Raw genomic sequence first — 288,358 nt, 5'->3', positions numbered from 1 at the left:
CCAAGGGCCTTTCACTCACTCACCGCAGGCAGGTTGGTGGTCTTTCTGTCTTCTACCGACTCCTTTCCCGCCTTTCTCCCCCCGCTCTCTGTGCTCTGTCCCCCCAATATTCCTTCAGGTCGCACAAGATCTGCCTTCAACCGTCTTATGGTTAAACTGCCAAAATCTAGGCTCTCTGCTCACCTTCACTCTTTCATTCCCCTTTTCTCCCACCTCTGGAACAAACTCCCTCACTCCCTTCAATCCCACTCCTCCCTCCAGGTCTTTAAAACAGCTGTTCACCACCATCTCTTATCTTCCCACCATCCAAAACCTTGATCTTTTCTACTCCCGCTAATTCACCCCAGAGCCCTTGTTTGTTCATATGTTTTATACCTCTCCCACCTCCCCCCAAGCCCTCCCCCTCCCACATTTCTCCCGATGTCCCTGCTCTCAAATGTTGTGTTTGTGTCCTTCCCCCTCTCTCCCCATCTTGTCTGCCGCTCCCCTTGTTTTTTGTGTTTTGTGTGTCGGTTTGACTTTTTGTGTGATTAATGTTCGCTCTTTCACGAGCCTCGATCTTGTATACAAAAAAACAAAAAAACAACAACTTCTGAGATGAATATATTGAAAAATAAGCAAAGTACCAACTTCTAATAAAAATCCAAGATGGCCGCCACCATATATATGTCTGACCTTTTAAGCGAAATATCTTGAAAAATAAGCGAAGTACCAACTTCTAATCTGGTGTGTTGGTGTATCTAGGCATACGGAAGAACGCTGTTTAAAATTGGGTCGCCACGTCAAAATCCAAGATGGACGCCGCCATGTATGTCTGAATCTTGTGAGAAGAATATCTTGAAAGATAAGCGAAGTACCAACTTCTAATTTGGTGTGTGGGTGTATCTCGGCATAAGGAAGACCGCTATTGTAAAGTGGGTCGCCACGTCAAAATCCAGGACGGCCGCCACCATATATATATGTCTGAACCTTGTGAGCGAAATATCTTGAAAAATAAGCGAAGTACCTTCTGGTGTGTGGGTGTATCTAGGCATAAGGAAGAACGCTATTGAAAATTGGGTCGCCACGTCAAAATCCAAGATGGCCGCCTCAATGTTTGTCTGACCCTTGTGAGCGAAATATCATATCATAGCATGTTTTCTGCGTGTTCCACTTTGTCAACTCACATCACTTCCCCGACGGGGGACCTAGGCGGAACGCCTCTCGCTTCTCAAACCGAGGGCCACGTGGTCAGGAGAACCCCGTCCCTTCTGGTTGCCTTGACGTCCCACTGTGAGCGTTCCTCAGGGTGTACGTAAAACTAAGTCTAAGGGTTAAGTTCCTCCTTGCACTCGCAAGGGAAAGGCTGGAGTCAAGCTCTTCCAAATTTCCAAACAATAATGATTGGACGTCTGCACGCACGCATGCACGCACGCACACACGCACGCCCGCATGCACGGACGTAATAACGGACACCACCAGGTGGTGCTACACCATAGACATTTACATAGAAAGAATTGGGGTCTTCCCCCCACCTTGAACCCCATCCCTCACATAGAAACCATAATTGGGGTACCCTTAGGCCCCAGTCACACCGGGCCTGCGACCGAAAAATGTTGGAATCACGGGCAAATCGTAGAAAGAGCACGCGACTGGTCGCAGAGGTCGTGGGTGATCGCCAGAGCAAAATCAGTCGCAGCAAGGTCGATGGTCATGTTCAAAACTTCTGACCTGCGATTCCAAATCGTAAGAGGTCACAGACAGGTCTTACCACCAGTCGCTCATGGACGCACCACCAGTCGTGCATGATCGCGGGTCAAGAAGTCGCACGATTGGTTGTGCTACTGGTCCTGCCACCTGACGATTGGTGGTGCCACTTGTCGTACGACCTCACGATCGGTAGTGCGACCAGTCACGACCTGTCCCGACTGGTTGCACGACCTTACGATTGGTGGTACCACCAGTCTTTACCTCGCCAAGGCTGTGCGTGTTTACCTCAAGCACTACTACAACAACCTCGGCAGTGTCCCATGGCAGGATAACATGATCTAGGAAATGTTGTGTGAATGTTGGAATTTTGATCTTTTTTTTGATATGTATATCATATATTATATGCTATGTGTATGATCTATTTTTGCACATCTATTTGGAATGAACTTGTACAATAAACATGCTATTTCATGGTATACCAAGAGAAAAAGTAATAATTAGTTGTCTTTATTGTGTGTGTATGGTCTGAGTAGTAAATGACTGGTTTATATCACAATGGAAAAAATTATTATTTTAAATACAAATTAAATCAATACATATATACACAAACAAAGTTCTTTGTCAAAGTAAAATCTTTAACACAATAAAGTAATGTGCAGAACTAAGTTGCCAGGCCACAGCTCCCTTCTTGAGAGGCATAGCGAATTATAATTTCAGTTGAAAAGTTCGACGAAGTGTACTCCTTGAGAGGTAGGTGACTACTGATGCTGACGCACGATCGCGAGCCTTTAGATCTGATCGAGCGACCCATCTCACGGCTGGCTGCGACTGGCTGCGATCGATCGTGCGAGTGGTCGCAGGTCGCCATGATTGATCGTACAATCGGTCGCTGATCGCCACCACTAGTCGCACGATTACCGACGATTGATCTTGCGATCGATCTTCTCCAATCGTTGGTGATCGCACGACCACGCGTACCACCAATCACACGATGACATACCACCAGTCTTAAGAGCAATCGCAGGATGCGATCGCAAATGGAGATCGTAGCAAACATTGCCGATTGGTTGTACCTCGGCCAAATTGCCACCAATCGCACGATCCAGAAAACGTACGATCCAGTGTGACTGAGGCCTTAGGCCCCAGTCACACCGGGCCTGTGAGCAGGTTATGACCTAGCTGCGACCGAAAAATGTTGGAATCACGGGCAAATCGTAGAAAGAGCGCGTGACTGGTTGCAGAGGTCGTGGGTGATCGCCAGAGCAAAATCAGTCGCAGCAAGGTCGATGGTCATGTTCAAAACTTCTGACCTGTGATTCCAAATCGTAAGAGGTCGCAGACAGGTCTTGACTGGTCGTACCACTAGTCACGCATGGACGCACCACCAGTCGTGCATGCTCGCGGGTCAAATAGTTGCACGATTGGTTGTGCTACTGGTCCTGCCACCTGACGATTGGTGGTGCCACCTGTCGTATGACCTCACGATCGGTAGTGCGACCAGTCACGACCTGTCCCGACTGGTTGCACGACCTTACGATTGGTGGTACCACCAGTCTTTACCTCGCCAAGGCTGTGCGTGTTTACCTCAAGCACTACTACAACAACCTCGGCAGTGTCCCATGGCAGGATAACATGATCTAGGAAATGTTGTGTGAATGTTGGAATTTTGATATTTTTTTTGATATGTATATCATATATTATATGCTATGTGTATGATCTATTTTTGCACATCTATTTGGAATGAACTTGTACAATAAACATGCTATTTCATGGTATACCAGGAGAAAAAGTAATAATTAGTTGTCTTTATTGTGTGTGTATGGTCTGAGTAGTAAATGACTGGTTTATATCACAATGGAAAAAATTATTATTTTAAATACAAATTAAATCAATACATATATACACAAACAAAGTTCTTTGTCAAAGTAAAATCTTTAACACAATAAAGTAATGTGCAGAACTAAGCTGCCAGGCCACAGCTCCCTTCTTGGGAGGCATAGCGAATTATAGTTTCAGTTGAAAAGTTTGACGAAGTGTACTCCTTGAGAGGTAGGTGACCACTGATGCTGACACACGATCGCGAGCCTTTATATCTGATCAAGCGACCCATCTCACGACAGGCTGCGACTGCTGCGATTTGCTGCGATCAATCTTGCGAGTGGTCGCAGGTCGCCACGATTGATCGTACGATCGGTCGCTGATCGCCACCACGAGTCGCACGATTACCTACGATTGATCTTGCGATCGATCTTCTCCAATCGTTGTTGATCGCACGACCACGCGTACCACCAATCGTACGATGACCTACCACCAGTCTTAAGAGCAATCGCAGTATGCGATCGCAAATGGAGATCATAGCAAACATTGCCGATTGGTCGTACCTCGGCCAAATTGCCACCAATCGCACGATCCAGAAAACGTACGATCCAGGGTGACTGAGGCCCCTAACGAAGGTGTATGACTACATCAAAATCTGTGCTCATTAACAGGTGGAAATCAGGCCTAAAACGCGAAAAAAATTCCTGCCCTAACCTACAGGGGGCAGTGCATCAGCAGCACAGCCATGCCCTCAGCCAAAAACATGACCTGTAACATGCAAAATCATGACCTGTAACCTGTAAAAACATGACCTGTAATATGGAAAAACATGACCTGTAATGCATAAACACATGACATGTATCCTGTAAAATCATGACCTGTAACCTGTAAAAACATGACCTGTAATATGGAAAAACATGACCTGTAATATGGAAAAACATGACCTGTAAAAACATGACCTGTATCCTATAAAAACATGACCTGTATCCTGTAAAAACATGACCTGTAATTTTTTTTTGTTTTTGTTTTTGTTTTTGTATACAAGATCGAGGCTCGTGAAAGAGCGAACATTAATCACACAGAAAGACAAACCGACACATAAAACATATAACATCGGGAGCGGTAGACAAGATGGGGAGAGAGGGGGAAGGACACAAACACAACATTTGAGAGCAGGGACCGAGAGACATGGAGACATCGAGAGATCTGAGAGCGGGCGAGGGCTTTGGGGGGGGGGGGGCATGGGAAGGGGGCGGTGGGAGAGGTATAAAACATATGGACACTGCCAGGACTTCCAGGAAAGAAGTTGGAATTTCAAACAAGGTGGATCTGGGGTGAATTAGCGGGGGTAGAAAAGATCAAGGTTTTGGATGGGGGAAGATAAGAGATGGTGGTGAACAGCTGTTTTAAAGACCTGGAGGGAGGAGTGGGATTGAAGGGAGTGAGGGAGTTTGTTCCAGAGGCGGGAGAAAAGAGGAATGAAAGAGTGAAGGTGAGCAGAGAGCCGAGATTTCGGCAGTTTAACCATCAGAGGGTTGCTGGCAGATCTTGTGCGACCTGTAGGAATATTTGGGGGACAGAGCACAGAGAGAGCTGGGGGTGCAAGGCCGGAGAGGAGTCGGTAGAAGACAGAAAGACCACCTACCTGCCTGCGGTGAGTGAGTGAAAGGCCCTCAGAGATAGCTTCATCGCGGGAGATTCCAATAATTCTGAAAGCTTTGGTTTCAACAGCGTGAAGCCGAGCTGGGTGTGAGGCAGGAGCACCGGCCCATAGGGGAGAACAGTATTCCATTGAGCTGCGGATGAAAGCCTTGTATGTGGTGAGGAGCTCAGGTGTGCCGAGGAAGGACTTCGCACGACGGAGGATGCCCAGTCGGCGACTGGCTTTGGAGGCCAGTGCATAAAAAGCCTTTGGAGCCTTTGGAGGATACTGTTACAGATCGCGGTTAGATGTTATAGACCGAGCGGTGGTGTAAGACCGCGACCTAACAAAACTCACCCGATTCACCCAGACTTTGGCCGTATCGCACCCCAGCTGCTCAATGAGGGAAAAGACGAAAACGACGCAATGCAAAGAGGAAAACGAAGACAAAAAGGTTGGAAATACTACTAAATTTATTTACTATTTACACACAAGCAAAAAGAAAGCAGTGACGTTTATTTACAAGCACATAAGACGCAGGTGACACAGGGAAGTACTAGCTTATCGTTATACAGACTTAATTAACCCCAGGACAGAACAAACAAAGACGACTCACACGGGGAATTGCAGAGTGGATTGGCTGGAAGGCGGTGCGTGGCTGGAGGGGGAGGACGGCACGGAGCTGGCTGGAGCTTGATCCTGCACGGGACGTCGGGCGGGACCTCGACGGCCGCTGATGCCTCCGATCCTGTCGTGTGCGTGGGATCACGGGTCGGATCACGGGTCGGATCACGGTCAGAGCCGACGCGCTGGTGGGGGGTCTGGCGTGACGGGTTCTCTCCTCTCTTCTTTTGTTTGGTCCAACCACTCCGTCTCCAACGCAACCCCTCAACGCAATCACTGAACGCAACCACTGAACGCAACCCCTGACGACCAACTCAGCTCTTTGTGACCCTCCTTGTCTCGGCTCAAAAGTGCATCTCCGTTTCTGCTTCCAAGCTCGACTCTGTAAAAACGCATCTCCTTGGCCACACCCCTGCCTTGGGTTATATAGGCCCCCGCCCCTCAACCTTTGCGACCCTCCCCGATCGCTCTTCCTCCGCCCTCTCTAGCCGAACCCCTGGCTCATGGTTGGTCGAGTGGGGCGGGCTCACTCCTCCCCTCTATGACGAGGTGGAGACACGCCTTTCTTCCCCGACTCGAGCCTCGTGGTCAATGGCGGTTATTGGAGGGGAGGTAATATGGGCAATCGAGGGCTCAGCGGTGACGAGAGGGGATGTAATATGGAAATGGAGGTTTTTGGGATGGGAAGGAAAGGGAATCTATTCTCTTTCACTGGTGCAATGGAGTATGTCAATTAATGGAAGACACAGCCTTACACTAATACACATAATAAGGATATAACTGTCAAAAAAAGATATATCGTGTCCTGCATGTATGTTTTATGGACTAACTACGGAAACGCCCTTTGACCTTTATACAACCACAAACGGAGGGAGGAGGGGTGATATTTTACAACAACATTTTACCACAACAACAAAATAAAAACATTCTCATATCCACAACACTGCACCCTCCTCCCCTTAGGCACGTCCCGGGCCTATTACTTTTACCTTAGTGTGGCACGTAGGTGTAGTTCCCTCTACTTTTAACCTGACCCTGAGTGCGACAGTTTTAAAACATAAATAAATGTGTCCCGCTGCTCCATTGCACCCTGCCTAACAGACTTACGCCCACAGTTAACCGAATTGCGGAATGGTCTTCAAACTATACACTGACGGTGGGAAGCATTATTTACCATTGACGCTACTTTTATTTACAAAACTAACCCAGGACCTGTAATTGTTCTTTCTGGGGGGGAGACAGTCTGCTCTGCATCGACGCACCATGAACGCACCCAATAACGCACCAATACACACCCAAGCACCAATCGGTGCAGTCACCATTGTTCAATGAATGTTCAATAAAAATAAAATCAACAACCCCTAACCCTGCAGGTGGTCTCTTGCTCTTCGGCTCCCTCTGCTGGTTATTATTATTTCTTCCAGTTGTTGTCATTCTTTTGCTTTGCTTACTGGCGGCCTATTTTCAATAAAGTGTGCCCAATGTGTCCTTTTTATTTATTTTATTTATGGCCCACAGGGCCGACTAGTGTGGTTCACCTGGGGGGCATCGGTGCCCTGTGGCCAAGGTCCGCCAGCAAGATTTCGGGCCCTCATGGCCGGTTCCAGCAGAGGGGCCATGCCCCAACCCATGGGGTCCATAAGTGGTGCTCGGCCACAGGCATGTGGTCCATAATGTGGTGCATCGATGCAGACAGCTGGTTCTGGGAATTTCGGGCGCACAATGGCCGACCCACGCACGCTCCCCTCGGCGCCCAACGGCGCACAGGTCATGTGGGAGACAAAAGGGGAAAGACAATTGAGCGAGGGGTAAGGTCACAAGGGTACACATCAATAAGGCAATGCAAGGCGAAATGCGTACGGAGGGCGAAGTGAGAAAGCTCGTCCCTACCGTACGTCACCCCCCTGTCACCTACACTACCCTTGCCCTTACCCCATATGTACAAAAATCTACACATTTACAAATTCGTCACTACTGTCACGTCTTCCCCATATTTCCCCTATACCAAATTCGTCTCCACAATCCCTCTACTTCAAAATTTGCCATCACCAATTCATCATCAATCCTCATAAGGAGGGAGAGATGGAATTACGCACAATGTCACACCCACATCATGATGCGTCTCACAATCCAAACATTTGCATCATAAAAAATAATCAAAACATGGCATGGTGCGGAGTACCTGTCACCTCAGGTGAGTGGATGCAGATGGTGCGAGGAGATCCTTCATCCTAACTATCCTCTAAATGATTTTAACACACTTTACACTACCCGGGGTCTTTCTCCGGCCAAACCATTGGCCCTCTTACACTATGGGTTCTAAAAACCAATTCCCATTGGCCAAACTGTGGTGCTTTTCAATTTGGGGTCTCACTCCCCCGATTCATCTCTCGGTGCCCTCGCACAATTTCTGGGCTGCGACGTGTAACTCTCCCAGCAGGTCTACCCACCTGCACACCCCCACCACTGCAGTTGCCTCCGAGCTTACCTGCTCCTTACCCTAACCTAACTACCTGGGGAAGGCCCTCTGGCGCTCTCCCCACTCGGTGCCCTCTCTGGCACTGGGCTGCCCGATCCACACCCGGGATCCTCAGGCACCCACTCACAACTACCGGCTCCCAGAGCCCACCTGCGGCCTCACCTGGCCGACATCCTCACAGTGGTGGAGTGCCCAACCAACTACACACACTAACAGGCTACACGCCCAGCCATTTCCACAACACTAATGCACCCATCCAAATACCATTCTGTCACCCGCACCACAGATGCCAATATCCAACCACAATTTACCTGTACCCTCTACCTAACACTTACACTACCCGCCCCGGGTATCCGTGATGGGGGTCCACTCTTCCCCCATTCACACCTTCGCACCATCCACTCCACTCCACAATTTCCACCATTCTCACTCCACGACCATCCATTCCAATCCTCCAGACCATTTATTCCATACACCTGTCTTTCATTCACCTGTCGTTGCACACCTGTGCAATCCTACCTGGTGCCACCTGCACCCTCCTCCTCTTCCTGGACCAGTTGGTCAACACAACACACAATCACCACTACTCCCTCATACACTGCTCCACACACCTGTTCAGTTGCACACCTGTGCAATCACACCTGTTCAATTCTCACACACACGGCATCATCTCAGCTAACTACTCCCCTCTGAAACTTGCGCTTCCCAGTCGTCCCTTTAAACTATTGCGCTCCCACGTCATTATAATCCACACTAGTCGACCTGCGTCCCCACTACAGGTATCAGTCACTAACTAAACTTAACGTCACCTTCTAGGGCCCTATCAATATAACCTAACCCACCCGGGCTAGTTTTCACTGCCATATACCCCATAAACTATAGCGCATTTGCCCCCACCTGTGAGGGATGGTGGATTTGCCATCCCACCACATCGGGGGTCTCTCACTATCAATTTGGCACACCAAATTCCAACCAATTCAAAAATTTTCCATTTACTGCCAATTCTACCCACTATTATAAATTTCGTATCAAATCACTACCATCATCGTCCGTCTACTTATTACATCCTCTCGGTGCGCCATGACATCATTAAACTCGGTTTCGCAAAGCCGAGCAATGAATTCGGGTGGTTTGGTCGCCTGCAGGTTGAATCCGTCCGGCTTTCGGTTCAAGGGAGGTGGTTTGGTTGGACCGAGATTCCACGCACCATCTCGGCGCGGCACCTTGCGGTCCCGGGCCCGATGGCTCAATCTCCCCCGGTCGGAACCCCGTCCCCACGAGGGGGCACCGTTCCGCTTCCTCCCACTCGCCCTCGAACCGGACCGGTCGCCTCGCCCGACAAAGCCCGGACTCGACCGTGCGGGGCGGGGCCAAGCCCGAATCGGCAACGACGCTTCGAAGAGAAACGACGCAGCTTCGATCGGCGCCGGGCCTCGCACCCAACCAAGCACCGCTCGCACCGAGTGCTCGCATCGGCTATCCGTCGCTCTAACCACTAAACCGGTTACCATCGATGCTTCACTTGCATGCTTACAAGCATACGCTACCCCTTTCACCCTCACAAAACCTGGCGTTCCAACGCCGTCCGTACATTCCACCAACGCTCTCTCTGTTACACACCACACCTCTTGCGCACACTTCGGTCCACACCTCTCCTCCGTTACGTCCTCCGTAACACTCACCATGGGCGTGCACTCCGCATTGCTCTCACTCCCTGTGTCACACCCCGTACATCCCGACGTGCATTCTCGCTCGCACTCGGTTTCACTCCCACACTTTATAACACACCCACTCGCCGACGCACACTTTTTCCTCCCACGCGTGCCATTTCCACTCACACGGGACCCTTCACCAACGCCCGGATGCTTCCTCGATCCCAACTCCCAAGCGCGCGAAAATTCTTTTGTCGCGAAACATCCTCTTACAAAATCTCCCCGCACAATACACAACAGCACGTCTCACCTTCGGGGTTCTTCTTCCTCCCTGCACCAAAACCTGCAAACTTCCATTCGGGTTAAGCACAGCATCGTGATGTGAGCAGGGACTTTGCACATATTCCATTTCTCCCTGCAATTCCCGGGCTACCTCCGTCATCTCTTCAATTTCAATGCCCACTTCCGCTTTTTCTGTACTCACCTCGACGACCGTTGGCTTTAATAAAATTCCCTCTACCTCATCGGTCGCCGGCTTTTCCAAGCCCCGGGTCGCGATTTCTACCCCCGTCATTGTACCCGTGCTTTCCTCCGCTTCGCTCAACCAGCGCTTTTCGACTCGCGTTACCTCCTCGTGCACCCCTGGGACCCTTTCGCCCAACTTGCGGTCTCTGTCCCTCTGCTCCATTCTCTCCATATCGGCCTTCACTCCGTTCGTTATTTCTTCAATTTGGTTACTCAACCGCTCACTGTGAGCCTCCATTTCCTTACTCAATTTCTCCCCGTCTATTCTCAGCATCTCGGCGAATTGCGCCATGAAGGCTTGCATTTGGACCACCGTTGGTAGTACAAAGGGTGCGGCCGCAGCTGCCCCCTCAACCACGTGCGCGAGGCCGCCATTTTGTGCACCTGATACACCCTCAACCACACCTTCTTTACTCTCCTCCACCATTTTTTTTCTTAAGTCCTGGGTCGATTCTACCCCGTCTATCTCTCCCACCGGCATCCCGTCGCCTTGAACAGCCATGGCGCGATTTCAAAATTCGGGTTTTATAAAACAAAACAAATTTCGGCCGCTCCAAATTTTGACCAAATTTTTTTTTTTTTCCTCTATTCGTTTTTTTTTTTTTTAAATTTGGTCGGGCCTCGAATCCCACTCCCAGACACCAATTGTTACAGATCGCGGTTAGATGTTATAGACCGAGCGGTGGTGTAAGACCGCGACCTAACAAAACTCACCCGATTCACCCAGACTTTGGCCGTATCGCACCCCAGCTGCTCAATGAGGGAAAAGACAAAAACGACGCAATGCAAAGAGGAAAACGAAGACAAAAAGGTTGGAAATACTACTAAATTTATTTACTATTTACACACAAGCAAAAAGAAAGCAGTGACGTTTATTTACAAGCACATAAGACGCAGGTGACACAGGGAAGTACTAGCTTATCGTTATACAGACTTAATTAACCCCAGGACAGAACAAACAAAGACGACTCACACGGGGAATTGCAGAGTGGATTGGCTGGAAGGCGGTGCGTGGCTGGAGGGGGAGGACGGCACGGAGCTGGCTGGAGCTTGATCCTGCACGGGACGTCGGGCGGGACCTCGACGGCCGCTGATGCCTCCGATCCTGTCGTGTGCGTGGGATCACGGGTCGGATCACGGGTCGGATCACGGTCAGAGCCGACGCGCTGGTGGGGGGTCTGGCGTGACGGGTTCTCTCCTCTCTTCTTTTGTTTGGTCCAACCACTCCGTCTCCAACGCAACCCCTCAACGCAATCACTGAACGCAACCACTGAACGCAACCCCTGACGACCAACTCAGCTCTTTGTGACCCTCCTTGTCTCGGCTCAAAAGTGCATCTCCGTTTCTGCTTCCAAGCTCGACTCTGTAAAAACGCATCTCCTTGGCCACACCCCTGCCTTGGGTTATATAGGCCCCCGCCCCTCAACCTTTGCGACCCTCCCCGATCGCTCTTCCTCCGCCCTCTCTAGCCGAACCCCTGGCTCATGGTTGGTCGAGTGGGGCGGGCTCACTCCTCCCCTCTATGACGAGGTGGAGACACGCCTTTCTTCCCCGACTCGAGCCTCGTGGTCAATGGCGGTTATTGGAGGGGAGGTAATATGGGCAATCGAGGGCTCAGCGGTGACGAGAGGGGATGTAATATGGAAATGGAGGTTTTTGGGATGGGAAGGAAAGGGAATCTATTCTCTTTCACTGGTGCAATGGAGTATGTCAATTAATGGAAGACACAGCCTTACACTAATACACATAATAAGGATATAACTGTCAAAAAAAGATATATCGTGTCCTGCATGTATGTTTTATGGACTAACTACGGAAACGCCCTTTGACCTTTATACAACCACAAACGGAGGGAGGAGGGGTGATATTTTACAACAACATTTTACCACAACAACAAAATAAAAACATTCTCATATCCACAACAATACTTTGGAGGATACCACGTCAATACTTTGCGTGGAACCCTCTCGAATGCTTTCTCCAGATCAACAAACCCAAGAAACAAGCCTTTGGAGGCTTTGGAGGCCAATGCATAAAAACATGACCTGTAACCTGTAAAGCATGACATGTAACCTGTAAAACATGACATGTATCCTGTAAAAACATGACCTGTAAAAACATGACCTGTATCCTGCAAAACATGACTTGTAATGCATAAAAACATGACCTGTAACCTGTAAAACATGACATGTATCCTGTAAAAACATGACCTGTAAAGCAGAAAAACATGACCTGTAAAGCATAAAAACATGACCTGTAACCTGTAAAAACATGACATGTAACCTGTAAAACATGACATGTATCCTGTAAAAACATGACCTGTAATCTGTAAAAACATGACATACAACCTGTCAAACATGACATGTATCCTGTAAAAACATGACCAGTAATCCATAAAAACATGACCTGTAGCCTGTAAAAACATGACATGTAATCTGTAAAAACATGACCTGTAATCTGTAAAAACATGACCTGTATCCTATAAAAACATGACCTGTAATGTGTAACAACATGAACTGTAATCTGTAAAAACATGACCTGTAATCTGTAAAAAAAACATGACCTGTAAACTGTAAAACATACCCTGTAACCTGTAAAAGCATGACATTTAATGTGTGAAAACATGACCTGTAATGTGTAAAAACATGACCTGTAATGTGTAAAAACATGACCTGTAATGTGTAAAAGCATGACCTGTAATGTGTAAAAACATGACCTGTAATGTGTAAAAACATGACCTGTAATGTGTAAAAACATGACCTGCAATGTGTATAAACATGACCTGTAATGTGTATAAACATGACCTGTAATGTGTATAAACATGACCTGTAATGTGTATAAACATGACCTGTAATGTGTATAAACATGACCTGTAATGTGTATAAACATGACCTGTAATGTGTATAAACATGACCTGTAATGTATATAAACATGACCTGTAATGTGTATAAACATGACCTGTAATGTGTTAAAACATGACCTATAATGTGTAAAAATATGACCTGTAATGTGTATAAACATGACCTGTAATGTGTATAAACATGACCTGTAATGTGTATAAACATGACCTGTAATGTGTATAAACATGACCTGTAATGTGTATAAACATGACCTGTAATGTGTATAAACATGACCTGTAATGCGTATAAACATGACCTGTAATGTATATAAACATGACCTGTAATGTGTATAAACATGACCTGTAATGTGTATAAACATGACCCGTAATGTGTATAAACATGACCCGTAATGTGTATAAACATGACCCGTAATGTGTATAAACAACAACACAACATGCATTTTAAAGGCCATTTTCCCTGCTAGAGCGGGGGTTAGCCTGGCGGTCCCCGTGACAATCTTCTCCATTTTGCCCGATTTTCTGCATTTCTCCTTGTTAACCCTCTTGCCCGCATTTCTTCTTCCACCATCTTTAGCCAAGTCGTTCTCGGTCTTCCCCGTCCTCTACTTCCTTCTACATTCATTTCCATCACTCTTCTCAACCAGTCACTTTCATCCTTCCTCAACACATGACCAAACCATCTCAACCTGTTCCTTTTCACAGCATCAATCACAGGCTCGATTCCCATCATCTTTCGCAATTCATCATTTGTCTTCCTCTCTCTCAAACGATACTCCGCACATCCACCGAACCATTCGCATTTCCACTCTTTCTAGCCTTCGTTGCTGCTCTACGTTCATTACCCATGTCTCGCTCCTATAAATCGTAACACTTCTCACACATGCAGCATACACCTTCCCTTCAGCTTCAACGACACTCCCCTCCTCATCAGCACGCCACTCAGTTCCCAAAACTTCTTCCATGCACATCTCACTCTTGCAACCGTTGCCGAGTCTGATCCACCTTCTCCATTCAGCATGTCTCCGAGGAAGCAAAATGTTTTCACACCTTCCAGCTTCACGTGGTCTCCAAGATCCAACTCAACATTTCCTCCATCTGCAGCTCCCTCTGTGCACACCTTACATTTGAATGTAGCTGCCACACTGGTAAATGACCCTCTCAGACCACGACATTTTTGATAAACCCACTCAGCGCACATTGTACATTGAATGGAGTTCACTCCGACACCCTTCCTGCACACAGCACAGGGCCACTTCCCAGTCTTTCCACCTCACCTCATGCTTTACCACTTGCCATCACCTTCGTCTTTCCGATATTCACCTTCAGACCTTTTGTCTCCATACATTCCTTCCACTTGTTCATCTTTTCCTTCAGTCCATCCATACTTTCTGCAATCAACACCAGATCATCTGCATACAACAACTCCCACGGTAAACCCTCCTTTACGTTTTGAGCCAGCACCTCTATCACAGCTACAAATAGTAGTGGACTTAGTACCGACCCCTGATGCACTCCCACCTTCACCTCAAACTCACCACTGTTCCCGTCCTTCGTCCTTACAGCTGTGCGCGCTCTTTTGTACATTGCCATCACTACTCTGATCAACCATTCCTCCACTCCTAACTTCCTCAATGCCCATGTCAATACTTTGCGTGGAACCCTCTCGAATGCTTTCTCCAGATCAACAAACCCAAGAAACAACTTCTTCCTCTTCTCCATGTACTTCTCCTGCAACTGCCTCACAATGAAAAGCGCGTCTGTCGTTCCTCTTCCTGGCATAAATCCAAACTGCATTTCGTCGCTCTTCACTTTCTTCCTTATCCTCCTCTCCAACACCCTTTCCAATACCTTCATTCCATGCTCCAATAACTTTATCGCTCGGTACAAGCCACACTCTAGAGGGTCACCTTTCCCCTTGTATAGAGGGACGAGGGTACTCAGTTCCCAATCCACTGGAATGCGGCCTTCTTTCACCACCAGATTACAGATCTCTGTCATTCTCTTCACACCCCAACTTCCTGCTGCCTTCAACATATCTCCCACAACTCCCATCGGCCCTCCTGCTTTTCTTCTCTTCATTGCTTTTATCGCTTCCTCAACTTCCTTCTCAGTTATCTTCTCTGCCGGTCCTAAAACTGGGTTACTCTCTATGTTGCCATCCCATTCATTCTCTGTATTCAACAGCATTTCCATATATCTTTTCCATCTTCCTTTAATTCCATCTGGGTCCACAACGATTTGTCCCACTTCATCCTTCAAGCAACTCACCCCCATCACATCACACCTCTCTTTCGCTATCTGCTTTGCAATCCTGTATACTGCTCTCAGACCCTCTTCCGAATCCAAGCGTTCTCCGAACATTTTCCTACATGCCTCCTGCGCCTTTGCTCCCTCTTTCTTTGCAGCCTTCTTGGCTGCCTTGTAAATTTCATGCTCTGCTGTTTCTGCTCCCGTACCCTTCGCCTTCTGCCATTCCTTGAACTTCTGCCTCTTCTCGTCAATCCTCTTTCCAACTTCATCATCCCACCACCATGTTTCCGAGTGCCTCGGTGGTCCTTTTGTCCATCCACATCCCTCACCAACGGCTCCCAACAGACTCGCTTTCATTGACATCCAACCACTTTCAAGCTCAACCACATCATCCTCTACCCTACTCAGCCTCTCTTTTAATGCCTCCCTTACTATCACCTCTTTCAACCTCCACACCTTCATTCTCGGTTGGTACTTCACCCGCTGAGCTCTCCTTGCACCTTTCACCCTTATGTCGCAGACAACCAAGTGGTGCTGTGAAACAGCCTCTTCCCCCGGGATCACCTTTGTGTCCCGGAGGTGCCCCCTATCTCGCCTACGCACTATCAGGTAGTCAACGATTGTCGTCGACCCACCTGACGTGTATGTAACAAGCTTATTATCCTCTTTCTGGAACTGAGTATTACAAATCAACAAATCGGCTCCATCAGCAAACTCCAAAATCCTTTCACCTTCTCCATTTCTCACACCATATCCGTAACCCACATGAACTCCCTGAAAACCATCCATACTCCTTCCCACATGTCCATTTACGTCTCCTCCTACCACAACAACTTCCTCATCTTTCACATTTTCCATCAGCTTCTCTATTGCACACCAGAACTTGTCCTTCCCTTCATCGCTCCGACCAACCTGCGGAGCATATCCCGAGATGATGTTCACCAAGAGCTTTCCAATCATCATTTTCACCATCATAAAGCTATCACTCACTCTAGTCACACTCACCACACTGTCTACAAACTCCTCAGAAAACAGGACACCAACACCATTCACGCCCTCCAGGCACCCTTGCCACACAAACTTGTATTTCTGTCCCTGCCTACCCTTCACCATTCTCACACCACTTCCCTTCCATCTCGTCTCTTGCATACAACATATGTCCACTTTTCTTCTGACCAATACTTCCACCACTTCTCCTGATCTCCCTGTCATTGTCCCTACATTCCATGTCCCAAACCTCAGAAACCGATCTTCACTTCGGGCTGTACCCTGCCCATTGTAGTTGTAATTGTCATGGTTCTCTTTTTGAGGCAATGTTTTTATGGCCGGATGCCGTTCCTGACGCCAACCCTCTTAGTCGTCTCTTACGACACGCAGGGATACGGTGTACCTATTCTAATCCAGGGTAAACACTGGGAAACGTTTAAAACATGGAAATTCTGGGGGGGAGGGCGGCGTCAGCATCACGGCTGTGGGGGCCCCGTCAGTACGTCATCCGAAAACAGCTCCGGTTGGTGCGGTCAGCATCACGGCTGTGGGGGCCCCGTCAGTACGTCATCCGAAAACAGCTCCGGTTGGTGCGAACCACTCGGTCAATGGCGCGAACCAGGTCCCGACACGCCCTTGCTCGCTTGGCCCCGATGAAGGCCTCGCTGGGTGTTCTCCAAACAGGGGCAAAATCGCCCAAGCCACGCTGGATTTCTGCAGCAGAAGCCTTGCTCGCTCGGCCCTGATGAAGGCCTCGCTGGGTGTTCGGAAATGATTTTGAAGGCGTAACAATGAGGATTGTGAGGGAATAACGCAGATACAAGTTATGAAGGCTCAAAGACATCGCTTCCTCTTGTAATGTGTATAAACAGGACCAGTCATGTGTAAAAACATGACCTGTATCCTGTAAAAACATGACCTGTAATGCATAACAACATGACCTGTAATCTGTAAAAACATGACCGGTAATCTTTACAAATATGACCTGTAACCTGTAAAAACATGACCTGTAAAAATATGACCTGTAATCTTTACAAATATGACCTGTAACCTGTAAAAACATGACCTGTAAAAACATGACCTGTAATGCATAACAACATGACCTGTAATCTGTAAAAACATGACCGGTAATCTTTACAAATATGACCTGTAACCTGTAAAAACATGACCTGTATCCTGTAAAAACATGACCTGTAATGTGTATAAACATGACCTGTAATGTGTATAAACATGACCTGTAACCTGTAAAAACATGACCTGTATCCTGTAAAAACATTACCTGTAATGTGTATAAACATGACCTGTAATGTGTATAAACATGACGTGTAATGTGTATAAACATGACCTGTAATGTGTATAAACATGACCTGTAATGTGTATAAACATGACCTGTAATGTGTAAAAAACATTACCTGTAAACTGTAAAACATGACCTGTAGCCTGTAAAAACATGACCTGTAATGTGTAACAACATGAACTGTAATCTGTAAAAACATGACCTGTAATCTGTAAAAAACATTACCTGTAAACTGTAAAACATGACCTGTAACCTGTAAAAACATGACCTGTAATGTGTATAAACATGACCTGTAATGTGTATAAACATGACCTGTAATGTGTAAAAACATGACCTGTAATATGTAAAAACATGACCTGTAATCTTTGCAAATATGACCTGTAATCTGTAAAAACATGACCTGTAAAAACATGACCTGTATCCTGTAAAAACATGACCTGTAATGCATAACAACATGACCTGTAATGCTTAACAACATGACCTGTAATCTGTAAAAACATGACCTGTAATCTTTACAAATATGACCTGTAACCTGCAGAAACGTCACATGTAATGTGTGAAAACATGACCTGCAATGTGTAAAAACATGACCTGTAATGCATAACAACATGACCTGTATCCTGTAAAAACATGACCTGTAATGCATAACAACATGACCTGTATCCTGTAAAAGCATGACCTGTAATGCATAACAACATGACCTGTAATGCATAACAACATGACCTGTAATGCATAACAACATGACCTGCAATCTGTAAAAACATGACCTGTAATCTTTACAAATATGACCTGTAACCTGTAGAAACGTCACATGTAATGTGTGAAAACATGACCTGTAATGTGTAAAAACATGACCTGTAATGCATAACAACATGACCTGTATCCTGTAAAAACATGACCTGTAATGCATATCAACATGACCTTTATCCTGTAACAACATGACCTGTAATGCATAACATTACCTGTATCCTGTAAAAACATGACCTGTAATGCATAACAACATGACCTGTAAACATGTTTTTACAGGTCGAAAACTCTAAAGGTCAAAGGCCTGAAAAGTCCAAGTATGAAGGTCGAAAGTTCGAGACGTAGTAACCGTGCAATATAATACCTAATTAATAGGCTTGCGGTCCAAAACTTTCGAATTAAAACTTCATAGAAGTACAGTACAGTCCTCACATTCAAACAGTATGTAATTAATAGACGTACTCACATGGGTCAACCGAGGCTTAACCGTGTTTTTTCGGTTTAATCTCCATGTATACTACATGACCAAAAGTATGTGGACACCCGACCATCGAACATCTCATTCCAAAATCATGGGCATTAATATGGAGTTGGTCTTCCCCTTTTGCTGACACAACAGCCTCCACTCTTCCAGGAAGGCTTTCCACTAGATGTTGGAACATTGCTGTGGGGATTTGCTTCCATTCAGCCACAAGAGCATTAGTGAGGTTGGGCACTGATGTTGGGCGATTAGGCCTGGCTCGCAGTTGGCGTTCCAATTCATCCCAAAGATGTTTGATGGGATTCAGGTCAGGGCTCTGTGCAGGCCAGTCAAGTTCTTCCACATCGACCTCAACAAACCATTTCTGTATGGACCTCACTTTGTGCACACGGGCATTGTCATGCTGAAACAGGAAAGGGCCTTCCCCCAAACTGATGCCACAAAGTTGGAAGCACACACACGTCTAGAATGTCATTGTATGCTGTAGCATTAAGATTTCCCTTCACTGGAACTAAGGGGCATAGCCCGATCCATAAAAAACAGCCCCAAACCATTATTCCTCCTCCACCAAATTTTACAGTTGGGACTATGGATTCGAGCAGGTAGTGTTCTCCTGGCATCCGCCAAACCCAGATTCATCCGTCGGACTGCCAGATGGTGAAGCGTGATTCATCACTCCAGAGAACTCGTTTCCACTGCTCCAGAGTCCAATGGCGGCGAGCTTTACACCACTCCAGCCGATGCTTAGCATTGCGCTTGGTGATCTTAGGCTTGTGTGCGGCTGCTCAACCATGGAAACCCATTTCATGAAGCTCCCGACGAACAGTTGTGCTGAATTTGCTTCCAGAGGCAGTTTGGAACTCAGTAGTGAGTGTTGCAACCGAGGACAGACGTTTGTTGCGCCCTTCAGTACTCAGCGGTCCCGTTCTGTGAACTTGTGTGGCCTACCACTTCGCGGCTGAGCTATTGTTGCTCCTAGACGTTTCCAGTTCACAATAATAGCACTTACAGTTGACCGGGGCAGCTCTAGCAGCGCAGAAATTTGACGAACTGACTTGGTGGAAAGGTGGCATCCTATGACAGTGCCACATTGAAAGTCACTGAGCTCTTCAGTACAGCCCATTCTACGGCCAATGTTTGTCTATGGAGATTGCATGGCGGTGTGCTTGATTATATATTATACCTGTCAGCAATGGGTGTGGCTGAAACAGCCGACTCCACTAATTAGAAGGGGTGTCCACATACTTTTGGTCATGTAGTGTATATTAGTCTGGGTACCCGACGCTGCACAGAAAAAAAAACTACGGTGGGGTTCCAGCACATGCATTGAAAACATATGGAGTTATTGCCCTCATGAGGGTGATATTTTCCCAGCGGTGGTTTTGGGACATGTTTGACATTGAAAAACTATGGAGTTATTGGCCTCGTGTTGGTTACCTATTACCTGCGGGTCGGCGGCAGCACTGCCTGACCCCACATCCCAAGATGCGCTTTATAGCGGCCTTTGGTGGCCTTAAAACAGACTTGAAGGCCAAAATGCGGTATCTTAAAACATCACCCAGATTCTGAAGTACTGTACCCACATCCACTCTTTAGGGCCTCTCGGTGCTACAAACCGGGAAAGAGTACGGTAACGCACAAACAGTTAGAATTATTTACAAGATATCGATGAATATCGTTGTAAAATCAGACAATTTGGAATTTATAACTTTTCTGTATTTTCTTGGATTAAATATTTATGAGCGCTCACTTTGTGGAGAAGGTTTGGGGTGTATCGGCAATGCCATAATGATCGTATTTTGAATGTAATTTGGCCAAAGTGACCTACAGTATGCTGTTTTCTGTTTCTGTGACATTATTTTTACAGAAAAATGATCCAGATGCAGCCTTATGGATGGTGAGCAATGCAATTTCAATGCATCTTTGTGGTTTATCTTCATAGCTTCATAACTGTAACCTCATTGTGTGAAAGATTGAATAAGCTATTGCACACACAGATACACACACACACACACACACACACACACACACACACACACACACACACACACACACACACACACACACACACACACACACACACACACACACTCCAGGAGAAGTGATCCCAGATCTATTGCAATGCTTATACAACACAGACCTGGATATCATCATACTAAAATACACAATTTTGTCTGTCTGGCTGACAGAACCACAATACAACCACAAACCACAATACGTGCTGACAGAACCATTTTTTTCACCACAATACATTTAGTTGTTACTTATTCAATCGCAACCAAACTTGACAGGACAACTAAGGGTCACACGATGGAGGTTGTAGCGATTAAACTCCCCTCTCCCTCCTCCACCACAAGGGGTTTTTCCCCGCCAAGGATGTTGCGTGTTGAGGTGTATAACCCTGTTAAGATAGCTAATCATGACATTTTATCAAGGCTGATTCTAATAACAAAAGTAATAACAATGCAAATGATAATAGCATAATAGTATTATTACAAAACAATATTAATACTAATAACATCCCATCCCCCGGGCGTTTCTCCTCCTTGAACAAAGACGTGCGTGTTAATGTGTATAAAAAGCTTATTGTGGAGTTTTGTGGGAGCAATGGCCTCTACCAGAAGTAAAAATATTATAAACCACAAAGAACTATGATGACATTTCTAAACAGTTGCTGCTGCTGTTTAACACTAAACTGAAAGAAATTTGTAGGAAACCCAACAGTGAGGCAATCTATGTTTATTGCGTCAATTAACGGACCTGAGCAAAGATCTACGGTAATCTATATACCCCAAAAGGGTTAATAATATGACTCCGCCAAAGTGGCGTTCTTCCAAGGCGTTTTTCATGGCATTTTCCAAAGCCACTTCTAATAACAAAAGTAACAAGAAAGAGCAATCACAGATTGCAGACCCTCGCCAGGATGTGTGTTCAGTGGTTTTTAAGGCTTTTGTGTTAAAAACAAATCTGGTGGCCGAACCACGTGACCGATGACGTCATCATTTTTTTTCTCCACCAATTTATCCCTAGATGACGCTCAAGAAATTTCATCTTGATTGGATGAAGTTTTGTACTTGTCGAATTATGACGTCATAATGGAGGCACCTATGACATCATCATTAACATATTTTATTCCCCATGGAGAGTTCTTTGCAATGAGCCATGTCTCAATTTTTTCAATGCAGCGCTTTCGGAGCTATAGAGGTGCAAATTTTTTCGGTTGCTCCAAGATGGCAGCTGAACCACGTGACGTATGACGTCATAATTATAATTTAACAATTATACAGGTGGAGTTGCACCTATGGTGAAAATTTCCTGTCAATCGGACCAACAGTTGCAGAGAAAATCATATTTATTCTTTGCGGAAAACAGACAAACAAACAAACGGACTCGAATGCAATCCCCTCTCCTCTGGCGGGGGTAACAAGAAAAAGGGCAATCAGAGATTGCAAGCCCTCACGGGGATGTATTTTCAGTGGTTTTAAAGGCTTTTGTGTTAAAACAAATATGGCGACCGAACCACGTGACCGATGACGTCATCATTATTTGTTTTCTATACTAATTTATTCCGAGATTATGCTCAATAAATTTCTTGATCGGTGAAGTTTTGTACTTGTCGAATTATGACGTCATAATGGAGGCACTTATGACATCATCATTAACATATTTTATTTCCCATGGAGAGTTCTTTACAATGAGCAATGTTTCAATTTTTTCTATTCAGCACTTTCGGAGATATAGAGGTGCAAAGTTTTTCGGTTTTTCCAAGATGGCGGCCGAACCACGTGACTGATGACGTCATCATTAACATATTTTATTCCCCATGGAGAGTTCTTTACAATGAGCCATGTCTCAATTTTTTCTATTCAGCACTTTCGGAGATATGGAGGTGCAAAGTTTTTCGGTTTTTCCAACATGGCGGCCGAACCACGTGACCGATGACGTCATCATTTATTTTTTTTCTCCACCAGTTTATGCCGACATGGCGCTCAAGAAATTGCATCTTGATTGGATGAAGTTTTGTACTTGTCGAACTCTGCTGTCATAATGGAGGCCTTGGGCCTAGAGAGTTAAAAATTTGGCACAGTCTATTCCAAGGCAAGGAAAATATGTGTAAAGTATGGCGATGCTATGTGCAACGATGTAGACGTAGTACTGCACACAGACAGACAGACCAACCAACCAAAATACTTGCCGGAATTTTTTCAAACAGACTTTCAAACAAACAGAATTTTTTCAAACACTTTTCAAACAGAACAAACAGACTCAAATGCAATACCCTCTCCTCTGGCGAGGGTAACAAGGGGTTTTGTGACTTGTGATATTTCATCCCCCCCACCCCACCCCCCCTCCCCCCCCCCCCCCCCCCACACCCTTACGGAAGTGAAAATTTTATTATAGGGAATGGTGAGGCACGTTCTGATCCTTTAAATGACCTGATCGACCATATTATGGTGTCATGCACGGTCTGATCCTTTAAATGACCTGATCTCCCACATTATGGTGTCATGCACGGTCTGATCTTTTAAATGACCTGATCTACCATAGTATGGTTTCATGCATGGTCTGATCCTTTAAATGACCTGATGTAACATATTGTTATGTCTGGCGGGGTAGTGATATGTAGAGCAGATAGAGCTGAGTAGGTAACATGCTTCGAGGTATCGCGGTAAGGAAAACTACCTGTAATAAGTTCTTCATGTGTAGGCGTTTTGTCGGTAAGGAGTATACTTGTGAATCTACCAGGAGGTTCGTGTGTTAAGTAGAGTTAGGGATTAAAGAGTAGCGCCCCTGTGTGTGCTCACCTGGTTAGCCAAACCTTTGTCCCTTTTGGCACTGCAGACCAACATAGACATTCCGACGGATCCTTAGCACAACACTAAATAACGCCCTTCCCTGACATGACTTAGGAAGAAACCAGGCCAGGACACCGCCGCATGGCCGCTGCCATGTCCACCTCCGACAGGCCTATCCACTTTGAGTACCACGCCGAGGAGGGCTGTGATCTGTTGGCGCGAATGTACGCGGAAGGCGCGAAGCGGGTCGACAAAGGGAGGGAAGTTACGAGGCTCTGGTTGGGTGCCGCGCTTAGGCTGACGTCACTGCCCGAGGTTATAAAAAGAACACGCGGAACTCTGCGCGCAGATTCCTGGCCCTGGCAGTCCCGGTGCGATCTTGAGTGGGGAGAGTCCTGTCCCTTGTTGCATTGGTTTGCAGTTCACGGCCTGAGTTGACCAGTAGTTGAGTTGCTCTCTTGGTGTTTGGACATCTACGCTCGTGCTCTGGCAGTCTCTAGCGGCGCTCGGTTTTCTTCGTCTGGCGCAACCCGAGTTGGGTCGTAGTCCGGGTGGAGTTCGCTTGCTTTTGACCTCGTTTGGAGTCGCCGGCCTGCGTTGGATGCGTGGTGCTTTTTCGTGGTGCTGGGTGCTTTGGAGTTTGGAGCGAGGGACCTCGTGGCGTGCGATCGGCGCTTGTGGAGCTTGGAGCGAGGCCTCGTGGGTCCATCGGGGCCGAACGGAGCCGTGTTGGACGGCAGCCAAAGACAAGACGACAAAGTCCAGATAAGCCCGAGCTCCGTGGTTACACTTTACATAACGAACATGTTATTTTGGTAGTTCATAATCCCTCGTCTGTATTTGATATCTGTGTGTGTGGGATCCCAAATTAGGACTTAGGTTTATCGTCGCATTTTCCTGTCCTTGCCCTTTTTATTACAATAAACCCTTATATTATTTTGCTGTGCATACTTGAACGCAGTTTCCGGGTGATTGATTTAATAGGTAAGGCTGCAGGGCTCTCGCCGCTCCCTTCCATCCTGCGCGCTTTGGTGTAGCTTTTTGGTTCCGGAGCCCAAAATTGAGTTTTCGCCTCAGGGGCTAAGGCCCTCGCGATCGGCATCCGTGATCGCCTGATATTAATCAAAGGTCACGCGACAATATTATGGTGTCATGCATGGTCTGATCCCTTAAATGACCTGATCTACCATATTATGGTGTCATGCATGGTCTGATCCTTCAAATGACCTGATCTACCATATTATGGAATCATGCACGGTCTGATCCTTTAAATGACCTGATCTACCAGAGCATTGTTTCATGCACGGTCTGATCCCTTACGCTTAAATGACCTGATTTACCATATTATGGTGTCATGCATGGTCTGATCCTTTAAATGACCTGATCTCCCATATTATGGTGTCATGCACGGTCTGATCCTTTAAATGACCTGATCTCCCATATTATGGTGTCATGCACGGTCTGATCCTTTAAATGACCTGATCTACCATATTGTTAAGTCGGTTGGGTAGGCATATATCGATTTAGGTAGATCTGCATAGGTATCATGTTTCGTCTGTCGTGCTGGAGAATCTCGATGTAATTTTTGTTTCGGCGGTTTGTCGGATCAAGAGTATACCTGTGATCATACAAGGATGATCGTGTGTTATATAGTTGTAGGGACTAAGCTAATTCCTCTGTGTGTCAGACCTGGTGATCAGTCCTTTGTCCCGTATGGCAGCACATCATACACATTTGATTGGCCCATTACAACATGCATTTTAAAGGCCATTTTCCCTGCTAGAGCGGGGGTTAGCCTTGCGGTCCCCATGACAATCTTCTCCATTTTGCCCTATTTTCTGCATCTCTCCTTGTTAACCCCCTTGCCCGCATTTCTTCTTCCACCAACTTTAGCCAAGTCTTTCTCGGTCTTCCCCGTCCTCTGCTTCCTTCTACATTCATTTCCATCACTCTTCTCAACCAGTCACTTTCATCCTTCCTCAACACATGACCAAACCATCTCAACCTGTTCCTCTTCACAGCATCAATCACAGGCTCTGTTCCCATCATCTTTCGCAATTCATCATTTGTCTTCCTCTCTCTCTCAACGATACTCCGCACATCCGTCGAACCATTCGCATTTCCACCCTTTCCAACCTTCGTTGCTGCTCTACGTTCATTACCCATGTCTCGCTCCCATAAATCATAACACTTCTCACACATGCAGCATACACCTTTCCCTTCAGCTTCAACGACACTCCCCTCATCATCAGCACGCCACTCAGTTCCCGAAACTTCTTCCATGCACATCTCACTCGAGCAACCGTTGCCGAGTCTGATCCACCTTCTCCATTCAGCATGTCTCCGAGGTAGCAAAATGTTTTCACACCTTCCAGCTTCACGCCGTCTCCAAGATCCAACTCAACATCTCCTCCATCTGCAGCTCCCTCTGTGCACACCTTACACTTGAATGGAGCTGCCACACTGGTTAATGACCCTCTCAGACCACTACATTTTTGATGAACCCACTCAGCGCACATTGTACATTGAATGGAGTTCACTCCGACACCCTTCCTACACACAGCACAGGGCCACTTCCCAGTTCTTTCCACCTCACCACATGCTTTACCACTTGCCATCACCTTCGTCTTTCCGATATTCACCTTCAGACCTTTTGTCTCCATACATTCCTTCCACGTGTTCATCTTTTCCTTCAGTCCATCCATACTTTCCACAATCAACACCAGATCATCTGCATACAACAACTCCCATGGTAAACCCTCCTTTACGTTCTGAGCCAGCACCTCCATCACAGCTACAAATAGTAGTGGACTTAGTACCGACCCCTGATGCACTCCCACCTTCACCTCAAACTCACCACTGTTCCCGTCCTTCGTCCTTACAGCTGTGCGTGCTCTTTTGTACATTGCCATCACTACTCTGATCAACCATTCCTCCACTCCTAACTTCCTCAATGCCCATGTCAATACTTTGCGTGGTACCCTATCGAATGCTTTCTCCAGATCAACAAACCCAAGAAACAACTTCTTCCTCTTCTCCATGTACTTCTCCTGCAACTGCCTCACAATGAAAAGCACGTCTGTCGTTCCTCTTCCTGGCATGAATCCAAACTGCATTTCGTCAATCTTCACTTTCTTCCTTATCCTCCTCTCCAACACCCTTTCCAATACCTTCATTCCATGCTCCAATAACTTTATCGCTCGGTACGAGCCACACTCCAGAGGGTCACCTTTCCCCTTGTATAGAGGGACGAGGGTACTCAGTTCCCAATCCACTGGAATGCGGCCTTCTTTCTCCACCAGATTACAGATCTCTGTCATTCTCTTCACACCCCAACTTCCTGCTGCCTTCAACATATCTCCCACAACTCCCGTCGGCCCTCCCGCTTTTCTACCCTTCATTGCTTTTATCGCTTCCTCAACTTCCTTCTCAGTTATCCTCTCTGCCGGTCCTAAAACTGGGTTACTCTCTATGTTGCCATCCCATTGATTGGCCCATTAGCACAACATTAATTCATTCCCCGCCGCCACAATGACTGACCGGAAAGACGAGCAGGAAGCAGCCGCGTACAAAGGCGCCATGGCAAGCAGACATCGTGCAAGGCAGGAAATAGCCATGCCCAGAAGGACTCTTGATTGACAGGAGGGGGAGGGGCGAGCAACACCAAGAGCACCGATTGGAGAGTAAAGGACTTGTGATTGGCCACTGACCAATGGCATGGGAGCAGGGCGCCAAGCACTCGGCCAATGGGAGGGGACGGATGAGTTCGGAAGATTCGGGAAGGCTAGAAACGACGCACTGATTGGGAGAGATAGAGAGTGACGTCAGAAGACGATCAGGAAAACCACTCGCTGACCGACATTTTCTCTCTTCGCCTCTGCCCGTCTTCGCCTCTGCTTCTCTCTTCCCTTTGCCTCTTCCTCTGGACTGTCCCTCCGTGGTGGACCTGTTCTTGCCTTTGGACTTTGGTGGGGAGACCAGCACCGATGATTCTCTTCCCCTGCGTTTGCATACGAATGACGAGCGAGGCTTGTGGTTGGAGCGCTGACGAGCGATCGCGCCGAGGGCCGCTCTGTGCCAATGACCAGGCAGTTCGCGCCAACCGGGGCCACGTTGGACGACGGAGCTGCACAACCAGACGATTCCTGACGGACGCTACACATCCAGACAGATAAGCCCGGGCACAAAAGTGCACACAACGATTCCTTTGATTCATCCTTCCATTGTGTGTATTTGAAGTGAGGTGTGGGAGCTCTCCATTAGAGGGGTTTAGTTTTTACCAGCACGTTCTCTGTTATCAGGTCCGTAATAAATATTCCTGTTGTACATTTTATATCCGTTTTGGTTTGATTTATTGATTTTTCAGGTTGAAGACATCGGTCCGTGAAGGTAAGTCGGCATTCTTCATTCCGTCTCGCATATGATCCGCCCTCAATTGAAAACGCCTCATTAAGCTCGAATCCATCCGTGGATGCTCTGTCTTAACTGAGAGCGTCTGCACGACAATATTATGGTCTTTCAGCGACTCCACTCTTGACACCACATTCCCCCATGAGAGCCAAAGGTCCTCCATGTAGGAGAGCATCACTTCTTCATCTGCAACCTACTCCTGCCACCGTAGGCGGAAGAGCTGAATATTGAGGGCTTTCAACTTGATGGCATTCACCATTTTTACGACATTGACAAGGACCAGTCTTAGCTCTGGTGGCAGCGTCATAAATGCCAGAGCATGTCGATGGATCATTCAATGAAATGGTTTTGAGTCAGGATTCCCCTCCTTCATTCTTGCTTGAAATCCCAAACGTTTGCCAATCATCACCGGTGCTCCGTCAGTTGTACACGCACACACAATGTTCCACAAAGTCCCTCGGCCTGGAAAAAAAAATTCAGGAAAACGACCTCTCCTCTAGTCGTGGATTCCAGAGCATGGCAGAACAAGAACTCTTCCTTAAATTCCCCATCCTTAATGTAGCGTGTGAACACACGTAGCTCTGCACAACTAGCCACATCTGTAGATGAATCGAGATGAATTGTAAATTTTCCTAGAGGTGTCCCACATATTTCAGCAACCGCCAGCTGCTTGACGTCATCTGACATCTCTGAAATTAGCTGATGGACAATGTCATTTGAGGGAGGCACGAAAGTGACCTTCTCGGTATTATCTCAATCATGCAATGATCGATATCGTTGCGGCAAGGGATGATTGAACCGAATTCTCTGCCATATTATGTGGCTTTCTTTCTTGTGCAATCCTCAGTGACACCATGTACGGGGCACGGAGTCCCGCTTGATTCTGTTTTTATTGCACAGTCCCATCTCGGCATGCACAGCCACGTCTCGGGGTCCATCTCTGCGTTGTTCGTCTCTTCGTTGTTCGTCTCCGCGTTGTTCGTTTGTCTCCGCGTTGTTCGTTTGTCTCCGCGTTGTTGGTCTCCGCGTTGTTGGTCTCCGCGTTGTTGGTCTCCGCGTTGTTGGTCTCCGCGTTGTTGGTCTCCACGTTGTTGGTCTCCGCGTTGCTGGTCTCCGCGTTGCTGGTCTCCGCGTTGTTGGTCTCCGCGTTGTTGGTCTCCGCGTTGTTGGTCTCCGCGTTGTTGGTCTGCGCGTTGTTGGTCTCCGCATTGTTGGTCTCCGTGTTGTTCGTTTGTCTCCGCGTTGTTCGTTTGTCTCCGCGTTGTTCGTTTGTCTCCGCGTTGTTCGTTTGTCTCCGCGTTGTTCGTTTGTCTCCGCGTTGTTCGTTTGTCTCCGCGTTGTTCGTTTGTCTCCGCGTTGTTCGTTTGTCTCCACGTTGTTTGTCTCCGCGTTGTTTGTTTGTCTCTGCATTGTTGTTTGTCTCCGTGTTGTTTGTCTCCGCGTTGTTTGTCTCCGCGTTGTTTGTCTCTGCGTTGTTTGTCTCCGCGTTGTTGTCCCCTGTCGCCCCGCGGAGCGAAAGGGTGACTGTGGTTTTCCCCTCCGTCCGTGTGTGCGTCCGTCCGTGCGTCCGTCCGTCTGTGCGTCCGTGTGTGCGTCCGTCCGTGCGTGCGTGCATGCGTAAGCGAAGGACCGAATTCTAATTTGGTGTGTGGGTGCAACCCACGTCAAAATCCAAGATGGCCGCCGCCATGTATGGCTGAACCTTGAGCGGAATATCTTGAAAAATAAGTGAAGTACCAACTTCTAATCTGGTGTGTGGGTGTATCTAGGCATAAGGAAGAACGCTATTGAAAATTGGGTCGCCACGTCAAAATCCAAGATGGCCACCACCATATATATGTCTGAACCTTGTGAGCAAAATATCTTGAAAAATAAACGAACTACTAACTTCTAATCTGGTGTGTGGGTGAATCTACGCATAAGGGAGAACGCTATTTAAATTGGGTCGCCACATCAAAATCCAAGATGGCCGCCTTGCGTCTTCCACTTTGTCAACTCATCACTTCACCGACGGGGGACCGAGGCGTAACGCGCTTGTTCACACTCACCTTTCCGCTGTTGCTCATCCCATCGCGCCTTTTCGGGTTTGCCACATGGCAGCATTTGCTTGGCATTCCCTCGATAGGAAATCTTTGAAAAATGTCTTCATTTAAATTCACTTTGCACAGATCCAAAGTTTGTAACAACTTGCAGTTTGAGCACAAACAAGCATTTCCATTTAGAATCTTCACCAAAATCGAATCATTTCATCCTTGATACATATCTAACCTCTCCACAAAATGTTTTCCGAATACATCCACAATATTTTGAGATATCTTGCTCAGAGGCAGACAGACAGACAAACAAACAAGACGACGTCATGCAGAGCACGATACTTGAAAAATCCACCCCTCCCCCCCCCCCCCCCCCTCTCCAAAAGGTTTCAATTGATCCATCAAATTGTCCATTTCATCAAGATTAAAATTGACGATCTTCATCAAAGCTCAGTGATGCGCTATTGTTACGGATTCGTCACTTCCGTTGTTGTGATTTTCGTCCACTTGAAACATTTTTGGTTCCATGTACTATTATTGTTTTCAAAAAGTTTATTGTGTATGAACTGTTTTCAAAAGGTGGAAAAGTTAGTGTTAAAAAGAAACAGGAAACCGGATTGGGAACCGGATGACGACGAGGAAGAAGAAAAAAAGAAGGCGGTGCGAGTGGAGTCGGACAAGAAGCATAGTTGCTTTGCGGTCTGGAGCGAACGTTGGCGAGCAAGAGTCACGAGTGAACTTTGGGTTTCCCAGGAAAGGGATTCCTGCGACAGAGTGGTTATTGCTGTGACGGATTAACCTGCGTGTCAGGTTTTGCGATCGATTCAAGAGAGAATCATCGTCGGGCCGTTACATCTCGAGAACGGGCCGTCGGCCAAGAATAGGCCGTCGGCCGAGAACGGGCGTCGAGCAAGGTTTCTTTGCTTCGCTTCAGCCTGTGCGTGCCGCACAAGGTTTTTCTTTGCTTCACGTCAGCCGTTTTCACCGCTTTCAGACGTATCTGGTGTGTGTGTGCGTGTGTGTGTGTGTGTGTGTGTGTGTGTGTGTGTGTGTGTGTGTGTGTGTGTGTGTGTGTGTGTGTGTGTGTGTGTGTGTGTGTGTGCGCGCGCGCGCAACGCGGATATACCTGAAGGTAAATCTGAGGTTTGCCGACTGCGAGCTGTGGAACGTCCATACCCGAGGGCGTGATTTCCCAGTCGCCGGGAGGGCGCCTTTGGATTTCCCAGTCGCCTGGAGGGCGCCTTTGCACAGCCTTGGCAGCAGGGACTGTAACTGCCAACCCAACGGGATTCTGGTCTCGATTGGACATTGATCTGTCGATCGCTGGAGCGGATCGACTCTGGCTTGAAGCCGGGGATTAGAGACATTGGGGATGTTCTTGTTTCACTCACTTGGAGCACACACAGTGAGTTATCTATCTATAATTCCAGTAATCTCTGTGTGTATGTCTGTGTGTCTGTGACCGCTGTTTCTCGACAACCACGGGTCCGATATACTTGATACTTGCCAGATATATTGCTGGGGACCTGAGGATGTGCCTTTTCAAGGTTTCATATTAATCGGAGAAGTAGTTACCGAGCTATGTCCAAAAAACGATTCAACCAATCAAAGAGCAGCGAGCTATCACGTGTGCCGAACGTGGTGAACAGACTCTGCCTCGGACGGCACATTTGAGAGCGTATTCATTTATTTCACGTTGGCAAACTATGTTGGCGTTAAACTATGTTTTAAAACTAATTAAAACTAATTTGCGATTCATATGCGACCTTCCGGACAGTCAAATGAGGACGTCACTTCCGGACTTACGGATAGTCATAGTGACGACGTACTGATGCTGAACGTGGCGAGCAGACGCTGCCTCGGACGGCACATTTGAGAGCGTATTCATTTATTTGACGTTGCAATCTGTGTTGATTGTTGTAAGGTACGATCGATTGTAGTACACGTTTATAATAACTCTGCCGATACAGGCCCGATTAACTGCAGCGCCATCCGAGCTGCGGCGTCGGGACGATACATTCATTGTACGGTCACATCACGCACTTACGGGCACGCCCATGGGCCCATGGGCACGCCCAGACATTTTTTTTTTTTTTTTGGCAAGGAACGGGCACCCACGTACGGGTACGTCCTAGTATATTATAAAACTGATGGTACCATCATAGGATATTGATTGTACTTTTGATTCATATTATTGTTGTACTGTTATTCTTGTGTGATCTTAATACAATATTTGTTTGTGAGTAACAATTTGTGTGGCTTCACCATTGATCTTTTACATACAGAATAACACATTTTTCTGCCGTGACTCCTCTCGGGGCTCGGAGGTACACCGTGATCAGGGGGTCGGGGGAGCACGTAACACTATGCAATTGCTGTTTAATATTCAAGTTAATAAGATGAAAAGTGATGATTTTTCAGATGAAAATTGACGATTTTAGAAGTTTGACCTCCAGATGACCTTTGACCTCAAAATCTATAGGCTTCTCAATTGTGACGACCTCTACAACTTGGTGAAGTTTCAAGATGATCGGGTTATAATTGTGACCTGTAGGCGAGTGACAAACAGACAGACAGAACCACAAACACAACTGACCAATATACTTGAAAAATCTTCGATTTTGCGAGTAACAAGATGACGTCATGCGGAGCACGATACTTGCGAAATCCCTAAAACAAATTTGACCTTGTGGTGCTGGGCACAGAAACTCGAAGAGGCCGAATGGTGTGATGACGGCCGTCTTCGGTATGTCCTCTGTCCTGACGGGGACCTGGTGGTATCCGTGGATGAGGTCCACCTTGGAGAAGAGGGACATTTTCGCCAACCGGGTGGAAAAGTCCTGGATGTGAGGGACCGGGTAGCGGTCGGGGGTGGTAGCATTGTTGAGGCGGCGGTAGTCTCCGCACGGCCGCCACCCGCCGCCGGGCTTGGGCACAATGTGCAGCGGCGATGCCCATGCGCTGTTGGAGCGCCGGACGATGCCCAGTCGCTCCAGCGTGGCGAACTCCCCCTGCGCCACGGCGAGCTTCGCCGGGTCGAGCCGGCGCGCCCGGGCGTAGACCGGTGGCCCGACGGTGGGGATGTGATGCTCCACCCCGTGCTTGACGGCCACCGCCGAGAAAGTGGGCCGCGTGAGGGCCGGGAAACTGGCGAGGAGGCGGGTGAACGCGTCCGCTGCCGGAAGCGTGCAGACCAACCTCGCCGGGACAGAACCGCTCAGCAAGCCGCTTGGCGAGCCGCTCGGTGAGCCACCCAGGGAGCTGCTCAACGAACTGCTCAGCGCGCAAGCAAGCAAGCTGAAGGTTTCGGCTTGGACAAGGCGTCTGTGCCTCACGTCCACCAGCAGCCCATGCGCACAGAAGAAGTCCGCTCCGAGTAGGCCCATGGGGACACTAGCGGTAACGAACGACCACTGAAAGCTCTGCCCCCCGAACCACAGCGAGAGACAACGCTTTCCGAACGTGCGGATGGGCGAGCTGTTGGCGGCAAGCAAAGCGGGGCCCCGGCCCTCAGCTTGCTTGTCGGACGCGGAGGCAGGGAGGACGCTCACCTTCGCTCCCGTGTCGCAAAGGAAGCGACGACCCGAGGAGGTGTCCGTTATGAACAGCAGGCTGCCAGTATGGCCGACGCTCATGGCAGGAAGCGAGCGCCGGCCTGGCCGTTTCCCGACCTGCCAAAAGTACAAGGCGGGCGGCAGGACCTGGCCTTGTGGCCGAACCTGGTATGGAAATGACGCCAGGTCTGGCCCGGTGGTGGTTGTCGCGCCGGTTGTGACGACGGTGGTGGGCGGGGCGTGGCGGCGGCCACGCGCGGATCCGCCAAACCTACGCCGTGTTCGGGAGGATCCGAACGCCATGCCACGTGGCGATCCGAACCACTCGCGCCGTGCGCGGCGCCGGGATCCACGACGGCCGTGCTATATGCCGGCCGTGCGTCGTGGGCCGTGAAAACTTGTCCGCCTCCCTGGCCAGGGCGCGCGGTTCCGTAATGGTCGAACCGGCGAGCGCGAGCCGTACCTGTGCAGGTAGCTGGCGGAGGAAGCGAGCACGGAAGAGGAAATCCGCGTGGCCGTCGCCGAGCAGGGACAGCATGTAATCCATGCGGGCGGACGGTCGTGTGTCGCCGAGGACGGGAAGGTCCAAAAGACGGTCAGCGCGGTCAGCCTCTGTGAGGCCAAACGTGTCGAGGAGGAGTCGCTTGAGCGCCGCGTACTTGCTCTCGTCTGGCGGGTGCCGGAGGAAGGACACGACTCGGGCGGCCGTGCCGGATCAAAGGGCAGCGATCACGTAAAAGTACCTCGTGTCGTCCGCCGTGACGCCCCGAAGCTGGAATTGGGCCTCGGCCTGTAGAAACCAGGTGTCGGCCTGCACTTCCCAGAACTCCGGTAGCTTGATCGCGACAGCGTTGGTGGCCATAGCGCGTTCAGGGAACAGCAACGGCTGAACCAGTCGGAGGTCGCCAGTGTGGTGCTGGGCACACACGTTAAACAAAGGTAGGCCACAACGCTTTGGGTTAACTCGAGCTCTTTATTGCTTGCTCACTCGTCAGCACTGCCGTGCTCTGGACCGCGAGCCCGCGTGTATATCCGGAGGCCACGCCTCACCTGGGGCGTGGCCGACACCCACTGGTGCTCGGAATTATGTCACTGCGCCAGCGAGTCATCGTGTCCACCACAACCTCAAACATAATACGTTTTGTTGAATTCAACGACCAAACACGCAAATATCGCGATAGCTCGCCTATTCTTCAGGAAGGACACCATGGGATCTTTAACATCCACCAACTAATTCCGGCAGACGGGGTGTCCAGTTTTACATCCATCCGAGGGATGCTTTGCCCAACCTGAAAATCTCCAGGGTGACGGTTTACAACTGGGATGAGATTCAAATCCAGTCCCGATGGTTATGGCGAGTGTGCGTTCCTCGCAGGGCTCGGCCATCCTAATGTAGGAGCTAACAGTACACAGATGTTCACCTTCAAATAGAAAGTAGTTTAATGCAGGTTGCTGTTTGGACATTGTTTCCTTACTCCAAATAACAAGGAAAAATTATTAAACACGATAATTAACTTTATTCGGTCACGGGCGCCCTCCAGTGGCAACACTCAATATCACAAGTAAAATTTTTGGAGGCAATCCATATACAGTTCTGTATTATGTATTTATACAGTAACGCCTGGAAGTGTGTACACACTGGAAAGAATGCAAATGTCACTCATGTTTGCTTGCTGTATAAACACATGAATTGGGGGTTGGCTCTGCTGGTTGAGCTTGTATTGTACCGCTCACTTTTCCTTCTTCCCGCTCACTCTTCCTGCTCCCTGCTCACTCTTCCTGCTCCACGCTCACTTTTCCTGCTCCCCGCTCACTTTTCCTGCTCCCCGCTCACTTTTCCTGCTACCTGCACTTTTCCTGCTCCACCCTCACTTTTCCTGGTCACTTTTCCCACACCTAGGATAGAGTATCGAGTGCCGGCAATAGTAAACACCCACACCTAAGATAGAGTATCTAGTGCCGGCAATAGTAAACACCCACACCTTGGGTAGAGTATCTAGTGCCGGCAATAGTAAACACCCACACCTTGGGTAGACTATCTAGTGCCGGCAATAGTAAACACCCACACCGAGGATAGAGTATCTAGTGCCGGCAATAGTAAACACCCACACCTTGGGTAGAGTATCTAGTGCCGGCAATAGTAAACACCCACACCGAGGATAGAGTATCTAGTGCCGGCAATAGTAAACACCCACACCTAGGATAGAGTATCGAGTGCCGGCAATAGTAAACACCCACACCGAGGATAGAGTATCGAGTGCCGGCAATGGTAAACACCCACACCTAGGATAGAGTATCGAGTGCTGGCAATAGTAAACACCCACACCGAGGATAGAGTATCGAGTGCCGGCAATAGTAAACACCCACACCTACGATAGAGTATCTAGTGCTGGCAATAGTAAACACTGACACCTAGGATAGAGTATCGAGTGCCGGCAATAGTAAACACCCACACCTTGGGTAGAGTATCGAGTTCCGGCAATAGTAAACACCCACACCTTGGGTAGAGTATCTAGTGCCGGCAATAGTAAACACCCACACCAACGATAGAGTATCTAGTGCCGGCAATAGTAAACACCCACACCTACGATAGAGTATCTAGTGCCGGCAATAGTAAACACCCACACCTTGGGTAGAGTATCGAGTGCCGGCAATAGTAAACACCCACACCTAGGATAGAGTATCGAGTGCCGGCAATAGTAAACACCCACACCGAGGATAGAGTATCGAGTGCCGGCAATGGTAAACACCCACACCTAGGATAGAGTATCGAGTGCTGGCAATAGTAAACACCCACACCGAGGATAGAGTATCGAGTGCCGGCAATAGTAAACACCCACACCTACGATAGAGTATCTAGTGCTGGCAATAGTAAACACCGACACCGAGGATAGAGTATCGAGTGCCGGCAATAGTAAACACCCACACCTTGGGTAGAGTATCGAGTTCCGACAATAGTAAACACCCACACCTTGGATAGAGTATCTGGTGCCGGCAATAGTAAACACCCACACCTAGGATAGAGTATCTGGTGCCTGCAAAAGTAAACACCCACACTTAGGATAGAGTATATCGTGCCGGCAATAGTAAACACCCACACTTAGGATAGAGTATCTAGTGCCTGCAATAGTAAACACCCACACCTTGGGTAGAGTATCTGGTGCCTGCAATAGTAAACACCCACACCTTGGGTAGAGTATCTCGTGCCGGCAATAGTAAACACCCACACTTAGGCTAGAGTATCTAGTGCCGGCAATAGTAAACACCCACACCTTGGATAGAGTATCTCGTGCCGACAATTGTAAACACCCACACCTAGGATAGAGTATCTCGTACCGGCAATAGTAAACACCCACACCTAGGATAGAGTATCTAGTACCGGCAATAGTAAACACCCACACTTAGGCTAGAGTATCTAGTGCCGGCAATAGTAAACACCCACACCTTGGATCGAGTATCTAGTACCGACAATTGTAAACACCCACACCTAGGGTAGAGTATCTCGTACCGGCAATAGTAAACACCCACACCTAGGATAGAGTATCTAGTACCAGCAATAGTAAACACCCACACCTAGGATAGAGTATCTAGTACCGACAATTGTAAACACCCACACCTAGGATAGAGTATCTAGTACCGACAATTGTAAACACCCACACCTAGGATAGAGTATCTAGTACCGGCAATAGTAAACACCCACACCTAGGATAGAGTATCTCGTACCAGCAATACTAAACACCCACAACTAGGATAGAGTATCTAGTGCCGGCAATAGTAAACACCCACACCTTGGATCGAGTATCTAGTACCGACAATTGTAAACACCCACACCTAGGATAGAGTATCTAGTGCCGGCAATAGTAAACACCCACACCTTGGATCGAGTATCTAGTACCGACAATAGTAAACACCCACACTTAGGCTAGAGTATCTAGTGCCGGCAAGAGTAAACACCCACACCTAGGATAGAGTATCTCGTACCGGCAATAGTAAACACCCACACCTTGGATCGAGTATCTAGTACCGGCAATAGTAAACACCCACACCTTGGATCGAGTATCTCGTACCGGCAATAGTAAACACCCACACCTTGGATCGAGTATCTCATACCGGCAATAGTAAACACCCACAGAAATGAGTGACGACATAAACCCAGGTCAAGCTGAAGTTCTCCAAAAGTAGCAATGGCGTTGTTGTTGTTGTTGTTGTTGTTGTTGTTGTTGTTGTTGGCGGGTAGGGAATATTCCTGTCGATGTTTTTCCGTTCAGTGGCAGACGACGGCACAATGCTCACCTCTGCACTGTATCCACAAGAAAATCAAGTCCGCTCGTAAGATCCACGAGGAAGAGGAGGCGACTGACGTATGGCACAGTTGTAAAATCGTCGCCATTTGTACTCCCGTGAAGGAGTAACGCATTCGATCGTGTCCGTCCGTGTGTGTGTGTGTTCGTATGTTCGTGTGTTTGGGAACAAGATATCTGGAAAAGGTCCGAACGGATTTGGATGAAGGTTGGTGGGATGATTGCCCTTGGGATAAGGAAGAATTGATTAGTTTTTGGTGAAGCTCAGGATATTATTGGGGATGCAGGAATTTTTTACCATTGGAAGATCGGGCTCAGCAGCGGCCATCCACTGCGGGAGTATGCGCTCCACTGAGTGGCGTTCTAGTTGTTGTTTTTTGTATACAAGATCGAGGCGAGCGGGAGACGAGATGGGGAGAAAGAGGGAAGCACACAAGTACAACAGCAGAGAACAGGGACAACGGGAGATCTGGTGGAGGGAGAGGGCTTGGGGGGAGGAGGCATGGGAAGGGGGGTGGGGGTGGGAGAGGTAAAAAACACATGGACACCTCTAGAACTTCCAGGATTTGAATTAACGGGGGTATAAAAGATCAAGGTTTTGGATGGGGGAGGATAAGAGATGGTGGTGAACAGCTGTTGTAAAGACTTGGAGGGAGGCGTGGGATTGAAGAGAGTGAGGGAGTTTGTTCCAGAGGCGGGAGAAAAGAGGAATGAAGGAGTGAAGGTGAGCAGAGAGTCTTAAAGCCATTAGTTGTGGGCCTTGTCTTTTCCCCGTGGCCGGTACGAACACGGTGCTCTGCACCTGACGAACATGAGCACCAAAGGTCATGTGGTACCAGCATCAATCTGGAGTGTTCACGGAAGGTGAATGGTAGCTTGAGGTATGCCATTTCTCTCTGTTCCTTCAAGGGATACCAGAAGACGGGCACGACTGGCGTTGCACAGCATGGGAACGCCAGGACGAGTTTCTTAACGTCCGCCATTTCAGATCGTACCTGTGCGACGTACTGTGATGGAGGTGTCACCATTAGCCTCGGACTGTGTAACAGTGTTAAGGAGATCCTCAGCCAGATCCGCAGCGGCGGTAATGTCAGCTCTGCATTTGCTGTAAGTATCATGTGGATGTGTCATGGTAATCGTTGCAAGAACAACTCACGAAGGAGCAACTGGTCGAAGACGGAGGTGTGGTGGTCACCGAGAGGCTGCTGCATATGACGCAGTGGTTGTGTGGGTCTTCGATCTTCTATATCCTCGGTGGTGAAAGTGGCGCGTGGTGCTCAGAGGTGCTTGTACACTTTGAGCACGTGGGTCGTACCCTCTCCTATTACACCGATACATCTTGAATCATTTGAGTCCTGTCCTCAAATTTTTCTCTTCGTTACCTCAGCCATCGAAGGTGGACGGAGGTTATGTTTTCACCCCCTTTTGTCTGTCTGTGAGCACGATATCTCAAAAAGTTAAGGACGGATTTGGACAAAACTTAATATGCGGGTTGGGTGTTTGACAAGGATGAATTCATTGGATTTTGGTGAAGATCCGGAGACTATCATTTTAAAATTCGAATTACTTTATTCAGTGAAAACAAATAAATCAGATTGTACCGAATGCTTGGTGTTGGCTTAGCGGTTAGGGTGCCGGCTTGGGATCCTCGGATCCTGGGTTCGTTGGCTTAGCAGTTAGGGTGCAGGCTTGGGATCCTAGGATCCTGTGTTCGTTGGCTTAGCGGCTAGGGTGCAGGCTTGGGATCCTCGGATCCTGTGTTCGTTGGCTTAGCGGTTAGGGTGCCGGCTTGGGATCCTAGGATCCTGGGTTCGTTGGCTTAGCGGTTAGGGTGCCGGCTTGGGATCCTAGGATCCTGGGTTCAAATCCCAGTCGATCACTGAATTCTTCCAAGGTCGGCAAATTGAGTACCAGGTCACTGGTAATTCCCTGTGTGTTGCAAAAGGCGACTAACAGGGTTGGCGGCAGGAAGGGCATCGGGCCATAAAACATTGCTTCAAAAGGGGACCAAGGTGCCCGAAAAAGGCGAACCACTGCTCTGCGGGGGAAAATGGCGTCTGAAGGTGGTTCTGTTTCTTCTGTACCTAATGTAGATCACCAAAACAAGAAGGTAGCTTTGCTTACATTCGCTGGCTTGGTCTGTACAAACCCACCATGAGGTTGCATTTGATTTCAGGTGGTGTACGTGTGTCCGTCGCTGCTCAGTCTCGTGGTGGCCATCTCTCCATCCAGTACAGGTATATCTGCAATCTCCTTGCATCGTCCGTGGCATGCTTTGTTTATCGAATCTTTGTGTCTCAGGAAATGACTCCCTATTGAACACGTCTACTTGGCAGGGCATCATGTATGGCGCAGCCTTGCTGGTTTCCACTGCTCCGTTTGTCTGGTAGGGGCGGCACTCATCGGAATACACATGTACATGGCGGGACAGCCAATCACACTGCTGCAGGAAGAGCAGGGCAGGTGAGTCTGCACGTATCCATACAATTTCAGGCTTTGTCTTCACACCTGACGGAGCCTTTAAAATATCGCTCGTGCTGAAAGGCCCAGATGTGGTGAGAACATAATGTGGTCCGCGTGTCGCCCTTTGTGCATGCAGGGAGCTGGGTGGTCTGCTTCTGGTCGTACTGTGGTTAGCCCTGTGCCATGGCTCCCATGAGTAAGTGAAAGTTTGATTTCCTTCTAAAATGTTTGTTTAAAATCTGTACCAGGCTCGGCGGTGTAATGGTAAGAGCGTCCGCTCCAACCCTTGGAGGTCAGGGGCTCAAACCCGGCCGAGTCATACCAAAGACATTAGGAAATACCCCACTGAGTGTGGTGAAAAAGGTGGCACCATTGTTGTAACTTCATTGGTATCCATAGTGCCCAGGTAAGTGACGGCACTTCCTCCAAGCTCAGTGGCCGTGTTGGTTTTGTCTTACAATCCTGTGTTTTCTCATGTATCCGCCTGTATGTACATGGGTGTGAGATGTGTACGTGGCAGTTCCACTATGAGCCTTAGATCCTGTAAAGAAAAGTCCAGGAAGAAGTTCGGCCTTCCTGGACGTTCTCAGGTTGTTTGACATTTTTTGCATTTCAACCTCCAAGATAACAAAAGTCCTGCTTGAGAGAATGCCATATAGTTATTTGGGCGGTGTATGGACAACATATCGCTGCCTCCATCTCTGAGGCCTGGCCCATGTTGCCTATCGGGCCCATCCTTTCGATATTTGATCATCCTTTTAACAGTTGCTTTGGTTGTTTTACACTGAAGGAAAGACTTATAGGGAGGGCATGGCGATTGTGAATATGACAGCTCCGAACAGATATTTGGCTTTGTATAGCAGCACCAATATGGTGTCGTATAATGCCTTCTCTTGCAACTCGTGTAAATCCATTACCTTGTAGAGTGTGCCGTACTTTGAGGCTGGGGTTAAGCTGGTTGTCTTGCATGCTAACACTCGCTAGTGGACACAAAATATTGCTTGGTAACTTTTGCAAAGAGTAGGCCTTTGGGCGTCAATGTATTTTGCTGTAATCCATGGAAACTCAGCAATAATGGCGCAGCCACGCCTCAGTAATAACGCAACCTGCAAAATGGTGTTTCAGTTTATACATTCGGTTGTTGTTATATAGCCCCAAACAGTTCTTTTGAACGAGCCTGTGCCACGGGGTCAGCCGATTGATCTCCCTGGAGCGACCCAGAGATCCCCCACACCCAGGATGTTGTACGCACACCTTCACAACGTCAGGGCCACGGCAGAGTTCGACAGAGAGAGAGAGAGAGAGAGAGAGAGAGAGAGAGAGAGAGAGAGAGAGAGAGAGAGACACAGAGACAGAGAGACAGACAGAGAGACAGACAGAGAGACAGACAGAGAGACAGACAGACAAGAGGGAAAGGGCCGGTCCATGGAGGTCGGTCCATTGGCTCTCTGACCATGACGGCACTGCACTGACTAATCAGAGGAGCAGGGAAGGATGGGGAAGATTTAGCCCCCAACTTGCGTTGGGGGGTACAACCACCATGAAGAGGCGTCCCCGATAGTTGTATACCTTTGGTTGTGGCAACTGCTGATTATCATGAATAATAATCATCATCAATCATGAATAATAATAATAATAAAAGCAATAATAATCAGTAATTTCTTAATTATCATTTGACATCTGATTCACTGAATGAAATGGTGTTCAAGAGTTTCAGTAAACCATCATTGTTCAAACATAATGATGTTTGAACGTGCCAATGAATGAGTCAATTTCGGATTAAAAGCCATTTCACGGGATGTGCTGTTGGTATAAGCAGAGTAATGATGGATATTGTTACGTTTATGGGGGTAAGAGAATACCGTAGGAAAGGTAGGATTGAATAGGAAATAGTATGGACCGTGTAGGAGCATTTCGATTTACCAAGTAGGGAAAATGTAGCTTAACATTGTGTTTAAATGTACATTATACGAGGGGTGTTGCCGTGGTAATTAGTAGTAGGGATTAAGGTTGATTTCCCCTGTTCGTCATACCCTCTGTGGCCATCCCTAACATTTATAACATCAGCCAGCCGAGCCATTCACACTCCAGTGGACATGATAAGGCAAAGGCCATGTGGAGCAAAAATGGTTCGATGGGTGGGCGACAAGGCTGGCAGGCCACACCCCCGCCCCCCCCCCCCCCACAACCCACCAAGTGACGTGGCCACATGACGTAGGAGCGCGAGGGCGAAGCAAGGTGGAGAGAAGAGGGAGGAGCGAGTAGCCCTCGTTCAGTGTATTTGGAGTAGTGGGAACGTTTTCTGAGGGGAGCTTGCGAGTCTGAGAGAGGTCTGAGGAGATTGGAGTGTGCTAAGAGTGTGGAGAGATTAAAGACGGTCATCCTGCCTGCCTGCCTTGGCCCTGAGAGAGAAAGAGGGCCGTCTACGCTACTCGCCTCGATACCGGGTGCCCTCGGCATTGCCGCCATTTTGCCGGGCTTCCCGCCTGTGTGACTTCGGCCTTATACGGCTGCTAACTTACCACAGGGTCCATTTGGTCCAGTTGAGTGCCGGGGCGTGACTTTTATTTTGTTACTTCACCCTGTGTGTGTTTTTGTGCCTGTATGGAGGATCTTCGCCATAGTATTTTTTACCTCAGCACTTTCATTTATTCTCATTCCGCACCTTATTTTATTGTGAATAATTATTGTTACATTTTTGTACGTTGTTATTGTTGGGTTTTGGAATAAACCCGTGTGTTTGTGAGAATAAACGCTTTGTGGTTTTTCGTGCCCGCGCGCGTCGCACCCACCACAATTGGATCGCCTCGGGAGTTGAAGCTGGTTCGGCTCACCCATCCTCGGCTTGGTGGTAACCAGCTGCGGACAGGACGATATTAAACCGTACACGCTTCAAAAGCTGCAGCTCAGCTCCTTCTTCAAAGCCACATCTCCTTGAGGGCAAATGGTACATCATTTTAAACAGTCCCCACAATGCTCTTACGTGCATGTGTACACGTGTGTTCTTGCAGTCGCCCAGGTGGAGGAGATGCGCGTCTCGTTCTCGCTGGAATATTTGCTGTTTTGCCAATCCTGGCGTGGTGCCACGTTCATTACAACAAGAGCATCCAAGCTAGAGCACCTGCTCATTGCAAGCACTCGCTATGACTCTCGACTTACTCAAAAGGATACCCACTCACCACTTGCCTTACAGCAAAACTCACGTGCACCAGTGGCTGGTGGAATCTCAACTTTTGCAGTGACACATTGAAACTTGATCTGCCAGGGTGACCACAAAAACATCACCGATTCAATTTAATAAACCTTCTTTATTTATACCAACCAGGAGTACCCACCTGACATTGCCAGGTGCTGTTCTAATCCTGTTGGCATTTTGAAGAAATCAATGTTTTTTGTGGGGGCCTAAAACACTTCCCGACACCCACTAAGGAATGGGGTCAGGGATCATTTTATTTTTTATTTTATTATATTATTTTTTTGTATACAGAATCCAGGCTCGTGTAAGAGCGAACACATTGAACATGAAAACATGCACAGACACGTAAAACATGCAATGAAGGGAGCGGGAGACAAGAGGGGGAGAGAGGGAAGCACACAAGCACAACAACAGTGGAGAACAAGTACGTTGGTAGATCTGTGGAAGGGGGAGGGCTGGGGGAGGAGGGAGGGGTACACGGGATAAAGCAGATGAACACTTCTAGGAATTTCGGGAAAGAAGTTGGGGGTTGAAAGAGGTGGATTTGGGGTGTTTTAACGGGGGTAGAAAAGCTCAAGGTTTTGGATGGGGGAAGATCAGAGATGGTGGTGAACAGCTGTTTTGAAGGCCTGGAGGGAGTAGAGGGATTGAAGAGAGTGAGGGAGTTTGTTCCAGAGGCGGGAGTGAAGAGGAATGAAGGAGTGAAGGTGAGCAGAGAGTCTTGATTTTGGCAGTTTAACCATAAGAGGGTTGCAGGCAGATCTTGTGTGACCTGCAGGAATATTTGGGGGACAGAGCACAGACAGAGCAGGGGGGGCAAGGCCAGAGAGGAGTCGGTAGAAGACAGAAAGGCCACCAACCTGACTGTGGTGAGTGAGTGAAAGGAACTTTCACACAGCACATTTCACATCGAATGGAACTTTCACATTTATATTAACTTTCACATAGCTACAAACGCTTCGGCACTATAGAGCAATAAAATAGAAAAGTAAATAAAGTATTAACAAATGTGTTACATGAGTTAAAGTTTGTGTCCGTCCGTGATTCAGCGGCCACTTTCAGTGCTGCTTTTGCTTTTCTAACCTTGGTTTGAATGTGGGTCCAGAATGATATAAACTGTCATCCCGTTTTTTACAGACTGGGTTATTCATCAATGTGTGTGCCGGCCCTCGGATGGATGGCGGGCATCCCGTCTATTAGCATTCGTGGGTGGCCGTTAAAGATCCCATGGTGTCCTTTGTGAAGAGTAGGTGAGCTATTGCAAGCACCACGGCCAAATTAAAAATTCCTCTCCTAACTAGTCGAAAGTCATGCCTGGCCAGCCGGTTTATGAAGACTCGGGCCAAGCTTCTCCCAGCCAACCCCACAAGAAAGGTCGAATAATGGCGGCCGTTAAAGAAGAAGAAGAATCAATTGCACTTTTTATATACTAGTACACCCGCACACTACGGGAGCAGAAAAAAGGGTCATTCCTCTTTGGGGTATGTAGATTACAGTCGATCTATGGTCGGATCTCAAGAATATTGGGCGTGTGTTCATTTCCCAAGTTTCTTGTGAAGAGATCGCCAATAGTGGGGCGGCTTAGCCCAAATATTCAAAAGAATTGTGCATTTTGTGATACAAGCACCAAATTTGGCACAAATGTACATTAATATGTTGCGAACATTTTCAGATATTGGGCCACTTGAAATTCTCTCTTTATGTCCGCCATATTGGATTTCAAAATGGCCGCCACTTGAAATCTACATTTGCTATTATCTCTGGACGTAATGCAGCTATTGACTTGATTCTGGTATCTAAATGTATGTTTTTGGGGGCAAGGAATCCAATGGTACCAATTTCAACTTAATATTATCTATCACAGTCTGTTATATAATTTTATTTGGAAATTATCTAGGCAAATATTGGATTCAACACAATACTTTGAAAAGAATGTCTTAGTTCTGTAAATATAAATAAATAAATAAACTATACTAAATCACTAGTAACAACTCAGACAAGCTCATATATACTCAATACTCAACTCAGACTCAATGGACGTCGTGAAGAATGCTGTGGAACACCTGAATCCTGGACAGACACCAGTGGTCACCGTTGATCAGCCACTGTTTGCTTTGGCCAAGCAGATACAGTGGAAGTGGCCAGAGAGCTATGGTGAAGACCAGATAGTGGTGATGTTTGGTGGCCTCCACATAGAGATGGCGGCACTGAGGACACTGGGGGACTGGCTGAAAGGGAGTGGTTGGGTGCAAGCACTTGTGCAAGCCGAGATTGTGACAGCAGGGACAGCAGACTCATTCCTGCGAGCATCCCATGTCTTGCGCACAAGAAGAGCACATCAAGTGACTGCAGCAGCACTGTACATCCTGCAACACCGTGCCTACAACCACTACTGTCTGGGAGAAACCAGGGATGCAGAGGACCTTCCGGAGTTTGAAGACTGGTGTTGCCAGAGAGGAGAAGACATCCCCCAGTTTCACTACTGGGCAACCGTGCTGGAACTAGAACTGTTGGTTCTAGTGTATGTGCGTTCTCTCAGGCAGGGATCGTTAATGATGTACCTCGATGCTCTGACAGAGCTGGTCCCCTGGTTCCATGCACTGGATCACACCCACTATGCTAGGTGGATACCAGTGCACCTGAAGGACATGGCCGAACTCACCATCAAACACCCAGATGTAGCCAGGAAATTCAGGGAAAGCCACTTCACCGTTCAGAAAACACAGAGGGTGTTCTCTTCAATCCCGATTGACCAGGCACATGAGCAGAATAATGCCTGCATCAAAGGAGACGGTGGAGCAGTTGGGCTCACTGACAACCCTAGTGCCCTACGTCGCTGGATGGTTGCGGGACCAGAAGTTGCCAGGGTGATCGAAGAATTCCAGGATGGGAACCAACACTGGAGACGGCAAACAGCAGACACACGTCATCATGATCAGACGCCAAGTGTACAGGCCTCATTTGTGAAAGATGTTCGCTCTCTCGTCGGTGTCATAGAGGAGATGGGCAACCCATTCGAGGAGGAGAGTCAGGATGTAGTCAAACTGGACACAAAGGAGATCGCAGATCCTGCTGCTGTGGAGACCGTGATGAATGCCAAGAGGATTGGCCAAGAGCAGTTCGAGGCTTTCACCAGAGAGTGTCTGTTGGACAGAACAAAGGCAGTGGACGCACCCATTCCTCGTAACAAGCTGAAGGTGTTCAGCACTTCCACTCCAAGAAGCCAGAGCAAAGGTCAGCAACAGCTCGCCTCCATCAAGAATGACCGTGAACTCTTCGCACGCCTGTACATTGGCTGCCAGACGAGGGATGGAAACCTTGAGGAGTTCTTTTGTCACGAGAATCAGGCATGTCCTCCTGCATTGTCTGATGGTGGAAGCCTCTGCACTGGTACCAAGAGTGATCTCCTCACATGCTTGGAAGAAGTCTCCGACGCAAAGACAGAGACTCCTGTCACGACCTGTATTGTGCTTGATGGAGCAGCCATCGTCCAGATGCTGAAGCCGGCTGCATCAAAGACCTTTGAAGAGTATGCACAACAGATCTTCATCCCATATATGTCCACGAAGCTGCAAACAGTGTCACGCCTGGATCTGGTCTGGGATACTTACCTTGCTGATTCACTGAAAGGTAGTACACGTGCAAAGCGGGGACAAGGTGTGCGGAGACGTGTGGTGGCTGCCGCAGCCATACCAGGAAACTGGCAGAACTTCCTACGAGTGGACAGCAACAAGACCGAGCTGTTCAGGTTCCTCTCAGCAGCTCTCATGGAATGGTTTGACCAGGAGGACAAGCAACTCGTCATTACTGATGGAGAGGCAGTGCTCAGCAAGCCACTACTGCCAGATCTGACCTCACTCGCCCCATCTAACCATGAAGAGGCTGACAGTCGGATGTTGCTGCATGCATCTCACGCAGTCCAGCATGGACACCATGCAATACTCATCCGGACTGTAGACACCGATGTTGTGGTGCTGGCAGTGTCCCTGGCACAGGAGTTGCAACCAGAAGACAAACTGTGGCTGGCATTCGGAACAGGCCAGAGTTTCCGATACCTAGCAGCACACGAAATAGCAGCTGGATTGGGACGAGAGAAGGCTCGTGCACTGCCAATGTTCCACGCTCTAACTGGATGCGACACTGTGTCTAGTTTTCATAGACATGGCAAGAACACTGCGTGGGCAGTCTGGACGGTACTGCCAGAACTCACTGAGGCGCTGCTGCTGCTGTCCTCTGCACCTCGTGACATACCAGACGATGCAATGCGCATCATCGAGAGGTTCGTGATCCTGTTGTATGATCGAACCAGCAAATGCACAGACATTGACAAGGCCAGGAGGAAACTCTTCGCAAGGAAGAACAATGTGCAGCTCATCCCTCCAACGAAGGCAGCTCTGGAGGAACATGTCAAGAGGGCAGTGTATCAAGGTGGACATGTGTGGGGTCAGATACTGCTGCCAGCACCAGAGCTCCCTCCACCAACCAACTGGGGTTGGTCAAGGACTGGAGAAGGACAGTACACACCTTACTGGACCAGGCTAACTGAGGCAGCTCACAGCTGCATTGAGCTGGTTTCTTGCAAGTGCAAAAAAGGGTGTGTGAGGCGCTGCAAGTGCAAAAAGGCTGCCCTTCAGTGCACAGCCCTCTGTGTGTGTGAAGGGGACTGCACATGACGATGAGTCAACAACATACATGTACTTGTGGCAATGCTGAACTTGTTAACATGACACTGTTTATGTACACGTATCTTCAGTACCGGTATATACCTAGCCTCAGATACCAGTACACCTAGCCTCAAATACTAGACCATGTAGCATGTCAGTATTATACCTAAGACATTTACAGAACTAAGACATTCTTTTCAAAGTATTGTGTTGAATCCAATATTTGCCTAGATAATTTCCAAATAAAATTATATAACAGACTGTGATAGATAATATTAAGTTGAAATTGGTACCATTGGATTCCTTGCCCCCAAAAACATACATTTAGATACCAGAATCAAGTCAATAGCTGCATTACGTCCAGAGATAATAGCAAATGTAGATTTCAAGTGGCGGCCATTTTGAAATCCAATATGGCGGACATAAAGAGAGAATTTCAAGTGGCCCAATATCTGAAAATGTTCGCAACATATTAATGTACATTTGTGCCAAATTTGGTGCTTGTATCACAAAATGCACAACAGGTTTGCTATGCTGCTACACTACAAGTGGTTTAAGCATTTGAGCAAGCACTCCATTCAAAACCGTTAAGGAACGGCTGGCTTGGCAAGCGTTAGCTAGCTGCTTGGTAAATGAGCACATCCTGAGCTTCTCCCTTTCAGTTTCGTGTTAAACAGGAGCGAGTTTCAAAAGTTCGCTATGAAAAATGCCACGGTAGCGGCAGAAAAGGCCATGTTATTACCCCAACATTTGTGGATTATATAATAATAATAATAATTCATTTATTTTGTATAGCGCTTTTCCAGAAGCCCAAAGGCGCTTTGACAGAGTGGAAAACATAATGCATAACAATACATGAAAACAACAATTGCAAAAAGACAAGAATCAAGAAAACAAACAGCAGCGATATACGGCATATATATAAGACAAGAATCAAAAAGACAAGACAAGAATCAATAGGGAAATATTTAAAGCAAAAGGAGGGAGAAGGAGAAGAGATAGTCAGGGGTTAAATGCTGTGGGTTGAATGTTGAATGCAGCGTTGAACAGGTGGGTCTTTAGTGATGTTTTGAATGTGGTGAGTGAGGAGGAGTCTCTGATGGTGTGAGGTAGTGAGTTCCAGAGGGTGGGAGCAGCGATGGAGAAGGCCCTGTCCCCCCAGGATCTGAATTTGGTCCGGATGGAGGGGGTCAGGAGGTTGGTACCAGCAGAGCGGAGGTTGCGGGTGGGAGTGTGTCTGGAGAGGAGGTCAGCCAGGTAGGATGGGGCCAGGTTATGGAGGGCTTTGTATGTCAAGAGGAGGATTTTGTACTGGATTCTCTGGGGGATGGGGAGCCAGTGAAGCTTGTAAAGGACGGGGGTGATGTGGTCACGGGTCCGGGAATGAGTGAGTAGACGGGCAGCGGAGTTCTGAATGTATTGGAGTTTATTGGTGATTTTTTAGGGTGAACCATAGAGGAGGCTATTGCAGTAGTCCAGACGGGAGGTGATGAAGGCGTGGATGAGGGTTTCTGCAGCCGTGGAGGAGAGGGATGAGCGGAGACGGGCAATGTTTTTCAGGTGAAAGAAGGCTGACTTTGTGATCTGTTTAGTGTATTTGTCGAAGGAAAGGGTTTGGTCAAAGATGACGCCAAGATTCCGGATGTGAGGGGAGGTGGATACTGGGATACCGTCGATGTTGAGGGCAAAGTTATGGGTGGATTTTGTGAGCGTTTTTGGGCCAATGATGATTATTTCAGATTTATCACAGTTAAGCTTGAGGAAGTTGATTTGAAGCCAGGATTTTATTTCAGTGATGCAGTTTGTCAGGATAGAGTGGGTGTCGGTGGAGACGGACTTGGTGGAGATGAAAAGCTGGATGTCATCGGCGAAGCAGTGGAATTGGAGACCATGACGGCGGATTAAGTGACCGAGCGGGGACAGGTAAAGGATGAAGAGGAGGGGGCCAAGAACTGAACCTTGGGGGACACCTTGGGGGAGGGGAGCAGTGGGGGATTTGCAGTTATTGATGGAGATGAACTGGCATCTGTCAGAGAGGTATGATTTAATCCAAGAGAGGGCAGTGCCGGTGACGTTAAAGGTGGATTCAAGTCGGGTGAGGAGGATAGTGTGATCGATGGTGTCAAAGGCAGCGCTGAGGTCGAGGAGGACGAGAATGTTGAGGTTGCCAGCGTCAGAGGAGAGGAGAAGGTCGTTGGTGATTTTGAGGAGAGCAGTTTCAGTACTGTGGTTGGAGCGGAATCCGGATTGGAATGTTTCATACAAGTTATTGGCAGAGAGATGATGTTTGAGTTGAGTGGCTACAGCGCGTTCCAAAACTTTTGACAGAAAGGGTAGGTTGGAGATGGGTCTGAAGTTGTTTAGGGTGTCAGGGTTTAGACCAGGTTTTTTTAGAATGGGGGTAACAGCAGCAATTTTGAGGGAAGGTGGGACGATGCCTGTAGACAGGGAGGAGTTTATTGTTGCAATGATAAGTGGAGAGAGAGCAGGGAGGGAGGCTTTGACAAAGCTGGAGGGGATGGGGTCAAGAGTGCAGGTGGCAGTTTTCATTCCTATGAGGAGTTCAGAGAGGTCAGTAGGAGAGATTGGGGAGAACCGAGACAGGGGATGGCAGGACAAGGGGGGGCAGGTGGTTGGAGGGGGAGCGGGTGCGGCGGTGGTCAAGCTGTTGTAGATGTTGTCAATTTTGCGTTGGAAGAAAGAGAGGAAGGAGATGCAGTTGTCTACTGTGAATGACTGGGTGGTGGTGTTCAGGGGGCGGAGGAGTTTGTTTATTGTCGAGAAGAGTGCTTTTGGGTTTCCGGAGCCAGAGTGGATAATTTGAGAGTAGTAGGCAGAGCGGGCGCGGGAGAGGGCATCTTTGTAGTGTTGTATGTGGTCCTTGTAGGCTTGGGAGTGAACTGTGAGACCCGTTTTATTGCGGAGTCTTTCAAGTTGGCGAGCACGAGTTTTCATCAGGTGGAGTTCAGGGGTAAACCAGGGAGCAGAATGGGTGAAAGAAACTGTTTTGGTTTTTACAGGCGCAAGCTGGTCAAGGCAGGAGGAGAGAGTGTGGTTGTAGTAGTCAGTGAGGTCGGAAGGGGTGTGGAGGTCAATGAAGGGAGAAGTGGACATTTTTTCAGAGAGGGTGGATGAGAATGAGGTAGGTGAAAGAGCGTTTAGCTTACGGAAGTTGATTGTGCGATAATGCCTTGGTGTTGGGGCGGGGATGTTGATGGTCAGAGTGATGGCTAAGTGGTCAGAGAGGGTGAGGTCGGAGCCATAGAGATGGTGCAAATTTAATCCAGTGGAGCAGACAAGGTCCAAAATGTGACCACGGATATGGGTAGGAAAGTCGACATGTTGAGTGAGGTTAAAGCAGGTGAGTAAATCAGTGAAGTCAGTGGTTATTGTGGAGTCAGTGGAGTCCATGTGGATATTGAAATCACCAAGGAGGAGGATTGAGGGGGAGAGGGAACATAGCTGGGTCAGAAAGTAGGAGAAGTCAGACAGGAATGATGGGTGTGGTTTGGGAGGGCGGTAGACGACAGCCATGACTGACTGCGTGTGACCAGAGAGTTTTAAAGCCAGGTGTTCAAATGATGGAGCAGATGAGATGGAGATGAGGTTGGTCTTGATGTCTTGACGGTGGATAACGGCAATTCCACCACCTCGGCCCTCCGAGCGTGGTTTATTGACGTAGGAATATCCATTGGGTGTGGTGAGGTTGAGTGTGTAGTAGTCCAGAGGTTGTTGCCAGGTTTCGGTGAGACAGAGAAAGTCCAGTTTGTTATCCAGGATGTATTCGTTCAGGATGAGGCATTTATTGTTGAGGGACCGGGTGTTGAACAGGGTGAGCTTGATGTTGTTTTGAACAGCAGGGATGAATTCAGGTGATTTAGCCAGGGTTCGTAGGCAAGAGGTGCGATCGTGTGGGTTGCTGTGACCAGGTGCGCTGGGACGAAGAGTGAGAGTGCGCTGAGCCGACCAGAGGACGGGGATGGAGTGACCTGATTGCAAATAAACAAACTTGCGACCGGAGCCACGGTGAATGTACCTGGGTCGTCGGAGGAGTCCATTTGATTTGATGGCAGAGATGCATGATGGGGTGGAGCGGGTATTGAGCAGAAGAAGCCTTGCGGCGGAGTACTTCAGAGCCATGCCAGGCAGGAGCGAAGGGACGAGTACGAGGCCAAGGTCGAGGAGGCAAAGCGGCAAACGCAGCGGCAAACGCAGCGGCAAACGCAGCGGCAAACGACTGCAGCCGCTAATCAAGACCACAGCGGCAAACAAGGCCACAAGGCCACCAAGACCACAAGGCCACCGGCAAACAAGGCCACGGCCACAAACAACGGGAGCGGGCCTTTCGATTCCGTATTCCGTACCATCAAAAGCAGATTCCGTTATCCAGCCGGAGAACACGCGGCACGTGCGGGTGTGAAAAGGCAGGACAGGTGTGAGATGTCAGGTCAGAAAAGTAGAAGCAGACCCTGTACATCCATCCAGTCGGAGAAGCGGCGAATATGCAACGCCAGCGTCCTCTCGCAACCGAACTGTATATAGAGTACAGTAGATCTTCGCTCAGTTATGTAAGTAAACCTTACTTCACAGATGTCGGGATTCCTCCAAATTTCTTCATTTAGCATTATAAAGAGCATTAGCGACTGTTTAAAAAGCTAAGAATACGTGTTTGTGGTTCATAATATTTTTACTTCCTGTAGAAGCCGTTGCTCCCACGGAAATGCCATTATAACGATAAGCTATTTATACACGTTATCACTGCAGGAAAAACGCCTTGGGGAAGTGGGACATTATTAGTATTAATATTGTTTTGTAATAACATTAACTATATGCGATTATCATTAATTTTGTTATTAAAAGCGTCTTTGAAAAAACGCCATGATAAAGCTAATTTAACATTGATATACACCTCAACACGCAACACCATTGACGGTAATGGCAGGGAAAAAGCTGCTCGGGGGGAGAAAACCCCCTTGTGGAGGGGGGCAAATGAATGCGCTACAACCTTCATTATGTAACCCTTCGTCATCCTGTAAAGTTTGGTTGAGATTGGATAAGTAAGGACGGAATGTATTGGCATCAAAAATTCATCAGACAGATGGACAGACAGACACGAAATGGCGTATTTTAGTATGATAAACAATTTTTCCATTGTTCATTGTAAGGACCTTGGAATTGTTTGGTGGAGAATGGAAGCATTGCGGAGCTATGAACAAACTGTATTGTAATAAATGGATTATTATTGCATTATAATGATTACAGGCTGGAATACCAAAATATAAACAATGCCTTTTCACCACAAATTATTAAGTTTGCAGTTTATGAACAATAAAGGGAAAAAAAAATGGTCAACTCGAGAGTTCTTAGAACACCTTACTCCATGCAGAACACCAAAGAGAGGTTGCACCTTCCTTTTTTTTAAGCTTATCTGGAATTGGAATTCTTTTTTTATTCTACAGCTCTTTTTTAGCTCACCTGGAACAAAGTTCAGGGGAGATTATGCGATGGCGCGTCGTCCGTAACCACTTGAAACTTCTTCTCCGAAACCGCTGATGGGATTGTGACCAAATTTGGCACAAATTATATTTGTTGTGATGTGACTAAAGTTTGTTCACGGTATTAAAAAAAAAAATCGAGGTCTAAGAGGGGGGGGGGCTACTGGGGTCAAAGTGCATCCAGCTTTGACCCCCAAAATAGGATTTTGCTTTTTTTCTCTAAAACTACACACACTATTTGACCACAACCACACATGAAACTTGACCACAACCTTCATCACCTGTGATCTACCAAAGTTTGTTCACGGCATTAAAAAAAAAATCGGTCCGTGAGGGGTCTACTGAGGGGTTGTCCCCCAAAATAGGTATTTGCTCTTTTCTCTGAAACTACATTTACCAATTTCAATAAAAATTCACCACAACCTTCATCACCCATGATGCCCCAATGTTTGTTCAAGGCATTTGAAAAATTGGGGTCTGAGGAAGAGGTATACAGGATGGAAAGGGGTGGGGGAAGGGGAAGGGGTTGCCCCCCAAAATAGGTATTTTTTTTTGGTTTTTTTTGAAGTCTTATGATTATGTTCGTATGATTCTACATGCTGCCCTGTCTTCTAGAAACCATTCAAATTGGTTTAAAATACCTTTAGCCAGTGTAGTATACTGTTTATTCTACCAGGTGAGCTCCAGGGGTATAATTGTCCCGAAGTTTTATGCTACAGATCGTGTAAATTCCTTCAAAAATCTTCTTTTCCAGACCTACCAGTCATAATGCTACCAAATTTTGGTTACAACATTAGGCCCGGGCCCAGATATGCTACAGGTCCAGTGGTCCTATTTGTATTTGGACGAGGTTAGCCAAGAGAAAGCCATGGGCCCGACGGTGACATGAACAGAACATTTCTGTGGATGCCGCTGTCGAGCCCATCGGGTTTCTTCGGGTTGTGGCCAGTCCTGGCCCACGGACACTCCGCTGTACGATGGCGGGTCTCCAGGGGTCTTCCGACCAAACTCGTGGGAGCGGCTGCCCCCTTGGGGTGGCAAAGTACTACCTGTGCCGCTCTGATGGGTGGGCTTCCAAATCCCTGCGGGAAATGTCCTCCCTCTCTTGGAAGTAATTATAGTCAGGTTCACGATGTCAATAAATTATATTTCGTTCAAAATCATGGTAGATTAGCAAACCTATACATTTTTGGAAAGGTTATAGCATAAGGAAACTAAAAATCAATGTTTACATTTGGAGAGATACCTGTATGGCGGCCATTTTGGATTTTCAAAATGGCCACTGTAAAATACATATTTTGTTCTATTTCTGCCTCTAATTACCCTAAAAACTTTTTAAAATATACTAAACCTATATTTTCAGGGACAAGGAATCCAATGAAAGTATCAAATTAGTGCTATGGGGAATGGTAAGACACGAATCAAAGGTTTTGAATTGCAAAATACTGTCTTTATATTCGCGATAAGTTGCATAATCAAATACATGTTATCATTTTGTACAGGCAGTTAATAACATCAAAATGTGTCACAATAATTCATATCACCAAACATACACAGGCAGTCAGCAAAATCATATATACACATGCAGTCAGTATAACTTCACATCTACACAGGCAGTCAATGACAAAATATACACAGGCAGTCAATGGCATCAAACATACACGATTACAGAATATGCCATTTAGAGTTCGTCATCACTGTCCTGTGTGTCGTATCCGACAATATAGTCCGCATCGTTTTCACAGTCCGTTCCACACAAGCAAAGGTCGGTCAAATTGATTGGCAAATCGAATTGGTCGAACGAAGCGATTGGTCGAATGGAATTGGTCGATTGGTCGAATGGAATTGGTCGATTGGTCGAATTGGTCGAATGGAATTGGTCGAATTGGTCGAATCGAATTGGTCGGAATTGGCAAATGTAAACATTGATTTTCAGATTTTCCATGTAATAACGTTTCCAAAAATGTATAGGTTTGCTAATCTAGCATGATTGTGAACGAAAAAACATAGTGAACCTGACTATTAGGAGCTTCGAGCAATCTTGCATCGCTGGGCTGCGGAGAAGATTTATGTTCAACAAGACAAGCATACCCCTCCCCTTCAAACCTCCCCTCCCACCATCTTTCTCCAATTCTCCCCCTCCTCCTCCTCAAAGCTGCCTCCTCCCTACTTCCTCTCCCTTCCATCTCATACCTCCACCTCCTCCAACCTTCTACTTTTATCTGCCCCCCCCCCCCCCCCCCCTCAAACAACACCTCACTGTCCCTCATCCCATCACTATCAAACCTTTTGTCGTCATACTTCCCTTTCTCCGAGCTCTTCTGCAATCTCTGACACACCTTCAACAGCTCTCCGTCCCTCTTCCTCCTCTTCCACATATTAACCTACCCCTCCCCTGTCCTGTATCCGATGCTCCCCCTTCCTCTTCCTTAACGGTATGGACCTCAAACATCCGGGGCCTTCACTCAAACCTGATTGATCTCTCCATTCATGTTGCTTCTGACAATCGTGACTTGATCTGCTTAACAGAAACTTTCCTCCTTCAAGATGTCTCTGATTCCTTAATATCTCTTCCTGGTTACTCCCTCCTCCGGTACGATAGACCTGAGCCTCGTCCTGGTGGTGGGGTGGCTATCTTTATCAAAAACTCTCTGCCTCACTCTCCCTGCACCACCCGACCAAACCCGTGGGATTACTGGGCTGGAAAGAAATTTGGAGACACCCGACATCCTTGAGGCCTTCCATGCTCATTGAATTGCACACAGACTGACGGATCTCAGCCGTCTCAACTTTCTAGGCCTCTAGGTAAGGTGCTCAAATGAGTCCTTATGCATGGGATGTATCCCATTGCCATTCGGATTTTTCTAACCATAAGATTTTGTGGATTATACATGGATTGTTTACAACTTGTATCTCGGGGCCTCATACGTCATTTATCCAGCCATGGCTTCAGGTGAGACATCTGATGTTGTCCCTAACACCCATTACGTCCCAATTGTGACCTTTATTCGATCATCTTTGAATCATCTTTACAGATGTGGATCTCCTGTGCAACCAGGCAAGGAATTTGAACACCACCTGTACACCTGCATCCCCCAAACCAAAAAAAAACAAAAAACATTTAAAGCTTCTCCAGACGATCAAGAGTTTGCGTGTTCAGATGACACGACCACACGGGGCAGTCAGGAGACAGCAATGTGTACACAAATTGCCTTATCGCAGAATGTGCACAGGTGAGGGCGTCTTCAGTGCAAATGCAGGTACGCTGTGGCAGTAGCTGAGAAATTAAAGAACGTTTCGCACATCATGGATCTCCACGTGGCTTTATGAACCTCACATGTGTTTTCCGACATTGTGATAACCACCTCAACCCCTTAGCACAGACACTGCAGGTATCGGGCTTCCCACGCTTAATATAATCTCCTTGAGCATGTGTCACAAGGTCCTCGCAGAGCTCAAGGTATATCTAACTACCTTCTTTTTAATAGAAGACGTTCCAAGGACCAAGTTGTGACGTCTTATCAGTGGAACCCGTTCTGTTGTCGTATTCGTTCCGAGAGCTCTTTTAAGGATCGTCATTGAATCCCAGACAGCCTCCAATGGTAGTTTGTTTGTTGTAATATTTCCCAGTATCGACAGTATGGGAGATGGGGCAAATATATTTAGCCTTTAGGTGGGGCCCCCAGGACATTAGAGTAGTAGAGTCTAATCTACTACTACCCACCCCCTTTTCCCCCAAATCAATCTTGGAACACTATGGGGAAGGAGGGGGATAATTTAGGTATTTTACGAAAGTAAATTCAATTTAGCCAAAATTGGATAATTTAGGTATTTTACTAAAGTAAATTTAATTTAGCCAAAATTGGATAATTTAGGCATTTTACGAAAGTAAATTCACTTTAGCCAAAATTGGATAATTTAGGTATTTTACGAAAGTAAATTAAATTTAGCCAAAATTGGATAATTTAGGTATTTTACTAAAGTAAATTCAATTTAGCCAAAATTGGATAATTTAGTTACTTTACGAAAGTAAATTCAATTTAGCCAAAATTGGATAATTTAGTTATTTTACTAAAGTAAATTCAATTTAGCCAAAATTGGATAATTTAGGTATTTTACGAAAGTAAATTAAATTTAGCCAAAATTGGATAATTTAGGTATTTTACGAAAGTAAATTAAATTTAGCCAAAATTGGATAATTTAGGTATTTTACGAAAGTAAATTAAATTTAGCCAAAATTGGATAATTTAGGTATTTTACGAAAGTAAATTAAATTTAGCCAAAATTGGATAATTTAGATATTTTACTAAAGTAAAGTAAATTTAGCCAAAATTGGATAATTTAGGTATTTTACTAAAGTAAATTCAATTTAGCCAAAATTGGATAATTTAGGTATTTTATGAAAGTAAATTAAATTTAGCCAAAATTGGATAATTTAGGTATTTTACTAAAGTAAATTAAATTTAGCCAAAATTGGATAATTTAGGTATTTTACGAAAGTAAATTAAATTTAGCCAAAATTGGATAATTTAGGTATTTTACGAAAGTAAATTAAATTTAGCTTAAATTAAAGTAAATTAAATAATTTAGGTATTTTACTAAAGTAAATTCAATTTAGCCAAAATTGGATAATTTAGGTATTTTACTAAAGTAAATTAAATTTAGCCAAAATTGGATAATTTCGGTATTTTACTAAAGCAAATTAAATTTAGCCAAAATTGGATAATTTAGGTATTTTACTAAAGTAAATTAAATGTAGCCAAAATTGGATAATTTAGGTATTTTACTAAAGTAAATTCAATTTAGCCAAAATTGGATAATTTAGATATTTTACTAAAGTAAATTCAATTTAGCCAAAATTGGATAATTTAGGTATTTTACTAAAGTAAAGTAAATTTAGCCAAAATTGGATAATTTAGGTATTTTACTAAAGCAAATTAAATTTAGCCAAAATTGGATAATTTAGGTATTTTACTAAAGTAAATTAAATTTAGCCAAAATTGGATAATTTAGGTATTTTACTAAAGTAAATTCAATTTAGCCAAAATTGGATAATTTAGTTATTTTACTAAAGTAAATTCAATTTAGCCAAAATTGGATAATTTAGGTATTTTACTAAAGTAAAGTAAATTTAGCCAAAATTGGATAATTTAGGTATTTTACGAAAGTAAATTCAATTTAGCCAAAATTGGATAATTTAGATATTTTACTAAAGTAAATTCAATTTAGCCAAAATTGGATAATTTAGGTATTTTACTAAAGTAAATTCAATTTAGCCAAAATTGGATAATTTAGATATTTTACTAAAGTAAATTAAATTTAGCCAAAATTGGATAATTTAGATATTTTACTCAAGTAAATTCAATTTAGCCAAAATTGGATAATTTAGATATTTTACTAAAGAAGCTTTTTTAACTTGTTTTATTATCCTTTCATTTCTCCCGTTTAGTTGCACCATTATCCATATTCTGGAATGCTGTCACTGCCTTCGGAATGGATGAGTGATTATTCAGAGAGATCTAAGATGCCTGGTTTTTCCGGGAGCGAGGGGAAATCAATTTTTTTTAATGTATAAATAACTACAACGGCACTCAGCAGAGAGCATTTAATCAAAATCATCCGTCCACAACTTTTTCAGATATCCTGCTATGTATCGTTTTTGTCCCTATCTCCCAATGGTGAAGAATCACTTAAAAAATTATACTAGCTGGATCCGAATGTTAACCAAAATTGAATCGACCCTTCCTTGTCAAACACACAACCTGTCCAACAAGTTTCGTCCAAATTAGTCCACAACTTTTTGAGATATCCTGCTATATGTTGGTTTTTGCCCGATCTCTCAATGGTGAAGAATCACTTACAAATTAAATAATTCTCATAGCCGAATCCATATTCAGATCTTCACCAAAATTAAATCGTCCTTGTCAGACACCCAGCCGGTCCACCAAGTTTCGTCCAAATTAGTCCACAACTTTTTGAGGTATCCTGCTATATGTTGGTTTTAGCCCTGTCTCTCCATGGCGAAGAATCACTTAAAAATTAAATAATTTCATATCCGAATCCATGTTCAGATCTTCACCAAAATCTAATCATTTCGTCCTTGTGACAGACACAACCTCTCTGCCAAATTTCGTCCGAATCCGTCCACAACCTTTTGAGATATTTTGTTCACAAACAGACAGACAGACATGGGTGAAAACATAACCTCCATCCACCTTTGGTGGCGGAGGTAATAAATAAGGAACTCATCATCATCATCATCATAACATATGGGATTCAGCCTAATGTGTAAAACAATTTAACATTGTTCGTGGTTTTGTGATTGCGTCATTTTGATGTAATGATGCAGATCCTCCCATAAAGGTCATGTGACTCACGTGGTAGGTCACTCGTTTATTCGGAATTAGTTTGTGTTTTAAATTAAACCTGGGGTTATTTGTTTTAGACATTGAATTCCTGTCTCCCGCCTTTGCTAACTTTGAGACAAGGGAATAATAATAATAAGCTTTATAAATAAATTAATGCATCGTATGTTTTACGTGGGGCCCCCTGGAGTTTCGGCCCTGAACAAATGTCCCGTCGGTCCTCCCCTAAATCCGGCCCTGGTCTGCAGCAGGGATCAATAAACCACTTGCACTGTGGTGTGTGTAAATGTGAAAATTGTAAGTCATCTCAGACCCCTCCAACCCCATTGCGCAGGGGAGGGGGGTGGGGGAATGTGGGCGGGTGCATACGGTTTTTTGTTTTGTGTCCACGACCTGACCCTTGGTGCTACCAACACTTATGCAATTTATTTTATTATGCTCCAACAATAACACAAACAACCCAGATAAATGCTGCTTATTTATTTTGTCAAAAAGGTGCTGTTAGGCCAAAAATATATATATTGCTGGTCTCTGGTCAGACCAAAGTTCCAGAATTGATGCGGCGATGCGGTTTTTTTCTTTTTCTTTTTTGAAAAGCATGGATTGCACATATAAAGGTGTTGTTTTTTGTGTCCTCATGCCTTGCGGTCCTCCTCATCTGCCGTCCAGAGAGAAATTAAAGACAGCCAATGGGACAGGTAGGCCTTTTTGTAAATAATTAAAACAAGCTTAAGTTATTTTAAAATGTATTTATTCTGAAAATCATTAAGTTCTTCAAGCATATGATAGACTGCCATTTCGTTCTCGAGATCGCCTCGCCGTACCGTCAAACATTCCAATGTGTCGATTGCGTCAACACTGCGCATGTGCAAGTGGTCTGAATGACTTCAACGCTGAAAAAACCGCGCATGCGCAAATGACTACACCCGCTGGAAAGCTGTTCGTGCACGGGATGACACGATGCACGTGGTGATGTCATAACGTAAAGGGATCACATTTCTTCATTTATCTCCCGAACCACCGGTCGGATTTCGACGCCGTAAAGGTCTTCGTATAGTGTGAATAAATGCACAAATATTAAGACCACTCCTGACTTTGTGGGCCTTGTGGTTGTAGAGATATCCTGGACGAACCGCGAGACGATGTTTATTTTCAAAAACAATGGATTCGTATTTACGCAGCCCACGTATTTCAGAATCACGTGGTGACATCACGGCGTAAACGGATCACATTTATTCATTTATCTGCCAAACCGCTGAATCGATTTTGACGCTGTAAACGTCATCGTGTAGCCCGCAGCTCTCTAGGCCTTCTGCTTGCTTCACACGAACCCGACAAAGAACGTCTTCGTTTCAATAAATGACAATATCCAGCCGATTGGATTCAGGACGGAACGGCACACAAAACTACTCATATCTTTGGAACAGCTGGTTGGATTTGGACAAATTGGATTTGGACAAAGTGGAGAACCGTGCGCGAACGTCGATACCAATGGCGACCCTCACAGACCCGTATTTCCCGAGATAGCGCGCTGGCCCGGCAACATGCATACATTATATGGCACCTCACGCTCGAAATCACGTTTTCGGCGAGAACATGACGTCACGGCTCACTTAATTGCAATTATCTCGTCTCGGCGCTGCCTCAAGTATACGCGAATACTTGAGGCAGCGCGGCATTGTTTATGTTTAATGTGCTCTATAATTTATGATGTGCTCTATATGATATAGACGGCACGCGCTGTTGTAGGTACCGTTGGAAATTTGAAAAAAAAAAAAAATGTTGACGCATTTTGACGCGCAGGGTCAAAATCGATGCACGTGCTGACCAGAGACCGGAAATATATTTTTCTCGGCCTCAGTGAATGGGATTTCATTCAATCCCCATCCTGATGGGGGCAGCAATGTTCCAGGCCAAAGACACTGTGACCCAATTCCCTGGCGTCTGGTTGTCTGGCTTTGAAAAACTGTTGACAGTATCCCATGCTTTGGTCTCGGCAAGACATTTTTGCCGAATGAGACTTATTTTTCTTACTTACCCTGTCAACTTTGTACAATTTCTCTTCGAGGTGGCAATCTGTGTCCTTGGGAAGGGATTTGATCATAGGATGTTGTTTTGAGTTCCTTTGTCCTTGAGGAAAGAATATTAAGCCGACTACGGGTTGTGGCTGGCTGAGATGTTGGGGCCGGCTGTGTGAGGAACATGATGTCACTGTGATGTGGTGTTACGAGCCTACACGCCACGCCAATGTCTTCCATGCATGTATTCTTATATATATATATATATATATATATATATATATATACATATATATATGTAAAATATCATGAAACATTTACATTTTGTAGTCCATTGTATAATTTAAATAAACATAAATGCAAATTTCGCATGTGGAAAAAGTAAGTCCACCCTTGGTTCTAATAGGTGGTATTGCCCCCTTTGGTGGAAACAACCTCAAGTAGGGGTTTCTTATAACTGTCTACCAGTCTCTGACATTGACTGAGAGAAGTTTTTGCCCACTCCTCCATGCAGAATTCTTTCAGCTGTGCGATGTTTGAGGGGTTTCTTGCATGCACAGCTCGTTTCAAATCCCCCCACAACATCTCGATGGGATTTAGATCCGGGCTTTGACTTGGCCATTCCTGAACCCTCCATTTCTTTCTTTTCAGCCATTCCTTGTTGGATTTACTGGTATGTTTAGGGTCATTGTCATGTTGCAAGGTCCACCTTCGGTTGAGCTTCAACTTTCCGACAGATGGCCTCACATTATCCTCAAGCACTCACTGGTACAATGAAGAATTCATAGTGGATTATATGATGGTGAGCTGCCCAGGCCTTGATGCAGCAAAGCTGCCCAAAACCATAATATTTCCACCACCATGCTTTACAGTTGGTATCAGGTTCTTGTGGTCAAATGCTGTCTTTGGTTTTCGCCAAACATACATGTATATATATATATGTATGTGTAGATATATATATATATATATATATATATATATATATATATATATATATATATATATATATATATATATACATACATACATATATATTGTTGCAGTTTTGAGAGTGTACATATGACATCGTTAAAGGTTAAAGGTTTGCCCCCCATAGTTGGTCCACAAGCAACACGTCGGCCCACTTAGAATTAGTTATGTCATAGTATGTGTAAGAGTAGGCCATTTCCCTTGTGACATCTGCGTTGTGTAAAGAAATGAGCTGAGGTCCTTTTCATTTTGCGGCCACCCTTCATTTTCATCTATGGGCGTAATCGATCCCGCGCCCCATTTGGCATCCCTCAAGTTTGTTACGCTTTGGCTGCCAGCAGCGTTCGCTGCCCTTGGTTTGCTCAAAACTAGTCGGGGACCACGAGGTAGGCCTAAGAAGAGGGAGGAGCGCGAGGGTCGAGGTGTGGCTGCGTCAAGCAGCGCGTCAGAAGGTGATGACGGTAAGGCTACCAGCCAACCAGGGCTGAGAGGGCATGGCTTGATAGGGCGTGGCAAGATGCGTCTAGTAAGTTCCAGAGGGTTCGCTGGGCAGGGCTATATAAGCCTTCACACAAAGCCCTTGAACAGGACTGCCCTTATGAGGACGGAAAGGAATCGCGCATTGTGGAGGACTGACCCGGAGTTGAGAAGGGAGAGGCGCTTGTGAGGACTCGTGCGACAGAACTGTATTGAGGAGGAATTGAAGAGTGCATTGTGAGCGCATATTGAACAATTCGCCTATTACGTACGCGGCTTGAGCCGCAAGTGTAACCGCCAAAGCCTAGCCTACCGTTCGCCCTGTAATAATCCCGTACACGCCAACGACACGTGGAGAGCTCCTGCCGTCTTTATCCATCTTCTTCGTGGTGCGAGTTGGGGACCGGAGGAAGAGCTGCCCGGACGCCATTCCTGGACGTGCTGACCTGTTCATCTGCAATCCCCATGTGAGTGTCTGTGTGTGAACGGGGCCGTTTGTCTTGGGATAAGTTAAGACTGTGATTAAGGCTGCACTGTGTTTTGTTCTGCTGATTATTGTACAAAGTGTAAATAAACCTTGTTATTTATTTTCTTCCAAATTCGACCGTTTCCGTGATTTCCTCCATTGGGTAAGCGTGGCACGATTACGAACCGCTTGGATCGGGTTTAGTCATTGATAACGGCTTGGGTCACGGGTTCGCAACCGCTCGGCGTTTCCACCAACACCCGTGAATCGGGCGGGGCTTATTTCCTTGTTTGTGGGCAGCACGAGTAATTAGGTAATAGTGATTAGTCCTACGACCCTACTTCGCGCTGTCCGGGAAGGATGTCATCGGTCCCGGGTCCTGTCGGCTAGTCAAAGACAAGGGGACTAATCCCCCCCTTGGTAAGGGGAGAAGGCCGGCACGGAGATCCGCAACAATTGGTGTCAGGAGTGGGATTTGACCCGAAGTGCGCTTAACGCAATCAAAATTACGAGCGGCCGAAACTTAATTAGTAAAATCTAAATTTAAAATCGTGCCATGGATAACCAAGACGGTCGGATGCCGGTGGGGGTAGAAGAGGAGATAGATGAGGAGTTAGAATCAATAACCCAGGACCCCTGGGAAGAATGGGAAGAAGAGGAGAACATTGAAGAGGGTGCAGCAGTAGGGGTAGCAGGGGAGGAAAATGGTGGCGCCTCGCACGTGGCGGCGACTGCCGAGCTCGCGGTGCCAGGGGACTTCCAATTATTTATGGCACAAATGAGGGCCTATATGATAAAGGCGGAGCATAAAATGGATGCTCAAAGTAATCAAATGAAAATGGAGGGGGACAAATAAAGAGCAGAAATGAAAGGTGGGTTAAATAATTTGGAAAACAAAATGGGTGGCCAAATGAAAGGAATGAAAGATGGGTTATTGGGGTTTGGAAACAGAATAGGTCGCCAAATAAAAGAGATGGGGAAAGACATAAGGCGCAGGTCGAGCGGGAAAGTCGCATTGGTACGCGACGGGGTAGCACAACATGAGGAACGCCGGGAAAGCGAGTTTGAGCAGAGCACAGCCAAGTTGACCGGGGTAGAAATCGCGACACGGGGTATGGAAAAGCCGACGGCCGCCGAATTAGAAGAGAAAATTTTATTAGCACTGGCGGTCGTCGAGGAAAAAGAAAATGAAATAATCATAGTTGAAATTGGGGTTGAAGAGACGGCGGAGTTAGAAAATGTATCACGGGAGGTCGAAATGGAATTTGCACAAAGTCCGTGTTCGCATTGTGATGCCGTACTTGCTAATCCCAATAAAGATTTGCAGGTGCAGTTGGAGGCGAAGAGAATCCCGAAGGTGAGTAGGAGCGTGTATGGCGTGAAATGTTTGGCGCGAAAGTGTTTGGCGCGAAAATATTTTTCGCGCGCTTGGGATCGCGACGTCACCCGGGCGCTCGTGGAAGGTCCGTGGTGCGCTGTGTGAAGGTGAATGGCACACGTGTGCGAACGGCGCCGGAGCGCGAGTGTGAAACCGAGAGTGAGAGAGAATGCACAAAGGAGTGTATGTGGGAAGAGTGTGAATCGGAGTGTGGAACGGAGTGTGATACAGAGTGTGTGATGGCCGAGGAGAGTGTGCGGGAGTGCACACCAGAGCGCGTGATTGGGTCTGCAACAGGAGATTGCACACCCGTGGGTAGGTGTGCGCTGATTGGGTGTGTGCAGGAGTGCACACCCATGGGTGTTACAGAGGATGTAACAAAAGAGTGTGCGTGAAGGTGTGCGATGGCCAAGTGTGTAACGGAGTGCGCGAGTGGTACGAGTGCGCTAGGGTGTGCGCGAGGATGTGTGGTAATGGAATGTGCGAATGGCGTGAGTGCGCCTGAGGAGTGTGCACCGGAGTGTGTGGGAAACGAGTGCACACCGGACCGTGTGCGGAGAGAGAATGCAGTAGTAGAATGCATGGGATGTATGGGAGGCGCTAGAGCGCCGCGTTGTGCGAGTGAGAAAAGGGTCGCGTGGTGTGAGAATGCGACTCGGGCATCGACGCAGACCGGGGAAGCGTTCAGCGCGACGAATAGCTGACGCGAGCCCTCGGTGCGCGGGGTGCTTTGTGTGCTGCGGGGATCGTTGCCGCGGCGGTTTCGCAAGGACCACCGTGCACGATTCGTGTCGGGCCCTGCCCTGTATGGTCGGTGCTGCGTCGTAAAGGCGAACGGCACGGTTTGAGGGGAGGAAGGAGAGGTCGGAACTTCACCCCATGGCGGGCGCGGTGCTCCAACCGGGGAAGGTTGGGCCATCGTGCCGGGGACCAAAAGGCTCCGCGCAGAGATGGTGCCTGGGACCTTGGCCCAAGCATACCTCCTCCCCAGAATCGAAAATGCCGGACGGACCCAACCTACAGTAGACCAACCACCCGCATGTATTGCTCGGCTTTGCGAAGCCGAGCTGTGAAAATGTATTCCCACACGACGAGCCTCCAGTGTAGCGGACGATTAGCCATAGTGTTAGCGAATGGTACCTTTACCATTCGTTATTACTTGGGGGCACATGAGCTATAGATTATGGGGATGGCAGTGAAAACTAGCCGAGGGCAGGCTAGGATATTGTTAGGGCTTTAGAAATGACAGTAAGGACAAGATTTAAGGAGAGACATATTTTGTACCGGTAGAGGGGACGTAGTCAGATTAGAAGGATGTTAATGACGAGGGTGTGCTTAGTGTAAGGGAAGACGGGAAAGCACGAGTATTAGGGGAAATAGTTAGTTAGATGATGCTGTGTGTGTGAGTATGAGCTTGAGATTGAGGCGCAAATGAGGAATTGAATGAAATTGTTTGTGGATGAACTTGCGCAAATGAGGCATTGGTCGGGGATGACCCGAGGTGATGTATGAATGGTGTATTGAGGACAAGTGGAATGGTGTTGAGTGAATTGACTTGCATGGGGTGCAAGTGGAGAACAGGTGTGTGGAATGCTTGGTGGAGTAAGTGGGGTGGAATGAGTGGTGTGGAGTGCATGGTGTGAAGGAGTGGATGGGGTAAGATGGACCCCTTCACGAATACCCGGGGAGGGTAGTTTAAAGTCAGGTAGAGGGCTTAGGTAAATTGTTTGGATATTGACATCTGTGGTGCAGGCAGTAGCAAGGTATTGCTTTGATGGGTGCATGAGTGAGTGGAAATGGCTGGGCGTGTGGGCTTAATTGGTGAGTATGGTTATTCGGGCACTCCGCCACTGGTAGTCTGTCAGCCAGGTGAGGCCGCAGGTAGGCTCTGGGAGCCAGTTAGGGTCAGAGTAGTGTTCAGTGGGGCCCGAGGATCCTAGGAGAGGACCCGGGTAGCCCAATGCCAGAGAGGGCATCAGAGGGGTGAGAGAGCCAGGAGGGGCCTTCCCCGATTTAGGGTAGTCGCAAGGAGCTAGGCAAGCTCGGGTGGCGACTTCAGTGGCGGAGGTGCGCAGGTAGGTAGACCTGCTGGTAGAGCCACACGACCCAGCCCCGAAATTGTGCGAAAGCACAGTAAGAAAAATTGGGGACTGAGACCCAAATTCTTAGGGCACCACAGGGTGGGTCAATGGGAATTGGTTTTTAGAACCACATAGTTTAAAGATGCCAATTGGCAGGGAATAACCCCGGGTAGTGTAAGTGAGTTAATGTCAATTAGAGTATCGTTAGGATGAGAAATCTCTTCACACCATCCACATCCACTCACCAAGGAGACGGGACTCCACACCAAGTTTAGCAAATGGTTGGATGGTAAAGACGCATCATGACGTAAGTGTGACTGTGTTTATTCCATCTCTTCCTTCTTGGGAGGGATTGGCTGACGAATTTGGCATAGAGGGGGGATAGAAGAGACAAGACGTAGAGACGAATTTGTAAAAGTGTAAATACAGGGAGGGGCAAGGGTAGTGCAGGCTGACATGGGGGGTTACATACGGCTAGGGACGAGCTTTCTCCGCTCGCTCTCCCGTGCTCCTCATGTTGCATTGCCTTGCATTGTGTGTACCCTTGCCTCCGCTAAACTCTGCTTTGTCTTTCCTCCCCACCCATGGACCCATATTTTTGTTGAGGGGAGTGTGCAGGAACCCTGAGGTGTGCGGCTGCACTTTGCTACACCTGTGCAGCTGCACTCTGCTACCTCTTGCTGCACCGGTACACCTATGGACCACACGTTCTGTTGCCTGGCATCTTTGCTGGAGCAGACAATTGCTGCAAGCGTTATCTTGCCCTGTGGACCACTGATTCTAAGTGGCGTAAAAGTCACGCAGATGGACCTTAAGATGGCCCTGCAAATAAAAAACAGACACGGTTTGTGCACTTTTTATTTATTCCGGTGTGTCAGGAAGGAAGATCTCCAAGTTTAATTATGGCACACCGAAGACGAGGCAGGAAGACGCAAGACGCAGCAGCCCAGCAGCAGCCAAGCAGCAAATGTGCCATTTATTATTGACTCGTGATTGTGCATTTTTGTGCATTTCTTTTTTTTGTGCATTTTGTATATGGTGTATTGGTGCAGTGCATTCTGTGTTCCTCTCCAAAAAATTTCTTTCCTACAAAAGAACAGGTCCTGGGCTGTAGCACTGTAAATAATTAGATTAGTCTTGTAAATAACATGCTCTCCACCGGCTTTATGTGTAGTGTGAGAATTCTTTCCGCAATTCGGTTAGCTGTGGGTGTGAATCTGTTAGTTAGTACACAACGCAGTAAGTGGGACATATCTAGTGTCGTAAAACTGTCACACACAGGGTGTTAGATTAAATGTAGAGGGGAACCACACCTAAGTGTCACACGTAATTTAAAAAGTAGTCCTGACCCTTGCTCAAAACAGGCCGTGCTCACTTGTGTGGGTTCGGCTCGGGAATGAGCCTGGCGAAGGAGGGGGCAGTGTTGCGGTTTTGAGAGTGTGCATGAATGAATGAATGAATGAATGATCGTTTTAAGGCCATTTTTCCCCGCTAGAGCGGGGGTTAGCCTTGCGGGCCCCATGACAATCATGGTTCCCTGTTTGAGGCAATGTTTTTATGGCCGGATGCCCTTCCTGACGCCAACCCTTGGATCATGTCTTCGCCAACATCTCTTCGATCATAAATTACTTTTTGAAGAAACAAAGGTACATTTTGATTACAACTCAAGCAAAGGAAATCAGGCAATGCCCTGTTTCGTTTGGAGTGATTATACACCGCCCAAACAAGATCCGTTTCATAGCGAAAGGAAATAAAATCGTGAAATCTTTAATAAACAATTTTTTTTGTTTGTGCATTTTAAGACTGAATCAACACATCTTCGATCATCAATTACTTTTTGAAGAAACAAAGGTACATTTTGATTACAATTTAAGCAAAGGAAACCAGGTAATGCATGTTTCGTTCGGAGCGATTATACACCGCCCAAAGAAAATGCGTTTCGTAGCTACAGGTGTGTGCGTGTGTGACCCACTCACCCGTGTGTATGTGTGTGTGTGTGTGTGTGTGTGTGTGTGTGTGTGGGTGGGTGAAACCCACTCTCCTGTGTGTGTGTGTGTGTGTGTGACACACTCCACCGTGTGTGACTGGGTGTGTGACCCACTCTCCCGTGTATGAATGTGACCCACTCCCCCGTGTGTGTGTGTGCGAGTGTGTGTGTGCCTCACTCACCCGTGTGTGTGTGACCCACTCCCCCATGTGTGTGTGTGTTTGTGTGTGTGTGAGTGTGACCCACCGACCCCCCCCCCCCCACCCCCCCGTGGGTGACCCACTCCCCTGTGTGTGTGTGTGTGTGTGTGTGTGTGTGTGTGTGTGTGTGTGTGTGTGTGTGTGTGTGAGAGAGTGAGACACACTCCCCCCCCCCCCCCCCCCGTGTATGTGTGTGTGCGTGCGTGTTACCCACCCTCCCCCGCGTGTGTGACCCACTCTCCCCCGCATGTGTGACCCACTCCCCCCCCGTGTGTGTGTGTGTGATCCACTCCCTGGTGCATTGTGCTTGATGTGGGAGAGAGAGGATTTGAGCTCTTGAAGTCACATTTTACATGAGATGTAATCACACATTTCAAACTGTATTTCCCATGTGGAGGCACATGCATTCACATGTTATCAGAAGTAAATACATTGTGTAGATTACATTATTTGTGGATCTGATAAATTGGCAGTAACCATTTTGTGAAACTGAATGTGCAAGTGCAGCATCAAACTCAATATGTCGAAATGTCACACATGTCCATGCCCATGGGATTCCCACGGGTGACCCCACTAGTCTATAATAAACCTCTTGTACACTGTCCGAGTTTAACAAGGTGCTTATTCCTGGGAAGGGGATTCAAACCCACGACGTTAGTGCCTGAACATAGATATACTTGCTCCATTCTACATAGATATTTGTAGGAAGTGTTGAAATATCCAAAGACATAAACAATTCAGAGTGAATGGAGTGCAAATTTCAGATTAGAGCAGAGATAAAAAGGAAAACAAATAAAGACGCTTTGTGGAGTTTCAGAAACAACAGAAACATATTTTAAGTGCAAAATAGAAAAAGTTTCCGAAATCACCTTTCATGTCAGTACTATTAAAACCATATTGCAATAAAAAACCCAAAATCAAAAATATACATCACCAAATAAGGTAATACGCCACAGTAACATGTATATTGTAGGTTTTGTAATGCTTGCTCGACAGGGTTGGGTCCTAGAGGAATCGAACCCTAGTTGAACTCTGCCAAATGGCCTTAAGCGTAGAGGGGACGTTTACCTGAACCCGGAAATGGCATCAAATGGAGGAACACTTTGGTATGACTAGGCCGAGTTTGAATCACCAATCTCCCAGACTCAAAGCGTCTACTCTAACGATTACACCGCCGAGTCTAGTTAGGAGCACAGTAGAAGGTGGGTTGGGAGGGAGGGAAAGGGGACACACAGGGGGAACATATGACACACAAAAAGGTTAAAGTGAAAGGGGAACGAATGGCTGTAAGGATAGAGGTAAGACCGTCCCTTAACCCCAGGCATTGTGGACTGGTCCCACAAGCAGGCTCCCTATTCCCCACACACGTCTGTGAGGTCACTTCTAGCTCTACCACTACAACGACTACAACTAATCCGCATGCCCAGCTAGGAGGCATAGCGACCTCCGTCGGGGGTTGACCCTTTTGCATTTTGTTCATTTGGGACAGGGGGAACGTGAGGTTAGGGCAAGAATTTTTTTGTTCCGGGTGCCCGTGATTGCTCGCCTACTCTTCGCGAAGGACACCATGGGATATTTAACGTCCAACAACCAATGCCTGCAGACCAACACCAGCTTAATATCCATCCGAGGGATGGAACACACATTGATGAATCAGCCGAACCGTGAAACTGGGCCGAGATTCAAACACCGGCAAGATAGCTTAGAGGCGATTGTGCATTCCTCGAGGCCATCCTGTCACAAAAAACAGCCAAGTGTGCAGAACAGCCAAGGGTAAAGTGGAAGGGGGGAAGGGGGACACGCAGGCCTGAAGGAGAGGCGAGCTGGTAAGGAAATTGTGAAGGAAGGCAGGATGGTCGATCGTGCAAAGTGCCGAGTGAGCGAGACCCTTTTGAGTGAGTGAAGCAAATCGTGAGTTTTTTTTAAAAGTCTCTGGTGTGTGACATCATCACCCCCCCCCCCGCCCCCCCCCCCCTCCCTATTCATTGGTGGTCTGTCTCGGTTGGGCCAGTTTACCATAATTAGAAGAAAACCAATCTAAACACACACATTAAGAAATAACTACCTAATTAATTAATCCATTACCCCCTCAGGCATTTTCATTAGGCTATATTTTACTTTCTGCTTTTCATATGTTGTGGCCAGTGTCACAATGCAGTGCTGCCTCAGGCATTAAGTGTCATAGACAAGCTCTTCACCCATGACGTTTGAAGCAGTGCTGCAACAACAACAGAATAAACAAACTGTTAGAGACAGATTCGTGGGTACGTTTTGCCATTCGTCAGGGACGGAAACAGCGGAAATCTCCACAAGGTTCTAGAAAGATCAACAGCTGATCAGGGCAGTGTACTGAGATTTCGAGGTCAATCGTGTTTTGGTGATGCATCATGAGAATAGTGTTCCATGAAGACAAATTTCTAACAGACATGTAGTTGCAGGAAGTGTTTAGCACAGCAGGTGTTACATGTTCCAGGAATAAAAGTAGAGTAATGAAGGTGTTCAACTTGTCATAAATTTAAACCTTGATTTATAAACATGGCCACAGCACTACCTGAATGAAGTACATATGGAATTTGCTGTGGGACTACTTTGATTATGGTCTGAGGGATACAGATTTCCGGAAGCATTCGAGAAAACGTTAATGTGACGAGGTTTTTGTTCATGAATGAACAATACCAGCCAAGCAAGAAGGGCATTCATCATTCTGCGAAGCTAGGCCAGGATAAGATGACGAGGTGCTCCCTTCATTGCATGTTTTGTGTGTCTGTGCATATTTTCATGTCGAATGTGATAGCTCTTACACGAGCCTCGATTCTGTATTTTAAAAAAAACAAAAAAACAATCGGAATAAAATAAAGATTTCAAAGGTTGCAGAAAAAATATTTCAGAAGTTTACCGCCGTTGATGCAGCGTCTTTTACACCACCTCATCCAACACGTTACATTAGTTCTTCGTGCCTGTTGTTTGTGTCCTTTATGACATCCAAACAGTAAGTTTCCTGTTTGGAATGATTTTCAATTTTTTTTTTCACTGCCAGACAGGTCGACAGACAAAAACAATTACCTTACTCTGTGCGCATGCGCGATCGGGATGAAATCAGAGCCAAAGCACTGCTAAACCACAGATTAGTTTTCCGATTCGTGTTCAAAATATAACATTCAATTGAAATCGAGTTTTTCCTCGATCATAAACTGACGATTTTGACTGACAGGCAAAAGTGACCCAATTGCTTAACCTCTTTTTTCGCTTCATGTGTGTGGGGTACTTTTGGGTATGGGAAATGCGTGTTAAACCTCTGGGAGGGATCTAAAAAAAATCAAACTGTTACAAGGCACGGGTTGAAAACCAAAACATGGGTTCAGATCCAGAAGAGATGCTGAAGTCAACAGGAAATCAAAACCCAGCTTTGAGAAGATCGAACATCTCGGGGAGCCGAGTGGGAAAGTACACAAATGCTCTTGATGTGAATAAAGGAGTTTGGAGATTGTCTCTCATCTTAAACCGTGTCTGCTTTTACCTCCATCCTGCCTAAATAGATGTGTAGAGACGAAGCGCCTTGCCGCAAAATTGGGAGACCTGATGTGAGAGTTTGTTCACATAACAGGTTAATGGTGGCTTGTGGGAAGCATAGATATAACCACACCGATAAACGTGACATTTTCTTCATTGGACTCTCTTCATTGGATTTTTCTGTTCCAAAGAAATAAACAAGAAAGATGTCGTGCAGAGCACGATACTTGCAAAATCCACCCCAATTCCCTTAAAAGTTTCCATGGAGACATCAAATTGTCCATTTCATTAAGATTAAAATTGACGATCGTAATCACAGCTAAAATCAATCGGATGAAAATTTATGATTTTAGAAGGTTGACCTTGAGTTGACCTTTGACCTCAAAATAGTTGGTTTCCCAATTCAGTGAGGCAAGATGCAATTGTTCTTTAATTTTCAGGTTAATCAAATGAAAATTGACGATTTTGCAGATGAACATTGATGATTTTCGAACTGTGACCTTGAGTTGAGCTTTGACCTTTTGACCCCAAAAAATTTGGTTTCCCAATTCAGTGATGCACTGTGCAATTGCTGTTTAACCTCCAAGTCAATCGGATGAAAATTGACGATTTTTCAGATGAAAATTGATGATTTTAGACATTTGACCTTGTTTACCTTTGACCTTTTGACCTCAAAAATAGTTGGTTTCCCAATTAATGTCTCATTACACAAATGCTGTTCAACTTTGAACTTTGAAGTCAACTGGATGAAAAATGACAAATTTAGAAATTAATAGGTTTCTTTCTTTTGACCAACTCTACTATTTGGTGAAGTTTTGGGAAGATCGGATTAAAATTGTGACCTGTAGGCGATTGACAGAGACAGACAGACAAACAGACAGAATAACACACAAGACCAACCAATATACTTGAAAAATCTTTGATTTTGCAAGTAACAAACAGGAGGATCTTGGGATGGGTATAGTGAGTGGTAGGTACATCGACTGCAGGTGTAAATCAAATGTGTTCCGCATATTTTGCGGAACCACTCATTGACTTGGGGGCCCAAAAGGAGACACTGTGCCACATTGCCAGGGCTGGCTGGAACCCTGAGCCTTTAAATTGTGTGAGCAAGAGATGTTTGGAATATTTGCATTGTTTGATCGTCGAATCGCTACCCACCTCTGAGCTGCTGTCACTTGCAATCTGGTAAGGTCGTCTTGTTCAATTCTCTTTCTGCGAACATCAAATAGAACAAAATGTTTTTTTCACGGAATGAAAAAGTCAGGTTTTTTTAAAAACATTTTTTTTGGTCTACTTTGATTATTTCATCTTATTTTCTCACATAAATATTATCACATAAATATTTCATAAATATATATATATATATATATATAATCATATAATATCATAATATAATCATAATAATAATGAAATAATAATAACTAGAATGGCACACAGAGAGCATACCTCCACCAGGTGAACAGTTTACGTTTTGTATCCCAGAGGAGTGGACCAGAAAATCACAATACAGAATCACATTTAATCAAAATCATCCGTCCACAACTTTTTGAGATATCCTGCTTTGTATCGTTGTTGGCCCTATCTCCCAATGGTGAAGAATCACTTTAAAAATTCTACTAGCCGGATCCGGATCCAGATCTTCTCCAAAATTGAATCGCTTCTTCCTTGTCTCACACACAACCTGTCCACCAAGTTTCGTCCAAATCCGTCCATAACTTTTTGGGATATCTTGTTCACAAACGGACCGACAGCCAGACAGACAAACTAATGAAAAATCACTCATAGAGCGACACTCGGCAAAAGAAAACAAAGTAGAATGGCACTCTGTTGAGCATCCTTTTGACTTCACAAATAATTGGTGGTTGAATTCAGTGACCTGATGTGCAAATCGTCTTCAAATTTTAAGTGAATCCGATGAAAATTGACAAATTTAGAAATTTGGCCTAAGTTGACTTTTTGTCCTAAGTTGATCTCAAAAATAGTTGGTGGTTGGTTTCAGTAAGCTGATATGCAAATCCTATTCAAATTTCAAGTCAATCAGATGAAAATTGAGGATTTTAGAAACTTGAAAAAAGTAGTTGACCTATTTTTTCACCTTTAGACTTCAATAATAATTATTGTTCAAGTATACTTCCAATTATAATTATAATGTTGAAGTATACTTCCAATCTAATACAAATAGAAGTACCAATTATAATTGGTGGTTGAATTCAGTGACCTGATATGCAAATTCTCTTCACATTTCAAGTCAATTGGATGAAAATTGAGGATTTTAGAAATTCGAAAAAATGTGGTTGACCTTTGGCCTATATTGACATTTGGCCTATGTTGACCTTGTGACCTATGTTGACCGCAAAAATAGTTGTTGGTTGAATTCAGTTAATTGATATGAAAATCCTATTCAAATTTCAAGTCAATCGGATGAAAATTGAGTTTAGAAATTTGAAAAGGTTGTTGACCTTTGGCCTATGTTGACCTTTTGACCTCAAAAATAAATAGAATTTTGTCGGACCACGAACTCTACCATTTGGTGAAGTTTTGTGAAGATTGGTTTGAAATTGTGACCTGTCGGCAAGTATAAGTGAGTAGACAGACAAACACACAAATGAAAAATCACTCATAGAGCGATACGTGGCAAAACAGAACAAAGTAGAATGGCACTCAGTAGAGCATCCTTTTGACCTCAAAAATAATTAGTGGTTGAATTCAGTGACCTGATATGCAAATCGTCTTAAAAGTTTAAGTTAATCTGATGAAAATTGACAATTTTAGAAATTTGGCTTATGTTGACCCCAAAAATAGTTGGTGGTTGGTTTCAGTTAGCTGATATGCAAATCCTATTCAAATTTCAAGTCAATCAGATGAAAATTGAGGATTTTAGAGATTTGAAAAAAGTGTTTGACCTTTGGCCAGTGTTGACCTTATGACCTATGTTGATCTCAAAAATAGTTGGTGGTTGAATTCAGTTAGCTGATATGAAAATCCTATTCAAATTTCAAGTCAATCGGATGAAAATTGAGGATTTTAGAAATTTGAAAAGGTTGTTGACCTTTGGCCTATGTTGACCTTTTGGCCTATGCTGATCTCAAAAATAGTTGGTGGTTGAATTCAGTTAGCTTATATGAAAATCCTATTCAGATTTCAAGTCAATCGGATGAAAATTGAGGATTTTAGAAATTTGAAAAAGGTGGTTGACCTTTGGCTTATGTTGACCTTATGACCTATGTTGATCTCTGAATTGAATTCAGTTAGCCGATATGTAAATCCTATTCAAAGGATTTACATAAGCACCTAGAGGAACTCCATCCTTGCTCACTCATATCCTTGAGTGGAGCACCAAGAGGAACTTCATCCTAGCTCACTCATGTCCTCGAGTGGAGCATCGAGAGGTACTCCATCCTAGCTCACTCGTCTCCTCGAGTGGAGCACCTAGAGGAACTCCATGCTAGCTCACTCGTCTCCTCGAGTGGAGCACCTAGAGGAACTCCATCCTCGCTCAGTCGTCTCCTCGAGTGGAGCACCTAGAGGAACTCCATGCTAGCTCACTCGTCTCCTCGAGTGGAGCACCTAGAGGAACTCCATCCTCGCTCACTCGTCTCCTCGAGTGGAGCACCTAGAGGAACTCCATGCTAGCTCACTAGTCTCCTCGAGTGAAGCACCTAGAGGAACTCCATACTAGCTCACTCATCTCCTCGAGTGGAGCATTTCGACAGAACAGCAATATCATCGTGTTCCCATCATTCTCCAACACGATGGCATGGAGGAACCTTCAAAACAACCCACTTGGTGCTATTTTGAGATTGGTGAGTCGCTGCCTCTTTGAGAAGCTTGAGGGATGACCCGATTCAAGTTCAAGGAATAACAATAATTTCTTTTACAATGATTTATTTAACTCACCTGAATAATTTACCGTAGAGTACAAATACACCAGCTGCCAAACAACCAGCTAAAAGCAGACTCAGGAGCACAGCCAGCACAACCACAGCAACGTTGGTAGATGAAGGTGGGTCTCCTTCTTTTTCTGTAAAAAAAAAGGAAGTTGTTGAAATGAACTTGGTGAGGCAGTGAGCTTGTGTAGAACCTGGTGGGAATGCGTTCACAACTGTGGTTGAAGAACCCACTGGATACGGGATGTATCATGTTTGAAATGTGTTCCTACTGTAAAATGGCAAAAGCCACAACTGGAGATTTTGTCTTTGAACAAAAGGTCCAAGGTCCAAACTTTCAGCCACATTACAGAACAGCTGTATAATGGATAGTGCACGTTATCAGGAATACCTCAATGTACAGACGATCAAGACATACAGAAAGCCGATGTTATGCCTGTCTGTTTCACTATGTCATAACGGTGGTGAAAACATAACCTCTGTCTACCTTCTGTGGCGGAGGTAATGAAGAGAGAAATTTGAGGACAGGCCTCGAATGATACAAGACGTGTAAGTGTAATAGGGGAAGATGGTGCAATCTGGGTAAAGGACAATATGTATCGAGAGAAAGGGATGGTTGACATTAAGGAGGGAATGAATGTTGAGGATTTTGAGTGAATCAAGATCGGAGATCATAACAATAGTCAGATATTTGCAGCGTGCTTTTTAGGACAGGGACTAGTACCAGGTGTGAGGGAAGAGCAGGAAAAAAGAGTTCATGAAGAATTCAGAAAGGCCTGTGTAAAGGGAAGAGTATTAATTATAGGAGTTTATATTGAGATGGAAAGGGTAGAGCAGATGAGGATTTTCTAAATCGAGTCCAGGATTGCGTATTCAACCAGTTAGTAGATAGGCCCACGAGGGGGGAGTGCAATGTTAGACATCTTTTCCAGTAATGATCCCAATATGGTAGAGGTAGGGGAGCATTTAGGATCAAGTGACCATAACATACAGTGTGTGCAAGGATTCTGTTAACAGTTGGAGTTTGGGATAGTCTAGTAAGTTTGTTAGATTTCTGGAAGGCAAACCTTGAGGGTATGAGGAGAGAGCTAGGAATGGCAGCGGATGTAGTAGATCTCGATTATCAGAAGGTATTTGATAAGGTACGACAAATAAGGTTGTTAGCTAAGGTGAGGGCTTGTGGAGTGGCTCGTAGAGTAAGAGTCGCTAACTGGATTAGTGATAGGAAGCAAAGAGTGGCTCTGAGTGTGAGGATGTCTTGCTGCGAGGATATTTACACGTTGTGTGGAACTTCAGGAGTCACGACTAGGGGGTCATTATTATTCACCAGTAAAAATCCCATCAAAAATGACGGGTTGGAACAGTTTATTCGATGGCACAGCCACGTGAACGTGCCAAAGTCGGAAGTCTGGGCCTAGTGTCAGGTGTGCTTATATCTTCTTTATTTATTAGACATCCTACAGACGTAAATGAACACTCGTTTTACTCTCCGCATATTGCACATCACGTTCAGCGAATTTCACCTCCCTGCACCTTGTATTTATTGTTATTTAAAAAAAAAAAATTATTATTTGTTATTAAAAACTTATTGTTTGTTATTTTTAATTTTGTTGAATCTTTGTGGCGCTATTTTTAATTGTTATTTTAAAAAAACGTTTCTGTACACCGCCCTTGAGGCTCGGTTTGCAAGCCACCGTCTACAATTCCAATAGAAGAAACACTATTACTCATTTATGGAAGACGTTTTTCGAGTTTGTTTTATCCTCAAAAATAGACTGCGGTGAACACACATTCGTGTTAAAAGATTGGCCTTCAAAACCTGCCCTTATGAAGGGGGACAGACGTCTGTGGAAACACACAAACTGATATTGTGTTTTAAATGGTAGAAAATTTACATCAATGATTTGGATAGTTGGGTGAAGAATCTGTTTTCCAAATTTACAGATGACACTAAGCCTGGAGGTAAGGCAGATTGCAGAGTTGGTGGTGCTCAGATTCAGGAAAGTCTAGATGCCTTCATAGATTGGCAAAACGATTGGCAGATGTGATTAAGGTGCTGGGGATGGGTAATAACATTGAAAAGCAAATAATGTAATAATTCACCTTGATAAAACTTGATGGATTCTACATCAACGGTAAAGTTCCCCAGTGCACCATTGGTGGTGACGAGGTGGTCATGTAGTCGAGATGTGTACTCCTCAGGGAGTACGACTTGCTTGGGTGGCGCCAGGATAACGACTTCGGCGACCACACTTCCCGGTGTGAAACGCTGGACTTTTACAGTGGAGTTCAAAACTGCAAACACCTGGTTGAGCTGTGGAGATAATGAATAAGGAATATGCAATTATGGGCCATCTACTTATTACATATGCAAATATGGCAGATCTTTTGATGAAGCTAAAGGTAGGAATGAGGTTAGGACAGAGCAAATTAATTTAATCGATCAATTTCATCATCTTCTCACTACAAGGCACACACTTCCTCTTCCGGGCACCTTCGTCTCAACAGTTATGGGTTGGCCACCACGGTCCGCCTTCTCCAATCTCCTCTGGTCAGGCGGCTTAGCAAATGGATGTGGACGTTCTGGACAAAAGCGCAAAATTTTCCGCACATGATACCCATAGCTTTAGCTTTCCATTTGTGGTAGGAACCACTTCCTCCGAATACATTATGGCGGCCATCTTGGATTTAAAAAATGGCCACCATGTAAAAACATATCTATCAATATCTCAGCTTCTAAGCCACTTAGGATCATAATCTTTGTGTCTAAACATACATTTTCAGGGTCAAGGAATACAACTATACCATTTAGGATAGTGTCAGATTGGTTATTTGGTCAAAAATAAAACAAGGCTTGGTTATTTTCAGGTTTTTTTTCAGGCGGAACAGTTCCATCAACCACGGGGAAAGAAAAATAAGTAAAACAGATGGAGAAGTTAAGTGACATGTTTTATAGGATGATTATTTCATAAGAAATGAATAATTTTATTTATTTTCAGGTTGACTAGCATGATGGATTGGAACATGTGCTTGATGTGTCAAGAAAAGACTACAGAGCTTCTGAAATGCCCACTCAATGCACAAAGAAGCGGGGACAAGTCAGAACCATACAGCTCCTTCCCGAATAACGTTAATTCTTTCAGAGCCCTGGGCACATTGCCAGTGGTGCTTATTCCATGCCTCTATGCACGATGCATCAGCAGATCAGCACACCACCCTTACACAGCTCTTGCCCCATTTTATATGAGAAGGCAGCTACTGCAGCTATGAACATACATGGAATTAATGTGCTACATTGTCCCTGGTGTTGGGCTAGCGGCTAGGGTGCCGGCTTAGGATACCTAGGATCCTGGGAATTAATACATGGAATTAATGTGCTACATTGTCCCTGGTGTTGGGCTAGCGGCTAGGGTGCCGGCTTAGGATACCTAGGATCCTGGGTTCGAATCCCGGTCGATCGCTGAATTAACGCCAGGGGGGTTGACTCAGCCTGTACATCCTTCCGAGGTCGGCTAATTGAGTACCAGTTCACTGGTAATTCCCTGTTTGTCGTTAAAGGCGGCAAAAAGGGTTGGCGTCAGGAAGGGCATCCGGCCATAAAACATTGCTTCAAAAAGGGGACCAAAAAAAACAACAACAACCACGGTTCCTGAAAAAGGCCAACCCCCGCTTTGCGGGGAAAAATGGCCTCTAAAGGTGGTTATTATATTTTATTTATATTGGGCTACAGAATTTCTCAATCATGGACAGATACCAGTTATAGCCTTTGATGCACCACTCTGTGCTCTTGCCAAGTTCACTCAGTGGAACTGGCCTGACACACACGGAGAGGATAAGTTCATAGCAATGTTTGGTGGCCTGCACATAGAGATGGCGATGTGGAAAACGTACGGTGACTACTTGGAGGGATCCGGATGGACCAATGCGCTGACACAAGCTGCCATTGCGTCATCAGGCACCGACGACTCGTTTCTGAAGGCCTCACATCTGACCAGAACAAGGCAGACTCACCGAGTGACCGCTTTGGCACTGGCAAAGCTCCGGGAGGATGCTTTTCTGCACACTGAGGGAACACACAGCGATGAAGCCAAGGAGGCGTGGAGGCAGGAAATGATACGGAAGAGTCCAACATTCCAGAACTGGGATACAGTTCTCAACATGGAACTCCTGGGACTCATCTTCATCAGATCACACCATGAGGGAATTTTCCTCTGTATGTTGAAAGCCTCAAGGCCTTGGTTCCATGGTTCTTCTCTCTAAATCACCACAATTATGCACGGTGGATTCCAATACACGTCCGAGACATGGAGTCTGCCTGCACCCATTCTCAAAGAGTTTGAGAAGCACAGTCACTGGGTCATCTACAAAACCACCAACAGAATCTCGACCATCCCAATCGACCAAGCGCATGAACAAAATAATGAAGCGGTCAAGGGTTCTGGGGGTGTAGTCGGTCTGACTGAAAATCCTTCAGCCTTCAGGAAATGGATGGTCTCAGGGCCTGAACAAGCAAGGAACAAGCCTGAACTAGAACGCCACTCAGTAGAGCGCATACTCCCGCCGTGGGTCAAGTTGGAATAGTACGATTTCACAAAAGTTTGAGGGAGTAGTTCAGTGACAACACAAGACAAGACAACACAAGACAGACACTGCACAGATATATATTTAGAATATATAGAAGATAATGTGAAAAAAAAATGAACCCTGTCTTCCAATGGTAAACAATCCTTCAAAAAATTCCTGGATCCGGAATAATATCCTGAGCTTCACCAAAAACTAATCATTTGTTCCTTATCCCAAGGGCAATCATCCCACCAACTTTCATCCAAATCCGTTCAGAACTTTTCCAGATATCGTGTTCACAAACACACAAACACACACACGGACACGATCAAATGCATTACTCCCTGGCGGGAGTAACAAGAACAAGCTCCCAGGAAACTGGGCCGACTTCTTACGTAATTCAGCCAACAAACAAGAGCTGCTTGCATTCCTTTCCAACAAGATTGTTACTATGGATTGCCCAAAAGATAAGGAAATCATCATCACATCTGGTGTCACAGCTATTCTTTGAGGAACCGATCGATCCATGGCACCTTGTGATCATGAGGAAGCGGACACCAGGCTGCTGATCCACTTACAGGATGCTCTTCAGAATGGCTGTACCAACTGTCTGGTGGACACTGTTGACACGGATGTAGTGGTGATTCTCATTGGCAAGTCCCATCAACTGATCACCCTGTGCCAAGATGTGAGCATTTGGGTTGCCTTTGGTACGGGCAAGAACTTCACATATCATCACATCAATGATATCTATGAAGACCTGGGTAGGGGAAAATCCCTAGCCCTCCCTATCTTTCACAGTTTCACGGGATGCGATACAACATCTGCTTACTTTGGAAGAGGCAAGAAGTCAGCATGGGAGGCTTGGAACTGCTATGATGATGTGACATGTGTCTTTACCTACAGTCATGTGAAAAAGTAAGGACACCCCATGTAAAGTTTTGACTTTTTCAACATATTTCAACATACAGCTATTTTATCTTCATTTCAGCAATGTTGATAGATAAAGGTGATATAACAAATATCATGAAACATTTACATTTTGTAGTCTATTATATAATTTAAATAAACATAAATGCAAATTTCGCATGTGGAAAAAGCAAGTACACCCTTGGCTCTAATAGGTGATATTGCCCCCTTTGGCAGAAACAACCTCAAGTAGGTGTTTCTTATAACTGTCTAACGGTCTCTGACATCGACTGGGAGAAATTTTTGCCCACTCCTCCATGCAGAATTCTTTCAGCTGTGCGATGTTTGAGGGGTTTCTTGCATGCACAGCTCGTTTCAAATCCCCCCACAACATTTCAATGAGATTTAGATCCGGGCTTTGACTTGGCCATTCCAGAACCCTCCATTTCTTTATTTTCAGCCATTCCTTGGTGTATTTACTGGTATGTTTAGGGTCATTGTCATGTTGCAAGGTCCACCTTCGGTTGAGCTTCAACTTTCCGACAGATGGCCTCACATTATCCTCAAGCACCCTCTGGTACAATGAAGAATTCATAGTGGATTCTATGATGGTGAGCTGCCCAGGCCCTGATGCAGCAAAACTGCCCCAAACCATAATATTTCCACCACCATGCTTTACAGTTGGTATCAGGTTCTTGTGGTCAAATGCTGTGTTTGGTTTTCGCCAAACATGTCTTCTGGTACTGTGGCCAAATAGCTCTACCTTTGACTCATCTGTCTAGAGCACATTGTTCCAGAAGTGCTGGTCTTTGCCTGGGTGTTCATTGACAACTTTAGTCTTGCCCTGATGTTCTTTCTGGACAGCAAAGGTTTCCTCCTGGCACACCTCCCATGTAGATCAAATTTGTGCAGCCTCTTTCTAATGGTAGACTCGTGCACTTTGACATCAACAGTGGCAAGAGCTACCTGTAGGTCCCGTGATGACATTCTGGGGTTCTTCTAGACTTCTTTCAGCATCTTGCGGTCTGCTCTCGGGCTGAACTTGCTGGGGCGGTCTGGCCTGAACAGGTTGGCAGTTGTTTGGAATCTTCTCCACTTGTGGATGATCTTCCGGACAGTCGAATAATTGATTTCAAATTGTTTGGAGATCTTTTAAAATCCCTTCCCAGACTCGTAGGCATCTATAACCTTCTCTCTGAAGGCCTCAGAGAGCTCTTTTGATCTAGGCATGGAGACGCCACACACTTCAACAACAAAGAGCAAACCAAACTAAATGTCTGAGGTTTAAATAAGACAGGTTCCTCCAAGATCCTCTCGAACGATGTTCTAATCATTTGCACATGAGCTGGTGCACCTGATTATAATTTTAGGTATTTGAAGTAGTGATAAATGTGGGGGTGTACTTACTTTTTCCACATGCGAAATTTGCATTTATGTTTATTTAAATTATACAATTGACTACAAAATGTAAATGTTTCATGATATTTGTTATATTATGTCACCTTTATCTATCAATATTGTTGAAATGAAGATCAAATAGCTGTATGTTGAAATATGTTGAAAAAGTCAAAACTTTACATGGGGTGTACTTACTTTTTCACGTGACTGTACATGGCACTTCATCCTCACACAGAAGTAGAGGTTGGTGCTCAACATTTCCAGCTGCTGGAACGCTTCACTGTTATCCTGTATGACAAGACCAGTGATCTGCAACATGTGGATGAAGTTAGAAAGGAGCTGTTTTGCCAGAAGGGGAAGACAATGGAGAGACTTCCCCCAACACAGGGATGCACTATTGCAGCACACAAAGCGAGTTGCATATCAGGCAGGAATATGGTGCACCAGTGAACAGATTGAACAACACGCACCTACTCCAGAAGGTTGGGGCTGGACTCTCGATGAGGACAGCAATTCATGGGTTCCTGTGTGGAACATCTTACCTGTGGTCTCCAAGGCCTGTAGTGAACTAGTCAAATGCAGCTGCAAGATTCAAAGTGGATGTGGCGCTCGGTGCGCATGCAGAAAGGCACGTTCGAAGTGCACTGAACTCTGCAGTTGTCATGTGAGAAGTAGGCTGGGAATAAAATGCATGTGCAGTGGTGTGCGAGGACAATATACTGTCACATTCACAGTTGATATAGTTGCAGTCCTTGCAGTATTTTCAATGACGATGGTACATGAACAGTATTCCGTTTTATTTTATTTTTCAAGTTTTATGTTCAGTTTCTTTTTGTGTTAATAAAAATCGTCTGTTGCTTTTCTAAATGGTATAGTTGTATTCCTTGACCCAGAAAATGTATGTTTAGATGCCAAGATTGTGACCCTAAGTGGCTGAGAAGCTTAGATGAATGAAAATGAATGAATGATCGTTTTAAGGCCATTTTCCCCGCTAGAGCGGGGGTTAGCCTTGCGGGCCCCATGACAATCATGGTTCCCTGTTTGAGGCAATTTTTTATGGCCGGATGCCCTTCCTGACGCCAACCCTCTTAGTCGCCTCTTACGATGTGCAGGGATACAGTGTACCTATTCTAAACCGGGGTACACACCGGGAGCTGAGAAGCTTAGATATTGGTAGATATATATTTTTACATGGCGGCCATCTTGAAAATCCAAGATGGCCGCCATAATGTATTTGGAGGAAGTGGTTCCTATCAAAAATGGAAAGCTAAGGTAACGGGTAACATGTGGGAAAAAATTGGCGCTTTTGTCTGGAATGTCCATATCCATCTCAAATCCGGTCCTAAGCTGCCTGACTACGCTGTCCTCCGCATCTTCCTCTTTCCATCCCACGCTCTTCAAATCTGTTTCCACGACCTCCCTCCACCTCAATCTCCGTCCTTTTGATCATTTTTTCCCTCCAATTGGCTCATTCCATTCTTTCTTGATTGGTTGTTCATCCTTTTCCCTCATCATGTGTCCAAACCACCACAAGCTCGTCTCTAATCCTTTCTGTGATACTTACAACTCCACCTCTCTTAGTACGTATCTCTTCATTCCTCAACCTCTCTCTTGGTGATACTCTGAGAATACACAGAAACATGATCATCTAAAGATGTCTAACCACACCCTATTACCTCTGTCTTTATAATATTGACCTTCAATCCCTGCCTCTCTAAGCTCTCTTGACATTCCGGCACTCTTCCCCGCAGCTCTTTCTTGTCGTCTGTGAACAGGAACTCCTATAGTTCTCTATCTCTGATGTTCTCACTGAGCACGTCCATCAATGTCACAAAAGAAAGGAACTTAGCGCAGAATTCTCTCAACGGGATCCTTTTATTTCCTCCCCCTGTCAAGGCTGGAGAACCCCAAGGCAGAGTTCTGGGCCTAGTCCTATTCCTGATCTTCATCAATGATCTGTCTGATTCTCTGAAAAATTCTCTTTATCTCTTTGCTGATGACTCCACTCTCTGCCGTGACATCCCTCATCCTTCTGACAGACAGACAGCAGCATCTTCCCATTCCGTAGACCTTGACAAAATCACAAACTGGTCAAACACTTGAAATACGTCTTTCAATCCTGACAAATCTCACACTCTCACTATCTCGGTCATTCAGCCATTAAAAGTCCTGGGTCTCACTATCAGCTATGATTTTTATTGGGCAAATCGCATTTCAAAATTGGCCTCCAAAGCCAGTCGCCGCCTGGGTATCCTCCGTCATACAAAGTCCTTCGTTGGCACACATGAACTCCTATCCACCTACAAGGCCTTCATCTGCATCTTTACGGAGTACTGCTCCCCCCTTTGGGGTGACTCTTCTGCCTCACGTCTTGCTCAGCTTGACACCATGGAAACCAAGGCCTTCAAGTCAGCTGCTGACCACCAGGTGTTGGCTTAACGGTTAAGGTGCCTGGCTTGAGATCTGAGATCCTTGTGTGTTCAAGCCCCTGTCATGCTGTTGAATTAACACCAGGTGGGTTGACTCAGCCTGTCAGCCTTCTGAGACCGGCAAAATGTGTACCAACTTACTGGTAAGGGGGCATTGCATCAGCAGCACAGCCGCACTTCCAGAAAATGACGCAGCCAATGAGCCACAGGCTGCATACGAATAAAATAAAAAAAACACCATCTCAGATCGTCCCCAATCCAAAACTATGATCTTTCTTACCCTAGTTAACCACCACGCCCCAAATCCCTGCTCCTTCCAAATTTCCATTTTCCCCTATTGGAGTTTCCACTTGTATCCATCTCGTCTTTCCCCATGCATCCTCTTCTGCTCCTCATTCCTCCACACACCCATCGTTTGTCCGCCTCTCTCTATCTTGTCCTCAAACTCTGCTGTTCCTTTTGTCCTGTTGTCTCCTGATCCGTTCAGTGTACCAGTATTTACTCTTCCATGAGCCTCGACTCGGGTTCAAAAACAAACAAAAAAAAAGTTTTTGTTTTTTTACATTCATCTTTTCCAGATATATTTTAATTTAAATATGTTTCAGCTGAAAGTCAATGAGAAAAGATCAAGTTTGTTTATTAACATTTTGAAGCATAAAGACAATATTATACATTTTCTTCCACATTTTCTTCCACTCCAGATTGTATTTTCATTCTATTTCCATGATTAACATTGAGAGTGTAAGATGTTGAAATTTCTCGCAAATTAATCCTCATTATCTTCTTTATATTTTAAAGTCGTAAAATGGTTGTAAAATGAATGAAATTATCGATAAATATCCAACACTCATGGTCCCCTCCAGCCTTTGCCATGAAATCCAGTGGGGAGTTTGGATCAAAAATGACTCCGCATAGGGAAACTGACCAAACTCTCCCAACAAAGGGCTCTGGTACTTGTGGAGAAACCTCACTATTTGGTGCACACACCTCCGTCTGCAATGATGTGGCCAATTGACGGAAAGCCAAACTCGATCTATTGTTCAGGTCCTCGATAAACGGCATCTTCTCCAGCTTGAGGCTTCCCTGTATGCTGTGCATTCCTGTGCGTCAGATAGAAAGACACAATGACAGGTCAACAGGATCTAAAACTTACACATCGCCAATAACCCCGCTTTTCGCTTTGCGTACGCGAGCGAAGAAGGTCGAGAGGTCTGCTTCTCCAATTTAGGTTTTATTGAGGTAATCTAACTCAGTTCAATCGCCGACACGATGCATGTGCAGGGAGGGATGTTAGGGGAAGCGACACTATGTGAACACAACAGAAATGGCACATCTGCCCCAGAATGGCACCAGAAGGGGATTGCTTGCAGACCTTGTGCATCCTGCAGAAATATATGGGGGACAGAGCACAGACTGAGCAGGGGGTGCAAGGCCGGAGAGGAGTCGGAATGACCGCCAACCTGCCTGCGGTTAGAGTGAAAGGCCCTCAGAATCAGCTTCATCGCGGGAGATTCCAATGATTCTGAAAGGCTTTGTTTCTACAGTGTGAAACTGAGATAGGTGTGAGGCAGGAGCACCAGCCCAGAGGGGAGAGCAGTATTCCATTGAGCTGCGGATAAAGCTTTGTATGTGGTGAGAAGCTCAGGTGTGCCAAGGAAGGACCTCGCACGATGGAGGATGCCCAATCGGCGACTGGCTTTGGAGGCCAGCTTGGAAATGTGGCTTTCCTAGGAAAGATCATGGCAGATTTATTGACTGTTTATTGACGATAAAATTTATGTTCAATCCAATATGTCTGCCGAACCATGCGACCGATGACGTCATCAATTTCATTCTCCCATAAAATTGGTGTGTAGATCACGCTCAATAAATTTCAAACTGATCGGATCAAGCGTTCTACTTGTCTAATTATGACGTCATACTAAAGGCACCCATGACATTCTCTTGAATATTATAATGCTGTTCTGCATGAGGTGTACTTGACAATGAGCCATTTTATAAAGTTTTTCGGTTTTACCAAGATGACACCCATACCATTGACTTATGGCGTCATAATTATCATTAAAATTTTTACAGGAGGAGGTGCTCTTATGGTGAAAATTTCATGCCAATTAGAGCAACGGTTACAGAGAAAAGCATATTCATGTTTTGTGCGGCAAACAAACAGACAAACGGACCCAAATGCAATACCCTCTCCTCTGGCGATGGTAAAATTTGAAAATTAAATATTTGAAAATTGAAAAAGATTTTAATTATAAAATTGAAAAACAAAATATTTGACAATTAAATTTATTTGAAAATTATACAATTTTAAATTGAAAAAAAATTAAAATAAATGAACATTGAAAAAAATAATAATAATAATAATATATATATATATATACAGGGTGGGTGGAAAGTCGCTCCCTATTTTAAAGTACTTATAAATTATGTATAAAATGCGAGTGTATTACTACAGACTTGGCATTTAATATGGAATATTTTTTTTGTGGGGGTGAACTTACTTTTCAAGATGTCTTAGAACCAAAAGTTCATTGGAATTATGTTGAAAGTATTCGAGATTTTGTTAATGTGACCTTTAAAAGAAACAAAAACCACATTTGACATTTCGAAACAAATAAATTGATCCTTGAAAGTGATGTAAACTGATATCGAACTCAATTCATGGACAGTACTGTGTTAAACCTCTGTACGTTTTCCAGAAGTATCTCTTTATTTTGCACATTAGCCAAAAATTTTTTTAACAAAAACAAAAGTTAAATTACGACTGGGATTACGGACAGTAAAATTACAGTTCAGTACTTCGTGTAACCCCCACGAGCATTCAGGAGAGCACGTACACGTTGAGGCATGCTGTTCACGAGATTTGCCAAGGTTTGGACAGGAATCGCTTGCCATGCAGTGACAATAGCCTGCTGCAATTCACGCACAGAGGTCGGCTGCTGGTCCAAGTGGTCGATTTGACGCGTTAATTCTGCCCACAAGTTCTCTATCGGATTCATATCCAGGGACATGGCAGGCTACTCCATATGCTCTACACCACGGTCAGCAAGAAAGTGTTGGATCATGCGAGCACGATGAGGCCGTGCATTGTCATCTTGGAAGACAAAGTTTCCTCGAAAGGCTGCACGAGCAAATGGAAGCAATGTTTCTTCCAGAATGGCCCTGTACTTGAACTGGTTCAGGGTTCCATTCAGAACAACCAGGTCAGTTTTGCCCCCTGGATGAAAAGCAGCCCAAACGGTCACCCCACCACCTCCAGCTTGGACTCTTGGCACTATACAATCTTTGTTGTAGGCTTCATGCACTTGTCTGCGCACTCGGACGCGGCCACCTTGACGATAGACCAGAAATCTAGACACGTCACTGAAGATCACGTGATTCCAGTGTCCTTGCTGCCATTGACGGTGCTCTCTGGTCCACTGCAATCGGCGCTGGCGGTGTTGTCTGGTCAGGCGTGGCTTTCTCAGGGGACGCCTGGCACGATAGCCTGCTTGAACCAGTCGTTGGTTGACTAGCCTTCTGGATACAGGCACATTTGTCAGTTGCTGCCACTCAGCCCTAAGCCGATTAGCTGACTTGGGACGGCCATTGCGGACTAACCGGTGCAGCTGGCGATCATCCCTCCTTGTGGTTCTGCGCGGACTTCCTGGCCTCGGTATTGGAGTAGGGACACCCCTCTGAGCATTTCGTTTCAGGATCTTTGACACCTGACCTTGAGTGATGCCATACTGCCGAGCAATAGCACGCTGTTTCATGCCGTAATTTCGTAAAGCCACCACTCCATGACAAACAGCATTGTCGAGTTGACGGACCATCTCCAGAGGAAGCGGCAATAACTTTTGGAGACGTGCAGCCGTTGTTTTACACTAATACAGAACGCAACAACCCATGTATACCCGATTGTGAAGCCAATCATCAAATGCACCTGTCCGCACATTTTGCCACGCCACCTGTGATATAATCCTGTTGTTGACTTCTTGCTGCAACAGACAATCAGTGACATGGTTCTTTTAACAAATAAATCACCAAAGTGTAAAAGAAACTCACCAGATTGATATACTGAGTTAAGAAAGTAAACCCAAGTCAAGAAAAAAAAAATATTCCACATTAAATGCCAAGTCTGTATATATTATTGTGCTGTGTTCTTTAACGTTGTACAATTTTAACGCCACTCTTTTTTCCCCATTTCAGATTAAACCCTCACATGGCTCAGCGCTTAACAGTGCAGGAGCGTGCTCAGTTGGCGGCACGGTACGAAGTTTGGCAATCTGTGGTTCAAGTTCAAAGATGGTGGCGGGCCATTCGCGGACCACGTGCCCAAGTGGACCCGAAAACAATCAATAATTGTCACTCGAAGCTCATGACCACGGGGTCTGTGGCAGATGCTCGAAGGAGTGGTCGCCCATCGACATCCACGGCCCCGGAGACAGTGCGAACTGTGCTGAAGAAGGAGCTGAAATGGCGTGCGTGGAAGCCGCACTACTGCCAATCTCTCTCGGACGAAGACTGCGACATTCGCATGGAGTTTGGGGTAATCATGCTGGCTTGGCATGAAGACTGGCTCCCTCTCTTCTGCAACATCCTCTGGAGCGACGAGGCGGTGTTCCACGTCGGAGGCTTTGTCAACCATCACAACTGCCACTACTGGGCAGGAGAGGATCCTGTGGTTTGCGCTGAAAAAATGCAGAATCGGCCAAAGGTAACGGTGTGGTGTGGTATGACCTCGGATAAGGTTGTGGGCCCGTTCCTTCTGCGCAACACCATGAATGCTGAGCGGTACCTGGCTATGTTGCAAGACAAGGTCTGGCCGGTTGTCAGCACATGGGAGAATATCGACGATCTGATATTTATGCAAGATGGCGCCCCTCCGCATTTTGCTCACGTCGTTCGTGACTGGCTGGAAGTCAACTTCCCAGGGCGTTGGATGGGTCGTCGTGGTCCAAATGAATGGCCAGCCAGGAGCCCCGACTTGACACCGTGCGACTTCTTTCTTTGGGGGTGGGCAAAGGAAGAAGTGTACCGTACCAAACCGAGGACATTGGAAGAACTGGAGGACCGTATTCGGGAAGTCATGTCTTCCATCCCGCCGGAGTTCCTACTGAAGTCAGTGGACGCCATTCCTGGGCGGCTCCAGAAGCTGGTGGCAAGAGTTGGAGCCCACATTGAATTCTAGAGAAAACTTAACCTTTGTGCCTATCTTTTCAAATTACTTCTTTTCAAATAAATTGATAATGTTCGACTTTTTTTACCAATCTAAAATAGGGAGCGACTTTCCACCCACCCTGTATATACACAATTATAAAATTTAATATTTCAATAAATGGAAAATTTAATAATTTAAAAATTGAATGCTATCATTGGAAATTTAAAAAAAGTTGGAAAAAATGAAATAATTGAATATTTAAATAATTGAAAATTGGGAGGAAAAATATAATAATGAAACAGTTTTAAAATTATTCTTCAAAAAGCAGGACACCAAGTCTAAACTCTAAATGTCTCCCTCTGGAAACCATAATTGCACTAAAGAGGCGAAGCTGTTCAAAATCGATTTGTCCGATTTTTGAAGTTACGTAGTGTCCTCACCTGCTGATGTTGGTGAGTTCACGGTAGGTGCAGCTGTTGTGATTTCTGAAAAATGCAGCGATTAAAAATCTTAGATAACGTGGATGATAAACAATCTGTGCCAGACAAGGAGATACTGTACTGCGCAAAACTAGACACAGGAGATGGCCATGTAACTCATCACAACTGTCTTATAAACAAGCCTCTTTTTCTTCCCCCCACTCACAACCCCCCAAAAAGGTACATTTGCACTCTCTCCAATTCTGAGACAAAAAAAAAGTTTCATTTGACATCCTGTGTCAGATTACATTGTCCAGTCGGAAATAAGCATTGGAGAAGAGAGATTGATAGGAAACAAAATGAAGACTCACCTGGCTTGTCCATGAAGGTATAGATAGCTCTGAATCCTGTGAACGCTTTACTCCGGTAAAAGCCACTCAGGAACGAGATGTTTAAAGTGTTGGACTGTGACACCACAGGTGGGGGTAGGATGTTGGAGCAAAACAAAGCACCTATATCGTCTCCGCTGTAGACAAAGACACGGTCGTGAGGACACGTTCGGCTGGCCTCCCCAGAAACATTGAATTGGGTCCACTGTCAGCAGAATGTTGAGGGTGAATTGGGAAGTGTGGAGGGGTGGGGGGGAGATGAGGGGGGGGGGAATTGAGGGGAGGGAAGGGGTGTGGAAGAAGTTTTAAAGAGTACCAGTAAAAAAAAGTACCAAAAAGTACCAGTAAAGAGTAACAGCTCCCAACAAATTATCTGTGGTTACCGAAAATAATCTCAATCATCGGTGCAAGCACATTCAGGAAAAAGATTAATAAAACTTCTGGCCACATTACCCTTCTCGGCCTACCTTCCGGTAAGCAATGTGCTGCGGCACAGTCTTGGAAATACACGATAATCTTTGTCATTTTTGAAATAAATGTTATTGATCACAATATATCACACTGCATGCCATAAGATAAAGGAAGATGATTTGTAATATGGTCAAATGTAACAATATGGTCAAATGTAACAATATGGTCAAATGTAACAATATGGTCAAATGTAACAATATGGTCAAATGTAACAATTTGGTCAAATGTAACAATATGGTCAAATGTAACAATATGGTCAAATGTAACAATATGGTCAAATGTAACAATATGGTCAAATGTAATAATATGGTCAAATGTAACAATATGGTCAAATGTAACAATATGGTCAAATGTAACAATATGGTCAAATGTTTTGTTTTGTCAAATATTATGTACATCGTTTTTACCTGCTAAGTGTCACAGGTTTACAAGAACTCCGCATGCTTGTTGTTGTTGCTGTTGTGGTTCTTGTTGGGGGTCGATGTTTGAAATGTGCACCCATTGGTTGGATACCTGCTTGACCGCACCCACATTTGTCACTTGACTTCACCCACCATGGCACCCAGATTAAATAATATGGCCGCCATCTTGGTTTTCTGGTGGGCCTAAGACATCAGGCCTGTAGGCCTCTGCTCATTATACACTGCCCAGGTTTGATGCGTCAGATTTCCATTAGCTTATTTGTTTGGGTCGAGTGTTATTCAAGATGAGGGACCCCAAAAATTGTAATGATATATCAAATACAAATTCTTAGTAAGTTTTCATCAAGCCTGTAAGTACCCACAGTACGCTCATCCCTATAAAAAATAGTGTTACGTATTTTTTGAACAGCCCCATATTGAGGTTATACAATCCATGACCATGTGACAAATCAGCTCGTTCTGATATAACTGTGGCTTAGGCTGTCATGGATAACAAGTGTCGAGTTAATCTTCTAATAGCACATTAAATGTGCGTTTCCCAATCGGTCCGTTACCAGATTTTGTCGCAGGTTGTGAACACAGAGCGGTCATTATTGTTGTGAAATACTTTAAAATACTGGAACATGGCTACGGTGAGATAACTCCATATAATTTTGTTAGACAGCAGCTTTGCGTCATCCAAGTTATTTTCAGTGCTCAAGATGGCGGCTTCCACACGGTTCGACAGATGATTTGTTCGATGTACCAAGGTCTATAAAACGGTAACTGATGCATATGCTGTTGTTATATTCTGCAGCAATCATAGACTTGGTGGCGGCTGGTATGGGATTGGGAATTGGGGGGCATTGGCATCCTCTACATCATTATCGCAGCCCCAATAGTTGTTGGAATGGAAGTGGCCGCCACCGCATGAGAAACCACAATTATATATATATATATTATTATTATTTTTATAAACAATTCACAATTGTTACACAATTACACAATTCAATTAATTTTTTTACAAACTACAATTTACTGTGCTGCTTATTTTGTGTAAATACCTGGAGTCTAATGACCTTTCCAGGAGGTGCTTCTATCTCCCACTTGGCAAAGCCAAGTTGAATATTGTAAAATGGCCAGTTGGAAGATATCAGGGTTCCACCTTTTTCTTTCCCCAATCGTATCACGTACATGGAACCATGCTTATCTGTAAAGAACACATCCATCCATTGTATATTATAAAAATAGTGGCAATGCCCCTGCTCTCACCTGGTAGAACCAGGGAACCACTCACTGGTAAGCGTGGAAGACCAATGAAATATGTAAACAAACAAACGCAGTAAAAACTGAGTACTCCCTTTCGGCGCGCGTCATCACCGGGCCCCCTTTGGCGCCCGGCTATGACGTCATGCAGTGCCTGGAGATGGAATAGGAAAGGAGCGGTGTGCAATTAGCCCAAGATTTGAACAAACCTGTGAAAGCACCATGCAGAGATCATTCCCACCAAGTTACATCTAAATCGTGGGAATACTTTTTGAGAAGAAGTCAAAAGTAGTGATCCAGAAATGGTAATGACCTTTGGCCTTTAAATTGACCAACTTAATCTGCAATTCTTTGATGGGATTTCAAAGGCATCATGAGGCCTTGGTCCACAGAAGTTCTATAAAGTCTGGTGAAAATAGGACTATTAGTTTTAGCATCACGGGTGATGAAGGTTTTGGTCAAATTTCATCGAAATAGTGTGTGTAGTTTCAGAGATAAAAAGGAAATACCGATTTTGGGGTGTCAAGTTCCCTCCTTAGACCCTGATTATTAGCTCACCTGGAACGTAGTTCCGGGGAGCTTATGGGATGATGCGTCGTCCGTCCGTCAGTCTGTAAACACTTGCAACTTTTTCTCCGAAACCGCTGATGGGAATGTGACCAAACTTGGCACAAATGAGATGTGGTATATTGCACCTGAAGTTTGATCACGGCATTAAAAAAAAATTGGGATCTAAGGGGGTCTACCAGGGGTCAAATTTGGTCGAGGTTTGACCCCCCAAAATAGGTATTTGCTTTCTTCTCCGAAACTACAAACACAATTTCGATGAAATTTGACCACAACCTTCATCACTTGTGAAGTACGAAAGTTTGTTTACAGCATAAAAAAAAATTGGGGTCTAATGGGGTGCACAGGGGGTTGCGGTTGCCCTTGTACAGGGTGTAACAGATTGCGGTTTTACGGGTTGAACAAACTTTCGTCCATCACGGGTGATTAAGGTTTTGGTAAAGTTTCATCGAAATTGTGTGTATAGTTTTGGAAGAGAAGGTCCGAGTGTTTACATACTGACTGACTGACTCACTGACTGATGGACACCATGAGGTGCCAATGCCTCACCTGAACAATTTGCTCCAGGTGAGCTAAAAATGAAATGGCTCCAAATTTCTCTTATGCACGACATTAGGATGGGATTGAATTATAACAGGTAATCTAAAATTACTGTGCATACCTTGATGAGTCAACTCTTTGAAGGAAACGGAGATATTGAAGCCAGGGTAGTCGACCTCGTTTGTCGTCCACAGTGAAAGGCGCATGGATTGGCGGCTGGAGGTAATGGCAAGAGGGGTGGCTGAACCACAGAGTCTTGCTATGATTGAAGAGGTTGTGCTATCTCCATCCTGTACCTTCACCTGAAGCCATCACAGGAAAGGTGGGACGAGAGAGTTCAGAGGGAGAGGCCAAACAATGATAAATTGTTGCCAATATATAACGATGTATGTACAGTTATAATGAACAATGCATGAGCACAATGTACATCTTCCAATGGTCATTGCTTCCTCACCTCCATCTTCCATATTTATGGCAAATTAAAAATGTGTTGAAAAAAAATATATAATTTAATCAAACATTATTCGGTCGATTTTAAATTTCCCACCAATTATTTTGTTCATTTTCCAATATGTGAGAACCGTTGGGGGGAGAGGATGGGTGTTGGAGAAAACCGATTCATGGCGACAGCACAAACCGATACAAATGATAGTGGGAAAAAGGACAAAGCGGTACGGAGGGACAGACAAGAGGAAGCAGAGGAGAAAGGGGATGATGATGAGGAACAATGTGATCTGGAAGATAAGCTGGCTAATAAAATAGAGAAAGTGACAATAACAACAACTGAAGAAAAACCTGCACTAATTTGACGACATAATAATACATGCACAAAAGCACTAATCAGCAAAACAAACAAAGCTTTAAAAAATACCAAAATCGGCCACACTGAAATAAACAAGCATTACGCCTAGGTCCCCCGTCGGTGAAGTGATGTCAGTTGACAAAGTGGAAGACGCAAGGCGGCCATCTTGGATTTTGACGTGGTGACCCAATTTCTAATAGCGTTCTTCCTTATGCCTAGATACACCCACACACCAGATTAGAAGTTGGTACTTCGCTTATTTTTCCAAGATATTCCGCTCACAAGGTTCAGACATACATGGCGGTGGCCATCTTGCATTTTGACGTGGCGACCCAATATTCAATAGTGTCCTTCCTTATGCCTAGATACACCCACACGCCAGATTAGAAGTTGGTACTTTGCTTATTTTTCAAGATATTCCGCTAACAAGGTTCAGACATTCATGGCGTCAGACATACATGGCGGTGGCCATCTTGGATTTTGACGTGGTTGCACCCACACACCAAATTAGAATTCGGTCCTTCCCTGGTGTTGCGCTAGCGGCTAGGGTGCCGGCTTAGGATCCGAGGATCCTGGGTTCGAATCCCGGTCGATCGCTGAATTAACGCCAGGGGGGTTGACTCAGCCTGTCATCCTTCCGAGGTCGGCTAATTGAGTACCAGTTCACTGGTAATTCCCTGTTTGTCGTTAAAGGCGGCAAAAAGGGTTGGCGTCAGGAAGGGCATCCGGCTGTAAAACATTGCTCCAAAAAAGGGGACCGAAAAACAACAACAACCACGATCCCCGAAAAAGGCCAACCCCCGCTTTGCGGGGAAAAATGGCCTCTAAAGGTGGTTATTTATATATATACTTACGCATGCACGCACGTACGCACGTGCGCATGCCCGCGCGCACGCACGCACGGAGGGACAGACGGACGGAGGGGAAAACCATAGTCCCCCTTTCGCTCCACGGTGCGAGGGGGACAATAAACATAGTACATTTTGCAGCAGCACTATTCATTCAGGAAAAAGTAACAATGAAACACCGCAATAACAAAACATGTCCCACAAATACAAACCAACCACCACCATGGAAGCAAAGACTTGAGAGAGATGCTCAGAAAGGAGACAGGACAAATACAGTAATTACAAAGAGGAAATCAAAGCACCAAAACTAAAGAGGAGAATCCAAAAAATAAAATACAAATATAAAATTGAAGACAAAGACCTAGAAGTAAGTTGGTTGCTTGGAAAGGTTGCTGAAAACAAACCAAAAATCGAAATGATAGTAAAGAAAACTCGAACGGCACTCTTTGACATCGCGACATCGACTGACATGCCTCCGCCCACATTATTACATCATTACACACACTTGTACCAAGTTTGATTTAAATCCCTTCAGCTGTTCTCAAGAATCCCCATTTTTACCTGGCATGACCTCGGACCTTTGACCTTTGTTGCAGAAATATAAGCAGTTCATCTTTTCATCATAATATAGACGTACAAAGTTTGCTCAAAATCCCATCATTGGTTTGCAAGTTAGTGCAGTAACAGAACTTTTACTGAAAGGGATTTCTGACCTATGACCTCTTGACCCCATAATCCAATCCGTTTATCTTTAGATCATTATAATACTTGTACCAAGTTTGACTTGGTTCCCTTCAGTCATTCGTAAGTTATCGGGGGTAACAAAAACCTATTACAGACTCTGACCTTTGACCTCATGTGTGACCTAACCTTTGACCTAACCCTAACCCCGCAATCAAATCAGTTCATCTTTGCATCATTACACACATCTGTGCCAAGTTTGACTGATACATCTTCAGCCGTTCTGAAGTTATAACCCTATTACAAACTGACCGTTAACCTATTGACCCCCAAAACCAAGCCAGTTCATCATTGCATCATAATACATACTTGCACCAACTTTGATCGAAATCCCATCACTGGTTCACAAGTTATCGTGGCAACAGGATGTTTACCGAACATGATCTTTGACCTCATGACCCTAAAATATAATCATTTCATCTTTCCCCCATTATGCATACCTGTGTCAAGTATGAATTAGATCCCTGCAGCCGTTCCCAAGTTATCGTGGTAATGAAAACCTATTACAGACAGATGGACAGACAACCTAAAAACATAATGCCTCCAGCAACTTCGTCGGCGGAGGTATAACAAAACACTACAACGAGGCTAATATGAGAAAGCAAGGCCAGATGTTTGAAAACCACCCGAAAAGATTATACCGTGAACTCGGGAAATGGAGGCAGAATGTGTCATCCCCTCCTGAAAAAGATGAACAGGAACGATTATAATGGAAAGGAATTTATGAAGATCGAAAATAACAAAATAGGAGGCGGAATGGATCCGAAACCTGGAGGAGAAAAAGCAACATCTTGGCGGAAATGCCCCAAATAATAATTGATGCAGAAAAGATAAGACAACAACTGGCAAAGATGGCAAACTTCAAAAGCCCTATAGTCTAGTAGGAAGACTAGGTCCCCCTGCACCCCCCGGAGATATACTTCTAATCAGTGTTTCTAGATTGGAAAAAATGTGTAGAAAATGACTAGCTATGGCCCCAAGCTGAAAAAATGTCCCACATACCATTTTTATGCAAATTACTGCTGCAAATTTTATGCAAAATTATGCAAATTTTATGCAAATTTTTGATGAGGAGTAGAGTTGAGGGGTCTTTGAGGGCTTCATCGAGGTGCTCTCGGTTGCAAGACTGGGTCATTCTGAGAAGCACAGCAGGGTCAGAGATCATGATGTTCTCCTCCTCAGTGAATCTCTCCATCAACAGCCTCTCCATTGCCTCACACACTGTTTTGAGGCAAAAGAGGGACTTTGCGTAGGCCTTTCCACTGAGAACACCTTTGAGAGATCCACTTGTTACTAGTTGTGCCTCAAAGAGAATCTCTGCATATCCAGAACCACGCATCTTGTGTCCAGTGAGCATCCCGATGTAGTTCATGGATGTGTGGAAGGGTCCAATCGTTACTACATGACTAGCAAATTCATTTGGCCAGCGCCAGATGATGGGAAGGGCTTTCATGCAGACACCCAGATCAAATGTATTCAGGACCCATCTCTGACCCACCTCAGCAGTTGCTGCCTCGGAACGCTTCAGTAGCTCACGAACAACTGCGTTGTCTGTGATCGGTTGGTGGATAGGCGTGCAGTAGTCGACTGTTGATTTGCTGGGTGGGGGAGAACCAGTTGCAGAGGTGAAACCCCCTAGCCCAGGCACAGGCTGCAGGCCATTGCCATGCCATGCAGGCACCAGGCACAGACCGATCACAGACAACGCAGTTGTTCGTGAGCTACTGAAGCGTTCCGAGGCAGCAACTGCTGAGGTGGGTCAGAGATGGGTCCTGAATACATTTGATCTGGGTGTCTGCATGAAAGCCCTTCCCATCATCTGGCGCTGGCCAAATGAATTTGCTAGTCATGTAGTAACGATTGGACCCTTCCACACATCCATGAACTACATCGGGATGCTCACTGGACACAAGATGCGTGGTTCTGGATATGCAGAGATTCTCTTTGAGGCACAACTAGTAACAAGTGGATCTCTCAAAGGTGTTCTCAGTGGAAAGGCCTACGCAAAGTCCCTCTTTTGCCTCAAAACAGTGTGTGAGGCAATGGAGAGGCTGTTGATGGAGAGATTCACTGAGGAGGAGAACATCATGATCTCTGACCCTGCTGTGCTTCTCAGAATGACCCAGTCTTGCAACCGAGAGCACCTCGATGAAGCCCTCAAAGACCCCTCAACTCTACTCCTCATCAAAAATTTGCATAAAATTTGCATAATTTTGCATAAAATTTGCAGCAGTAATTTGCATAAAAATGGTATGTGGGACATTTTTTCAGCTTGGGGCCATAGCTAGTCATTTTCTACACATTTTTTCCAATCTAGAAACACTGATTAGAAGTATATCTCCGGGGGGTGCAGGGGGACCTAGTCTTCCTACTAGACTACTAGCCCAGATGGGATCCCTAACTTCTGGTTAAAGCAATTTGATGCTCTCAACGTTCACGATGCTCGAGCATTCAATTAACTTATCCAAGGGGATCAGGAAATGGATGAATGGCTCTCAGAAGGTAACACTGCCCTCATCCTAAAATCTGAAGAGACCCAAATACCCCACAAATACCGGCCATAACCTCTCCACAAACGTCCAACAACATACAAACTTTTAACAGGAATCATCACAGAAACGATGTGCCACCACCTAACACAACAAGGAGGCCTTGAGGCAGAACAGAAGGGATGCAAGAGAGGATGTTGCGCTACAATAGACCATGACTACTAAACAAGGCCATGCTCGAAAATTGCAATACAAGAATAACCAAATTGTCCACAGCAAGGATAGACTATAAAAGTGTCCCACATTCATGGATGATAAAGTGCATGCAAATGTACAAGGTAAATCCCCAAATAATCAAGCTGATTGAGAAAGCCATGGATCTATGGAATACCACACTAATCCTGCAGCATTCAGAAGGAAAGATTGAAATACCAGGAGTAAAGATACAACGGGGATCTTCCAAAGAGACAGCCTTTCTCCTCTGCTGGTCCTGGACCCACTAAGTAACCTCATTAATGAGCAAGGACACGGATACATCCTTACATCCAATAAAAGAACATCCAAAGATACAGGAAAGGTGCCGCATCTACTGTATATGGATGACTTAAAACTCTTTGCACCGAACGACGAAAAATTGACAGAACAACTGAAATTAGTGAAACAGTTCTCTGACGACATCCAAATGGAATTTGGCCAAGATGAGTGTGCCAACTGCACATTCTTGCAAGGTAGACAAACAAAAACGGACAACATAAAATTGACCAAAATACAACAACACAGGAGCTAGACAATAAAGCATCTTACAAATACCTTGGAGTAGAAGAGGGCCACCAAATTTGTCATAAAAAATGCAAATAACAATTACCAAAGAATACCTGTGTCGAACGAGGCTGATCCTGAAAACATATCTCACCTCAAGGAACACATTCTAAGCCATAAACCAACTAGCAGTACCAGTGTTCCAGTACAGCTGCGGAATAGTAAACTGGTCAAAAGTGGATATCAAAAAACTAGATATCAAAACAAGGCAACTCCTCACTATCCACAAACTTTTCTACAAAAATCAATGCATCCCATGAATGAAGAGAATGAAGAGCCCCAAAATTGTACCAGTGATAACTGTAGCAATGGGAATAATAAAGAAGAACCTCACAAAGATCCTACAAACCATCCCTGGGAACATTCCCACAAATGAACTACAGTTGGAAACTGTCTGGGGCTAAGTGACGATCCTGAAAAGAGCCTTCAGAATAAAACTCTGAGAACGACAAAACTTTACAACTTAGCCCATAAATCTCGATCCTTTACCGAAGCGGGGTGGATACTTCGAGTCCCGGGGGGAACCCGTTCCACCTTCTGAAACCCAAATTATGGAGATAGAAACGAATGACTGGTACACACACACACACACACACACACACACACACACACACACACACACACACACACACACACGATAATGACATGACAATGAAAAATTGTGAAATATAATAAGTTTGAGGCCATTGTGAGAAGATAAATACTTCATCAAATATCAGAAACCTTTTTCAGCTAATATTCATGAAAACTTACATGATCTTTCCAAAAGTCACATTCTTCCATTTCTGGTCGAACACCAACGTCAAATGAGGTAAAACGAATTTCCACAACCTTTTCTTCTGGTGCTTCAATGATCCAGTCACAGACCGAGCTCCTTTGTGGACTTTCGGGAAATCCTGGACTCAGTATGAAGCCCTCTTTCCTGACCAATGTGCTGCAATTTCCTGTATGGGCAAAATGAAACTGATTAGGTTTGTTTGAGTCATATGCAATGTCAGGGTGAACATATATTGTGTATACACTATGTGTGTGTGTGTGTGTATGTATATATATATTTCATTCATTTTTTTCATTCATTCATTTCATTCATTAATTCATTCATATATACTGTATGTATATATATATATATATATATATATATATATATATATATATATATATACTGTATATATATATATATATATATATATATGTATATATATTGTTACGGACCGCGGATAAGATGTTGGTTTGCCGAGCGGATGGCACCGTGGCCGAACAGTTACCCCGACTAACCCGATTCCCGAACGTTGGCCGGATCGCGCCACAGATATTCAATATGGAAAAGACAAAAGCGACACGGATGTGAAGAAGAAGAAGAAGACAAAAATGTTGGAAATACTACTAAATTTATTCCTACTATATACACGCTCAAAGTAACCAAGGAGAAGGAAAGATAATAAAATAATGTACAGAAGATATTAGAGACACAGGGCAACGCTAGCTTACCTACAGTCTTAATTAACCCAGGGACAGAACAAACAAGGACAGACTCACGCGGGGAATGATGATAGGACTGGCTGGAGGGAGAGGAAGGTCCACGGGTACTGCAGCACGATCGGCGCGTTTGGCAGCCGCCGTTCCTTCGCGGCCCTGCTCAAAACTGCCGTCAAGGCCCCAAGCTGCTGTGGCTGAAGCTGCTGTGGCTGCTGCTGCTGCTGCTGAAGCTGCCGCTGTTGCTGCTGTGGCTGCTGCTGCTCTGTATGTACGTCGCGTGCTTTCTCCAGGACTCGTCTCTCTTTTGGTCCAACCACTCAACTCAACAACTCAACTCTCACTTAGTCCAACCACTTGCACGTCTCCCTGTCCAACCACTGCACGTCTCTCGCTTGGTCCAACCACTCAACTCAACAACTCAACCACTCCCTTGCTTGGTCCAACCACTTGCACGTCTCCCTGTCCAACCAACTTGCACGTCTCCCTGTCCAACCACACAACTCAACAACTCAACCACTCCCTTGCTTGGTCCAACCACTTGCACGTCTCCCTGTCCAACCAACTTGCACGTCTCCCTGTCCAACCACGCAACTCAACAACTCCTTGCTTCTTGCGCGTGCGCTTTTATAGCGCCTCAGGCGATCAAGCCGCCGGCCTTCAGGACACGCCCATCGGTCAGCTCGCCTCGGCCTTGATTGGTCGGCACGGCCCTCTGGCTCCGCCCTTGATGACGATGGGCGGGCACGCCCTTCTTCCCCGAGCTGAGCACATGCTTAATGGCGGCTTTGGGGCGAAATCAGCAACCCACAGCTGTAGCAAACGTGGCAAACTGCCCAGTGCAGTTGGCAATGGAGGCTTGGAGGGGATGTAGCTGGCAATTGAGGCTTGGCAATGGAAGTTTTGGGAGTGGGAATGGGGAATGAAGGGAATCTATCTTATTTCACTTGGTGCAATGGAGTGTCATCTTAATGGAAGACAAGGCCTTACCCTAATACACAAAATAAAGATATAACGATCAACAAGGGGGAAATCTATGATTGGCTGACGTGATTGTTTATGACCTAATTATGGGACGCCCTTTGACCTTTATACATAACTGGAGTAAGGAGGGTCCAGAATAAAGCAATAATAATAAAAAACACAATAAAAAAAACACAATCCTCATATCCACAACACTGCACCCTCCTCCTCTTAGGCACGTCCCGGGCCTATAACTTTAATTTAGTGTGACACGTAGGTGTAGTTCCCTCTACTTTTAACCTGACCCTGAGTGCGACAGTTTAAAAACATAAATAAATATGTCCCGCTGCTCCATTGCACCCTGCCTAACAGATTCACGCCCACAGCTAACCGAATTGCGGAATGGTCTTCAAGCTATACATTTACGGTGGGGAGCGCATTATTTACAATGACTCTGCTTTTATTTACAATACTAACCCAGGACCTGTGATTGTTCTTTTGGGGGGGGAGAGACAGTCCGTTCTGCATCGACGCACCATGAAGCACCCCAAAACGCACCAACACACCCTCAAGCACCAATCGGTGCACAATCATCATTGTTCATCAATAAAAATAAAAACAACAACCCCTAACCCTGCTGGTGGTCTCTTGCTCTTCGGCTCCCTCTGCTGGCTATTACTATCTTGTTGTTGTCATCTTCTTTGCTGGCGGCCTATTTGCACTATTAAAATGCACCCAACGTGTCCATTTTTATTTTCTTTATTTATGGCCCACAGGGCCGACTAGTGTGGTTCACCTGTGGGGCATCGGTGCCCTGTGATCAAGGTCCGCCAGCAAGATCTCGGGCCTTCATGGCCGGTTCCAGCAGAGGGGCCATGCCCCAACCCATGGGGTCCATAAGTGGTGCTCAGCCACAGACATGTGGTCCATAATGTGGTGCATCGATGCAGACAGCTGGTTCTGGGAGTTCCGGGCGCCCAATGGTGGACTCACGCACGCTCCCCTCGGCGCCCAGTGGCGCACAGGTCCTCATGTGGGAGACAAAGGGGGGAAAGACAGATGAGCGAGGGGTAAGGTCACAAGGGTACACATCAATCAAGGCAATGCAAGGCGAAGTGCGTACGGAGAGCGAAGTGAGAAAGCTCGTCCCTACCGTACGTCACCCCCCCGTCACCTATTCTACCCTTGCCCTTACCCCATATTTACAAAATCTACACATTTACAAATTCGTCGCTAATGTCACGTCTTCCCCATATTTCCCTTATACCAAATTCGTCTCCACAATCCCTCTACTTCAAAATTTGCCGTCACCCAATTCATCATCAATCCTCATAAGGAGGCAGAGATGGAACACAAAGCACAATGTCACACCCACGTCATGATGCGTCTCACATTCCAAACATTTGCATCAAAAATAATAAAACAACCTGGCATGGTGTGGAGGTACGTCATCCCAGGTGAGTGGGTGCAGATGGTGCGAGGAGACTTCAATCCTAACTATCCTCTTAATGACTTTAACACACTTTACACTACCCGGGGTCTTTCCCTGCCAAACCATTGGCAATCTTACTCTATGTGGTTTTAAAAACCAATTCCCATTGACCAAACTGTGGTGCTTCTCAATTTGGGGTCTCACTCCCCCGATTCATCTCCCTGTGCCCTTGCACAATTTCTGGGCTGGGTCGTGCAGCTCTCCCAGCAGGTCTACCCACCTGCACACCTCCACCACTGTAGTTGCCTCCGAGCTTACCTGCTCCTTACCTAACCTATCTAACTGGGGAAGGCCCCTCCTGGCTCTGTCACCCCTCGGTGCCCTCTGGCACTGGGCTACCCGGGTCCGTCCTCCGGATCCTCGGGCCCCATCCACAACAACTCTTCCGGCTCCCAGAGCCCACCTGCGGCCTCACCTGGCCGACATCCTCACAGTGGTGGAGTGCCCAAACCAACTACACACACTAACAGGCTACACGCCCAGCCATTTCCACAACACTAATGCACCCATCCAAATACCATTCTTTCACCCGCACCACAGATGCCAATATCCAACCACAATTTACCTATACCCTCTACCTAACACTTACACTACCCTCCCCGGGTATTCGTGATGGGGGTCCATCCTTCCCCCATTCACACCTTCGCACCATCCACTCCACTCCATAGTTTCCACCATACTCACTCCACGACCATCCATTCCAATACTCCATATATTCCACACTCCATGTATTCCACACTCCATGTATTTCACACAACCATTCTCCATACACCTGTTGTTGCACACCTGTGCAATCTTACCTGGTGCCACCTGCACCCTCCTTCCTTCCTGGACCATTTGGTCAGCACAATACTCATCACCATCACTCACTCAAACACTGCTCCATACACCTGCTCAGTTGCACACCTGTGCAATCTCACTACAACTCACACTCACAATCATTTACTCATACCCTGCTCAATACACTTGAATACACCTCCAACACTCACACGGCATCATCTAATCTACCTGTTGCCCTGCTAACTTAGTGCTCCCCGTCTTCCCTTTAAACTAAGCACATACCACGTCATTATCATCCACACTAATCTACCTGCGTCCCCACTACAGGTACCATTGTCACTAACTAATCTTAACGTTACCTATTGTCATCTTCTCTAGATCCCTACACATTATATCCTAACCCTCCCGGCTAGTTTTGACTGCCAAACCCCATAACCTAGTGCTCCTTTGCCCCCGTTATGAGGGATGGCAGAGTTGCCATCCCATCACATCGGGTATCTTCCACTACCAATTTTGCTCTCCAAATTCCAACCAATCAAAAATTTGCCAATCATCTGCCAATCGTCTGCCAATCCTCACTCTGCCAATCATCAAATTTTGTTTTTCTAATTTCGGGGCCAAAACACTATCCTCATCATCACGTTTACTCACTAGAGCCTCTCGGTGCGCCAATTCACTTCTACAGCCCGGCTTCGCACAGCCGAGCAATGAATGCGGGTTGCTTGGTGCCGGCAGCTGGATGCGTCCGGCATTCGGTGCAGGGAAGGACGCTTACCCGGGCCGAGATCCCACGCACCACCTCGGCACAGAGCCGTCCAATGGCCCGATCTCGACCTGCCGGAACGCCTCAACAAAAAGGGGTCGCCATGACGACCCTTCCTATCGGGCTGCCCGCTCTGCCTAGTGGAGCACGGACGCGGCCGTTCAAAGCGAGGCCCAGCGTGGATCGCGTACGGCGGTTCTTTCGAAACCGCCGTGGTTCGGATCCCCGCGGGTCCTCGCGGCACGCGAAGCTGCCCGGCGCGCACCGAGGGCCCGATCCGGCTATACGTCGCTCTAACCACTAACCCGGTTACCGTCGATGCTTCACCTGCATGCTCACACGCATACGCTACCCCTTTCACCCTCACCGAGCTCAGTGCTCCAACGCCGCCCGTACACCCCGCATACTTCGTCATTGCACTCGTTCTTTCGCTCACAGACTTGGTCACACACCTGACCACCGCACACCTTTGCACACACTCGTCGTTCGCACACCTCACCAACACACCTCTTCGCGCCCCCTCCTCGGTCACCTCCTCTGTGACAATCACAGGTGTGCTCTCACTCGCACACCCAACCACGTGCCTCACTACTAACTCAAGTGTGCATTCCCACACACGCTCTACCATTCCAGGTGTGCATCCTTCCATTCTAGGTGTACATGCTCTCTCACCTGCCACAACCAACTCACGCTCCGTGTCACTCTCACTACTTTTACGACCACACTCGGTCGCGCACTCACCCTTACTCTCGCCAGCGCACTCTTTACTCATGCACCCGTCCGTTACACACCTTTCTCACGCACACTCTCCCGTTACACCCTCCGTAACACTCACCACAGGTGTGCATTCTTCCTTACTTTTGACAGCGCACTCTTTCCTCATGCACCTGTCCGTTACACACCTTTCTCACGCATTCTCTCCCGTTACACCCTCCGTAACACTCACCACAGGTGTGCTTTCTTTCGTTACATCCTCTGTAACACTCCCCACTACGCGCTTCCATGTGCTCCCTCGCACACGCGCTACGACCGACTCACTCTCGACAGCACACTCACTCCTCGGCGCGCACTTTTTCCTCACACACCCCAGAGTCGGACATTCTCGCACACCTCCTCCTTCGCACACCGTACCTGTCGCACACTTCACCAGTGGCCTCTCACGAACACCCGGATCCAAATCAATCCCCAAGCCGACTGAAGCTCCCCTCACATCATGTACATTTCCACGTATATCGCCACTCACCTTGGCACCTCGTCTCCGCACCTCCTTCGCCACCTGCAAACTCTTTATTTGGTTAGCGAGCACATCATCATGATTTGAGCACAGACCTTGCACATATTCCATCACCTCCTCCTGTATTTCTCTCTTAGTTTCCGTCCGTCTCTTCTTAATTTCACTCACCCCCTCTTCCACCTTCTCTAATTTCTGCTTCACCTCTTTTATTTCCCGGTGCGTCTCCTCTATCTCTTCCTCTAACGCCACCTTGACCGTTTCTATGTGCGTCCTCACCTCCCGGTCCTTCGTCTCCATTACTTCTGTCACCTCGTCCAACCTCGTTGTCAGTCCCTCACGTACCATCTGACATTGCCTCTTCGTCGCTATCAAGTCGTCCTTGATGTCTCTTTGTGTCGCTTTTAACCCTCCTGTTCAAACACAAACACAACAAACACAACAAAGTGTTCTTTTGTACCTGCTCCACTAACTCCGTCTGTCCCACCGTCAGCTGTTCCACCTCCTGCGTCAGGTCCTCTATGCCCCCCTGTAACCTAGCCGTATTATTCCTCACCTCTTTCTCCATACGCTTCTCACCTCGCTTTACCTCCTCGCGTACCCCCGAGACCTCCTCGCTTACACCTCGTCGTATCTCCTCCTTCATCTCCTCCATCTCCTTAGTAGATGCCATCCTCATCTGTCCCAATTCATCCCTCTGAGCATCCAATTTACCTTCTAACCCGATTTTCACCTCCTCTATCTGGTTCCCCATCCGTTTGATTTCCCGGGCGGATTGCTCCCCTACTTCCCGCAATTTGCCTTCCATCCTATCTTCTAGCCCCCTTAACTCATTTTTCACCCCTTCTATCCCATTGTCTAACCCCTCAAATTTCTTGTCTAACCCCTCAAATTTCTTGTCTAACCCCTTAAAATTATTGTCTAACCGTTCACCGGTACCCCTCGCTTCGTCCCTCATTGCTCCCATTTGGCCCCTCAATTCGTCCCTCATTTGCTCACCCATTTTTTCCATATACCCCATCATCTGCGCCGCTAAGAGGTTCAATTTCCCCAGCGCTGCGGTCTCGGCTGCCGCAGCGCCGCCATTTTGTGCATCTTCAACCACGTGCGCGAGGGCGCCATTTTGTGCGCCTGACACCTCCTCAACCACCTCCTCATTGCTCTCCTCCATTTCTTCCCTCTGATCCTGGGTTACCCCTAACCCCTCTTCTAGTTCCCCCACCGGCATCCGATCACCGTGACTAGCCATGGCGCGATTTCAAAATTCGGGTTTTTTAAAAACAAAACAAATTTCGGCAGCTCGTAATTTTGAGCGCGTTAAGCGCGCTTCGGGTCCGACCCCGCTCCCGACACCAATTGTTACTGCCAATAGTACAATTGGTGCCCCCAAAATTTGGGCTAAATAAATTTAGTCCCAGGTTTGAATCCCAACTCCTGACACCAATTGTTACGGACCGCGGATAAGATGTTGGTTTGCCGAGCGGATGGCACCGCGGCCGAACAGTTACCCCGACTAACCCGATTCCCGAACATTGGCCGGATCACGCCACAGATATTCAATATGGAAAAGACAAAAGCGACACGGATGTGAAGAAGAAGAAGAAGACAAAAATGTTGGAAATACTACTAAATTTATTCCTACTATATACACGCTCAAAGTAACCAAGGAGAAGGAAAGATAATAAAATAATGTACAGAAGATATTAGAGACACAGAGCAACGCTAGCTTACCTACAGTCTTAATTAACCCAGGGACAGAACAAACAAGGACAGACTCACGCGGGGAATGATGATAGGACTGGCAGGAGGTGGATGGCTGGAGGGAGAGGAAGGTCCACGGGTACTGCAGCACGATCGGCGCGTTTGGCAGCCGCCGTTCCTTTGCGGCCCTGCTCAAAACTGCCGTCAAGGCCCCAAGCTGCTGTGGCTGAAGCTGCTGTGGCTGCTGCTGCTGCTGCTGAAGCTGCCGCTGTTGCTGCTGTGGCTGCTGCTGCTCTGTATGTACGTCGCGTGCTTTCTCCAGGACTCGTCTCTCTTTTGGTCCAACCACTCAACTCAACAACCCAACTCTCACTTAGTCCAACCACTTGCACGTCTCCCTGTCCAACCACTGCACGTCTCTCGCTTGGTCCAACCACTCAACTCAACAACTCAACAACTCCCTTGCTTGGTCCAACCACTTGCACGTCTCCCTGTCCAACCAACTTGCACGTCTCCCTGTCCAACCACACAACTCAACAACTCAACCACTCCCTTGCTTGGTCCAACCACTTGCACGTCTCCCTGTCCAACCAACTTGCACGTCTCCCTGTCCAACCACACAACTCAACAACTCCTTGCTTCTTGCGCGCGCGCTTTTATAGCGCCTCAGGCGATCAAGCCGCCGGCCTTCAGGACACGCCCATCGGTCAGCTCGCCTCGGCCCTGATTGGTCGGCACGGCCCTCTGGCTCCGCCCTTGATGACGATGGGCAGGCACGCCCTTCTTCCCCGAGCTGAGCACATGCTTAATGGCGGCTTTGGGGCGAAATCAGCAACCCACAGCTGTAGCAAACCTGGCAAACTGCCCAGTGCAGTTGGCAATGGAGGCTTGGAGGGGATGTAGCTGGCAATTGAGGCTTGGCAATGGAAGTTTTGGGAGTGGGAATGGGGAATGAAGGGAATCTATCTTATTTCACTTGGTGCAATGGAGTGTCATCTTAATGGAAGACAAGGCCTTACCCTAATACACATAATAAAGATATAACTATCAACAAGGGGGAAATCTATGATTGGCTGACGTGATTGTTTATGACCTAATTATGGGACGCCCTTTGACCTTTATACATAACTGGAGTAAGGAGGGTCCAGAATAAAGCAATAATAATAGAAAACACAATAAAAAAAACACAATCCTCATATCCACAACAATATATATATATCTATATATATATATATATATATATATATATATATATATATATATATATAAATGAATGATCGTTTTAAGGCCATTTTCCCCGCTAGAGTGGGGGGTAGTCCTTGCGGGCCCCATGACAATCATGGTTCCCTGTTTGAGGCAATGTTTTTATGGCTGGATGCCGTTCCTGACACCAACCCTTGGTCACACTCTTCGATGCGCAGGGATATAGTGTACCTATTCTAAACCGGGGTACACACCGGATCATTCATCCCAGCAAGCTGGTACTCAATTTGCCGACCTCAGAAGGATGACAGGTTGAGTCAACCCCCTGGTGTTAATTCAGCGATCGATCGGGATTCGAACCCAGGATCCTAGGATCCCAAGCCGGCACCCTAACCACTAAGCCAACACCAGGCTACTGGTGTACTTACTTTTTCCACATGCAAAATTTGCATTCATGTTTATTTAAATTATACAATGGACTACAAAATGTAAGTGTTTCATGATATTTGTTATATGATATCACCTTTATCTATCAATATTGTTGAAATGAAGATCAAATAGCTGCATGTTGAAATATGTTGAAAAAGTCAAAACTTTACATGGGGTGTACTTACTTTTTCACGTGACTGTATATATATATATTGTTGCGGATATGGGATTTACATCCATCCATATCCGCTTGTAAATATTCCCCTATTTCCCCAATACTTCCCAACTATCCCCAATCCCCCATTCCCTAGTCCCATTTTCTGTAAACAACACTCTGTAGCCCCGACCTTCCCCTATTTCCCCCATTAAATGTCGCACCCAGGTTCACCGCATCTCACGTAGACAACTATAGGACATCTTGCTAGTTATTCTTAGTCTATGTCAGTTAAGGACTCGTTTCCATTAATTCTGACTCTTCGTTGCACCAGAATGTGATTGTATGGCACCGTTAGAAAGTTTAGGACCTCCCAATACCTCCCCGCAGCTCTTCCTCATGGTACAACAACAACTACAACAACAGCGGCGGCGGCGCGGGGAGTGTGCGTCCTCACTCCGGCTTGGTTAGCCGCCATTGAACATGTGCTCCGACGGGGTTACCACGCAGGGACTCGCCGTCAGCTCCTCGTCAAGGGCGGAGCCCGGTAACCCCCCGCACCCAATGGAAGCGGCGGACCGATTCCATCTGGGGCGGAGCTAACGAGCCGAGGGCGTGTCACTCCCCGCTGGGCATGCGCAGGAAGGGGGAGGTGACGTCAGATGCGCCCACACCACGGAGAGAGAAGACGCCACCTCCAAGTGCTGAATACCTCCCCGCATCTCTGGACTGGACCGAGCTGTATCCTGTCCCTGAGCCAAGGTGCACCTTGAGCTATCGACTGCCTGCCCTTCCTTGCCATCAATCCCTGTGTAAGTCAGTCTTGTTCCGTTTGTCTGTGGTCTGTCGGGGATAAGATAAGACTGTGTCTAAGTGCCCATCTTGCTGTGCTTTACCTCTTACCGTGTAATCTACCCGTTTCTGCATCACCAATATTATATCCTCCTCCGGAGGTCTTGAGAACTGTACCCCTTGTGTCGTTGCATTTATCCCAGCCGTTGTGTCCTTTCCTTCATTGATTTAGCATAGCGCGATTCGGCCAACGTTCGAGTGTAATCGGGTAAACTGTGCGAACACGGCGGCCATTCCGCTTGGTCAAGCAACATCTAAGTCGTGTCCGTAACAATTGGTGTCTGGGAGTGAGATTCGGGGCCCGAACCAAATTTTTAAAACATCTAGAAAAAATTTGGTCAAAATTTGGAGCGGCCGAAATTTGATTGTGTTTTACAAAAATAAAAACCCGAATTTTGAAAGTCGCGCTATGGCAGATCAAGACGGCTTGGTTCCGGTAGAGGAGAGTGAGGCAGGGTCGATCCAGGACCAAATTGAGGGACAAGAGGAGAGCGAAGCAGTGAGGGTGGCAGGTTCGCAAAATAGCGTCGTCGCGCACGAGGTTACGGGCGCGCAAAATGGCGCCTCGCACATGGCCACGGCGACCGCGCCCGCGACCGTAGTAGCGCCGTTGGTGGATTTGAACCTTTTTTTAATACAAATGAAGGCCCTTATGGACAAGAATAGCGAAGAAATGGAAAGCAGAATGATGGGGGTAATGGGGAAACGGATGGATGCTCAGAGTGAGCAAATGAGGGCTCAGAGTGAGCAATTGGGGGTAATGAGGGACGAAGCGAGGGGTACCGGTGAGGGGTTAGAACAAAGGATGGGGGCCCAGATCAGAGGGTTAGGGAGTAGAATAGAGGGATTAGACAATAGATTAGGGGAAATACAGGAGGGGTTAATGGGGGTAGAAAACAGAATGGCCGTTCAGGAGAATCAAATGGAAGGGATGAAAAAGGGGTTAGAGGGGTTAGAAAACAGTATGGAAGGCAAATTGAGGGACATGAGGGACCAAGCGGAAAGGGAAGTTAAACAAATGGGGCAGCAGATAGAGGGGGTCAGAATGGGGGTAGAAACCAAACTGGATGCCCACAGGGAGGAAATGGAGCAGATGAGGGTGGCATCTGGGCAGGAGATGCAAGTGATGGGAAAAGAGATCAGAAGAGGTGTGAGTGAGGAGGTCGGAGGAGTGCGCGAGGAGGTGAGGCACTGTGAGGAGCGCATGGAGAAGGAGGTGAGAAAGGGGACTGTAAAGTTACAAGGGGGAATAGAGGCCCTGACGCAGGAGGTGGAACAGCTGACGGTGGGACAGACTGAGTTAGTGGAGCAGGTACAAAGGAACACTGCGGTACTAGGAGGGTTAAAAGCGACACAGAAAGAACTAAAAGACGACTTGATAGCGACGAAGAGGCAATGTCAGATGGTACGTGAGGGACTGACAACGAGGTTGGACGAGGTGACAGAGGTAATGGAGACGAAGGACCGACAGGTGAGGACGCACATGGAAACGGTCAAGGTAGCCTTGGAGGACGAGCTTGAGGAGACGTACCGGGAAATAAAAGAGGTGAAGCAGAAATTAGAAGAAGTGGAAGAAGGGGTGAGCGAAATTAAGAAGCGACGGAGAGGGGATAAGAAAGAGATAAAAGAGGAGGTAAAAGAATTGGTCCAAAGTCTGTGTTTGGATCGTGATGATGTGCTCATTAACCGGATGAGGGATTCGCAGGTGATGGAGGAGAAGCGAAGAGGAAGAGGACCCGGTGTAAGTGGTGACCAATATGGTCGAGCGTATGATGCGCCAGGGGATTTAATGAGCTTGGGGGTCGAGATGGACCCGGGTGTTCGTGAGAGGCCGTTGGTGAAGTGTGCGACAGGTCTGGTGTGCGAAAAAGGAGGTGTGCGAGAAAGTCCGACTCTGGGGTGTGTGAGGAAAAAGTGCGTGCCAAGGAATGAGGGTGCTGTCGAGAGTGAGTCGGTCGTAGCGCGTGTGCGAGGGAGCACATGGAAGCGCGGTGTGGTAAGTGTTACAGAGGGTGTGATGGGAGAGTGTGCGCAAGAGTGTGCGCGAGAAAGGTGTGTGACGGACAGGTGCATGGGGAAAGAGTGCGCTGTCAAAGGCAAGGAAGAATGCACGCCTGTGGTGAGTGTTACAGAGGGTGTGATGGGAGAGTGTGCGCAAGAGTGTGCGCGAGAAAGGTGTGTAACGGACAGGTGCATGAGGAAAGAGTGCGCTGTCGGGAGTAAGGGTGAGTGCGTTGTCAAGAGTGGTGGTGAGAGTGGTGGTGAGAGTAGTGAGAGTGACAAGGAGCGTGAGTTGGTTGTGACAGGTGAGCGAGGATGTACACCTGGAATGGAAGGATGCACACCTGGAATGGTAGAGCGTGAGTGGGAATGCACGCTGGAATTGGTAGTGAGGCACGTGGTTGGGTGTGCGAGTGAGGGCACACCTGTGATTGTCACAGAGGAGGTGACCGAGGAGGGGGCGCAAAGAGGTGTGTTGGTGAGGTGTGCGAGCGACGAATGTGTGCCAAAGTGTTCGGTGGTCAGGTGTGTGACCAAGGCTGGGAGTGGAATGAGTGTACCTGGGTGTGTTAGAGAAGGTACGACGAGGAGCATGGAAACGGCTGGATGTGTGAGCAAGGAACGGGCTGCGGGGTGTAAGCATGCAGGTGAGGCATCGAAGGTAACCGGGTTAGAGGTTAGAGCGACTTTTAGCCGAATCGGGCCCTCGGTGCGTGCCGGGCTTCGCGTGCCGCGAGAACCAGCGGGGATCCGAGCCACGGCGGGTTCGAAAGGACCGCCGTACGCAATCCACGCTGGGCCTCGCTTTGAACGGCCGCGTCCGGGCTCCACTAGGCGGAGCGGGCAGCCCGATAGGAAGGGTCGTCATGGCGACCACTTTTTGTTGAGACGTGCCGGCAGGTCGAGATCGGGACATTGGATGGCTCCACGCCAAGGTGGTGCGTGGGATCTCGGCCCGGGCAAGCCCCCGTCCATGCCACGAATGCGGGACGTATCCAGCCGCTGGCACAAAACAACCCGTATTCATTGCTCGGCTGTACGAAGCCGAGCTTTAAAAGGGAATTGGCGCACCGAGAGGATGTAATAAGTAGACGGGTGATAGTGATAGTGATCGTGATTTGATACGAAATTTATAATAGTGGGTAGAATTGGCAGTAAATGGAAAATTTTTGAATTGGTTGGAATTTGGACGAGCAAAATTTATAGTGAGAGACCCCCGATGTGGTGGGATGGCAAATCCACCATCCCTCACAGGTAGGGGCAAATGCGCCATAGTTTATGGGGTGTATGGCAGTGAAAACTAGCCCGGGTGGGTTAGGTTATATTGTTAGGGATCTAGAGATGACATTAGGTAACGTTAAGATTAGTTAGTGACTGATACCTGTAGTGGGGAAGCAGGTAGATTAGTGTGGATTATAATGACGAGGGAGCGCAATAGTTTAAAGGGACGACTGGGAAGCGCAAGTTTCAGAGGGGAGTAGTTAGCTGAGATGATGCCGTGTGGTTGAGAATTGAACAGGTGTGATTGCACAGGTGTGCAACTGAACAGGTGTGTGGAGCAGTGTGTGGAGTAGTGAGTGTGTGGATCAGCGCGAATGCGCTTGGGGAGAGAAGGGTGCAGGCGGCACCAAGTATTAGAGCACAGGTGTGCAAGTACAGGTGTGTGGAGTACATGGAGTAAGTGGGATGGAGTGGTGTGCATGGTGCGAAGGTGTGGATGGGGGAAGAGTGGACCCCTTTCACGAGTACCCGGGGCGGGTAGTGTAAGTGTTAGGTAGAGGGTATAGGTAAATTGTGGTTGGATATTGGCATTTGTGGTGCGGTTGCAGAATGGTATTGTGGATGGGTGCATTAGTGTTGTGGAAATGGCTGGGCGTGTAGCCTGTTAGTGTGTGTAGTTGGTTTGGGCACTCCACCACTGTGAGGATGTCGGCCAGGTGAGGCCGCAGGTGGGCTCTGGGAGCAGTTAGTGTCAGTGGGTGCCTGAGGATCCCGGGTGTGGATCGGGCAGCCCGTGCCAGAGAGGGCACTGAGGGGGTGAGAGTGCGAGAGGGCCTTCCCCAGTTAGTTAGGTTAGGGTGAGGAGCAGGTAAGCTCGGGTGGCAACTACAGTGGTGGAGGTGTGCAGGTGGGTAGACCTGCTGGGAGAGCTACACGTCACAGCCCAGAAATTGTGCGAGGGCACCGGGAGATGAATCGGGGGAGTGAGACCCCAAATTGAGAAGCACCACAGTTTGGTCAATGGGAATTGGTTTTTAGAACCCATAGTGTAAGTTGGCCAATGGATTGGCAGGGAAAGACCCCGGGTAATGTAAAGTTGTTAAAGTCATTTAGGAAATAGTTAGGATTGATGAACCTGTCGCACCATACGCAGCCACTTACCTGAGGTGATGATGATGACTCCACACCTGTGTTTTCTTTGTTCTGTGTGCAGGAAATGAGAATTGCTGTGTGGATTTGTGAGACGCATCACGACGTGGATGAGACATTGGGGTGATTCCATCTCTCCCTCCTTAGGAGGGACTGATGATGCATTGGTGATGGCAAATTTTGATGTTGAGTTGGAGATGGCAAATTTTGATGAGAGTTGGAAATGGCAAATTTGATTGGTTAGGAGGGAGAGAAGACGAATTTGGTTTATGGGAGGAACGGGGAAGACAGTAGGGACGGTTGTTGATGTGTAAAGTAGATGTTTATGGGTAGTGTTGTGTTTTGTGGATACAGTAAGGGGTAAGGGAGGGGCAATGTAGGTTACCTGGTGGGGGGGGGGGGGCGTACGGTAGGAACGTACCTGTCTCACCTGGTTCCCATGTGCCCCCAGTGTGCATCATCTTGTATTGCGTGCACTTTTGCGCCCTTGCCACCTTACTCACTTGTCTTCTTCTTTTGTCTCCCACCTCCGAGGATCTGGCTTTGGGGCAGAGAGAGAGGAGAGAGAGGTGCTGGCTCCGCAGTTGTGGGCCTGTCCTTTCGCTGCTTGCTGCCTGGATCGATACACCATATGGACCGCAATTTTTGTGGCCGCCCACCATGGACCGCAGTTCTTTTGCGGGCAAGCACCACCCGTGGATGGACCTCTGGGTCAACGTGGCACCTATGCCATAGAGGTGAACCACTATAGTTGGCCCCCTGACGGCCACAATTCAGAAATGGACGCGGTTGGCGCCTTTCTTTATTTTTAAAGAAGCAAGAAGGCCAAGTACACCACATGAAGGCAAGACCAGCGGCAGAACATCGGCCGGCTGCGACACCACCGGTGATTATTGAACACTTTATTGGTGCACCGGATGGTGCTGACTGTATGAATAAGGGTGGTGCTTTTGGTGCTTGGATGGGGTGCTCTGCACATTATTAAAGGCCGTAGGGCCACAGAGCACTCGTGGGTTGGTGTATCGATGCTGGCATGCATGCTCTCTCTATGCATAACATCTGCATGTGTTCCTCCAAAAACAGGTCCTGGATCGTAGTGTAAATATCAGTGTAGTCTTGTGTAAATGATGCTCCCTACCGGCTGTATGTTTAGTTTGAGGATTCTTTCCACGATTCGGTTATCCTGTGGGTGTGTTTCTGTGAGGAGAAGGGTGCAACGTCGCAGGGGGACATATTTACTCATTTGTGAACATCTGTAAAACTGTCGCACTCAGGGTTGAGTTAATAGTAGAGGGAACTACATCTGAGTGCCACACTAAAGTAAGTAAAAATTTATCGGGTCGGGCCGCCCCGAGGTAGAGAAGGGTGCAATGTTGCGGATAGGGGATTTACATCCATCCATATCCGCTTGTAAATATTCCCCTATTTCCCCAATACTTCCCAACTATCCCCAATCCCCCATTCCCTAGTCCCATTTTCTGTAAGCAACACTCTGTAGCCCCGACCTTCCCCAATTTCCCCCATTAAATGTCGCACCCAGGTTCACCGCATCTCACGTAGACAACTATACGACATCTTGCTAGTTATTCTTAGTCTATGTCAGTTAAGGACTCGTTTCCATTAATTCTGACTCTTCGTTGCACCAGAATGTGATTGTATGGCACCGTTAGAAAGTTTAGGACCTCCCAATACCTCCCCGCAGCTCTTCCTCATGGTACAACAACAACTACAACAACAGCGGCGGCGGCGCGGGGAGTGTGCGTCCTCACTCCGGCTTGGTTAGCCGCCATTGAACATGTGCTCCGACGGGGTTACCACGCAGGGGCTCGCCGTCAGCTCCTCGTCAAGGGCGGAGCCCGGTAACCCCCCGCACCCAATGGAAGCGGCGGACCGATTCCATCTGGGGCGGAGCTAACGAGCCGAGGGCGTGTCACTCCCCGCTGGGCATGCGCAGGAAGGGGGAGGTGACGTCAGATGCGCCCACACCACGGAGAGAGAAGACGCCACCTCCAAGCGCTGAATACCTCCCCGCATCTCTGGACTGGACCGAGCTGTATCCTGTCCCTGAGCCAAGGTGCACCTTGAGCTATCGACTGCCTGCCCTTCCTTGCCATCAATCCCTGTGTAAGTCAGTCTTGTCCCGTTTGTCTGTGGTCTGTCGGGGATAAGATAAGACTGTGTCTAAGTGCCCATCTTGCTGTGCTTTACCTCTTACCGTGTAATCTACCCGTTTCTGCATCACCAATATTATATCCTCCTCCGGAGGTCTTGAGAACTGTACCCCTTGTGTCGTTGCATTTATCCCAGCCGTTGTGTCCTTTCCTTCATTGATTTAGCATAGCGCGATTCGGCCAACGTTCGAGTGTAATCGGGTAAACTGTGCGAACACGGCGGCCATTCCGCTCGGTCAAGCAACATCTAAGGCGTGTCCGTAACAATATATATATACAGACTTGGCATTTAATATGGAATATATATTTTTTCTTGACTTGGGTTTTCTTTCTGAACTCAGAATATCAATCTGGTGAGTTTCCTTTACGCTTCGGTGATTTCTTTGTTAAAAGAACCATGTCACTGATTGTCTGTCGCAGCAAGAAGTCAATAACAGGATTATATCACAGGTGGCGTGACAAAATGTACGGAGAGGTACATTTGACGATTGGCTTCACAATCGGGTATATAAGGGTTGTTGCGTTCTGTATTAGCGGAAAACAACTGCTGCACGTCTACAAAGGTTATTGCGCTTCCTCTGGAGATGGTCCATCAACTCGACAATGCTGTTTGTCATGGAGTGGTGGCTTTACGAAATTCCGGCATGAAACAGTGTGCTATTGCTCGTCAGTATGGCATCACTCAAGGTCAGGTGTCAAAGATCCCGACACGAAATGCTCAGAGGGGTGTCCCTCCTCCAATATCGAGGCCAGGACGTCCCCGCAGAACCACAAGGAGGGATGATCGCCAGCTGCACCGGTTAGTCCGCAATGGCCGTACCAAGTCAGCTAATCGGCTTAGGGCTGAGTGGCAGCAACTGACAAATGTGCCTGTATCCAGAAGGCTAGTCAACCAACGACTGGTTCAAGCAACCTATCATGCCAGGCGTCCCCTGACAAAGCCACGCCTGACAAGACAACACCACCAGCGCCGACTGCAGTGGACCAGAGAGCACCGTCAATGGCAGCCAGGACACTGGAATCACGTGATCTTCAGTGACAAGTCTTGATTTCTGGTCTATCGTCAAGATGGCCATGTCCGAGTGCGCAGACAAGTGCATGAAGCCTACAACGAAGATTGTACAGTGCCAAGAGTCCAAGCTGGAGGTGGTGGGGTGACGGTTTGGGCTGCTTTTCATGCAGGGGGCAAAACGGATCTGGTTGTTCTGAATGGAAACCTGAACCAGTTCAAGTACAGGGCCATTCTGGAAGAAACATTGGTTCCATTTGCTCGTATAGCCTTTCGAGGAAACTTTGTCTTCCAAGATGACAATGCATGGCCTCATCCTGCTCGCATGATCCAACACTTTCTTGCTGACCGTGGTGTAGAGCATATGGAGTGGCCTGCCATGTCCCCGGATATGAATCCGATAGAGAACTTGTGGGCAGAATTAACGCGTCAAATCGACAACTTGGACCAGCAGCCGACCTCTGTGCGTGAATTGCAGCAGTCTATTGTCACTGCATGGCAAGCGATTCCTGTCCAAACCTTGGCAAATCTCGTGAACAGCATGCCTCAACGTGTACGTGCTCTCCTGAATGCTCGTGGGGGTTACACGACGTACTGAACTGTAATTTTACTGTCCGTAATCCCAGTTGTAATTTAACTTTTGTTTTTGTTAAAAAAAAATTTGGCTAATGTGCAAAATAAAGAAATACTTCTGGAAAACGTACAGAAGTTTAACACAGTACTGTCTGTGAATTGAGTTCAATATCAGTTTCCATCACTTTCAAGGATCAATTTATTTGCTTCGAAATGTCAAATGTGGTTTTTGTTTCTTTTAAAGGTCACATTAACAAAATCTAGAATAATTTCAACATAATTCCAATGAACTTTTGGTTCTAAGTCAACTTGAAAAGTAAGTTCACCCCCACAAAAAAAATATTCCATATTAAATGCCAAGTCTGTATATATACATATATATATATATATATATATATATATATATATATATATATATATATATATATATATATATATATTGTTGCGGATCTGCCGCCGGCCTTCTCCACTTACCAAGAGGGGGGGGGGGGGGGTTAGTCCCCTTGTCTTTGCCTGGCCTGGCGTGACCCAGGACCTATGACGTCTCTTCCGGACAGCGCGAAATAGGGTATTAGGACCAAATTCGCTATTACCTAAATACTCGCGCTGCCCTAAAGTGAGGAGACAAGCCCGGCACGAACCACGTGTGTTGATGATACGCCGAGCGGTTTGCGTACACGTGATTCGCGCTATTATTAATACTAGACCCGATTGGAGCGATCTTATTCGTACCACGCTTAGTCAATGGCGAAATTACAAAGGCGATCGAATTGGAAAGGAAGAACAGGTTTATTTACACTATATACAATGATTCAAGAGCAGAGACACAGAGCAAATCCTTAAAAACAGTCTTACTTAATACCCAAGGACATGGGCCCGTCTCACACACACACTCACACGAGGGTTGCTGATGAGCGGGTTGATGTTTACCAGCGCGTCCAGGGATGGCTTCCATGCAGCTCTCTCTCCGGTCCCCGGCACATCCCTTGGAGTAGGTGAAGGCAGGAGCTCTCCGCGTGTCGTCTAAACGGAGCGAGTTATCACGGGGCAAATTGGTAGGGAGCGGACTATGATGCGGCTGACGGTTATTCACTTGCGGCTATGGCCGTGCTTACTCGCGTGGGTGAAAAGCACAATAAGCGTTACCAGCGCGTCTAGCTGTGCCCGCGTACTCGGCACAGTTCAACGCATCTTCTTCTCTCTCTCTGCGCAAGTCCTTAAACAACGCGCGTATCCTCCGCAAGTTCTCCAAACAACGCGCTTATCTTGCGAGTCCGAATCCTTTCTCTCTCCTCTGCGAGTCCTGGCATGCGAGTCCTGTCCCAACAAGCAAACCCCCTCAAGTCCTCTTATCTCTCTCTCTCTCCTCTGCGAGTCCTTTTGAGGGCTTTGCGCAGCGACTTATATAGGCACGCCCCGCGAACTTTCTCGAACTCACCAGACGCGCCTTACCACGCCCTCTCACGCCATGCCGCTAGAGCTCTGATTGGCTGGTGGCTCTTACCGTCTCCCGCTGCCGCTCCCCGACCTCAACGCCGCCCCACCCTTTTTAGGCCTACCTCCTGTTACTCGACTAGTAGGCAGCCAATGCTTAACAAACTGGATCGAGGCTAGGGTGGCTGGGAAATCGGTGGCAAGTAAAGCCTATTTTCCTGTCTTTACACAACGCAGGCACTAAGAGGGGAAATGGCCTATTCTTACACATACTAAGACATAACTATACGACAAGTGGGCCTATGTTGCTCGTGTGACTAACTATGGGGGGCAACCCTTTAACCTTTAATGACTTCAATGTGCCAATCTCAAAACCATAGCAGTATATATATATATATATATATATATATATATATATATATATATATATTTATATATATATATATATATATATATTGTTGCGGATATGGGATTTGGCCTCCATCCATATCCGCTTGTAAATATTCCCCTATTTCCCCCAATACTCCCCAACTATCCCCAATCCCCCATTCCCTAGTCCCATTGTCTGTAAACAACACTCTGTAGCCCCGACCTTCCCCTTTTTCCCCCATTAAATGTCGCACCCAGGTTCACCGCATCTCACGTAGACAACTATAGGACATCTTGCTAGTTATTCTTAGTCTATGTCAGTTAAGGACTCGTTTCCATTAATTCTGACTCTTCGTTGCACCAGAATGTGATTGTATGGCACCATTAGTAAGTTTAGGACCTCCCAATACCTCCCTGCATCTCTTCCTCATGGAACAACAACACCAACAACAACAACAGCGGCGGCGGCGTGGCGGCGGCGCGGCGGCGGCGCGGGGAGTGTGCGTCCTCACTCCGGCTTGGTTAGCCGCCATTGAGCATGTGCTCCGACGGGGTTACCACGCAGGGGCTCACTGTCAGCTCCTCGTCAAGGGCGGAGCCCGGTAACCCCCCGCACCCAATAAGAAGCGGCGGACCGATTCCATCTGGGGCGGAGCTAACGAGCCGAGGGCGTGTCACTCCCCGCTGGACATGCGCAGGAAGACGGAGGTGACGTCAGATGCGCCTCAGCTTGAAGAGAAACGGATGCCACCTCCAGCGCGACGATACCTCCCCGCCTCTCTGGACCGGACCGGGTCGATTCTGCCCCTGAGCCAAGGTGCACCTTGAGCCATCGACTGCCTGCCCTTCCTTGCCATCAATCCCTGTGTGAGTCAGTCTTGTCCCGTTTGTCTGTGGTCTGTCGGGGCTAAGATAAGACCGTGTCTAAGTGCCCATCTTGCTGTGCTGTACCTCTTGCCGTGTAATCTAACCGTTCTGCATAACCAATATTATATCCTCCTCCGGAGGTCTTGAGAACTATACCCCTTGTGTCGTTGCCTTAATCCCAGCCGTTGTGTCCTTTCCTTCATTGATCTAGCGTAGCGCGATTCGGCCAACGTTCGAGTGTAATCGGGTAAACTGTGCGAACACGGCGGCCATTCCGCTCGGCCCATCATAACATCTAAGTCGTGTCTGTAACAATTGGTTGTCAGGAGTTGGATTCGGACCTGGGACTAAATTTGTTAGGCCCAAATTTTGGAACACCAATTGTGTTATTAAGTAACAATTGGTGTCGGGAAGTGGGATCGGTCCCGGAGCGCGTTTCACGCGCTCGAAATTATAACGGCGAAATTTGATTGTGTTTTACAAAAAATAAAAACCCGAATTTTGAAAGTCGCGCTATGGCAGATCAAGACGGCTGGGTTCCGGTAGAGGAGAGTGAGGCAGGGTCGATCCAGGACCAAATTGAGGGACATGAGGAGAGCGAAGCAGTGAGGGTAGCAGGGTCGCAAAATGGCGTCCTCGCGCACGAGGTTGCGGGCGCGCAAAATGGCGCCTAGCACATAGCTACGGCGGCCGCACCCGCTGCACAAGTGGGAGGGATGGCCCAAATGCAGGCCCTCATGGAGCAATTTATGATGCAAATGACGGCCCTTATGGAAAAGAATAGTGAGCAATTGGGGGTAATGGGAAACCAAATGGGGGTAATGGGGAACCGGATGGATGCTCAGGGTGAGCGATTGGAGGGCCAAATGGGGGTAATGAGGGACGAAGCGAGGGGTACCGGTGAGGGATTAGACAAGAAATTTGAGAAGTTAGACAATAATTTTGAGGGGTTAGACAACGGGATAAAAGAGGTAAAGAATGGGTTAGAGGGGTTAGAAAACATTATGGAAGGCAAATTGAGGGACATGAGGGACCAAGCGGAAAGGGAAGTTAAACAAATGGGGCAGCAGATAGAGGGGGTCAGAATGGGGGTAGAAACTAAACTGGATGCTCACAGGGAGGAAATGGAGCAGATGAGGGTGGCATCTGGGCAGGAGATGCAAGTGATGGGAGAAGAGATCAGAAGAGGGGTGAGTGAGGAGGTCGGAGGAGTGCGCGAGGAGGTGAGGCACTGTAAGGAGCGCATGGAGAAGGAGGTGAGAAAGGGGACTGTAAAATTGCAAGGTGGTATAGAGGAGTTGACGCTGGGAGTAGAACAACTGACAGTGGGACAAAAGGAGTTGGGGGACCAGGTAAAGAAGAACACAGCGGTAATAGAGGGTTTAAAATCGACACAGGAGATGAAAAAGGACGTAGGGGTAATTAAAAAAGAGTGTCAGACGGTACATGAGGACCTGACGAGGAAAATGGACAAGGTGGTAGAGGTGATGGAGGTTAAAGAGCGGGAGGTGCGGGAGCACATAGAAAAAAATAAAGTGGAGTTAGAGGAAGAACTTAAAGGGGCGCACGAGGAGATGAAGGAGGTGAAGCAGAAATTAGAAGAAGTGGAAGAAGGGGTGAGCGAAATTAAGAAGCGACGGAGAGAGGATAAGAAAGAGATAAAGGAGGAAGTAAAAGAATTGGTCCAAAGTCTGTGTTTGGATCGTGATGATGTGCTCATTAACCGGATGAGGGATTCGCAGGTGATGGAGGAGAAGCGAAGAGAAAGAGGACCCGGTGTAAGTGGTGACCAATATGGTCGTGCGTATGATGCACCAGGTGATTTAATAAGCTTGGGGGTCGAGATAGACCCGGATGTTCGTGAGAGGCCAAGAGTGAGGTGTATGGCTGGTCCGGAGGGTATGGAACGAGAGGTGCGAGGTGTGGGTGAGCAAGGTTGTGGTAGTATGGAATGGGTAGCGGGTTGCGGAAGTGTGACCCATGCATCGACACCAACAGGGGTAGTTTTTAGAGGGACAGGGGAGGCACGAGAGCCCCTTGGGGGTAATGTACTGTGGGGGCCCGGCCGGTTCGGCCCCGCGCTGACCCCGCAAGGGGCGACGCACGGGGTCCGGCAGGCGGGCAACGACTCACATACGAGGTGGTCCCACAAGGTCCCACTCGCGCCGTATGCCGGTGGGTAAGGGTGGCATCCCTGCCACCCTTCCCATGGAGTGGGGCAAATGCGCTATAGCTTAGGGGGTGTATGGCAGTGAAAACTAGCCCGGGTGGGTTAGGTTATATTGTTAGGGACCTAGAAGATGACATTAGGTAACGTTAAGGTTAGTTAGTGACTGATACCTGTAGTGGGGACGCAGGTAGATTAGTGTGGGTTATAATGACGAGGGAGCGCAATAGTTTAAAGGGACGACTGGGAAGCGCGAGTTTCAGAGGGGAGTAGTTAGATGAGATGATGCCGTGTGGTTGAGAATTGAACAGGTGTGATTGCACAGGTGTGCAACTGGACAGGTGTGTGGAGCAGTGTATGAGTAGTGAGTGTTGTGGATCAGCGCGAATGCGCTTGGGGAGAGAAGGGTGCAGGTGGCACCAGGTGTGAGAGCACAGGTGTGCGAGTACAGGTGTGTGGAGTACATGGAGTAAGTGGTACGGAGTGGTGTGCATGGTGCGAAGGTGTGGATGGGGGAAGAGTGGACCCCTTTCACGAGTACCCGGGGCGGGTAGTGTAAGTGTTAGGTAGAGGGTATAGGTAAATTGTGGTTGGATATTGGCATTTGTGGTGCGGTTGCAGAATGGTATTGTGGATGGGTGCATTAGTGTTGTGGAAATGGCTGGGCGTGTAGCCTGTTAGTGTGTGTAGTTGGTTGGGCACTCCACCACTGTGAGGATGTCGGCCAGGTGAGGCCGCAGGTGGGCTCTGGGAGCCGTTAGTGTCAGTGGGGCCCGAGGATCCGGAGGACGGACCCGGGTAGCCCAGTGCCAGAGAGGGCACCGAGTGGGGAGAGCGCCAGAGGGCCTTCCCCAGGTAGTTAGGTTAGGGTAAGGAGCAGGTAAGCTCGGAGGCAACTGCAGTGGTGGAGGTGTGCAGGTGGGTAGACCTGCTGGGAGAGCTACACGTCGCAGCCCAGAAATTGTGCGAGGGCACCGGGAGATGAATCGGGGGAGTGAGACCCCAAATTGAGAGGCACCACAGTTTGGTCAATGGGAATTGGTTTTTAGAACCCATAGTGTAAGTTGGCCAATGGATTGGCAGGGAAAGACCCCGGGTAATGTAAAGTTGTTAAAGTCATTTAGGAAATAGTTAGGATTGATGAACCTGTCGCACCATACGCAGCCACTTACCTGTGGTGATGATGATGACTCCACACCTGTGTTTTCTTTGTTCTGTGTGCAGGAAATGAGAATTGCTGTGTGGATTGGTGAGACGCATCACGACGTGGATAAGACATTGGGGTGATTCCATCTCTCCCTCCTTAGGAGGGACTGATGATGAATTGGTGATGGCCAATTTTGATGTTGAGTTGGAGATGGCAAATTTTGATGAGAGTTGGAAATGGCAAATTTGATTGGTTAGGAGGGAGAGAAGATGAATTTGGTTTATGGGAGGAACGGGGAAGACAGTAGGGACGTTGTTGATTTGTAAAGTAGATGTTTATGGGTAGTGTTGTGTTTTGTGGATACAGTAAGGGGTAAGGGAGGGGCAATGTAGGTTACCTGGTGGGGGGGGGGGGCGTACGGTAGGAACGTACCTGTCTCACCTGGTTCCCATGTGCCCCCAGTGTGCATTACCTGGTATTGCGTGCACTTTTGCGCCCTTACCACCTTACTCACTTGTCTTCTTCTTTTGTCTCCCACCTCCGAGGATCTGGCTTTGGGGCAGAGAGAGAGGAGAGAGAGGTGCTGCCTCCGCAGTTGTGGGCCTGTACTTTCGCTGCTTGCTGCCGGGATCGATACGCCATATGGACCGCAATTTTTGTGGCCGCCCACCTTGGACCGCAGTTCTCTTGCGGGCAAGCACCACCCGTTGATGGACCTATGGGTCAACGTGGCACCTATGCCATAAAGGTGAACCACTTTTAGTTGGCCCCCTGATGGCCACAATACAGAAATGGACGCGGTTGGCGCCTTTCTTTATTTTCTAAGGAAGCTAGAAGGCCAAGCACTTCAGGAAGGCAAGACCAGCGGCAGAACATCGGCCGGCTGCGACACCACCGGTGACGTTGAACACTTTATTGGTGCACCGGATGGTGCTGACTGTACATGATGGGGTGGTGCTTTTGGTGCTTGGATGGGGTGCTCTGCACATTATTAAAGGCCGTAAGGCCACAGGGCACTCGTGGGTTGGTGTATCGATGCTGGCATGCGTGCTCTCTCTATGCATAACATCTGCATGTGTTCCTCCAAAAACAGGTCCTGGATCGGTGTAAATATCAGTGTAGTCTTGTGTAAATAATGCTCCCTACCGGCTGTATGTTTAGTTTGAGGATTCTTTCCGCGATTCGGTTATCCTGTGGGTGTGTTTCTGTGAGGAGAAGGGTGCAACGTCGCAGGGGGACATATTTACTCATTTGTGAACATCTGTAAAACTGTCGCACTCAGGGTTGAGTTAATAGTAGAGGGAACTACATCTGAGTGCCACACTAACGTAGGTAAAAATTTATCGGGTCGGGACGCCCCGAGGTAGAGAAGGGTGCAATGTTGCGGAAATGGGATTTGGCCTCCATCCATATCCGCTTGTAAATATTCCCCTATTTCCCCCAATACTCCCCAACTATCCCCAATCCCCCATTCCCTAGTCCCATTGTCTGTAAACAACACTCTGTAGCCCCGACCTTCCCCTTTTTCCCCCATTAAATGTCGCACCCAGGTTCACCGCATCTCACGTAGACAACTATAGGACATCTTGCTAGTTATTCTTAGTCTATGTCAGTTAAGGACTCGTTTCCATTAATTCTGACTCTTCGTTGCACCAGAATGTGATTGTATGGCACCATTAGTAAGTTTAGGACCTCCCAATACCTCCACGCATCTCTTCCTCATGGAACAACAACACCAACAACAACAACAGCGGCGCGGCGGCGGCGCGGGGAGTGTGCGTCCTCACTCCGGCTTGGTTAGCCGCCATTGAGCATGTGCTCCGACGGGGTTACCACGCAGGGGCTCACTGTCAGCTCCTCGTCAAGGGCGGAGCCCGGTAACCCCCCGCACCCAATAAGAAGTGGCGGACCGATTCCATCTGGGGCGGAGCTAACGAGCCAAGGGCGTGTCACTCCCCGCTGGACATGCGCAGGAAGACGGAGGTGACGTCAGATGCGCCTCAGCTTGAAGAGAAACGGACGCCACCTCCAGCGCGACGATACCTCCCCGCCTCTCTGGACCGGACCGGGTCGATTCTGCCCCTGAGCCAAGGTGCACCTTGAGCCATCGACTGCCTGCCCTTCCTTGCCATCAATCCCTGTGTGAGTCAGTCTTGTCCCGTTTGTCTGTGGTCTGTCGGGGCTAAGATAAGACCGTGTCTAAGTGCCCATCTTGCTGTGCTGTACCGCTTGCCGTGTAATCTAACCGTTCTGCATAACCAATATTATATCCTCCTCCGGAGGTCTTGAGAACTGTACCCCTTGTGTCGTTGCCTTAATCCCAGCCGTTGTGTCCTTTCCTTCATTGATCTAGCGTAGCGCGATTCGGCCAACGTTCGAGTGTAATCGGGTAAACTGTGCGAACATGGCGGCCATTCCACTCGGCCCATCATAACATCTAAGTCGTGTCTGTAACAATATATATATATATATATAGACTTGGCATTTAATATGGAATATATTTTTTTTCTTGACTTGGGTTTACTAATCAATCTGGTGAGTTTCTTTTACACTTTGGTGATTTATTTGTTAAAAGAACCATGTCACTGATTGTCTGTCGCAGCAAGAGGTCAACAACAGGATTATATCACAGGTGGCGTGGCAAAATGTACGGACAGGTGCATTTGACGATTGGCTTCAAAGTCGGGTATACAAGGGTTGTTGTGTTCTGTATTAGTGGAAAACAACTGCCGCACATCTCCAAAAGTTATTGCCGCTTCCTCTGGAGATGGTCCGTCAACTCGACATTGCTGTTTGTCATGGAGTGGTGGCTTTACGAAATTACGGCATGAAAGAGCGTGCTATTGCTCGGCAGTATGGCATCACTCAAGGTCAGGTGTCAAAGATCCTGAAACGAAATGCTCAGAGGGGTGTCCCTACTCCAATACCGAGGCCAGGACGTCCCCGCAGAACCACAAGGAGGGATGATCGCCAGCTGCACCGGTTAGTTGTAATGGCCGTACCAAGTCAGCTAATCGGCTTAGGGCTGAGTGGCATCAACTGACAAATGTGCCTGTATCCAGAAGGCGAGTCAACCAATGACTGGTTCAAGCAGGCTATCGTGCCAGGCGTCCCCTGAGAAAGCCACGCCTGATCAGATAACACCGCCAGCGCCGATTGCAGTGGGCCAGAGAGCACCGTCAATGGCAGCCAGGACACTGGAATCATGTGATCTTCAGTGACGAGTCTAGATTTCTGGTCTATCGTCAAGATGGCCGCGTCTGAGTGCGCAGACATGTGCTTGAAGCCTACAACAAAGATTGTATAGTGCCAATAGTCCAAGCTGGAGGTGGTGGGGTGACCGTTTGGGCTGCTTTTCATCCAGGGGGCAAAACTGACCTGGTTGTTCTGAATGGAAACCTGAGCCATTTCAAGTACAGGGCCATTCTGGAAGAAACATTGCTTCCATTTGCTCGTGCAGCCTTTCGAGGAAACTTTGTCTTCCAAGATGACAATGCACGGCCTCATCGTGCTCGCATGATCCAACACTTTCTTGCTGACCGTGGTGTAGAGCATATGGAGTAGCCTGCCATGTCCCCGGATATGAATCCGATAGAGAACTTGTGGGCAGAATTAACGCGTCAAATCGACCACTTGGACCTGCAGCCGACCTCTGTGCGTGAATTGCAGCAGGCTATTGTCACTGCATGGCAAGAGATTCCTGTCCAAACCTTGGCAAATCTCGTGAACAGCATGCCTCAATGTGTACGTGCTCTTCTGAATGCTCGTGGGGGTTACACGAAATACTGAACTGTAATTTTACTGTCCGTAATCCGAGTCGTAATTTAACTTTTGTTTTTGTTAAAAAAAATTTTTGGCTAATGTGCAAAATAAAGAGATACTTCTGGAAAACGTACAGAAGTTTAACACAGTACTGTCCATGAATTGAGTTCGATATCAGTTTACATCACTTTCAAGGATCAATTTATTTGTTTTGAAATGTCAACTGTGGTTTTTGTTTCTTTTGAAGGTCACATTAACAAAATCTAGAATAATTTCAACATAATTCCAATGAACTTTTGGTTCTAAGACATCTAGAAAAGTAAGTTCACCCCCACAAAAAAAAGATTCCATATTAAATGCCAAGTCTGTATATATATATATATATATATATATATATATATATATATATTGGTGGAGCGGACGACAAGAAAGGAGTGAGGGCCTGAGCTCTGCACATCGGTGGCTAGGGTGAACGTAGCTGTGCACCAAGGCCTGTTTTCCTGCGCGTGGACTCGGGGACCCGTGCGGGACCGGCGGAGTTATGGGGACCGCTGAGTGCAGGAAAACGCACCACTCACACCTTTTATTACTTTCATTTAATTATCCCCTTGTGCTGTTTTCCGAGTTCGTGTGGGGGCGCCCCAAATAGGAATTTTAGTTTTACCGTGCATTTCTTGCCCCTGGCATTTATTTTTATTAAACCCTTTATGTGTTGCATTTTAATTCCGTGTTGGTCTTGTTTGATTATCGTGGTTCGAGGACGCTCCAGTGGAATCCGTGCAGGTAAGAGCCTTGCTGCCCTCCACCCTCACGCATATAAAATAACACTGCCATTGTTTGATTGAAGGCCTCGGAGTTTAACCTCGATCGGCCATTCTTCCCCTTGGGAGATCTTAATTCTCGGGAACACGACAATATACACACACACATATATCTATCTATCTATCTATCTATCTATCTATATATACAGTGCATTCAGAAAGTATTCAGACCCCTTCACTTTTTTCACATTTTGTTATGTTGCAGCCTTATGCTGAAATCATTTAAATTCATTTTTTCCCTCATCAATCTACACTCAATACCCCATAATGACAAAGAGAAAACAGGATTTTAGAAAGTTTTGCAAATTTATTAAAAAGAAAAAACTGAAATATCACATTGACATAAGTATTCAGACCCTTTGCTATGACACTTGAAATTTAGCTCAGGTGCCTCCCATTTGTCTTAATTATCTTTGAGATGTTTCTACACCTTGATTAGAGTCGTCCTGTGGTAAATTCAATTGATTGGACATGATTTGGAAAGGCACACACCTGTCTATATAAGGTCTCACAGCTGACATTGCATATCAGAGCAAAAACCAAGCCATGAGGTCGAAGGAACTGCCTGCAGAGCTCAGAGACAGGATTGTGTTGAGGCACAGATCTGGGGAAGCCCACAAAAAAATTTCTGCTGCATTGAAGGTTCCAAAGAGCACAGTGGCCTCCATAATTCTTAAATGGAATAAGTTTGGAACAACCAGGACTCTTCCTAGAGCTGGCCGCCCGGCCAAACTGAGCAATCGGGGGAGAAGGGCCTTGGTAAGAGAGCTGACCAAGAACCCGATGGTCACTCTGGCTGAGCTCCAGAGATCCTGTGTGGAGATGGGAGAAACTTCCAGAAGGACAACCATCACTGCAACACTCCACCGATCTGGGCTTTATGGCAGAGTGGCCAGACGGAAACCTCTCCTCAGTGAAAGACACATGAAAGACCACTTGGAGTTTGCAAAAAAGCACCTAAAGGATTCTCAGACTGAGAAACAAGATTCTGTGGTCTGATGAAACCAAGATTGAACTGTTTGGCGTCAATTCTAAGCATCATGTCTGGAGGAAACAAGGCACCGCTCATCACCTGCCTAATACCATCCGAACGGTGAAGCATGGTGGTGGCAGCATCATGCTGTGGGGGTATTTTTCAGCAGCAGGGACTGGGGGACTGGTCAGGGTTGAGGGAACAATGAACGGAGCAAAGTAGAGACATATCTTTAATGAAAACCTGAAACAGAGCGCTCAGGACCTCAGACTGGGCCGAAGGTTCACCTTCCAACAGGACAATGACCCTAAGCACATAGCCAAGACAACGCAGGAGTGGCTTAGGGACAACTCTGTGAAGGTCCTTGAGTGGCCCAGCCAGAGCCCTGACTTGAACCAAATCGAACATCTCTGGAGAGACCTGAAAATGGCTGTCCACTGAGGGTCCCCATCCTACCTGACAGAGCTTGAGAGGATCTGCAGAGAAGAATGGCAGAACATCCCCAAATCCAGGTGTGCAAAGCTTGTCGCGTCATACCCAAGAAGACTCGAGGCTGTAATCGCTGCTGTAAGGTGCTTCACCGAAGTACTGAGTTAAGGGTCTGAATACTTATGTCAGTGATATTTCAGTTTTTTCTTTTTAATAAATTTACAAAACTTTCTAAAATCCTGTTTTCTCTTTGTCATTATGGGGTATTGAGTGTAGATTGATGAGGGAAAAAATGAATTTAAACGATTTCAGCATAAGGCTGCAACATAACAAAATGTGAAAAAAGTGAAGGGGTCTGAATATTTTCTGAAGGCACTGTATATACATACACACAAATTACTTTCCCGGTGGGCATGCACACCAGCAACTCCTAGCCTATACACCACACATGTGCCCAACCTAGCCACAAATATGCACATAACTTGAAATTGCATGACTATCAGTATTTGTAATCCTCCACATGCACTATCTGGACCAAAGTGCATGAGCAAATGAGGTATCATCCAGCATTATATGAGCTGTGGCTATGACATTTACATTTACACCGTTCAGACACAATCGTGCAACTTGCATTTATATATAGACTAGCAGATATAACCTGGTTCCACCGGGCCATTGAAAGGGAATTCGTTCCCAAAAGAGTGGGGAATATTTGGGGAGTTTGCCAGGAATGTCCTTTGACAGCATAATTGCAGGGACCTGTGGAAATTCCAAGTGATGTAAAATGTGATTTAAAGTCCTTAACCCCTTCTCTCTCTCCCAGTCGCAAGTCTTCAAGCCTCCTCCCAATCCCAAGTCCTCAAATCCCCTCTCGCACTTCTCTGTCCCCTCTCCACCCCCTAAACCCCAACTCTCTGTCCCCCACTTACTCCCAACCCCAAGTCCTAACCCCCCCCCCCCCCCTCAAAGTTTCTTCTCCCCGATCCCAACCAAACTCCATTCTCTGCCTCCCACTCCAACTCTCTGTCCTCCACTCCCCTACCCAGCTGCCATCCTAACTCCTAGTCCACATATAGTCACCAACTGTTGAGACTGCTAAGGTTTCTCGGTGAAGTAAATCGATGGAAAGGTAATTATTAATTTGACAGTATTGGCTGAATAGTTTGTGGTTATATAGATATATATATATACTTCTGGTTGGTGTGCGAACCAACGATTCTAAGCCTATACACCATATACTGATGGCTCGCTCTATCCCTTTCACTTCCACCTAAAGGGGCGCGCAGGATGGCTGAGAGGTGCGCACACTCGCTTCTTAAGCTGTCTAGTCCGGGTTGACTCTCAGCTCCGCTACGTGCAAACTATCATCCTGGTGTTTTGCAAGCAGGGCGATTCATCAGTTTATGTACCGTCCCTCGGATGGACGTTCAACTGGGCCTACCGTCTGCCGGTATTAGTTGGTAGCCGTTACAGATCCTTCATGAAGAGTAGACGAGCTATCGGCGGCACAGATAACAAATTACAAATTCCTGTTCTAACCTACAGGGTTTCTGGGGCTGTCACCCCCTACAGGGAGAACTGTCTTAGCAGCAGAGCTATGCCTCCAGCCATTGATACGACCCACAGGCCATGCTGAATACAAAATATTCCATCTGATGGTCAAACTACATTTTGTCAACTGGCTCTTGAATGCAAAACAGAAGTAGTACGACAATTTAAGAAACACATGGACCAACCTTGTCCATCTCTTATGAACCAGAAGTATGCAAAAGCTCCACTGCCTTTATCTAGTTGACTCGAAAAGGTGACCTGGAATCCGGGCGATTGAAATGGTTGCATGTTGATCATGAAGCCACAAAATACTTTTGTGTTTGATTCATCTGGAATGGCTTCCACACTTGTGTTTGATTCATCTGGAATGGCTTCCACACTTATTTTCGCATTTTTGCAGAGCAGTGACCACCAGCCTAAGTAGATAGACAGGAATTCCAGATGTACCTGCAAAACAAATTTGACATTTAGTTACTCGAGGAATTACAGATACAGTTACTTTTTTCTGCACCCACCTTTACTCATGAAACTAGATGGTATTCATAGAATACTTACCCTGTGCAGTCAACTTGTTGCGAGCCAATTCTTCTGTTTTTGAACATTGTTTTTCTTTGATCCAATATGGTTGCCAGACCACGTGAGCGATGACATCATAAATTTATATTCACTAATATAATTGTTGCATAGATCATGCCCAATACATTTCAAACTGATCAGACTAAGCGTTGTCCCTGTCGAATTATGACGTCATAATTATGGCACCAATGACGTCATCGTTAACAACACCTATTCCCCATATGGAGATCTTTACAATGAGCCATGGTTCAATTTTTGCCATGCAGCGCTTTTGGAGATATAGAGGTGCAACATTTTTCGTTTTTTCCAAGATGGCGCCTGTACCACATGACCTATGACGTCATGATTATCATTAAAATATTCTTCATCAGAAGGCGTTCCTATGGTGAAAATTTCGTGCCCGTCAGACCAACAGTTTCTGAGACAAAAAATTCACAATGATCGGATAAGTGTTGTACTTGTCGAATTATGACGTCATAACGAAGGCACCGATGACATCATCATTGAACCACCTTTAGTGGCCAAACATCATCATTAACAAATCTTATTCCCCAAGGGGAGTACTTGACAATGAGCCATGTTTCAATTTCCATTGAGCAGTTTGGGAGATGTAGAGGTGTAACGTTTTTCCAAGATGGCCTGTACCACGTGACCTATGACGTCATAATTATGAATGAAAAAATGATACAGGCGGAGGCGCTTTTATGGTAAACTTTCGTGTCAATCGGACAAACGGTTGCCGAGAAAGTGATTTTTTAAAATGCAGACACGTACGGCACACGTACGCACCTGAATGCTTAACCCCGCTTTTCGCTTCGCGAGCGCAGGGTAATAACTGTTACACTTTGGATTAAAACTGAAGCATGTAAATTAATCAAGTCAATTACTTTCTTGCAAATTCATTATTCGACCACAAAACGAATCGCAAACTGACCATGTAGTTTTCAGGAGCCATAATATTCCAGTTGCATTTGTGATTAACTGGAGGATTGTGAGGATGAGATGGAGTAGCAAAAATGCCTGGTTTGGAGAAATTCTTCTGACAAGGCCACTCTGTAAGCAAAAGCAAAGACAGTAACGTACGGTCACGCACCAAAAGAAACGTCCTCGCTGGTACACCTGTGATTGAATTTCAATCAACTTTCATATTTTTTCATCTAAGCATAAAATAAATCCAAGCAAGTTACAACCATATATATATTGTATTTACTGCTAAAAGTTGAAGTGTTTGTATCGTTGGTTGTTATCTCCATTTGTGGGTTTCAAGAGGTGGGACAGAGTCCTCCCAGGACCCAAAGTATCCACCTCCTCTTCGGTAAGGGATCACGGATCATGGACCGAACTGTTCAACTTTTTCAGAGTTTTGTTCCAAGTTCTCTTTTAAGGATAATCACCGAACCCCGGATTTTCTTCAGTTGTACCGGTAGTTCATTTGTGGCAATATTCCCGGGGATGGTTTTTAAAATGTCAGTGAGGTTCTTCTTCATCATTCCTGTTGCTCCAATTATCACTGGTACAATTTCGATGCTCTTCAGCTTCCAAGATCTCTTAACTTCATTTTTGAGGTCCTGGTATTTGGTGATTTTCTTGATTTCTGCATTGTTTAGGCCAAAATCACTGGGTACTGATATCTCAATCATCAATGCTGTCTTTTCCTTTTTGTTCCTGAGTACAATGTCCGGACACAATGCTTTGTTTTCTATGTTCATGCTCGATGGAATCATCAGGTCGTGCGTGAGCATATGAATGAATGAATGATCGTTTTAAGGCCATTTTTCCCCGCTAGAGCGGGGGTTAGCCTTGCAGGCCCCATGACAATCATGGTTCCCTTTTTGAGGCAATGTTTTTTTTATGGCCGGATGCCCTTCCTGGCGCCAACCCTTGGTCACGCTCTTACGATGTGCAGGGATACTGTGTACCTATTCTAAATCGGGGTACACACCATGATCATTCATCCCAGCAAGCTGGTACTCAAATTTGCCGACCTCGGAAGGATGACAGGCTGAGTCAACCCTCCTGGCGTTAATTCAGCGATCGACCGGGATAAGAAACCCAGGATCCTAAGATCCCAAGCCGGCACCCTAACCGCTAAGCCAACACCAGGCTTATATTGGGAGGGAGAGGTGTACAATAATTGATTGATAAATTACAGAATAAAAATCAATAATTAATGATCATAAAATATTTTCTTAATCAATTGGCTAATAGCATACCTAAACCACCAGTGCTTCATCCGAAGCTGTAACTTTTTGAAAAATAATTAAATAAGTCATTAATCAAAAAAATAAACATTTAATTGATTAATCAATAATAAATTAATCGATTATTTGATTAATCAGTAAATACAAAAATATCCTTTATAGCCACCACTTGGTCACTGTTGTGTTCAAATATCAGCTGCCTAGCTCAAAAGGTGCCTGAGATATTGCTCAGATGAGAAAGAAAATAAATAAATGATTAATAATGAAAATAAATAAATAAAAAGCATAAAATAATTTAATAAATCAATTGGCTAATAGAATACCTAATGACATCCTCATTTTCAATGATTGCCCTTGGTTTGTGTTTCCATGAGTTTTCTGGTCCTGGGAAGTTTACATTTTTACAGATATGTCAATGAATCAGTTTGTATACTTTGTTGTGCCTTTGTGTGTATAGTTGTTCTGATAATAGTTTTTTTGCATCCCGAGAGCAGGTGACTAGTACTTTCTGTTTCTGTCTTGCAGAATCTACACTTGTCCGTCTGGCTCAGTCCCGCCATCTTTTTAAATCCATTGGTGTAGTGTCCTTGATCTTGGGCATTTATTATGATTCGTTTTCCGTCCCAGTTGAGCTGACCTCTTCTTAGCCATTCCAATGAGCCTTCTTTGTCTATCCCCATTTTGTCCAATTCTTTTTTGGATTTACCTGCTCTTTTGTCATTCTCCCAGTTGTTGGTGAAGATTTCTTGATATTTCTTTTCATGTATTTATTTTGTCTTTTTTGCAATTTTTGCAATTGCTGTGACTATTTGTTGCTGTTTCATTTTCCTGTGTGGAATCTTCTATTTACACCTGTTTTTGGAAATTATTTGCAAGGTGAGTTAGGGATAATTTTTCAGGTTTGTTGTGTTCATGTTTGCTTTAAAAATTGCATCCGATAGTCTGTTGAGCATTTCACATACTCAGCTAGTCCGACACTCATCACTCTGTGCAACTGGTTGAGTTCCAGCAGGCCGCTCTCTCCCTCTCGTCTCGGCAGGTACATTCTCGGAATGCACAGGTTTTTGTAAAACATTTTGTGGATGGCAAGCAGTTTTCTTGTTTTGATGTCTAACTTGTTGATTTCTGATTGGGCCCAGTTTATTATTCCGCAGCTATATTGGAACACTGGTACTGCGAGCTGGTTTATGGCTTTGATATTGTTTCTTGGGGAGAGGTATGTTTTCAGGATCAGCTTTGTTCTACGTAGGTATTCCTTGGCGATTGTTTTGTGCATTTGTTTGTGACATATTTGGTGGCCCTCTTCTACTCGGAGGTATTTGTATGATGCTTCGTTTTCTAACTGCTGTATTGTTGTTTACAGGTCAATTTTTATGTTGTCTGTTTTTCTTGGTTTACTTTGTACAAATGTGCACTTGGCTCACTTGTCTAGTCCAAATTCCATTTGAATGTCCTCAGAAAACCGTTTAACCAGTTTTAGTTGTTCTGTCAATTTTTCGTCAATTGGTGTGAAGAGTTTTAAATCATCCATGTATCGTTGATGTGTCACCTTTCCTATTTCTTTGGATGTTCTTCTATTGGTTGTTAGGGTGTATCCATGTCCTTGTTCATTGATGAGGTTACTTAGTGGGTTCAGAGCCAGACAAAACAGAAGGGGGGAAGGACCGTCTCCCTGGAAGATTTCACACCATATCTTCACATCTGGTATTTCGATATTCCCTTCCGAGTGCTGTGATATCAATGTGGTATTCCAGAGCTCCATTGCTTTCTCAATCAGTTTGATTATTTGGGAATTGATTTTGTATATTTGCATGGATTTTATCATCCACGAATGTGGGACCCTGTCAAAAGCTTTCTTCTAGTCTATCCAGGTGGTGGATAATTTAGTTCTTCACATTTTGCAATCTTCAAGTGTGGCTTTGTTCAGTAGTAGGTCAATTGTTCCATAACAACCGCTCTTACATCCCTTTTGTTCTGCCTCTAAACCTCCTTGCTGTGTTCGATGATAGTTCATCATTTCTGTGATTATTCCAGTCAGCAGTTTGTATGTGGTTTGTGGACATGTTATCAGCCAGTATTTGTGGGGAAGTTGGGTTTCCTCCGATTTTGGGATGAGAAAGGTGTTCCCTTCTATGAGCCACTCATCCACTGCCTTTTCCTCTTGGATCAGTTTGTTAAATGTCCTGGCATAGCGATTGTGAAGAGCACCAAGTTGTTTTGTTTCAGCCAGAAATTTGGAATTCCATCTGGGCCTGGGCTTTTGAAGTTTGGCATTTTAAAAGTTGTTTTCTAATTTTCTCTTCATCAATAATCAATCGGCGCATTTTCTCGAGATGTTGCTTCTTCTTTTCCAAGTTTGGGATCCATTTTGCTTCCTTGTTATGTTCTTTTCGTCCTTCAAAAATTCCTTTCCAGAATTTTTCCAGTTTTTCTTTTCAGGGGGAGTTGACATATTCTGCTTTTGTTACCTCAATTCACGGTAAAATCTCTACGGGTTACTTTCAAACATGTGGTTTTGTTTTCTCCTGTTGTTTCCTTCTTTATATATATATTTTTTTATCTTCCTTGCTATCATTTCTATTTTGAGTCTGTTTTCAGCACCCAAGCACTCAAGGTCTTTGTCTGAGATTTTGTGTTTGTTTTTTATTCTTTGGATTCTCTTTCTTAGTTTTGGGTATCTGTTTCCTTTCCTGAGCTGTTGTATTTGTCTTCTTCTTTCTGCAGTTGATTTCTGTGTGTCTCTAATCTCTGTCTCCAAGGTGGAATTTGGTTTATATTTGTAAGGCCTGTTTTTTTCTTCTTCTGGTGTTGTTTGCCCGTTACTTTTTCTTGAATAAGTAGTGCCGCTGCGAAACATACGACATCGATTTCCTTTAAGGTGGATGATTTTGGAATCATTATTCTAATTGAATGGTTGGTTCGCCTTGTGGGAGGCTTTATAAGCAGAATAATTATTCTACAGTGTTTTCTGATCGGGAGAGAGAGTAGGTGAATTATCACCAGCATTCTGACCAAAATTATTTTATCAGGATAGGAAATCGTGCATTGGTGGGCTCTTGCTCACGAACCAAGGTAATGATAAACCATTTGGTGTAATCTTTTGTTTTGTAATTATGTAATGCTTTTATGAATAAAGGGATCTGGTTATATATGTTGTGCTTTGACATTTCAACATGGTTTTTGAACTAGGTTTTCCCAATGGTGAATTCATCTGTACAATGTTACATACTATGATTCATATCATGCTACATACATGACGAATTATGATTTATGAAATCATGTAAACATAAACGTGTGTATATATATATATATATATATATATATATATATATATATATATATATATATATATATATATATATATATATATATATCTATATATATATATATATCTAATATATATCTATATATATATATATCTAATATATATCTAATATATATATATATATATATATATACGTATATATATATATATATATATATATATATATATATATATATATACAGTATATATATATATATATATATATATATATATATATATATATATATATATATATATATATATATATATATATATATATATATATATATATATATATATATATATATATATATTGTTGCGGATATGGGACTTGGCCTCAATATCCGCTTGTAAATACTCCCCTATTTCCCCAATACTCCCCAACTATCCCCAATCCCCCATTCCCTAGTCCCATTGCCTGTAAATAACACTCTGTAGAACCGACCTTCCCCTTTTTCCCCCATTAAATGTCGTGCCCAGGTCCACCGCATCTCACGTAGACAACTTTCGGACATCTTGCTAGTTATTCTTAGTCTATGTCAGTTAAGGACTCGTTTCCATTAATTCTGACTCTTCGTTGCACCAGAATGTGATTATATGGCACCAGTAGTGAGTTTAGGACCTTCCCATACCTCCTCCCATCTTCTTCCCCAAACAACAACTACAACAACAACTACAACAACAACTACAACAACAACAACAACAACTACAACAACGGCGCTGCGCGGGGGAGTGTGCGTCCTCACACCGGCTCGGTTAGCCGCCATTGACCATGCGCTCCGACGGGGTTACCACGAAGGGGCTCCTTGTCAGCCCCTCGTCAAGGGCGGAGCCGGTAACCCCCCCGCACGCACCCAATGAGAAGCAACGGGCCGATTCCATCTGGGGCGGAGCTAACGAGCCGAGGGCGTGTCACTCCCCGCCGGATATACGCGGCGACTTACCGGACGTGACGAGAGATGCGCCCCCAGCTTGGAGAAAGAACGTGACCTTCCAGCGCTGAGTGAGACCTCCCGTATCTTTGGACTGGACCGGGTCGATTCTGTCCTTGAGCCAAGAGTGCACCTTGAGCCATCGACTACCCGCTTTCCTTGCCATCAATCCCCGTGTGAGTCAGTTTTTGTCCCGTTTATCTGTGGTCTGTCGGGAATAAGATAAGTGTGTCTAAGTGCCTGTCTTTCTATGCTGTCCCTCTTGTCGTTGTAATCTGACCTTCCGCCCTAATATAACCTCCTCCGGAGGTCTTGAGAACTGAACCCTTGGTGTCGTGTCATTTTAATCCCAGCCGTTGTGTCCTTTTCCTCAATTGATCTAGCGTAGCGCAATTAGTCAACGTTCGGGTGGAATCGGGTAAACTGTGCAGACGTGGTCATACCAAACCGCTCGGTAAACCAACATCCACAACCGCGTCTGTAACAATTGGTGTCAGGAGTGGGATTGGACCCGGAGCGCGTTTACGCGCTCGAAATTATAACGGCGAAATTTGAATTTGTTTTACGAAAATAAAAACCCGAATTTTGAAAGTCGCGCTATGGCAGACCAAGTCGGCTGGGGTCCGGTAGTGGAGAGTGAGGCAGGGTCGGTCCAGGACCAAATTGAGGGACGCGAGGAGAGCGAAGCAGCGAGGGTAGCAGACGCACAAATTAGCGTCGTTGCGCCCGACATGGCGGGCGCGCGAAATGGCGCCTCGCACATGGCCACGGCGCCCACGCCCGCGACCGTAGTAGCGCCGCTGGTAAATTTGGACCTTTTTTTCATACAAATGAAGGTCCTTATGGCCCAGAATAGCGAGCAAATGAGGGAGGAAATGAGAGCTGATAATGAGCGATTGGGTGAGCGATTGGAGGGCCAAATGGGGGTAATGGGAAACCAAATGGGGGTAATGAGGGACGAAGCGAGGGGTACCAGTGAGGGGTTAGACAATAATTTTAAGGGATGAGACAAGAAATTTGGGAAGTTAGACAATAATTTTGAGGAGTTAGACAAGAAATTGGGGAAGTTAGACAATAATTTTGAGGGGTTAGACAACGGGATAAAAGAGGTGAGAAATGGGTTAATGGGGGTAGAAAACAGAATGGCCGCTCAAGAGAATCAAATGGAAGGGATGCAAAAGGGGTTAGAGGGGTTAGAAAACAGGATGGAAGGCAAATTGAGGGACATGAGGGACCAAGCGGAAAGGGAAGTTAAACAAATGGGGCAGCAGATAGAGGGGGTCAGAATGGGGGTAGAAACCAAACTGGATGCTCACAGGGAGGAAATGGAGCAGATGAGGGTGGCATCTGGGCAGGAGATGCAAGTGATGGGAGAGGAGATCAGAAGAGGTGTGAGTGAGGAGGTCGGAGGAGTGCGCGAGGAGGTGAGGCACTGTAAGGAGCACATGGAGAAGGAGGTGAGAAAGGGGACTATAAAATTGCAAGGGGGCATAGAGGACCTGACGCAGGAGGTGGAACAGCTGACGGAGGGACAAAAAGGACTAACGGAGCAGGTTCAAAGGAACACTGCGGTATTAGGAGGGTTGAAAGCGACACAGAAAGAACTAAAAGATGACTTGATAGCGACGAAGAGGGAATGTCAGATGGTACGTGAGGGACTGACAACGAGGTTGGACGAGGTGATAGAGGTAATGGAGACGAAGGACCGGCAGGTGAGGACGCACATGGAAACGGTCAAGGTAGCCTTGGAGGACGAGCTTGAGGAGACGTACCGTGGAATAAAAGAGGTGAAGCAGAAATTAGAAGAAGTGGAAGAAGGGATGAGCGAAATTAAGAAGCGACGGAGAGGGGATAAGAAAGAGATAAAAGAGGAGATAAAAGAATTGGTCCAAAGTCTGTGTTTGGATCGTGATGATGTGCCCATTAACCGGATGAGGGATTCGCAGGTGATGGAGGAGAAGCGAAGAGGAAGAGGACCCGGTGTAAGTGGTGACCAATATGGTCGTGCGTATGATGCGCCAGGTGATTTAAGAAGCTTGGGGGTCGAGATGGGCCCGGGTGTTCGTGAGAGGCCGTTGGTGAAGTGTGCGACAGGTCTGGTGTGCGAAAAAGGAGGTGTGCGAGAAAGTCCGACTCTGGGGTGTGTGAGGAAAAAGTGCGTGCCAAGGAGTGAGGGTGCTGGCGAGAGTGAGTCGGTCGTAGCGCGTGTGCGAGGGGGCACATGGAAGCGCGGTGTGGTAAGTGGTACAGAGGGTGTAACGGGAGAGTGTGCGCGAGAGAGGTGTGTGACGGACAGGTGCATGGGGAAAGAGTGCGCTGTCGAGAGTAAGGGTGAGTGCGTTGTCAAGAGTGGAGGTGAGAGTAGTGAGAGTGACAAGGAGAGTGAGTTGGTTGTGACAGGTGAGCGAGGATGTACACCTGGGATGGAAGGATGCACACCTGGAATGGTAGAGCGTGAGTGGGAATGCACGCTGGAGTTGGTGGTGAGGCACGTGGTTGGGTGTGCGAATGAGAGCACACCTGTGATTGTCACAGAGGAGGTGACCGAGGAGGGGGTGCGAAGAGGTGTGTTGGTGAGGTGTGCGACCAACGAGTGTGTGCCAAAGTGTTCGGTGGTCAGGTGTGTGACCAAGGCTGTGAGTGGAATGAGTGTACCGAGGTGTGTAAGGAAAGGTACGAGGAGAATGGGAACGGCTGGATGTGTGAGCAAGGAACGGGCTGCGGGGTGTAAGCGTCCAGGTGAAGCATCGACGGTAACCGGGTTAGAGGTTAGGTCGACTTTTAGCCGAATCGGGCCCTCGGTGCGTGCCGGGCCTCGCTTGGAACGGCCGCGTCCGTGCTCCACTAGGCGGAGCGGGCGGCTGGATAGGAAGGGTCGTCATGGCGACCACTTGTTGTTGAGGCATTCCGGCAGGTCGAGATCGAGCCATGGGATGGCTCCGTGCCGAGATGGTGCGTGGGACCTCGGCCCGGGTAAACCTCCTTCCCTGCACCGAATGCGGGACGTATCCAGCCGCTGGCACAGAACAACCCGCATTCATGGCTTGGCTTTACGAAGCCGGGCTTTGGACAGGAATTGGCGCACCGAGAGGCATTAGTGAGTAGACTGGGTGATGAGGTTAGTGTTTTGGACCCAAAATTAGAGAAAAACAAAATTTGATGATTGGCAAGGGATTGGCAGTAGTGATTGGCAAATTTTTGATTTGTTGAAATTTGATGTGCAAAATTGGTAGTGAGCGATGGGCCCGGTGGGTAAGGGTGGCATCCCTGCCACCCTTCCCATGGTGGGGGGCAAAGGAGCAATAGTTTATGGGGTGTATGGCAGTGAAAACTAGCCCGGGTGGGTTAGGTTATATTGATAGGGCCCTAGAAGATGACATTAGGTGACGTTAAGGTTAGTTAGTGACTGATACCTGTAGTGGGGACGCAGGTAGATTAGTATGGATGATAATGACGTGGGAGCGCAATAGTTTAAAGGGACGACTGGGAAGCGCAAGTTTTAGAAGGGAGTAGTTAGATGAGATGATGCTGTGTGAGGATGGAACAGGTGTGATTGCACAGGTGTGCAACTGGACAGGTGTGTGGAGCAGTGTGTGAGTAGTGAGTGTGTGGATCAGCGCGAATGCGCTTGGGGAGAGAAGGGTGCAGGTGGCACCAGGTGTGAGAGCACAGGTGTGCAAGTACAGGTGTGTGGAGAGAGTTGGAGTAAGTGGTACGGAGTGGTGTGCATGGTGCGAAGGTGTGAATGGGGGAAGAGTGGACCCCCATCACGGATACCCGGGGCGGGTAGTGTAAGTGTTAGGTAGAGGGTACAGGTAAATTGTGGTTGGAAATTGGCATCTGTGGTGCGGTTGCAGAATGGTGTTGTGAATGGGTGCATTAGTGTTGTGGAAATGGCTGGGCGTGTAGCCTGTTAGTGTGTGTAGTTGGTTGGGCACTCCACCACTGTGAGGATGTCGGCCAGGTGAGGCCGCAGGTGGGCTCTGGGAGCCGGTAGAGTTGTGGATGGGGCCCGAGGATCCGGAGGACGGACCCGGGTAGCCCAGTGCCAGAGAGGGCACCGAGTGGGGAGAGCGCCAGAGGGCCTTCCCCAGGTAGTTAGGTTAGGGTAAGGAGCAGGTAAGCTCGGAGGCAACTGCAGTGGTGGAGGTGTGCAGGTGGGTAGACCCGCTGGGAGAGGTACACGCCACAGCCCAGAAATTGTGCGAGGGCACCGGGAGATGAATCGGGGGAGTGAGACCCCAAATTGAAAAGCACCACAGTTTGGCCAATGGGAATTGGTTTTTAGAACCCATAGTGTAAGAGGGCCAATGGTTTGGCCGGAGAAAGACCCCGGGTAATGTAAAGTTGTTAAAGTCATTTAGGAAATAGTTAGGATTGATGAACCTGTCGCACCATACGCAGCCACTTACCTGTGGTGATGATGATGACTCCACACCTGTGTTTTCTTTGTTTTGGTGCAGGAAATGAGAATTGCTGTGAGGATTTGTGAGACGCATCACGACGTGGATGAGACATTGGGGTGATTCCATCTCTCCCTCCTTAGGAGGGACTGATGATGAATTGGTAATGGCAAATTTTGATGTTCAGTTGGAGATGGCAAATTTTGATGAGAGTTGAAAATGGCAAATTTGATTGGTTAGGAGGGAGAGAAGACGAATTTGGTTTATGGGAGGAACGGGGAAGACAGTAGGGACGTTTGTTGATTGGTAAAGTAGATGTTTATGGGTAGTGTTGTGTTTTGTGGATACAGTAAGGGGTAAGGGAGGGGCCATGTAGGTTACCTGGTTGGGGGGGGGGCGTACGGTAGGAACGTACCTGTCTCACCTGGTTCCCATGTGCCCCCAGTGTGCATTACCTTGCATTGCGTGCACTTTTGCGCCCTTACCACCTTACTCACTTGTCTGCTTCTTTTGTCTCCCACCTCCGAGGATCTGGCTTTGGGGTAGAGAGAGAGGAGAGAGAGGTGCTGGCTTCGCAGTTGTGGGCCTGCACTTTCGCTGCTTGCTGCCTGGATCGATACACCATATGGACCGCAATGTTTGTGGCCACCCACCATGGACCGCAGTTCTTATGCGGCCAAGCACCACCCATGGATGGACCTATGGGTCAACGTGGCACCTATGCCATACAAGGTGAACCACTAACAGTTGGCCCCCTGACGGCCACAATAAAGAAATGGACGCGGTTGGCGCCTTTCTTTATTTTTCTAAGGAAGTAAGAAGGCCAAGTGCACCACACGAAGGCAAGACCAGCGGCAGAACATCGGCCGGCTGCGACACCACACAATGATCACTAAACATTTTATTGGTGCACCGGATGGTGCTGACTGTGTGATGGGGTGGTGCTTTTGGTGCTGGGAAGGGGTGCTCTGCACATTATTAAAGGCCGTAGGCCACAGAGCACTCATGGGTTGGTGTATCGATGCTGGCATGCGTGCTCTCTCTATGCATAACATCTGCATGTGTTCCTCCAAAAACAGGTCCTGGATCGTAGTGTAAATAGCAGCGTAGTCTTGTAAATAATGCTCCCTACCGGCTGTATGTTTAGTTTGCGAATTCTTTCCGCAATTCGGTTATCCTGTGGGTGTGCTTCTGTGAGGAGAAGGGTGCAACGTCGCAGGGGGACATATTTACTCATTTGTGAATATCTGTAAAACTGTCGCACTCAGGGTAGAGTTAATAGTAGAGGGAACTACATCTGAGTGCCACACTAAAATAGGTAAAAATTTATCGGGTCGGGACGCCCCGAGGGTAGAGAAGGGTGCAATGTTGCGGATATGGGACTTGGCCTCAATATCCGCTTGTAAATACTCCCCTATTTCCCCAATACTCCCCAACTATCCCCAATCCCCCATTCCCTAGTCCCATTGCCTGTAAATAACACTCTGTAGAACCGACCTTCCCCTTTTTCCCCCATTAAATGTCGTGCCCAGGTCCACCGCATCTCACGTAGACAACTTTCGGACATCTTGCTAGTTATTCTTAGTCTATGTCAGTTAAGGACTCGTTTCCATTAATTCTGACTCTTCGTTGCACCAGAATGTGATTATATGGCACCAGTAGTGAGTTTAGGACCTTCCCATACCTCCTCCCATCTTCTTCCCCAAACAACAACTACAACAACAACTACAACAACAACTACAACAACAACAACAACAACTACAACAACGGCGCTGCGTGGGGGAGTGTGCGTCCTCACACCGGCTCGGTTAGCCGCCATTGACCATGCGCTCCGACGGGGTTACCACGAAGGGGCTCCTTGTCAGCCCCTCGTCAAGGGCGGAGCCGGTAACCCCCCCGCACGCACCCAATGAGAAGCAACGGGCCGATTCCATCTGGGGCGGAGCTAACGAGCCGAGGGCGTGTCACTCCCCGCCGGATATACGCGGCGACTTACCGGACGTGACGAGAGATGCGCCCCCAGCTTGGAGAAAGAACGTGACCTTCCAGCGCTGAGTGAGACCTCCCGTATCTTTGGACTGGACCGGGTCGATTCTGTCCTTGAGCCAAGAGTGCACCTTGAGCCATCGACTACCCGCTTTCCTTGCCATCAATCCCCGTGTGAGTCAGTTTTTGTCCCGTTTATCTGTGGTCTGTCGGGAATAAGATAAGTGTGTCTAAGTGCCTGTCTTTCTATGCTGTCCCTCTTGTCGTTGTAATCTGACCTTCCGCCCTAATATAACCTCCTCCGGAGGTCTTGAGAACTGAACCCTTGGTGTCGTGTCATTTTAATCCCAGCCGTTGTGTCCTTTTCCTCAATTGATCTAGCGTAGCGCAATTAGTCAACGTTCGGGTGGAATCGGGTAAACTGTGCAGACGTGGTCATACCAAACCGCTCGGTAAACCAACATCCACAACCGCGTCTGTAACAATATATACAGACTTGGCATTTAATATGGAATTTTTTTTTTTTCTTGACTTGGGTTTACTTTCTTAACTCAGTATATCAATCTGGTGAGTTTCTTTTACACTTTGGTGATTTATTTGTTAAAAGAACCATGTCACTGATTGTCTGTCGCAGCAAGAAGTCAACAACAGGATTATATCACAGGTGGCGTGGCAAAATGTACGGACAGGTGCATTTGATGATTGGCTTCACAGTCGGGTATACAAGGGTTGTTGCGTTCTTTATTAGTGGAAAACAACTGCTGCACGTCTCCAAAAGTTATTGCCGCTTCCTCTGGAGATGGTCCGTCAACTCGACAATGCTGTTTGTCATGGAGTGGTGGCTTTACGAAATTACGGCATGAAACAGCATGCTATTGCTCGGCAGTATGGCATCACTCAAGGTCAGGTGTCAAAGATCCTGAAACGAAATACTCAGAGGGGTGTCCCTACTCCAATACCGAGGCCAGGACGTCCCCGCAGAACCACAAGGAGGGATGATCGCCAGCTGCACCGGTTAGTCCGCAATGGCCGTACCAAGTCAGCTAATCGGCTTAGGGCTGAGTGGCAGCAACTGACAAATGTGCCTGTATCCAGAAGGCTAGTCAACCAACGACTGGTTCAAGCAGGTTATCGTGCCAGGCGTCCCCTGAGAAAGCCACGCCTGACCAGACAACACCGCCAGCGCCGATTGCAGTGGGCCAGAGAGCACCGTCAATGGCAGCCAGGACACTGGAATCATGTGATCTTCAGTGACGAGTCTAGATTTCTGGTCTATCGTCAAGATGGCCGCGTCCGAGTGCGCAGACAAGTGCATGAAGCCTACAACAAAGATTGTATAGTGCCAGGAGTCCAAGCTGGAGGTGGTGGGGTGACCATTTGGGCTGCTTTTCATGCAGGGGGCAAAACTGACCTGGTTGTTCTGAAAGGAAACCTGAACCAGTTCAAGTACAGGGCCATTCTGGAAGAAACATTGCTTCCATTTGCTCGTGCAGCCTTTTGAGGAAACTTTGTCTTCCAAGATGACAATGCACGGCCTCATCGTGCTCGCATGATCCAACACTTTCTTGCTGACCGTGGTGTAGAGCATATGGAGTGGCCTGCCATGTCCCCGGATATGAATCCAATAGAGAACTTGCGGGCAGAATTAACACGTCAAATCGACCACTTGGACCAGCATCCGACCTCTGTACGTGAATTGCAGCAGGCTATTGTCACTGCATGGCAAGCGATTCCTGTCCAAACCTTGGCAAATCTCGTGAACAGGATGCCTCAATGTGTACGTGCTCTCCTGAATGTTCGTGGGGGTTACACGAAGTACTGAACTGTAATTTTACTGTCCGTAATCCCAGTCATAATTTAACTTTTGTTTTTGTTAAAAACATTTTTGGCTAATGCGCAAAATAAAGAGATACTTCTGGAAAACGTACAGAAGTTTAACACAGTACTGTCTGTGAATTGAGTTCGATATCAGTTTACATCACTTTCAAGGATCAATTTATTTGTTTTGAAATGTCAAATGTGGTTTTTGTTTCTTTTAAAGGTCACATTAACAAAATCTAGAATAATTTCAACATAATTCCAATGAACTTTTGGTTCTAAGACATCTTGAAAAGTAAGTTCACCCCCACAAAAAAAATATTCCATATTAAATGCCAAGTCTGTATATATATATATATATATATATATATATATATACAGTATATATATATATATATATATATATATATATATATATATATATATATATATATATATATATATATATATATATATATATATATATATATATATATATATACAGTATATATATATATATATATATATATATATATATACAGTATATATATATATATATATACAGTATATATATATATATATATATATATACTGAATATATATATATATATACAGTATATATATATATATATATATATATACAGTATATATATATATATATATATATATATATATACAGTATATATATATATATATATATATATATATATATATATATATATATATATATATATATATATATATATATATATATATATATATATATATATACAGTATATATATATACAGTATATATATATACATATATATATATATATATATATATATATATATATATGTATTGTTGCTGTTTTGAAATAAAGGTTAATTTCCCCTCTTAGTTAGTGACACCACAACATGTAGTTCAGTTATTTCTTAGTAAATGTAAGCGCAGCCCTTCCTGTGTTTAGTTTTGCGTTGAGTAGGCTCGTGAGATGAGGTGTTCTTTTGGCGCTTTGGTTTAGCGCTGAAATACCACGCGGCAGGCCTGAACAAGTCGACCGAGGCCGAAGGAAGGCGGGGCAGGAGATGTCGGTAAGCACGAGCCGCCAATCAGGGCTCGAGGGGAGTGGCTTACCACTGCGGCAGGAGGCGGGGTTTGGAACATTCGAGTCGGGCCGGCGTGGGGCCATATAACCCTGCTCCGAGCCCCCCCACAGCAGATGGGAGAGAGTTCCGAGAGTTGAGGAGGAGGATCGAGAACGCGGCAGATCAAGGAGCGTACGAGATCAAGAGAACGAACGGCACGAGAAGGCAGAACGAATTGAATTGCCTCGTTGTACACGAACTTTGCCCTGTTCCCCGCGCTCTGCGCAGTATTAATCGCGCGCTGTAAAGAACAACCCGCGCTGGGCCAGAGACGTGCGATTTTCCTCCTGCCTGCCTTCGCCTGGATACGTGCCGTGACCGCCAGAGGGCCACGCTGGGTGAGCTGTCCATGAGCGACCAAAGCAGGTGCGTTTTTTTTTGGTTTTTTTTTTGTATACAGAGTCGAGGCTCGTGAAAGAGCTAACATTTATCAAATAAACAAATCAAACAAACAAGCAAACAAAGTATATAAAAAGGGGAGCGGTCGACAAGATGGGGAGAGAAGGGGAGGAAGCACACAAACACAACATTTGAGAGCAGGGACATCGGGAGATGTTTTTGGAGGGAGAGGGCCTGGGGGGAGGCAGGATAGGTATAAAACGCAAGGACACCAAGGACTTCCAGGAAAGAAGTCAAAAGTCACCTCAAAAAAGTGGATTTGGGGTGAAATTAGCGGGGGTAGAAAAGATGAAGGTTTTGGATTGGGGAAGATAAGAGATGGTGGTGAACAGCCGTTTTAAAGACCTGGAGGGTGGAGTGGGATTGAAGAGAGTGAGGGAGTTTGTTCCAGAGGCGGGAGAAAAGAGGAATGAAGGAGTGAAGGTGAGCAGAGAGTCTTGATTTTGGCAGTTTAACCATAAGAGGGTTGCAGGCAGATCTTGTGCGACCTGCAGGAATATTTGGGGGACAGAGCCCAGAGAGAGCTGGGGGGGGGGGGCAAGGCCAGAGAGGAGTCGGTAGAAGACGGAAAGACCACCCACCTGCCTGCGGTGAGTGAGTGAAAGGCCCTTGGAGTTAGCTTCATCGCGGGAGATTCCAATGATTCTGAACGCTTTGGTTTCAACAGCGTGAAGACGAGCTAGGTGTGAGGCAGGAGCACTAGCCCAGAGGGGAGAGCAGTATTCCATTGAGCTGCGGATGAAAGCCTTGTGTGTGGTGAGGAGCTCAGGTGTGCCAAGGAAGGACTTCGCACGACGGAGGATGCCCAGTCGGCGACTGGCTTTGGAGGCCAGATTTGAAATGTGGTTTTCCCAGTAAAGATCATGGCAGATAGTGAGACCCAAAAGCTTGAGTGACAGAACTTCTTGGAGAGGATTATTCAGAAAGTGGATGGGAGGGTTGTCCAGTCGGTCTTTTCGGAGAAAAATCGTAAGAGTGTGAGATTTGTCAGGATTGAAAGACATGTTCCACTTGTTTGCCCAGTCTGTGATTTTGTCCAGGTCTGCAGAGAGTGAGGAGGCTGCAGACTGCCGATCTGAGGGATGAAGAATGGAGCAACAGAGAGTAGAGTCATCAGCAAAGAGATAGAGAGGATTTTCAAGAGAGTCAGAGGGATCATTGATGAAGACCAGAAAAAGCAAAGGGCCCAGAACACTGCCTTGGGGATCTCCAGCCTGAACAGGAAGAGGAGATGAGAGAAACCCATTCAGGGCCACACGTTGACTACGACTCGAGAGGAAGTCCGCCAGCCATGCGTGGAGATTTCCATGGATACCAAAAGAGGAGAGTTTGGTGAGCAGTGCGGGGTGCCAGACCGTATCGAAGGCACGTGATATGTCAAGGGAGACAGCTCTAATTTCCTGTTTGGCATTGAGGACCTCCGTCCATTGTTGAGAAAGCAGAAGTAGCATGTCCAGAGTAGAGTGACCAGGTCTGAAACCAAATTGATGATCAGAGATCAAGCCATTGGAGAAGAGGAAAGATTTCATATCTGAAGCAATGATGGATTCCATGACTTTGCTGATAATTGGGAGAAGGCTGATTGGTCTGTAGTTGCTGGGATCTGTTTTTGCACCTTTTTTGTGCAAAGCGGTGATGTTGGCAGATTTCCAAGCAGATGGCAGATGACCTTGAGCAAAAGAGAGGGTGAAGAGAACAGAGAGAGGGAGTGAAAGAGCGGAAGAACAGGATTTTAGGACCCGTGGGCTGATGCCGTCAGGTCCAGTTGCAGAATCAGAGTCGAGGGTTGACAGAAACTTTTCCACCTTGTCAGGAGGAAAGGACACAGAGTCCAGGAGCAGCTGGGTACGACTGGGTACGGTGGGTACAGAGAGGGATGGGTTTGGGACACAAGATTTAGAGGCAAACACAGAGTTGAGGCATTCAGATTTTTCACGTGCGGAGTCAGCCGTGTGGCCGTTTGAGGTGAGGGAGGGGATGGAGGGGGAACAAACACCAGAAACAGATTTGACCAGATGCCACCAGGATTTGGAAGAGGGAGACAGATAAGAGAGTTCTGTCCTGAGACCGGAGAGATATTGTTTCCTGGCTCTCCTGAGGGTGGACACACACTTGTTTCGGGCTTTGTGAAAGGAAATGAGATTTCCTTCCATTGGATTTGCTTTCCAGGAGACGAAAGCAAGTTGTTTCAGGGCAACAGCCTCACCACAAGATTCCGTGTACCATGGACGGGAGGAAGGGTATGACAACAGAAGACGAGATGGGATAAATCTGTGCATGAGAGAGAGCAATTTACTTTGGGAGAATTCCCAGGATGAGTTGATGTCAGATGCGGTAGAGATGGGAGACCAGTCCAGATGATTGATGGCTGCTTGAAGACCGTGCCAGTTGGCCTGAGTGAAATGCCAGACTCGTCGACGCTGAGGAGGCTCTCTGAGAATGGTCAGAGATGTCCACTTTAACAAGCACATGATCAGATGAGCCGATTGGAGCAGAAGAAGAGCAGCAGACATTTTCAGGGAAGTTAGTCATAACCAAGTCCAGAAGAGAGTTGTTTTGAGCTAGGGAGCTGATATTTGAACATGACAATGACCAAGTGATTTAGCTCTGAAGGGTATTTTTGATTTATTGATTAATTAATTAATCGATTAATTATTTAATTATTTGATGAATGACTTAATTAATTATTTTTAAAAAGTTACAGATTCGGATGAAATAATGGTGGTTTATGTATTCTATTAGCCAATTGATTAACTATTTAATTTTTTCATGATTATGATTTATTTATTTTCATTATTAATCATTTGTTTATTTTCTTTCTCATTTGGCCAATATCTCAGGCACCTTTTGACCTGGGAAGCTAATATTTGGACATGACAGTGACCAAGTAATGTCACTATAAAGGATATTTTTGATTTATTGATTAATCATTTCATTGATTAATTATTTATTGATTAATCAATTAATTATTTAGTTTTTAATTAATGACTTATTTAATTAAATTTCTAAAAGATACATCTTCGGATGAAGCACTAGTGGTTTAGTTATGCTATTAGCCAATTGATTAAGAAAATATTTTATGATAATCTTTCATTGATTTTAATTATGCAATTAATCAATCAATTATTGTCCACCTCTCCCTCCCAATGCACTCTCTATGAGCTGCACTGCGGTATTGCCGGGCGCCTTGGGCGCCCCGGCAATGCCGCGCTGTGGGATATTTTATTATTTGGCATGGGGGCGGTGTACTTTGAATGTATCTGAACTTGTGTGATTTTGTTTTATGTCGAGTAAACAATTAGCGTTTTGTGTATAGTTGATTTGTATATTTATATTGGTGGGTAGTTGGGCTAAGTTAAACCATTTTGGGGATGCTTTTAATTAGGAGAAAGGTAATTTTATGTTTTCTTTACAGATATTTGTTTAGTGCTGTCAGCTGCTGTTCTTTTGATAGTTTTTATTACTTGGCTGTTATTCACCTCTTGGGATATTCTCAAGTTTAATAAAGTATTGCATTGTGCTCTCCGACCAAACTTTCAAATAAATTCCATTAATTTGAAATCTTTGTTTGTTCAGTTAATTGAACACTTACCTTTGGGGAATTGCCTTCAAATTACTTATTTAGGGTCTCCCATCCCATATTTGGGAGTGGTGTAGTCTGTAAACAAACTACCAGGAGCCCTGGACTCCCTGGGGTGCCACATACTGAAGGCCCCTCCTTCTCCTCCTGACCCACTGTGCAGCTCACCCAAGGGTCTGGACCGTGCACGAGTTACACGGCATCGCATTCCCCTCACTTTACTTCCACCTTCATTGCCAGGATTTACGTCTGCCGTCAGGGTCGCTACCCCAGAATTTCTAGGCACCTCGATGAACATATCACCCTGGTTTGCCACCACGGTGTGTGTGTGTGTGTGTGTGTGTGTGTGTGTGTGTGTGTGTGTGTGTGTGTGTGTGTGTGTGTGTGTGTGTGTGTGTGTGTGTGTGTGAGTTGTTTCCACGGCCAACGCTATAATGTACCAGCAGTAATGATAGGAACCTGACTTCTCTCGTCCACGGATATTTCTCATGTATCCCATATTCTCACAAGTCTGATTTGCATTCAGGAACAGAATATGTATCCATTCTGAACCATTCTGAAATTGCCACTCTTTTGTCTCAATGCTAAAAAATTAATTACGGATTTTTCAATAGTGACGGCATGTTAAAATGCCCGGTGTTCAGAACAGATTATTTGAAAACACAGCACATGCACAAAAGGCCTCATTTAGCATTTATCCATAATTTATAAAGTTCCGTATTGGCTGCGTAGCTGTCCTGACAATTTCTAAGTATAAATCATTAAAATGGTCCCACATAATGGGACAATCGTGTAGATGCCGTAGGGGCATACCTTGAGAGACATGATAAGTTATAAACTTCCCTGTAATTTTTGATTTCTCAATAATAAAAATCCATGTCAATCATGAACAATCCTACTCAAAGTTCACTTGCAATCAGGAAGCCCAAATGATGAAGCACTGCATGGCCAGCAGGGGGGCGAGAGAGAGTAGGAACGAGAGAGGGAGAGAGAGTAGGAACGAGAGAGGGGGAGAGAGAGAGAGAGAGAGAGAGAGAGAGAGAGAGAGAGAGAGAGAGGGAGATGGAGGGCCTTACTGTATTCCAAAGCATTACAAAAGGAGGAACCATGGTACCTGAATTATAGTAAAAGTGATATCCAGTGTCAGATCCAGACGCATCTGATATAAAACGCAGCAGGAGGTGTCGACCATTTGATGTGATTGACTCAAACGCTGATTGGCCACAATATGTGCCAATCAGAGAAGCGTTGTCAGTTTTGCCATCCCATATACTGAGAGTGTCACCGGCGCTCGTGCAATCCGATTGGTTGGCTCCTTCAGGGAGGTGGAGATTGAAGTGGATCTTCTCCATGTCAATGATATTTCCTTCCATGACTTCTATCAAGTAGTCACATGTTTGATTGGCTGGGTAATGGCGTGGCCATCGAATAGAGCTTGACAAATCATCATAATGTGACCTGAGTGTGACGTCACAGTCTGCAAGCAAAGGGATAAAACACTCGTTAGTTAAAGACCAATGAAGCTCTTTAGAAGATAAATAAAGTTATTTAAAGCTTACTAGTCAGTCCTACTCAGGTGTTTACAAGTTCCTATCCAGGTGATTACAAGTACTGACTGAAGAAACATTTCACCAGCTTTTGGGAGCTTAATAATCACATCACAATATACGTCATGAAATAACAACCACCATTGAAACACCATTCAGGTTGAAGATCTGCTCCGCTCGAGAAACTGATCAACAGCATAACTCATCAGTTGACTCCAAAGCTAGTATATGCTCATCCCATTTTTCCCCCATACAAATCTGTGTGAGTGCATGCTTTCCCTTCATGGAGATATTACTGCACAGTGTTCCAAAAAGACCCGGACAACTATGGTTGTTAATATATTTAGAATCACAAATGAAACAACAATACCCTTTGGTTTATATGATACAGAAACTCAAGGTTTTGTGCACACCATCAATATACATCAATGTGAGCTCCGTTTGTCACGCACAGGATATCAAGGCCGTACACGAGGTATTGTCGTGTTCGGCTCAGCATGTTTGCATCCACCAGTGCACATGCAGCTGTGATATGAGAACGAAGATCCTGCAGGTTTTCCACCTTGGTGTTGCAGACAATATATTTGACAAATCTCCACAGGAAATAAAAAATCAAGGGGGGTTATGTCTGGTGATCGTGAGGGCCAGGCGGTTGGTTCGTCTCGGCCAATCTAGCGATCTGAAAAAATTTCATTCAGGACTGCTCTAATGACGACGGTCCAATTAGGGGGACCGCTGTCCTGTTAAAAAATGACATCGGCTTGCAGATCTTCAAGCTGTGGAAAGGATAATTCTTCCGTTCATGTAAATAGTTGAGGTCACTGTATCCTCTGAAAAGAAAAACGGACCCACCAAGTGGTCATGGAGAAGGCCACACCAAACATTGACCTTTGCACTGTTGCGTATGTGTTAAATGACCACATGGGGGGTTTCAAAGCCCCAGATCCTCACATTGTGCAGTTTGACCTTCCCAGATACATGAAAGCAAGCTTCGTCTGTGATGACCCTTTTCAGGTAATCTTCGTCATCCTCCATGCAACTAAGCATTTCCAAAGCAAATGCCTTGCGTTTGGGTCAGTCATTTGGTTTGAGGTCTTGCAGAATCTGCACCTTATCCGCATAAAGCCTTAGTCTTTTGTGCAAAATCCTGTGTACAGTGATGGTTGGTAGTCCCAGTTCTCTGGATGTGCATCGGATTGATTTTCTGGAACTTTGTTGAAATGATTCACGCACTCGTTCAACATCTGCTGCACTTGTGCTGGGTCGACCAGTACTTTTCTGTTTCTGACAACTTTCAGTCTCCTTAAACTCCTTTTGTTCCACTCTCTGATACTAGTCCACGGTGGCGGATTCCTTCCATACCTTGTACAGCAATTACGCTGGATTTGCGTGTCGGATCTCGTCTCGAACCATTCGACATACTGAGGTTTCTCCTATGGAGTCATCATTTTCCTTTACATTAAACTACCAGACCTGAAACTAAAGAAAAATTCACGAGTTTCTGTATCATATAAAACAAAGGCTTTCGTTGTATCATTTGTAGAACTAAATATTGTCACGTCGCCAGGGATTAAGATCCTTCAGATCCCCAGTGACGGATGGCCGATCAGTCTTTAACTCCAAGGCATATGAGCCGAATCGATGGCGATTCCTCTGTATGGCACGTGAGGATAACGGGGGTCCCATTGTCTTGCCTGAACGGATGGACGTGACTGGGGTTTAATTTCTCGAACCCACCAACAAATAAACACACAGGACAATGAAAATTCGCAATACAATAATAAAATGCAAAAAAACAATGGTTTCATAATAAAATGGTTTCATGAAAATAAATGCAATACGATAAAAAGATGGTTGAGGTAAAATAAATCCTACAGTGAGACATCTCCAATCATACACACAAAACAGGCAAGGGGATTAAAGAAATAAAATTAAGATTAAGAGATTAAGAGATGAAAGAAATAAAATAATTGGCGGACTTCCTCTCTCGTCGTAGTCAACGTGTGGCCCTGAATGGGTTTCTCTCATCTCCTCTTCCTGTTCAGGCTGGAGTTCCCCAAGGCAGTGTTCTGGGCCCTGTGTTTTTTCTGGTCTTCATCAATGATCTCTCTGACTCTCTTGAAAATCCTCTTTATCTCTTTGCTGATGACTCTACTCTCTGCCGCTCCATTCCTCATCCCTCAGATCAGCAGTCTGCAGCCTCCTCACTCTCTGCAGACCTGGACAAAATCACAGACTGGGCAAACAAGTGGAACATGTCTTTCAATCCTGACAAATCTCACACTCTTACGATGTCTCTCCGAAAAGACCGACTGGACAACCCTCCCATCTACTTTCTGAATAATCCTCTCCAAGAAGTTCTGTCACTCAAGCTTTTGGGTCTCACTATCTGCCATGATCTTTCCTGGGAAAACCACATTTCCAAGCTGGCCTCCAAAGCCAGTCGCCGACTGGGCATCCTCCGTCGTGCGAAGTCCTTCCTTGGCACACCTGAGCTCCTCACCACATACAAGGCTTTCATCCGCAGCTCAATGGAATACTGCTCTCCCCTCTGGGCTGGTGCTCCTGCCTCACACCTAGCTCGTCTTCACGCTGTTGAAACCAAAGCGTTCAGAATCATTGGAATCTCCCGCGATGACGCTATCTCCGAGGGCCTTTCACTTACTCACCGCAAGCAGGTTGGTGGTCTTTCCGTCTTCTACCGACTCCTCTCCGGCCTTGCTCCCCCAGCTCTCTCTGGGCTCTGTCCCCCAAATATTCCTGCAGGTCGCACAAGATCTGCCTGCAACTCTCTTATGGTTAAACTGCCAAAATCAAGACTCTCTGCTCACCTTCACTCCTTCATTCCTCTTTTCTCCCGCCTCTGGAACAAACTCCCTCACTCTCTTCAATCCCACTCCTCCCTCCAGGTCTTTAAAACGGCTGTTCACCACCATCTCTTATCTTCCCCAATCCAAAACCTTGATCTTTTCTACCCCCGCTAATTTCACCCCAAATCCACTTTTTTGAGGTGACTTTTGTCTTCTTTCCTGGAAGTCCTTGGTGTCCTTGCGTTTTATACCTATCCTGCCTCCCCCCAGGCCCTCTGCCTCCCACACATCTCCCGATGTCCCTGCCCTCAAATGTTGCGTTTGTGTGCTTCCTCCCCTTCTCTCCCCATCTTGTCGACCGCTCCCATTTTTATATACTTTGTTTACTTGTTTGTTTGATTTGTTTGTTTGATAAATGTTAGCTCTTTCACGAGCCTCGACTTTGTATACAAAAAAAAAGAAAAAAAAAGTTCTTTTTATTTGTAAATGGCCTGCACTCAGCTCTGGTCTACAAGGCTTTTAGGAGTTTGATGGTCATTGCCGCAGTATAGCCACCCCGTGCGGGAAGCACACAAGATGGCACGGAGTCGCGCCCCTAGCCAGCCGCCGGCGTGAGGCAGGGCAGACAGGATATCCTCATTTGGTTTGCTCGCCATCTCCTCCATCTTCAAAGAGCACCACCGTCAACCAACACCCCCTTCTCTGACGTTGCAAAGGTTTACCGAGCTCCACAAGTTCTCCTTATGAGCGCACCCGAGACAAAGCATGACTGCCCATGACCAAGCCAGGACCAAGAGAGTGCCAAACTGTGACCGCCTGCCACGAAGCCTGGGACAGAGAGAGACCAAGAGGGAGGTACACACCCTCCTTTGTCCCTCGCTGACGTCACACTCAACCAATCCTGACGTCTCAATAGCATCCTCTCATCTCCACGACCAATCATCCCCTTCGGGGTGGGGCTCACGGCCATTCTCAACGCCCATCGATAATGTTCGGGGGCGGGGTTTACTTGCCGATTGGCAAATGTCTGCATACTGTCGGCGATTATGGTTGTTGTTGGTGAATGGAGATTTTCGTGGCATGGCCTTTTGACGAATATAAAGACGGAGGGAAGACCACAGGAGGGCAAGCACACACTGGGGAATTTATCCTTATGGACCCTATCTAAATAACACTACTTCGCCCCTCGTAGGAAGACACACAAACGCTTACACGGACATTCAGCCTTCTTAGTTTACATCGAAGTGGCTTCGCGGCATCCGGAGCATGCTAAACCTACACAATTCTATCTGGACTAAGGTATTTCATTACCTACCCCCACACACGTAACAATATATTAACAACCAAAATTGTCCAGGTCTTTTTAGATCACCCTGTATATTTGCTCTCGGGGATCCCTCGTAATCCTATGAAACTCTTGGAATTCCCAGAAGATTTGAGCAAGCTCGTGTTGTTACAATCTGGATATTGCTTCTATTTTACAAAAGCCATTTGTTTTTACAAGCGATTGCATCCTTTTTTTCTCTGGCCATGTCCCATTTAGCAGTAATCCTCATCGACAAAAATCCGTTCGGCCGTCGATGCCAGGTCTGACCCCTTGATCAAGAATGGACCGGCGGGGAGCACGGTTTTGGCGTGCCTTTCTACAGGCTGTGGCTTCACTTTCCGGACGGTGCATGGGCCATCCCGACCCCTGGTGATGTTAAAACGTCCATGAAAATGTTGATGACAGTCCATTGGTGCCATTAAGCTTCAGCTCAAGCCGTAGGAATAAAAAAATGATGTCATTTGGGTCTCACAATACTGGAGTCACATGGACCCAAATCTTTATTATGGTTCCCGGAAGGAGGCAATAAGTGTATAGTCTTGGTGTCCATGATGTCCCGCTTTTTGAAGAATCATTTTTCCATTACAATTTTTTTTATTCGTTAAGTGATTCAATTTTTCAATTTGCAAATACAGTACACTCGGGCCCTGAGATTTGCGGGAGATACGTTCCTGGAAAATGCCACGAAAGTGGGAACCGCGAATGTGGGGCAAAAAATAAGAACCGCAAAATAATGTCGGTATTAAATAATGTAGGTATTAAATAATGTAAGTATTAAATAATGTAAGTACTCACGCAACTTTTTAAATGATGATGATGACGATGATGATGATGAAGGATTTTTGATGTGTTACGCAGCAGGTGGTAGATGCAGTGGAGTGTTTTCATTCAGTACAGTAACTCGCAGGGGATGATGTGATACGCAGCTGGTGGGACATCCGGCAAAGCTAGCTTATAGCGCGGCGAATTTTTTTTTTTTATGTGACCGGAAAAAGCCATGAAAACGTGAAGCACATGGCTGCGAATGTACAAGCAGGTCATACTCATGGCTTATTAATTATTATTTTTTGCGCCCACCAAAAACCGCAAATTTGTGGGACACAAGACCACGAATGTATAAGCAAGTCGCAATTTATCAACCGTGAATACGCAGGGTCCGTGAATGTTGGAACCGCGAATGTCAGGGTCCGAGGGTACTGTATTTCTTTTTTCCCAATTATTTAATTATTCCCAAATTTTGAATATACAGTCCTGTATTATACATTTTTTAAATTTTCAATTATTTATTTTTTCTCAATTTTCAATGCTTATCTTTTTAAATCTTCAAATATTTCATTTTCCAATTATTTAACTATTTGATTTTTAAATTACCGTACTTATTTTATTTATTATAGTTTGTATTATAGTTTTCTAGTTTGGTTCAGCAGTATCACGGCCCAGGAAAAAAGGAGCTGGACAAAGTCATATGTACAGCCTCCAAAATCATTGGAACTGACCTGCCCTCTCTCTCCTATATCCACGAGTCCCAAATGCAGAGGGTTGGCCTGAATATCCTTAAGGACGCTTCTCATCCAGCAAACCTCCTGTTCGAACTCCTACTCTCAGGGAAAAGACTCAGAGCCCTCAAAGTCAGAACCTCTAGGTTCAGGAACGGCACACATGCTACTGCCATCCGCATTCTGAATGCACAGTACCACTCCTATAACTATTAACTACTCAATAGCTTATAATGCACTTGGCACTTTAGCTACAGGCCATTTCAAATGCTCTTATTCACACCTTATAATGTATACGATGACCACTGAATGTTTGGATGTTTACCATGCCTTATTAATGTATGTTTTTTTTGTTGTACTTTATAATGTATACAATGACCACTGAATATTTGGAGGTTTTCCATGCCCCATTAATGTATTTTTTTTTTTTTGGTCTTTAAGAGCACACTACCTCAAATTCCTAACAACTGTCAAGTTGATGTGGTAATAAAGTATTGAATCTTGAATCTTGATATATTTTTTTCAATTGTTTCATTTCGTTCAATTTTCAATTATTTAATTTTTAAGTTACTTAATGTTTGGATTATTATGGTTGCTGGAGGGAGGCACAAGTGTTTAGTCTTGGTGACCATGGTGTTCCGCTTTTTGGAAATAAAATTCGTTTTAATGTTACAAACACAAGTGATTGCTAACACGTCAAGTCACGTGTTAGCAATCACTTGTGTTTATTAGAGAGCCAACTGTATCCTTTTAAAACTAGCCGAAACCCGTGGAACATCCACGGAAGGGAGGATGTGGTGTATGGATAGAGTGTACCATTATGGATGGCATAGGGGATTTGCTTGTCCGAGTAAGAGTTAGGAAGAAAGATGAGAATGAAGAGTGCGTATATGAACAACGTATTTATTGCAATCTACTTAAATGACAACGCTACGATATACTTTTGAAAAATGAATGGATTCGTAATAGGAATCGGCATAGCACCACTCTGGCCACACTGGCGCAGTTTACAGAATGTTTGGCCCTGGGCTTTATTTATGGTCATTGAATATGCCAGGCGAACAGGAAACTGAGTTCGCTGTAGAACGAAGGGTAAACTGGCATCAGATGGGGCGAGTCTGATACGGGGTATAAGAGCTCGTTGTCCCTGGTGGGCACCTGTTAGTATTTCTGCATCAAGTACGTGAGAATGAAGGTGGTGAAGGCGAAGTCTAGTGCCATGGGAGGTGGAGCACCATTGTCACCGACGAAAATAACAGCCACCAAAGAAACAGTTCATTTCCATCGGGCAATATTACGATGAGAGATCAGCCGATACCTTTATTATGTCCATCAGCATCCATGGCACTTAGAAGAAAAAAAACCTGGCATCAGCCAGCCGCAGCCAACTATCACGTACCGTCTCGAAGTCAATGCCATCCCTTTATCTCTTCGTATACAACTCACTGATTTCTACCTTATCGTGAACAGGGTAAAGCCTACTTTGATAATCATGAACGGTGGCAGATACAGGAGTTGGTGAAACGAAAGGGGAGGGGGGGGGGGGCTGATCATGACCTACCCTACGCCACATGGCCTACGCCATTTGTTGAGATCATGGCCACAACGGAAACACAACAACTGGATAGGTACGGCCCAAGCCTACGCCTACTTTTCTTCACTCGGCGAAGTACACTTTGTTTTAAGCTTTCAGAAGCTGAAGCCTTGGTATTTATTGCTTTATATGATACTGATGGGCTGCTAATCGGTTTCAATTCGTTGTAATCACAGTATATGGAAGAAATTATGGTAAACCCACCTGATGAGGTTAGCGTACCCCGCGATCGACGACACCGGCACAAATGCATGCTCTGGATTGTCCACTCAGTGGACGGCTTGCTTTCGCCTTTGCCTATCCAATCAGCGGACGGCTTGCTTCGCCTTCACCCAGCAGACGCCAATAAGATGGCGTCGTATTGGCAGTTAATCGGATGCTTTTGGGCCCCAAAGTCTTCTAATTCAGATTTTTCGAGTATGGCTGTACGTGATAAACAAAGAGCGAGGTTGGAAGAAATTATGGTAAACCCACCTGATGAGGTTAGCGTACACCGCGATCGACGACACCGGCACAAATGCATGCTCAGGATTGTCCACTCAGTGGACGGCTTGCTGTCGCCTTCGACTGTCCAATCAGCGGACGGCTTGCTTTGCCTTCACCCAGCAGACGCCAATAAGATGGCGTCGTATCGGCAGTTAATCGGATGCTTTTGGGCCCCAACGTCGGCTAATTCAGATTTTTCGAGTATGGCTGTACATGATAAACAAAGAGCGCGGTTCGTAGATCGTAAATCCATTAGTGCCGTGGGCATCGGGTCACTGGGTGCGGCGTAAAAGGGATAACAAAGTCGAGTCCTTACGCTATTATTATATAGACTAGCCGAAACCCGTGGAACATCCACGGAAGGGAGGATGTGGTGTATGGATAGAGTGTACCATTATGGATGGCATAGGGGATTTGCTTGTCCGAGTAAGAGTTAGGAAGAAAGAGGAGAATGAAGAGTGCGTATATGAACAACGTATTGTTGCGAATATGGAATTTGGCCTCCATATCCGCTTGTAAATATTCCCCTATTTCCCCAATACTCCCCAACTATCCCCAATCCCCCATTCCCTAGTCCCATTGTCTGTAAACAACAATCAGTAGAGCCGACCTTCCCCTTTTTCCCCCATTAAATGTCGTGCCCAGGTCCACCGCATCTCACGTAGACAACGTTCGGACATCTTGCTAGTTATTCTTAGTCTATGTCAGTTAAGGACTCCTTTCCATTAATTCTGACTCTTCGTTGCACCAGAATGTGATTATATGGCACCAGTAGTGAGTTTAGGACCTTTCCCATACCTCCTCCCATCTTCTTCCCCAAACAACAACAACAACAACAGAGGGGCACGGCGCTGCGCGGGGGGGAGTGTGCGTCCTGACACCGGCTCGGTTAGCCGCCATTGACAATGCGCTCTAGACCATGCGCTCCACGGGGTTACCACAAAGGGGCTGGCTGTCAGCTCCTCGTCAAGGGCGGAGCCTGGTAAACCCCCCGCACGCACCCAATGAGAAGCAACGTGCCGATTCCATGAGGCGGAGCTAACGAGCCGAGGGCGTGTCACTCCCCGCCGGATATACGCGGCCACGTAGCGGACGTGACGTCAGATGCGCCCCCAGCCTGAGCAGACAAGTCACCATCTCCGAGCGCTGTGACCTTCCCGCATCTCTGGACCGGACCGAGTCGATTCTGCCTCGAGCCCAGGTGCACCTGGAGCCATCGATCCTGCCTTTCCTTGCCATCAATCCCCGTGTGAGTCAGCCTTTTGTCCCGTTTATCTGTCGTCTGTTGGGAATAATATAAGAGTGTGTCTAAGTGCTTGTCTTTCTATGCTGTACCTCTTGTAGTTGTAATCTAACCTTCCGCCTTAATATAACCTCCTCCGGAGGTCTTGAGAACTGAACCCTGGGTGTCGTGTCATTTGAAACCCAGCCGTGTGTCCTTTTCCTTTATTGCCTTTATTGACCTAGCGTAGCGCGATTAGTCAACGTTCGAGTATAATCGGGTAACTTGTGCAGACGTGGTCATACCAAAACCGCTCGGTAAATAACATCTAAGCCACGTCTGTAACAATTGGTGTCGAGGAGTGGAATTCGGACCCGGGACTAAATTTATTAGGCCCAAATTTGTAACAATTAGAATCGATTCGGAGCGCGTTTCCCGCGCGTTGTTAGGCCCAAACCAGGGAGGGAGAATCGATTCAGAGCGCGTTTACTGCGCTCGACGAAATTATAACGGCCGAAATTTGTTTTGTTGTATAAAAACCCGAATTTTGAAAGTCGCGCTATGGCAGACCAAGACAGCTGGGGTCCGGTAGGGGAGAGTGAGGCAGGGTCGGTCCAGGACCAAATTGAGGGACATGAGGGACAGGAGGAGAGCGAAGCAGCGAGGGTAGCAGACGCACAAAATAGCGTCGTTGTGCCCGACATTGCGGGAGCGCAAAATGGCGCCTCGCTGATCACCGCGCCCGCGACCGTGGCAGCGCCGCCGGTGGATTTGAACTTGTTTTTCATACAAATGAAGGCCCTTATGGCCCAGAATAGCGAACGGTTAGAACAAAAGATGGGGGCCAATAGCGAACGGTTAGAACAAAGGATGGGGTCCAATAGCGAGAAATTGAGGGAGGACATGGGGGCCCAGATCGGAGGGTTAGGGAGTAGAATAGAGGGATTAGGAAACAAATTTGAGGGACTAGACAACAAATTTGAGGGATTAGACAATAGATTAGGGGAAATACAGGAGGGGTTAATGGGGGTAGAAAACAGAATGGCCGCTCAAGAGAATCAAATGGAAGGGATGCAAAAGGGGTTAGAGGGGTTAGAAAACAGTATGGAAGGCAAATTGAGGGACATGAGGGACCAAGCGGAAAGGGAAGTTAACCAAATGGGGCAGCAGATAGAGGGGGTCAGAATGGGGGTAGAAACCAAACTGGATGCTCACAGGGAGGAAATGGAGCAGATGAGGGTGGCATCTGGGCAGGAGATGCAAGTGATGGGAGAGGAGATCAGAAGAGGAGTGAGTGAGGAGGTCGGAGGAGTGCGCGAGGAGGTGAGGCACTGTAAGGAGCGCATGGAGAAGGAGGTGAGAAAGGGGACTGTAAAATTGCAAGGGGGTATAGAGGAGTTGACGCTGGGAGTAGAACAACTGACAGTGGGACAAAAGGAGTTGGGGGACCAGGTAAAGAAGAACACAGCGGTAATAGAGGGTTTAAAATCGACACAGAAGGAGATGAAAAAGGACGTAGGGGTAATTAAAAAAGAGTGTCAGACGGTACATGAGGACCTGACGAGGAAAATGGACAAGGTGGTAGAGGTGATGGAGGTTAAAGAGCGGGAGGTGCGGGAGCACATAGAAAAAAATAAAGTGGAGTTAGAGGAAGAACTTAAAGGGGCGCACGAAGAGATGAAGGAGGTGAAGCAGAAATTAGAAGAAGTGGAAGAAGGGGTGAGCGAAATTAAGAAGCGACGGAGAGAGGATAAGAAAGAGATAAAGGAGGAAGTAAAAGAATTGGTCCAAAGTCTGTGTTCGGATCGTGATGATGTGCTCATTAACCGGATGAGGGATTCGCAGGTGATGGAGGAGAAACGAAGAGAAAGAGGACCCGGTGTAAGTGGTGACCAATATGGTCGTGCGTATGATGCGCCAGGTGATTTAATAAGCTTGGGGGTCGAGATAGACCCGGATGTTCGTGAGAGGCCACGAGTGAGGTGTATGGCTGGTCCGGAGGGTATGGAACAAGAGGTGCGAGGTGTGGGTGAGCAAGGTTGTGGTGGTATGGAATGGGTAGCGGGTTGCGGAGGTGTGACCCATGCATCGACACCAACAGGGGTAGTTGTTGGAGGGACCGGGGAGGCACGAGAGCCCCTTGGGGGTAATGTACTGTGGGGGCCCGGCCGGTTCGGCCCCGCGCTGACCCCGCAAGGGGCGACGCACGGGGTCCGGCAGGCGGGCAACGACTCGCATGCGAGGTGGTCCCACAAGGTCCCACTCGCGCCGTATGACGGCAAGAGTGATCTACGCGCGTACCTGGCGCAGTTCGACTGTGTGTGTAAGGGCAACGGTTGGGGTGAGGACGAAGGTGGAGTACACCTGGTGGCCGCATTGCGCGGCGCGGCGGCGGAGGTGCTGACGGCATTACCAGCGGGTGCTCTCACCCTGCCAGCCCTCCGCAACGCCCTAATTAATCGATTCGGCATAGAACAGCAGAGCGAGCTTGTTAAAGCTCAGCTCGCGCTGCGAAAGCGCAAGCCCCAGGAAGCCTTCGGGGAACTTGCCCACGACATTCGCCGCGCAGTGGGGATCGCACATGCTAGCATGGCAGCGGATTCCCGGGAAAGCCTGGCGCTGGACCATTTTATCCAGGCCCTCCCGGACATTGAGCTCCGGCAACAGCTCGCCATGTGGCGCCCGCAGACTCTGAGCCAGGCGGCTGACGCTGCGGCCCGTTGGGAAGCAGCGAGGCCCCTGGCCCGGGGGGGCCAGCGTCTCGCAATGGCGGTCCGCCAGGTGGGACCCCCGATGGAGGGCGGACCCCTTAGGGGGCCCGCCCACGACGTGGGTCCTGACCTGGCGGGCATGGTCCGGAGGCTGGTGGACCAGCGCCTGGCAGGACCTGGACCATGGCAGGCGGCCCCGGAGGTGGCCCGCGGTGGACCACGAGCGGGTAATCCAATTCGGACCTACAGGGGGGGGAATTTGGAATTCCGGAGGCAAGCACCTTATCAGGTGAGGTGCTATACCTGCAACCGCCTGGGTCACCTGGCGCGGCACTGTCGAAACGCGCGCCGGGATGATCCCCGGCAGTTGAGGTCCTCAACTCCGCCCAGGGGGGAGCGGGTTAGCCGACCCCAGACACCCCCCCGCCAGACCCCGGGAAACTAGAAGGTGTCGGGCACGTAGGGCGGTGTTCGGCAGCAGAGGATGGAGGAGAGCCCTCATTGACGCGACAGGTCATTTATTGTGGCCAAATTGGAACCGGTAGCCTGACAATTAGATGCAAAATTGCCGGCGTGGGGGTAGACGCCGTAGTGGACACAGGAGCTAGCGCCACGATCATCAGCCCTGTGGTCCTTGATTCGAGCGCAGGTGGCTGGGATAAGATCCAGCGCCTGCAAAATTATAGTTTGCAGCTTGCTACCGGGGTAACGGCCCCGATCATAGGGCGTGGTTCTGTGACCCTCAAGTTAGGGTCGGTAAGGAGGGAGATAGATGTTTGGGTGGCGGAGGTGTGCGACCCATGTTTAATAGGGTTGGACCTGTTGACTGCCAGCGGTTGTAAAATCGACTTGTGCCGGGGGATCCTGCAGGTGGGAGTAGAAGAGCTGCCGTTAGGGGGAGTGAGCACGGCCGAGAGAGCGGAGCTGGAGGCTTCCGAGGCCGTGACCATCCCCCCAAGGGCCGAGGCGATAGTGCCGGCCCGGTGGGCAGCTCGCCCAACATGGCAGGAGTCCTGCGGCCTGGTCGAACCGGTGGCAGCGCAGTCCATACCGGGTTTAATCGTGGGCCGCACCCTTGTAAAAACGGACGGACCGGTAGTGGCCGTCCGAGTAATAAATATGAGTACAGAACCACGCACTATAGTAAGGGGCACGAGGGTAGCTGGCTGCACCCCAGTTGAGGAAGTCGCGACAGTGAGGGGCGAGAACGTCCAGCCGAGCCGACCCCGGGGGGAGCCTTCAATAACAAGTAGGAATTGGCCCGATCCCATTTGCGAGATGGTAAATCGTAGCAGCGTAGAGTTGGGAGGTACCCAGAGGGAGGCCTTACACAAACTGGTTGGGTCCCATTTGGACCTCTTCTCCCTGTCCACCGAGGATATTGGACGTACGGGCCTGGTGAAACATCAGATCCACACCGGTGAGGCCCGGCCTATTCGTCAGGCCGCCCGACGGCTCCCTTGGAGCAAGAGGGCGGAAGCTGACGAGCAGGTTGAAAAAATGCTCGACGCAGGTGTGATCGAGCCCTCGGGAAGTCCTTGGATGTCACCTGTTGTGCTGGTCAAAAAGAAGGATGGGACCACGCGGTTCTGCGTGGACTATCGCCAGCTAAACAACGTGACACTCAAGGACTCATATCCCCTGCCAAGGATTGATGACACCCTCGATGCCGTTGCGGGCTCAAATTGGTTCACAACTTTGGACCTCAAGAGTGGGTATTGGCAGGTGGAGATGGATAGGGCAGGGAAGGAGAAAACGGCATTTTCCACAGGTAAGGGACTGTATCAGTTTACTGTGATGCCGTTTGGTTTGTGTAACGCCCCCGCCACCTTTGAAAGATTGATGGAGCATGTACTAGGCGGCATGCCATGGCAGTCATGCCTGGTGTACCTGGATGACGTCCTGGTACATGCCCAAACGTTCCCCCAGGCAGTAGCTAATTTGGACCAGGTGTTCGGGTGCCTCAGACAGGCAGGGTTGAAGCTGAACCCGAGTAAGTGCACTTTGTTTGCAAGAGAGGTGGCCTATCTAGGTCACGTGATTGGCCGCGAGGGGGTAAAAACGGACCCAGACAAAATTAAAGCGGTAGAGGAGTGGCCCGCACCACGTACCATCAAAGAGGTGCGGGGATTTTTGGGACTCTGTTCCTACTACCGGCGCTTTGTGGCGAAATTTGCGGAGTTGGCCCGTCCCCTCCACCGGCTTACGGAGAAGGGGACGCGATTTAATTGGACACGGGAGTGCCACGAGGCCTTCCAAAAATTGAAGGGGTGTCTAACATCCGCACCCCTTCTAGCTTACCCCACTAGTGACGGGACATTTACCCTGGACACGGATGCGAGCCAGGAAGGATTGGGCGCAGTTTTGTCTCAGACACAGGAGGGCGTGGAGAGAGTGATTGGTTATTATAGTCGGGCCTTAAGTAGACCCGAGAGAAATTATTGCGTCACTCGCAAAGAGTTATTGGCTATGCTGGCTGCCATGAACCATTTCCACCCGTACTTGTACGGGCGGAAATTTTTGGTTAGAACTGACCATTCCTCCTTGCAATGGCTCCTTCGGTTCAAGGAACCGGAGGGCCAAATTGCAAGGTGGTTGGAAAAGTTGCAGCAGTACGATTTTGATGTGGCCCATAGGGCCGGGAAGGCCCATGGTAATGCGGACGCACTCTCTCGGCGTCCTTGTCTGGGGGAAAACTGCAAATTTTGTGCGAGACACGAGGAGAGGGAACAATTGGGCGATTCGGACCCGACCCTCGTTGTCCGGGCAACCCGGGTGAGAGGGCCAATTTTGCCACTAACCGCAGATGAGGAATTCGGAACTTTGGCATGGAGCACGGCCCAGCAGGAGGATCCTGTCCTGGGGCCAGTGTTCAATTGGGTCAAATTGGGGCAAAGACCAAAGGGGGAAGAGGTCACCCCCCTCGGGGCACAAACAAAGGCATATTGGGCTCAGTGGCAGACCCTGGAATTGAAAGGCAACATCTTGTATCGCAAGTGGGTGGAGGTTCCCTCTGATCGAACTTCCTGGCTGGTGATAGTCCCTGACAAATTCAAGAACGTCATATTGCAACAGGTGCATGGTACCCGCTCCGGCGGCCATTTGGGCAGGACAAAGACAATATCTCGGGTCCGCCGGAGGTTCTATTGGGTGAATATGGGGCGCGACATACAGGACTGGTGTCGGAGATGCGACGCCTGTTCTGCCAAAAAGGGACCAGCACGGAGGATGAGGGCCCCCCTTCAATTACATCAGGTGGGGGCCCCCCTTGAGCGGGTGGCTATGGATATTCTAGGACCGCTGCCCCGCACCCGCCAAGGTAATAAGTATATCCTCGTTGTAATGGACTATTTCACCAAGTGGCCGGAGGCCTACGCCCTCCCCAACCAAGAAGCAGGGGTGGTAGCGCAGGCCTTCGTGGAAGGATTTGTGTGCCGGCATGGGATTCCACAGGAGTTGCACACCGACCAGGGACGAAATTTTGAGAGCAAATTGCTAAAAGATGTGTGCAGTCTCCTGTCAATTCGGAAAACCAGAACAACGCCTTTAAGACCTCAATCTGACGGGATGGTGGAAAGATTTAACCGAACTTTAATCCAACAACTGGCACTGTTCACCGCCACCCGTCAGGATGACTGGGACGAACATCTCCCTTATTTGCTCATGGCCTACCGAACCAGCCAGCACGGGGCCACCGCATGCAGTCCAGCGTTGCTTATGTATGGGCGGGAGTTACGGGCTCCCGCCGACTTGCTATGCGGTCCCGTGCCAGACACAGTGGTTAACCCGCCGAGGGAGGGGTACGCACGTCACCTAGAGGAAGGCATGGAGCTAGTCCATGCCTTCGCCCGCCGCCAACTCCATCTGGCGGGGGAAAAGATGAAGCGCAGGTACGACGACCGGAGCCAGGGGAGTCAATACGCTCCGGGGATGAAGATTTGGTTCTTTAATCCCCGGAGGCGGAAGGGAAGGTGCCCAAAGCTCACCTCCCCCTGGCAAGGCCCAGGAGTCGTCCTGTCGCAAATCTGTGACGTGGTCATTAAGATCAAAATGGGGCCACGAGCCCTCCCTCGGATCGTCCACGCCGACCGAATAAGGCCTTACACCGGCGAGCAGGCGCCCCCGTGGATTGCCTCGGCTTTAGATGCCGAGGCGGGACCCAGTACCTCTGAATAAGGGGGGCTTATTAGTGCCAGAGGACTGGGGGATTGAGGAGCGATAGGCCCGGTGGGTAAGGGTGGCATCCCTGCCACCCTTCCCATGGTGGGGCAAAGGAGCAATAGCTTATGGGGTGTATGGCAGTGAAAACTAGCCCGGGTGGGTTAGGTTATATTGATAGGGCCCTAGAAGATGACATTAGGTAACGTTAAGTTTAGTTAGTGACTGATACCTGTAGTGGGGACGCAGGTAGATTAGTGTGGATGATAATGACGAGGGAGCGCAATAGTTTAAAAGGGACGACTGGGAAGCGCAAGTTTCAGAAGGGAGTAGTTAGCTGAAATGATGCCGTGTGTGTGAGAATTGAACAGGTGTGATTGCACAGGTGTGCAACTGGACAGGTGTGTGGAGCAGTGTGTGAGTAATGAGTGTGTGGATCAGCGCGAATGCGCTTGGGGAGAGAAGGGTGCAGGTGGCACCAGGTGTGAGAGCACAGGTGTGCCAGTACAGGTGTGTGGAGAGAGTTGGAGTAAGTGGTACGGAGTGGTGTGCATGGTGCGAAGGTGTGGATGGGGGAAGAGTGGACCCCTATCACGGATACCCGGGGCGGGTAGTGTAAGTGTTAGGTAGAGGGTACAGGTAAATTGTGGTTGGATATTGGCATTTGTGGTGCGGTTGCAGAATGGTGTTGTGAATGGGTGCATTAGTGTTGTGGAAATGGCTGGGCGTGTAGCCTGTTAGTGTGTGTAGTTGGTTGGGCACTCCACCACTGTGAGGATGTCGGCCAGGTGAGGCCGCAGGTGGACTCTGGGAGCCGGTAGTTGTGAGTGGGTGCCTGAGGATCCCGGATGTGGATCGGGCAGCCCAGTGCCAGAGAGGGCACCGAGTGGGGAGAGAGCCAGAGGGCCTTCCCCAGGTAGTTAGGTTAGGGTGAGGAGCAGGTAAGCTCGGAGGCAACTGCAGTGGTGGAGGTGTGCAGGTGGGTAGACCCACTGGGAGAGGTACACGCCACAGCCCAGAAATTGTGCGAGAGCACCGGGAGATGAATCGGGGGAGTGAGACCCCAAATTGAAAAGCACCACAGTTGGCCAATGGGAATTGGTTTTTAGAACCCATAGTGTAAGAGGGCCAATGGGTTGGCCGGAGAAAGACCCCGGGTAGTGTAAAGTTGTTAAAGTCATTTAGGAAATAGTTAGGATTGATGAACCTGTCGCACCATACGCAGCCACTTACCTGTGGTGATGATGATGACTCCACACCTGTGTTTTCTTTGTTTTGTTGCAGGAAATGAGATTGCTGTGGATTTGTGAGACGCATCACGACGTGGATGAGACATTGGGGTGATTCCATCTCTCCCTCCATAGGAGGGACTGATGATGAATTGGTAATGGCAAATTTTGATGTGCAGTTGGAGATGGCAAATTTTGATGAAAGTTGAAAATAGCAAATTTGATTGGTTAGGAGGGAGAGAAGACGAATTTGGTTTATGGGAGGAACGGGGAAGACAGTAGGGACGTTTGTGGATTTGTAAAGTAGATGTTTATGGGTAGTGTTGTGTTTTGTGGATACAGTAAGGGGTAAGGGAGGGGCCATGTAGGTTACCTGGTGGGGGGGGGGGGCGTACGGTAGGAACGTACCTGTCTCACCTGGTTCCCATGTGCCCCCAGTGTGCATTACCTTGCATTGCGTGCACTTTTGCGCCCTTACCACCTTACTCACTTGTCTGCTTCTTTTGTCTCCCACCTCCGAGGATCTGGCTTTGGGGTAGAGCGAGAGGAGAGAGAGGTGCTGGCTTCGCAGTTGTGGGCCTGCACTTTCGCTGTTTGCTGCTTGGATCGATACACCATATGGACCGCAATGTTTGTGGCCACCCACAATGGACCGCAGCTCTTTTGCGGCCAAGCACCACCCGTGGATGGACCTATGGGTCAACGTGGCACCTATGCCATACAGGTGAACCACTTATAGTTGGCCCCCTGACGGCCACAATAAAGAAATGGACGCGGTTGGCGCCTTTCTTTATTTTGTTTAAAAGAAGTAAGAAGGCCAAGTGCACCACATGAAGGCAAGACCAGCGGCAGAACATCGGCCGGCTGCGACACCACCGGTGATTTGTAAACACTTTATTGGTGCACCGGATGGTGCTCACTGTGTGATGGGGTGGTGCTTGATGCTTGGAAGGGGTGCTCTGCACATTATTAAAGGCCGTAGGCCACAGAGCACTCGTGGGTTGGTGTATCGATGCTAGCATGCGTGCTCTCTCTATGCATAACATCTGCATGTGTTCCTCCAAAAACAGGTCCTGGATCGTAGTGTAAATATCAGCGTAGTCTTGTGTAAATAATGCTCCCTACCGGCTGTATGTTTAGTTTGAGGATTCTTTCCGGATTCGGTTATCCTGTGGGTGTGTTTCTGTGAGGAGAAGGGTGCAACGTCGCAGGGGGACATATTTACTCATTTGTGAATATCTGTAAAACTGTCGCACTCAGGGTAGAGTTAATAGTAGAGGGAACTACATTGCGTGCCACACTAAAGTAGGTAAAAATTTATCGGGTCGGGACGCCCCGAGGGTAGAGAAGGGTGCAATGTTGCGAATATGGAATTTGGCCTCCATATCCGCTTGTAAATATTCCCCTATTTCCCCAATACTCCCCAACTATCCCCAATCCCCCATTCCCTAGTCCCATTGTCTGTAAACAACAATCAGTAGAGCCGACCTTCCCCTTTTTCCCCCATTAAATGTCGTGCCCAGGTCCACCGCATCTCACGTAGACAACGTTCGGACATCTTGCTAGTTATTCTTAGTCTATGTCAGTTAAGGACTCCTTTCCATTAATTCTGACTCTTCGTTGCACCAGAATGTGATTATATGGCACCAGTAGTGAGTTTAGGACCTTTCCCATACCTCCTCCCATCTTCTTCCCCAAACAACAACAACAACAACAGAGGGGCACGGCGCTGCGCGGGGGGGAGTGTTCGTCCTGACACCGGCTCGGTTAGCCGCCATTGACAATGCGCTCCAGACCATGCGCTCCACGGGGTTACCACAAAGGGGCTGGCTGTCAGCTCCTCGTCAAGGGCGGAGCCTGGTAAACCCCCCGCACGCACCCAATGAGAAGCAACGTGCCGATTCCACGAGGCGGAGCTAACGAGCCGAGGGCGTGTCACTCCCCGCCGGATATACGCGGCCACGTAGCGGACGTGACGTCAGATGCGCCCCCAGCCTGAGCAGACAAGTCACCATCTCCGAGCGCTGTGACCTTCCCGCATCTCTGGACCGGACCGAGTCGATTCTGCCTCGAGCCCAGGTGCACCTGGAGCCATCGATCCTGCCTTTCCTTGCCATCAATCCCCGTGTGAGTCAGCCTTTTGTCCCGTTTATCTGTCGTCTGTTGGGAATAATATAAGAGTGTGTCTAAGTGCTTGTCTTTCTATGCTGTACCTCTTGTAGTTGTAATCTAACCTTCCGCCTTAATATAACCTCCTCCGGAGGTCTTGAGAACTGAACCCTGGGTGTCGTGTCATTTGAAACCCAGCCGTGTGTCCTTTTCCTTTATTGCCTTTATTGACCTAGCGTAGCGCGATTAGTCAACGTTCGAGTATAATCGGGTAACTTGTGCAGACGTGGTCATACCAAAACCGCTCGGTAAATAACATCTAAGCCACGTCTGTAACAGTATTTATTGCAATCTACTTAAATGACAACGCTACGATATACTTTTGAAAAATGAATGGATTCGTAAAAGGGGAATCGGCATAGCACCACTCTGGGATTGTCCACTCAGTGGACGGCTTGCTGTCGCCTTCGACTGTCCAATCAGCGGACGGCTTGCTTCGCCTTCGCCCAACAGACGCCAATACGATGGCGTCGTAAGATGGCGTCGTATCGGCAGTTAATCGGATGCTTTTGGGCCCCAACGTCGGCTAATTCAGATTTTTCAAGTATGCCTGTACGTGATAAACAAAGAGCGCGGTTCGTAGATCGTAAATCCATTAGTGCCGTGGGCATCGGGTCACTGGGTGCGGCGTAAAAGGGATAACAAAGTCGAGTCCTTACGCTATTATTATATAGAATGGTGTGCCATCAAGTGCCAGTACATTGGAAATATTCAAAATGGCTGCCTTAATCTACGGGTGTGCTGTATCAGCAGCAAGGCCATGCCTCAGTAATGATGCAAGCAGCAGAATAAATTTGGGATAAAATCCCAGTCAAACAACCATTTGGTAGTTCGATAAGGGTATTGTAAAGTATCAATGAATAATTAGTCTTTGCATCAGAAAAGTTTAAAGGTCTCACCCCAGAATTGCTTCATCTCAAAGTGGTCCATTAATTGAGAGACATTTGTTTGTAGTCCGCCAGTGTCACGTTCTGTAAGAGTGCTCAAGTGACATTCTTGGGTTGACAGATCATAATCAAAAGATCTGCAAGGCAAATATGCAAATAAAACATTGCATTCCCATTAACTCACCATTTTCTGACCGTCTTTGACGTCCTCTCAGCTGTGAGTGGAATATCAGCGCCCACACTCTCAAATCTGTCTCTGCCAAACAAGCATTTCCTCCTTCTGTCTCCTTTTCCTCTTTTGTGTTTTAGAATCAACAAAGGGTTTTGGGGTCTATTGAGGATTTAACCTTTGTTCATGACTTAGATGGGGAGGGAGAAATTTCCTTATGTTTTGGGGTTTTTGGGTGGGTGGTCCATAAGTTCCAATGCACTTTCCCCATTCACTTACATGTAAAATTAGGTGTGTCTTAGAACCACCATTTTCCTACTACTACCCCACTGTTCGCTTCTCGCGAGCACAGGTTAATAATTTCAATAGCCAGCAAATCCACCCCTCAAGGAAGGCAAAATGCAGGGCCTTGCGACCGTGTGCAAGGTAAGAGCCACAACGGGACTGGCAGTTTCATGGACGCTAGAAACCTCAAACCGCTGGGAGCTACGATAATCTGGGCAGTGAGCATGTCCCACCATTTACACTGCACGAATCATCAGCGACCTCACCTGCATCGGCTTTAGTGCCCTCACCGACATTCCTTTCCGTGCACTACTCATCAGCGACCTCATCTACATCGGCATTAGCGCCCTCACTCACATTCCTTTCCATGCATAACTCATCAGCATCCTCACCTGCGTCTTCAGAGGTGTTCGTTGAGTTCACTGCATTTTAATTCATCAGCATCATTTGAAAAGTTGCATGTGTTTGTGTGTAAATAAAAATTTGAAACAGTACCTGCTGTGCAGTAATAAACATTGGAAATTCTCTCGGAGGAGGCGCTCCTATGATGAAAACCTACCCCCCCCCCCCCTTTTCCATTGAAACAATGCCCCGATATTCGCGGCATCGACATTCGTGGCATTTTTCATTAATCCTGAACCTCTGGGAACCTATCCCCCCTTTCTCCATTGAAACAATGCCCCAATATTCACGGCATCGACATTCACAGCATTTTTCATTAATCATGAACCACTGGGAACTTATCCCCCCTTTCTCCATTGAAACAATGCCCCGATATTCACGGCATCGACATTCACAGCATTTTTCATTAATCATGAACCACCGGGAACCTATCCACCCTTTTTCCATTGAAACAATGCCCGGATATTCGCGGCATCGACATTCACAGCATCTATATAATAATACCGTAAGGACTCGACTTTGTTATCCCTTTTACGCTGCACACAGTGACCCGATGCCCACGGCACTAATGCATTTACGATCTACGAACCGCGCTCTTTGTTTATCACGTACAGCCACACTCGAAAAATCTGAATTAGTCGACTTTGGGGCCAAAAAGCATACGATTAACGACCGATACGACGCCATCTTACGACGCCATTGTATTGGCATCTGCTGGCCGAAGGCGATGCGAGCCGTCCGCTGATTGGACAGTCGAGTGGTGTGAACATGGCTGGTGTGAACCAAATGGTCTTTTTATTCCCTTGAACATTTTAAATTAGGATATATAAGGAAACGTCTTTATCGTCATTTTAATAAAGTTAAATGGAGTGACGTTGCGATACTCGGGGTGCGTTGCATAAATCCTCGTAACTCAGAGAGGTGTAGCAAGTGGCGAGACGTAACACTCCCAGAATGGCGCTATGCCGATTCCTATTACGAATCCATTCATTTTTCAAAAGTATATCGTAGCGTTGTCATTTAAGTAGATTGCAATAAATACGTTGTTCATATACGCACTCTTCATTCTCATCTTTCTTCCTAACTCTTACTCGGACAAGGAAAGCCCCTATGCCATCCATAATGGTACACTCTATCCATACACCACATCCTCCCTTCCGTGGATGTTCCACGGGCATGGCCATGAACAGGCTAACAGTGCTGCAGTGTGCGTGCCGGAGTGCCAGGTAACGGCTGTGCCAAGGGATGGAGTGTCGGAGATTATAAAAAGGTTCTTTCATTTTAGGGCGTGTATTTTAGGGTAAACTGTGACGGAGGATCAAAGGGGTGAGAAGGAAACAGAGTAGGGTAAGGGTGGGGGTTCGGAGGGGATCGATCATTAGAGAGCCACAAAAAGGAGTTCTATAAAAGGTTTACCATTTGGCACGCTTTCTTTCCCTCCACCACCAAAGGTGGATGGAGGTTGTGTTTTCACACCGCAGGTCTGTTTGTCTATGAACAGGATATCTCAAAAAGTTGTGGATGGATTCGGACGAAACTTGGTGACCTGGTTAGGTATATGACGAGGATGAATTGATTCAATTTTGGTGAAGATTCGAATCCGGATCCGGATACGGGAATTTTTAATTTATTAAGCGAATCATGACCATTGAGAGATGGGGCCCTAAAACGATATACTGCATAGCATATTTCAAAAAGGTTGTGTACGAGTTGGTTAAATGAGTTGTTTAGATGACAAGAACAAGCTGATTCGATTTTGGTTCATGTCGGATCCAGATCCAGCCTATCAGTGGATACGAATCATAAAATGTCCACCTGGCGGAGGTATGCGCTCTACTGAGTGCCACCACTGAGTGAACAATCCAGAGCATGCATTTGTGCCGGTGTCGGCGATCGTTGTGCATATACGCACTCTTCATTCTCATCTTTCTTCCTAACTCTTACTCGGGCAAGCAAATCCCCTATGCCATCCATAATGGTACACTCTATCCATACACCACATCCTCCCTTCCGTGGATGTTCCACGGGTTTCGGCTAGTTTTTCATTAATCATGAACCGCTGGGAACTTATCCCCCCTTTCTCCATTGAAACAATGCCCCAATATTCGCGGCATCGACATTCACAACATTTTCCATTAATCATGAACTGCTGGGAACCTATCCCCCCTTTCTCCATTGAAACAATGCCCGGATATTCGCGGCATCAACATTCACAGCATCTATATAATAATAGCGTAGGGACTCGACTTTGTTATCCCTTTTACGCCGCACCCAGTGACCCGATGCCCACGGCACTAATGGATTTACGATCTACGAACCGCGCTCTTTGTTTATCACGTACAGCCATACTCAAAAAATCTGAATTAGCCGACGTTGGGGCCCAAAAGCATCCGATTAACTGCCGATACGACGCCATCTTTTTGGCGTCTGCTGGGTGAAGGCGAAGCAAGCCGTCCGCTGATTGGACAGTCGAAGGTGACAGAAAGCCGTCCACTGAGTAGACAATCCTGAGCATGCATTTGTGCCGGTGTCGTCGATCGCGGTGTACGCTAACCTCATTAGGTGGGTTTACCATAATTTCTTCCAACCACGCTCTTTGTTTATCACGTACAGCCATACTCGAAAAATCTGAATTAGTCGACTTTGGGGCCCAAAAGCATCCGATTAACAACAGAAGGTGCTATTCGATGCTGTGTGTGCTGCAGTGGTGGAGGTTCAGAGTAAATCACCGCCACGACCTCGCTGTTATTTTCTCGATGGTCCTGGCGGTAGTGGCAAAACTATGCTTTACAATACGTTGATTTCATTTCTCCGTGGTCAGAATCTCAGAGTTGCTTCAAGTGCATGGACAGGCATTGCCGCCACACTGCTCAACGGTGGTTGGACTGTTCACAATCTGTTCAAGCTTCCAGTCCCTATCATTGATACGTCTACCTGCAATATAGCACCAAACTCTGCCCATGCTGAATTGCTTCGATCAGTCACCATGTTTATTGTTGATGAAACATCAATGGTCCCCTTACATGCTCTCAATGGCATCGATATAGCACTGAGAGATATAACTGCTACAGACGTTCCCTTCGGTGGAAAAAAATTTCTTATTGGTGGTGACTTCAGACAGGTACTTCCAGTTGTCCCGAGGAAGCCACGTGCAGTCATAGTCGAAAACTGTCTGAAACGTTCTCATCTTTGGCACCATTTTACTGTTGTAAAACTGTGGAAAAACATGCGAGCTAACGAGGACCAACAAGATTTCGCTAAGTGGCTGATTGAACTTGGCAATGGTCAACTTCACAAGCATTTCCCCGACACTCACCCGGAATGTATCGCACTTCCCTCCCAATTTAACATTGTAAAGGGAAAAATAATTGACTATGTTTTCGATGATGTGTCAGAAGCAAATCTTGCTCAAACGGTTATTCTGAGCCCCACCAACAAACATACTCTGAAGCTAAATGATGAGGTCTTGGACAGAATTCCTGGTCCAAAGACAGTCTACTACAGCACTGATTGTGCCATTTCTGATGACAATGAAGAGGCTCAGAGGTATCCAATTGAGTTTCTCAACAGCATAACACCTTCGGGGATGCCGCCCCACCGTCTAAGCCTCAAACCAGGGACTATTATAATGCTTCTCAGGAATCTCGATATTCGTCAAGGTCTTTGCAATGGCACTAGACTTCGCCTTCACCACCTTCATTCTCACGTACTTGATGCAGAAATACTAACAGGTGCCCACCAGGGACAACGAGCTCTTATACCCCGTATCAGACTCGCCCCATCTGATGCCAGTTTACCCTTCGTTCTACAGCGAACTCATTTTCCTGTTCGCCTGGCATATTCAATGACCATAAATAAAGCCCAGGGCCAAACATTCCATGAACTAGGTATCTATTTGCCTGCTCCTGTCTTCTCCCACGGCCAGTTATATGTGGCATGTTCAAGAGCACGGTCGTTCAAAGATGTGTATATCAAGGTTGATAATACGAGAACGCAAGGAGTCGTCAGAGGCTTGACTATTACCCCAAACATTGTTTATCCAGAAGTTTTAAAATAATTTCAACCTCGGACACTGCGTTCATTGTATTATATTCCTACTGCTCTGCCTTGACTGACGCTTACCAATGCGCCAGTATGGGGCGAATTCCAGTCGATTTACTAATCCATTCATTTTTTTAAAAGTCTATGGTTCTACTGCTGTTCCTTTCCATTGACACATACCACTGCGCCAGTGTGGCCAGAGTGGTGCTATGCCGATTCCTATTACGAATCCATTCATTTTTCAAAAGTATATCGTAGCGTTGTCATTTAAGTAGATTGCAATAAATATGTTGTTCATATACGCACTCTTCATTCTCATCTTTCTTCCTAACTCTTACTCGGACAAGCAAATCCCCTATGCCATCCATAATGGTACACTCTATCCATACACCACATCCTCCCTTCCGTGGATGTTCCACGGGTTTTGGCTAGTTTTTCATTAATCATGAACCGCTGGGAACCTATCCGCCCTTTCTCCATTGAAACAATGCCCCGATATTCGCGGCATCGACATTCACAGCATTTTTCATTAATCATGAACCGCTGGGAACATATCCCCCCTTTCTCCATTGAAACAATGCCCGGATATTCACGGCATCGATATTCACAGCATTTTCATTAATCATGAACCGCTGGGAACCTATCCCCCCTTTCTCCATTGAAACAATGCTCCGATATTCGCGGCATCGACATTCACAGCATTTTTCATTAATCATGAACCGCTGGGAACCTATCCCCCCTTTTTCCATTGGAACAATGCCCCGATATTCGCGGCATCGACATTCACAGCATTTTTCATTAATCATGAACCGCTGGGAACTTATCCCCCCTTTTTCCATTGAAACAATGCCCCGATATTCGCGGCATCGACATTCACAGCATCTATATAATAATACCGTAAGGACTCGACTTTGTTATCCTTTTTACACCGCACCCAGTGACCCGATGCCCACGGCACTAATGCATTTTCCATCTACGAACCGCGCTCTTTGTTTATCACGTACAGCCATACTCGAAAAATCTGAATTCGCCGACTTTGGGACCCAAAAGCATCCGATTATCGGCCGATACAATGCCATCTTACGACACCATCGTATTGGCGTCTGCTGGGCGAAGGCGATGCGAGCCGTCCGCTGATTCGACAGTCGAGTGGTGTGATGGGTGGTGTGAACCAAATGGTCTTTTTATTCCCTTGAACATTTTAAATTAGGATATATAAGGAAACGTCTTTATCATCATTTTAATAAAGTTAAATGGAGTGACGTTGCGATACTCGGGGTGCGTTGCATAAATCCTCGTAACTCAGAGAGGTGTAGCAGGTGGCGAGACGTAAGGAAGCTTTTTTATTCCCTTGAACATTTGAAATTAGGATATATAAGGAAACGTCTTTATCGTCATTTTAATAAAGTTAAATGGAGTGACGTTGCGATACTCGGGGTGCGTTGCATAAATCCTCGTAACTCAGAGAGGTGTAGCAGGTGGCGAGACGTAAGGAAGCTTAAAGATAACGAGCTGAAAACAGACGAACGATATCCCTTCCGTGGATGTTCCACGGGTTTCACGTCTTTATCGTCATTTTAATAAAGTTCAATGGAGTGACGTTGCGATCAGTGAGTTGTATACGAAGAGATAAAAGGATGGCATTGACTTCGAGACGGTACGTGATAGTTGGCTGCGGCTGGCTGATGCTACGTTTTTTTTTTCTAAGTGCCATGGATGCTGATGGACATAATAAAGGTATCGGCTGATCTCTCATCGTAATATTACCCAATGGAAATGAACTGTTTCTTTGTTTGTCATTTCCTGTGCAATAATGTCAAATTGATAAGTCAGACATCCTTTTCTATGGACAGCTGCTCTCCTTTTCGATGGCATCGTCTATTGATATGCATGTTCTTCTTTCATATAATTTTACACATTCACAATCAGTATTTCAACTCTTGCAGACATTGGAAAGGAAGTTGACTCACAGGCCAACTCTCTGGCTCAATCACAGGCCGACGCACAGGCGATGTAATTGTGAGTAGCATTTTTGCACAAGTGAAAATTGATCTTTCTTCCTAACTCTTACTCGGACAAGCAAATCCCCTATGCCATCCATAATGGTACACTCTATCCATACACCACATCCTCCCTTCCGTGGATGTTCCACGGGTTTCGGCTAGTCTATATAATAATAGCGTAAGGACTCGACTTTGTTATCCCTTTTACGCCGCACCCAGTGACCCAATGCCCACGGCACCAATGGATTTACCATCTACGAACCGCGCTCTTTGTTTATCACCTACAGCCATACTCGAAAAATCTGAATTAGCCGACGTTGGGGCCCAAAAGCATCCGATTAACTGCCGATATGACGCCATCTTACGACACCATCGTATTGGCGTCTGCTGGGCGAAGGCGAAGCAAGCCGTCCGCTGATTGGACAGGCGAAGGCGAAAGCAAGCCGTCCACTGTGTGGACAATCTAGAGCATGCATTTGTGCCGGTGTCGGCGATCGTTATTCATATACGCACTCTTCATTCTCATCTTTCTTCCTAACTCTTACTCGGACAAGCAAATCCCCTATGCCATCCATAATGGTACACTCTATCCATACACCACATCCTCCCTTCCGTGGATGTTCCACGGGTTTCGGCTAGTTTTTCATTAATCATGAACCGCTGGGAACCTATCCCCCCTTTTTCCATTGAAACAATTCCCAGATATTTGTGGCATCGACATTCGTGGCATTTTTCATGAATCATGAACCGCTGGAACATATCCCCCCTTTTTCATTGAAACAACAACAACAACAAACAACAGGCATTTTAAGGCCATTTTCCCTGCAAGAGCCGGGGTTAGCCTTGCGGTCCCCATGACAATCTTCTCCAAATTGTCATGGTTCTATTTTTGAGGCAATGTTTTTATGGCCGGATGCCCTTCCTGACGCCAACTCTTTGAATCGCCTCTTATGACACGCAGGCATACGGTGTGCCTATTCTAAACCGGGGTACACACCGGTGAAATTTTTCATTTTTAATTGAAACAATGCCCGGATATTTGCGGCATCGACATTCGTGGCATTTTTCATTGACAATGAACCGCTGGGAACCTATCCCCCCTTTTTCCATTGAAACAATGCCCCGATATTTGCGGCATCGACATTCACAGCATTTTTCATTAATCATGAACCACTGGGAACTTATCCCCCCCTTTTTTCCATTGAAACAATGCCCCGACATTCGTAGCATCGACATTCACAGCATTTTTCATTAATCATGAACCGCTGGGAACCTATCCCCCCTTTTTCCATTGAAACAATGCCCCGATATTTGCAGCATCGACATTCCCAGCATTTTTCATTAATCATGAACTACTGGGAACCTATCCCCCCCCCCCCCCCCTTTTTCCATTGAAACAATGCCCCGACATTCGTGGCTTTGGGGTGCGTGTCATTTTTCATAAATCACGAACCACAGGGAACCTATCCCCCTTTTTCAAATTGTAACAATGCCCCGACATTTGCGGATTCGACATTTGCAGATTCGACATTCGCGGCATTTTCCGGAAAACCCATCCCCTGGGAATGTCAGTGTCCGGCATTATAGCAATAACAACAAATTTGACTTCACTGTTCAAATACTTATGGAGGGCACTGTATGCATTTCTCCCTCAATCACATCAGTATAAATCATCACGACAACACCTCTTGAATGACCTATTAAGTGGAATGGGTTGGAATTGGTATTTTGTTGTGAAAGGAAGGAAAGGATGTGTGAGGCGGCCGGGAAGACCAAATTTTCACCTGCAGACGAACTCCTCCTCAAAAAGGCATAATGCACCACAAGAGTGTTGATCACCTCTCAATAAGGTCTTGTTATATCCCAATTTAATTGCTGCATTGGGCGTTCCATAAAAGAATCGAATCAATGGGCCTGGAAAGAAGGACAACACAAAAAATAATCATCAACGAAAGGTCTCATACTCGTTTGGAAATAGATTTGAAGGTTAAATAAATGTGTCAGCTGTTTTTGTTGGTTTTTATTTCATTTTAAATAACCTGCTAGTGAAAAGGTTACATCTCTTGTTAAAGCAAAAACTGCAGAATTACAGGAAGTGTAAGGCAAGCATCATATTTTTTTTTCATATGCAGCACAGGACTGCGAGCAGCATCATTGGTTCGGAGGGTTCGTGGCTGTGCTGCTGATGCAGTGCTCCCTGTAGTCTTCAAAAATGTTCTGTATAAGTTCTGCAGAACTCAATAGAATTCTTATGAAACCTAATGAATTCTATAGAACTCTGAGGAGAGGTCGGATATTTCATATTATTCATTACACGTTCTATAGAACATCCATTGAAATGTCTGTATATCTCTGCAGAGAATGGATGTTCCATATAATTCTTCAGATACTCAAAATAACCTGTCTATAGAAATTCCATAGTACTTTAGGACCAAATCCTATAGAACTGTTCCATAGAAATCCTTTAGAAAATTTATATGGACATTCTATAGAACCTGTCTATAAAAATTCTATCGTACTTTAGGACCAATGTCTCTAGAAATTCTGTAGAAACTCTGGAATTTTACTATCGATTCTATTTCTAAAGAAAATTTCTATGGAAGGATATCACACCATGGGATCCTCATCATCCATGGGATCCTCATCATCCATGGAATCCTCACCATCCATGGGATCCTCAACAGCAAGTAGAAGAATGGGGTTCAGCCAGATTGAAGTCCCCTTCAATAGACTGAGTGCTCCACTGGACAATTCCTCCTGTTGTCTGGCTATACAACTTGGACATGCGCTGCAGAACCTTTATCCAATTTGTTGTATGAAATGCGTGTTTTGTGCAGCGAGGGATAAGATTGGTCGGCGTAAGCTGGTCCACATCATGTCACGTACGTTACCGCCATATGCTGAGTGTCACAGAGAAATTTTAAGGGTTTCCGTTTCCGGTTTTGCCGGCGAGGCTGAGTGTTTTTCCAAGCTCTCCACACTACGAAAGTTAAGAAATATTCCCATTTGTATTTTTGTCAAAACTTTATTTTTACAGTGTGAGTGCCTACTGTGTGTTTCTAGTTATATCTCGGTGTAAATCGTGCATACCTGTGTATAAATCGGCGGTTGGTTCCCGCCGCATTTTTCAGGCCTGGTTTTCCAGGCTTCGAGACTTTGTTGTCTCCTCTCGGCGGTCGTTTGTGGTCCATTTACTTTCGTTCTCTCACTGCTTTTTTTCAGTCTTTTTTTCACCCCATACTTCCCTGAACAACTTACCCTTTTCTGGGTCTTAATCTGGTTTCTGGGAACATCTTAAGCAGCCGTTTAGTCTTAATCCAAAAAAAATAAAAAAATAAATCTAATTTCCTTCTCTCCCCATATACGTTCATTCTTCGACCACGTGTTTCGCCGCATCCGGTTTTTTTTCTCTCCTTCCTTTATAACTCAATCCTCTCCAGCCGACACCTTTCCAATTCCAGTTCTCACCATATTTCTTCAACTTTATCCTTCTTCCTCTGATCCACTTTCACCTAACCTTCAAAAAAACATATTAACGAATCTTTTTTTTTAAAGGGTGGAAATTATTAAAGAAAATTTTAAAAGGGTGGAAATGCGAATGGTTCGGTGGATGTGCGGAGTATCGTTGAGAGAGAGGAAGACAAATGATGAATTGCGAAAGATGATGGGAATAGAGCCTGTGATGGATGCTGTGAAGAGGAACAGGTTGAGATGGTTTGGTCATGTGTTGAGGAAGGATGAAAGTGACTGGTTGAAAAGAGTGATGGAAATGAATGTAGAAGGAAGTAGAGGACGGGGAAGACCGAGAAAGACATGGCTAAAGATGGTGGAAGAAGAAATGCGGGCAAGGGGGTTAACAAGGAGAGATGCAGAAAATAGGGCGAAATGGAGAAGATTGTCATGGGGACCACAAGGCTAACCCCCGCTCTAGCAGGGAAAATGGCCTTAAAATGCATGTTGTTGTTGTTTGTTGTATTTAAAAAGTATGCCTCTCCTCCCGCACTAACACATTTGCTTATACACCTCCCTGTTCCTTCATTCTCTGCTCTCCTGGCTGTTAATCTTCTATTCTTCTGTTTCTGCTTCTGAACCTGGGCTGGAATCATTAATCCCCTTAAGAATCCTTCACGCCCTCATTTAGGGAATGTCCACAGATAGTTTTCACGGTTTAGTTTTAAAATGTTTAAACTTTCCCCTGAAGTGTTGTATATTATAACACACTTTTCTTCTTCTTCTTCTTTAAAAGGTTGTTTTCTATTTGCTCACCAAATCTCTTCATTCCAAATAAAAATTCAATCTCTTTCAGTTCTTCCTTCATACATTCTCTAAACTCACCTGCATTCCACTCCTCATCCAACGTTTTCAAACGGATCTCTGACTTGAAAATCACAAGAAACTCATTTTGCAATAAATGTTCGTCTTCCATGAATCGTCCAACACTTTCGAAAATTGAAACTCATCCTTCCCCTCCTAAACCAACCCCCCCCCCCCCCCTCACCCATCCCTTTCAAATTTCCCCGCTTGCCCCTCCCCTCCTAAACTTCCTCCCTAAATTCCCCCCCCCCCCAACCGCTCCCCTCCTAAACTCCCCCCTCGCCCCTCCCCTCCTAAATTCCCCCTTACTCCTCCCCTCCTCACCCCTCCATTTCAAAACTCCTCCCTCCCCCCTCCCCTTCAAATCTCCCTACCCTCCTTTTTTCTTCAATTCTCCCCTCTCACCCCTCCACCTCCACTTCAAAGCATCTTCCACGCTTCCTCTCCGTTCCAACTCTAACCTCCATCTCCTCCAACCTTCTTCCTCGCTCTGCCTCCCCCTCAAACAACACCTCACTGTGTCTCATCCAATCACCATCAAACCTTTTATCCTCCTCCTCCTTCCCTTTCTCCGAGGTCTTCTAAAATCTCTGACACACGATCAACAGCTCTCCGTACCTCGTCCTCCTCCTCCTCATCTTAACCTACCCCTCCCCTGTCCTGTATCCGATGCTCCCCCTTCCTCTTCCTTAACGGTATGGACCTCAAACATCCGGGGCCTTCACTCAAACCTGATTGATCTCTCGATACAGGTTGCTTCTGACAAACCAGACTTAATCTGCTTAACAGATACTTTCCTCCTTCAAGATGTCTCTGATTTCTTAATATCTCTCCCTGGTTACTTCCTCATCTGGTATGATAGACCTGAGCCTCATCCTGGAGGTGGGGTTGCTATCTTTATCAAAAACTCTCTTCCTCACTCTCCCTGCACTGCCCTCTCTCCACCTCACCCCCAGGAGTACCTCTGGCTACGGCTTCCCCTTCGCTCCCACCTTTTGTTCATATGTGCGTTGTCCCGTCCACCAAACAGTGATGACTCCATTTACATCTCGCTGTCTGACAACATGGACCAACTTCTATCTACTCATCCCAACTCTCTCTTCCTCACAAGTGGTGGTTTCAACTGTCATCATGCCAGCTGGCTGGGTGTGGGTATCTCTCTCACCAGCCATGGCACCTCAGCAAAGGACTTCTGTGACTCATTGGGACTGACACAATCTGTCAATTTCCCGACCCGGATCTCAGTCAACGGAGCATCTTCTCTTCTAGACTTGGTTATGACAAACTTCCCTGCAAATGTCTGCTGCTCTTCTTCTGCTCCAATCGGTTCATCTGACCATATGCTTGTGAAAGTGGTGTGGAATAAATATTCATATTAACAATTGACCATATTGTTAAAATTACAGAATGTGATCTGGTATAATGCTCTATGGTGCAGTTTTCCTCTTGCATTATTTTAGCCTCTGTAAAGAGGCAACAGGTGGTCAAGAGAGTTAATTTAAGGGACAGAATGTGTAACGCTCTTGGACTGCCATCTGTGTCTATCAAAATAGCCTATGTTCCATCCACTGAACACAGGCTAGAAAATGCATCTGTCACCTCTCTGACAGTTTCAACCATGGGCAAAATTCCCCCTCAGACAGGTCATAAGAAATTGACCTCTCAAAGAGGTATGAAGTACTTTTAGCTTTCTATCCCAAACTATGGACAAATAAGGCTTTTGGATGAGAAGCAAGAGAGACACTTGCAGACTCTCATGTCCCAAGGGGTATTGACCCCAGGGTTGACCTGGCATGCTGGTAACATCAAAGGATTTGTTCCTATATAACCAAGAGAAGTGTGCAACTGAGAGTAGAGTGGACTGGGAGAGTGACTGAAGAGGAGTGAAAAACTGAAGACCAGTTGAACTGATCAACCAACTGGAGACTGGTCAACAACTGAACGAGCTTCAACAAAGACCTACAGAAGGAGCTACAGCCACGACCGGCAGAACAACGTCATTAATATCTAATTAGTACGTTTATTAACACAGCAAAACTCTCAAAAGTGAATAAAACACTGTTTTGTTAAACGAGTTTCTTGGAAGTTTGTGTAGTCATTTAGTAGAACAAAGAAATTAGTCAACAGTGGACATCTCTTCAAGCAGGCATAAATAATCTGGACTGGTCTCCCATCTCTACTGCCTCTGACATCAACTCATCCTGGGAAATCTTCCAAAGTAAACTGCTCTCTCTCATGCACAGATTTATCCCATCCAGTCTTCAGTTGTCATACCCTTCCTCCCATCCATGGTACACGGAATCTTGTGGTGAGGCTGTTGCCCAGAAACAACTTGCCTTTGCCACCTGGAAAGTAAATCCAACGGGAGGAAATCTCATTTCCTTTCACAAAGCCAGAAACAAGTGTGTGTCTCCCCTCAGGAGAGCCAGGAAACAATATCTCTCTTCTCTCGAGTGAACTCTCAAACCTGTGTCCCTCTTCCAAATCCTGGTGGCATCTGGTCAAATCTGTTTCTGGTGTTTGTTCGCCCTCCATCCCCTCCTTTACCTCAAACGGCTACAAAGCTGACTCAGCACCTGAAAAAGCTGAATGCCTCAACTCCGTGTTTGCCTCAAAATCTTGTGTCCCAAACCCGTCTCTCTCTGTACCCACCATACCCAGTCGTCCCCAGCTGCTCCTGGACTCTGGGTCCTTCTCTCCTGACAAGGTTGAGAAGTTTCTGTCAAACCTCGACTCTGTTTCTGCAACTGGACCAGATGGCATCAGCCCACGGGTCCTAAAATCCTGCTCTGCCACTCTTTCACACCCTCTCTCGATTCTCTCCACCCTCTATTTTGCTCAAGGTCATCTGCCATCAGCTTGGAAATCAGCCAACATTACCGCTTTACACAAAAAATGTGCAAAAACAGATCCTTGCAACGACAGACCAATCAGCCTTCTCCCAATTATCAGCAAAGTCATGGAATCCATCATTGTTTTGGATATGAAATCTTTCCTCTTCTCCAATGGCTTGATTTCTGATCATCAAGTTGGATTCAGACCAGGTCACTCTACTCTGGACATGCTGCTTCTGCTGTCTCAACAATGGATGGAGGTCCTCATTGTCAAACAGGAAATTAGAGCTGTCTCCCTTGACATATCACATGCCTTCGATACGGTCTGGCACCCAGCTCTACTCACCAAAGTCTCCTTCGATGGTTTCCATGGAAATCTCCATGCATGGCTTGCGGACTTCCTCTCTGGTGGTAGTCAACGTGTGGCCCTGAATGGAATTCTCTCTTCTACCCTTCCTGTTCAGGCTGGAGTTCCCCAAGGCAGTGTTCTGGGCCCTGTGCTTTTTCTGGTCTTCATCAGTGATCTCTCCGACTCTCTGGAAAATCCTCTCTATCTCTTTGCTGATGACTCCATGCTCTGCCGCTCCATACCTAATCCCTCAGATCGGCAGTCTCTAGCCTCCTCACTCTCTGCAGACCTGAACAATATCACAAACTGGTCAAACAAGTGGAACATGTCTTTCAATCCTGACAAATCTCACACTCTTACTATGTCTCTCTGAAAAGACCGACTGGACAACCCTCCCATCTACTTTCTGAACAATCCTCTCCAAGAAGTTTTGTCACTCAAGCTTTTGGGTCTCCCTATCTGCCATGATCTTTCCTGGGAAAACCACATTTCCAAGCTGGCCTCCTAAGCCAGTCGCCAACTGGGCATCCTCCGTCATGAGAAGTCCTTCATTGGCACACCTGAGCTCCTCACCACATACAAGGCTTTCATCCACAGCTCAATGGAATACTGCTCTCCACTCTGGGCTGGTGCTCCTGCCTCACACCTAGCTCGGCTTCACGCTGTTGAAACGAAAGCTTTCAGAATCATTGGAATCTCTCACGATGAAGCTAACTCTGAGGGCCTTTCACTCACTCACCGCAGGCATGTTGGTGGTCTTTCTGTCTTCTACCGACTCCTCTCTGGCCTTGCCCCCCCAGCCCTGTCTGTGCTCTGTCCCCCAAATATTCCTACAGGTCGCACAAGATCTGCCAGCAATCCTCTGCTGGTGAAACTGACAAAATCAAGACTCTTTGCTCACCTTCACTCTTTCATTCCTCTTTTCCCCCACCTCTGGAACAAACTCCCTCACTCTCTTCAATCCCACTCCTCCCTCCAGGTCTTTAAAACAGCTGTTCACCACCATCTCTTATCTTCCCCCATCCAAAACTTTGATCTTTTCTACCCCCGTTAATTCACCCCAGATCCACTTTTCTGAAAAACCGAATTATTTCCTGGAAGTCCGAGCAGTGTCCATGTGTTTTTTTTTTTTACGTCTCCCACCCCCACCCCCCTTCCCACGCCTCTTCCCCCCAAGCCCTCTCCCTCCCACAGATCTCCCGATGTCCCTGCTCTCAAATGTTGTGCTTGTGTGCTTCACCCTCTCTCCTCATCTTGTCTCCCACTCCCTTTATTTTGTCTTATGTGTCCGTTTTTTTTTTTTTTGTCATTAATGTTAGCTCTTACACGAGCCTCGATCTTGTATACCAAAAAAAAAAAAAAAAAAAATTGGGATGTGTCCCATTTCACTTCAACGTGTCTGTGAATAAACACCACAAATGCTATCCGCCATGTTGTTGTTGTTGGCCAATTTATTCCCATCTTAAGTGGAAGTACTTAGTCGAAGGGTTCCTGCTCAGAGAAACACATGATTAGAGAAAAAGTGAGTTGATTGGTAGAAAAGAAAACAAATATTTACCCAAAAGCCTCTCGTAGTGTGTGATGTGATTCGTCAAATCCACAGAAATTCCTCCTGTGTGAGAAGCGCGAAAATGATAGAGGTGGCAAATATGAGTCGGATACTCGTAGTCAAATGAATGACAGGTGAAGGTCATTTCGTTGAGGCAATTCTCAGCACAGTCTTCCAGGGAAACGCCGATGTACTCCACCCTGCTACGAAAAAGCAACGCTCCATAGCCGTAGGAAAGGAAACGCCCGAGCAGGCCCTCTGTGTGAACATTAACAAGGCAAATGATTGTTTCGGTCTTCTCATGATAAACGTGAGAGCAACACGTCAAAAAGATCTTGTATGCGGCAACACTTTTGTGGTACACAAGTATGCATACGAGCCGGGAAAATGCACAACATTTTTCTTCAACAAGTACACTACATGGCCAAAAGTATGTGGACACCCAAACATCACACCCGTATGTGCTCGTCGAACATCTCATTCCAAAATCATGGGCATTAATATGGAGTTGGTCCCCCCTGCCATAACAGGTTCTACTATTCTGTGAAGGCTTTCCACTAAATGTTGGAACATTGCTGCAGGGATTTGCTTCCATTCAGCCACAAGAGCATTAGTGAGGTCGGACACTGATGTTGGGCGATTAGGACTGGCTCGCAGTCAACGTTCCAATTCATCCCAAAGGTGATCATTTGGGTTGAGGTCAGGGCTTTGTGCAGGCCAGTCAAGTTCTTCCACACCGATCTCGACAAACCATTTCTGTATGGACCTCGCTTTGTGCACGAGGGCATTGTCATGCTGAAACAGGAAAGAGCCTTCCCCAAACTGTTGCCACAAAGATGGAAGCATACACTCGTCTAGAATGTCATTGTATGCTGTACCGTTAAGATTTCCCTTCACTGGAACTAAGGGTCCTAGCCCGAACCATGAAAAACAGCCCCAAAACCATGATTCCCCCTCCACCAAACTTTACAGTTGGCACTATGCATTCGGGCAGGTAGCGTTCTCCTGGCATCCGCCAAACCCAGATTCGTCCGTCGGACTGCCGGATGGTGAAGCGTGATTCATCACTCCAGAGAACGCGTTTCCACTGCTCCAGAGTCCAATGGCGGCGAGCTTTACACCACTCCAGCTGATGCTTGGCATTGCGCACGGTTATCTTTGGCTTGTGTGCGGCTGCTCAGCCATGGAAACCCATTTCATGAAGCTTCCGACTAACAGTTGTTGTGCTGACGTTGCCTCCAGAGGCAGTTTGGAACTTGGCAGAGGCAGTTTGGAACTCAGCAGTGAGTGTTGCAACCGAGGACAGACGATTTTTACGTGCTATGCACTTCAGCACTAGGCGGTCCAGTTCTGTGAGCTTGTGTGGCCTACCACTTCGCGGCTGAGCTGTTGTTGCTTCGAGACATTTCCACTTCACAATACCAGCACTTACAGTTGACTGGAGCAGCTCTAACAGGGCAGAAATTTGACGAACAGACTTGTTGGAAAGGTGGCATCCTATGACGGTGCCACGTTGAAAGTCACTGAGCTCTTCAGTACGGCCCATTCTACTGCCAATGTTTGTCTATGGAGATTGCATGGCTGTGTGCTTGATTAATATATACCTGTCAGCAATGGGTGTGGCTGAAACAGCCGTGATCTCGGGCCTAGCGGGGCTGAAACAGCCCCCATTATAAGGGGTGTCCGCATACTTTTGGCCATGTAGTGTACTTTATTTATGATTCAATTTGAAAAATCTTAATCAAATAACAGTTCTCATTTCAAACCATTTGGTCATCATAAACATCATGTAAATACATGTCTTACTAATATATTGTCGCGCAACCGCCGAAATTAATATCTGGCGGTCGCGGATTGCCGATCACGAAGGCTTTAACTCCGAGGCGGAAGCTCAATAGCGGATTCCAAAATCTAATCTAAAACCCTTAAGCACGCGGAATGGAGGGAAGCAGCGCAAGTCCCCGCAGCCTTATCTATCAAATCAATCAGGCGGTAAACTGCGTTCAAGTATGTACAGAAAATAATGCAAGGGTTTATTCTGGAAAAGCAAACACAGTGAAAAGCACGCGCCGATAATAACTCTAATAAGAAGCCTAAATTGGGATCCCACACACAACAGATATCAAAGACGATACGAGGGAGATGAATTAAAGAAAAGAACACGTCACGTCGTGTACAGTGTACGCGGAGCTCGGGCTTATCTGTCTCGTCGTCTTCTTCCCAGCCTGGACGAATCCTCCGTCCACCTCGCACGCCCCGCTAGGCCCGAGCCAACACCCTCGCCGCTGCACCCGAGGTCCCGCTCCAAACTCCGATCCTCTCGCCGCCAACGAGGCCCGTGCACCAAGCTCCAAAAGCACCAGCACCGCTCCACTCGGGCTACAACTCTGGAACTACGAACTGCGCACTGCCAACTCCGCTTGGGCTTTCTGCACTCAACTGAACTGCTTAATCAACTCCTGCTCAAAATGCGCACACAAACTCTCGATCCAACTGCCAGCAAAGGCGTCCGGTGCTCACTCAACTCAACTCAAAATGCGCACACAAACTCTTGACTCAGACCTCATGCAACGTGCTGAACTCTCTACTCTGGTGAACTGCCCCAAAATGGCACTCGGCTCTCGGTAATATCTCCGGCCGATGACGTCGGCATTGGCGCACTGCTCTGCCAATCAGAGCCTCCCCCGGCTCGCCGGCTCGTCCAGGGGCACGCCCACTGCGTCACTTCACTCTCCCGCTCCTGCTCCTTGGTCACAGCATGTGCTATGCGAGGTGGGTAGACCTCTCGGAGGTGTAAATGGTGGCGGCCAATTATGGCGGTGTTCCAGCCTGATTTCTTCCTAAGTCATGTCAGGGGAGAAGGCGTCATTTTGTGTTGTACGAAAGGTCCTAACTAGTGTTTAAGTGGTGTGCAGTGCCATAATGGACAAAGGTTTGACTACCAGGTGAGACATACAAGGGCTCTACTCATTATTCCCTACACTAACTAACACACGAATCTCCTGATAGATTCACAATCATACATATTAACCCGACAAATGCCTACACATGACTTATTACAGGTAGATTCCCTATCGCGACATCTCAAAGCATGTTACCTACTCAGATCTACTCTGCTCTACATATTGCTCTACCAAATTCGTAACACAGCCCCCCCCCCCCCCCCCCCCCCGGAACCGTATCTCCTGCAAGGTTCACTGCAGGCGCTACCATTCCAGCCTTAACACTTACTGTCATGTCACACACTTGATTAACCGATGAAATAAATCAGGAAGGGCTGTGGGAAGTGAGTCGGACTACCTACCTACACCTCCTTAACAACTAAACCCCTTAACAATCATGCAATCATGTATTTACATTTTCTTCATTGTTCCTGCAAAGGGAGGAAACAAACAACACGCAAAAATCTACCTTATCCACAAAACTTACCAACTTACAAAATTCCAAAAACTCTATAAATCTGTACATACCCCGGTCTACAGACCACGTCCCCCGGTGGATGCCACAAGACACAACCTTACCTGCGGGGCCATCCCCAATGCACCCCCCCCATAAATTTCCACGGGCCCTGTCCAGATGTTGCAGGTGAGTGACATGGCTCGGTGGATTTCGCCCACATTCGTACAACACAAACCCCTCAACCACTCATTCTCATTCCAAAAATCATCAAAGCATCTCAAAAGTTAACAAGCACTTATACAATACACCCCCCTGCAGGACCATGGCATTGATGTCATTCGTGTGTGTGTGCATTCCTCAACTAGGCAGCGGGGAGGTACCGCACAAAAAGATGGTGGGGGCGCTTCAGGCTGTGGTGCCCGCAGCCCCAAAAACAAGTCAACCGACTTACAAGTTCATTGCCCCCCCCCCCCCCCCCCATTTTACCTCTTGGCCCCGTGACAGCCCAACAGCCCCTTTCCGCCGTTACCTCGCCGGTGAGGGTCTCCACACACCCCAGGCTCCTCCGCGGCCTCCTGCTCCAGCACAGCAACATGGGTCACCTTCCTCACCCCACGGCGCCCAACCAGACCCTCCACCGACGAGCTCCAATTTCCAGTTACCACCGGCTGCCAGGGGTAATTGCCGCAGAGGGGGGTCGCAGGCATCGCTCCTCAGAGCTTGATCCGTACCTGCGGACACACACATCTTCCCCACCCACAAGACCCCAAAACACATCTCCTCCCCCGCTGCCATTCAATTCTCAACACAACTCTGCACAATTCAGCACAATTCCAATGATGGTGTAAAAGGTGTTACAAAGCTTGCCATGGCCTACTACATGTGAAATCCCCCAGTTCACATTGAATCACATTACACATTTCCATTTCCAAAACACATTTCAAAACTCAATAATCATCACTCGCTCATATTTCTCCAACCTCACGACCACATGAAAACACATAACCACGACACAAAAACAAACGCCACCCACAAGACTCCGTGTGGCCCCCATTCCATCCCCTCACCGGCCATGTCATCACTCTCACCCGCCTCCCAACTCCAAATTACATGTCCCCAATTTCCAAAGCAAGTCCTGAAGCCTGGGACAGTACTCCTCAAAACACTCACCTCAAGTGCAGGTAGTTACAGGTTGGTCGGGCCCAAAGTGCCATCCACCCATCACAACTCCGAAATTTCACATTGGGCCTACCAAATTCTTCCAAATTTCTCTTTTGTCCCCACTACACTGGCAGGTATGTGGATCCGCATCCAACGGTGATCATCTCCACACAACTACCAGTGGCCACGACAGCTCTGCACCTCTACCGTGCAAGGGTCATCGGGACAAGGTGAGCAGTCAAAACGCCAACATGGCCCATGAGTGTCCATAAGGATGCGACCCACCATCCATCCTTCGGCCCCCCTGCAAGGAACACAGCTGCACCAGCCCCAGCTGGCCAATGTGGTGAGCACTTGCTGCCACAATACACACTACCGCACACACAACCTCGACCCTGGGGGCACGGTCGCAGTGCGTGGCATCCCTACAGCCACGTCCCTGCACCTCCCCATCATCCTCCAGTCCGACATACACACACAACCACGAGCCCTGGGGGCACGGTCGCAGTGATTGGCATCCCTACAGCCACGTCCCCTGCACCTCCCCATCATCCCCAGTCCGACCACAGAAACTGCAGCCCCCCCCCCAGTGTTCACCCACACTTGACCACACCAAGGTCCAGTCAACATCCATGCTCCACCAGGAGACCCACCCAGAAGACATGGTCCACATCCCTCGGACACCCATAGCACCACGTTGACCCTCAGACCACACAACTACATCCCCATGATCCCGCGTCCCAAATATCAGCAGTCGCCCCCGCAACCAGTTGAAAGCTGTGTCCTGCTACCCTATTAATTTTATGATAGCCTCCAACACTTTGGTCTAACACACCTGGATCAATAATGGCGTCACTATACAGTGTCCACCATTTCTCGTCACAAAATTCACCCTTAAATTTGCATCTAACCCACAGATTACCCATGCCAAACATTTTTCACATTTTACTAAACTCACCAAAGAGAGATGCTTTGCCATACACATGCCAGCCGAGCATGGCCCATATGCTCGGCTCGTTACACATTCCCGATTCACATTCCCATGGCTCTCTTCCCAAACCGAGAGTCCATAAATCATAACGGAGCATCTGTCGAAGGTCACTCTCACACCATCACGTTCCACAGATGCCCCAATGGTTGTCCGGCAGGCTGTCTCATTCCTGTCCATTCGGTTCGACCCGCGTCCATAGACCAACCACCATGCCAGGTCACCACATGCTGGTTGTCCCAGAGTCTCAGGAAGAGGGTGTCAGGCCGCATGCCCGGGTGGTCACCACATCAGGCCCAAGTTGGCCATCCGCAGTGCCACCACCAAAGCGCGACCCACAACACCTCCCCTTAGTGGTCCTCAATAAATGCCGTCCCAGGCTTGAGAAACCACCTCGGACCCCTCTGAAGGTCTTAACCCCCACCAGGGTCCGGTGACCCTGCCGGCCCGAGCCACACGCCCGGACGGCGCCCCGACGGACAAGGGACGCCACACTCCACCAGACCCCCCGTGGGGCCCAGGTCGCACCATGCCACCCATGGCTCGACCCCACGTCCAAATCTCGCCAGCACAGCCCCCCAGCTGGCTGGCATCCCCAAATTTACAAAGGGGCAACTTTTGCCCGAGGCCATCACCAATGACCTCTCCTGGTCCAAATCCTGCAGCCCGGGGACCAACTCCAACCATGGCTGTGCCAAATCAAACTCCCATTTTAATTTAATTTTAAATTTCCTTTTAGAAATTTTGGCCCCAGGTGTCCAATCACCGCAGCTGCAGGTAACAACCTCTACCACCGGTTGTTCTGCCCCTCCCTGCAGCTGGTCCACATTCCCTACGGGGACCAAATCCTCAGAGGCTCTATCTCCCGACTCCCCAAGGTCCAAATCCAGCCTGGAGTCAAAACACTCCCCCAGCTGGGTATCCAATTTCGGAGCCTCCTGTTCCCAATTGTTGTGCACGGTGAGAGTCCCCACGGTCACCACAACCACCTCCTCGGACCGACTCACCTCATTACCCAGACTCCTTTGGGCCTGAACAAACTCTACCTCCATGGGACTGTCCCAGGTCCCCAGCCACTGGATAAAATCATCCTCATTATCATCATCATTACCACAAATCATTTCTGGCCCCGCCAGGCTTTCATCAATATCCCCAATAAATACCCGGTCCGGCTCCATTACACGGACCCCCCCTTGCTCTGCACCACTGCCCTGGTGCTGCACAATTCCAAATTCATCCCCCTGTTGAGGTGTTGTGACATCCATCCGGTCCCGACAAACAACCAGGCCAGGTGGGAAACATTCCCTATTACAATTTTGGCACTCCACGCTCATCTGTTGGCATTCCCCATCTACCTGTTCACATGCCACAATCAGGTCTTCCCCATTTACCTGTGGGCACTCCACGCTCACCTGTGCGCATTCCCCGTTTACCTGTGGACACTCCACTTTTACCTGTGCACATTCCCCATCCACCTGTGCACCTGCAGTCTCCCCATTTACTTCAATTGCCATCCCCTGTGCAATTCCCAATTTTGCCATTCCCGGCTCCTGAGCCCCGTCGGCACCATTAGTTCGTCCTTCCTTCAATTCATTCATCCATTCATCAATTTTACTTCCCACTCCTTCAATTCCTCCCTCCAATCGATCATTCATTCCCTTCATTCCTTCCCTACATTCATTCCCCTGGGACTCCATTTTGTTTTTTCATTTCTCCCATCTCCTTACTCATTTTGTTTTCCATTTCTCCAATTTGATTTCCTAATCGCTCCATAATTTGCATTAAGGCCTGGGTGTCTAAGAGGGCCGTTCCACTTGTTCCCGGCTCCCCGGTAGGGGAGGGGGATAAGTTGGTGCTCGGGACGGGGGAGGTTCCAAGGCTCACCTCTAATTCAAATCCCCCTATTTCCGGCTCACTCCCTACACTGACGGAGGCCTCGCTACGTACCTCCATTTCATTGACCTCCGACATCCGCTTTGATGAAGGTCGTTTCCCGAGTGCGTATTTATTTTAATTCCAAAAAAAAACAGTTTAAATTTGTCGAAGACGCGATATCGCGCTCCATATGTCCAATCGACGATAAAAATTTCTCTGCCTCGACTATAAAAATTTTTGCGTTCGAACGTCGGGTGCGATGTACGCCCGACCGTGTCGATGTCATGCCGCGGACAAAAAAAAAATTTGTCCGACGGGTTCGAATCCCACACTCCTGACACCAAATGTCACGCAACCGCCGAAATTAATATCTGGCGGTCGCGGATTGCCGATCACGAAGGCTTTAAGTCCGAGGTGGAAGCTCAATAGCGTATTCCAAAATCTAATCTAAAACCCTTAGGCGCGCGGAATGGAGGGAAGCAGCGCAAGTGTCCGCAGCCTCATTTATCAAATCAATCAGGCGGTAAACTGCGTTCAAGTATGCACAGAAAATAATACAATGGTTTATTCGGGAAAAGCAAAGACAGTGAAAAGCACGCGCCGATAATAACTCTAATAAGAAGCCTAAATTGGGATCCCACACACAACAGATATCAAACACGATACGAGGGAGATGAATTAAAGAAAAGAACACGTCACGTCGTGTACAGTGTACGCGGAGCTCGGGCTTATCTGTCTCATCGTCTTCTTCCCGGTCTGGATGAATCCTCCGTCCGCATCGCACGCCCCGCTAGGCCCGAGCCAACACCCTCATCGCTGCACCCGAGGTCCCGCTCCAAGCTCCGATCCTCTCGCCGCCAACGAGGTCCGTGCACCAAGCTCCAAAAGCACCAGCACCGCTCCACTCGGGCTACAACTCTCGAACTGCGAACTGCGCACTGCCAACTCTGCTTGGGCTCTCTGCGCTCAACTGAACTGCTTACTCAACTCCTGCTCAAAATGCGCCCACGAACTCTCGATCCAACTGCCAGCAAAGGCGTCCGGTGCTCACTCAACTCAACTCAAAATGTGCACACAAACTCTTGACTCAGACCTCACTCAACGTGCTGAACTCTCTACTCTGGTGAACTGCCCCGAAATGGCGCTCGGCTCTCGGTAATATCTCCGGCCGATGACGTCAGCATTGGCGCACTGCTCTGCCAATCAGAGCCTCCCCCGGCTCGCCCAGGGGCACGCCCACTGCGTCACTTCACTCTCCCACTCCTGCTCCTTGGTCACAGCACGTGCTATGCGAGGTGGGTAGGCCTCTCGGAGGTGTAAATGGTGGCGGCCAATTGTGGCGGGGTTCCAGCCTGATTTCCTCCTAAGTCATGTCAGGGGAGAAGGCGTCATTTAGTGTTGTACTAAAGGTCATAACTAGTGTTTAAATGGTGTGCAGTGCCATAATAGACAAAGGTCTGACTACCAGGTGAGACATACAAGGGCGCTACTCATTATTCCCTACACTAACTAACACACGAATCTCCTGGTAGATTCACAATCACACATCTTAACCCGACAAACGCCTACACATGACTTATTACAGGTAGATTCCCCATCGCGACATCTGGAAGCATGTTACCTACTCAGATCTACTCTGCTCTACATATTGCTCTACCAAATTCGTAACAATATATATATATATATATATATATATTGTTGCGAATATGGAATTTGGCCTCCATATCCGCTTGTAAATATTCCCCTATTTTCTCCGATACTCCCCAACTCTCCCTTACCCCATTCCCTAGTCCCATTGTCTGTAAACAACACCCATTAGAGCCGATCTTCCCCTTCATCCCCCCATTAAATGTCGTGCCCAGGTCCCCCGCACCACACGTAGACAATTATAGGACATCTTGCTAGTTATTCTTAATCTATGTCAGTTAAGGACTTGTTTCCATTAATTATGACTCTTCGTTGCACCAGAATGTGATTATATGGCACCTGTTAGGAAGTTTAGGACCTCCCCATACCTCTCCGCATCTCTTCCCCATGAAGAAGCGCCAACTACAACAACAACAACAAAAGAGGGGGGCGGCGCGGTGACGGCATGGGGAGTGGGCGTCCTCCTTCCGGCTCGGTTAGCCACCATTGACCACGCGCTCCACGGGGTTACCACGAAGGGGCTCCCTGTCGGCCCCTCGTCAAGGGCGGAGCCGGTAACCCCCGCACCCAATGAGAAGCCATGGGCCGATGCCATCTGGGGCGGCGCTAACGAGCCGAGGGCGTGTCACTCCCCGCCGGAGATATACGCGGCCCCGCGCCGGACGTGAGGAGAAGATGCGCCCCGAGCTTGGAAGGAAAAGACGCCACCCTCCCGAGCGCTGAGCGACCTCCCCAGCTTGAGACCAAAGTCGCGACCCACAAGCGCTGTGATACCTTCACGCATCTCTGGACACCACCGTACGTGATTCTGTCCCTGAGCCAGGTGCACCTGAGCCATCGCGACCTGCCTCCCCTTTTCATCAACCCCCGTGTGAGTCAGCATTTTGTCCCGTGTGTCTGTCGTCTGTCCGGGGATAATATAAGAGTGTGTCTAAGTGCCTGTCTTCCTGTAATATACCTCTAGCCCCTGTAATCTAACCTTTTTCCGTACGAATATACTTGAGAATCGAAACCCTGGTGTCGTATTGTGTCATTATAACCCAGCCGGGTGTCTTCTCTTTCCTATTGAGCCAGCGTAGCGCGATTAGTCAACATTCGGGCACAATCGGGTAACTTGTACGGATACGGCGGCCATCCCGCTCGGCCCACCATACCATCAAAGTCGTATCTGTAACAATTGGTGTCGGGAGTGAGATTCGAGGCCCGACCAAATTTTGAAGAAAAAAAAAAAAAAAAAACGAATAGAGGAAAAAAAAAAAAATTTGGTCAAAATTTGGAGCGGCCGAAATTTGTTTTGTTTTACGAAACTCGAATTTTGCAAGTCGCGCTATGGCGGATCAAGACGGCTGGGGTCCGGTAGGGGAGAGTGAAGCAGGGTCGGTCCAGGACCAAATTGAGGGACATGAGGAGAGCGAAGCAGCGAGGGTAGCAAACGCACAAAATGGCGCCTCGCTGGTCACCGCGCCCGCGACCGTAGCAGCGCCGCCGATGGATTGGGGCCTATTTATGGAACAAATAAAGGCGCTCATGGTCCAGACAAGTGAAGACCTGAGGAATGACTTGGGAAACCAAATGGGGGTAATGGGAAACCAAATGGGGGTAATGAGGGACGAAGCGAGGGGTACCGGTGAGAAGTTAGACAATAACTTTGAGGAGTTAGACAAGAAAATTGGGAAGTTAGACAATAATTTTGAGGGGTTAGACAACGGGATAAAAGAAGTGAAAAATGGGTTAATGGGGGTAGAAAATAGAATGGCTGCCCAGGAGAATCAGATAGAGGGAGTGAAAAATGGGTTAGAGGGGTTAGAAAACAGTATGGAAGGCAAATTGAGGGACATGAGGGACCAAGCGGAAAGGGAAGTTAAACAAATGGAGCAGCAGATAGAGGGGGTCAGAATGGGGGTAGAAACCAAACTGGATGCTCACAGGGAGGAAATGGAGCAGATGAGGGTGGCATCTGGGCAGGAGATGCAAGTGATGGGAGAGGAGATCAGAAGAGGAGTGAGTGAGGAGGTCGGAGGAGTGCGCGAGGAGGTGAGGCACTGTAAGGAGCGCATGGAGAAAGAGGTGAGAAAGGGGACTGTAAAATTGCAAGGTGGTATAGAGGAGTTGACGCTGGGAGTAGAACAACTGACAGTGGGACAAAAGGAGCTGGGGGACCAGGTAAAGAAGAACACAGCGGTAATAGAGGGTTTAAAATCGACACAGAAGGAGATGAAAAAGGACGTAGGGGTAATTAAAAAAGAGTGCCAGACGGTACATGAGGACCTGACGAGGAAAATGGACAAGGTGGTAGAGGTAATGGAGGTTAAAGAGCGGGAGGTGCGGGAGCACATAGAAAAAAATAAAGTGGAGTTAGAGGAAGAACTTAAAGGGGCGCACGAAGAGATGAAGGAGATGAAGCAAAAATTAGAGGAAGTGGAAGAAGGGGTGAGCGAAATTAAGAAGCGACGGAGAGAGGATAAGAAAGAGATAAAGGAGGAAGTAAAAGAATTGGTCCAAAGTCTGTGTTCGGATCGTGATGATGTGCTCATTAACCGGATGAGGAATTCGCAGGTGATGGAGGAGAAGCGAAGAGAAAGAGGACCCGGTGTAAGTGGTGACCAATATGGTCGTGTGTATGATGCGCCAGGTGATTTAATAAGCTTGGGGGTCGAGATAGACCCGGATGTTCGTGAGAGGCCAAGAGTGAGGTGTATGGCTGGTCCGGAGGGTATGGAACGAGAGGTGCGAGGTGTGGGTGAGCAAGGTTGTGGTGGTATGGAATGGGTAGCGGGTTGCGGAGGTGTGACCCATGCATCGACACCAACAGGGGTAGTTGTTGGAGGGACCGGGGAGGCACGAGAGCCCCTTGGGGGTAGTGTACTGTGGGGGCCCGGCCGGTTCGGCCCCGCGCTGACCCCGCAAGGGGCGACGCACGGGGTCCGGCCGGCGGGCAACGACTCGCATACGAGGTGGTCCCACAAGGTCCCACTCGCGCCGTATGACGGCAAGAGTGATCTACGCGCGTACCTGGCGCAGTTCGACTGTGTGTGTAAGGGTAACGGTTGGGGTGAGGACGAAGGTGGAGTACACCTGGTGGCCGCATTGCGCGGCGCGGCGGCGGAGGTGCTGACGGCATTACCAGCGGGTGCTCTCACCCTGCCAGCCCTCCGCGACGCCCTAATTAATCGATTTGGAATAGAACAGCAGAGCGAGCTTGTTAAAGCTCAGCTCGCGCTGCGAAAGCGCAAGCCCCAGGAAGCCATCGGGGAACTTGCCCACGACATTCGCCGCGCAGTGGGGATCGCACATGCTAGCATGGCAGCGGATTCCCGGGAAAGCCTGGCGCTGGACCATTTTATCCAGGCCCTCCCGGATATTGAGCTCCGGCAACAGCTCGCCATGTGGCGCCCGCAGACTCTGAGCCAGGCGGCTGACGCTGCGGCCCGTTGGGAAGCAGCGAGGCCCCTGGCCCGGGGGGGCGAGCGTCTCGCAATGGCGGTCCGCCAGATGGGACCCCCGATGGAGGGCGGACCCCTTAGGGGGCCCGCCCCCGACGTGGGTCCTGACCTGGCGGGCATGGTCCGGAGGCTGGTGGACCAGCGCCTGGCAGGACCTGGACCATGGCAGGCGGCCCCGGAGGTGGCCCGCGGTGGACCACGAGCGGGTAATCCAATTCGGACCTACAGGGGGGGGAATTTGGAATTCCGGAGGCAAGCACCTTATCAGGTGAGGTGCTATACCTGCAACCGCCTGGGTCACCTGGCGCGGCACTGTCGAAACGCGCGCCGGGATGATCCCCGGCAGTTGAGGTCCTCAACTCCGCCCAGGGGGGAGCGGGTTAGCCGACCCCAGACACCCCCCCGCCAGACCCCGGGAAACTAGAAGGTGTCGGGCACGTAGGGCGGTGTTCGGCAGCAGAGGATGGAGGAGAGCCCTCATTGACGCGACAGGTCATTTATTGTGGCCAAATTGGAACCGGTAGCCTGACAATTAGATGCAAAATTGCCGGCGTGGGGGTAGACGCCGTCGTGGACACAGGAGCTAGCGCCACGATCATCAGCCCTGTGGTCCTTGATTCGAGCGCAGGTGGCTGGGATAAGATCCAGCGCCTGCAAAATTATAGTTTGCAGCTTGCTACCGGGGTAACGGCCCCGATCATAGGGCGTGGTTCTGTGACCCTCAAGTTAGGGTCGGTAAGGAGGGAGATAGATGTTTGGGTGGCGGAGGTGTGCGACCCATGTTTAATAGGGTTGGACCTGTTGACTGCCAGCGGTTGTAAAATCGACTTGTGCCGGGGGATCCTGCAGGTGGGAGTAGAAGAGCTGCCGTTAGGGGGAGTGAGCACGGCCGAGAGAGCGGAGCTGGAGGCTTCCGAGGCCGTGACCATCCCCCCCAGGGCCGAGGCGATAGTGCCGGCCCGGTGGGCAGCTCGCCCAACATGGCAGGAGTCCTGCGGCCTGGTCGAACCGGTGGCAGCGCAGTCCATACCGGGTTTAATCGTGGGCCGCACCCTTGTAAAAACGGACGGACCGGTAGTGGCCGTCCGAGTAGTAAATGTGAGTACAGAACCACGCACTATAGTAAGGGGCACGAGGGTAGCTGGCTGCACCCCAGTGGAGGAAGTCGCGACAGTGAGGGGCGAGAACGTCCAGCCGAGCCGACCCCGGGGGGAGCCTTCAATAACAAGTAGGAATTGGCCCGATCCCATTTGCGAGATGGTAAATCGTAGTAGCGTAGAGTTGGGAGGTACCCAGAGGGAGGCCTTACACAAACTGGTTGGGTCCCATTTGGACCTCTTCTCCCTGTCCACCGAGGATATTGGACGTACGGGCCTGGTGAAACATCAGATCCACACCGGTGAGGCCCGGCCTATTCGTCAGGCCGCCCGACGGCTCCCTTGGAGCAAGAGGGCGGAAGCTGACGAGCAGGTTGCAAAAATGCTCGACGCAGGTGTGATCGAGCCCTCGGGAAGTCCTTGGATGTCACCTGTTGTGCTGGTCAAAAAGAAGGATGGGACCACGCGGTTCTGCGTGGACTATCGCCAGCTAAACAACGTGACACTCAAGGACTCATATCCCCTGCCAAGGATTGATGACACCCTCGATGCCGTTGCGGGCTCAAATTGGTTCACAACTTTGGACCTCAAGAGTGGGTATTGGCAGGTGGAGATGGATAGGGCAGGGAAGGAGAAAACGGCATTTTCCACAGGTAAGGGACTGTATCAGTTTACTGTGATGCCGTTTGGTTTGTGTAACGCCCCCGCCACCTTTGAGAGATTGATGGAGCATGTACTAGGCGGCATGCCATGGCAGTCATGCCTGGTGTACCTGGATGACGTCCTGGTACATGCCCAAACGTTCCCCCAGGCACTAGCTAATTTGGACCAGGTGTTCGGGTGCCTCAGACAGGCAGGGTTGAAGCTGAACCCGAGTAAGTGCACTTTGTTTGCAAGAGAGGTGGCCTATCTAGGTCACGTGATTGGCCGCGAGGGGGTAAAAACAGACCCAGACAAAATTAAAGCGGTAGAGGAGTGGCCCGCACCACGTACCATCAAAGAGGTGCGGGGATTTTTGGGACTCTGCTCCTACTACCGGCGCTTTGTGGCGAAATTTGCGGAGTTGGCCCGTCCCCTCCACCGGCTTACGGAGAAGGGGACGCGATTTAATTGGACACGGGAGTGCCACGAGGCCTTCCAAAAATTGAAGGGGTGTCTAACATCCGCACCCCTTCTAGCTTACCCCACTAGTGACGGGACATTTACCCTGGACACGGATGCGAGCCAGGAAGGATTGGGCGCAGTTTTGTCTCAGACACAGGAGGGCGTGGAGAGAGTGATTGGTTATTATAGTCGGGCCTTAAGTAGGCCCGAGAGAAATTATTGCGTCACTCGCAAAGAGTTATTGGCTATGCTGGCTGCCATGAACCATTTCCACCCGTACTTGTACGGGCGGAAATTTTTGGTTAGAACTGACCATTCCTCCTTGCAATGGCTCCTTCGGTTCAAGGAACCGGAGGGCCAAATTGCAAGGTGGTTGGAAAAGTTGCAGCAGTACGATTTTGATGTGGCCCATAGGGCCGGGAAGGCCCATGGTAATGCGGACGCACTCTCTCGGCGTCCTTGTCTGGGGGAAAACTGTAAATTTTGTGCGAGACACGAGGAGAGGGAGCAATTGGGCGATTCCGCCCCGATTCTCGTCGTCCGGGCAACCCGGGTGAGAGGGCCAATTTTGCCACTAACCGCGGACGAGGAATTTGGAGAGTTGGCTTGGAGCACGGCCCAGCAGGAGGATCCTGTTCTGGGGCCGGTGTTCCAATGGGTCAAATTGGGGCAAAGACCAAAGGGGGAAGAGGTCACCCCCCTCGGGGCGCAGACAAAGGCATATTGGGCTCAGTGGCAGACCCTGGAATTGAAAGGCAACATCTTGTATCGCAAGTGGGTGGAGGTTCCCTCTGATCGAACTTCCTGGCTGGTGATAGTCCCTGACAAATTCAAGAACGTCATATTGCAACAGGTGCATGGTACCCGCTCCGGCGGCCATTTGGGCAGGACAAAGACAATATCTCGGGTCCGCCGGAGGTTCTATTGGGTGAATATGGGGCGCGACATACAGGACTGGTGTCGGAGATGCGACGCCTGTTCTGCCAAAAAGGGACCAGCACGGAGGATGAGGGCCCCCCTTCAATTACATCAGGTGGGGGCCCCCCTTGAGCGGGTGGCTATGGATATTCTAGGACCGCTGCCCCGCACCCGCCAAGGTAATAAGTATATCCTCGTTGTGATGGACTACTTCACCAAGTGGCCGGAGGCCTACGCCCTCCCCAACCAAGAAGCAGGGGTGGTAGCGCAGGCCTTCGTGGAAGGATTTGTGTGCCGGCATGGGATTCCACAGGAGTTGCACACCGACCAGGGACGAAATTTTGAGAGCAAATTACTAAAAGATGTGTGCAGTCTCCTGTCAATTCGAAAAACCAGGACAACGCCTTTAAGACCTCAATCTGACGGGATGGTGGAAAGATTCAACCGAACTTTAATCCAACAACTGGCACTGTTCACCACCACCCGTCAGGATGACTGGGACGAACATCTCCCTTACTTGCTCATGGCCTACCGAACCAGCCAGCACGGGGCCACCGCATGCAGTCCAGCGTTGCTTATGTATGGGCGGGAGTTACGGGCTCCCGCCGACTTGCTATGCGGTCCCGTGCCAGACACAGTGGTTAACCCGCCGAGGGAGGGGTACGCACGTCACCTAGAGGAAGGCATGGAGCTAGTCCATGCCTTCGCCCGCCGCCGACTCCATCTGGCGGGGGAAAAGATGAAGCGCAGGTACGACGACCGGAGCCAGGGGAGTCAATACGCTCCGGGGATGAAGATTTGGTTCTTTAATCCCCGGAGGCGGAAGGGAAGGTGCCCAAAACTCACCTCCCCCTGGCAAGGCCCAGGAGTCGTCCTGTCGCAAATCTGTGACGTGGTCTTTAAGATCAAAATGGGGCCACGAGCCCTCCCTCGGATCGTCCACGCCGACCGGATAAGACCTTACACCGGCGAGCAGGCGCCCCCGTGGATCGCCTCGGCTTTAGATGCCGAGGCGGGACCCAGTACCTCTGAATAAGGGGGGCTTATTAGTGCCAGAGGACTGGGGGATTGAGGAGCGATAGGCCCGGTGGGAGAGGGTGGCATCCCTGCCACCTTTCCCATGTGAGGGGGGCAAAGGAGCAATAGATTATGGGGTGTATGGCAGTGAAAACTAGCCCGGGTGGGTTAGGATATGGTGTGTAGGGATCTAGCGAAGATGACCTTAGGTAACGTTAAGTTTAGTTAGTGACTGATACCTGTAGTGGGGACGCAGGTAGATTAGTATGGATGATAATGACGAGGGAGCGCAATAGTTTAAAGGGACGACTGGGAAGCGCAAGTTTCAGAAGGGAGTAGTTAGCTGAGATGATGCCGTGGTTGTGAGAATTGAACAGGTGTGATTGCACAGGTGTGCAACTGGACAGGTGTGTGGAGCAGTGTATGAGTAGTGAGTGAGTGGATCAGCGCGAATGCGCTTGGGGAGAGAAGGGTGCAGGTGGCACCAGGTGTGAGAGCACAGGTGTGCAGGTACAGGTGTGTGGAGAGAGTTGGAGTGAGTGGTACGGAGTGGTGTGCATGGTGCGAAGGTGTGGATGGGGGAAGAGTGGACCCCTTTCACGAGCACCCGGGGCGGGTAGTGTAAGTGTTAGGTAGAGGGTGCAGGTAAATTGTGGTTGGATATTGGCATTTGTGGTGCGGTTGCAGAATGGTGTTGTGAATGGGTGCATTAGTGTTGTGGAAATGGCTGGGCGTGTAGCCTGTTAGTGTGTGTAGTTGGTTGGGCACTCCACCACTGTGAGGATGTCGGCCAGGTGAGGCCGCAGGTGGGCTCTGGGAGCCGGTAGTTGTGAGTGGGTGCCTGAGGATCCCGGGTGTGGATCGGGCAGCCCAGTGCCAGAGAGGGCACGGAGTGGGGAGAGAGCCAGAGGGCCTTCCCCAGGTAGTTAGGTTAGGGTGAGGAGCAGGTAAGCTCGGAGGCAACTGCAGTGGTGGAGGTGTGCAGGTGGGTAGACCCACTGGGAGAGGTACACGCCGCAGCCCAGAAATTGTGCGAGGGCACCGGGAGATGAATCGGGGGAGTGAGACCCCAAATTGAAGAGCACCACAGTTTGGCCAATGGGAATTGGTTTTTAGAACCCATAGTGTAAGAGGGCCAATGGTTTGGCCGGAGAAAGCCCCCGGGTAGTGTAAAGTTGTTAAAGTCATTTAGGAAATAGTTAGGATTGAAGAACCTGTCGCACCATACGCAGCCACTTACCTGTGGTGATGATGATGACTCCACACCTGTGTTTTCTTTGTTTGTGTTGCAGAAATGAGAATTGCTGTTGGATTTGTGAGACGCATCACGACGTGGATGAGACATTGGGGTGATTCCATCTCTCCCTCCCTAGGAGGGACTGATGATGAATTGGTAATGGCAAATTTTGATGTGCAGTTGGAGATGGCAAATTTTGATGAGAGTTGAAAATGGCAAATTTGATTGGTTAGGAGGGAGAGAAGACGAATTTGGTATATGGGAGGAACGGGGAAGACAGTAGGGATGTTTGTTGATTTGTAAAGTAGATGTTTATGAGTAGTGTTGTGTTGTGTGGATGCAGTAAGGGGTAAGGGAGGGGCCATGTAGGTTACCTGGTGGGGGGGGGGCGTACGATAGGAACGTACCTGTCTCACCTGGTTCCCATGTGCCCCCAGTGTGCATTACCTTACATTGCGTGCACTTTTGCGCCCTTACCACCTTACTCACTTGTCTGCTTCTTTTGTCTCCCACCTCCGAGGATCTGGCTTTGGGGTAGAGAGAGAGGAGAGAGAGGTGCTGGCTGCGCAGTTGTGGGCCTGCACTTTCGCTGTTCGCTGCCTGGATCGGTACACCATATGGACCGCAATGTTTGTGGCCACCCACAATGGACCGCAGTTCGTTTGCGGCCAAGCACCACCCGGGGATGGACCTATGGATCAACGTGGCACCTATGCCATACAGGTGAACCACTAATAGTTAACACCACCAAGTGCACCACAAGAAGAGCAAGAGACACCTGCAGGGTTAGGGGTTGTTGAAGTTATTTTTATTCCAATGAACAATGGTGACTGCACCGATTGGTGGTGGGGTGGTGCTTTTGATGCTCGGAAAGGGTGCTCTGCACGTTATTAAAGGCCGTCGGCCACAGAGCACTCGTGGGTTGGTGTATCGATGTTGGCAAGCGCGCTCTCTCTATGCATAACATCTGCATGTGTTCCTCCAAAAACAGGTCCTGGATCGTAGTGTAAATAGCAGCGTAGTCTTGTAAATAATGCTCCCTACCGGCTGTATGTTTAGTTTGAGAATTCTTTCCGGATTCGGTTATCCTGTGGGTGTGTTTCTGTGAGGAGAAGGGTGCAACGTCGCAGGGGGACATATTTACTCATTTGTGAATATCAGTAAAACTGTCGCACTCAGGGTAGAGTTAATAGTAGAGGGAACTACATTGCGTGCCACACTAAAGTAGGTAAAAATTTATCGGGTCGGGACGCCCCGAGGGTAGAGAAGGGTGCAATGTTGCGAATATGGAATTTGGCCTCCATATCCGCTTGTAAATATTCCCCTATTTTCTCCGATACTCCCCAACTCTCCCTTACCCCATTCCCTAGTCCCATTGTCTGTAAACAACACCCATTAGAGCCGATCTTCCCCTTCATCCCCCCATTAAATGTCGTGCCCAGGTCCCCCGCACCACACGTAGACAATTATAGGACATCTTGCTAGTTATTCTTAATCTATGTCAGTTAAGGACTTGTTTCCATTAATTATGACTCTTCGTTGCACCAGAATGTGATTATATGGCACCTGTTAGGAAGTTTAGGACCTCCCCATACCTCTCCGCATCTCTTCCCCATGAAGAAGCGCCAACTACAACAACAACAACAAAAGAGGGGGGCGGCGCGGTGACGGCATGGGGAGTGGGCGTCCTCCTTCCGGCTCGGTTAGCCACCATTGACCACGCGCTCCACGGGGTTACCACGAAGGGGCTCCCTGTCGGCCCCTCGTCAAGGGCGGAGCCGGTAACCCCCGCACCCAATGAGAAGCCATGGGCCGATGCCATCTGGGGCGGCGCTAACGAGCCGAGGGCGTGTCACTCCCCGCCGGAGATATACGCGGCCCCGCGCCGGACGTGAGGAGAAGATGCGCCCCGAGCTTGGAAGGAAAAGACGCCACCCTCCCGAGCGCTGAGCGACCTCCCCAGCTTGAGACCAAAGTCGCGACCCACAAGCGCTGTGATACCTTCACGCATCTCTGGACACCACCGTACGTGATTCTGTCCCTGAGCCAGGTGCACCTGAGCCATCGCGACCTGCCTCCCCTTTTCATCAACCCCCGTGTGAGTCAGCATTTTGTCCCGTGTGTCTGTCGTCTGTCCGGGGATAATATAAGAGTGTGTCTAAGTGCCTGTCTTCCTGTAATATACCTCTAGCCCCTGTAATCTAACCTTTTTCCGTACGAATATACTTGAGAATCGAAACCCTGGTGTCGTATTGTGTCATTATAACCCAGCCGGGTGTCTTCTCTTTCCTATTGAGCCAGCGTAGCGCGATTAGTCAACATTCGGGCACAATCGGGTAACTTGTACGGATACGGCGGCCATCCCGCTCGGCCCACCATACCATCAAAGTCGTATCTGTAACAATATATATATATATATATATATATATATATATATATATATATATATATATATATATATATAGATAGATATACAGTATATATATATATATATATATATATATATATATATATATATATATATGTATATAGATATATATATAGATATATATATATATATATATATGTATATATGTATATATATATACAGTCACGTGAAAAAGTAAGTACACCCCATGTAAAGTTTTGACTTTTTCAACATATTTCAACATACAGCTATTAGATCTTCATTTCAACAATATTGATAGGTAAAGGTGATATAATATAACAAATATCATGAAACATTTACATTTTGTAGTCCATTGTATAATTTAAATAAACATAAATGCAAATTTCGCATGTGGAAAAAGTAAGTACACCCTTGGCTCTAATAGGTGGTATTGCCCTCTTTGCCCGAAACAACCTCAAGTAGGCATTTCTTATGACTGTCTACCAGTCTCTGACATCGACTGGGAGAAATTTTTGCCCACTCCTCCATGCAGAATTCTTTCAGCTGTGCGATGTTTGAGGGGTTTCTTGCATGCACAGCTCGTTTCAAATCCCCCCACAACATCTCGATGGGATTTAGATCCGGGCTTTGACTTGGCCATTCCAGAACCCTCCATTTCTTTCTTTTCAGCCATTCCTTGGTGGATTTACTGGTATGTTTAGGGCCATTGTCATGTTGCAAGGTCCATCCTCGGTTGAGCTTCAACTTTCCGACAGATGGCCTCACATTATCCTTAAGCACCCTCTGGTACAATGAAGAATTCATAGTGGATTATATGATGGTGAGCTGCCCAGGCCCTGATGCAGCAAAGCTGCCCCAAACCATAATATTTCCACCACCATGCTTTACTGTTGGTATCAGGTTTTTGTGGTCAAATGCTGTCTTTGGTTTTCACCAAACATGTCTTCTGGTACTGTGGCCAAATAGCTCTACCTTTGACTCATCTGTCCAGAGCACATTGTTCCAGATGTGCTGGTCTTTGCCTCGGTGTTCATTGGCAAACTTTAGTCTTGCCCTGATGTTCTTTCTGGACAGCAAAGGTTTCCTCCTGGCACACCTCCCATGTAGATCAAATTTGTGCAGCCTCTTTCTAATGGTAGACTCGTGCACTTTGACATCAACAGTGGCAAGAGCTACCTGTAGGTCCCGTGATGACATTCTGGGGTTCTTAGAGACTTCTTTCAGCATCTTGCGGTCTGCTCTCGGCGAACTTGCCTGGCCTGAACTGGCTGGCAGTTGTTTGGAATCTTCTCCACTTGTAGATGATCTTCCGGACAGTCGAATGATTGATTTCAAATTGTTTGGAGATCTTTTTAAATCCCTTCCCAGACTCGTAGGCATCTATAACCTTCTTTCTGAAGGCCTCAGAGAGCTCTTTTGATCTCGGCATGGTGATGCCACACACTTCAACAACAAAGAGCAAACCAAACTAAATGTCTGAGGTTTAAATAAGACAGGTTCCTCCAAGATCCTCTCTAACGATGTTCTAATCATTTGCACCTGAGCTGGTGCACCTGATTCTAATTTTAGGTATTTTAAGTAGTGATAAATGTAGGAGTGTACTTACTTTTTCCACATGCGAAATTTGCATTTATGTTTATTTAAATTATACAATGGACTACAAAATGTAAATGTTTCATGATATTTGTTATATTATATCACCTTCATCGATCAATATTGTTGAAATGAAGATCAAATAGCTGTATGTTGAAATATGTTGAAAAAGTCAAAACTTTACATGGGGTGTACTTACTTTTTCACGTGACTGTATATATATTATATATCAGAGGCTGCCAGGCAGAGAGAGATACACAATCCTCACGCTTGACCAGCAACTATACCGCATTGCATTGCATGTTCTCTGGGAGAATGAAGCCAGGTTCCATAACTTATATCTGAGACTGGGTGGTCTGCACCTATTGATGAGTTACTATGGCTGCAATGGTACGCTGATGGCTGACACCGGGATAGTAGAAATACTAAGTGCTGCTTTCGGTGGTGTACTGAAAATGCTCAGCGGTAAGAAGTTCCCACAAAATATAAGAGCTCTCAGGATGCTGCTAGAGGAACTTTTGCGACCTCTCTTTGGGAAGCACAACTTTCAAAAGATGGATGACCTACTACAGGAATTAGATGCTGTTTCTGCGAGAGGCAAAACATCACAGCTTTGGGTAGATTGCCTGATTAAACCCGTCTTCACCATCCTCAAATACATTCGAGCTGAGCGAGAGGCAGACTGGGTACTCCATTTCGATACTGTTAAAGAAATGATACCTCTCTTCTTTGCAGCAGGACATACCCAATATGCCCGATATGCCCTGTACTACCTGCGTACTATGGAACGTCTTCCCAGTGAAGTCTGCAAACACTTCATGGCCCGAGAGCACACAATGCATCACACCTCAGGTTTGTTCAATGGCATATGGGCTGATTTGGCCATTGAAACTACCTTTATGCGATATGGACATGGGTGCAGAGGTATAGTGGGCATCACCTTGAAACCAGAAACCCTGAAAACCTGGGCATACAGTCTACATACATGCAATGTAATCATTAATGACTTGAACCAAATGAGGGACAGGGAAGGTCCTCCTGCGCAGACCTACCACAAGGAAGAGATGCCAGCCAGAATCAAGGCCGATGCCCAGGACAGGAATGCGCTGCGTGAGAAAGTAGACTCAGCATAGATCCGCTAGATCCAGAGCAGCATCAAGATGGACTAGTCAATGTGGTGACTGGAAAGGTTGTAGTCCACCCATCAGTCAATGTCAACAATGCCGTCACTCTGGGTGAAAACCAAATGGAGACGTTCGAGAAAAGCTGGCCTTGTGGCTTTCATGATACCATAACCAAGACAGTGAATACAATGGCAGTCACCCGGAAACACCTTAAAGTAGGTGAGGTCAAAGTTTTTGACACCGAGACTATCTATGCCAGAGCCATGGGACTGCAGTCTGGCCCACGTAGCCTAGATGCTGACAGCATCATGGCTCATGAACTTTCACCTTATCCTACTTCCATGTTTGATGCAGATGGTCAGATGCGTGAAGCCAAAACCAAGGCCAACCTCACGAATGCCATCAAAGTGGAGGTATCAATCAGAAATGCTGAGAAGGATGTCGAGGCATCATTCCTGGATGGTTGTGCTATACTATGGGTCGTACCCATGGCCGACATCTGGCACAGTGCAAGACTATCTGGACCGAGGGACGCCTGAAGAAGACTGACGTATATCTTGTGTTTGACAGGTGAGTCACTTCAAAAATAAAGGAATCAACGCTATTGTGATGTTCATCAATAACAGTTTTAAGCATGTACTGTAACCATAACCACACAAATTGACATGCATGTACCATTCTTATGAACACATTACATCCATCTGACAAAAAATGGTAGTAATCAGTTCACCTAAGTCTGCACTCTGGCCATATATGAGACAAGTTAAAGAGGAGCGCAACTTCATGCTGCAAATAAAATTGATGCTGTTTACATATCTTCGATTTACCCCTACCATACCAATTCTATACTTTCAGATACAAAGCAGACAGCACGAAGGACAGCACAAGGCAAGGACGAGACAAGGGAGCAAGCAGGGCATATACTCTGCGGTGCACCACGTGTCTACCACCAGAGAAGGTGATGCTGACTGTCACCAGAAACAAGATGCAACTCATCGACCAAATATGCGAGGACATGGCATCCCACAAGGATGACCACACACAGCACAAGCTTGTTCTCACTGGAAGTGACCCTGTGCCAGTGGAGCTTAATAGTGGTGTCATCATCAAGCGCCAGGACGTGAAAACAATGCAGGAGGAGGCGGATACTATTATTGTTCAACAAGTGGCAGAGGTGAAGGGCTGAAGGCTAAGAAAGTGCTTGTGGTTGCAGACGACACTGACATCTTTGTTCTTCTGCTTCACTTCTGTTGCCAAGGTGACATACCAGCTTCAACCTCTGTCCTGATGGTTTCGCCAATTCATGGTCGTGCAGTGATTGACATCAATGCCACCGTTGACCAGCACCGTGAAATCATCCCAGACCTGTTAGCAGCACATGGACTCACTGGTTGCGATACAGTGGCAACATACTTCGGAATTGGAAAGGCTGTGGCACTCAGAGTCCTGAGAGCTGGCGTGCATGCCCTAAGCTACATAGGTGACACAAGTCGTGTTCTGTCGGAGATCACCTCCCAGGCAACACCATTCATTCTGGCCTGTTATGGCCAGACTCATTCTGGCCTGTTATGGCCAGACCTGTTATGGCCAGACTCATGACAGTACGTCATTGACAGAGGCACGCCAGAAAATGTGGGCCAGCAAAGTGGGCCGGAGTGTGGCTGGTGCACCAAAGCTGGCTGGCTTCCTTGCCTCCAACAAATGAGGCATTCAAGGAAAATGTGGCCCGCGCTCACCTTCAGGTGGCAGTCTGGAGGAATGCACTGCAACCAGATCCAGAAAATGGATCCAACAGCATTTGGATGGTCATGGGAAGATGGCTCCAAAACATCTTTCCCAACAACTCTTCCCAGTGACATCCCCCTAGCACCAGATGATTTACTGAAACTCGTCAGATGTTCTTGTAGTAGTGAGATCCCTTGCAAGACACAAAGATGTGGGTGCAACACTGCAAACCTTGCCTGCTCAGTTTTATGTGCATGTCAGGGTGGCCAGGGTTGTTTCAACGAAAGAACAAAGCAGGCTCTACAGGCAGACAACGATGACGAAAATGACTAGATGTCTCTCAACTGAACCCGGGGACATATACACATCTGTATCCATCTGCAAATACCCAATGACCCATTGTGTCAGAACATTACTTTTGTGACACCACTCTAAACTGAAATACCTGCAAGCCAAAGATAGATTGTTTTCTAACATGAACATTCGTGTGTGCTCACGTAGTTTCTTTAATGGTACTTGTCACCTACATGTAATCTATGGCATTCTCGATGCAATTCTATTTTTGATATTCTTTGCAATCTCTGCGGTCAATTTGATCGCATTTCCTGTGGTCATCTTGTATGGCCCTAAATGATAATATCCAGGAACAAATCATACTGCTCCATGTTGTTCATCTTTGATGATATGACACTTTGTTTAGTTTCGGCCATCAAAGCGGTAGTTTGGGAAGCTATTTAAGTTGGTTACCATGGCAACAGAAAATCTTAAACTCATTCATCCTTTTTATCGAATTTATTGTAATCAATTTTATATACCTAGGAAATACAAAGAATGTTCTATTCATATTATCTTGGACGTTTTGTCATTTTTACCGCCTTTTACCAGCTTAATGGTAGCCATATTGCTCGTTAACATAGCAACGGTACACCCAATACTTCTCAAACCCTTTCTATTGAATCCATTGGACCCAAAAACATATATTGGCCAAAACATCATTGCTTTATGGCAGAAAACATTGAAATAATAGGAATTTTGGAATTTTAGTCCTTCGTGGCAGCCATCTTGGACGCCATCTTGAATATTTAAAATTGCTCAAGGGTGACAGGTCCACACCACCCTAGATCTCATTAAAATGCCGGATGGACACCACATACAGGCGACCAACCACCCACATGGATCGCTCGGCCCTTCGAGGTCGGGCCGTGACAAGATACCTCCACATGGAGGGGCTCGTAGCGTAGAGGACTGGAGAGTAGTGTACCCAACGTGGGGGAATGGTACTGACCATTCCTCCCACGGGGGGGCCATGAGCATTAGTTTAGGGGAATGGCAATGTTAGGCCCATGGAGGGGCCAGCAATGGTTGCCTCCATGGGGCACCGAAGCTAGCCGAGGGAGGGCTTTTTTTTTCTTTTTCTTTTTTTTTTTTTCTATACTGAATCGAGGCTCGTGAAAGAGCTGACAACCGCGAGGGAAAGACAGTACATGGGGACCGCGAGGGAAAGACAAAAACAGCACATGGGGACCGCGAGGGAAAGACAAAGACAGCACATAGGGACCGCGAGGGAAAGACAAAGACAGTACATGGGGACCGCGAGGGAAAGACAAAAACAGCACATGGGGACCGCGAGGGAAAGACAGTACATGGGGACCGCGAGGGAAAGACAAAAACAGCACATGGGGACCGCGAGGGAAAGACAAAGACAGTACATGGGGACCGCGAGGGAAAGGATGCTAGGATAATGTTAGGGATTTAGAAGACTGTAGGGACAAAATAATTAAGTAGTGACACCTGAACTATAGAGGGGACATAGAGAGTTTAGGTGGTTGATAAAGAAAAAGGGGTGTGCATAGTTTAAAGGGACGACGGGGAAGCACGAGTTTAGGGGAAATTAGGTAGATAGATGATGCTGTGTGGTTGAGGAGTTGTGTTGCAGTGTGAGAGGAATTGAGGAGTGAGAACAAAAGGTGTGTGGAAAATAAATGGAATTGTGTTGAGGTGTAGTGTGAATTGAATTGCATGGTGTGCAGGATCAATGGTGTGGAATGATTGGTGTGGAGGGCATGGTACGAAGGAGTGAATGGGGGGAAGTGGAACCCATTCGCGAAAGCCCGGGGGGGTAGTGTAAAGCCAGGTAGAGGGCATAGGTAAAATACATGGATATTGACACCTGTGGTGCGGGCAGTGGAAGGAAGTGTTTTGGAGGGTGCAGTAGTCAGTGAAATGGCTGGGCGTGTGGCTTAATTGGTGCGTGTGGTTATTGGGGCACTCCGCCACTGGTAGCTTGTCAGCCATGTGAGGCCGCAAGTAGGCTCTGGGAGCCAGTTAGGATAGTTGTGAGTGGGGCCCGAGGATCCCAGGGGAGGACCCGGGTTGCCCAATGCCAAGGTGGGCATAGAGGGGGTAAGTGCCAGGGAGGGCCTTCCCCGGTTAGGTAGTCACAGGAGCAGGCAAGCTCGGGAGGCGGCTTCAGTGGCGGAGTTGCGCGGGTAGTTAGTCCTGCTAGTGGAGCCACATGACCCAGCCCTGAAATTGTGCGAGGGCACAGTGTGAAAATTTGTGGGGGTGAGACCCAAATTCAGAGGGCACTACAGTGTGGGCAATGGGAATTCGGGTTCTTAGAACCACATAGTTTAAAGAAGCCGATTGGCAGGGTACGACCCCAGCTAGTTAAAAGTGTAATGTCACTAGAGTAGTTAGGATATGAGAAATCCCTTCGCACCATACACAGCCAGTCACCAAGGAGGACGAGCTCCACACCGAGGCTCTGTAAGCCGTTTGAGTAGTGAGACGCATCACGACGTGGGTGAGACATTGTTGTGTTCCATCCCTTCCTTCCTGGGAGAGATTGGGGATGAATTTGGCAAAGAGGGGATATGGGAGACAGGACGTAGAGACGGATTGTAAATACAAGGGGGGCTAGGGTAGTGTAGCCAACGGTGGGGGCTACGGACGGTTAGGGACGAGTTTGCTCTGCTCGCTCTACCGCGTCCCTCGCACCGCACCAAGCATGGTGGTGCCTGGTCACCTTGTTTTTCGTGTACCACTGTGTCCTTTCCGTTTTGCTTGTTGTGCTTCGTCTTCCCTCCCCGCCCAGGACCATTTTGGAGGCCGAACTGTGCAGCACCTTGCTGCCATGTCCTTGTTACACCTGTGCAGCCGACCTGTGCAGCACCTTGCTGCCAGTCCCCTTGCTGCACCCTTGCTACACCTGTGCAGCTGACCTGTGCAGCACTTTGCTGCCAAACCCACCTTGCTGCACCCTTGTCACACTCATGGACCACAAGCCTTGTGGCTCGCACCTCTGCTGTGCAGCATCTTGCTGCAAAATCATCTTGCACCTTCGGACCACTTTTTGAGTGGCACTGATGCCACGCAGTTGGACCACAGGAGAGTGGCCCTGCTGGCCAATAAAAAGAAAGTGTGTGCAATTGTTTACTATTGTGTGCCAGGTATGAAGAAGATGTGGAAGCTTAGATGGCCCTGATGCTTCATATGGCCTGCATGCCGGTCAGGGCCAGCCGGTTTTGTTAGCCGCACACAGAAGACGCAAGATGCAAGATGCAAGCAGCAAGTGCCACATTGAGTGTTTTGTTTCTCTCCTCCAATTCCTTCCTAAAGTACAGGTCCTGGGTCATAGAATTGTAAATAAAGTTTAAGTTCTGTGCATGTAAATATAAGAATGTGCCCACCGGCTATGTGTGTAGTTTGAAAATTCCGGAAATACTCGGGTAGTTGTGGGTGTGAGTCTGTTAGAGTAGCTGCTCAATGCATTAGGGGGGTTAAAAATGTGTTATCATAACACATATCTAGTGTTTAAAATGTCGCACACATGGGTCAGAATAAATGCTAGGTGGATTACACCTATGTCCTATGTGTCACATTTAAAAGTAATGGTAAATTTGCATTCCAGGCTCTACCGGTCGTTCCATTGTTGGGGTCGACTCGGGACAAGTCTGGTGAGAGAGGGGGGTAGTGTTGCGGTTTTGCGAATAAAGGATGACCCCCCTCGTAGGTAGTTGCACCACAACATGTAGCCTCGCTTTAGTTCAGTTATTTCTTACTAAATGTAAGCATAGTCTCCTTTCCTGTGTTAGTTTGCGTTGAGCAGGCCAGTGAGTTAGGTGTTCTTTGGGCTAGAATGCCACGTGCTAGGCCTGGAACAAGTCTGGCAAGGCCGAAGGGAGGAGCTGCAGGGGAGTGGCCGGTAAGCGGCTAGCAGCCAATCGGAGCTCAAGGGGAGTGGCTCACAACGGCAGCGAGAGGAGGGTCTTGGAACATTCGGGTAAGACTCTGGGACGGGGCCATAAAACCCTGCCCCGGGCCCCCACGCCACAGTCGGAGAGGGAGTGCCCCAGTGAACGCGTCAGTCTCCCAGTCAGAGTCGCCGTGAGAGTCACCCAGCCCCTCAGTCAGGAGAGTTAGTGGATAGTTGGTTCGTGGTTGGTTCGTGGTTCATGAGCGTTGTGAGAGAGTGCAACAGTGACCAAGTCCCAGTGAGAAAGAGACGTTGTAGTCACGAGTGAAGGCAATCGGGTGCTTGTTATAGCCTCTCTGTGCACGAACTATCCCTGTGCCCTGTGCTCTGCGGCTGTGAATAACGCGCTTGTGAAGACTATCCATTCCGAGGCCACAGACGCACGATCTCCCTGCCTGGGCTCACCGGAACACGTGCCGCGAATATCCGAGGGCCACGCCCGGCGAGCTGTCCGGGAGCGACCGGCGCCAAGGCGCGTTTGGAGCGTGAACTTGTCCTTCCTTCTTTTCCCTGCGTGAGTGAGTGGGCCCTTGTCCGGGAATAAGTTAAGACTGATTAAGCATCTGCTCTGTGTCCCTTCTCTTTACCCTGATCCTCGTATAGTTGTAACTAAACCCGTGTTCTTTCTTCTATTTGATCATTCCTGTCATTTCACTATTGGCCTAGCATCGCACGAATAAAACCGCTCAATTGGGTTCAATAAAAGTAACGGCACGAGTCACGTGATGCGCAAACCGCTCGGGCGTATTCGATTAGCGTGGCTTGTGCGAGGTCCAGTCCCCGTTTTCGTGGCGGCGTGGGTACCGAAGGTACATGTGGAATCGACCTGATACCCTTCCGCACGCTCGCTATGGGAGTGGCGGCTCGGCCTCATGGACTCGAAGACCCGAGGGGGAAAAGGGGTTTAACCCCCCCTCTGTACGTCGACGGGCTTCGAGAGATCCGCAACAATATATTGTTGCGGATCTCGAGCTCGTCGACATACTGAGGGGGGGTTAAGCCCTGCTCCCCCTCGAGCTTCGAGTCCACGAGGCCGCCCCCACACTATACTCGTGGTGGACGGATTGCTGGGCAATTCCAGCCACCGGACCCACAGCTAACGCGTGGAAGGGTTAACGGTCACGACCCGAGTACCTTCGACACACGCAGCCGTGAGAATGGGAGCTGAACCTCGCACGAGTCACGCTGGTCTTTAACGCCCGAGCAGTTGTGCGTCGCGTAACTTGTGCCGTTAACACTATGGAACCCGATCGAGCGGTTTTAACTCGTGCAATGCTAGGCCAATGGTGAAAGGAAGACGGCAAGGTTGGAAACAAACCACAGGATTTATTCACAAATGTACAATAGTTATAGAAAAAGGGACACAGTGGAGAACCTTAACAGCCTTACTTACGTTCCCGGACAAGGGCCCTCAGACTCGTTTGGGGAAGGGGAGGATGAGGGGAACGCGCACAAAGCGCGGCCGCTTGGTGCAGTTCGCCTGGACGGCTCATTTGGCGGATCGCCCCAAGGATGTTCGCGGCAGGGACGTCGATCACAGTTGTGCACGTAACGGGTATCCGAGGAGCGTATCCCGAAGTCAGCAAGGCAGAGCGCACGTGCAGGGAGTCCAGGCGGAGGTCGTCAGGGCAGAGAGAGCGTTCAGAGTGCGAATCCAGAGAGAGGTCGTCAGCCTGCTAGAGAGAGACCAGAGAGCGAATCCAGAGCCAGAGAGAGAGTTCGGAGGTCCGGGCCGGGTTTTATATCCCCCGGAGCCCCACTAGAATGTTCCACGGGCCTCCACTTGCTGCCGGGGGCCACGTGTCGTGACAGCCCCTCATTAGTCACTCCCCTTAGCTCTCATTGGCCGCCGTTATTGGCCACTCCCTTTAGCTCTCATTGGCCGCCGTTATTGGACGCTCCCTTTAGCTCCCATTGGCTGTTCGCTGCTTACCAGCCACGCCCTCCAGCTCCTCCCTCGGGCCTGGTAGACTTGCCCCAGGCCCATGACATAGCATTCCAGGTTTCAATGAGGCCTACCCTTACTCTACCTGCCTCAACGCATACTAACACTGGGAAGGAGACTATACTTCACATTTAATAAGAAATAACTGACTAAGCGAGGCTACATGTTGTGGTGCAACTAACTATAGGGGGGTTGCCTTTATTTACAAAAACCGCAACAATATTATATATTATTATCTCTCTATATTATAAAAGAAAGTTTTTGTTTGTTTGTCTGCGCAAGCTAATCTCCTGAACGGTGAAAGATAGGAGGAAACCTCTAATACAAAAAATGTCGGGACGGGCCCCGGGAAGGTTTTAGGCTAGGTGGCGAGGCCGTTTCGGCCGGGCCCTTTTCGCAATTAAAAGCTGAGCTGAATTATTGTAGTCAATCTTCTACGGCCACGAGTAAAAGCTGAATTATGGTAGTAAATTCATTCAAAAAGAGCCAAAAATGTCGGGACGGGCCCCGGGAAGGTTATAGTCTCGGTGGTGAGGCCGGTTGAGGCCGCTTCAGCCGGGCCGGGCCCTTTTCGCAATTAAAAGCTGAGCTGAATTATAGTGGTCAATCTTCTACGGCCGCGAGTGAAAGCTGAATTATGGTAGTAAATTCATTCATAACCAAAAATGTCGGGACAGGCCCCGGGAAGGTTATAGGCTAGGTGGCGAGGCCAGTCGAGGCCCACCTCGGCCGAGCTGGGCCCATTTCACAATTAAAAGCTGAGCTGAATTATAGCAGTCAATCGTCTACGGCCGTGAGTAAAAGCTGAATTATGGTAGTAAATTCATTCAAAAAGAACCAAAAATGTCGGGACGGGCCCCGGGAAGGTTATAGGCTAAGTGGCGAGGCCGGTTGAGGCCACATCGGCTGAGCTGGGCCCATTTCACAATTAAAAGCTGAGCTGAATTATAGTAGTCATTCTTCTACAGCAGCGAGTAAAAGCTGAATTATAGTAGTAAATTCATTCAAAAAGAACCAAAAATGTTGGGAGGGGCCCGGGAAGGTTATAGGCTAGGTGGCGAGGCAGGTCGAGGCCGCATCGGCCGGGCTGGGCCCATTTCACAATTAAAAGCTGAGCTGAATTATAGTAGTCAATCTTCTACGGCCGTGAGTAAAAGCTGAATTATAGTAGTAAATTCATTCAAAAAGAACCAAAAATGTCGGGATGGGCCCCGGGAAGGTTATAGGCTAGGTGGTGAGGCCGGCCGAGGCCGCATCGGCCTGGCTGGGCCCATTTCACAATTAAAAGCTGAGCTGAATTATAGTAGTCAATTTTCTATGGCATAATAACGTAACGTTATTATTATAGTAAATCTAATCATAACACTAATCCCTTTGTAGTGACTGCAACGTTACTGGAGTTAAATATATATATTATATATATTAAAGTAGCGGAAGTTTGTGTCATCTACGTCATTACGCATATGATGTCATTACAGCGTAAACACCTGCTCACTTCGAGTTTGGCAGGAAAGGTCATTCCTCTTTGGGGTATATAGATTACAGTCTCTCTATGATAGGGTTTCAAGAACATTGGATGTGTTTTCATTTACCAAGTTTCTTGTGGAGAGATCGCCAAGTGGTTAAAGCATTCGAGCAAGCACTCCATTTAAAACGGTTAAGGAACGGCTGGCTTGGCAAGCGCTAGCTAGCTGCTTGGTAAAGGAGCACACCTCCAGCCCTTGTGGGGTATATAGATTACAGTAGATCTTCCCTCATTTTACTTACCTCAAGGATGTCTGGATTCCTCCAAATTTCTTTGTTTAATGTTAAAAACAGCATTAGCGACTGTTTAAAAAGCTAATAATGTGTTTTTGTGGTTTATAATGTTTTACAAGCCCGGCTACACCGCTGTTAGACTTTTGGTCTTGTTTTTAACAAAATCCAGTTCCTTGGCCTTCATCTCTCAATTTGCTACTGCATTATGGATACCAGCGACAGAAGTTTCGTCTCCAGAGGGTTGTGCGCACCTCTGGTAGGATTATTGGATGTGAGTTGCCGACTTTGGCTTAAATTTATGTACTGTGAACAGATTGCGGAGGATAGTCTTGATGCCTCAGATCCAGCTAATGCTCTCGGGGATGTATGGACCAATTTTATTCATACTTGGCACAAAGACAATACATGATGGGATAAATACATTGATATACACATCATTTTGTTTTGTGATGCGATCAAAGATGGCCGACTGGAGGCCATTTTAGTTGTAACTAGAGCAATGTGACTGCATCGCCAATATGCCTCTGCATAGCCCCTGCCCGTGACAATGGGTAGATGCCCTCGTTGACTGTCCTAAAAATAGACAATTTAGATTTAAATCCCTTCAGCTTTCCTCAAGTGTCACATTTTTACCAGACATGACAGGTTTCACATCGATCGTTGAAGCGGTTTCGGAGAAGGGTTTTATTTTAAATATCGACTTTCAAGCTCATATGGCTACCAAACCACGTTACATATGACATTAAAAATGTACATTCTGCATATGTATGGGTAGGGGATCATGTTTGTGAAGTTTCGTGTTGATCGGATAAGGTTAGTTTTTATATCCAAGATGGCTGCCAATCCACGTGACCCGACATCATCATTTTCAAACTCTATGCAGCGATGGTGTTCGATGACATTTGTGAAGTTTTGCATCGATACGGTAAGCTGTTTCTGAGATATAATTATTTAATATTTCCTTCAATACAATATGGCCGCCACACCATGTGACTGATTATGTTTTCGTGATCAACTTTTAATCGCCATGCCTGGTCAATGGCACACGTAAAGTTTAGAGGTGGTTTGAGAGAAGATGTTTTTTAAAGGTTTTAGGTTAAATCCAATATGGCTGCCAAACCATGTGAGCTATGATGTCATCAATTTAATATTTCAATACAAATGGGCCATAGATCATGTGCTTGCAATTACAGATTTTTAGGATGAGGCATTCGATTAAAACATTTATGGCTGTATACCACTTCACCGATGATGTCATCATTGTGATGCTTTTGGTCCACATTGGGAATACTTGACAATGTGCCAAGTTTCAAATTTTCTTATTCAGTGGTTGCCAAGAAATAATTTTACTATTATTTGTGTTTAATCAAGATTGCTGCCATACCACGTGACCTATGACGTCACAATTATCATAAAAGTATTCTTCATGGGTGCCGCTCCTACCCTGAAAGTTCAGGGGCGGAGACATAATAAAAACCCGATGTTGAACACGTCCTCAACCATTTCTCAGACATGCATTTACCAATGTTCAAACTTGGCACACAGATAATGAATTATGGCTTACAAATGTACGTCATTTTTTTTTTTCGAGATTACATCCAAGGTGGCCAACTGGTGGCCATTTTGTTACTTAAACGTGTCCCTAAAAATTTATTGAACCCCAAGACATGAGGTCTGATTTTCTTCAAACTTGGCACAAGCACAGTACATGATGGCATACACGTGCACCTCACTTTATTTTGAGATCTGATCAAAGATGGCTGAATGGTAGACTGGCGGCCATTTTAGTTGCTTTAAAAAACCCCAGTATTTGGCACAAAGACAATACATAAGAGTACATGAGACCAAGACATGAGACTTGAAAATTGAGACACGGCTCATTGTAAAGAACTCTCCACGGGGAATAAAATATGTTAATGATGATGTCATAGGTGCCTCCGTTATGACGTCATTATTCGACAAGTACAAAACTTCATCCGATCAAGATGAAATTTCTTGAGCATAATCTAGGAATAAATTTGTGGAGAAAAAAAATAATGATGACGTCATCGGTCACGTGGTTCGGCCGCCATATTTGTTTTTAACACAAAAGCCTTTAAAACCACTGAAAATACGTTCTAGCGAGGGTTTGCAATCTCTGATTGCTCTTTCCTGTTTGTTTTGTAATCCGATCAAAGATGGCCAACTGGCGGCCTTAAATTCCAAGCAGCAAAATTACTAAAACCACGGGGGCTGATATTTTGTCTTTTTCTCCTTGTTGTTCGAATAATTTTGAGTTCATTTTAAATTCAGGTTGTTTTTTTTTCATCTGAGCATTATTAGGCCTAGTTAACCTTGTTGAGGAGTATGATTTATTGTGATTGTATGTATGACCAACACCAACACATACTCCTTGTGTTTTTACATTTGGCGAAATAAAGTTCTCATCTTATCTTATTATCTTATTATGTTATAAAAGCTCAGAAGAAAATGTGCATACTTTGAGGCTATCCTGGCAGATCTCTGCAGAAACAGTGATGGAAAAACTTGCAAAAAACAGGTTTTTAATCAAACACAAAAATCAAGGAATTAAAAATAATGAAACTGAACCCCCATTTTCACAACAATGTTAATATTCATTGCCTGAACAAACTGATGACCGATTAGAACATGTGCCTCATGTGATACATTTCAGGGAAGTCCAATTCGGGTCCTCACCTTTAAGGAGGGTGTAGTGGTCTGTGCCCTCGGTGTGCTGCAGACCACCCATCGTCTCGGCAACCTGGTCATACAGCAAGCACTTTAACATGTTCGTTTGGTAATCAAACGATACGCATGTGAAGATGAGCTCGTCGAGGCAGGCTTGCGCACACTCCGTGGCCGAGAGTTCTCCCAAGGCCTCTTTTACCACGGCTCCTCGCATGGAATTTGAAGGAATCCGCTGGAACTTGCTGCGAATCGTATCTGTTTAAGGAACAACAACAACAATATATATATCTGTACCCTTCAAAAAATGTTCTGTAGAATTTAGACAGAATTCAACAGACTCTTCATGGAACATATGGATTCTAGAGAACTCTACAGACAATAGGTGTTCTATAGAATTCTTCAGATGCTCGATATAACCTGTCTATAGGAATTCTATAGTGCTATAGGATTTCTTTATACAGGTTCTATGGAGCATCTATATAAATTGTTATGTCGGTGGGGTAGGGATTACCTTAGAACAGGTAGGATGTATAAATTAACATGCTCCGGATGTCGGCTAAGAACCATCACCATGTAGTAAGTTTTGTTTGGCCGGATGTCGCGCAAGAGTGAATAATTGTGGCCATACGAGGATGGCCCTTGTGTTAACCAGTTGTCGGGATTATGTTCATTCCCCTGTTCGTCAAACCTCAGTGATTTATTTCCTATGTCCCTTTTGACCCCGCACCATGGACACATAGCCAAGCCACGCAATCGCCTGCATTTAAACTCACGAATTAACAATAAAAACCACCAGGAAGCCAGGACATTGAGCGTTGCCGCTGGTTACACCATTGGTAAGCACACATCGAGGTCGAGCAGGCGGAAGACATGCCCCGAGGAGCAGTGATTGGCCAGGGCGGAGTAATAAGGCACTCACTGATTGGCAGATAGAAGGGCGAGCAAGACATGGCACGCTGATTGGTGGAGAGCGGGACAATGTAGTGGTGGCCTGCGGGCATTGGTGGAGAGGCACAGATGACGTCACGAGACAGTCAATAAAAGAACTCTCGGACCGACATTTTCTCTCTTGCCTTTTGCCCTCGATGAACTCTTGCTCCCTTGCTTCTTCTCCCTCGCGCTCTTGTGCCTGTTCACGTTCCGGACCTCGCAAGCAAATGTGCGTGGGGAACGGGCTCCAGGAAGTGATCGGACCGACCGAGTTCAGAGACGCCATCGGGAGACATGCAGAGGCAGCAGGAAGAGCCACGGCCCAAGAACTGTGGTTCTCCGCGTGGGCGAGGGCAGCTTGCCGCTGGAACACCATGAGGCCGGGGTGAGCAAGACGCCTGGGGAGGCCTAGCAGCGCGCGAGCAAGGTGGACTGAGGCCTACTTCCCGCCAAGGCAGAAACCGCGTCCGGATTCCCGCGCAGGAACGGGGCCTGAGACGGGTCTTGACGAGGTGCCGGGACAGCCGATTGAGCTAAGTGCACGATAACCCACACGTATTTTATTTTTCAGTTTATTTTCATCCTTCTCTGTGTGTAAGTCTGGTGTGGGGGATGTCCTCCTCTGGTGTGGGTCTGGTGTGGGTTTAGGATTATAGTTAGCACGCATTTTCTTGTTATCGGTATTTTTCATTTAAGAAACCCTTTCGTTATGTTCTGTACATTTATAAATCCGTTTTGTTCGAGTTATTTTCCGCAGGTTCGGGAACCGCCGGCGGGACCACAGGTAAGCTCTTCAGCTTCCTCTGCTTCTCTTTCTTCCTCCGGCGCATATACACTACTCACAATAAGTTAGGGATATTGTGGGAGTGAGTTTATTTTTTTTTATAGGGGTTAGGGTTGGGTATTGTAATCAAGAATGCTGTGTTTTTTCACACTCATTAATAACCAGAGAATTAGGACCAACAACTTTTTTCAACATAATTAATACACAAAATCAACCACACCGAAGAACCTGCCGATAACCCGAACTTATTTGGAGTAGTGTATATATAAAGTCCGCATTTGATCGTCGCCTCGGAGTTAAAGCTTGCTTTGGCTATTCGTGATCCCTGGGGTGTTCACCTGGGGAATCACGCGACAGTACTACAGAATTTCATTATACGGGTTCGAAAGAGCATCTATATTAATTCTGACCCTTCGTTGCACCAGAATGTGATTGTATGGCACCGTTAGGAAGTTTAGGACCTCCCAATACCTCCCCGCAGCTCTTCCTCACGGTTCAGCAACAACAACAACAACAACAGCAACGGCAGCGGCATGCACAGGGAGTGCGCGTCCTCACTCCGGCTTGGTTGGTAGGGGGTGTTGGGAGGGCACGAGGCCTTCCCAACGAGCCGCCATCGAACATGTGCTCGACGGGGTTACCAAATAGGGGCTCCCTGTCAGCTCCTCGTCAAGGGCAGAGCCCGGTAACCCCCGCACCGAATGGAAGCGGCGGACCGGCCCCAGGGGGGCGGAGCCAACCAGCCAAGGGCGTGTCACTCCCCGCTGAGCATGCGCAGGAAGAGGGAGGTGACGTCAGATGCGCGCTGAGCTTGGAGAAAGAAAGACGCCACCTCCGAGCGCTGTGAGGCCTCCCTGCATCTCTTGGACCGTGCTTGATCCTGTCCCCGAGCCAAGGTGCACCTTGTGCTATCGAACTACCTGTCCTTCCCTGCCATCAATCCCTGTGTAAGTCTACCTGGTTCCGTTTGTCTGTGGTCTGTCTGGGATAAGATAAGACTGTAATTAAGTGCCTATCTCTTCTGTGTCTTTACCTCACTACCTTGTAATCTACCCCCTTTTCTCCACCACTGTAATTATACCCTCCTCCGGAGGTCTTGAGAACTGTACCCCTTGCGTCGTTTCATCTATCCCAGTCGTTGTGTCCTTTCCATCATTGATTTAGCATAGCGCGATTTGGTCAACGTCTGGGTGGAATCGGGGTCTAGTCGGGGAATAACTGTTAGGTCGCGGTAATACACCACCGCTCGGTCAAAATAACATCTTGTCCGCGACCCGTAACATTTGGAGGAGGAGGAGAGTGTCGCTGAAGCTGAAGGGAAAGGTGTATGCTGCATGTGTGAGAAGTGTTATGATTTATGGGAGCGAGACATGGGTAATGAACGTAGAGCAGCAACGAAGGCTGGAAAGGGTGGAAATGCGAATGGTTCGATGGATGTGCGGAGTATCGTTGAGAGAGAGGAAGCCAAATGATGAATTGCGAAAGATGATGGGAATATTGCCTGTGATTGATGCTGTGAAGAGGAACAGGTTGAGATGGTTTGGTCATGTATTGAGGAAGGATGAAAGTGACTGGTTGAGAAGAGTGATGGAAGTTAATGTAGAAGGAAGTAGAGGACGGGGAAGACCGAGAAAGACTTGGCTAAAGATGGTGGAAGAAGAAATGCGGGCAAGGGGGTTAACAAGGAGAGATTTTTTTTTTTTTTTTTTTTTTTTTTTTGGTATACAAGATCGAGGCTCGTGAAAGAGCGAACATTAATCACACAGAAAGACAAACAGACGCGCCTCTCCCGGGCATGCCCGGACTCACTGTTCCCGGGCACACCCGAACCCCCCGGGCACGCCCGGTCTCGTCTTTCCCGGGCATGCCCGCTCTCGCCTTTCCAGGGCTCGCCCAGGGCTTTCCAGAGATGCAGAAAATAGGGCAAAATGGAGAAGATTGTCATGGGGACCGCAAGGCTAACCCCCGCTCTAGCAGGGAACATGGCCTTATAATGCATGTTGTGTGTGTTGTTGAAAGAGCATCTATATAAATTCTCTATAGAATTTCTATAGCACATGTTTTGCAGGGATAATGTAACAAATAAAAACACATTTTTAACACTTCATTCTAATCACCTTTTACCAACTGCTAAGGGTATGTTTGAACTTCTAATTGTATACACGAAGGTGTCATGGCCAGCTCACCTGTCTGTGCGCTGGTCCCAAACACGACTGGCAGAACGCTCAGTATAATGAAGAAGAAACCTCTGTCCATGTTGATGTGAATGCAATACTTTCTGCAATTAAAAAATAAGAAGAAGAAGAAAGAATCGTTTTGAACAGACAAACTTGATCTGATTAACTCGCGCATTTTCCACTTCGTATCAAATTATTGTGGCATTAACTTGCGCATCTTATGAGTACAACACACGTCAGAAGCACAAAATTGTCATACTGTAGCGGTTACCGCTGGATGCACACAATCGCCTTGCACCGGCCAGAACACGGCCAGACGCGCCTCTCCCGGGCATGCCCGGACTCACTGTTCCCGGGCACGCCCGAACCTCCCGGGCACGCCCGGTCTCGTCTTTCCCGGGCATGCCCGCTCTCGCCTTTCCAGGGCTCGCCCAGAGCGTCCGGGCATGCCCGCTATCGCCTTTCCAGGGCTTGCCCAGAGCGTCCGGGCATGCCCGCTATCGCCTTTCCAGTGCTCGCCCAGAGCGTCCGGGCATGCCCGCTATCGCCTTTCCAGGGCTCGCCCAGAGCGTCCGGGCATGCCCGCTATCGCCTTTCCAGGGCTCGCCCAGAGCGTCCGGGCATGCCCGCTATCGCCTTTCCAGGGCTCGCCCAGAGCGTCCGGGCATGCCCGCTATCGCCTTTCCAGGGCTCGCCCAGAGCGCCCGGGCACGCCCAGCCTCGACTTGCCAGGCCGCAGCCAAACACGCCCGGGCAGGTCCAGACTCGCCTTTCCAAGGCTCGCCCTTGACACCCGGGCATGCCCGGTATAGCTTTTGCCGGGCAAACCTCCCGACATAAATGTGTATATATATTGCTGCCCGATAAACGGGCTTTTGTCAGAATACCTGAGCTGTTTTGTTTCAATAAAGCAACTCGGACGAATTCCGTCTTTGGTCGCGTCACTTCTTTCGACTCGCGTTGGAGCGCAGTTCCTTCAATACATCGAACAGAAGATATAAAGTCATACATCGAACTCCAGAAGATAAAGTCAGACATCGAACTCCAGAAGGTAAAGTCAGACATCGAATAAAAGATATAAAGTCATACATCGAACTCCAGAAGATAAAGTCATACATCGAACTCCAGAAGATATAAAGTGAGACATCGAACTCCAGAAGATATAAAGTCATACATCGAACTCCAGAAGGTAAAGTCAGACATCGAACTCCAGAAGGTAAAGTCATACATCAAACTCCAGAAGGTAAAGTCATACATCGAACTCCAGAAGGTAAAGTCAGACATCGAACTCCAGAAGGTAAAGTCGTACATCGAACTCCAGAAGGTAAAGTCATACATCGAACTCCAGAAGGTAAAGTCATACATCGAACTCCAGAAGGTAAAGTCACACATCGAACTGCAGAAGGTAAAGTCATACATCGAACTCCAGAAGGGAAAGTCACACATCGAACTCCAGAAGGGAAAGTCATACATCGAACTCCAGAAGGGAAAGTCATACATCGAACTCCAGAAGGGAAAGTCACACATCGAACTCCAGAAGGGAAAGTCATACATCGAACTCCAGAAGGGAAAGTCATACATCGAACTCCAGAAGGGAAAGTCATACATCGAACTCCAGAAGGGAAAGTCATACATCGAACTCCAGAAGGGAAAGTCACACATCGAACTCCAGAAGGTAAAGTCAGACATCGAACTCCAGAAGGTAAAGTCAGACATCGAAATGCAGAAGGTAAAGTCATACATCGAACTCCAGAAGGTAAAGTCATACATCGAACTCCAGAAGGTAAAGTCAGACATCGAACTCCAGAAGGTAAAGTCAGACATCGAACTGCAGAAGGTAAAGTCATACATCGAACTCCAGAAGGTAAAGTCATCATACATCGAACTCCAGAAGGTAAAGTTGTCCACCTAACAGTCTGGCAGTGACCCGATACGTGAACGTGATTTGCTGTTAGGGTTAGATCACGTTAACCCTAACCTAACTAACCACCCCTAACCAAACTAATCCTAACCCTAGCCTAACTAATCATAACCTAACGAACCCTAGCCTAACTAATCATAACCTAACTAACCCTAACCTAACTAATCCTAACCCTAACCTAACTAAGCATAACCTAACTAACCCTAACCTAACTAATCATAACCTAACTAATCATAACTTAACTAACCCTAACCTAACTAATCCTAACCTAACTAATCATAACACTAACCCCAATCTAACTAATCCTAACCTAACAAACCCTAACCTAACAAACCCTAACCTAACAAACCCTAACCTAACTAAACCTAATCTAACTAAACCTATCCTATCCAAACCTAACCTAACTAACCAACCCTAACCTTAACACAATTTTTCAACAGATCAATTTTGACTGACAATTTTTGGGTTCCTCACCTGTCTCTCAGTGCGCACCAAATGTGAGTGAGCTTCACTCAGTCTGTGCAGGTGCTTCTTGTATTAATCGCTGATGTAAATCACGAGGTCACATTTCAGGAAATAAAATAATCCCCCCAAACAATGCTTCCACCGAATATGCAAAACACGTACTCAGAAGTGCCAATTGACATTTTAGCAACTGCTTAAAACACCTACTGACACCTGTGATGAATGATTTTAAGCTTGTATGAAAACCTTGTTGTGTGGCATTCCTTTTACATCAAAATTGGATTGTCCATAAAAACCAAGCTGGCTCATTAATGACTTTTTGGGGGAATAACCTTCCCGCAGAGCTTGATCTCGTCTTCAAGCAATGTGAGTCCACTCGTGGTAACATGAGGTCGTTGTGAATGACTACACGGGTCAGACCCACCTTTATCATGAACTTTCCAGATATAAATAAAACGTGACGTCATCGTACCAACTCAAGCACGAATGAGCTTCCATTGGGCAATAACTTGTAGATAGCCAGGGTGAATTTTCAATTAACAGTAATTATTTTCAGGGTTTTTTTCTTTCTTTCAGGTCCATAACTTTTGTGAAATATCCTGCTCACAGACAGACAAATGAAAAATCACTCAAAGACCGACACTTGGCAAAAGAGAACAAAGTAGAATAGCACTCGGTAGAGCATCCTTTTGACCTCAAAAATAATTGGTGCTTGATTAAGTTAATCGGGTGAAAATTGAGGATTTTAGAAATTCGAAGAAATTGGTTGACCTTTGGTCTATGTTGACCTTTTGACCTCAAAAATAAATAGGAATCTGCCAGACCACCGACTCTAACATTTGGTGAAGTTTCGTGAAGATCAGTTTAAAATTGTGACGAGTCGGCAAGTATAAGTGAGCAGATAGACAAACACACAAAATGGAGTGAACAACATACAGTCACGTGAAAAAGTAAGTACACCCCATGTTTTGACTTTTTCAACATATTTCAACATACAGCTATTTCATCTTCATTTCAACAATATTGATAGATAAAGGTGATGTAATATAACAAATATCATGAAACATTTACATTGTTGCGGAAATGAGGATTGTGTTTTTTTATTGTGTTGTATTGTATGGTAAATTGTTGTGTAATATTGCTTGATTCTGGCCCCTCCTGCCTCCAGTGTTGTGTAAAGATCAAATGGCGTTCCATAAAGTTAATTCCATAAAGCATACACGTCAGCCAATCATAGAATACCCCTGTTCGATAGTTATATCTTTATTATGTGTATCAGGGTAAGGCCTTGTCTTCCATTAAAATGACACTCCATTGCACCAAGTGAAAGAAGAGTAGATCCCCTTTCATTCCCATTCCCAAAAACCTCCATTTCCCCTTTCGTCATGGCCAAGCCTCAATCTGCCAATTACATCCCCTCCAAGTCTCCATTGCCAACTGCACTGGGCAGTTGGCCAGTTTGTTACAGCTGTGGGTTGTTTTCGCCCCAAAGCCGCCATTGAACATGCGCTCGGGTTGGGGAAGAAAGGCGTGCCCGCCCGTCGTCATCAAGGGTGGAGCCAGAGGGTCGCGCGACCAACCAGGGCCGAGGTGAGCACACCGATGGGCGTGTCCTAAAGGCCGGCGGCTTAATCGCCGGAGGCGTTATAAAAGCGCGCGTGCAAGAGTGATGACAAGCTGCGAAGAGAGGTCCATGACAAGAGAGGTCCATGACAAAAGAGGTCCATGACAAAAGAGGTCCATGACAAAGAGAGGTCCAGGAGTTCCATGACAAGAGCAGAGCTGAGTTGTGTGGTTTTGGTCAGAGCTGGGTTGGTCGTCAGTGGTGGTCAGTGGTTGCGTTGAGTTGTCGGTGGTAAGGAGTGGTTGGACCAAGAGAGAGAGAGGAAAGAACCCGTCACGCCAGACCCCCCACCAGCGCGTCGGCTCCACCAAGCAGCTCCGACCCGTGATCCCGTGCACACGACAGGATCGGTGGCATCAGCGGCCGTTGAGGTCCAGCCCGACGTCCCGTGCGGGATCAAGCTCCAGCCACACACCTCCTTCCAGCCAATCCTGCCTGCAATTTCCCCATTCGTGTACGTGAGTTTGTTCTGTTTGTTCTGTCCTGGGTATTTAATTAAGTTTGTAAAAGCTAGTATTAGTAATTTTCACTGTGTCTCTAAAAGCTTCTGTATATTATTTTCTTATCTTTCCTTCTCCTTGGTTATTTTGAGCCTGTACATAGTAAATAAATTTAGTAGTATTTTCAACCTTTTTTTGTCTTCTTCTTCTTCCTTTTCTTCACATCCGTCGTTTTAGTCTTTTCCATATTGAATATCTGTGGCGCGATACGGCCAACGTTCGGGTGAATCGGGTGAATCGGTGAAACTGTTAGGCCGCGGTGCCTCCGCTCGGCAAACAACATCCTTAACCGCGGACCGTAACAACATTTTGTAGTCCATTGTATAATTGAAATAAACAAAAATGCAAATTTCGCATGTGGAAAAAGTAAGTACACCCCTACATTTATCACTACTTCAAATACCTATATATTCAAATACCTATATTCAAATACCTAATAGAATCAGGTGCACCAGCTCAGGTGCAAATGATTAGAACATCGTTAGAGAGGATCTTGGAGGAACCTGTCTTATTTAAACCTCAGACATTTCGTTTGTTTGCTCTTTGTTGTTGAAGTGTGCGGCGTCACCATGCCGAGATCAAAATAGCTCTCTGAGGCCTTCAGAAAGAAGGTTATAGATGCCTACGAGTCTGGGAAGGGATTTAAAAAGATCTCCAAACAATTTGAAATCAATCATTCGACTGTCCAGAAGATTATCTACAAGTGGAGAAGATTCCAAACAACTGCCAACTTGTTCAGGCCAGGCTGCCCCAGCAAGTTCAGCCCGAGAGCAGACTGCAAGATGCTGAAAGAAGTCTCTAAGAACCCCAGAATGTCATCACGGGACCTACAGGTAGCTCTTACCACTGTTGATGTCAAAGTGCACGAGTCTACCATTAGAAAGAGGCTGCACAAATTTGATCTACATGGGAGGTGTGCCAGGAGGAAACCTTTGCTGTCCAGAAAGAACATCAAGGCAAGACTAAAGTTTGCCAATGAACACCGAGGCAAAGACCAGCACTTCTGGAACAATGTGCTCTGGACAGATGAGTCAAAGGTAGAGCTATTTGGCCACAGTACCAGAAGACATGTTTGGCGAAAACCAAAGACAGCATTTGACCACAAGAACCTGATACCAACTGTAAAGCATGGTGGTGGAAATATTATGGTTTGGGGCAGCTTTGCTCCATTAGGGCCTGGGCAGCTCACCATCATACAATCCACTATGAATTCTTTATTGTACCAGAGGGTGCTTGAGGATAATGTGAGGCCATCTGTCGGAAAGTTGAAGCTCAACCGAAGGTGGACCTTCCAACATGACAATGACCCTAAACATACCAGTAAATCCACCAAGGAATGGCTGAAAAAAAAGAAATGGAGGGTTCTGGAATGGCCAAGTCAAAGCCCGGATCTAAATCCCATCGAGATGTTGTGGGGGGATTTGAAACGAGCTGTGCATGCAAGAAACGCCTCAAACATCGCACAGCTGAAAGAATTCTGCATGGAGGAGTGGGAAAAAATTTCTCCCAGTCGATGTCAGAGACTGGTCGACAGTTATAAGAAATGCCTACTTGAGGTTGTTTCTGCCAAAGGGGGCAATACCACCTTTTAGAGCCAAGGGTGTGCTTACTTTTTCCACATGCGAAATTTGCATTTATGTTTATTTAAATTATACAATGGACGACAAAATGTAAATGTTTCATGATATTTGTTATATTATATCACCTTCATCTATCAATATTGTTGAAATGAAGATCTAATAGCTGTATGTTGAAATATGTGAAAAAGTCAAAACTTTACATGGGGTGTCCGTACTTTTTCACGTGACTGTACTTGTCAAAAAATTATTTTTTCCCCAACTCACAAGCAAACTAATAACCGGAACCGATCAACATACATGATGAAATATATTTCGCCAAGTAACAAATGGGTGACAACAACCTACGTCCACCGTCATTGGTAGAGGTAATAACTGGGAAAAAATTATTAACATACTAGTTTTTTAAAAATAAAAATTTGTACACAGAATCGAGGCTCAGGTAAGAGCTAACACATTGAACATGAAACATGCACAGACACATAAAACATACAATGAAGGGGGCAGGAGACAAGAGGGGGAGAGAGAGGGAAGTACACAAGCACAACAACAGTAGAGAACAGGGACGTCGATAGATCTGTGGAAGGAGGAGGGGAGGGGTACACGGTCGAAAGCAAATGAACACTACTAGGAATTTCAGGAAAGAAGTTGGGGATTGAAAGAGGCACTTTTAGGCTGTTTTAACGGGGGTAGAAAAGATAAAGGTTTTGGATGGGGTGAACAGTTTTAAAGACCTGGACGGAGTAGAGGGATTGAAGAGAGTGTGGGAGTTTGTTCCAGAGGTGGGAGAAAAGAGGAATGAAGGAGTGAAGGTGAGCAGAAAGTCTTGATTTTGGCAGTTTAACCATAAGAGGGTTGCTGGCAGATCTTGTGCGACCTGTAGGAATATTTGGGGGACAGAGCCCAGACAGAGCTGGGGGAGCTAAGCCGGAGAGGAGTCGGTAGAAGACAGAAAGACCACCCACCTGCCTGCAGTGAGAGAGTGAAAGGCCCTCGGAGTTAGCTTCATCGCGGGAGATTCCAATGATTCTGAAAGCTTTGTTTTCTACAGTGTGAAGCCGAGCTAGGTGTGAGGCAGGAGCACCAGCCCAGAAGGGAGAGCAGTATTCCATTGAGCTGCGGATGAAAGCCTTATATGTGGTGAGGAGCTCAGGTGTGCCAAGGAAGGACTTCCCACGACGGAGGATGCCCAGTCGGCGACTGGCTTTGGAGGCAGGCCAGCTTGGAAATGTGGTTTTCCCAGGAAAGATCATGGCAGATCGAGACCCAAAAGCTTGAGCGACAGAACTTCTTGGAGAGGATTGTTGAGAAAGTAGATGGGAGGGTTGTCCAGTCGGTCTTTTTGGAGAGACAAAGTGAGAGTGTGAGGGAAATTAATAGAGGGATTTGTAAATAAAACTCAAGAATGCATAAACAGATGTTGCTGAAATTTGGAACATATTACCTCAACGTACAAAGCATTTCCTTCTGAAATTTCCAGCCGATTTCGTCCAGTAGAAGCCGAGAAACGTATTTTCAGTCCCCATGTTAAAGGTGCATGCAGAGAAACGATCCCTTATATAAAGGAGGGGTACCTTGTGCCTCCCTTTGATTTAAATAACATTTAAACAAAATCGTGAAAAACAATCTGGGAAAATTCCCTGAAGTGAGGACGTGGATTTGAGAAAGAAGGAGAAATGGTTGAATGAGCATGGTGGAAACTAGAGTTGGAAAGGTGAGAATTCGGCTGCAGAGGTAGAAACCAGACTCGGTGGTGCAATGGTTAGAGGGTTAGAGGGTTCGCTCCAAGTCTACGTCAGTGGTTCGAATCCTGGCCGAATCATATCAATGACTTTAAAAATGGTACGTGCTGCTTCCTTGCTTGACGTTCAGCATTTAAAAGGAAGAGCACGGACAAACAATTCTGGGAAGGCAATGGCAAACCACATAGTGGAACAACAACAACAACAACAACAGGCATTTTAAGGCCATTTCCCCTGCTAGAGCGGGGGTTAGCCTTGCGGTCCCCATGACAATCTTCTCCATTTTCCCCTGTTTTCTGCATCTCTCCTTGCTAACCCCCTTGCCCGCATTTCTTCTTCCACCATCTTTAGCCAAGTCTTTCTCGGTCTTCCCAGTCCTCTACTTCCTTCTACATTAATTCCCATCACTCTTCTCATCCAGTCACTTTCATCCTTCCTCAACACATGACCAAACCATCTCAACCTGTTCCTCTTCACAGCATCAATCACAGGCTCTATTCCCATCATCTTTCGCAATTCATCATTTGTCTTCCTCTCTCTCAACGATACTCCGCACATCCACCGAACCATTCGCATTTCCACCCTTTCCAGCCTTCGTTGCTGCTCTACGTTCATTACCCATGTCTCACTCCCATAAATCATACCACTTCTCACACATGCAGCATACACCTTTCCCTTCAGCTTCACATAGTGGAACCTTGCCAAGAAACTGCTTCGGCAGCACTAACGCTCTATAAATAGCATAGGTACAGATTTTATAAATGTCAACAGGTATTTCAATGTAACACACATTCCAAGTTCACCTATTATCATTAGGGGAAAGACAATTTCTGTTTTGGGAGTTGCGCATCAAGATCACCACGTTTGATTTTCCCATCTGAGTGCTCAGCTCATGATGCTGTGATCCCAGGTTCAAAATGCTCACCTGTGCATGGTGTCTACCCAAGGGCAGGTCTTTCCTCCCAGGTCCTAAAGCAGCTTCTTGGCAAGGATTACACTTAGTGTTTCGCAATTGCCTTCCCAGCAGTCTACCTTTCATCCTAACCCTAACATCTCGGCCTTTGGCCTTGTGAAAAAGCCAAACAGCACCAAACAAATGAAGAAACAGTTGAATCCAGTTATAGATACCACCTCATCTCCAATATTGCTCCCTCTATGAGCCAAGTCTTTCGCCCCATCCTATCTACGCGTTCTTCCAGTAACCTCCTCCTGGTTAAACTTCCAAAATCCAGGCTGATTGCATACCTCAACTTTTATATTCCTCGCTTCTCCCATCTCTCACCATTAACTCCCTTCAGGGGCTGTTCTGTTTCACTCTTCCCGCTTGAGCTTCCACAGCAAGCAATTCACCGCCATTTTGTGTCCCCATCCTGACAAATGATCTTTATTACCCCCCCATTAACCTTCCCTAACCCAAGGGTATTCACACGACATTTGTACACGGGCGGGAGAACTACTTTCTCACCGCGGATGGTGGAAGCGAGTGAGATGGCCGAGCGGGTTGGACATCCCGAAGAACTTGGAAGTGAGCCGGAGATAGGGGGGGGTATGAGAATAGAGTTGGAATTTCCCCTGTCCCGAGCATTAGCTCATCCTCCTCTCCTATGAGGGAGCCGGGGACAATGGGAACAGACCCGATGAGCATCCAGGCCATGATAATAAATTTTATGTGTGAAATGAGGGAAGAAATGGAAGCCCATACTGAACGAATGATGGCCATTATGGATGGAGTGAGTGCCCATAGAGAACAAACGAATGAAATGAGGGAGGAAATAAAGAATGAATTGGAGGGACAAATCAATGGGATGGAAGAACAAAATAATGATACCGTTGGGGCACAGGAGAAGCCATGGGTGGCAGAATTTGAATCAAAATGGGGGGAGTTGACAGTGGGAATGGAAGAGTGTGAGACCCAAGCTGATACGCTTCGGGCGAAGGAGGGGGAAAAGTTAACTACGGCATGCTTAAAGGTAAATGGGGAGTGTCTGGAGGTAAATGGGGGAAACTCAAATTGAAATGGGGAATGTTTGGCTGAGGAAGACCTTGGAGGTTATCGGGCTTGTGTAGATGCCACAATGCACCAACAGGGAGAGGAATTTGAAATTGTGCAGTGCCAGGGCGGTGGTTCAGAGCAACAGGGGGTAAAGATATTGGAGGTCCGTGTAACGGAACCGCACCGGGTATTTATAGATGAAGACCTGTTGGGGCCGCAATTGATTGGGGATGATAAGATTAATGATTTGACTCAGCAGCTGGACACTGTGACAGTACCATCGAGGAGGAGGTTGCTCAGGTCCAACAGGGTCTGGGGGATGAGGTGAGTCGGTCCGTTGATGAGATTAAAGTGACCGAGAAGACCCTCACCACAAACCATAATTGGGTACAAGTAGCTCCGAAGTTAGATACCCAGTTTTGGGGTGTTTTGGCTCTGAGCTGGATTTGGACATGGAAGAGTCAGGAGATAGAGCCTTTGAAGAACTGGTCCCCATAGAGAATTTGGAACAGCTGCAGGGAGGGGCAGAACAACCCGAGGGAGGGGTTGTTACCTGCAGCTGCAGTTATTGGGCACACGAGGCCAAAATTTTAAAAAACGAGAAATCAATTGAAATATAAATGTGAGTGTGATTAGGCACATCCTTGGAGGGAATTGGTCTCTGGGCTGCGGAATTCGGACCAGGAGGGGTGGGTCATTTAGGATGGCATCAGGCAAAAGTTTCCCCTTTCAAAATTTGGGTATGCCAGCCACCTGGGGGGCTGTGCTGGCAACATTTGGACGTGGGGTCCGACCATGGGTGTCATGGTACGACCTGGGCCCCATGGGGGGGGGGGGTCTGGTGGAGTGTGGCATCCCTTGTCCATCGGGGCGCTGCCCGAGCGAGTGTCTCGGGCAGGCAGGGTCAACGGGCCCTGGTGGGGGTTAAGACCTCAGGGGGGTCCGAGGTGGTTTCTCACAGGTACCGAGATGGTGTTTTATAAGGACCACAAGGGGGAGGTGTTGTGGGTCGTGCTTTGGTGGTGGCACCACGGACGGCCAATACGGGCCTGATGTGGTGACCGCCCAGGCATGCGGCCTGACAGCAGCCTCTCCCCGAGACTCTGGGACAGCCAGCATGCGATGACCTGCCATGCTGTGCTGGTCTATGGACACGGGTCGAACCGCATGCATGGACAGGAATGATATAGCCCACCGGACAACCATTGGAGCATCTGTGGAACATGATGGTGTGAGAATGATCTTCCACAGATGTTCTGTTGTGATTTGTGGACTCTTGGCTTGGGAAGGGAGCCATGGGATTGTTGAATGGGAATTGGTAACGAGCCGAGCATATGGGCCATGCTCGGCTGGCAGGTGCATGGAGAAGCACCCTTCTTTGGTGAGATTATGGAATTGAAAATAATAATTGGCAGGGGTAATCTGAGGGTTAGATGCAAATTTAAGGGTTAATTTTGTGTGAAGTCATGGTGGACACTGCACAGTGGCACCATTATTGATCCAGGTGTGTTGGACCAAAAGGTGTTGAAGGCTGGGATAAAATTGAGGTGAGGGAGGGGTCCCAAATTGTTTCTCGTGTCTGCATCAGCAAAAGGTGGTTTCGGGTAAGTTCGTTCTTGATGCCATGAATAGTCTCACTATCTATCAGCCATGACCTCTATTGAGGTCAATGTCCGCAGACACGAAAGACACCGCACTGAGAATGCAAGCCGTTTAATGGTAAATACACATGTGGGAGAGGGGCATCGGCTCAAATCTGGCTCGATCCCTTCTCCCTCCAATCACGGGGCAGTTCTCTGTCCCTTCCACAGACCAATCACAGTCCACCTGGGCGTGGCTATAGCCTGCCACGAGGCTTGTTGCTAGGCCAGCTGGTGGTGTGGCTGGCTGCGGCCCATGCGGCGGTGCCCCGATCTGGCTTCCTGCCTGTTTTCTTCCAAGGTCATTGTTGTAAGGGAGGGGAACTAATTACTGTTGTGCTCTAAGGGATCTATCTAATGTCTATGTGAATGCTTTGCCATAAGGGACACAGGTTTGGTGACAAGGGGAACGACAAACAAAGGAATATTACCCATAATCCTTGTACTAATTAGCATGCCCCGCCCCCCTCACGGCGGGGACACAAATACGACTTATGACCGACATCCGGGCTACACACAGAGCTTATTACAAGGTAGATTCCCTATCGCGACAGACGAAGCATGATACCTATTCAGATCTACCAGGCTCTATATATCACTCTACCAAAATTCATAACAATATATATATATATATATATATATATACGGATTCGGCTATAAAAGCACGGGAGGAAGAATGAAGGGGAATAAGTGGCAAGCGCGTACCTGTAGATCCGACGGCAGCTCTCGATCCTGCAGGGAATTAACTCAAACGAACACCGGATTTTAGAAGGGCAAAGAAAATAATACGAGGGTTTATTTACAAGGAATCGCGGGACAGGAAAATACGCGCCGGTAATAAAATGTCCGAATCGGGACGTCCCCACTCACACTTCGGCTATTGGCAAATATATATATATATATATCTATCTATAATTCCAGTAATCTCTGTGTGTATGTTTGTTTGTATGTTTGTATGTTTGTATGTTTGTATGTTTGTCTGTGACCGCTGTTTCTCGACAACTACCGGTCCGATATACTTGAAACTTGCCAGGTATATTGCTGGGGACCCGAGGATGTGCCTTTTCAAGGTTTTAAATTAATAGCAGAAGTAGTTACCGAGCTATGTCCAAAAAACGATTCAACCAATCAGAGAGCAGCGAGCTATCACGTGTGCCGAACGTGGCGAACAGACTCTGCCTCGGATGGCACATTTGAGAGCGTATTCATTTATTTCCCGTCGGCAAACTATGTTGCCGTTAAACTATGTTTTAAAACTAATTAAAACTAATTTGCGATTCATCGTAACTGCGATTTGCGACCTTCCGGACAGTGAGGACTGCACTTCCGGCAGCCAATCACAGAACGCGTTATTGCGTAGGCGTGGCCGATGTGAGAGCGAGCTGAGCCCAGCGCATGCGCCATTACGGTACGTAATTCGATTTCTTCCGGAGAAAATAATAATTTCTCGATTTCTTATGCGCATTATTTCTCCCAATTCAATCAGAGCGAAGGGCGGAAGCGAAGAGCGTTGTTTTTTTTGTTTACGGGCGTACGGGCGGGGTAGAGCGTACGGGTAGCGTTTTTTTTTTTTTTTGGCACATTTGAGAGCGTATTCATTTATTTCACGTTGGCAAACTATGTTGCCGCTATGTTGGCGTTAAACTATGTTTTAAAACTAATTAAAACTAATTTGCGATTCTTTCGCTTTCCTGCGCATTTGTGCACGCTATGGCGATTTCTTTACCAAACTCCGCAAGCCGTTAGCTTTGGACCAAACCATTTCATGTAAATAGAGGGGGGGATTGTCACCGTACTCGCAAGCCGTTAGCTTTGGACCAAACCATTGCATGTAAATAGAGGGGGGGGGGATATACTTTTAGATATATATATAGTACGGGCATGCCCTAGTATATATAATGGTATCTGTAATCTGGTTCTCCAACCTAATGAGCGGACAACATGACGTCATCGCCATGCACGTCCGCCTTGCCTGCAAAGTTCCAGAGGAACCATCTAGCAGTGCGTCATTACGGATTATAAATACAGATACTGTGGACATAAATACAGATACAGATACTGAGATAACGTCACCGCGTGGCAGGCGGTGCGTATCGCTCCCAGCAAGGTGCAGCAGCAGCTGTATGGGACACCTTGCTGGCGGTTCTCCACTGATGATATGAAGGTCGCATAGTGACTGATATAAAAACCGAAAGGGTCACAGAGTTACAAGTGTATGGAAAGCCTCACTGCGTTGCCCTGATGAAGCCCCAACAAGGGCGAAACCAGGTCGGTAACTGTGAGTTTTGCATGCACTTGTGACAGTATGGGGCTGGTACGAGAGGCTGGTACGAGAAGCTGGTACGTGCTGCTGAACTGGTACGAGAGCGGGGTGCTGCTGAGCTGGCTTCGAGGCTGGAGCTGGGCTTGAGGTACTGGAGAGGAGAATCCCAGTGTTACCGACAGAGAGAGAGAGAGAGAGAGAGAGAGAGAGTCGTGGGTCGGAACGGAACCTCATCAGATGAACGAACCTCCTGCCATTCCTGTCATCATCCCCGTGTAAGTCTGACTGTCGTCTGTTTGTCTGTGTTGTCTGGGGTTTAAGTTAAGCCTGTAGATAAGCTAGAAATTGCTCTGTGTCCTTCTGCTCCTTCCATTTTCTGTATATTACTTTGATTTCTTTTCTTCCTTTAGTCTTGTGTAAATAATAATAAATCCTGTTATTTCCTACTTTTGCCTTCTTCTTCTTCCTCGTCCGATCGTCCTTGTCTTTTCCATAAGTGAACACCTGTGGCACGATTCGGCCAACGTTTAGGATCGGGTTTAGTATTTGTTAATGATTCGGACCGCGGGCTGCTAAAACCGCTCGGCAAAATACCATCTTGTCCGTGGTTTCGAACGGAGTTGCCCACCTGCCTCGTGGAGGGATTGCCGGAGGCGTACAGGAATCCCTTGACCAATCGCTTCGGGCAATCCCACCCCACAAGGGAGTGGGGTAGCTTCAGGAGTGGAGACGGCCAGTACAAATAGGAGGATTAACCCCCCCCGCTAAGGGGAGCGCCGTACTCCGTTTCTGTAACTATATATATACTGTATATATATATATATATATATATATATATATATATATATATATATATATATATATTGTTACGGAGCCGGGGGACGGCACTCCCGTTAGCAAGGGGGGGTTAATCCCCTTGTCCTGTTAAGCCGGCCATCCGCCGGTCCTGGGGGTATGACGTCACTTCCGGTCGGTGGTGAGTGGGGTTGTAAGCCCAATCTGTCTCACTACCTAATTACCACCACCGGCCGTAAGCGAGGAGATACTCCCACCCGGGCCGCAGCGTGATTGGATGCGCCGAGCGAAGCGAGCTGCAAAGGACTAAACCCAACTCCGAGCGTTGGCCGAATCGTGCCACAGGTACTCAATTGGGAAGGGACTAAAGCGATCGGGGGAAGAAGAAACCAAAGTAAAGGAAGAACAGATATTTATTAATTATGTACACGAAACCCGAAGAGGAAATGAAAGAAGGGCCTTTACAAGGAGAGGAAGAAGCAGATACACAGGGCAACCTTAAAGCAGTCTTATATTACCATACGCCCCACAGAACAAACAGACTTACACGAACAGGGAATGGCAGGAAGGAATGGCTGGAAGGGGGAGAAGGTCCAAGCAGATGGCAGGGCAGGAAGGTCCGGGCAGATGCACAGCGTCGAGGTCTGCTCCAGTCCATGCTCCGGGCTTGAGGCGAAACCCGGCGGCAGCTGCACGTCTCGTTTCACGTGGTCGGACAATGCGTATATACTGCGGTCTTGTCGTCGTCAACGGACCCACTCTCCTGCCTTACGTTTCTTCGTGTTCTCCTCTGGTACCTTGTACTTCGGACCTTCACACTCATCTCCTGAAGCAGTCCCTCTCGGCCGCTTTTATGGGGCGTTTTCAGATCAAGCCGCCGGCACCCAGGACACGCCCAATGGTGAGCTTGCCTCGGCCCTGGTTGGCTTTCAGAGCTCGCCGGTCCGCCCCTTGACGAGACGTTGACAGGGCCACGCCTTGTTCTTGGTGCCCAAACTTACTCCTCCCCCTTTTTCCTCCAGATTACCGTGTGCGTAATGGCGGCTTTGTGCCAGCAAACAAACCAAGACAAATGGCAGCTAACGCTGCCGTACCGCTACTGCACTTTGAAGAGAGGGAGATGATTGGGGAAATTGAAGGGGCCTATCTTATTTGATTAATGCAACGCAGATTTAACTATTGGAAACAGATCCTTAACTGAAACACATACTAATGAAATAACTAAAGAAGAATCTATGGTTTGCTACGTGTTGTACATGGCCTAGCTAGGGTGCGACCTTTACAAAGGGGGATATTTACAAGAATTATTATTTTACAAAGTGAAGGTTCTAAAAAGCGTAACAATATATATATATATATATATATATATATATATATATATATATATATATATATATATATATATATATATATATATATATATATTGTTACAGATCGCGGTTTAAGATGTTAGTTACCGAGCGGTTTGGTATTGCCGCGACCTAACAGGATCCCTGGCTCACCCGATTCACCCAGGACTTTGGCCGGATCGCACCACAGCTAGTCAATAGGGAAAAGACAAAGGCGACGAATGCAAAGAGGAAAACGAAGGCAAAGAACGGTTTGGAAATACGACTGAATTTATTGACTATTTACACACACAAGCAAAAAGGAGCAATCAAGTTTATTTACAACACATAAGACGCAGGTGACACAGTGCAAATACTAGCTTATCTACAGGCTTAACTTATCCCAGGACAGAACAAACAAAAGACACTGACTCACGCGGGGAATTGCAGGAATCGCAGGATGTGGATGGCTGGAGGGAGAGGGAGGTCCAAGGGGGGTCCCGCAGCACAACTGGCGCGTTTAGCAGCCGCCGTTCAGGCCAGGCCCCACGCTGCTGTTTTGGCTGCTGTTTTGGCTGCCGTGTACGTCGCGTGCTTTGCCAGGCCTTCTCCCACTCGTCTGGTCCAAACCCTCAACTCCTTCTTGGTTCACTCACTCCTCACCGCAACCAACGCAACCACTGACCCTCCTCTGGCAACCGACTCAGACCAACTCAGACCAACTCCTTGTCTTTCTGTCTTCTGCTCTCCTCTGTAAAAACGCATCTCTTTTGACACGCCCCTGCCTTGGGTTATATAGGCCCCCGCCCCTCAACCTTTTCAAACCTCCCCGATCGCTCTTCCTCCGCCCTCTCTAGCCAAACCCCTGGCTCATGGTTGGTCGAGTGGGGCTGGCTCACTCCTCCCCTCTATGACGAGGTGGAGACACGCCTTTCTTCCCCGACTCGAGCCTCGTGGTCAATGGCGGTTATTGGAGGGGAGGTAATATGGGCAATCGAGGGCTCAGCAGTGACGAGAGGGGATGTAATATGGAAATGGAGGTTTTGGGGATGGGAAGGAAAGGGAGATTTTGGGGATGGGAAGGAAAGGGAGATTTTGGGGATGGGAAGGAAAGGGGATCTATTTCTTTCACTGGTGCAATGGAGTATTTCAATTAATGGAAGACACAGCCTTACACTAATACACATAATAAGGATATAACTGTCAAAAAAAAAGATATATCGTGTCCTGCATGTATGTTTTATGGACTAACTACGGGAACGCCCTTTTGACCTTTATACAACCACAAACGGAGGGAGGAGGGGTGATATTTTACAACAACCTTTTACAACAACATTTTACCACTACAATAAAATAAAAAAAACATTCTCATATCCACAACAATATATATATATATATATATATATATATATATATATATATATATATAAATATATATATATATAAATAAATAATTATATATATAAATAAATATATATATATAAATAAATAAATATATATATATATATTGTAACGAATGTAGAAACGTTACAATGTGAACGTTACAAAAGTACGGTAACACCCTGTTAATGTAAATAATGGTCGCAGTCGGCGTCCTAGTTAATTCCATGAAACTTACACGCAGGTCACGATATATCTTTTAAATAGTGTATTTCCTTATTCCATGTAGGCTAAGTATGTGTTTCCCACTAAATTGACTTTGCATTGTATCAAACAAAATAAGCGTAGGCCCTCCCAATTTCCCCAAAACCTCCCTTCCAATTGCCTTCCGCATTTTGGCCGGTTTTCTTCAAACCACCATTGGCCACGAGGTAGGGTTGGGGAAGAAAGGCGTGTCTCCACCTCGTCATAAGAGGGAAGGAGTGAACCAGCCCTAAATAGCCAATCAACACCGCGGTGAGTGACCCGGTAGGCGTGCCCTCGGAGTCGGCGGCTTGATTTCGCCCGAGGTGATAAAAGCGACTGTAAGGGACTGCTTTAAGAGATGACTTGGAGATGACCCTGGGAGAGGAGCAAAGAGGCTGCACCAAAAAGAGGCGGTGAGATGCGAAACGCTCCAAGCCAAAGAGGAGAGGTACTCGGCAAGGAGACCAGCTTTGGAGAGACGCGCTGAAAGGAGGGAGACGGCCCCACCCCAAGAAGAGGAGCAGGTGTGCCGAACCAGCGCGTAACGTCTACCACAGTGGAGACACGACGGAGGGTTTCCCGCCAAAACCGCGAGGAATTGCGAACTGCGGCCTCCCGACCTTGCCTCCCTCTCAAGCAATCCATCTCAAGCCTTACCTGCCTGCATTATCCCCTGTGTAAGTGTGAACGTCCTGTCCTGCTCGTTTGTCTTGGGGCTAAGTAGAAAATGAATAGTGTAAGTTAAGGATTCGCTGTGTTACTGCTTCTTCCATCCATTGCTTGTGTGTGTATAATAAAATCTGTTCTTCCTCCGTATTCTTCTTCTTCTTTTCCATTCTCTTTCGGTCGCTTTAGAGATTTCCCGATTGAATATCTGTGGGGCGATCTGGTCAACGTCGGGTGGAATCGGGTTTTAATCGGGGAGTAACTGTTCGGACGCGGTTAAATACACCACCGCTCGGTCAATATAACATCTAAAAGCCGCGTCTGTAACATTTGGTAGTCAGGAGTGGGGATTTGGAACCCTGGACAAAATTTTGGACACCAAATTGTACAAATTGTCTGTAACATTTGGTGTCGAGGAGTTGGATTCGGACCTGGGACTAAATTCAGTTAGGCCCAAATTTTGGAACACCAATCGTACCATTAGGGTAACATTTTGGTGTTGGGAAGTGGAATTCGATCCGGAGCGCATTTCACGCGCTCGAAATTATAACGGCGAAATTTGATTTTGTTTTACGAAAATATAAAACCCAAATTTTGAGATCGCGCCATGGACAATCAAGGCGATCGGATGTCGGTGGGGGAAATAGACGGGTTAGGGGTAACCCAGGACCTCGGGGAAATGTATGTGGAGGAAAGGGAGGAGGAGAACATTGGCAATGTGGTTGAGGGGGTATCAGGTGCACAAAATGGCGCTCTCGCGCACGTGGTATCAGACGCACAAAGTGGCGGCTCGCACGAGCGCGGGGTAGCCGCGCCCGCTGCGCAAATAGCGGGAATTGATGTGCGGGACCTCATGGCGCAGATTAATGCAACCATACTAATGGCAAATATGGGGCTAGAAGCAAAAATGGATGCTCAGGGTGAGCAAATGAGGGTAATGAGGGACGAAGCGAGGGGTACCGGTGAGGAGTTAGACAAGAAATTTGGGAAGTTAGACAATAATTTTGAGGGGTTAGACAACGGGATAAAAGAGGTAAAGAATGGGTTAACGGGGGTGGAAAACAGAATGGCTGCCCAGGAGAATCAGTTAGAGGGGGTGAAAAATGGGTTAATGGGGTTAGAAAATAGGATGGAGGACAAATTGCGGGAAATAGGGGAACAATCTGCCAGGGAAATCAAACAAATGGGAGAGCAGATAGAGGAGGTGAAAATCGGGGTAGAAACCAAACTGGATGCTCAGAGGGATGAATTGGGACAGATGAGGGTGGCATCTACAAAAGAGATGGAGGAAATACGACGAGGGGTAGGTGAGGAGGTTTCGGGGCTGCGCGAGGAGGTAAAGCGAGGTGAGAAGCGTATGGAGAAAGAGGTGAGAAATAATACGGCTAAGTTACAAGGGGGAATAGAAGATCTGACGGAGGAGGTGGAACAGCTGACAGAGGGACAAACGAAGTTAGTGGAGCAGGTTCAAAAGAACACTGCGGTACTAGGAGGGTTAAAGGCGACACAAAAAGAAATTAAAAACGAATTAATAGCGACACAGAGGCAATGTCAGATGGTACGGGAGGAACTGACAATGAGGGTGGAGGAGGTGGCAGAGATAATGGAGACAAAGGACCGGGAGGTGAGGACGCACATCGAAACGGTTAAGGTAGCCTTAGAGGACGAACTTGAGGAGACGCACCGAGAAATAAAAGAGGTTAAACAAAAATTAGAGGAAGTGGAAGAAGAGGTGAGTGAAATTAAGAAGAGACGGACAGAAACTAAGAGAGAAATAAAGGAGGAGATAACGGAATATGTACAAGGTCGGTGCTCAACTCATAATGTGATGCTCACTAACCAAATAAAGAGTTTGCAGGTGGCAAAGGAGGTGCGGAGACGAAGTACGGAGGTGAGTGGCAATGTATATGATGTGAGGAAAGCTTCAGTCGGCTTGGGGATTGGTTTGGATCCGGGTGTTCGTGAAAGGCCGTTGGTGAAGTGTGTGACAGGTCAGGTGTGCGAAAAAAGAGGTGTGCGAGAATGTCCGACCATGGGGAGTGTGAGGAAAAAGTGCACGCTGAGGAGTGAGTGTGCCGTCAAGAGTGAGTTGGTCGAAGCGCGTGTGCGAGGGGGTACATGGAAGCGCGGTGTGGTGAGTGTTACGGAGGAAGTAACGAGAGAGTGTACACCTGTGGTGAGTGTTACAGAGGAAGTAACGAGAGAGTGTACACCTGTGGTGAGTGTTACAGAGGATGTAACGAGAAAGTGTACGTCTGTGGTGAGTGTTACAGAGGGTGTAACGGGAGAGTGTGCGCGAGAAAGGTGTGTAACGGACGGGTGCATGAGGAAAGAGTGTGCCGTCGAGAGTAAGGGTGAGTGCGCGGTCAAGAATGGAGGTGAGAGTAGTGAGAGTGAAACGGAGCGTGAGTTGGTTATGACAGGTGAGCGAGGATGTACACCTGGAATGGAAGGATGCACACCTGGAATGGTAGAGCGTGTGTGGGAAGGCACATTTGAGTTGGTGGTGAGGCACGTGGTTGGGTGTGCGAATGAGAGCACACCTGTGATTGTCACAGAGGAAGTGACCGAGGAGGGGGCGCGAAGAGGTGTGTTGGTGAGGTGTGCGACCAACGAATGTGTGCCAAAGTGTTCGGTGGTCAGGTGTGTGACCAAGTCGGCGAGCGGAATGAGTGTACCGAGGTGTGTAAGGAAAGGTACGAGGAGAATGGGAACAGCTGCATGTATGAGCAAGAAAGGGGTAGCGTATGCATGTAAGCGTCCAGGTGAAGCGTCGACGGTAATCGGTTTAGCGGTTAGGGCGACTTATAGCCGAATCGGGCCCTCGGTGCGTGCCGGGCTTCGCGTGCCGCGAGAACCAGCGGGGATCCGAGCCACGGCGGGTTCGAAAGGACCGCCGTGCGCGATCCACGCTGGGCCTCGCGTGGAACGGCCGCGGCCGGGCTCCACTAGGCGGAGCGGGCAGCTGGATAGGAAGGGTCGCTATGGCGACCACGTTTTGTTGAGACGTGTCGGCAGGTCGAGATCGGGACATTGGATGGCTCCACGCCGGGGTGGTGCGTGGGATCTCGGCCCGAGTAAGCCCCCGCCCCTGCCCCGAATGCGGGACGCATCCAGCCGCCGGCACAAAAGAATCCGCGTTCATTGCAAGGCTGTACGAAGCCGGGCTGTAGACGTGAATTGGCGCACCGAGAGGATGTAATAAGTAGACGGGTGATGGTAATAGTGATAGTGAATTGATACGAAATTTCGAAAGGTGGGTAGAATTGGCAGTAAATGGAAAATTTTTGAATTGGTTGGAATCTGGACGAACAAAATCAATAGTGAGAGACCCCCGATGTGGTGGGATGGCAAATCCACCATCCCTCACAAGTGGGGCAAATGCGCAATAGCTTATGGGGTGTATGGCAGTGAAAACTAGCCCGGGTGGGTTAGGATATTGATAGGGATCTAGCGAAGATGACAGTAGGTAACGTTAAGATTAGTTAGTGACTGATACCTGTAGTGGGGACGCAGGTAGATTAGGGTGGATGATAATGACGAGGGAGCGCAATAGTTTAAAGGGGCGACTGGGAAGCGCAAGTTTCAGAGGGGAGTAGTTAGCTGAGATGATGCCGTGTGTGTGAGGATTGAACAGGTGAGAATGGAACAGGTGTGATTGCACAGGTGTGCAACTGAACAGGTGTGTGGAGCAGTGTATGAGGGAGTAGTGGTGATTGCGTGTTGTGTTGACCAAATGGTCCAGGAAGAAAGGAGGGTGCAGGTGGCACCAGGTGTGAGGGCACAGGTGTGCAACAACAGGTGTATGTGGCTGTGTGGAATAAATGGTAGTGTGGAATATCTGGAGTATTGGAATGGATGGTCGTGGAGTGAGAATGGTGGAAATTGTGGAGTGGAGTGGATGGTGCGAAGGAGTGAATGGGGGAAGAGTGGACCCCCATCACGGATACCCGGGGTGGGTAGTGTAAGTGTTAGGTAGAGGGTACAGGTAAATTGTGGTTGGATATTGGCATCTGTGGTGCGGGTGACAGAATGGTATTTGGATGGGTGCATTGGTGTTGTGGAAATGGCTGGGCGTGTAGCCTGTTAGTGTGTGTAGTTGGTTTGGGCACTCCACCACTGTGAGGATGTCGGCCAGGTGAGGCCGCAGGTGGGCTCTGGGAGCCGGTAGTAGTTGTTGTGGATGGGGCCCGAGGATCCGGAGGACGGACCCGGGTAGCCCAGTGACAGAGCCAGGAGAGGGGCTGTCCCCAGTTAGTTAGGTTAGGGAGAGGAGCTAGGTAAGCTCGGGTGGAAACTACAGTGGTGGAGGTGTGCAGGTGGGTAGACCTGTTGGGAGAGCTAGACGTCGCAGCCCAGAAATTGTGCGAGAGCACCGGGAGATGAATCGGGGGAGTGAGACCCCAAATTGAGAAGCACCACAGTTGGTCAATGGGAATTGGTTTTTAGAACCCATAGTGTAAGTTGGCCAATGGATTGGCAGGGAAAGACCCCGGGTAGTGTAAAGTGTGTTAAAGTCATTTAGAAAATAGTTAGGATAAAGGATCTCCTCGCACCATCTGCAGCCACTCACCTGAGGTGACAGGTACTCCACACCATGCCATGTTTTGATTATTTTTTATGATGCAAATGTTTGGATTGTGAGACGCATCATGACGTGGGTGTGACATTGTGCGTAATTCCATCTCTCCCTCCTTATGAGGATTGATGATGAATTGGTGATGGCAAATTTTGAAGTAAAGGGATTGTGGAGACGAATTTGGTATAGGGGAAATATGGGGAAGACGTGACAGTAGTGACGAATTTGTAAATGGGTAGATTTTTGTACATATGGGGTAAGGGTAGGGTAGGTGACAGGGGGGTGACGTACGGTAGGGATGAGCTTTCTCACTACGCCCTCCGTACGCATTTCACCTTGCATTGCCTTATTGACGTGTACCCTTGTGACCTTACCCCTCGCTTAATTGTCTTTCTTTTGTCTCCCACATGACCTGTGCGCCATTGGGTGCCGATGGGAGCGTGCGTGAGGTGGCCATTGTGCGCCCGAGATTCCCAGAACCAGCATGCATTGCGTTGATGTACCACTGTATGGACCGCTGTTCTGCGGCCAAGTACCACTTGATGGACCCCAGGTTCTGGGGCAGGGCACCTCTGTTGGAGACCGGCCATAGTGGCCAGGGAATCTTGCTTGCGGACCTCGGTAAGGTGGCACCTATGCCAAACAGGTGGACCACCCTTAGTTGGCCCCTGAGGCCCTAAATAAAAATGGACACAAGTTGTGCTTTTTATTATTTCCAACTAGGCCGCATGAAGCCAGAAGACGTCGGGAAGAACATCGGCCCAGCAGAGAAAGAGAAGACCACCACCAGTTGTTTTGTTGTGTTTATTATGAACCATGGTGACTGCGCACCGGATGGTGCTTTTGGGTGCTTTGTGGTGCTTTGTGGTGTTTGGTGCTTTTGGGTGCGTTGATGGTATTGGTACTGGTGCATCGATGCAATGCGTGCTGTCTCCTCCCTCCCAACAGGAATTTCTTTCTCTTGTTCCCTGAAAAGAAAAAAAAAAAAAACACAGGTCCTGGGTTGCGTTGTAAATAAGAAATCACGTCATTGTAAATAATGCTCCCCACCGTAAATGTATAGTTTGAGAATAATTCCGTAATTCGGTTAGCTGTGGGCTTGAGTCTGTTAGACAGGATGCAATGCAATAGGGGGACATACTTATTTGTGTTTTAAGATTGTCACACTCAGGGTCAGGTTAATTGTAGAGGGAATTACACCTACGTGTCACACTAAGTTAAGTTTAATAGGCCCGGGCACGGGCCTGAAGAAAGGAGGGTGCCGTGTAACGAATGTGGAAACGTTACAATGTGAACGTTACAAAAGTACGGTAACACCCTGTTAATGTAAATAATGGTCGCAGTCGGCGTCCTAGTTAATTCCATGAAACTTACACGCAGGTCACGATATATCTTTTAAATAGTGTGTTTCCTTATTCCATGTAGGCTAAGTATGTGTTTCCCACTAAATTGACTTTGCATTGTATCAAACAAAATAAGCGTAGGCCCTCCCAATTTCCCCAAAACCTCCCTTCCAATTGCCTTCCGCATTTTGGCCGGTTTTCTTCAAACCACCATTGGCCACGAGGTAGGGTTGGGGAAGAAAGGCGTGTCTCCACCTCGTCATAAGAGGGAAGGAGTGAACCAGCCCTAAACAGCCAATCAACACCGCGGTGAGTGACCCGGTAGGCGTGCCCTCGGAGTCGGCGGCTTGATTTCGCCCGAGGTGATAAAAGCGACTGTAAGGGACTGCTTTAAGAGATGACTTGGAGATGACCCTGGGAGAGGAGCAAAGAGGCTCCACCAAAAAGAGGCGGTGAGATGCGAAACGCTCCAAGCCAAAGAGGAGAGGTACTCGGCAAGGAGACCAGCTTTGGAGAGACGCGCTGAAAGGAGGGAGACGGCCCCACCCCAAGAAGAGGAGCAGGTGTGCCGAACCAGCGCGTAACGTCTACCGCAGTGGAGACACGACGGAGGGTTTCCCGCCAAAACCGCGAGGAATTGCGAACTGCGGCCTCCCGACCTTGCCTCCCTCTCAAGCAATCCATCTCAAGCCTTACCTGCCTGCATTATCCCCTGTGTAAGTGTGAACGTCCTGTCCTGCTCGTTTGTCTTGGGGCTAAGTAGAAAATGAATAGTGTAAGTTAAGGATTCGCTGTGTTACTGCTTCTTCCATCCATTGCTTGTGTGTGTATAATAAAATCTGTTCTTCCTCCGTATTCTTCTTCTTCTTTTTCATTCTCTTTCGGTCGCTTTAGAGATTTCCCGATTGAATATCTGTGGGGCGATCTGGTCAACGTCGGGTGGAATCGGGTTTTAATCGGGGAGTAACTGTTCGGACGCGGTTAAATACACCACCGCTCGGTCAATATAACATCTAAAAGCCACGTCTGTAACAATATATATACTGTCATCCCTCGCTATATCGCGCTTCACTTTTCGCGGCTTCGGTACATCACGGGTTTTTCTCGCTAGTATATGTAAAATTATATATCGGATTTTTCATTATATCGCGGGATTCTGCGGCCTATAGGTATTTTTATTTTTTTAGATTTTAATTATTTTTGCAGTAAAATAAGCATTTTCTAGCCTAAAAAATTAATAATAATATAAATAAAAATATAACACATTAATTAAAACCTATATTAAAAGAATATTACAGTAAATCGAAATAAAATACGCATTATAAATGAGTAGACAAAGAATCGCGCATATGGAAAACCAAGCTTGGGTTGCTTGCGCGAGTTTGCCCAGATGATTTCGTACGCGGTACACTATTGGCAGATGGATGAGACGCGACATGAGACGCGAAGTGGCGCCTTCAGAAGAGCTGTAATGCTCTTCTTTGCTGTGCAGTACAGTAAAAACTATTATTGATATACTTACCCAGTATCTATTGCAGTATTTTCAGATATACTGTACAGCTTTCAGATATATACACGTACAAATATTTTTCTAATACGTAAGGATGGGTCTCAAAAGTGTGTTTAAGAGTGTAGAAAGGGTTTATAAGAGCGTGGGAAAGGTTTATAAGAGTATGGGGAGGGTTTTTAAAGGCTTAAAATATATAAAAATAATAAAATTAATATATGGTTTCTACTTCGCGGATTTTCACCTATCACGGGGGTTCTGGAACGTAACCCCCGCGATAAACGAGGGTTGACTGTATATATATATTTACAATTAGGTGGAGGCGTGGGTTCGAATCCCACTCCTGACACCAAATTGTTACAGACGTGGCTTGGATGTTATTTACCGAGCGGTTTTATGGTATGACCACGTCTGCACAAGTTACCCGATTGTACTCGAACGTCGACGAAGCCGCGCTACGCTGGCTCAATAGGAAAGAGAAGACACCCGGCTGGGTTATAATGACACAATACGACACCAGGGGTTCAGTTCTCAAGACCTCCGGAGGAGGTTATATTAAGGCGGAAGGTTAGATTACAGGGACAAGAGGGAAACATAGGAAGACAGGCACTTAGACACAACCTTATATTATTCCCGACAGACCACAGAGAAACAGGACAAAAACTGACTCACACGGGGTTTGATGGCTAGGAAAGGCAGATAGCGATGGCTCAAGGTGCACTCTTGGCTCAAAGCAGGGTACACGGTTCGGTCCAGAGATGCGGGGAGGTCTCGTCGCAGCGCTCAGAGGTGACGTTCTTTCTCAGGCCTCTCCAAACTCAGGCGCATCTGTTTCAGCGCTCGCAGGTCCGTCTTTCTCCAGCTGGGGGCGAATCTGGCGTCACATCCGGCGCGTGGCCGCGTATATCCGGCGGGGAGTGACACGCCCTCGGCTCGTTAGCTCCGCCTCGTGGAATCGGCACGTTGCTTCTCATTGGGTGCGTGCGGGGGGGGTTACTGGCTCCGCCCCCGACGAGGAGCTGACAGCCAGCCCCTTCGGGGTAACCCCGTGGAGCGCATGGTCTGGAGCTAATCGAGCCGGTGTGAGGACGCATCCTCCCCCGCTCCGCCGCCATCCCCTCTGTTGTTGTTGTAATTGTTGTTGTAGTTGTTGTTATTGTTGTTGTTTGGGGAAGAAGATGGGAGGAGGTATGGGAAAGGTCCTAAACTCACTACTGATGCCATATAATCACATTCTGGTGCAACGAAGAGTCATAATTAATGGAAACGAGGCCTTAACTGACATAGATTAAGAATAACTAGGAAGATGTCCGAAAGTTGTCTACGTGTGGTGCGGTGGACCTGGGCACGACATTTAATGGGGGAATAAGGGGAAGGTCGGCTCTACTGATTGTTATTTACATGCAATGGGACTAGGGAATGGGGGATCGGGGAAAGTTGGGGAGTATTGGAGAAAATAGGGGAATATTTACAAGCGGATATGGAGGCCAAATTCCATATTCGCAACATTGCACCCTTCTCTACCCTCGGGGCGTCCCGACCCGATAAATTTTTACCTACTTTAGTGTGGCACGCAATGTAGTTCCCTCTACTATTAACTCTACCCTGAGTGCGACAGTTTTACAGATATTCACAAATGAGTAAATATGTCCCCCTGCGACGTTGCACCCTTCTCCTCACAGAAACACACCCACAGGAAAACCGAATCCGGAAAGAATTCTCAAACTAAACATACAGCCGGTAGGGAGCATTATTTACAAGACTACGCTGCTATTTACACTACGATCCAGGACCTGTTTTTGGAGGAACACATGCAGATGTTATGCATAGAGAGAGCGCGCTTGCCAACATCGATACACCAACCCACGAGTGCTCTGTGGCCGACGGCCTTTAATAACGTGCAGAGCACCCTTTCCGAGCATCAACAGCACCACCCCACCACCAATCGGTGCAGTCACCATTGTTCAATGATTAAAAATAAATGCGACAACCCCTAACCCTGCAGGTGTCTCTTGCTCTTCTTGTGGTGCACTTGGTGTCAACTAAAAGTGGTTCACCTGTATGGCATAGGTGCCACGTTGACCCATAGGTCCATCCACGGGTGGTGCTTGGCCGCAAAAGAACTACGGTCCATTGTGGGTGGCCACCAACATTGCGGTCCATATGGTGTATCGATCCAGGCAGCAAGCAGCGAAAGTGCAGGCCCACAACTGCGTAGCCAGCACCTCTCTCTCCTCTCTCTCTACCCCAAAGCCAGATCCTCGGAGGTGGGAGACAAAAGAAGAAACAAGTGAGTAAGGTGGTAAGGGCGCAAAAGTGCACGCAATGTAAGGTGATGCACACTGGGGGCACATGGGAACCAGGTGAGACAGGTACGTTCCTATCGTACGCCCCCCCCCACCAGGTAACCTACATGGCCCCTCCCTTACCCCTTACTGCATCCACAAAACACAACACTACCCATAAACATCTACTTTACAAATCGACAAACATCCCTACTGTCTTCCCCGTTCCTCCCATAAACCAAATTCGTCTTCTCTCCCTCCTAACCAATCAAATTTGCCATTTTCAACTCTCATCAAAATTTGCCATCTCCAACTGCACATCAAAATTTGCCATCACCAATTCATCATCAGTCCCTCCTAAGGAGGGAGAGATGGAATCACCCCAATGTCTCATCCACGTCGTGATGCGTCTCACAATCCACACAGCAATTCATCTCCTGCAACAAAACAAAGAAAACACAGGTGTGGAGTCATCATCATCACCACAGGTAAGTGGCTGCGTATGGTGCGACAGGTTCATCAATCCTAACTATCTCCTAAATGACTTTAACAACTTTACACTACCCGGGGGCTTTCTCCGGCCAAACCATTGGCCCTCTTACACTATGGGTTCTAAAAACCAATTCCCATTGGCCAAACTGTGGTGCTCTTCAATTTGGGGTCTCACTCCCCCGATTCATCTCCCGGTGCCCTCGCACAATTTCTGGGCTGCGGCGTGTACCTCTCCCAGTGGGTCTACCCACCTGCACACCTCCACCACTGCAGTTGCCTCCGAGCTTACCTGCTCCTCACCCTAACCTAACTACCTGGGGAAGGCCCTCTGGCTCTCTCCCCACTCCGTGCCCTCTCTGGCACTGGGCTGCCCGATCCACACCCGGGATCCTCAGGCACCCACTCACAACTACCGGCTCCCAGAGCCCACCTGCGGCCTCACCTGGCCGACATCCTCACAGTGGTGGAGTGCCCAACCAACTACACACACTAACAGGCTACACGCCCAGCCATTTCCACAACACTAATGCACCCATTCACAACACCATTCTGCAACCGCACCACAAATGCCAATATCCAACCACAATTTACCTGCACCCTCTACCTAACACTTACACTACCCGCCCCGGGTACTCGTGAAAGGGGTCCACTCTTCCCCCATCCACACCTTCGCACCATGCACACCACTCCGTACCACTTACTCCAACTTTCTCCACACACCTGTACTTGCACACCTGTGCTCTCACACCTGGTGCCACCGGCACCCTTCTCTCCCCAAGCGCATTCGCGCTGATCCACACACTCACTACTCATACACTGCTCCACACACCTGTCCAGTTGCACACCTGTGCAATCACACCTGTTCCATCCTCACACACACACGGCATCATCTCAGCTAACTACTCCCTTCTGAAACTTGCGCTTCCCAGTCGTCCCTTTAAACTATTGCGCTCCCTCGTCATTATCATCCATACTAATCTACCTGCGTCCCCACTACAGGTATCAGTCACTAACTAATCTTAACGTTACCTAATGTCATCTTCTAGATCCCTACACACAATATCCTAACCCACCCGGGCTAGTTTTCATTGCCATACACCCCATAAGCTATTGCGCATTTGCCCCACCATGGGAAAGGTGGCAGGGATGCCACCCTCTCCCACCGGGCCTATCGCTCCTCAATCCCCCAGTCCTCTGGCACTAATAAGCCCCCCTTATTCAGAGGTACTGGGTCCCGCCTCGGCATCTAAAGCCGAGGCAATCCACGGGGGCGCCTGCTCGCCGGTGTAAGGTCTTATCCGGTCGGCGTGGACGATCCGAGGGAGGGCTCGTGGCCCCATTTTGATCTTAAAGACCACGTCACAGATTTGCGACAGGACGACTCCTGGGCCTTGCCAGGGGGAGGTGAGTTTTGGGCACCTTCCCTTCCGCCTCCGGGGATTAAAGAACCAAATCTTCGTCCCCGGAGCGTATTGACTCCCCTGGCTCCGGTCGTCGTACCTGCGCTTCATCTTTTCCCCCGCCAGATGGAGTTGGCGGCGGGCGAAGGCATGGACTAGCTCCATGCCTTCCTCTAGGTGACGTGCGTACCCCTCCCTCGGCGGGTTAACCACTGTGTCTGGCACGGGACCGCATAGCAAGTCGGCGGGAGCCCGTAACTCCCGCCCATACATAAGCAACGCTGGACTGCATGCGGTGGCCCCGTGCTGGCTGGTCCGGTAGGCCATAAGCAAATAAGGGAGATGTTCGTCCCAGTCATCCTGACGGGTGGTGGTGAACAGTGCCAGTTGTTGGATTAAAGTTCGGTTGAATCTTTCCACCATCCCGTCAGATTGAGGTCTTAAAGGCGTTGTCCTGGTTTTTCGAATTGACAGGAGACTGCACACATCTTTTAGTAATTTGCTCTCAAAATTTCGTCCCTGGTCGGTGTGCAACTCCTGTGGAATCCCATGCCGGCACACAAATCCTTCCACGAAGGCCTGCGCTACCACCCCTGCTTCTTGGTTGGGGAGGGCGTAGGCCTCCGGCCACTTGGTGAAGTAGTCCATCACAACGAGGATATACTTATTACCTTGGCGGGTGCGGGGCAGCGGTCCTAGAATATCCATAGCCACCCGCTCAAGGGGGGCCCCCACCTGATGTAATTGAAGGGGGGCCCTCATCCTCCGTGCTGGTCCCTTTTTGGCAGAACAGGCGTCGCATCTCCGACACCAGTCCTGTATGTCGCGCCCCATATTCACCCAATAGAACCTCCGGCGGACCCGAGATATTGTCTTTGTCCTGCCCAAATGGCCGCCGGAGCGGGTACCATGCACCTGTTGCAATGTGACGTTCTTGAATTTGTCAGGGACTATCACCAGCCAGGAAGTTCGATCAGAGGGAACCTCCACCCACTTGCGATACAAGATGTTGCCTTTCAATTCCAGGGTCTGCCACTGAGCCCAATATGCCTTTGTTTGTGCCCCGAGGGGGGTGACCTCTTCCCCCTTTGGTCTTTGCCCCAATTTGACCCATTGGAACACCGGCCCCAGAACAGGATCCTCCTGCTGGGCCGTGCTCCAAGCCAACTCTCCAAATTCCTCGTCCGCGGTTAGTGGCAAAATTGGCCCTCTCACCCGGGTTGCCCGGACGACGAGAATCGGGGCGGAATCGCCCAATTGCTCCCTCTCCTCGTGTCTCGCACAAAATTTACAGTTTTCCCCCAGACAAGGACGCCGAGAGAGTGCGTCCGCATTACCATGGGCCTTCCCGGCCCTATGGGCCACATCAAAATCGTACTGCTGCAACTTTTCCAACCACCTTGCAATTTGGCCCTCCGGTTCCTTGAACCGAAGGAGCCATTGCAAGGAGGAATGGTCAGTTCTAACCAAAAATTTCCGCCCGTACAAGTACGGGTGGAAATGGTTCATGGCAGCCAGCATAGCCAATAACTCTTTGCGAGTGACGCAATAATTTCTCTCGGGCCTACTTAAGGCCCGACTATAATAACCAATCACTCTCTCCACGCCCTCCTGTGTCTGAGACAAAACTGCGCCCAATCCTTCCTGGCTCGCATCCGTGTCCAGGGTAAATGTCCCGTCACTAGTGGGGTAAGCTAGAAGGGGTGCGGATGTTAGACACCCCTTCAATTTTTGGAAGGCCTCGTGGCACTCCCGTGTCCAATTAAATCGCGTCCCCTTCTCAGTAAGCCGGTGGAGGGGACGGGCCAACTCCGCAAATTTCGCCACAAAGCGCCGGTAGTAGGAGCAGAGTCCCAAAAATCCCCGCACCTCTTTGATGGTACGTGGTGCGGGCCACTCCTCTACCGCTTTAATTTTGTCTGGGTCTGTTTTTACCCCCTCGCGGCCAATCACGTGACCTAGATAGGCCACCTCTCTTGCAAACAAAGTGCACTTACTCGGGTTCAGCTTCAACCCTGCCTGTCTGAGGCACCCGAACACCTGGTCCAAATTAGCTAGTGCCTGGGGGAACGTTTGGGCATGTACCAGGACGTCATCCAGGTACACCAGGCATGATTGCCATGGCATGCCGCCTAGTACATGCTCCATCAATCTCTCAAAGGTGGCGGGGGCGTTACACAAACCAAACGGCATCACAGTAAACTGATACAGTCCCTTACCTGTGGAAAATGCCGTTTTCTCCTTCCCTGCCCTATCCATCTCCACCTGCCAATACCCACTCTTGAGGTCCAAAGTTGTGAACCAATTTGAGCCCGCAACGGCATCGAGGGTGTCATCAATCCTTGGCAGGGGATATGAGTCCTTGAGTGTCACGTTGTTTAGCTGGCGATAGTCCACGCAGAACCGCGTGGTCCCATCCTTCTTTTTGACCAGCACAACAGGTGACATCCAAGGACTTCCCGAGGGCTCGATCACACCTGCGTCGAGCATTTTTGCAACCTGCTCGTCAGCTTCCGCCCTCTTGCTCCAAGGGAGCCGTCGGGCGGCCTGACGAATAGGCCGGGCCTCACCGGTGTGGATCTGATGTTTCACCAGGCCCGTACGTCCAATATCCTCGGTGGACAGGGAGAAGAGGTCCAAATGGGACCCAACCAGTTTGTGTAAGGCCTCCCTCTGGGTACCTCCCAACTCTACGCTACTACGATTTACCATCTCGCAAATGGGATCGGGCCAATTCCTACTTGTTATTGAAGGCTCCCCCCGGGGTCGGCTCGGCTGGACGTTCTCGCCCCTCACTGTCGCGACTTCCTCAACTGGGGTGCAGCCAGCTACCCTCGTGCCCCTTACTATAGTGCGTGGTTCTGTACTCACATTTACTACTCGGACGGCCACTACCGGTCCGTCCGTTTTTACAAGGGTGCGGCCCACGATTAAACCCGGTATGGACTGCGCTGCCACCGGTTCGACCAGGCCGCAGGACTCCTGCCATGTTGGGCGAGCTGCCCACCGGGCCGGCACTATCGCCTCGGCCCTTGGGGGGATGGTCACGGCCTCGGAAGCCTCCAGCTCCGCTCTCTCGGCCGTGCTCACTCCCCCTAACGGCAGCTCTTCTACTCCCACCTGCAGGATCCCCCGGCACAAGTCGATTTTACAACCGCTGGCAGTCAACAGGTCCAACCCTATTAAACATGGGTCGCACACCTCCGCCACCCAAACATCTATCTCCCTCCTTACCGACCCTAACTTGAGGGTCACAGAACCACGCCCTATGATCGGGGCCGTTACCCCGGTAGCAAGCTGCAAACTATAATTTTGCAGGCGCTGGATCTTATCCCAGCCACCTGCGCTCGAATCAAGGACCACAGGGCTGATGATCGTGGCGCTAGCTCCTGTGTCCACTACGGCGTCTACCCCCACGCCGGCAATTTTGCATCTAATTGTCAGGCTACCGGTTCCAATTTGGCCACAATAAATGACCTGTCGCGTCAATGAGGGCTCTCCTCCATCCTCTGCTGCCGAACACCGCCCTACGTGCCCGACACCTTCTAGTTTCCCGGGGTCTGGCGGGGGGGTGTCTGGGGTCGGCTAACCCGCTCCCCCCTGGGCGGAGTTGAGGACCTCAACTGCCGGGGATCATCCCGGCGCGCGTTTCGACAGTGCCGCGCCAGGTGACCCAGGCGGTTGCAGGTATAGCACCTCACCTGATAAGGTGCTTGCCTCCGGAATTCCAAATTCCCCCCCCTGTAGGTCCGAATTGGATTACCCGCTCGTGGTCCACCGCGGGCCACCTCCGTGGCCGCCTGCCATGGTCCAGGTCCCGCCAGGCGCTGGTCCACCAGCCTCCGGACCATGCCCGCCAGGTCAGGACCCACGTCGGGGGCGGGTCCCCTAAGGGGTCCGCCCTCCATCGGGGGTCCCACCTGGCGGACCGCCATTGCGAGACGCTCGCCCCCTCGGGCCAGGGGCCTCGCTGCTTCCCAACGGGCCGCAGCGTCAGCCGCCTGGCTCAGAGTCTGCGGGCGCCACATGGCGAGCTGTTGCCGGAGCTCAATATCCGGGAGGGCCTGGATAAAATGGTCCAGCGCCAGGCTTTCCCGGGAATCCGCTGCCATGCTAGCATGTGCGATCCCCACTGCGCGGCGAATGTCGTGGGCAAGTTCCCCGATGGCTTCCTGGGGCTTGCGTTTTCGCAGCGCGAGCTGAGCTTTAACAAGCTCGCTCTGCTGTTCTATGCCGAATCGATTAATTAGGGCGTCGCGGAGGGCTGGCAGGGTGAGAGCACCCGCTGGTAATGCCGTCAGCACCTCCGCCGCCGCGCCGCGCAATGCGGCCACCAGGTGTACTCCACCTTCGTCCTCACCCCAACCGTTGCCCTTACACACACAGTCGAACTGCGCCAGGTACGCGCGTAGATCACTCTTGCCGTCATACGGCGCGAGTGGGACCTTGTGGGACCACCTCGTATGTGAGTCGTTGCCCGCCTGCCGGACCCCGTGCGTCGCCCCTTGCGGGGTCAGCGCGGGGCCGAACCGGCCGGGCCCCCACAGTACACTACCCCCAAGGGGCTCTCGTGCCTCCCCGGTCCCTCCAACAACTACCCCTGTTGGTGTCGATGCATGGGTCACACCTCCGCAACCCGCTACCCATTCCATACCACCACCACCACAACCTTGCTCACCCACACCTCGCACCTCTCGTTCCATACCCTCCGGACCAGCCATACACCTCACTCTTGGCCTCTCACGAACATCCGGGTCTATCTCGACCCCCAAGCTTATTAAATCACCTGGCGCATCATACGCACGACCATATTGGTCACCACTTACACCGGGTCCTCTTTCTCTTCGCTTCTCCTCCATCACCTGCGAATCCCTCATCCGGTTAATGAGCACATCATCACGATCCGAACACAGACTCTGGACCAATTCTTTTACCTCCTCTTTTATCTCTTTCTTATCCTCTCTCCGTCGCTTTTTAATTTCGCTCACCCCTTCTTCCACTTCTTCTAATTTTTGCTTCATCTCCTTCATCTCTTCGTGCGCCCCTTTAAGTTCTTCCTCTAACTCCACTTTATTTTTTTCTATGTGCTCCCGCACCTCCCGCTCTTTAACCTCCATTACCTCTACCACCTTGTCCATTTTCCTCGTCAGGTCCTCATGTACCGTCTGACACTCTTTTTTAATTACCCCTACGTCCTTTTTCATCTCCTTCTGTGTCGATTTTAAACCCTCTATTACCGCTGTGTTCTTCTTTACCTGGTCCCCCAACTCCTTTTGTCCCACTGTCAGTTGTTCTACTCCCAGCGTCAACTCCTCTATACCACCTTGCAATTTTACAGTCCCCTTTCTCACCTCTTTCTCCATGCGCTCCTTACAGTGCCTCACCTCCTCGCGCACTCCTCCGACCTCCTCACTCACTCCTCTTCTGATCTCCTCTCCCATCACTTGCATCTCCTGCCCAGATGCCACCCTCATCTGCTCCATTTCCTCCCTGTGAGCATCCAGTTTGGTTTCTACCCCCATTCTGACCCCCTCTATCTGCTGCTCCATTTGTTTAACTTCCCTTTCCGCTTGGTCCCTCATGTCCCTCAATTTGCCTTCCATACTGTTTTCTAACCCCTCTAACCCATTTTTCACTCCCTCTATCTGATTCTCCTGGGCAGCCATTCTATTTTCTACCCCCATTAACCCATTTTTCACTTCTTTTATCCCGTTGTCTAACCCCTCAAAATTATTGTCTATCTTCCCAAATTTCTTGTCTAACTCCTCAAAATTATTGTCTAACCCCTCACTGGTACCCCTCGCTTCGTCCCTCATTACCCCCATTTGGTTTCCCATTACCCCCATTTGGTTTCCCAAGTCATTCCTCAGGTCTTCACTTGTCTGGACCATGAGCGCCTTTATTTGTTCCATAAATAGGCCCCAATCCATCGGCGGCGCTGCTACGGTCGCGGGCGCGGTGACCAGCGAGGCGCCATTTTGCGCGCCCGCTTCTTCGTGCGTGACGGCGCTATTTTGCGAACCTGCCGCCCTCACTGCTTCGCTCTCCTCCTGTCCCTCATTTTGGTCCTGGATCGACCCTACCTCACTCTCCTTTACCGGACCCCAGCTGTCTTGATCCGCCATAGCGCGACTTGCAAAATTCGAGTTTCGTAAAACAAATCCAATTTTTTTTTTTTTTCGTTATAATTTCGTCGAGCGCAGTACGCGCTCCGAATCGATTTTCCCTCCCAAAATTTGGGCCTAATAAATTTAGTCCCGGGTTCGAATTCCACTCCTCGACACCAATTGTTACAGACGTGGCTTGGATGTTATTTACCGAGCGGTTTTATGGTATGACCACGTCTGCACAAGTTACCCGATTGTACTCGAACGTCGACGAAGCCGCGCTACGCTGGCTCAATAGGAAAGAGAAGACACCCGGCTGGGTTATAATGACACAATACGACACCAGGGGTTCAGTTCTCAAGACCTCCGGAGGAGGTTATATTAAGGCGGAAGGTTAGATTACAGGGACAAGAGGGAAACATAGGAAGACAGGCACTTAGACACAACCTTATATTATTCCCGACAGACCACAGAGAAACAGGACAAAAACTGACTCACACGGGGTTTGATGGCTAGGAAAGGCAGATAGCGATGGCTCAAGGTGCACTCTTGGCTCAAAGCAGGGTACACGGTTCGGTCCAGAGATGCGGGGAGGTCTCGTCGCAGCGCTCAGAGGTGACGTTCTTTCTCAGGCCTCTCCAAACTCAGGCGCATCTGTTTCAGCGCTCGCAGGTCCGTCTTTCTCCAGCTGGGGGCGAATCTGGCGTCACATCCGGCGCGTGGCCGCGTATATCCGGCGGGGAGTGACACGCCCTCGGCTCGTTAGCTCCGCCTCGTGGAATCGGCACGTTGCTTCTCATTGGGTGCGTGCGGGGGGGGTTACTGGCTCCGCCCCCGACGAGGAGCTGACAGCCAGCCCCTTCGGGGTAACCCCGTGGAGCGCATGGTCTGGAGCTAATCGAGCCGGTGTGAGGACGCATCCTCCCCCGCTCCGCCGCCATCCCCTCTGTTGTTGTTGTAATTGTTGTTGTAGTTGTTGTTATTGTTGTTGTTTGGGGAAGAAGATGGGAGGAGGTATGGGAAAGGTCCTAAACTCACTACTGATGCCATATAATCACATTCTGGTGCAACGAAGAGTCATAATTAATGGAAACGAGGCCTTAACTGACATAGATTAAGAATAACTAGGAAGATGTCCGAAAGTTGTCTACGTGTGGTGCGGTGGACCTGGGCACGACATTTAATGGGGGAATAAGGGGAAGGTCGGCTCTACTGATTGTTATTTACATGCAATGGGACTAGGGAATGGGGGATCGGGGAAAGTTGGGGAGTATTGGAGAAAATAGGGGAATATTTACAAGCGGATATGGAGGCCAAATTCCATATTCGCAACAATATATATATATATATATATATATATACATATATATATATATATATATATATATATATACATATATATATATATATATATATACATATATATATATATACATATATATATATACACAAAGAATTAAGTTAAGCACCCCCCCGTTTTTTTACAACCTCGCACATTACAAGTTTGTTGTCGTCAAAACAGTGTAATATACCCATGATATTGCTATATTTTCTGGAGAAGTGATATTATGGTCACATAAAAACATAACAATCATGCCGTTTTCAATATTTTATTCTGAATAATTTAAGGTGAAATTTTTTGGGAATTTTAGGCATATTTTCACCTCAATTTAAGTATGGAGCTATAGGTCCATCACGGACAGTGTGGATGACGTTTATGTTTTCTAACGTACAGTCATTGTTCTGAGAAGACCTCTAGCGATCTTTGCGTCAATAACGTGTGTAGGACCCACGTGATCGGATCACTGACTCAACCCTACGTCTCATAGACCCTGTAAGCCGTCGTATGCGTTGCTGTGGCAGGTTGTTCCATTCCCGATGTAATGCACGTTCCAATTCATCCAGATTGGCTATTGGAGGGACCATCTTCGCAATTTGTCGTCCCAACATGTCCCGAACGTGCTCGAGGGGGTTCAGGTCAGGACTGTACGCAGGCCAGGGGATGGTTGTCACAGCACCTTGCTCCATCCGATCACGTGGGTCCTACACACGTTATTGACGCAAAGATCGCTAGAGGTCTTCTCAGAACAATGACTGTACGTTAGAAAACATAAACGTCATCCACACTGTCCGTTATGGACCTATAGCTCCATACTTAAATCGAGGTGAAAATATGCCTAAAATTCCCAAAAAATTTCACCTTAAATTATTCAGAATAAAATATTGAAAACGGCATGATTGTTATGTTTTTATGTGACCATAATATCACTTCTCCAGAAAATATAGCAATATCATGGGTATATTACACTGTTTTGACGACAACAAACTTGTAATGTGCGAGGTTGTAAAAAAACGGGGGGGTGCTTAACTTAATTCTTTGTGTATATATATACATATATATATATATATACATATATATATATATATACATATACTAGCAGAGGTACCCGGCTTTGCATGGGAGTGGGAGGAGGAGGGGAGGGGGAAGAGGAGGGGAGGGGAACGGGGGGGAGGGGGGGAGGGGGAAGCGGGGGAGGAGGAGGGGAGGGGGAAGAGGAGGGGAGGGGAATGGGGGGAGGGGGAAGGGGGGGAGGGGGGGAGGGGAAGGGGGGAGGGAAGGGTGCGGGGGTGCCCAGGGGAAGAAGGGCCCTTCCCCTCCCCCTCCCCCCCCTTTCCCCTCCCCCCCTTCCCCCTCCCCCCTTCCCCCTTCCCCCTCCCCCCTCCCCCCTCCCATCCCCTTCCCCCTCGTTCCCCTCCCCTTCTCTTCCCCCTCCCCTCCTCCTCCCCCTTCACACCAGGGGGGTTGACTCAGCCTGTCATCCCACCGAGGTCGGAAGTCGGAACTCATTGTCGTCAAATAAATGTAGCCTGTATGTTTCACTCTTTGTCACATGCCGTTGGTCCCATGTCAATCGGATGAAGTTGAAAAATTAACGTTACGAAGGTTCTCTGGGACGTACTGATTCCGAATAATGAAGTTGAAAAATTAACGTTCCGAAATACGCTAATTACGCTAACAGAAGCGCTGGAGGGAGCACTGCGCTCCCTCCCTTAGATTCCCTCCCTCTTCTGCTAGCGCTAATTACGCGTAACACACTAATTTTAAAACCCAAAGTTTTTTTAATTTTAAGGTGTGCTGTAGTCAGAAGCGCTAGAAGCGCTGCGCTCCCTCCCTTCGAATCCCTCTCTCTTCTGCTAGCGCTAATTACGCGTAACACACTAATTTTAAAACCCGAAGTTTTTTTTATTTTAAGGTGTGCTGTAGTCAGAAGCGCTAGAAGCGCTGCGCTCCCTCCCTTCGAATCCCTCTCTCTTCTGCTAGTGCTAATTATGCGTAATACGCTAATTTAAAAACCCGAAATTTTTTAAATTTTTATGTCTCCGTGACATTCCTGGGACCATCCCGAGTCGAACAGTACTTTCCGCTCGCAAATCCGTCCACGGGTTCTCGAGATCTTAGAGATCACACATAGATCAGGATACAGACACAGAGGCCAACTCTACTTTATATATATAGATATATATATATACATATATATATATATATACATATATATATATATATATATATATATATATATATATATATATATATATATATATATATATATATATATATATATATATATATATTGTTACGGACCACGGATAAGATGTTAATTTGCCGAGCGGATGGTGCCGCGGCCCGAACCGTTTTTACAATGACTAAGACCCGATTCCTTAAACGTGGGCCAAATCGTGCCACAGATATTCAATGGGGAAAAGACAAAGGCGACACGGATGTGAAGAAGAGGAAGACAGAAGTAAGGAATACGAATATAATTTATTTGCTATTTACAACCAAAAGTAACCAAGGAGAAGGAAGGATAATAAAATAATTTACAGACAGAGGGACGGACCAGAAGGACACAGTGAAACTTAGCTTACCTATTCAGTCTTACTTAACCCAGGACAGAACAAACAAAGACGGACTCACACGAATGGGGAATGGAGGCAGGAACGATTGGCTGGACCGGGAGGAAGGTTCAGCTCGGACCAGAGGACGGCCGGGCCGGGAGGGAGCAGCCGCCACCCTTCCTCAACAGCAACCTGCCATCAACGCTGCGGCGGTCAAAACTGCGATGGTTCAAAGCTGCTGTGGTTCAAGCTCCGGTGGTTCAAACTGCTGCCGTGGGGACGTTGTGTGCTTTCTCAGGACTCCTTTTCATCACTCCCGCGCACTTGTGTCAAAGGCTTCCCCCGCACTTCTGTCTACGGCTTCCGCGTGCGCTTTTTATAACGCCGCGGGCGATCAAGCCGCCGGCCGCTAGAACACGCCCATCAGTGAGCTCGCCTCGGCCCTGATTGGTCGGCACGGCCCTCTGGCTCCACCCTTGATGACGATGGGCGGGCACGCCCCGGATTCGGCAGCTCCTCCCCCTTCTTCTCCGAGCCTACCTCGTGGCTAATGGAGTCACGGTGAATGCAGCAACCCACAGCTGCAGCAAATGCGGTTGGCAAGAAAGGCTTTGGGAATGGGAATGAAAGGGGATCTATTTATTTGAATTCGGTGCAATGGAGTGTCAATTAATGGAAGACAAATCCTTAGCCTAATACACAGAATAAGGAAATAACTACCAACAAGGAGGAAATCTATGATTGGCTAACGTGATTGTTTATGAAATAACTACGGAACGACCTTTGACCTCTATACACAGACTGGAGGCAGGAGGGTCCAGAATAAAGCAATAAAAAAAAAACACAATTAAAAAACACAATCCTCATATCCACAACACTGCACCCTCCTCCTCTTAGGCACGTCCCGGGCCTCTTACCTTTACTTTTAGTGTGGCACGTAGGTGTAGTTCCCTCTACATTTAACCTGACCCTGAGTGTGACAGTTTTAAAACATAAATAAATATGTCCCGCTGCTCCATTGCACCCTGCCTAACAGATTCACGCCCACAACTAACCGAATTGTGGAATGGTCTTCAAACTAAACATTTACGGTGGGGGCGCATTATTTACAATGACTACTGGTATTTACAAAACGCAACCCAGGACCTGTGAGTGTTCTTTTGGGGGGAGAGACAGTCTGCCCTGCATCGATGCACCAGAAAGCACCCAAAACGCACCAAAGCACCCTCAAGCACCAATCGGTGCACAGTCATCACTGTTCAATAATAAAAATAAACAAACAAACCCTTGGTGGTGTCTTGCTCTTCGGCTCCCTCTGCTGGCTATTGCTCTCTTCCTGATGTTGTCATCTTCTTTGCTGGCGGCCTATTTGGATTAAAATAAAATGCACCCAACGTGTCCATTGTTATTTATTTAGGGCCCACAGGGCCGACTAGTGTGGTTCACCTGTGGGGCATAGGTGCCCTGTGGCCAAGGTCCGCCAGCAAGATCTCGGGCCTTCATGGCCGGTTCCAGCAGAGGGGCCATGCCCCAACCCATGGGGTCCATAAGTGATGCTCAGCCACAGACATGTGGTCCATAAGGTGGTGCATCGATGCAGACAGCTGTGGTTGCGAGAGTTTCGGGTGCCCAATGGCGGACTCACGCACGCTCCCCTCGGCGCCCAGTGGCGCACAGTCCTCATGTGGGAGACAAAGGGGGGAAAAGACAGATGAGCGAGGGGTAAGGTCACAAGGGTACACATCAATAAAGGCAATGCAAGGCGAGGTGCGTATGGAGACGGAGTGGAGAAAAGCTCGTCCCTACCGTACGTCACCCCCCCCTGTCACCTACTCTACCCTTGCCCTTACCCCATATGGACAAAAAATCTACACATTTACAAATTCGTCACTACTGTCATGTCTCCCCATATCTCTCCTATACCAAATTCGTTCCCACAATCCCTCTAACTAACAACACCCCTGGTGTTGGGCTAGCGGCTAGGGTGTCAGCTTAGGATCCTAGGATCCTGGGTTCGAATCCCGGTCGATCGCTGAATTAACGCCAGGGGGGTTGACTCAGCCTGTCATCCATCCGAGGTCGGCTAATTGAGGACCAGTTCACTGGTAATTCCCTGTTTGTCGTTAAAGGCGGCAAAAAGGGTTGGCGTCAGGAAGGGCATCAGGCCGTAAAACATTGCTTCAAAAAGGGGACCGAAAAAACAACAACAACCACGGTTCCCGAAAAAGGCCAACCCCCGCTTGCGGGGAAAAATGGCCTCTGAAGGTGGTTATTATTATTTATTTTTTTAATCCCTCTAACCAAATTTGCCATCACCAATTCATCATCAATCCTCATAAGGAGGGAGAGATGGAACACCAGCACAATGTCACACCCACCTCATGATGCGTCTCACAATCCAAACATTTGCATCAAAATAATAAAATAACAAAACATCCATGGCATGGTGTGGAGTAGCGTCACCTCAGGTGAGTGGATGTAGATGGTGCGAAGAGATTCTTAATCCTAACTACCTTCTAAATGACTTTAACACACTTTACACTACCCGGGGTCTTTCCCTGCCAAACCATTGGCCATCTTACTCTATGCGGTTTTAAGAACCAAATTCCCATTGACCAAACTGTGGTGCTTCCTCAATTTGGGGTCTCACTCCCCCGATTCATCTCCCGGTGCCCTTGCACAATTTCTGGGCTGAGACGTGTAGCTCTCCCAGCAGGTCTACCCACCTGCACACCTCCACCACTGTAGTTGCCACCCGAGCTTACCTAGCTCCTCATCCTAACCTAACCAACTGGGGAAGGCCCCTCCTGGCTCTGTCACCCCACTCGGTGCCCTCTGGCACTGGGCTACCCGGGTCCGTCCTCCGGATCCTCGGGCCCCATCCACAACAACTCTACCGGCTCCCAGAACCCACCTACGGCCTCACCTGGCCGACATCCTAACAGTGGCGGAGTGTCAACCAACTACACACACTAACAGGCTACACGCCCAGCCATTTCCACAACACTAATGCACCCATCACTACACTCCTGTGCAACTACCCGCACCACAGATGCCAATATCCAACCACAATTTACGTGTACCCTCTACCTAACTCTTACACTACCCTCCCCGGGTATTCGTGATGGGGTCCATCCTCCTTTCCCCCATCCACACCTTCGCACCATCCACTCCACTCCACAGTTTCCACCATACTCACTCCACGACCATCCATTCCAATACTCCATATACTCCAGACCATTTATTCCATACACCTGTTCTCCATTCACCTGTAGTTGCACACCTGTGCAATCACACCTGGTGCCACCTGCACCCTCCTTCCTTCCTGGACCATTTGGGTCAGCACAACTCACATCACTATCACTCACTCATACACTGCTCCATACACCTGTTCAGTTGCACACCTGTGCAATCACACCTTTTAACCATACACACGGCATCATCTGAACTACCTGTTGCCCTGCTAACTTAGTGCTCCCCGTCTTCCCTTTAAACTAAGCACATACCACGTCATTATCATCCCCACTACAGGTATCATTGTCACTACCTAACCTTAACGTTACCTACGGTCATCTCTAGGTCCCTACACACTATATCCTAACCCTCCTGGGCTAGTTTTCACTGCCAACCCCATAAAACTAGTGCTCCTTTGCCCCCGCTGTGAGAGATGGCAGAGTTGCCATCCCACCACATCGGGTATCTCTCACTACCAATTTTGCACACCAAATTCCAGCTAAGTAAAAATTTGCCAATCATCTGCCAATCATCACTCTGCCAATCCCTTGCCAATCATCAAATTTTGCTTTTTCTAATTTCGGGTCCAAAACACTATCCTCATCACACGTCTACTCACTTGAGCCTCTCGGTGCGCCAATTCATTTCTAAAGCTCGGCTTCGTAAAGCCGAGCAATGAATGCGGGTTGCTTGGTGCTGGCGGCTGGATCCGTCCGGCACTCGGTGCAGGGAAGGTTTACCCGGGCCAAGATCCCACGCACCATCTCGGCACAGAGCCATCCAATGGCCCGATCTCGCCCTGCCAGAACGCCTCAACAAAAAGGGGTCGCCATGACGACCCTTCCTACCGGGCCGCCCGCTCCGCATAGCGGAGCACGGACGCGGCTGGTCAGAGCGTGGCCCGGCGTGGATCCCGCACAGCGGTTCTTTCGAAACCGCCGCGGATCCCCGCGGCACGCAAAGCTGCCCGGCACACCCCGAGGGCCCGCTTTGGCTATAAGTCGCTCTAACCGCTAACCCGGTTAGCGTCGATGCTCCACTTGCATGCTCACACCCCGCAGCCCGTTCCTTGCTCACACATCCAGCCGTTCCCATGCTCCTAGTCATTGCACCTTCTCTTACACACCCAGGTACACTCATTCCGCTCACAGACTTGGTCACACACCTGACCACCGCACACCTTTGCACACACTCGTCGTTCGCACACCTCACCAACACACCTCTTTGCGCTCCCTCCTCGGTCACCTCCTCTGTGACCACCACAGGTGTGCACTCGCTTGCACACCCAACCACGTGCCCAACTACTAACTCAAGTGTGCATTCCCACACACGCTCTACCATTCCAGGTGTGCATCCTTCCATTCCAGGTGTACATCCTCTCTCACCTGCCACAACCAACTCACACTCTGTGTCACTCTTACTACTCTCACCTCCACACTCGGTTGCGCACTCACCCTTACTCTCGACAGCGTACTCTGTACTCATGCACCCGTCCGTTACACACCTTTCTCGCGCACACTCTCCCGTTACACCCTCCGTAACACTCACCACAGGTGTGCATTCTCCCTTACTCTTGACAGCGCACTCTTTCCTCATGCACCCGTCCGCTACACACCTTTCTCGCGCATCCTCCTGCGCACACTCTCCTGTTACACCCTCCGTAACACTCACTACAGGTGTGCATTCTCTCGTTACATCCTCTGTAACACTCCCCACTCCGCGCTTCCATGTGCCCCCCCGCACACGCGCTACGACCAACTCACTCTCGACAGCACACTCACTCCTCGGCGCGCACTTTTTCCTCACACACCCCAGAGTCGGACATTCTCGCACACCTCCTCCTTCGCACTCTGTACCTGTCGCACACTTCACTAACGGCCTCTCACGAACACCCGGATCCAAACCAACCCCCAAGCCGACTGAAGCTTCCCTCACACCATATACATTTCCGCGTATATCGCCACTCACCTCGGCACCTCGTCTCCGCACCTCCTCCGCCACCTGCAAACTCTTTATTTGGTTAGCGAGCACACCATCACGATTTGAGCACCGACCTCGCACATATTCCATCACCTCCTCCTGTATTTCTCTCCTAGTTTCCCTCCGTCTCTTCTTAATTTCACTCACCCCCTCTTCCACATCCTCTAATTTTTGCTTCACCTCTTTTATTTCCCGGTGCGTCTCCTCAATTTCGTCCTCTAAGGCCACCTTGACCGTCTCTATGTGCGTCCTCAACTCCCGGTCCTTTGTCTCCATTGCCTCCGTCACCTCGTCCAACCTCGTTGTCAGTCCCTCACGTACCATCTGACATTCCCTCTTTGTCGCTATCAAGTCGTTTTTTAGTTATTTTTGTGTCGCCTTTAACCCTCCTAGTACCGCAGTGTTCTTTTCCACCTGGTCCACGAGTTCCTTTTGTCCCACTGTCAGCTGTTCTACTCCCCTCGTCAGACCCTCTATGCCCCCCTGTAACCTAGCCGTATTATTCCTCCCCTCCTTCTCCATACGCTTCTCACCTTGCTTTACCTCCTCGCGTACCCCCGAGACCTCCTCGCTTACACCTCGTCTGATCTCCTCTCCCATTTCTCCCATCTCTTTGGTAGATGCCACCCTCATCTGTTCCAATTCATTTCTCTGAGCATCCAATTTAGCGTCTAACCCAATTTTCACCTCCTCTATCTGGTTCCCCATCCGTTTGATTTCCCGGGCGGATTGCTCCCCTATTTCCCGCAATTTGCCTTCCATCCTATCTTCTAGCCCTGTTAACCCATTCTTTACCTCTTTTATCCCGTTGTCTAACCCTTCAAATTTATTGTCCAACCCCTTAAATTTATTTCCCATATTGTTTAACCCGTCTCTTAATTGCTCACTAGTACCCCTCACTTCGTCCCTCATTGCTCCCAATTGCTCACTAGTCCTTTCCATCATTTGTCCCATTTCTCTTACTCTAGTAGCTCATGGTGGTTGAGTATGCACTTTATTGTACAGACCTAAACTCTTCAGGAATCCACTAATTGAAGGTCCAGGAACAATATTTGGTTGGTAACACATTTGCCACTGACGGCGAAATAGCTGAAATGGCCATACCCCTTTTTGGGCCACGCCCCCTTTTTTGCCATGACTGTATCTACAGAACCGTTGGACCTAGGAGGTTGCCCGACCACTCAAAATTTGCGCAATGGCCACATTATGGGGGGTCAGTAATACATTTTCATATCCAAAAGTCAATGGTTTTTAAGATAATTGCCAAAAACCGATTTCAACATGTTACGAACTACAATTGTATGATACCACCAAGGCCACAACATTATATGACACTTATACCTTTTGCATCATCCTATTTTGGAATTTACTTATTTGGATTTCTACACTTTTCGCCTTTACTACAGCCACAAAACGTGACACATTTAATGTTCCTGTCTCTGCAAGTGCACGTTTTGGTACTCATACATGCTCTTGGGCATTTGCATGGAGGAGGCAGGTCATCGGGCCTGCACGATACTGGCAGTATCACTGGTGTTATGCCAACGTCCGTTGCTTCATACCCATACTGGAGTGGATCTGGTTTGGTGACGGCAGGAGTTGGGGCTTGCAACCACATCTTACACTGAAGAAATGCTCGCTTTATGTGTTCTCGTAGCGTTGATGAACAGCACACAAGCTGGTTGAAGTCCAGTTCTTTCTTGGAGTTGTGGTACTGCTCCCATCGATATTCATCGAAAGTGGAACAGTCGGTCTTCTTTAATCCAGACACAAGGAACTTTTCAGCATTGCTTGTTATCTGTGGTGACAGTTCTTCTACACCAAACCCTTCCAGTAGGGAGAGATCGATGGATGCTTTCAGGCCAGACAGCTTTGGACCCACCTTGCTGGTACTGTCGCAACCGCTGAGAGCATGAATGGCTGGGAGACACGACACCAAACCGTTGTCCAGTTGATCAACCAACATGTGGACTGGTACAGTTTTCTTTGTTTTCCGGTTACCAAGCTTCACGTACAGCTTTTGTAGTTGCCAGGTTGTGTTGAAGTGGAAGATGAGGTTGACAAAGACATCTGTGTCAGGCGAGTCGACCAAGACTGATTGAACCCCGTGTTTCACAACACCATCATTAATATGGAACATGATTCTGTCGTCGGCTTCTTCTTGGTTGCTTGAGAGCTCTGCGATCTGTGTTTCAGTGCCAGCTAACAGTTTCCTGCATTCACCCCCATATACTCCTCCAAAGAATATTTCCTTGTCCGACTCGACATTCTGCAGCATCCACTTGAAGACATACTCCTGCAACCGAACTTTGTTCAACATTGAGCTCCAGAACATATCAAGATCGACAGGGAGTTTCTGATTGTCAGACCCAATGGTGATTGTGATTTGTTCTGAGGAACTTCGCTGTGCCCGTTCCATTTGCTTGATTGATGATTTTTGATAAACATCAAAAATAATGTCTATTCTTGTGGACACGGAGCCTGTAGCAAGAATCCTGTTGGAAAGACTCTCAGCCAATTCCCCGAATGTGTGAAGGCCCATCTTTTTCATCGGTAGTTTACGCACAAGTGCCATGAAGTCCACTATTGTCATCTGAGCGTCACTCTTTACATTCCTCGTCTCCTGTGGAAGGCGACTGACAAGTTCCCTGGCTAAGGAGGCTTTATCGGGCTTCTTCAATTTGATGCCATCTTTGATTAATTAATGATATGGAACAAATATTGTTTCAGATTGATTTAATGTGCATATAATAAATGCAACTATTATTTAAAAACTTACCATGTTTTAGTCACAGCAAGCAGGGATCGAAAGTAGAATTACTTGCCATCAGAGAACACTTTAACACTTCACCTAAACACCTTCACCTAAGAACAGAGGAGAAAGAGTTAAATTGCCTGTAATCTAGGCCTCTTCGGCCTCTACTTGCTTCTCGGTGCGACGCCATGTTGTTTTATGGGATACCGCTGCCTGCATGCAGGCTCAACGACAAAACACCCATGACCGGAATTTCTAGCCATGTCTAGACTCTAGTCTAGACTCTAGACTAAATTCTAGTCTAGACTCTAGTCTAGACTCTAGTCTTGACTCTAGTCTAGACTCTAGTCTAGTCTAGACTCTTCAGGAATCAAGTAATTGAACAATAGGAACAGGAACAGGAACAATTACGAATAATATTGTAGTTCGTAACATGTTGAAATCGGTTTTTGGCAATTATCTTAAAAACCATTGACTTTTGGATATGAAAATGTATTACTGACCCCCCATAATGTGGCCATTGCGCAAATTTTGAGTGGTCGGGCAACCTCCTAGGTCCAACGGTTCTGTAGATACAGTCACGGCAAAAAAGGGGGCGTGGCCCAAAAAGGGGTGTGGCCATTTCAGCTATTTCGCCGTCAGTGGCAAATGTGTTACCAACCAAATATTGTTCCTGGACCTTCAATTAGTGGATTCCTGAAGAGTTTAGGTCTGTACAATAAAGTGCATACTCAACCACCATGAGCTACTCTAGTATCTGCTTTCCGCCCTTGATTTATCCATCTTTTCATCTATTTCCTTACTTTGCACCATGAAGCATGCCCTGATTTGCGCCATAAAGAGGTCCAATTTCCCCAGTGCCGCGGACTCGGCTGCCGCAGCGCCGCTATTTTGTGCCTCTGCAACCACGGGCGCGGCTAAATTTGGTGCCGCTACACCCACGTGCGCGAGGGCGCCATTTTGCGCGCCTGACACCTCCTCATTTCTCGCCTCCATTTCTTCCCTCTGGTCCTGGGTTACCCCTAACCCCTCTTCTAGCTCACCCACCTGCATCCGATCGCCTTGATTGTCCATGGCACGACTTCCAAATTTAAGATTTTAAATAAAACAAAATTTCTTTTTGGGCTACCTGTAATTTTGAGCGCGCTATTCGCGCTCCAGGTCCGAATCTCACTCCCAGGCACCAATTGTTACGGACCGCGGATAAGATGTTAATTTGCCGAGCGGATGACGCCGCGGCTCGAACCGTTTTTACAATGACTAAGACCCGATTCCTTAAACGTGGGCCAAATCGTGCCACAGATATTCAATGGGGAAAAGACAAAGGCGACATGGATGTGAAGAAGAGGAAGACAGAAGTAGGGAATACGAATATAATTTATTTGCTATTTACAACCAAAAGTAACCAAGGAGAAGGAAGGATAATAAAATAATTTACAGACAGAGGGACGGACCAGGAGGACACAGTGAAACTTAGCTTACCTATTCAGTCTTACTTAACCCAGGACAGAACAAACAAAGACGGACTCACACGAATGGGGAATGGAGGCAGGAACGATTGGCTGGACCGGGAGGAAGGTTCAGCTCGGACCAGAGGACGGCCGGGCCGGGAGGGAGCAGCCGCCACCCTTCCTCAACAGCAACCTGCCGTCAACGTTCAAGCTGCGGCGGTCAAAACTGCGATGGTTCAAAGCTGCTGTGGTTCAAGCTCCGGTGGTTCAAGCTGCTGTGGTTCAAACTCCTGTGGTTCAAGCTCCGGTGGTTCAAACTGCTGCCGTGGGGACATCGTGTGCTTTCTCAGGACTCCTTTTCATCACTCCCGCGCACTTGTGTCAAAGGCTTCCCCCGCGCTTCTGTCTACGGCTTCCGCGTGCGCTTTTTATAACGCCGCGGGCACTCAAGCCGCCGGCCGCTAGAACACGCCCATCGGTGAGCTCGCCTCGGCCCTGATTGGTCGGCACGGCCCTCTGGCTCCACCCTTGATGACGATGGGCGGGCATGCCCCGGATTCGGCAGCTCCTCCCCCTTCTTCTCCGAGCCTACCTCGTGGCTAATGGAGTCACGGTGAATGCAGCAACCCACAGCTGCAGCAAATGGCGGTTGGCAGGAAAGGCTTTGGGAATGGGAATGAAAGGGGATCTATTTATTTGAATTCGGTGCAATGGAGTGTCAATTAATGGAAGACAAATCCTTAGCCTAATACACAGAATAAGGAAATAACTACCAACAAGGAGGAAATCTATGATTGGCTAACGTGATTGTTTATGAAATAACTACGGAACGACCTTTGACCTCTATACACAGACTGGAGGCAGGAGGGTCCAGAATAAAGCAATAAAAAAAAACACAATAAAAAAACACAATCCTCATATCCACAACAATATATATATATACAGGCACGTGAAAAAGTAAGTACACCCCATGTAAAGTTTTTACTTTTTCAACATATTTCAACATACAGCTATTTGATCTTCATTTCAACAATATTGATGGATAAAGGTGATATAATATAACAAATATCATGAAACATTTACATTTTGTAGTCCATTGTATAATTTAAATAAACATAAATGCAAATTTCGCATGTGGAAAAAGTAAGTACACCCTTGGCTCTAATAGGTGGTATTGCCCCCTTTGGCAGAAACAACCTCAAGTAGGCGTTTCTTATAACTGTCTACCAGTCTCTGACATCGACTGGGAGAATTTTTTGCTCACTCCTCCATGCAGAATTCTTTCAGCTGTGCGATGTTTGTGGGGTTTCTTGCATGCACAGCTCCTTTCAAATCCCCCCACAACATCTCGATGGGATTTAGATCTGGGCTTTGACATGGCCATTCCAGAACCCTCCATTTCTTTCTTTTCAGCCATTCCTTGGTGGATTTACTGGTATGTTTAGGGTCATTGTCATGTTGCAAGGTCCACCTTCGGTTGAGCTTCAACTTTCCGACAGATGGCCTCACATTATCCTCAAGCACCCTCTGGTACAATGAAGAATTCATAGTGGATTCTATGATGGTGAGCTGCCCAGGCCCTGATGCAGCAAAGCTGCCCCAAACCATCATATTTCCACCACCATGCTTTACAGTTGGTATCAGGTTCTTGTGGTCAAATGCTGTCTTTGGGTTTCGCCAAACATGTCTTCTGGTACTGTGGCCAAATAGCTCTACCTTTGACTCAACTGTCCAGAGCACATTGTTCCAGAAGTGCTGGTCTTTGCCTAGGTGTTCATTGGCAAACTTTGGTCTTGCCCTGATGTTCTTTCTGGACAGCAAAGGTTTCCTCCTGGCACACCTCCCATGTAGATCAAATTTGTGCAGCCTCTTTCTAATGGTAGACTCGTGCACTTTGACATCAACAGTGGCAAGAGCTACCTGTAGGTCCCGTGATGACATTCTGGGATTCTTAGAGACTTCTTTCAGCATCTTGGGGTCTGCTCTCAGGCTGAACTTGCTGGCCTGGCCTGAACAAGTTGGCAGTTGTTTGGAATCTTCTCCACTTGAAGATGATCTTCCGGACAGTCGAATGATTGATTTCAAATTGTTTGGAGATCTTTTTAAATCCCTTCCCAGACTCGTAGGCATCTATAACCTTCTTTCTGAAGGCCTCAGATAGCTCTTTTGATCTAGGTATGGTGACGTCGCATACTTCAACAACAAAGAGCAAACCAAACTAAATGTCTGAGGTTTAAATAAGACAGGTTCCTCCAAGATCCTCTCTAACGATGTTCTAATCATTTGCACCTGAGCTGGTGGACCTGATTCTAATTTTAGGTATTTGAAGTAGTGATAAATGTAAGGGTGTACTTACTTTTTCCACATGCGAAATTTGCATTTATGTTTATTTAAATTATACAATGGACTACAAAATGTAAATGTTTCATGATATTTTTTATATTATATCACCTTTATCTATCAATATTGTTGAAATGAAGATCAAATAGTTGTATGTTGAAATATGTTGAAAAAGTCAAAACTTTACATGGGGTGTACTTACTTTTTCACGTGACTGTATATATAGATGTATATTGTTACGGATTCGGCCCGAATTATGGTTGTTATTGTTATCATTGTTGGTTCTAGATATTATGCTTATTGTGGCTTAAGGGAAAGGGTTATTGTGGTTAAAAGGTTTAAAAGCGCTCCTGGTAAAATGTGGCCGGAAATCGGATGGTGACCCGGAAGACAAAAGGAGCGAGGAAGAAGAGCGCGTGGGGCAGAGGTGGAACGAGGCGTTGGTAAAAGCTCCGGACCCAGCGTGGTCAAGCGTCCATTGAGAGTGAACTTTGAGTCCTGGAAAGGAATCTCGTGCGATCGTTGTTATCGCTGGTGTCGTGGAGAAGCCTGCGAAGCCAGGTACAGGTGTGAGATTCCGGAGAATCCTCGCCTAGAGGCTGCGGCCCGAGGAAGAACCGACCGCCATTTCGGGGACCTCGCGCGTCGTTCGCGGACCCTTGGGTAGCCGCGTCCTCTGGTCCCGCCCTCCGGTGATTTGCCGAGGATGTGTGTGCGCGACAGCGGCCTTTGAGGTATACGGTGCGGTTCGCGACTGCACGGTGTATGTGCACGTTTGGATAGCGTCTTTGGGATTTCACTTTCCACCACCAATTGGGGTTGGCTGGGACCACGTGACGGTCCCCGCCTTACCTACATCTCCTTACCCGCCTCATCGCCATCGCCTCTTCGCCGGGAGCACCATTGTGTTCCAGAGACATTGAGAAGGGCTCGGTTTAAGTCCCTGGGGGTGCCGTGAGTTTGAGCTAGGTTACCATCTTAAGATTTGATTGTAGGGCTGATTGCCCCCATTGTTGTATGGTTCTTTTCATGTGCTTTTAATATAATATTTGTTCATTGCCAACCAAGGGTGTGGTTTCCTTATTGATTTGGATGGTTTCCTTTGGTGGTTTCCTGGAGGGTTTCATTAGTGTTTGATTGTGACACGGAATAACATATATATCTTTCTGCCGGGGTTCCTCTCGGGGTTCGGAGGTTACCGAGACCAGGGGATTGCAGAGGACCCCGTAACAATATATTGTTGCGGATCTCCCAAAGCCCGTCGACGTACAGAGGGGGGGGGGGGGGGTTAAACCCCTTTTCCCCCTCGGGTCTTCATGTCCACGAGGCAGAGTCACCACTCCCGAAGCGAGCGTGGAAAAGGGTATCGGGTCGATTCCACACGTACCTTTGGTACTCACGCTGACACGAAAACGGGGACCGGACCTCGCACCAGCCACGCTAATCGAGTACGCCGAGTGGTTTGCGTATCACGTGACTCGTGCCGTTACTTTTATTGAACCCGATTTGAGCGGTTTTATTTGTGCGATGCTAGGCCAATAGATGGAACCGACGGGGACGATCAAATAGAAGGAAGAACAGGTTTATTTACAATGTACAGGGCGAAGAGACACAGAGCAGGCACTTAAGCAGTCTTAACTTATTCTCCAGACACGGGCCCACTCACTCACGCAGGGAAAAGAAGGAAGAACAGGTTCGCGCACCAAACGCGCCTTGACGCCGGTCCCTCCCGGACAGCTCGCCCGGCGTGGCCCTCTGGTGTTCACGGCACGTGTGCTGGGAGCGCAGGCAGGGAGATCGGGCGTCTGTGACTCCGGAATGGATAGTCTCCACAAGCGCGATTAACACAGGCAGCAGCAGAGTGCAGGGCACGGGGAGAGTTCGTGTACGGAGGGGCTATAACAAGCAACTCAATCCACTCGTGGCTACAATGTCTCTTTGATCTCCGAATCAACCACCACGACTTTTAGGGGTCACGCCACTTTCACCACACGTCTCTCCCAGCTCTGTCTGACGCTCCGACTCTCACTGGGGCACTCCCTCTCCGACTGAGGCGGGTGGCCCGGGGCAGGGTTTATGGCCCCGCCCCAGAGTCTTACCTGAATGTTCCAAGCCCCTCCTCTCATTGCCGTTGTGAGCCACTACCCCTCGAGCTCTGATTAGTGGCTCGCGGCCACTCCCTGCAGCTCCTCCCTTCGGTCTTGCCAGACTTGTTCCAGGCCGAGCACATGGCATTCTAGCCCAATTGAGGCCTACACTTACTGGTCTGCTCAACGCAAACTAACACAGGGGCTACACTTACATTTACTAAGAAATAACTGAACTAAAGCGAGGCTACATGTTGTGGTGCGACTACCTACGAGGGGGGGCGGGGGGGGGGGGGTCATTCTTTATTCACAAAACCGCAATATATATATATATATATATATATATATATATATATATATATATATATATATATATATACACATATATATATATAGTCATACCACGTTTTACGCCATTTCGACCTACGTCAAATCCGACTTTACGCCACTCTTCTAGAGTAAATTTCAGTTCAGCGAACGTCATTATGTGCGACTTTACGTCACTCCTACGGACGAGAAAAAAAAATTTTCCTTAAAAATATATTTAAAATAAATAAAATAGTACATAAATTAACAATAAAAGAAGCTAAAAAAACAATTTAAAATACAATAAAAAGCACATTAAAAAAATATATAAATGTACGTACAGTATACTGTATGTACGCGCAGCTGCTGGTTCTCATTCAAAACAAAGGTGACGTACAGTATTCCTTTACTGTGTCTGTGTTAGCCATGGGTCCTAAGAAGGATAATGCTCGTGTTTCCAAGCGTAATGTGGTTATGATGGAAGACAAGTTAAATCTGATTAAAAGGTATGAAAAAGGTGAAAAAGTGTCGGTGATAGCGCATCTACCTTATCGCGAATCGGAACCGCAATGCGTCATGGGATCGGAAAGGGGCAATAGCGCCGCCGGCGGTCGCTGTCACTTTGACAGACTGCTTGTTTACATTGACACACTACGTGATCCTTACCACTTTAAACTACTTTTAGGACTTTTTTACTGTGACAAATTAACTGTGAACTGTGATCAGCTCATGAGCCAGTATTTGCAAGCCAAGGACACCGTCGCAAAACTGAAAGCCGCCATTGCAGTATGTAACAAGAAGCTTCCTGTTTCGGACATAGCAAACTGTGATGAACTTGTGAAACTTTATACAGGTTTACCTAGTGATGACCTGTTTAAGTGGTTATTAGCAGAAGTATCCCCTCATGCACAGAACCTTCATTATTAGAAGGTGAAATTATCAATGGAAGACAAGACCTGGCAAATAAACAATACACAAAACTCGGAGTTAAGCGATCTCAATCTTTAGAGGATCAACTACTCATGACACTCATGAAGCTTCGGCTTAATCTTCGCGATGAGGACCTCGTATTTCGCTTTGGATTAGGACAAAGCAACGTCTCCCAAGTTTTGTTCGCAAGTGTACAGCCAATATAAGTCAAGACCTACTCTCAAGTGCCTTGTTGGTATTACACCTAGCGGAACAATTTCATACATTTCCAAACCTACAGGAGGAAACACGTCGGACAAAAAAATTGTAAAGATGACGAACATTGTGGACAAGTTCCAGCCTGGCGATATTTGTATGGCCGATCGAGGTTTCAACATTCAGGAACTGTTCTTGCATAAGCAGGTTGTTTCTCTTCTCCAATGGGAACCCCCCTTTCCCTCAAATATTTCTTTAAATCGCTGGATTTTAATGCCAAAAAACGTTGAATTTCTTTCACATTAGCCATCTTCCTTTCCGTAAACACAGCGTCGATCGATTGTAGACAGACGCTTCCTCTTCTGGGTTCGTGTTTACCTTTGCCCCCTTTTCGATCCCATCATGCTTTGCGGTGGAGCGCCCTCTGTTGATATTTACCGATTCGCGATAAGGTCTCTGCCTTAGGGCTGCCACGGTCGACGGTATCGACCATCATTCATGATAGGGAACGTATTCTCGCATACGTCACTGAAAAAGCGCCGCCGGCTAAGACTGCTAAAATGTGTGTTTGTGTTCAGAAGAGACGCCATGTTTAAGGTGAATAACATAATCTTATTAATTTTATTTTTTATTCTTTACAAATTCATTTATTAATTGTGTTCATTACTCATTAAAAAATATGACTAAAATGTGTTTTTAATGTTATTTAAGGTTTAGCGATAGTTATATGCTTTCGCGAGTTATTTACTCTAGTTTTACGTGTTTGTCTTCATTTTAAGGCATTTTTAAGGCATTACGCCCGGTTTACGTCAAAAACCGAGTTACGTCACGGCTTATGGAACCAATTAATGACGTAGGCCGGGGTATTACTATATATACATATATATATATATATATATATATATATATATATATATATTATATATACATATATATATACACATACATACATACATACATACATACATACATATATGTATATATATACATACATATATATATATATATATATATATATACATACATATATATATATATATATATATATATATATACATACATATATATATATATATATATACATACATATATATATATATATATACATACATATATATATATATATATATATATATATATATATATATATATATATATATATATATATGTCAAGTCATAGATTCTTTATTGCTTAGAATTCTGTTTTAAACGTCGGTCGAATAATATGTTTTGATCTAAAATGTTGCTTAATGTTTTACATAAGTAAATAAAGGGGTTTTTCGCTTTGCTGGGGATAAATGGGAAAGTACTCGATGCATTTCGTGCTGAACGGATGGCTCGTCCTCCATGTGCCCTCTCGATGCAAGATAAAGCCCGGTCATAGATTCTCTGATTCGGTCCGCAGATGGCGCCTCGAGCCGCGGGCTGGCGGACGTTTATACGCGCGTGGAATGTGTAGTTTCAAGTGGAGTGCTCGAATTGCAGATATAAACTTAAAAAACATTAATTATATTCCATATAATCATAGCGGCGCCTGAATTACAATAAACATGCTTCAGTTTGTGTTTAAAATGAGGAAAGGCTCGCTTCGGTCGTGCTGGACAATTGTATACGTGTGCTTTTTCGAGGCTAGATAAGGCCGGTCGTAAAATCACGCTCACATGCGCGTGATTTTGTGTAACGCTAGTAGAATGATTAGATTGCAGACATAAACCTATCGTTAAAACCATATATAATTTTGTATTAATCACAGCGACGCTTGACTCTGTATAAACATGCTTTGAATTACTCATGTGAACAAACCCATATATTTTATGGTCTTATCTGGCTGGCCAAGCATGGTCTTATCTGGCCAAGCATGCACTCTTCTCTCTGTGAGTTACATTTTTCGTCACCTCGGAGCTTTTGAAACTATATCTGGTCCGAATGATAAGGAAGGGCTGACTCCCCCGAATGACAGAGCGGATGACGGTGGGGGCTAGGATGACGGTGAGGGACT

At 47.4% G+C, this 288,358-nt stretch overlaps 2 protein-coding genes across 3 annotated transcripts in view; one reads left to right on the top strand and one right to left on the bottom strand.

Annotated features, from left to right (window-relative positions):
* The window catches only part of TMEM220 (transmembrane protein 220), a 54,988-nt gene extending 10,050 nt beyond the window's left edge, over positions 1-44,938 (top strand). The window contains exons 2-6 of one of the 2 annotated variants that reach the window (XM_068117806.2): positions 20,919-20,948; positions 40,322-40,382; positions 40,482-40,608; positions 40,745-40,804; positions 43,620-44,938. In XM_068117806.2, the coding sequence (XP_067973907.2) occupies positions 20,919-20,948; positions 40,322-40,382; positions 40,482-40,608; positions 40,745-40,804; positions 43,620-43,755 (414 nt within the window). In that variant the 3' untranslated portion in view covers positions 43,756-44,938. The remainder of the gene's footprint in view (positions 1-20,918; positions 20,949-40,321; positions 40,383-40,481; positions 40,609-40,744; positions 40,805-43,619) is intronic. The other variant, XM_068117807.2, reaches the window with a different exon arrangement.
* Positions 44,939-71,985: 27,047 nt separating this feature from the next.
* Positions 71,986-233,803, bottom strand: LOC137427954 (tolloid-like protein 2). Its single transcript, XM_068117809.2, has 19 exons — positions 233,727-233,803; positions 231,341-231,432; positions 227,450-227,695; positions 192,084-192,332; positions 184,813-184,942; positions 176,141-176,265; positions 155,607-155,969; positions 135,697-135,815; positions 134,372-134,633; positions 102,255-102,445; positions 95,924-96,104; positions 94,494-94,639; positions 92,540-92,762; positions 92,190-92,234; positions 87,591-87,703; positions 79,408-79,618; positions 77,315-77,438; positions 74,576-74,629; positions 71,986-72,122 (listed from the first exon to the last, which is right to left on the bottom strand). Exons 2-19 carry the CDS (start codon positions 231,408-231,410, stop codon positions 72,077-72,079), a joined length of 2,898 nt encoding a protein of 965 aa, XP_067973910.2. The 5' UTR covers positions 231,411-231,432; positions 233,727-233,803; the 3' UTR covers positions 71,986-72,076.
* Positions 233,804-288,358: the final 54,555 nt, after the last annotated feature.

This window comes from Myxine glutinosa, chromosome 5 (assembly GCF_964187855.1).
Source record: "Myxine glutinosa chromosome 5, kmMyxGlut1.1, whole genome shotgun sequence".
NCBI classification, from domain to species: Eukaryota; Metazoa; Chordata; class Myxini; order Myxiniformes; family Myxinidae; genus Myxine; species Myxine glutinosa.
This window is presented reverse-complemented; position numbering and strand designations above follow the sequence as displayed.

Coding starts and splice junctions, on each gene's coding strand:
- LOC137427954 (XM_068117809.2), bottom strand. CDS start 231,410: ATGGACAGAGGTTTCTTCTTCATTATACTGAGCGTTCTGCCAGTCGTG. Junction 135,816..155,606: donor TCACTTTTACTATAATTCAG/GTACCATGGTTC, acceptor TTTTGCTTACAG/AGTGGCCTTGTCAGAAGAAT. Junction 77,439..79,407: donor ATCCATCAAGTTTTATCAAG/GTGAATTATTAC, acceptor TTTTTTTTACAG/AAAAAGAAGGAGACCCACCT.